The following is a 251246-nucleotide window of genomic DNA, read 5'->3' as shown; positions in this document are numbered from 1 at the left end:
AATCACCAAGTAGAGGCGGGGCTCGCGTCAGCGAATCAACACAAGGGGGCGGGGTCTCGTCATTCAGGCGCGAAAAGCGGGGTTGGGAGAGTCGGGCGGTCAATTCGCCAATCACCGCCGGGCGGTCGGCACGTCAATCAAAGAGAGTAGGCGTGGCCCACTGGTTGCCCCTAGAAACGGGCAGGTGGCTGCCTGCCTGCGGAGCGAGCATGATGGGGGTAGGAGCTTTTCGCTGCCAATCAGCAGTGGGAGGCGGGGCTTCCAGGGGCTGGCTGCGCCAATCAGCCACCGGTGTCGGGGCGGGCGAAAAAGACCCCGCCCTCGCCGCTGATGGACGGGCCGCTCAGCCAATGGACGGTCCGCCTGGTCCCTCACCCGCTGAGCCCTGAGCCAATGGGCGAGACCGGGGGGCGGGAGTTCCGCTAGGAGGAAGGGGGAACTGCCTTTCCAGCCCCGCCCTCCTCCCCGCACGGAGGCTGCGAGCTGGAGTCTGAGGCGACGCCGGAGCAGGCAGGCAGGAAGGCGGCTGCAAGGGGTGGGGGAGGCAGGGAGCAGCCATGAAACTCTGGCGGCTGACCAGCCGCGAAATGGACAAGGATGGTAACAGCGCCCATGCCGCCGGCTACGGCAAGGAGTCTCAGCCCAGGGAGCCGGAATTTCAGAGCGGTGCGTCCTGACTGGCGGAGCGGGGGAGAGAGAGAGAGAGACGGCATGTGTTTATCCTGGAGATCGGCGGGCGGGGGAGGTGAGGGGTCAGTGTCAGGAGGGGTGAGGGGTCAGTGTCAGGAGGGGTGAGGGGTCAGTGTCAGGAGGGGTGAGGGTCAGTGTCGGGGGGGGTGGTGAGGGGTCAGTGTGGGGGGGGATGAGGGTCAGTGTTGGGGGGGTGAGGGGTCAGTGTCGGGGGGGTGAGGGGTCAGTGTCGGGGGGGGTGAGGGGTCAGTGTCGGGGGGGGGTGAGGGTCAGTGTTGGGGGGGGTGAGGGGTCAGTGTTGGGGGGGGTGAGGGGTCAGTGTTGGGGGGGGTGAGGGGTCAGTGTTGGGGGGGGTGAGGGGTCAGTGTTGGGGGGGGTGAGGGGTCAGTGTTGGGGGGGGTGAGGGGTCAGTGTTGGGGGGGGTGAGGGGTCAGTGTTGGGAGGGGGGTGAGGGGTCAGTGTTGGGAGGGGGGTGAGGGGTCAGTGTTGGGAGGGGGGTGAGGGGTCAGTGTTGGGAGGGGTGAGTGTTGGGGGGTGGGGAAGGTGAGGGGTCAGTGCCCGGGGGTGGGTGAGGGGTCAGTGTCGGGGGGGGGGTGGGGGAGGAAGGTGAGGGGGTCAGTGTTGGGGGGGTGGGGGGGGGGGGGGGAAGGTGAGGGGTCAGTGCCCGGGGGTGGGGGGGGGATGAGGGGTCAGTGTTGGGAGGGGGGTGTGGGGTGAGGGTTCAGTGGGGGGGGGGGGGGAAGGTGAGGGGTCAGTGCCCGGGGGTGGGTGGGGGTCAGTGTCAGGGGGAGGGGGGGATGAGGGTTCAGTGTCGGGGGGGGGGGGAAGGTGAGGGGTCAGTGCCCGGGGGGGGGGTGAGGGGTCAGTGGGGGGAGGGGGTGAGGGGTCAGTGCCCAAGGGGAGGGGGTGAGGGGTCAGTGCTGGACAGGGGGGGAGGGGAGGGTTCAGCGCTGCCGGGGGAGGGGCGAGGGAGGTGACGGGTCAGTGGTGGGGGGGTCAGTGCCCGGGGGGAGGAGTGAGGGGTCAGTGCCCGGGGGGGAGGAGGTGAGGGGTCAGGGCCCGGGAAGGGGGGGGGGCGGGGCGGTGAGGGGTCAGTGCCCGGGGGGAGGAGTGAGGGGTCAGTGCCCGGGGGGAGGAGTGAGGGGTCAGTGCCCGGGGGGGAGGAGGTGAGGGGTCAGGGCCCGGGAAGGGGGGGGGGGGGCGGTGAGGGGTCAGTGCCCGGGGGGAGGAGTGAGGGGTCAGTGCCCGGGGGGAGGAGGTGAGGGGTCAACGCCCCGGGGGGGGGGGGGGGGGGCGGGCGGGAGGTGAGGGTCAGTGGGGGGGGGGGGTCAGTGTCGGGGGCGGGGTGGTGAGGGGTCAGTGCCGGGGGGGGCAGGGTGAGAGGGGTCATTGATGGGAGTGGGGTACGGGATGCTGGACATGGTGTTACTGATGGGGTGAGAGGGCTCAATGGTTTGTGATGGGGTCGGGGATGCAAGCAGTTAATCACGGCTTGAGGAGCACGGGCTTAGTGAGGTGGGAGTGAGGGGCGCTGGGGCTTATTGCTATGTATATACTGTAATGATGGTGGGGAGGGGGCAGTTCAATCTGAGGAAGGCCTTTTGGCATCCCCAGTCCTCCCAGTCAGTGAATTACTCTGGGAAGTGCAGTCACTGCTTCAGGACTATTGTGTGCACAGCAAGGCCCCCTAAACAAACTGAATCATCCGTTCACTGCGGTGTGAAGAGTGGGTTGGAGGAGTCATCTTGGACAGAATGCCCCTAAACATGCAATAGTGGCCATGGGATCCTTTGCATCTGCCTGAGAGGCTCAAAGGTCTACGAAAGACAGCACCTCTGACCATGCAGCACTCCCTCAGTACTGCACGGGAATGTCAGTCATGGATGATGTGGTCACATCACCTTTTATCTTCTGCCTCAGAGACAGAAGTGCTGCACTGACTAACATCTGGTGGTTATAAAGATAAGCCTTGGATTAAGTCAAAGGCGTGAGGATATCTGGTAAAACTGCTGGTTCTGATTTATGCCATGCGTATCAGATGAACAGTGAACAGCCCTGTAATAGAACTTTTGAATCTGAAGGAACTGACTTAACATCAATGAACAGTAGATCTGAGAAATGTTTGATTATCTTAATTAACTGAGTGGTTAAGGATAGATGTGACTTCCTTGTTTTCTGCAGTTAGTGCCTGTCTGAGACTATCGCTATGATTATGCCTCTCGGCAGCAACGATGGTAAAATGTAGTTGTCACCATTTGATTTTTCACACCCTGCCATCTATAAATATAGTTCCTATTCCGTGGAAAAGAATCTGAGCATTTTAAAGAACGTTAGACATGTTAGTAATAGTCACTAGTCATTAGAATTAACCCAAGAAGACAACAAGCCACAATATAGGGGCAAGGCAACAAGGATGTGAGCCAAACAGAAAGTGGCAGAGCAGGTGGAAAGGGGACATGTCCTCTCTGTCCGACCCCAAAAACCTAACCTTTTTCAAACTCACTGCTTCTTCGCCAAGTCTGCCAAGGTCTTGCAACAGAAATGCATCTAATTATTGCTTGAATCCATTTGTGCTGTCTGCTTCCTTAGTGCTACAGTACTATCCTAACTTAACCTTGTGCGATCTGGTATCCATGACTAGACATGGTGGGTGGGGCTGGTGGCCAGAGGGAACTCATCCTCTACTTTCCTCTGAATGAGCTAGCCACATCATTGGTTCAAGTCATGCAATAAAGTTTGAACTTTTCGTTTGGAGGATATCAGCCACGGAAGGTCACGCTGCAAAATGAAGACTAGAAATACCGACTGCGATGAACTACTGACTCTTGCAGCTACCGAGCTGAAGCTTATTTTATATGGCAGCATCAGTTGAGTTAAAACCAATGGTCAGAATGCAAGCCTCAGTAACAAGCTAGCCAAGTTAAGGGCAGTCGTGTCACTAAAGATAAACCGGCTGAAATGTCCAGCAGGCCCATCACGGAATTGAAAAGGACAGGTTAACATTTCGGGCGGGGATCGTTTGGTGCTGTGGGTTCATGCCTCCAGGTTGGACTGATCCATGTTTGGCGTAGGATCCTCACAGAGGAGCGATTTTCATTCCATTGCTGTGAGCCATGGGATGAACAAATCTGTGGTTTGATTCAGCCGTGTTCTGGGTGTGCTGGCCTGATGTTTATGAGGTCCTTCTCACAGAGCGTCAGAGGCAAGCACATAAAAAAACCTGAAATCCACGTTTTCAATCGTCAATGCTTAAATCCCATGATACTAACAGATCTCTGGTTCTGATCTGGGTATAACCCGCCAATGAGGGATAGCAGTGCTACATACAGCTCTTTCCAAAGCTCCAGGCATCAAAGGTTCCACTGGGACAAACCTGAGATTTACCAATTTGCACAAACGTGACCAAGTTATCTGGACCGTGCGCCCACAGAGAGCACATGCTGCACTGTCCCCTCCCTCTTCCCCTGAGAGTCTGGTTGGCTGGATTGTGATCATGTGTTTTGCATGGACATTCTGGCTGTAGGTTCTGCACTAATCTTTGTCTTGTGATTTTTATGCAGAACCTGTTGGAAAGATGAATCTCATTGCTGATACCTCCTTTGCATTGATTTCCTGGTTCTGCTCTTGTTGCATTAATCTGTTAGTTGAGATGTCCTTGTGCTTCTGCTCTTGCTGGGAGGGTGTGCCAGCTTTTGGGGTTGTTTTTTTTTCCCTTGACTCTGTGCCATTCCAACACTGCTAGCTCCCAGCTCTTCTAACTGAATGTAGTTGGCTTGAGCCAGCTTGTGGCTGCCTAGAATGCTCCCCTCATCTTGTCTTCTCTCCCCAGGCGTCGGTGCTTCTGAGCTCGTGTTCGTTTTGTGGCATTTTGTTCTTACCTAGGCACCCCACAGGGCTTTTTCTTGCATCCCGAGCCTTGTAGAATTTCTCTTGCTTTCCTCCACGAAGGTGGGACGAAATGAAAGGTGTGGAGGACACGCGAGCTGGAGCTTCCCACCATCCTGACTGAAGAAGTGACATTGAAAGGAGTAACATTTCTGTGACGGGTGATTCTCGTTCCAGCCAAGCCTCACGGGGGGGGAAATTAAAAACCCGCAGTGGGTCGAAAAGTGGCTCTTGCAAAATTAAAAGAGGGGGCAAGAAATGACTACTGCTGGCTATGGTTTTAAAAATGCAAATACGGTTACAGACTTCGCTGTGGAACACTCAACTTCGCTGGATTATTAAAACATCCAAAAAGTAATTTAAAATAACTTGCACAAAGGTAAGCATTCAGAATTGTTCAATAAAGCACCTTGTGGTCACCACGTGGCAGTGAATCTCAATGTTGTTTTCTCGGACTCTGCTGTTTTGGATTTATTATTTGCATTGATCGTTTTGTGGTTAAGTTCAGAATTCAGAACTATTTTCAACCTCTAAATGCTTTCTGTTGAAAGAATAAAACGGGCGGCGGGGAGGGGAAAGGTCTGCAGATGGGGACGCTGAGCTGAAGGATCTGTGTCATGGAGGACCTTCCTGATTTATGGACCTACTTCATCCTGCAATGTGTAACCATCCATCTTTCTTGATTCTGTTAGCCAACGCGCGTGATATATCATTCTGTGAGGGGAAAAGAGGTGGAATGATTTTTAAAAAAAATTACTTTGCCAATCCCCCCCGCGCCCCTGCCCACATCTACATTCCTTTGGTACTGCAGCCAAATGATAATTCTCCATTTGTTTGAAGCTAGACTGCGAGCAGCAGTAGGAGACTTGATCAGTAGGTACATATCTTAACCTGGCCCTGCCCTCCGTCTCGACATCTGCGTTTGTAGCTCCACTCGGTCAAGAGCGCTCGCTCTGGCTAATCGGAGATTCGGGTCTGATGTTCCTCCTTCATCCGTCATGCATTCAGTCATCTCGGGCTTAACTTGTGGATTTTCCTCGTTTTGGTGGCGGTTTGAGAAGCTGAGCCGTCGGGTAAGCAGAGTGATTTTGCTTTGAACAGTCGCCGTGGTCCTCACTGACACTTGGGTTTCACTTAAGAACTAGGAGTAGGCCATCTGGCCCCTCGAGCCTGCTCCGCCATTCAATAAGATCATGGCTGATCTTTTCGTGGACTCGGCTCCACTTGCCCACCCGCTCACCATAACCCTTAATTCCTTTACTGTTCAAAAATCTATCTATCCTTGCCTTAAAAACACTCATTGAGGGAGCCTCAACTGCTTCACTGGGCAGGGAATTCCACAGATTCACAACCCTTTGGGTGAAGAAGTTCCTCCTCCACTCAATTCTAAATCTGCTTCCCCTTATTTTGAGGCTATGCCCCCTAGTTCTAGTTTCACCTGCCAGTGGAAGCCACTTCCCTGCTTCTATCTTATCTATTCCCTTCATAATCTTATATGTTTCTATAAGATCTCCCCTCATTCTTCTGAATTCCAATGAGTGATGTTTCATAACATTGTGCAAAGCTAACCATTGAAGTTTAGTGCTCCTTTTGTAATGTGGAGAAATTTTAGGTACACAAGAAATAGGAGCAGGAGTAGGCCATCTAGCCCCTCGAGCCTGCCCCGCCATTCAATAAGATCATGGCTGATCTGAAGTGGATCAGTTCTACTTACCCACCTGAGCCCTATAACCCCTAATTCCCTTACCGATCAGGAATCCATCTATCCGTGATTTAAACATATTCAACGAGGTAGCCTCCACCACTTCAGTGGGCAGAGAATTCCAGAGATTCACCACCCTCTGAGAGAAGAAGTTCCTCCTCAACTCTGTCCTAAACCGACCCCCCTTTATTTTGAGGCAGTGCCCTCTAGTTCTAGCTTCCTTTCTAAGTGGAAAGAATCTCTCCACCTCTACCCTATCCAGCCCCTTCATTATCTTATAGGTCTCTATAAGATCCCCCCTCAGCCTTCTAAATTCCAAGGAGTACAAACCCAATGTGCTCAGTCTCTCCTCATAATCAACACCCCTCATCTCTGACTCTGATTCTGTAATCCCACTGCTGCCTCTTGTACGGGCAAATGTTCCCTCATAAATCTGGAAAACTACTGTTTTAATCTTTGTTGAGGCTGGTGCCAAGAGACAGCCCAGAACACCTTCACCATGTTCCCCAAACTGTTGAGTGGAGATCAATGATCATCTGTGGTAGCAGCTGTCAGATGCTGCCTGCTCTGAGATTGTTCCTTGTTTGGATATGCAGTATCGGATAAGCAGGAATTCTTTCCCAGTTAAATATGGGGAAGACAAAGCCTTTGTCATTGACACCTGCTGCAATCTCGATTCCTGAGCCGCGTTCTAGGCTACTGCCCTAAGGCTAAACCAGACTGTGTGTAACCTCTACAACCTACTTAACCCTGAACTGAGCATTTTTTTAAAAAAAAATCATTCATGGGATGTGGGTATCACTGGCTGGGCCAGCATTTATTGCTCATCCCTCATTGCCCTCAAGAAAGTGATGGTCTTCTTGAACTGCTGCAGTCCATATAGTGTAAGTGCACTCACAGTGCTGTTAGGGAGGGAGTTACAGGATTTTAAACCAGCAACAGTGAAGGAATAGCTGATATAAATTCTCAGTTGCAAGTCAGGATGGTGGGTGACTTGTAGATGATCATGTTTCCATGTATCTGCTGTCTTTGTCCTTCCAGATGGTAGCGATCCTGGGTTTGGAAGGTTCTATCTAAGGAATCAATGCACCTGGTAAATAATGTGGATCAGTGTTGAATGTTTGTGGATGGGGTGCTAATCAAGCGGAGTGCTATGTCCTGGATGGTGTCGAGCTTCTCAAACATTGTTGGAGCTGAACTCATCCAGACAAGTGGGGAGTATTCCATCACACTCCTGACTTGTGCCTTGTAGATGACGGACAGGCTTTGGGGAGCACTGCTGCTTCACAGCTCCAGGGACCTGGGTTCGATTCCCGGCTTGGGTCACTGTCTGTGTGGAGTTTGCACATTCTCCTTGTGTCTGAGTGGGTTTCCTCCGGGTGCTCCGGTTTCCTCCCACAGTCCAAAGATGTGCGGGTTAGGTTGATTGGCCATGCTAAAATTGCCCCTTGGTGTCCTGAGATGCGTAGGCTAGAGGGATTAGCGGGTAAATGTGTAGGGATATGGGGGTAGGGCCTGGGTGGGATTGTGGTCGGTGCAGACTCGATGGGCCAGATGGCTCTTTCTGCACTGTCGGGTTTCTATGACAGTAAGAAGTCTCACAACACCAGGTTTCTATGAGACAGGAGGTGAGTTACTTGCCACAGGATTCTTAGCCTCTGACCTGCTCTTGTAGCCACAGTATTTATATGGCTAGTCCAGTTGAGTTTCTGGTTAATGGTAACCCTCAGGATGTATATAGGGAGGGGGGGGGGGCAGATGTAGCAATTGGGAACGCCATTGCTTCCAAACTCCCCATCAACTTGACATTTCTGCTTTCGTCTATCTACTGCTGAAACTATGACCGTTCCAATGGTCTCTGAACCAGTCTCCAATCTTCCACCTTCCTGTGCATCCTGGCTCTCTGCATCTTGGTCACTCACCATGCTTGTGTATCTTTACCTACGTTGGCGTTCTGTCCAGTAATGCCTCCGATTTTAAGTTCTTATCCTTGTGTTCAGACTCCTTCAAGGTCTTCCCATGTTCTATTTCTAACCCCCTCCAACCTTCAGGAAATATTGCATTCATCCAATTCTCGGCTTTGTATTCATTTAATTCTCATGCCTGAATTCCTGTTCTCTTCCCCCCTGCCCCCCAACCTCATTAACAGCCATGCCTTCAGCGGCCCAGGCCCCAATGTCTGGAATTCTCTCGCTAAACTACTTCTAAGACAACATACCTCCTTGATCAAGCTTTCAACCACTTGTCCCAGTATGTCCTTCCATGACTTTGCTGTTGATTTTAACAGCACCCTGGGAAGCTGGACTTCACGATAAGGTGTTGTGCAAATGCATGTTGCTTGTTTCATCCTCTCATTCTAAGCATTCACATTTTAATCTGGTTGGTTTCACTGCGTCCACTGTTACTGAAATGTTTTCTTTCTCGTGACTTTAATGAGGCACCCAGGAGGCATTGGGATAGGCCTTGGTGGCTTCTCTTGGGTTGATTAAATAATGGTAGCTGCAAGCACATGACCAAGAATCGCTTCTGTAAGGCAGTTTCACCTCTCTCCGGCTTTGTCCTTTGTCTGCATGATGATACACATGTGGCACAGTGGTTAGCACTGCCGCCTCACAGGGACCGGGGTTCGATTCCCAGCTTGGGTCACTGTCTGTGCGGAGTCTGCACGTTCTCCCTGTGTCTGCGTGGGTTTCCTCCGGCTGCTCCAATTTCCTCCCACAGTCCGAAATATGTGCTGATTAGATGCATTGGCCGTGCTAAATTCTTCCTCCGTGTACCCGAACAGGCGCCGGAGTGTGGCGACTAGGGGATTTTCACTGTAGCTTCATTGCAGTGTTAATGTAAGCCTACTTGTGACACTAATAAATAAACTTTTAAAAATGTCTCCTCAAATGTAATGTTTTCAAATCCATTCAGTCTCCCTCACGTTTGTCCTGAATTTTTGTTTTGGCGAGGCATTCTAGAATTCTGACTTATCCTAACACTACGGCTAAGCCGCAGCTACTGCTGTTTAATATCTTGCGTACTTCTATGAGATTCCTTCAGCTTTCAAGCTGAGAGAGTTGTTTTTGCTCATTGTATAATTCTTTGTCACTGTAATTGGCCTCATTCATGGACTTCCTCAACAGCACCTCTGACAGGGCAGCCCACCCTCCGTACCGCACGGGAGTGTAAAACTGGGCTATATGCTCAAGGGGCGGCACGATAGCACAGTGGTTGGGGCGGCACGATAGCACAGTGGTTAGCACTGCTGCTTCACAGCTCCAGGATCCTGGGTTCGATTCCCGGCTCAGGTCACTGTCTGTGTGGAGTTTGCACATTCTCCTCGTGTCTGCGTGGGTTTCCTCCGGGTGCTCTGGTTTCGTCCCACAGTCCAAAGATGTGTGGGTTAGGTTGATTGGCCAGGTTAAAAATTGCCTGAGATTCGTAGGTTAGTGGGATTAGCGGGTAAATATGTGGGGGTAGGGCCTGGGTGGGATTGTGGTCGGTGCAGACTCGATGGGCCGAATGGCCTTCTGCACTGTAGGGTTTCTATGATTTCTTTGAATGGGACCTGAGCCCACGACCAGCACAACTAAGGACCCCCGCACGCCCCAGACATTCTCTCTTCCACCTTCTTCCTTTGGGAAAAAGATACAAAAGTCTGAGGTCACGTACCAACCGACTCGATAACAGCTTCTTCACTGCTGCCATCAGACTTTTGAATGGACTTACCTCGCATTAAGTTGATCTTTCTCAACACCCTAGCTATGACTGTAACACTACATTCTGCACTCTCTCCTTTCCTTCTCTATGAACGGTATGCTTTGTATAGCGCGCAAGAAACAATAGTTTTCACTGTATACTAATACATGCGACAATAAATCAAATTCTGATTCTAAGGCAAAAGTCACAGGTGGAATATTACAATCCTTTGGCTTATCTGGCAGTATCTTTAAGAACTTGGTGTCAAGTGTACCAGAATTTGCTAAATATGAATAATATCATTATCATTGGATGCAATAGGATGGAATAAGTATGGACTGAGTGCATATTATTGGTGTGGCTTTTGCTACCAAATAAACCTGTTGGACTTTAACCTGGTGTTGTTAAACTTCTTACTGCATATTATTGGTCAGGATAAGTATGGGCTGATTGAGCACTGTTGTCATTTGCACCTATCATCCTGTAGGTGGTGGTCTTGTTCTGATTCAAGTTCCTCTTGTTGTATTTTAATGATGTGGAGATGCCGGCGTTGGACTGGGGTAAACACAGTAAGAAGTCTCACAACACCAGGTTAAAAGAACCAGGTTATATGCCCTGTTTGTGAACAGAACTCCCACTTACCCGACAAAGGAGCAGCGCTCCGAAAGCTCGTGTGGCGTTTGCTACCAAATAAACCTGTTGGACTTTAACCTGGTGTTGTGAGACGACTTCTTGTATTTTAAAGCAGCTTTAAAATTGTGATAACTCACTTTTTTTCTTTAATGAGGCATTGTGTTTTTAAGAGCCTTTCAAACTGGGTTGCATTCCCCTTTCATTGATTATTCGGGGCCTTTTCTTAAGTCAAACCTTCAAACACTTAACATTCACTCATATCCTGCATTGGAGCTGTATAAATGAAAGTAGGAGCAGCCTTATTTGGAACGTATCTACAGTATTAGAATAATTCCCTTTGCAAACAGTAAAGTTTGTAAAAGTCTATGACATTGCATTCACAGTTTGGGAGTTTGTAAGTTTTGGTCCCTATCTTCTCACATTGGGCCATTTAACATTTAATAATTTGTGTGATTTCACTGTGTTCTGAGAATGTCTTTTTTGTAAGAAGCTTCTAAAATTTAAAGAAGAAAATATCAGGACCCCAATATTTTACAGCAGAATGAAGTTTGTTCCACTTTGCAACGTGTCTTTACGGGCAGCACAGCGGTTCGCAGTACTGTCTCGCGATGCCAGGGATCCGAGTTCGATTCCCAACTTGGGTCACTGTCTGTGCGGAGTCTGCACGTTCCACCCGTGTTTGTGTGGATTTCCACTGGGTGCTCCGGTTTCCTCCCACACTCCAAAGATGTGCAGGTTAGCTGGGCAGCGCGATGGTTAGCACTGCTGCCTCACAAGACCAGGGACCCAGGTTCGATTCCCGGTTTGGGTCACTGTCTGTGCAGAGTCTGCACGTTCTCCCCGTGTCTGCATGGGTTTCCTCCGGGTGCTCTGGTTTCCTCCCACGGTGCAAAAGATGTGCTGGTTAGGGTGCATTGTAAGAAGTTTAACAACACCAGGTTAAAGTCCAACAGGTTTATTTGGTAGCAAAAGCCACACGAGGGTATATTGGCCATGCTAAATTCTCCCTCAGTGTACCCGAACAGGCGCCGGAGTGTGGAGACTAGGGGATTTTCACTAACTTCATTGCAGTGTTAATGTCAGCCTACTTGTGAGATTATAAATAAACTTTAAAACTTCACGGGGAAACCTTGATTGAGAATTCGCCTTTTAACTGCCCAAACATTGGAGTCTCGCAGATCACAGGATAAATACTGTGAACGCTCGTGCCCCCCAGAATGGAGTAAAGGGCTGCACGTAAGCAAAGCTCAACATTGGTCTCCTGTATGAGTGTTAAACACACGGGCATTTGCTGACATAATGGATAAACAAGCTATTCTGAGAGACAGGATCTACAGGCATTTAGAGAGGCAAGGCCTGATTAGGGACAGTCAGCATAGCTTTGTGAGTGGAAAATCATGTCTCACAAATTTGAGTTTTTTGAAGGGTAACCAAGAAGGTAGAAGAGGGCAGTGCTATTGGTGTTGTCTACATGGACTTTAGCAAGGCCTTTGACAAGGTACCGCATAACGTTCAATCTCACGGGATCCAGGGTGAGGTATCTAAATGGATACAAAATTGGCTTCTTGACAGAAGACAGAGGGTGGTTGTAGAGGGTTGTTTTTCAAACTGGAGGCCTGTGACCAGCGGTGTGCCTCGGGGATCGGTGCTGGGTCCACTGTTATTTGTCATTTATATTAATGATTTGGATGGGAATTTAGGAGGCATGGTTAGTAAGTTTGCAGATGAAACCAAGATTGGTGGCATAGTGGACAGTGAAGGTTATCTAGGATTGCAACGGGATCTTGATCAATTGGGCTGACGAACCCCACGCAGACACAGGGAAAACTTGCAACTCCACACACACACCCACCCAAGGCCAGAATCAAAACTGGGTCCCTGGCACTGAGGAAGCAATGCTGTCCACTGTGCCATGCTTGACTCGGGCTAATAAATGGCAAGTAACATTAGTGCCACACAAGTGCTAGGCAATGGTCATCTCCAACTGGAAAGGAATCCAACCATTATTCCTTTACATTTAATGGAATTGCCTTAGCTGAACCCTTGCTATCAATGCTGTGGGGATTACCATTGACCAGAAACTTAACTTGACGTGAAAATACTGGTGGCTCCAAGAGCAGGTTAGAGGCTGAGAATTCTGTGGGGGAGTAACTCACCCCCTTGGTCCCCAAAGCCATAGTCAATGCATAAGTCACGAATGTAGCAGAATACTCTCCACTCTGGATGTGTGCATCTCTATCAATACTCAAGAAGCTTGACACCATCCAGAACACTGCAGCCTTCTTGACCACCACCCGCTGACACACAGTGGCAGCAGTGTATGCCATCTACAAGATACACTGCAGCAACTCGTGAAGCCTCCTTCAACAGCACCTTCCAAACCCATGTTTACCACCCCGGACATGGGCAGCAGACATGGGACCGTCGGCAACTGCAAATACCCCTCCAAGTGGACTTTCACAGTAACTTCATTGCAATGTTAATGTAAGCCTACTTAAGACACTAATACATAAACTTTTAAGCCCACACACCATCCTGACTTGGAAATATATTGCCATTCCTTCACTGTTGCTGCGTCAAAGTTCTGGTACTCACTTCCGAGCAGGCACTGTGGGGGGGGTGTACTTACACCACATGGTCTTCCGCAGTTCGAGGGGCAGCTCACCACCACCTCAAGGACCATTAGAGATAGGTAATAAAAATACTGGCCCATGCCCTGTGAAAGAACTATTAAAAACTGTTGCAACATAATGAAAAACTCGGTTGTGTTGACAGTGAAACGCTGTATTCGTGGAACCAAGAGCGATCGAAAGCAGGTTACCCAACCACTTGTGGCGTTTCACAATTCACAGGCTATCACATCTTTGCTGCAAGTTTCCAGAATGACAGTGCTTGCAAGGGCTAGTAAACATATGGCTATTTTGGCAACAAATTTAGGTTAATGTTGCATGTACTTTCCAGGAAATATCGCCCCACTTCCTCTAGTTAAATGGAGGCAGTTAATACCATCAAGGTAGGGATGCAGGTACCATGAAAGCTTGACCTTAGCGTCATGGAGTGCTCTAGTTCTCCTTGTCACTTATTTGTTATTAATTTACATGCTATTGTCATGATTTTCTGCCTTGTTTGATATCGCTACAGAGGACATGCACTTACACAGTGCCTTAACACCCCTCCCACAACACTTCACATCCAGTGGTTTGCTGTGACACGCAGTCATTTGTTTGCTTATTTATTACTGTCACAAGTACGGCTTACATTAACACTGCAATGAAGCTACTGTGAAAATCCTCTCATCGCCACACTCCGGCGCCTGTTCGAGTACACTGAGGGAGAATTTAACATGGCCAATGCACCCTAACCAGCATGTCTTTGGACTGTGGGTGGAAACCCACGCAGACACGAGGAGAATGTGCAAACTCCACATAGACAGTGACCCAAGCCGGGAATTAAGCCCGGGATCCTGGCACTAAGAGGCAGCAGTGACATCCGTGTTGTAATGCAGGTGCAACAGCAGTTGTTTTGCGTGGAGAAATGCGCTGCAAATTTGCAGTGAATTGACTGATGCAGAAGCGTTTAATCCAGTTTTCAGGATATTGAAACAAAAAATGTTATCCGGCATAGGGGCGGCACAGTGGTTAGCACTGCTGCTTCACAGCTCCAGGGACCTGGGTTCGATTCCCGGCTTGGGTCACTGTCTGTGTGGAGTTTGCACATTCTCCTCGTGTCTGCGTGGGTTTCCTCCGGGTGCTCCGGTTTCCTCCCACAGTCCAAAGATGTGCGGGTTAGGTTGATTGGCCATGCTAAAAATTGCTCCTTAGTGTCCTGAGATGCGTGGGTTAGAGGGATTAGTGGGTAAATATGTAGGGATATGGGGGTAGGGCCTGGGTGGGATTGTGGTCGGTGCAGACTCGATGGGCCGAATGGCCTCTTTCTGTACTGTAGGGTTTCTATGATTTCTATGATATCAGGAATTGTTTACAGAATCGTGAATGTCCATCCAACTCACTGCAACAGGCAGGTGGGAACATGGCATCTAAAAGACAGCACCTCTGACAGTGCTACACACTAATAACTGCTCAGATGGTGTGCCCAAGTCCTGAAGTGGGGTTTGAACCCATGGACTTTACAGGCGGAACACAGCAGTGCCAACCACTGTGCCGCCTCACAGCGCCATGGACCCAGGTTCGATTCCCGGCTTGGGTCACTGTCTGTGCGGAGTTTGCACATTCTTCCCCCGTGTCTGCGTGGGTTTCCTCCGGGTGCTCCGGTTTCCCCTCTCAGTCCAGAGATGTGCGGGTTAGGTGGATTGGCCACGCTAAATTGACCCTAATGTCAGGGGACCTAGCTAGGGTAAATGCATGGGGCTATGGGGGATAGGGCCTGGGTGCGATTGTGGTTGGTGCAGATTAGATGGGCCGAATGGCCTCCTTCTGCACTGTAGGATTCTATTAACGGAGCCAAGCTAACACAAAAGCTGTTTTTCCTTTTACTGGTTTAAGTGCCAGGTGACTGCTACTGAGGCAATCCCAACGTAAACTTGCCATTAGGGCTGAGTCCAGTTGTTAAGAAGGTTCATCTTCTATTGATTCTCGCAGGCAGCAGTCTTGGACAGAGCCAAGAAGCTTACTTTGGAATTGGCACCAGCTGCGTGCATGTGCACTGTCCTTCAGATGTTGGTTGCACATACACAAATCATGTGCAGTGTAATAGCAGATAGTAATGTTTGCAAACAGTTTTAGAAGGATCTTTGCGGCAACTAAGGCTATTGTGAATGAATCTAATCCTCACCGGAGGCCATATTTGTTGAAGAAGCAGTCAAGTTTAAGCAGCAGCTGAGAAGATGACACCTTGAGGCAGCTGAAGCTAGCAAGGCAAAATTATATGCAGCTGCTGGTTGAGTGCTATTTGGTACAACCTTACTGTGGAAATCATAAGATCCCTACAGTGCAGAAGGAGGCTATTCGGCCCATCAAGCTTGCACCGACAAAAATCCCATCTAGGCCCTATTCCTGTAACCCATCATATTTACCCTGCTAATCTCCCTGACACTGAGGGACAATTTAGCATGGCCAATCCACCTAATCCTGGGGCGGCACAGTGGTTAGCACTGCTGCCTCATATCGCCAGAGACCCGGGTTCGATTCCCGGCTTGGGTCACTGTGGAGTTTGCACATTTTCCCCGTGTCTGCGTGGGTTTCCTCCGGGTGCTCCGGTTTCCTCCCACAGTCCAAAGATGTGCAGGTTAGGTGGATTGGCCATGATAAATTCTCCCTCAGTGTTCCCGAACTGGCACCGGAGTGTGGCAACGAGGGGATTTTCACAGTAACTTCACTGCATTGTTAATGTAAGCCTTACTTGTGACTAATAAATATAAATAAAGCAAGAGTGTGGGTGGAAACCGGAGTATCCAGAGGAAACCCACACTGTCATGGGGAGAACGTGCAAACTTCACAGACAGTCATCCGAGGTCGGAATTCAACCCGGGTCCCTGGCAGTGTGAGGCACTGTGTCACCATGCCGCCCATATGTAGATAGATGGATTTCATAGAATCCCTACAGTGCAGAAGGAGGTCATTCGGTCCATCGAGTCTGCACCGACCTATGTCCCACCCAGACCCTTTTGCCGTAACCCCATATATTTACCCTGCTAATCCTTGTCACTAGGGCCAATAACCTAACCCACACAGCTTTGGACTGTGGAAGGAAACTGGAGCATCCGGGTGTGTGTTTGTTAGTTCTTTGAGCTCACTGCTGCCCAGAGAAGTGAGTGGAATTTCTTTCCTGTGGTCTTTGTATTTGGAAGGCTTCAGAGTATAACTCTGTTCCAATCAGCTGCCTTTCATCAAACAAAGTTATTCAGGTACCCTTGCGATATCGGGATTCAAGATCCATGCCAGGCTGGAAAGTGTGTCCAAACCTAGAGAAATGCATGCTGAATCCCCGGCATGGCTGGCTAGAAGTATTCACAAGCCATGGTGCCTTGGCCGAGTGGGGAATCAAATCTGGGACCTGCTATATCGCCATGCTCAGCTGGGTAAACCTGCAGAAGGGTATTGGAAATAGTTGTAATGGTGGATAGAGAAAATGTGCTCTTGACAGATGCTTTTAGTATTGCTGGATTGGGCGGCATGGTGCCTCAGGGGCTGGCACTGCTGCCTCATAGCGCCAGAGACCCGGGTTCAATTCCAGCCTTGAGTAACTTGTCTGTGTGGAGCTTGCAATCTCCCCGTGTCTGCGTGGGTTTCCTCCAGGTGCTCTGGTTTCCTCCTACAGTCCAAAGATGTGTGGGTTAGGTTGATTGGCCATGCTAAATTGCCCCTTAGTGTCAGGGGGATTAGCAGGGTAAATACGTGTGCTAAGAGAGAAGGCCTGGGTGGGATTGTTATTGGTACAGGCTCGATGAGCCAAATGGCCTCCTTTGGCACTGTAGGAATTCTATGAGCAAAGTATCTGACCATCACAACAGAATGCTGGCAGTCCTAATACTTCTCTCAAAACACTTGGAATCCATACTTAATATGTTTTTTGCATGAAGTGTAAAAACAATTTAAGACCCTTTTCTCTCTCCTGTCCTTTTTTTTACTTCTGGGGGGACATCAAAGGATGTTATGTTTGCCTGTTAATTCTGTAAGCTGTTGAAGAGGGAATAGAAGCAAAAGTAGACCAATAAGCCTGGAGCCTATTCTGCCATTCAGTAAAATCATGGCTGATCCAACCTTGGTCTTGAGTTACTTTCCTGCTTGTTGCCAATCAGCCTTGACTCTCCTATAGTTCAAGGACCTGTCTATCTCAACTTTGACTACATTCACTGACCCAGCCTCTACACCTCTGGGGTAGAGAGTGCAAAAGATTCACAACTCTTGAAAGAAGAAAGTTGTTATGGACAACTGCTTATTCTGAAACTCTGCCCCCCTAGTTCTAGTTTCTCTCTCGAGCATCTACCCTGTCAAGTTTCCTCAATCATATTTTTCAATAAGTTCACCTCTCATTCTTCGCATACTTTTCTCACTCATTCCCTCAAGTTCTTCCTTTTTGCTCTCTGATTTTTCTACTATTGGGATTCTTTTAATATCTCCTCACATGACATAGAAACTAGAAGCAATAGTAGGCCATTCGGCCCTTTGAGCCTGCTCTGCTATTCATTTTCACCATGGCTGATCATTGAATTCAACATCCTGATTTCTCGCCCCCCCCCCCTTCCTCTCATATCCCTTGATCTTTTTAGCCTCGAGCTATATCTAATTTCTTCTTGAAATCAGACAATGTTTTGGCCTCAACTACTTTCTGTGGTAGTGAATTCCACACATTCACCACCCCCTGGGTGAAGAAATTTCTCCTCACCTCAGTTCTAAAAGGTTTACCCCTTATCCTCAAACTATGACTCTTATTCTGGACTTCCCCACCATTGGAAACATTCTTTCTGAATCTACCCTGTCTGTTAGAATTTTGTAAGTTTCTAGGAGATCCTGTCTCACTCTTCTAAACTGCAGTGAATATAATCCTAACCAACTTAGTCTCTCCTCATATAACAGACTTGCCATCCCAGGAATCAGCCTGGTAAACCTTTGCTGTACTCCCTCTATAGCAAGGACATCCTTCCTCAGATAAGGACACCAAAACTGTACACAATACTTCCAAGTGTGGCCTCACCAACGCCCTATGCAATTGCAGCAAAACATCCCTATCCCAATGCTCAAATCCTCTTGCTTTGAAGGCCACCATACCATCCCGTAATCCCACATATTTACCCTGCTAATCTCCCTGACATAGAACCATAGAAAATTACAGCTCAGAAACAGGCCTTTTGGCCCTTCTTGTCTGTGCCGAACCATTTTTTGCCTAGTCCCACTGACCTGCACTTGGACCATATCCCTCCACACCCCTCTCATCCATGAACCCGCTCATTCCACACTCCCACCACTCTCTGCGTGAAGAAGCCCCCCCTAATATTCCCTTTAAACTTTTCTCCTTTCACCCTTAACCCATGCCCTCTGGTTTTTTTCTCCCCTAGCCTCAGCGGAAAAAGCCTGCTTGCATTAAGGGGCAATTTTAGCATGGCCAATACACCCAACCCGCACATCTTTGGGCTGTGGGAGGAAACTGGAGCACCCAGAGGAAACCCACGGAGAACGTGCAAACTCCACACAGACAGTCACCCAAGGTCGAATTGAACCCGTGTCTCTGGCGCTGTGAAGCAGCAGTGCTAACCACTGTGCCACTCCTTTTTTTTCAAAAAATTTCCCCAGTCTTAATCTCTTAAAGAACCAAAGTTTACTTGAGCTGTTGCCTTTTAGACCCGTCAAAGTTAGGTTTCTTGCCAGTTTGCTCTCAATCTACTCTCTCCCTCTTTGTTTGTTTTAGTGTTCCACTGCCGGCTTGTAAAATTTTCCCAATCACCCGGCTTACTGCTCATCTTTTCAAACTGAAAGCCTTTCCTTTCAGTTTGATATCATCCTTAACTTCCTTAGCTAAGGATAGCTCATCCTTCTCAGTTTTATCTTTGTTGAGAATTATGGAATGCCTCCTAATGCCACTGCTTGCCTTGCCTTTAAATCTATTTTCCAAGTCTACTTTAATCAACGTTGTCTTCATATCTTGGGGACAATTAAGTACAAGTTCTTATACAAGACTTTGGTCTGGTCTCCATTAGAAAACTGAGTGCCCAACTTTGGTTTCCACACGTAATGGAGATGAAGTTGAGAGTCACAAAATTAATTACCATTTGTAGTATCTTGACTATCAAGATAGCTAGTGGAGTCAGCTCTCTGCACTTGAGAGAAGTTGTAAAAAGTTAGAACTCGGTTTAAAGTTAAAGTTTACTTATTGGTGTCACAAGTAAGGCTTACATTAACACTGAAATGAAGTTACTGTGATAGTCCCCTAGTCGCCACACTCCGGCGCCTGTTCGGGTACACTGAGGGAGAATTTAGCACGGCCAATGCACCCTAACCAGCACTTTCGGACTGTGGGAGGAAACCGGAGCACCCGGAGGAAACCCACGCAGACATGGAGAAAACGTGCAGACTCTGCACAGACTGTGACCCAAGCCGGGAAGCAAGCCCAGGTGCCTGGCGCTGTGAGGCAGGAATACTGACCACTGTACCACCATGTTAGATGTCAGGGAATAGGCCTGTGGACCATGTTCTTGGCTCGTCAGGGGCTGGCGCTGTGAGGCAGGAATACTGACCACTGTACCACCATGTTACATGGTTGTGGTTCCTTTTCCAGGGAATAGGCCTGTGGACCATGTTCTTGGCTCGTCAGGGGCTGGCGTTGATTTACTCAATTCTTTCAGGCGAGAGCTAGTCCTGTTTCTGGCTGGAGTGGCAATCACCTTGTGCAAAATGTAGAAAGCATGTAGAATTATCCAGACAAGAGTGATGTGACCTCCCAAATTAGTCGGCCTGTGTCTATATTGTTTCATCTCTTTCCACAGATCCACATGCCTTTGGGTGGGCCGAGAAGTGTAGATATTGTGCTGCACAAGTTATTCTGCACAAAACAGGATATTTCAAAAGTCCTTTTTTCTGTTCATGTATTCATATCTCCCAAAGCCACTCCACTCCCATAGTCTCGATCACTAACCAGCTATCTACAACACTTCCTTATCTCCCTTATCGTGCATAAGCCCACAGCCTTTTTCAACCCTACTTCCTCTTCTGCAACTGTCTTCTAGAAAATGCTTTTAGCTCGATTGCAATTGTGTTTTAGATTCACAGCTGCCAGCCTCTGGGCTTCCATTCACTACGTTGCCTCTTGATTTGCTGAACCAGCACTTGACTTGTACCTTTGTTTCCCCCCCCCCCCCAGCTGTTGTCTCACAGCACCAGGGACCTGGGTTTGATCCCCGGCTTGGGTAACTGTGTTTGTGTGGGGTTTTCATGTTCTCCCTGTGTTTGCGTGGGTTTCCTCCGGGTGCTCCGGTTTCCTCCCACAATCCGAAAGACATGTTGGTTAGGGTGCATTGGCCGTGCTAAATTCTCCCTCAGTGTATCCGAACAGGCGCCGGAGTGTGGCGATGAGGGGATTTTCACAACTTCATTGCAGTGTTAATGTAAGCCTACTTTAAATCTTTTCCATCTCTCAACCCAGTCATTACGCCATATTTGTTCCCTGGAGGGGTGTAAGGAAATTTGGCATGTCAACTACAACTCTCACCAACTTTTACAGATGCACCATAGAAAGCATTCTTGTTGTATCACAGCTTGGTATGGCTCCTGCTCTGTCCAAGACCACAAGAAACTACAAAAGGTCATGAATGTAGCCCAATCCATCACGCAAACCAGCCTCCCATCCATTGACTCTGTCTACACTTCCCGCTGCCTCGGCAAAGCAGCCAGCATAATCAAGGACTCCACGCACCCTGGACATTCTCTCTTCCACCATCTCCCATCGGGAAAAAGATACAAACGTCTGAGTCAAGAACAACTTCTTCCCTGCTGCCATCAGACTTTTGAATGGGCCTACCTTGCATTAAGTTGATCTTTCTCTACACCCTAGCTATGACTGTAACACTACATTCTGCACTCTCTCCTTTCCTTCTCTATGAATGATATGCTTTGTCTGTATAGTGCGCAAGAAACAATACTTTTCACTGTATGCTAATACATGTGACAATAAATCAAATAAACAATCTTGATAAACCAGTAAAACTTTCAGACAATGTCTGACATAGCCCCAGAAGGAAGGTAGCAGTCTTCCCAATCAATCACACAAAGATCCACTCGTGACTACTTTCGGTAATCGGGCAGTGTGCCTGGCCTTTGTCTTTATCAACAATCCTTGCTGTCCCATTTTGTTTCCGTGTATACATAGCGAACATTGTTTACCACAGAGGGCTGAAATGTTGAACATCCATTGGGTAACTTCATTGTAGTGTTAATGTCAGCCTTACCTGTGACTAATAAATAAACTTTAACTTTGAATGCGAGACACATTGGAGACCAAGCCGGTTGTATTTCCTTGGATGTCATTATAGATTTTAATTTTCTTCTTTCTGTGCTTGTTTGAAATTTCTGGCTTTACGCGGCAAGTGAAAAGTGTGAGGTGATACGCTTTGGAAGGAGTGATTTGAGAAGGAAGGTATTCAGTGAATTCATTAGGCAGTTCTGTGGAAAACTATGGCATGTTGGTCTATAGATCTCTGAAGGTGGAAGGGCATGTTAGTAAGGTGGTGAAAAAGACGCTTGTCTTTATCAATCGAGTCGTAGATTACAAAAGCAGGGAAGTCATGTTGAAGTTGTATAGAACTTTGGTGAGGCCACAGCTGGAGCACTGTGTGCAGTTCTGGTCACCACTTTATATGAAGGATGTGATTGCACTGGAGAAGGTGCAGAGGAGATTCACCAGGATGCTGCCTGGGATGGGGCAGTTAAGTTATGAAGAGAGGTTGGATAGGCTTGGGTTGTTTCCGTTGGAGCAGAGAAGCCTGAGGGGCGACCTGAATGAGGTGTACAAGATTGAGGGTCATGGACAGAGTCGGTAAGGAACAGTTGTTACCCTTAGTTGAAGGGTCAGTCATGAGGGGACATAGGTTCAAGGTGAGGGACAGGAGGTTTGGGGGGAGGTGAGGAAAACATTTTTACCCAGAGGGTGGTGACGGTCTGGAATGCGATGCCTGGGAGGGTGGTGGAGGCGGGATGCCTCGCATCCTTTAAAAAGTACATGGATGAGTACTTGGCACATCATAACATTCAGGACTATGGGCCTAGTACTGGCAGATAGAATTAGGTGAGAGTTCAGCTGTTTCTAATGTGTCGGTGCAGATTCAATAGGCCGAAATGCCTCTTCTGCATTCTATGATTAAGTTCTTCACTTTCCAAAGAGTCCATGACCTTTCTTGGCCTGCACGTTTGGAGTTAGCTAGCTTCATGCCCTACTGAATGGGGATGCTTCTTTTATGTTGATGAGATCAGGACCAGCTTGTATTTGTCTACATTGTATTTGTTGTGCATCGTGCAATATGCACCAAGAAAATCATCCTTTTCAGTCTGCAGTGGAAAGAAACTGAATTATTGACCCAGGAGGATATTGAAGGGACGGCCTTCCATCTCTGTAACCTCCTCCAGTCCTACACCCATCGCAATCTCTCTGCTGCTCCAATTCTGGCCTCTTGCTCATCCCCAGATTCTATTGCCCCACCATTGGTGGCCATATCTTCAGCTATCTAGGCCCTAAGCTCTTTCCCCTTTAAGACGCTTCTTAAAATCCACTACCTTGACTCAAGTTTTTGGACACGTAATATAGTCGTATCTCATTATGTGACTCTGTGTTGAATCTTGCTGGGTAATGTGACAGTGAAGTGCCTTAGGATGCTTTAATATGTGAAAGGTGCTGCGTAAATACAAGTTGCTGGAAAGAAAACCCCGCCCGATATTGCTGACTCAGGTGGTTGCTAAAGCAGCCTCTAGTCATGAAGTGATTCTCCCATCGCAGCCTGTTCAGTAGAATGCAGATCGGTCAGTTTGAGATCCACTGGCTGTAGCGATGACCAGCCTGGGACATTGGTGACAGTTGAAGCGAAGGACTCAGTGGGTCGTGGTGCCTTGAGCATCCATAGTGCAATGTAGGAAAAACAAATCCAAAGCAAACTAGTTTGCTCAAAAGCTGTCCATAGAGAATGAAGGGGATGGAAGTCAACACGTTCATTTGAATGCTATTTTCACCTGTCAGTAAGGGGGACACCGATATCCCTGCACCGTGCCAACTTTAACATCTTGTTTCCAAATACTGCGAGTGTCTTGCCTGTTGTAAATTTAGGCGAGATACTGACTCTCAGTCTTTGTCCATTCTTGATGCCCTAAGCGATTACCTGAGCAAGCCTCAGTAAACCACCTGCGACAAGTCCAGTGGTTGATCGTGGTAAGTAGCTCTCAATTTTCTCCGAGACTGCAGCTACCAGCTTCGGCATGCACCGATACCATGAGGACTGGGACTGCTTAGTCAGCTTGGCCCTGCCCCCGCCAGCGACTGCATAAAGTGCCCAAAATGCATCGCCACTTTTTTTTTGCCTACGCAGCGACAAAATTGAAATCCGTGCTACATATCTGGGGCCACGTGTTGCGTCAGTACCACTGTAATAGAGTTGTTGGGGGAGAGATGAACAGATTTGAGCCCTGGTTAGAAATTAAATCCCGATACTTTACATCCCACTGACACTACACTGCACATCAAAACAGAATAGATTATGCCATGCAAGTAACCCTCTGCAGTGGGTTCTGTTGCCTCTGCTATTTCCATAGAACCATAGAAAATTACAGCTCAGAAACAGGCCTTTTAGCCCTTCTTGTCTGCCGAACCATTTTATGCCTAGTCCCACTGACCTGCACTTGGACCATATCCCTCCACACCCCTCTCATCCATGAACCCGTCCCAAGTTTTTCTTAAATGTTAAAAGTGACCCCGCATTTACCACTTTATCCGGCAGCTCATTCCACACTCCCACCACTCTCTGCGTGAAGAAGCCCCCCCTAATATTCCCTTTAAACTTTTCTCCTTTCACCCTTAACCCATGCCCTCTGGTTTTTTTCTCCCCTAGCCTCAGCGGATTTCGTGGAGTATATATAAAATATGCATACATACAAAAATGTACATGTAAGTATAGTTGACTGGTGAGAACAAGAGGATAGCACATGAGTGACTGTGTGCCCTTGAGGTTTCTGTGGTTAATGGGCGTGTTGAGGATTTGTGTGTCAGCTCCTGTTTGCTAGGACTATTCTGGTCTCAAAATACTAAGAATTCTTTTTTGTTTGTGATAAGAATCCACTTACTTCAAAGTCAAATCCAGAAGTGAGAATTGATAATGTTTGGCGATAACATTATTGGATTGAAGGCAAGAGAGTTGTAGAATTGCCAAAGTTTACTTTTGGCACCTTGGCATGGGAAGGGGTGATTAGATAAATGCCCTCGTTGCTGAGTCAGTGACCATCCCCACCTTCCTGTATTGGACACACAATGTGTACGGCTATGGGATTATAGTAGTTATGCTTCTAAAGTAACATTCATGAATGAGTAAGATAACATCTTGCCTGTCGCAGCATGGTGGCACAGTGGTTAGCACTGCTGCCCCACAGCGCCAGGGACCCGGGTTCAATTCCGGCCTTGGGTGAATGTATGTGTGGAGTTTGCACGTTCTCCCCGTGTCTGCATGGGTTTCCTCCAGGTGCTCTGGTTTCCTCCCACAGTCCAAAGATGTGCAGGTTAGGTGGATTGGCCATGCTAAATTGCCCCTTAGTGTCCAAAGATGTATAGGGTGGATTAGTCGGGTAAATATGTGGGGTGGAGAGGGGGGGTAAGATGCTCTGTTGGAGAGTCGGTGCAGACCTGATAGGCTGAATGGGATTCTATGATCACTATATAGCAACTGGTAAGTTTAAATTCAGTTAATTAAATTAATCATCAAGCCAAGAAGACGTCCTAGTGACCATGGAACTGCAGGTTGTCATTCCAAATCTGATGGCTCACTCGGGAAGGAAATCTGGTCTGGCTTTTATGTGTTTTGACTTTTTTATTTGCCTTCCGAACTGGCCGAGCAAGTTACTCCTTTGTTGTCATCACCATTTTATGAGGATGGGCAATAAGCGTTGGCAATGCCAGAACCACCCACGCTCTATAAATAAGAAAGAACAAGGATGTGGTGCCCATGACATTTGAGCGATTGTTTTTCAACAGATAGAAAATCAGGAGGAAACACACTGCACTGCTGGCAACAAAGGTGGCATTCTGCCAGTGTGCATTTGTGACAGTCATCCTATGTTGTGTTTTGATCTGAAGGTGACTGGCGCAGGACTGGAGGTACATTTGCAGGAATCTAATGGGGAATGGGTCACCGTTCCAGGAGAGCTGGATGACACTGGGAGTATGATTAGACACTGGGGAGAAATGTTCACTCAGAGATGGCGAAATGACTTGTGCTGGATGAAATGGAATTTGGCCTCTGTGGAAGGGTTTGCTTAGAACAAGTGATTCTTTACCTGTGCCAACTTCAGAACACGCCCGTGGTTAATGCGAGTTTCACATTGCAGCAGATTGGCAAAATGTCCGGAACTTTTTTTTTTCAGGAGAGATACACCCTTGTCAGAATCATAGAAAACCCCACAGCATAGAAAGAGGCCATTCGGCCCATCCAGTCTGCACCGGCCACAATCCCACCCAGGCCCCATCCCATATCCCTACACATTTACCCACCAATCCCTCCAACCCACGCATCTCAGGACACTAAGGGGCAAATTTAGCATGGCCAATCAACCTAACCCGCACATCTTTGGACTGTGGGAGGAAACCGGAGCACCCGGAGGAAACCCACGCAGACACGGGGAGAATGTGCAAACTCCACACAGACAGTGACCCGAGCCGGGAATCGAACCCAGGTCCCTGGAGCTGTGAGGCAGCAGTGCTAACCACTGTGCCGCCCAGTGAGAATGGAGCTGTTAGAGTGACATAAAAACCCAAACTCGTTCACTCGCACTCTTTGTGGTTTAGATGTGTCGCCAGTGCTGCGTTGACTCTGGAATCAAACCACTGCAAAAAACGTCACCAATCCTAGGAAAAGGTCGACCGTCACCTTCTCAGAGCAATCAGGGATGAGCAATAAATGTGAACCTTAAGTTAAAATTTATTTATTAGTCACGAGTAGGCTTACATTAACACTGCAATGAAGTTACTGTGAAAATCCACTAGTCCCCACACTCCAGCGTCTGTTCGGGTAACACTGAGGGAGAATTTAGCACGGCCAATCCACCTAACCAGCACGTCTTTCAGACCGTGGGAGGAAACCCACTCAGACACTGGGAGAAATTATGTACAAAATTGTACAAAAATTATGAAGGGTATAGATAGGGTGAACAGTGGGAAGCTTTTTCCCAGGTCGGAGGTGACGATCACGAGGGGTCACGGGCTCAAGGTGAGAGGGGCGAGCTATAACACATATCAGAGGGACGTTTTTTTACACAGAGGGTGGTGGGGGCCTGGAATGCGCTGCCAAGTAGGGTGGTGGAGGCAGACACGCTGGCATCGTTTAAGACTTACCTGGATAGTCACATGAGCAGCCTGAGAATGGAGGGATACAAACGAATGGTCTAGTTGGACCAATGAGCGGCACAGGCTTGGAGGGCCGAAGGGCCTGTTTCCTGTGCTGCACTGTTCTTTGAAAGTGCAGACTCTGCACGGACAGTGAGTGACTCAAGCCGGGAATCGAACCTGGGTCCCTGGCCATGCGAGGCAGCAGTGCTCACCACCGTGCCGCCCTCTCCAGCGACGGCCTGAAAGAACTGTTTGAAAAGCGTTGGCCTTTCGAGCCGTTTGTAGGAGAGCGAAGTGTAGGGGAGAGGTGAAAGAGCTGTGACGGTTCATGGAAGGGAAGAAGAGATTGCAAGTTCTGGCATGCTTGAGGTTGTATGAATTACAATTGCTGCTATGTTCATTTGATTCTCCTTGTTTGCTTCAACAAAAGTTTCTGTTCCCTGCTGTTTAGATATTTAGAAGAATTTTCAAACCCCTAAAATAGCTTGCTGTCTTTTTTTGCGTGTATTTTTAAAAATTAAAATTGGCACACTTTGCCTTGCTGTTAATCATCATCCATTGTTCCGCCACTCGGTGGTAACACTGTGCTGGGGAGGGCCAGTACTGGAGGTGGAGGGGATGCTTTTATGTCAGTGGGGTCTCCGCAGTTCTCATAAGCCGCGAGTCTGGATTCTCTAGCCCAAGTGTCCGGGAGGAATTTGAAGGCAGAAAACGTTATGTAGGTAAGTGTAATCATCTCATTCATTGTTTATTATGTTACATTTTATTTCCAGTGGTAAGTTTTCAGTTTAGTGGAGAAGTCATAATTACTGTAAAAAAAAATATTGAGAACAATTTCATTAATTTGTCATCTTTTGCCAACTGATTAATTTAAGTGAAAACCTAACTATCTTTCTAATTGGTACATTTGTGATTTATTGTCATTCTGGGTTAAGACCTCGCTATATGTTTTTATTATAAATATATTTATCCTCATGACTATTTTTAAAATCTGGACAATGGCTTTTTAAATTGGCTTAAACTATGTCTGTCTGTGACCCTGAACAAAAGGGGTTATTTGGATGTATTGCAAGAAATCTGCAGCTCGTTATCTCTGAAGAGACCCAAATGATCCCCTGGCTGCAGAGACCAAACGCCAAGGGAATTATACGGAGGCTTCCTACATTTCATAAGCCAGGCCTGGCTAATCAGAGCTGGGGGAAAGGACCACACAGCCTCCCTTTAATGGCTGGAGCATTAACAACCTCGGGGCCCCAGACAAAGGAATTTGCACCCTTTTGTCAAAGCCAAAGCAAGATGGTGGGAGTCATGTGACATTACCCGTCGCTGGTGGAATCAGTAATATTGCCTCGTGGATCTACACAGCAACCTTTCCATCTATTTAACAGCAGCACAGAAAAGGAGCTCTGCCCAGGTTTGAATGCCTGGGCACATCTGCACTGTCTTGACAGGAACCATCACCAATTAGACTAATTCATATCAGCGTAACTAACTCATCGTGGAAGTGAAAAGTAAATTACCCTGCATCAGTTTTCAGCCTACCAATCTCTGTGAAAGACTTGGACTTGGATTCTGGATTCCGGACTCGTGTGAAGAAATCCTTTTCTTTGTGGTCTTTGCCTTGTAAACCTTCCTTTCTCTGTCCTCCTTGTACTGTGAGTCGAAAGGAAGCAATGTTGCTGACCTTGTTTTGTTTGTGTGCAAATAAACTAACCCTCTGAGTTCACCCTGTCATGAGTTTCCTGTGGGATTATTAATAGAAATTGGATCACACCAAAATGGAAGGGTTGGGAAATAAAGCACTGCTTACAAGGAGGGAAATCAAAATCAAAGCTATTTTCCATTTCCATAGGTGGGAGAAGGAGTAATCAGGGCTATTTCACTTGAACCCCTTCCTGTCTGTAACAATGAGAGTATGAAATTTGAACGAGTCTGATCAGGTTTGACAAACACGTGAATGTTGAAAAATGTACTACCCAAGACAGATGTCTGAAGTGAATGCCAAATATCCAGTAGATCCATCCTATATAATCTTATTTTGTATAATATTGCTGATTGGTGTTTACAGAACAAGAGGGAATCTCCCATCTGAGACATAGCGTTAGTCTTTAATTTACAGTGTTCCCACTACGCGGTCAGTATCTGAGGGGAAAACTCCCATTGCCCTGTGAGAACTGTGGGAATGGTGCTTCCATTGCCAATTGAGCGCCTTGGAGCGGGTTAGTGTTCCCATTGCCCAGTATATGTCTGGGGGGGATAGTGTTCCCATTGCCCAGTGTATGTCTGGGGGGGATAGTGTTCCCAATTTCCAGTGTATGTCTGGGGGGGATAGTGTTCCCATTGTCCAGTGTATGTCTGGGGGGGGATAGTGTTCCCATTGCCCAGTATATGTCTGGGGGGGATAGTGTTCCCATTGCCCAGTATATGTCTGGGGGGGATAGTGTTCCCATTGCCCAGTGTATGTCTGGGGGGGATAGTGTTCCCATTGCCCAGTATATGTCTGGGGGGGATAGTGTTCCCATTGCCCGGTGTATGTCTGGGGGGGATAGTGTTCCCATTGTCCAGTGTATGTCTGGGGGGGATAGTGTTCCCATTGCCCAGTATATGTCTGGGGGGGGGTAGTGTTCCCATTGCCCAGTGTATGTCTGGGGGGGATAGTGTTCCCATTGCCCAGTATATGTCTGGGGGGGGGATAGTGTTCCCATTGCCCGGTGTATGTCTGGGGGGGATAGTGTTCCCATTGTCCAGTGTATGTCTGGGGGGGGTTAGTGTTCCCATTGTCCAGTATATGTCTGGGGGGGATAGTGTTCCCATTGTCCAGTATATGTCTGGGGGGGATAGTGTTCCCATTGTCCAGTGTATGTCTGGTGCGGGGGAGATGGTTCTCCTATTGTCCAGTGAATGAAGTTCATGTCTTGCTGTTTATTCTCATGCCTGTCTGCTTTTAATGGTCAGTGATTGAAACACTGTTGTATAATAATGCAATGCATGTCCTCTTGGGGTGACATTGAAAACAAAACCACACAGCTGTACGTGTTTTATGGAAGACGTGATGCAGGTTTTAATCCTTCCACCTGCTTTTCAGTTTCTGTCAGTCATATATATCTGAAGAATACAATTAGCTCATGTATTAACTAGAGTATAAAATCCCAATGTATTCCCTATGCTCTGTTAAATGATCTATTGGATATTCAATTCTGTTTGAGGAATATATTTTTTGCAAAGAACCATGGTTCAGCCTTGTGGAGAAATTGGTGGTGGGGGGGGTGATGTCATTCTCTGCCAGTGCTCTGACTTGGAAGGTGACTTCATGATGCTCTTGGTTCAGGTGTTTATAAGCCGCATGACGATTCCATCCATCGACCTTTGTTTAATGTAGCCCATGTAAAAAGAAGTCAAGGAGTACATAGTGGGCGGCGCAGTGGTTAGCACTGCTGCCTCACAGCATCAGGTACCTGGGTTCGATTCCCGGCTTGGGTCACTGTCTGTGCGGAGTCTGCACGTTCTCCCCGTGTCTGCGTGGGTTTCCTCCGGGTGCTCCGGTTTCCTCCCACAGTCTGAAAGACGTGCAGGTTGGGTACGTTGGCCGTGCTAAATTCTCCCTCAGTGTACCCGAGCAGGCACCGGATTTTCACACTAACTTCATTGCAATGTTAATGTAAGCCTACTTTGTAACACTCATGAATAAACTTAATTCTTAAACTTTCAATCCCCCCTGCCCACAGCCAGAAGAAATAGGGTACCTTGTTCAGGCACCTTTTATATGGTTTGTTATTTGGCTTGGAAATAGGTTCAAGGGGTTTCAGATCCCATTGCAGCTACTTAAATGAGCAAGGATGTAAGTTGGCGAGATTGGTTCCTCAGAGAGCGTGTACAGCAGCTGCGGCTCATGATACTTCCCAGTAATCCCCGGTGGTGGTAGCGTGTAGCTATTAAAGGTACATGCTAAGTAAGGAGCGTGAGTGAATAGTCCTTTGGCCTCCAGAAAAGTGGTTCAAACGTTTAGCTTACTTTGAGGCTTTGTAATGTGACCCATTGAGGGGTTTTGAAATTTATTGTGGAATTTGGCACACCAGAAGTAAGTCTGTGGTTATGAGTAGTGGTTATGAGCAAGAGAGCTGTCCTTGCAGGAAGATTAATGAGTGGATCACCCTCGCAGTTAACAAAAAAGCAGCAGAAACTCACCAAGTAAAGTTTATTTATCAGTGTCACAAGTAGGCTTACATTAACACTACAATGAAATTACTGTGAAATTCCCCTAGTCGCCACACTCTGGCACCGAGGGGGAATTTAGCACGGCCAATCCACCTATCCATGATGTGGAGATGCTGGCGTTGGACTGGGGTGGGCACAGTAAGAAGTCTCACAACACACTCACCTGATGAAGGAGCAGCGCTCCAAAAGCTTGTGATACCAAATAAACCTGTTGGACTTTAACCTGGAATGCACCTAACCAGCGCATCTTTCAGATTGTGGGAGGAAACCGGAGCACCTGGAGTAGAGTCATAGAGGCTTACAGCATTGAAACAGGCCCTTCAGCCCAGCTTGTCCAGAACGCCCCTTTTTTAACCACTAAGCCAGTCCCAATTTCCCATGTTTGGCCCATCTTTGGCATAAGATAAAGGTACACGGAGTTGGGGGTAAAGTGTTAGCGTGGATTGAGGATTGGCTATCTAACAGAAAGCAGAGAGTCGGAATAAATGGGTGCTTTTCCGGTTGGCAATCAGTGACTAGTGGCGTGCCGCAGGGATTGGTGCTGGGGCCTCAACTATTTACCATATACGTAGATGATCCGGAGGAGGGGACCGAGTGTAGGGTAATAAAGTTTGCGGATGACACAAAGATGAGTGGGAAAGCAAATTGCGTGGAGGACACAGAGAGTCTGCAGAGAGATTTGGATAGGCTAAGTGAGTGGGCAAGGATCTGGCAGATGGAGTATAACGTTGGTAAGTGTGAGGTTATCCACTTTGGAAGGAATAATAGTAAAATAGACTATTATTTAAACGGTGAAAAATTACAACATGCTACTGTGCAGAGGGACCTGGGGGTCCTTGTGCATGAATCACAAAAACTCAGTTTGCAGGTGCAGCAGGTAATCAAGAAGGCAAATGGAATGTTGGCCTTTATCACGAGAGGGATGGAGTATAAAAGCAGGGAGGTCATGCTGCAACTACAGGGTACTGGTGAGGCCACACCTAGAGTATTGTGTACAATTTTGGTCCCCTTATTTGCGAAAGGATATATTCGCTTTGGAGAGAGTACAGAGAAGGTTCACCAGGTTGATTCCAGAGATGAGGGTGTTAGCTTATGAGGAGAGATTGAGTAGACTGGGCCTGTACTCATTGGAGTTTAGAAGGCTGAGGGGACATCTTATAGAGACATATAAGATAATGAAGGGGCTGGACAGGGTAGAAGCAGTGAGGTTATTTCCACTTACAATGGAAACAAGAACTCGGGGGCATAGCCCCCTTCTCCCAGAAAGTAGTGAATCTTTGGAATTCTCTGCCCAATGAAGCAGTAGAGGCTACCTCGTTAAATGTGTTTAAGTCACAGATAGATAGATTTTTAACCATTAAGGGAATTAAGGGTTATGGGGAGCGGGCGGTAAGTGGAACTGAAACCAATATCAGATCAGCCATGATCTTATTGAATGGCGGAGCAGGCTTGAGGGGCTAGATGGCCTACTCCTGCTCCTATTTCTTATGTTCTTATGTCCCTCAATACCCATCTTTTAAAAGACAAAATTGTACCTGTCTCTACTACTACTTCTGGCAACTTCTTCCTGACACCACCCTCTGTGAGAAAAAAATGCCCCTCTGGACCCTTTTGTATCTCTCTCCTCTTGCCTTAAACCTATGCCCTCTTAGGTGTATTGGCCATGCTAAATTGCCCCTTAGTGTCAGTGGGACTAGCTGGAGCATATGCATGGGGTTATGGGGATAGGAGTGATTGTGATCGGTGCAGAGTCGATAGGCCGAATGGCCTCCTTCTGCATTGTTGGATTCTATGATTCTGGTTTTAGACTCCCCTACCTTTGGGTAAACTCCCGCAGATGCAGGGAGAACATGCAGATTCCGCACAGAAAGTCACCCAAGTTGGGAATCAAACTGAGGTCCCCGGCACTAACCACCCTGTCACCCTGGATTCATACCTGGAGCCTTCTCGCCACCATGAAGACACCATTTAACCTTCCCACCTGCGGTTGTATTGCTGTTATTTGTCGGAAGATGGTTATATCTAAACAAGTTGCATTTACATTTGCGTACATTTATTTCACATAGAGAGATGTTCCAGGGGCCTTGACAGAGACCTGATGTCCTCCTCCCAGCATCACCAGAGCACCCATGTACTCCAGGTGCAGGTGAGGGGGAACTCTACCTTGTAGGTCAGTGTTGAGAGAGAATGTGGGGAATTAATGGTAAAAATCGGCAGATGCGTTGATCAGATAATTTGTGTCTGTCTTTGCTGTGGAAGAGAAATGACATCCCAGAAATATTTGTAAATCAAGAGGTGAAAGCGAGGGAGAAACTCGAAGCAGTTATAATCATCAGGGTCAGGGTACTGAGAAGAGTATTAGAACTAAATTCCCTGGATCTGATAGCCTACACTGAGGGTCTTGTAAGAAGTGGCTGCGGAAATGATTGGCTGTAATTTTCCAAAATCCCCAGAATGTGGAATGGTCCCATTAGATTGGAAATGTAACTCCTCTGTTAGGGATGAGGAAGGAGGCAGAAACTGGGCCAGTTAGCCTAACATAGGGAAATGCTGGAACCAAATGAGAAAATGCTGGAAAATCTCAGCAGGTCTGGCAGCATCGGTAAGGAGAAAAAAGAGCTGACGTTTCGAGTCCCGACGACCCTTTGTCAAAGCAGGAATTTGTTATTGTGGAGGTTATAACAGGTCACTTAGAAAATCTTGACGCAGTCCTGCAGACTTGACGTGGCCTTGTGAAAGGAAAATTGTGACTGGCTAATTCATTAGTGTTTGAGGGGCTAATTTATATGTGTTTTAGGGGCGACACAATGGTTAGCACTGCTGCTTCACAGCGCCAGGGACTCGGGTTCAATTTTGGCCTCGGGTCACTGTCTGTATGGAGTTTGCACATTCTGCGTGGGTTTCCTCCGGGTGCTCCGGTTTCCTCCCACAGTCTAAATATGTGCGGGGTTAGGTTGATTGGTCATGCTAAATTGCCCCTTAATGTCAGGGGGATTAGGAGAGTAGATATGTAGGGTTACGGGTATTGCATAGGGCCTGGGTGGGATTGTTGTCGGTGCAGGCTCGATGGGCCAAATGGCCTCCTTCTGCACTGTAGATTCTATGAAATAATAACCAACGTGGATAAAGAGGAACCTGTAGATCTGGTCTGCTTAGATTTCCAAAAGGCATTTGATAAGGTGCAGCATTAAAGGTTACCACACAAAATTAGAATGCATGGATAGAGGATTAGTTAGCTAATAGGGAACAAAGAGTAGGGATAAACGGGTCTTTTTTGGGCTGGCAAGCTATAACTCGTGATGCCACAGGAATCAGTATTGGGGCCTCAAGTATTTGTGATCTATATCAGTGTCATGGATAAAGGGACAGAATGGTCGCTAAATTTGCTGATGACACAAAGATAGGAGAGTAGGATGTGAATTCTGCAAAGGGATATAGATAGAAACATAGAAACTAGAGGCAGGAGGAGGCCATTCAGCCTTTCGAGCCTGATCTGCCATTGATTATGATCATGGTTGATCATCAAATTCAATATCCTGATTTCCCTCCTTCTCCCCCATATCCCTGATCCCTTTAGCCCCAAGAGCTATATCTAATTTCTTCTTGAAAGCAGACAACCTTTATGGCCTCAACTACATTCGGTGGGAGTGAATTCCACACATTCACCACCCTCTGGGTGAAGACGTTTCTCCCCCCCTCAGTTCTAAAAGGTTTACCCCTTATCCTCAAACTATGAACCCCTAGTTCTGGACTCCTCCAGCATATCCTTTCTGAATGCTCCCTGTATAACCCTGTTAGAATTTTATAAGTTTCTATGAGATCCCCTCTCACTCTTCTAAACTCCAGTGAATATAATCCTAACTGACTTAGTCTCTCCTCATATGACAGACCTGCCATCCCAGGAATCAGCCTGGTAAACCTTTGCTGTACTCCCTTTATCGCAAGGACATCCTTCCTCAGATAAGGACACCAAAACTGCACACACTATTCCAGGTGTGGCCTCACCAACGCCCTACACAATTGCAGCAAAACGTCCCTATCCCTATACTCATCCTCTCACTGTGAAGGCCAACATACCATTGCCTTATTTACTGCCTGCTGTGCCTCCGTGCTTACTTTCAGCGACTGATGCACGAGGACTCCAAGGTCTTGCTGAGTATCTGCCTCTCTCAATTTGTTATTACGGAGGTTATAGCAGGTCTCTTAGAAAATCTTGATGCAGTCCTGCAGACTTGACGTGGCCTTGTGAAAGGAAAATTGTGATTGGCTAATTCACTAGTAATTGAGGGGCTAATTTATATGTGTTTTAGGGGCGGCACAGTGATTAGCACTGCTGCCTCACAGTGCCAGGGATGCAGGTTTTTATCAAAATATATCTATCTCCTTCTTGAAACCATTCAGACTCCACCGTGCTATGGGGCAGTGAGTTCCACAAATTCACCACCCTCTGCGAAATGTAGTTCCTCCTCATCTGCGTTTTAAACCTACCACCTCTCAGCCTCTGTGACCTCTTGTTCTAGATTGCCCCATAAGAGGACACATTTAATCCAAGTTTACTCCATCAGTCCTTTTTTAGAATTTTATGTACCTCGATCAGATCCCCTCTCATCCTTCTAAACTCCAGCGAGTACAAGCCCAAACAGTTTAATCTCTCCTTAAACTGTCCTGGTAGGACAAATTTAAATGTGGATTACAGGGTCAAAGGTAGGGTTCTGAAGACTGTGGAGGAACAGAGAGATCTTGGGGTTCATATCCATAGATCTCTGAAGGTTGCCACTCAAGTGGATAGAGCTGTGAAGAAGGCCGATAGTGTTGTTAGCTTTTATTAACAGGGGGTTGGAGTTTAAGAGCCGTGGGGTTATGCTGCAACTGTACAGGACCTTGGTGAGACCACATTTGGAATATTGTGCGTAGTTCTGGTCACCTCACTATAAGAAGGATGTGGAGACACTGGAAAGAGTGCAAAGGAGATTTACCAGGATGCTGCCTGGTTTGGAGGGTAGGTCTTATGAGGAAAGGTTGAGGGAACTTGGGCTTTTCTCTTTGGAGCGGAGGAGGTTGAGAGGAGACTTAATAGAGGTTTATAAAATGATGAAGGGGATAGATAGAGTGAACGTTCAAAGACTATTTCCTCGGGTGAATGGAGCGGTAACTAGGGGGCATAACTATAGGGTTCATAGTGGGAGATATAGGAAGGATGTCCGAGGTAGGTTTTTTACTCAGAGAGTGGTTGGGGTGTGGAATGGACTGCCTGCAGGGATAGTGGAGTCAGAAACTTTAGGAACATTTAAGAAGCTATTGGATAGGCACATGGAGTACTTCGGGATGATAGGGAGGAAATAGCTTGATCTGGGTTTCAGACAAAGCTCGGCACAACATCGTGGGCCAAAGGGCCTGTTCTGTGCTGTACTGTTCTATGTTCTAAACGTGAACTCTCTCATCCCCTACAGTACACCAGGGTCGACCCATCGAGTATGCACCAACCCTTTGACAGACTCTCTCCCTCACCAAATCTCCATAACCCCACACTTTACCATGGCCAGTCCACCTAACCTACCTATCTGGGGCACTAAAGGGCAATTTACCATGGTCAATCCACCGAAACTGCACATCTTTGGACCGTGGGAGGAAACCCACGCAGACACGGGGAGAATGTGCAAGCTCCACACAGTCACCCAAGGCCAGAATTGAACATGGGTCCCTGGCACTGAGACAGCAGTGCTGACCACTGTGCTGTCCCACTTATGCATGCTGTTTTTTTTTGTTCTGTCATAGTTCTGCCCACTTGTGAAACCCAATTTGACCTGAATATTTCTGTAAATCCACAACTGCTTCAGCAGACGTGACTAATTACTCAATTATTTGTCTAAGGCATATTGGTCTTTTGAATTCAGGTCATTTTTGTAGTTCAGAGTTTGTATGAGTCCTGGCATGCTTGGGACACTCACTTGGGATATAATATCCATTTCCAAAATGGGGAGGCGATGGCCTAGTGGTATTATCACTTTAATCTAGGAACTCAGCTAATGTTCTGGGGACCTGGGTTCGAATCCCGCCACGGCAGAGGGTGAAATTTGAATTCAATAAAAAATATCTGGAATTACGAATCTACTGATGACCGCGAAACTATTGTCGATTGTCGGAAAAACCCATCTGGTCACTAATGTCCTTCAGGGAAGGAAATCTACCGTCCTTACCCGGTCTGACCAACATGTGACTCCAGAGCCATAGCAATGTGGTTGACTCTCAACTGCCCTCTGAACAAGGGCAACGAGGATGGGCAATAAATGTTGGCCCAGCCAGCGACGCCCATGTCCCACAAATGAATTTTTTGAAAAAGGAGGTTGGTGGGTCAGGATCTGCCCTCCTGTTAAACCGTGTCACCTGTCCTATACTGGGTTGGTTTTTGTTCCGATAACAATCAAGTTTGTTCCCAATGACTATTTTTATTTGGCCTGTTATTGACGTAAGACTAATGTAGTTACCAGAGTCTGTTTGGTCACCTTGTTAAAAGTAGGTGACTCAACCAGAACTCAACTCTACAAAGAACAAAGAACAATACAGCACAGGAACAGGCCCTTCGGCCCTCCAAGCCCGTGCCACTCCCTGGTCCAAACTAGACCATTCTTTTGTATCCCTCCATTCCCACTCCGTTCATATGGCTATCTAGCCATACTCTAATGGACAACCCCCACTAACCATGACTAACTCCCCACACCCTGACCCTAAACATACAGCTTGTAAGCATGTCCTGTCAGTGGAATATACCGGTGACTCCTTTCACGTCCTACTGAAATAACTCCTGAGGTCGGCATCCCTTCACCAGATTCCTTTTACTTACAAACTTATCTGCACCCCTAAGAGTGCTTCAGGTACAAAGTCACGTTCCGGAGGGTCAGTAACATAGAACATAGAACAGTACAGCACAGAACAGGCCCTTCGGCCCACGATGTTGTGCCGACCTTCATCTGAAACCAAGATCAAGCTATCCCACTCCCTACCATCCTGGTGTGCTCCATGTGCCTATCCAATAACTGCTTAAATGTTCCTAAAGTGTCTGACTCCACTATCACTGCAGGCAGTCCATTCCACACCCCAACCACTCTCTGCGTGAAGAACCTACCTCTGATATCCTTCCTATATCTCCCACCATGAACCCTATAGTTATGCCCCCTTGTAATAGCTCCATCCACCCGAGGAAATAGTCTTTGAACGTTCACTCTATCTATCCCCTTCATCATTTTATAAACCTCTATTAAGTCTCCCCTCAGTCTCCTCCGCTCCAGAGAGAACAGCCCCAGCTCCCTCAACCTTTCCTCATAAGACCGACACTCCAAACCAGGCAGCATCCTGGTAAATCTCCTCTGCACTCTTTCCAGCGCTTCCACATCCTTCTTATAGTGAGGTGACCAGAACTGCACGCAATATTCCAAATGTGGTCTCACCAAGGTCCTGTACAGTTGCAGCATAACCCCACGGCTCTTAAACTCCAACCCCCTGTTAATAAAAGCTAACACACTATATGCCTTCTTCACAGCTCTATCCACTTGAGTGGCAACCTTTAGAGATCTGTGGATATGGACCCCAAGATCTCTCTGTTCCTCCACAGTCTTCAGAACCCTACCTTTGACCCTGTAATCCACATTTAAATTAGTCCTACCAAAATGAATCACCTCACATTTATCAGGGTTAAACTCCATTTGCCATTTTTCAGCCCAGCTTTGCATCCTATCTATGTCTCTTTGCAGCCTACAACAGCCCTCCACCTCATCCACTACTCCACCAATCTTGGTGTCATCAGCAAATTTACTGATCCACCCTTCAGCCCCCTCCTCTAAGTCATTAATAAAAATCACAAAGAGCAGAGGACCAAGCACTGATCCCTGCGGCACTCCGCTAGCAACCTGCCTCCAATCCGAAAATTTTCCATCGACCACCACCCTCTGTCTTCGATCAGACAGCCAGTTACCTATCCAATCGGCCAACTTTCCCTCTATCCCACACCTCCTTACTTTCATCATAAGCCGACCATGGGGGACCTTATCAAACGCCTTACTAAAATCCATGTATATGACATCAACCGCCCTACCTTCATCAACACACCTAGTTACCTCCTCAAAAAATTCTATCAAATTTGTGAGGCACGATTTACCCTTCACAAATCCGTGCTGACTATCCCGGATTAATCCGCATCTTTCTAAATGGTCGTAAATCCCATCCCTAAGGACCTTTTCCATCAATTTACCAACCACCGAAGTCAGACTAACTGGTCTATAATTACCAGGGTCATTTCTATTCCCTTTCTTAAACAGAGGAACAACATTCGCCATTCTCCAGTCCTCTGGCACCATCCCCGTGGACAGCGAGGACCCAAAGATCAAAGCCAAAGGCTCTGCAATCTCATCCCTCGCCTCCCAAAGAACCCTAGGATACATTTCATCAGGCCCTGACACTCCTCAATATATACACAGGTGAAACTCCCTGACTGGGTAGTAAATCGCTACCTCAATCAGAGAGCTCATATTCTGAGAGGCCCATCTCATGGACCTCTTTGAGGTCATTACACAACTATCTTACATCATCATCATACGATCATAGAATCCTCACAATGCAGAAAGAGGCCATTCAGCCCATCAAACCTGCACCAACAACAATCCCACCCAGGCCCTATCCCCATGTATTTACCCTACTAATCAACTTGACACTAAGAGGCAATTTAGCATAGCCAATCCACCTCACCCACACATCTTTGAACAGTGGGAAGAAACCGGAGCATCCGGAGGAAACCCAGGCAGACACAGGGAGACTCCGCGTAGACAGTGACCCGAGGCCGGAATCGAACCCGGGTCCCTGGAGCTGTGAGGCAGCAGTGCTAACCACTGTGCCACCCACTATAAAAGGAGAGAAAACTGAGGGGTTAAAAGAGAAGGAGAAAAGGCTCATCAGAAGAGACAATAGCAGCAAAAATCAAGTTGACAGAAACAGGCAAGAGGGAATGAGATTGACAGTGCTAAGTCAGTGTGTGCAGCACTCTGAGAAAGCCAGAATTTAGTTAGCTAACCTATGTCTGCAGCTCATGGAAGTGTGGAGTTCTTATTTAAACCCAGAAACATCCGGAATAAAATAAAGTATATGGAATTAAGAATCTACTGATGACCCATTGTCGATTTTCAGAAAAAGCCATCCGGTTCACCAATGTCCTTTAGGAAAAGAAATCTGCTGTCCTTACCCGGTCTGGCCTACATGTGACTCCAGAGCCACAGCAATGTGTTTGACTCTCAACTCCCCTCAGGCAACTCAGGATGGGCAATAAATGTTGGGAAGAAGTCTCACACCAGGTTAAAGCCCAACAGGTTTATTTGGATTCACGAGCTTTCGGAGCGCTGCTCCTTCATCAGGTACGTGGTGTTGTCCGACAAGTTGACAATGAACTTCCCTGTAGTGGTACTGTTTTCTACTGTGGTACCGGGTGAGGCTTGGTTGCTGCTGGTGGTGATGCTGAGTTTCTCAAGCTTCCTGTTCTTGGTGTGCGTGTAGGTGGCATAGTTCTGGTGCCTCGTCTGTTTGGTGGTTCTTACAGCTGTGGTGTGCTGCATCCTGAGTGCAAGTTGAGAATATGGACTCTATTTTGGTTTTCAGGTTGCGGCGTCTGCTGTAGAGCTGGTGTATGAGGTGGTTGAGGGATGTGAGAGAGGTGCGACGGCAGAGTCTCTCAGTGTAGTCTGTGTTGTGGGTCGACTTGAGTGGGTTCGCGATCTGTAGACCTTTCGAGATCTTGTCTGCTTTCTTGCATCTTTGCAGAAACTTGATGCCTGTGTCGATATGCGCGATCTTCTTGAGATCCTCTCAACCTTGAGCCGGCGGTTTGCTGTGTCATTGGTAGCCATGATGTGGAGATGCCGTCGTTGGACTGGGGTGGGCACGGTAAGTAGTCTCTCAACACCAGGTAAAAGTCCAACAGGTTTATTTGGAATCACGAGCTTTTGGCGCGCTGCCCCTGCATCTCTCCTGATGAAGGAGCAGCGCTCCGAAAGCTCGTGATTCCAAATAAACCTGTTGGACTTTAACCTGGTGTTGTGAGACTCCTTACCATGCCCACCCCAGTCCAACGCCGGCATCTCCACATCATCAGTAAATGTTGGCCAGCCAGCGACGCCATGTCTTATGAATAAATTTTTAAAAACAAGAAATGCTGGAAACACTCAGGCAGCATCTATCAGAGCTAGGTGTTCACAAAGGATCCATAAAGATATTAAAGCAGCAACTTATTCTCTTTGTAGACAGTGCCTGACCTGCTGAGTTCCAGCATTTTCTGTTCTTGTTTTAGATATTCAGCACGAGATGCATTTTGGGCTTCTTTTGCTCCTATTTAGATCTTGTTTGAACTCATTAATCTTGTTTCCCGTCTGCCTATGCCATGGAATGATTCAGTTACTCAATTGATGTGGTATTCTTCCAAGTAAGGTTGTGGCAGAAAGCTCTGTCAAGTGTTGCTTTTAGCTCTTGTCTGTAAGAGAAGTAGTGGACACATTTACAGGAAGATTTCTTGCTTACCTTTGCATTTCTGCTGAGGTCAGATGCTTTCAGTGCTTCCATTGCAAACGTGACTGGCGTATGGGACTGTTTTGCCTTTCTCTCATATCACCTTCCCTAGCACATTTAGTGCAGTAACAAGAAGTTGCATTTAAATAGCTCCTTTAATGTGAAATATTAGATGTTATCAAGCAAAGTTTGACCTACCTACATAGGGAGATATGAGGACAGAAAAGGAGTTAATTTTTAATCAGTGTCTTAAATGAATTTTCAAGGCTGAGGTGTAAGGGGAGGAAATTCCAGAGCTTGGGGCCTAGGTAGGTTAAAAGCAGGGATGCGCAATAGGCCAGAACTGGAGGAGTGCAGAGTTGTTGGAGGGTCATCCAACTTTGAAAATATATGTCCTCCAGTTAACCTGGGGCATGGGGTATCTGTCAAGTTTACAAATCCTCTTGACACAGTAAGCTTATAGTCTTCACAAAGTCCGACCGACTTGTCCGGCTTAAGGACAGGGATAAAATGTGCGGCCCACTCTGTGAGCTGTACAGGTCTTATTATGCCCAGCTTTTCCAGGCGTTCCAGTTTCGACTCTACTTTTTCCAATCGGAACCCCACATGCCGTCAACAGGATCACTTTCTGCTTTTCGTCCCTCTCAATATTGTTGGCCCGAAGAAAGTAACGCGTGCGCTCTGCGTACTGGGCCCAGTCTTGTATGCTTGCATCGTAGGCCTCAAATTCACCAAAAAGAGGCATTTTTCTTATCGGAGGATTACTTGTCTCTACAGTAAAAATGGTCCAGGGGGAAGAAAAAAAAACTCACTCCGCTCCTCGTCGCCAGTGTAACGATCTTACTGAGACCAGCTTCCGACACCCAACCTTTACCTACGGTGTGTTCAAAGTGCTACTTTCAGGGGCTACAGAATGCAGGTCAGCCCCGAATCTTTCGACTGCTGGTCTGGGTGGAGCCAGCTGGTTTTAAACTACCCCCCCCCCCCCCCCCCATGGCCATCGTAACATGCTTTATGATCCAATAGCTCCGTCACCATTAATTCGTTGAAACAAGGTCCATTTGATAAATTGCTGTGCCAAAAGCTGTCCCACCCCCTGGAGATCTTTAAGAAGCAGTCGACATGCATTGAGGGAGCAAAAGGCATTTTGAATCCTGTACTGGTGTTAGATTTGCCATGTTCTGTACGCTGGCGACAGCTCCTCACTCGATTTCTAAATTTGCTTCCTAATTTAATGCAGCATGTTCACAAAATGAAGTTGAAACAACATTTAGTGTGAAATGACAGCTCATGTTCTTCCAGCTAGTTCTGAGGAAGGCAGCAAAACAGAGCCTGCTATCTTGTATCCCCCTTCTGGCTGACTATAACTGTATTACAATCCCCTCTTTGCTGCCTAGAGATAATTTTGTTAATCCACTTCTGTGAAGTAGAAATCACAGAATTTGCCCCTTAACGGTGAACCTTTTATTTTAATTTCAGATTTTTTTTTTTAAGGAACCTTTTAATTTTAGACAGAGTAATGGTAGATGGGGAACTCTGATTTAACTCTCCAGTCCCAGTTCCTTATCACCCCAATGCTCGGTGACCCACATTGATTTGATTTATTATTGTCACGTGTATTAACCTACAGTGAAAAGTATTGTTTCTTGCGCGCTAAACATACCGTCCACAGAGAAGGAAACACAAGAGTGCAGAATATAGTGTTACAGTCATAGCTAGGGAGTAGAGAAAGATTAACTTAATGCGAGGGAAGTCCATTCAAAAGTCTGACGGCAGCAGGGAAGAAGCTGTTCTTGAGTCGGTTGGTACGTGACCTCAGACTTTTGTCTCTTCTTCCTGACAGAAGAAGGTGGAAGAGAGAATGTCCGGGGTGCGTGGGGTCCTTAATTATGCTGGCTACTTTGCCGAGGCAGCGGGAAGTGTAGACACTGTCAATGGCTGACTTTGGCTCCCGATGAAGCGAAGTCTTGATTCTAAAATGCCGATTCTTGTTTTCAAATCCCTCCACGGCTTCGCCTCCCCTCCTCCCCCACCCTATGGCTCTAATCTCCTCCAGCCCCACAACCCTCCAAGATATCCGCTCCTCTAATTCTGGCCTCTTGTGCATCCCTGATTTTAATTGCTTCACTGTTGTTGGCAGCATCTTCCGCTGCCTCCGCCTCAAGCTCTGCAATTCCCTCCCTCACACACCTCTCTCCCTCTCTCTCCATCTTTAAGGCATTTCTTAAAACCTACCTCTTTGACCAAGTGTTTGGTTACCTGACCTCACATGTGGCTCGGCGTCATACTTTGATTTGATTTATTATTGTCACATGTATTAACATACAGTCAAAAGTATTGTTTCTTACGTGCTATACAGACAGAGCATACCATTCATAGAGAAGGAAACGAGAGAGTGCAGAATGTAGTGTTACAATCATAGCTAGGGTGTAAAGAAAGATCAACTTAATGCGAGGTAGGTCCATTCAAATGACAGCAGGGAAGAAGCTGTTCTTGAATCGGTTGGCACGTAACCTCAGACTTTTGTATCTTTTTCCCGACGGAAGAAGGTGGAAAAGAGAATGTCCGGGGTGCGTGGGGTCCTTAATTATGCTGGCTACTTTTCCGAGGCAGCAGGAAGTGTAGACAAAGTCAATGGATGGGAGGCTGGTTTGCGTGATGGACTGGGCTACATTCATGGTCTTTTGTAGATTCTTGCAGTTTTGGGCAGAGCAGGAGTCATACCAAGCTGTGATACAACCAGAAAGAATGCTTTCTATGGTGCATCTGTAAAAGTTGGTGAGAGTCGTAGCTGACATGCCAAATTTCCTTAGTCTTCTGAGAAAATAGTGGTGTTGGTGGGCTTTCTTAATTATAGTGTCAGTATGGGGGGACCAGGACAGGTTGTTGATGATCTGGACACCTAGAAAACAATGTCCGGGGTGCATGGGGTCCTTAATTATGCTGTCTGCTTTGCCGAGGCAGCGGGAAGTGTAGATAGAGTTAATGGATGGGAGGCTGGTTTGCATGATGGACTGGGCTACATTCACAACCTTTTGTAGTTTCTTGCTTTACAAGTGAAGTGTCTTGAGATGTTTTATTATGTTATAGAGATACAAGACCAAAAGACCGGGGCGGAACCTCCAGCCGTTCACGCCAGCGGGGTTTTCTGGTCCCGCCGCAGTGATCGGAGATTTGGCCGAACGCCAAATTCCCCGTCCTGGCTCGCAGTGACGGCGGGGCGTGAACGGTTGGTAAGATCGTGCCTCGAATCCCTTGTTTGAAGTTTATTTATTCATGTCACAAGTAGGCTACGTTAACAATGCTGCTGAGGTTACTGTGAAAATCCCCTCATGACAAATCCCCTGTTCACCTTTTTTTTTCAGCATCTCCTTTCTGCCCATTTTCGTTTGATGTACGAGCAATAATTTGGGATTAGAATCCTGTACTCCCTTTATTTGCTGTGGTGTGGCAGGAGTGTTTCTGAATGACCAAAGTGAAATAGTTTACCGGTTTTAAATCTAAAATAAGGGCAGTAATTGAGGGATGATAGCAGATCGACGCAAGTGAAGGTGTCTGTGATTATTAGCAGCCTCAGCATTTAGGCTAAAAATAATCACATGACTGAGTCACATGAAGTAGTGTACATATCAGCTGCACCTAATGTAAAAGCTGCCTTCCAATTTACTGGAAAATGCACTAATGTGATGTGGTAAAGCAGTTTATTTTCCTGGACATGGGTGAATATGCTTCCAAGCAACCGTGGAATATAAATCTCAGCAATTTCGATTCCCACCGAGCATATTCTCCTTTATTATGTTTGCCTTTCCTCGTTGCTTCCTGCAGCCTAATTCTGGCTCCTAAAGTTTATTTCTCAGTGTCACGAGTAGGCTTACATTAACACTGCAGTGAAGTTACTGTGAAAATCCCCTAGTTGCCACACTCCTGTTCGGGTTACACTGAGGGAGAATTTAGCACGGCCAATGCACTCTAACCAGCACGTCTTTCGGACTGTGGGAGGAAGCTGGAGCACCCGGAGGAAACCCACGCAGACACGGGGAGAAGGTGCAGACTCCGCACAGACAGTGACCCAAGCCGGGAATCGAACCCGGGTCCCTGGCGCTGTGAGGCCACGATGTGGAGATGCCGGCTTTGGACTGGGGTAAACACAGTAAGAAGTCTCACAACACCAGGTTAAAGTCCAACAGGTTTATTTGGTAGCACAAGCCACTAGCTTTCAGAGCGCTGCCTCCACGCGGCACTCCGAAAGCTATTGGCTTGTGCTACCAAATAAATCTGTTGGACTTTAACCTGGTGTTGTGAGACTTCTTACTGTGAGGCAGCAGTGCTAACTACTGTCACCGTGCCGCCCTACACTTTACCTAGCTCCCACTCCCCTCTGCCCACGGCCCAGCTCTGGTTCCACTCTCACTTGCTGTCCTTGTTTCCAGTGGTTCATAGAATCCCTACAGTGCAGAAAGAGGCCATTCGGCCCATCGAGCCTCCACCAACAACAATCCCACCCAGGCCCTATTCCCCGTAACACCACACATTTACTCTACTAGTCCTCCTGACACGAAGGGGCAATTGAACATGGCCAATCAACCTAACCCGCACATCTTTGGACCGTGGGAGGAAACCAGAGCTCCCGGAGGAAACCCACGCAGACACGGGGAGAATGTGCAAACTCCACACAGGCAGTGACCCAAGCCGGGAATCGAACCCGGGTCCCTGGCGCCGTGAGGCAGCAGTGCTAACCACTGTGCCACCATGCCATGGTTCTGGGGGATACAGTCAAAGACCACACAGGGCCAAAGGGTAGGTAGGCACTCTTTAACAAACTGCATTTTACCCGTTGCATTTAATGCAATGCTGCAACTCCGCTGCCCGCCTGAAACCGAATTTCCTTTTAACAGATGCAAGGCTGTTGTCGTCATCATTACTTTCTGAATCCTTACCCTGGCTATTAGTGGTCTGAAAGTGCCTCGTGTCCTGGGTGACTGCTTCATTACATGTGCCAGTGAAGTGGCAAATAATCCCAAACTGATCTTGCTTCACTGAAGAGTTGGAACAGCTGCTGGCGCTGAGCAAGTGTAACCCCATGTTTGTTTTTTGGCGTTTACAATGGTTAGGGGGATCCCAGTGGCCCAGGTCTCCTGGCCCTTATACCCTCTCTCTGGGCTGCCACCCAGTCCCTGGCTGGTATCCTGATCTGAAATACCGATGGGGGTTGAGGTTTGGTGGAGGGGGGTTTGTTGGGGGGCGTGGGGGGGGGGGTTGGGGGGTGGTGGGTGGGTGGATAGATGAGATGCTTGGGGGGGGGTGGGGGCGGTGGATAGATGAGATGCTTGGGGGGGGGTGGGGGCGGTGGATAGATGAGATGCTTGGGGGGGGGTGGGGGGGTGGATAGATGAGATGCTTGGAGGGGGGGTGGGGGGGTGGATAGATGAGATGCTTGGGGGGGGGTGGATAGATGAGATGCTTGGGGGGGGGTGGGGGGTGGATAGATGAGATGCTTGGGGGGGGTGGGGGGGTGGATAGATGAGATGCTTGGGGGGGGAGGTGGGTGGCTAGATGAGATGCTCGGGAGTGTGCGGTCTGACTGGATATATTTGCAAGGTGAGCACTGAATGCAGATTGACATGTTTGCTAATCGCTGCAAAGTGTGCCCTCAGAGTCACATTACAAGCTTCCACTCTTTGCTGTCTCACTGCTGCCTGTTACGGCGACTGTATGAAACAGGCAGCAGAAACTCGGCACTGAACGTGTTTTGCCAGAATTTCCAAAGGTTTACTGAAAGAGCGACATGCCTGAAGCTATCAAATCACTGGCCTGCAGCCAGAAGGAAGTTGTTTTTATTGTGTTCTTGCTTTCGCTAAGTAACCAGCTGGAAACAGCGTGTATCAGTATCAGTGCTGCTGTGGGCTGCTGTTCTTTACTGTGTTTGATAGGAAGGTGTGCGGTTTACTGCAGACTGCTCAGCCAGCCTGTGCATTAGTTGCCTCGCTGAGTGAAGCCAGGATGTTGTTCGAATCTCGCTGGCAAAATTAGCTCCCTTTTTTCTCTGCCGTGTAACTGTTGATGCCGAGAGCCAAAGAAAGAAGAATCCTACGGATCTATGTTTTAAAATCATGAATCAGCGTTCGGAGGTGATCTGTCAACAAGCTGCTGATCACAAAGGGTCGAAGATGTCCTCTGCTTTGCAGAAACTTGAGAACTTGGCCATAAGACTCTTTAACAGGAGTACGAGGGGCTCTCCGCAGGACTTTGAGACAGGTTCAGAAAGTGATAGCCGACAGGAGTCAGAGTACTGTTTAGCCTGGAACTTGCACAGTGAGTGTCTATTTACGTATTAAAAACCTTTCCTTTTTTTAGACCAATTTAATGCTCGACTGAATTCCCCTGCTAGTGTTAATTAAATGCTCGATGTGGTATCATTTCTTAATTGCAGTGTACCTGGATATTTGCTCATAGCTGAAGGGCTTTGAGCCATAATGAAATGTCTGAACGCTGTGAAAAGCCGTTTGCTTAATCTACTGTGATGGAAAGCCCAGAGGCAGCCTTACACTTCAGGACCCAAGTGCAGGTGCCGCAGCTCTCTGTCTGCGACCGATTCATCGCACACCATATTCTCACTTGCAGTGTGTGTCAGGACTCGCTCTCTCTAATGCTGTGCTCTTATGTTTGGCTGAAGCCACTGAGACGGTCATGTTGAAGCTTCAGAGCAGCAGTAGGTTTCCCAGTTTGCTCAACTGCTTCCTGTTGAATTAAGGAGCGTGCTGTCATCAGTTTCTCTCTTTTTAAAAAAAAATAAAGATGTGGTGATGGAATAGCGTATGCCCACCTCCCCCATTCCTGGGACTTGGGTTTGAATCCCAGCTGGCAGCAATGGAGTTAAAGGCTCCCTACTGCCTCGCTAGTTGCATGGATCCCGCCCCCCCCCCCACACACGAACCTGGCCGTTCTCCACTCGGCTTGTAATGCATCCTGGCCCCGAACACCACAACTGCTCCTCGTGCGATAGGTGATGTTCCCCCTGAGGTAGAGGAGTGGGAGCTTTACTCTGCATAAATATTCCTGACCTTGGGAGTGTCTGATGCTGACATTGAGTGCCTGCATTGGAAAATCCGAAGGAGGCCATTTGGCCCATTGCATCTGTACTGCCTCTTTGGGAAACTATGCAGATAGGCCAATTCCGCTATTCCCCCCTCCCCTCCCTCTCCCTGCTAGACGTCTGTTAAGAGTTTTAATTTTCAAATATTTATTCCCTTTTGGAAAGTCACTATTGAATTTGCTTTTAGGCATCGCAATGGTGTTTAAAAACACCCAAGTTTGAAAAACAAGTTATCCTCCTATCCTCTGGTTCTTCTGCCAGTTATCTGAAAGATGTGCCCTATAGTTACCACACCCACTCACAAGTGAAAGCTGTTTCCCTTCACCAACTCTATCACAAGCCCTCCGAATTTTAACAGCTTTTACCAACTTGTCCTCCCACCATTAAAATATTTATCTATGTCTGTTCCTGCACCCGCTTTAACGTTATACTTAACTTTATGTTGCCCCCTCCTTCATCTTCCTCCCAACATGCACCACTTCACATGGGTGAAACCTATTGTAGAGAGGTCTGCCCATTTTATCATTCCGCTCTTCTAAAAGGCGGCACGGTGGCACAATGGGTTAGCACTGCTGCCTCACAGCACCAGCGACCCGGGTTCGATTCCCGGCTTGGGTCACTGTCTGTGTGGAGTCTGCACGTTCTCCCCGTGTCTGTGTGGGTTTCCTCCGGGTGCTCCTGTTTCCTCCCACAGTCTGAAAGACGTGCTGGTTAGGGTGCATTGGCCGCGCTAAATTCTCCCTCAGTGTACGTGAACAGGCGTCGGAGTGTGACGACTAGGGGATTTTCACAGTAACTTCATTGGAATGTTAATGTAAGCCCACTTGTGACACTAATAAATAAACTTTTTTAAAACTGTGAAGTCTGTTCCAACCCTCTCCCTAATGCCTACATTTCTAAGTTCTGTGTCATTTCCAAACTTTAAAATTATGCCGTGTGTACCCAAGGCTGGACCATTAATATATCTGAAAAAGAGCATTAATTATGACTGCTCTTTGGAGGATGCTATTGTGCACTTCCTCCCAGTTTGAAGTACAAAGATTCACTGTTACTCACTCTATTCTGTCCCTTTAACAATGTTGCATCCGATCTGCCATTGCCCCTTCAACTCCATGAACTTTAGTTTTGCAAACAAGTCTGTTGTATAGCATTTTATCAAATGTCTTCTGTACTACCTTCATCAACCCTCTTTATTTTTCATCAAAAAACTCGAGGAAAATTATTAAATTTGTCAGTACTGATGCCCCTCGCTTTAATGCATACAAAAGTCACAACTCCCTTTACTTTGGATTCAAGGAGGGTAGAGTCACCAAGAGCGCACTATCCGCCCTGAAGAAGATTCCGTGTTCATTGACTGGTTACGCTTCAGACTGTAGAAAGAACCTTGATGGGCCACACTTGGAGTGTTGTGAGCAGGGCTGGAGAGGGGAGAGAAAGTACCAGAACTGAAAGGGAGTAACTTCCACTAAACACTGAACAGAACAAAGAACAGTACAGCACAGGAACAGGCCCTTCGGCCCTCCAAGCCTGTGCCGCTCATGTGCCAACTAGACCATTCTTTTGTATCCCTCTATTCCCAGTCTGTTCATGTGGCTATCTAGATAAGTCTTAAACGATCCCAGCGTGTCCGCCTCAACCACCTTGCTTGGCAGTGCATTCCAGGCCCCCACCACCCTCTGTGTAAAATACGTCCCCCTGACATCTGTGTTGAACCTTGCCCCCCCCCTCACCTTGAACCCGTGACCCCTTGTGTTCGTCACCTCCGACCTGGGAAAAAGCTTCCCACTGTTCACTCTATCTATGCCCTTCATAATTTTATACACCTCTATTAGGTCGCCCCTCATCCTCCGTCTTTCCAGGGAGAACAACCCCAGTTTACCTAATCTCTCCTCATAGCTAAGACCCTCCATACCAGGCAACATCCTGGTAAACCTTCTCTGTACTCTCTCCAAAACCTCCACGTCCTTCTGGTAGTGTGGCGACCAGAACTGGACGCAGTATTCCAAATGTGGCCTAACCATCGTTCTATGCAGCTGCAACATCATATGCCAACTTTTATATTCTATGCCCTGTCCAATAAAGGCAAGCATGCCATATGCCTTCTTCACCACCCTCTCCACCTGTGCTGCCACCTTTAAGGATCTGTGGACTTGTACACCCAGGTCCCTCTGTGTGTCTATACTCCTGATGGTTCTGCCATTTATTGTATAGCTCCCCCTTACATTAGATCTACCGAAATGCATCACTTCGCATTTATCTGGATTAAATTCCATCTGCCATTTCTCCGCCCAATGTTCCACCCTATCTATATCCTGCTGTATTCCCTGACAATGTTCATCACTATCCGCAACTCCAGCAACCTTTGTGTCGTCCGCAAACATACTGATCACACCAGCTACATCTTCCTCCAAATCATTTATATGATTATTTATTTATATGATCATTTATATGATTACAGGCTGGGGAATCATTTCTTATGAACAGAAAAATAAAATGACAAAGTAGTTCAGTTGGGTAGACATGATTCTGTTTGTGTGGCAACCCAAAACCAGGAACCATAAATGTGATAGTCACTAAGGAGTTCAGGAGAAACGCCATTATCTGGAGATTGATAAGAATGTGAACTTGCTATATAGAGCAGTTGCAGTGAGCAGTATAAATATATATCAAGGGGAACTCGATTAGCGCACGGGAGAATGAAACAGAATATGCTGATAGGATAAAATAAAATAATACGGTTGGAGGATGTGGAGCATATGCATGGGCTAGACTGGTTGGGCCAAATGGCCTTATTTCTGTGCTGTAAAATTCCACACAATGCTATATAGTCGATTTTAGTTGGACTCTCCATTGTGCTGGCTTCAGCTATTTCACGGTTCTGTTCAGCTTTAGTATGGGTTTTAAGTTAACAAAAAGCTGCCAAATTCAGGAGGAGGGAAGGGCTGCAAGTTTTCAGGACGCGTGAGGCTTTGTATTCTACCAAGGATATCTTTTTAGCTGCCATTTGAGAGTGTGCCTGTCCAGGGCAATCGACTACTGTTGCCAGCTAATGAATAAGGGGGGGGGGGGCACGGTGGTCTAGCCAGGGACCCGGGTTCGATTCCCGGCTTGGGTCACTGTGTCTGTGCAGAGTCTGCACATTCTCTCCCGTGTCTGCGTGGGTTTCCTCCGGGTGCTCCGGTTTCCTCCCACAGTCCAAAGACGTGTGGGTTAGGGTGCATCGGCCGTGCTAAATTCTCCCTCCGTGTACCCGAACAGGCACCGGGGTGTGGCGACTCGGGGATTTTCACAGTAACTTCATTGCAGTGTTAATGTAAGATTACTTGTGACTAATAAATAAATTTTAACTTTAAGTATCTGGCCATGTTGTTAAACAATTTGGACAGTAACAGTGCACACACTAATGTGTTTTCCACTCACAAAACACTTGGCGTGGTTCACTTTTGAGCATTTTGCAAAGTACCTTTGACTCCCATACCTTATCAGGAGCTGAACAGTAGTACTAAGAGCAGTGGAATGCATTCTCTTGCTGCACAAGATGTATGGGCCTGATTCACATGGAGCATTTCCAGTCACTGCGAAGATTTCAAAGACGATTGTTTACTCTTTCCGCTAGCTGTGGAAATGAGTTGAGTGGAAATGAATTCCGGTGCGGTTGAAACTGTGAGAAAGTTTTTCACTATGTTGAGTGTTCTGTCAAAATTCATTACCAAAAGATGCTTGGCTCCTTTCTGATGAGCTGAGACTTTATGGCCAATTTGATTTATTATTGTCACATGTATTGGGAAAAGTTTTGTTCCTTGCGCACTATACAGACAAAACGTACCATTCATAGATCACATAGAGAAGAAGGAAAGGGTAGGGTGCGGAATATAGTGTTAAGTTACAGATAGGGTGTAGAGAAAGATCAGCTTAATGCTGCGAAGATGTTATGAAGCTTTCCCTTTTCTTTCAAGTGGGGGGAGCAAAGAGGAATGTATGGGGCAGTGCATGGAGGGACTTTAATCCTGTACTCAGCAGCAAAGAGCCAGAAGTGCCAGGTGAGACATCTCCTCAGGGCTGGAGAGGAACTTGCAGCAGGAGATGGAGAATCCAGTTGTTGTGGTCCACATAGGTGCCAACGACATAGGTAGAACTAGGAAAGAGGTTCAGCGAGGTCAGTATAAGGAGCTAGGCACTATTAAAAAGCAGAACCTCGAAGGTAATAAATAATCTCTGGGTTATTTCCTAAGCCATGTTATTACCTAAGCCACAGACAACAATCCCACCCAAGCTCTATCCCTGTTTAGTTACCCTGCTAATCCCTCTAACCTATCACATTCCGGGACACTAAGGGTTAATTTAGCATGTCCAACCAACTTAACCTGCACATCTTCGGATTGTGGGGGGAGGGAAACCGGAGCACCCGGAGGAAACCCATGCAGACACGGGGAGAATGTGCAGATTCCGCACAGACAGTGACCCAAGTCGGGAATCGAACCCGGGTCCCTGGCGCTGTGAGGCAGCAGTGTTAACCACTGTACCACCATGCCGATTAGTACTGGGGGAAGTGGGGTGGGTACTATTGGGACCGTCTACACCTGAGCCATGCTGCAACTGATGTTCTAGCGACTTACATCACTAGGAAGTAGAGAAGTTTTTAACCCAAGTTGTGGGGACAAGAGATCAAATTTGGGAAGATGAGGTAAACCAAAGTGTAGAGACAAGGCAAGAGAGGAAGATATTAATATGGGAAATGATGAACAGAACATGACAGGAAGGGACAAAGAGTACAAATGTTAAGAGTAAACAGCAGTCCAAGCCAGAGGTTACTAATAGAAACAAAATGAAAGGAGAAAACTAAAGACTCTGTATCTGAACACATGGAACATTCCAAATAAAAGAGATGAACTAAGAGCACAAAGGGCGGCAGTTGTGTAGTGGTATTGTCACTGGGCTGGTAATCAAGAGACCCAGGGCAAGAAAGATCAGGGGACCCAGGTTCAAATCCCAACACTGCAATTCAATTTAAAAAAATTGGAATTAAAAATCTAAACATGACCATCAAACCGTTGTCAATTGTAGTTTTTAAAAAAAAACCCCATCTGGTTCACTAATGTCCTTTAAGGAAAGAAATCTGCCGTCCTTACCTGGTCTGGCCTACATGTGACTCCAGACCCACAGCAATGTGGTTGGCACTTAAATGCCCTTGGGGATGGCCAATAAATGTTGGCCCAGCCAGCGATGCCCACATCCCATGAACGAATGAAGAAAATTAGAAAAAAATTAAGTATGATCTGATCGCCATTACAGAAACATGGCTGCAGAATGACGTAGGTTGGGACCTGAATATTGAAGCGCCTACGACCTTTAGGAAGCTAGGAAAAGAAGGAGGGGTGGCTCTGTTAATTAATGATGGTACAGTAGAGGGGAATAACCCAAGTTCAGGAAACCAGGATGTAGAAGCAACATGGGCCAAGATGAGAAATGATAAAGGCAAGAAGTCACTTGTGGTAGTAGTGTACAGGTGAACAAGTTAGGACAGAGTACAAAGGAAAAGGTAATGGGAGCTTGTCAGAAAAGTATGGCTATAATCAAGGGGGATTTTAATCTAAATATAGACTTGAAAAAAGTATCAGGCAGCCTTGCCGAGATGTTCATAGAATGTTTTTGGGATAGTTTCTTTGGACAGCACGTTCTGGAGCCAACCAGAGAGACCCAGTATTGTGCAACGAGTTGAGATTAATTGATAACCTCCTAGTGAAAGCAGCCTGGGTAGCAGTGATCATAATATGATTGAATTTTGTTTGATGGAGAGAGGAATGGGTCCAAGACTAGTATTTTAAACTTAAATAGGGGCAGTTATGCGAGAATGGAAACAGAGGTAGCTAAAGTGAACTGGGGAATGAGGTTAAGGGCTAGGTCAATAGAGATGCAGTGGAGGCAGATAAAAGGACATTTCAGAATGCACAGAATAGAGAAGCTCCAACAAGAAATAACAATTCCATGTGTGAATATGTTGGCTGCACCTAAATAAAAGATCTAAAGGCAATCCATCAATAACCTTAACACTTGTGAAGCTGTGCTACCTTAACCAGTATAAATCTGAATTTCTTTAGTTCTATGCAGTAGTCAGCAACACTTTGGTTTTTTTTTTATGGTGCCTTTCACACAGTAAAACAGCTCGAGGCACTTCACAGGAGGGCTATCGATCAAAACTGAACACCGAGGCACCAGGCAAAATGTCCGAGAGCTTGGCTTAAAGAGGTTATTTTTAAAGATCGTCTTAAGGGGGCAGAAAATTAGAGAGAAAGGGAAATTTAGGTCCAGTGCTTAGGACCCTGACAACTGAAGGCACAGCCACCAATGCTGGGGTGATTAAATTCTGGGATGCTCAAGAGGCCAGAATTAAGGCGGCACGGTGGCCCAGTGGTTAGCAGTGCTGCCTCTCAGCGCCAGGGACCCAGATTCGATTCCCGATTTGGGTCACTGTCTGTATGGAGTCTGCACGTTCTCCCCGTGTCTGCGTGGGTTTCCTTCAGGTGCTCCGGCTTCCTCCCACAGTCCAAGGATGTGCGGGTTAAGTGGATTGCCCATGCTAAATTGCCCCTTAGTGTCAGGGGGGTTAGCTGGGGTAAATTGATGGGGCTTGGGTGGGATTGTGGTTGGTGCAGACTTGATGGGCTGAATGGCCTCCTTCTGCACTGTAGGGATCCTATGATTGTAAGTTATGTAAGGCTGGAGGAGATTACAGAGTTGCAGGGAGGTCAGGACATGGAGCTGTTTGAAAGCATGGATGCTGAACCGGGTACCAACGAAGGTTAGCAAGTACAGGGACTTTCTTGGAGTATGGAGGGTCGACTGCAGGAGGCTGCCTGGAATGTGTTGGAACAGTTGTGTTTCGAGGTAACAAAGGCATGAGTTTCAGCAGCAGATAGACTGAGGAAAGGGCAGCATTGAGCAATGTTATGGAGGTGGAAATACACGGCTTTAGTGGTAGAGGGTGGTAGTGGAAGGGTCTTTTTCCGGCTGGATGCCTGTGACTAGTGGTGTTCCGCAGGGCTCTGTATTGGGACCTCTGCTGTTTGTGATTTATATAAACGATCTGGAAGAAGATGTAACTGGGGTGCTCAGTAAGTTTGCGGACGACACGAAAATGGTTGGACTTGCAGATAGTGGGGAACATTGTCAGAGGCTACAGATGGATATAGATAGGCTGGAAATTTGGGCAAAGAAATGGCAGATGGAGTTCAATCCAGATGAATGCGAAGTGATGCATTTTGGTAGAACTAACGTAGGGGGGAGCTATACGATAAATGGCAGAACCATAAAGGGTGTAGATACGCAGAGGGACCTGGGTGTACAAGTCCACAGATCCTTGAAGGTGACGTCACAGGTGGAGAAGGTGGTGAAGAAGGCATATGGCATGCTTGCCTTTATAGGACGGGGCATAGAGTATAAAAGTTGGGGTCTGATGTTGCAGATGTATAGAACGTTGGTTCGTCCGCATTTGGAATACTGCGTCCAGTTCTGGTCGCCACACTACCAGAAGGACGTGGAGGCTTTAGAGAGAGTGCAGAGGAGGTTTACCAGGATGTTGCCTGGTATGGAGGGGCTTAGTTATGAGGAGAGATTGGGTAAACTGGGGTTGTTCTCACTGGAAAGACGGAGGATGAGGGGAGACCTAATAGAGGTGTATAAAATTATGAAAGGCATAGATAGGGTGAACGGTGGGAAGCTTTTTCCCAGGTCGGTGGTGACGTTCACGAGGGGTCATAGGTTCAAGGTGAGGGGGGGAGGTTTAACACAGATATTAGAAGGACATATTTTACACAGAGGGTGGTGGGGGCCTGGAATGCGCTGCCAGGCAAGGTGGTTGAGGCGGGCACACTGGGAACGTTTAAGACTTATCTAGATAGCCACATGAACGGAGTGGGAATGGAGGGATACAAAAGAATGGTCTAGTTTGGACCAGGGAGTGGCGTGGGCTTGGAGGGCTGAAGGGCCTGTTCCTGTGCTGTATTGTTCTTTGTTCTTTGTCCTTATGTGGTCGGAAACCCATCTCAGGGTCAAACTGAACCACAAAGTTATATTGGTATTATTTACTTCATTGTGAAGTACTTTGAGACACTGCTGAGAGATGTGATGAGTCACTGTAATGAATGCAAATTCTTTCTCAATCCAGCTGGGTGGATTGTGCTAGAAAATGGCTGTGGAAACAAAGAGCACCTCGTTCTAACAACGATGGAGTGCAAGTCCTTGTGAACTCTGTAATAGGAGATTGTGAGGACACTTTTGGATTGGAGAGTAGCTAAGTGCGCAAAGAAAGTGGCAAGTGTGAGACTACATCACCCAGATGGTGAGCCCTGTGCTTATCACCAGGAGCACCTGTATTGCACTGAGTAAAAGGCTCATGGCTGTCTTCTCGGCCTTTTGGCTAAGATCAAGTGTAGCATGGATAGGATGCTGCACTTGGTTGAGGTCATTAGGTTACATTGAAGCTTCATTTTCATATGAAGCAATTTTTAAAAGCGGCATCTCAGCCTTTTGGCTAAGATGCAAATGAGACCAAGCCTTGGAGGAGGAAGACCTGCGCCTACTCCAATCAGCTTGGCTCATGTAAATCAGGCCCAAGACAGGGGTTGCAGACCCTGTCTCGTCAGCTTGGATCAGGAATGTCTCAACTTGTTGAGACTCTGAATTGGACTTGATTTGATTGAATTGGAAAAGTATTTAAAAAAAGGCTCATGGCTGTTGTTTTAGGCAAATCCTCCATCAGCCTACTCGTCAACTATGGCTGAGAGTTTCCAGACCGGATCCTGACAGGTAGGATCAGAAAACCGCAGCCTTAGTTTACCTCAAGTGATATCTCTGCATAATGCGGTGTACCCTGACATTTCATTCAGCATGACACCTATCAGTAACATGAGAAATATCAGTGTGATAAACCGTTTTATTTTTAAGTTTAAGTTTATTTATTAGTGTCACAAGTAAGGCTTACATTAACACTGAAATGAAGTTACTGTGAAAATCCCCTGGTCGCCACACACCGGCGCCTGTTCGGGTTACACTGAGGGAGAATTTAGCGTGGACAATACACCCTAACCAGCAGGTCTTTCGGACTGTGGGAGGAAACCTACGCAGACACTGGGAGAACGTGCAGACTCCTTACAGACAGTGACCCAAGCCGGTAATCAAACTCGGGTCCCTGGCCCTGTGAAGCAGCAGTGTTAACCACTGTGCCACCGTGTCACCCCCTGTACTTCGTATATGGACAAACTGACAAAGCAGCATTTATTATCCTGACTGCATGAAGAGCCAGCCATATTGTGTAAGTCTGGAGCCATATGTAGGCTAGAGCTGGAAAAGACAGCTAGACGTTTTTCCCTGGAGGGCATCAATTGGAGCTTTAATGACAGTCCAGCTATTTTATTTCCTTCTGTTAGATTTATTGGATTCAATTTAGCGATATATGTTTAATTGGGGGTTTTAAACACTCAATCTCTGGGATGTTAGTCCAGCACCATAACCCCACACTTCACACCTTTTTTAAAGCAATCCTTATCAGCTTTAAAAAAATTTTATTCGTGGGACATGGGCGTCGCTGGCTGGCCAGCATTTATTGCCCATCTCTAGTTGTCCTTGAGAAGGTGGTGGTGAGCTGCCTTCTTGAACCACTGCGATCCACGTTCTGTGCGTTAACCCACAATGCTGTTGGGGAGGGAATTCCAGGATTTTGACCCAGTGACTGCAAAGGAAGAGTGATATATTTCCAAGTCAGGATGGTGACTTGGAGGGGAACTTGCAGGTGGTGCTGTTCCCATGTATCTGCTGCCCTTGTCCTTCTAGATGGAAGTGGTTGTGGGTTTGGAAGGTGCTGTCTAAGGATCTTTGGTGAATTGCTGCAGTGCATCTTGTGGATGGTACACACTGCTGCTACTGAGTGTAGGTGTTAGAGGGTTTGAATGTTTGTAGATGTGGTGCCAATCAAGCGGGGCTGCTTTGTCCTGGATGGTGTCGAGCTTCTTGAGTGTTGTTGGAGCTGCACCCATCCAGGCAAGTGGGGAGCATTCCATCACACTCCTGACTTGTGCCTTGTAGATAGTGGATCAGTTTTTGGGAGTCAGGAGGTGAGTTACTCGCTGTAGGTATTCCTAGCCTCTGACCTGCTCTTGTAGCCACTGTGTTTATGTGGTGAGTCCAGTTGAGTATATTTAGTCCCACTAAAATGTAAGTTTAGCACAGGTATCTATCACAGAACAGAGCTGTGTCTCAGGAGCCAGTGCATTTCATGACTAGAATTCCAGATACACCATACCATTTGATGAAGATGTCACTAAAAATAAGTAGTGGTTCCAGTTTTCTGGCATTTGAAATCCAAGTCATCAAAATCTGCCAAATGGGCCTCCTTCTGTCTCTAAGTGTCTCTAATGGGCAGCCTTAGAGGCTGAGCTTCTGAAGTCCAAGTTATGAAGCAGGGCAATCTTCTGACTACTTAGAACTGTTACTGTACAATTATAGCAGAGTGGATAGCCTGGCAGTGTTCTGCTGAGTCCTTTGTGCAATGTAGTTGGAGGACAGAAGGAATGTATGACATAGATGATGTGCATTTTGATTTCATCTCATTTTAATGCAGTGTCACACAGCCAATAGTCCCACAAGGCTGAGAGACACAGAATGAGGATTGCTTCTGAAAGGGATCTAAACTTGGTCAAAACCAGATAAACCGTGAGTAGCTGCTTGGCATGGATGGGGGTGCCTCAGGAATCGTCTTTTTGGTTGTTGCTGTCCAGCTTGTAGCTGTCAGAGCAGTGTGCCGCTGACGGAGGGCTTTAAACAAAAGGTGCGAAAGCAGAGCAAACAGGAAAAATTACAGATGATGGAGCCAGAAGAGGTTGAATTCGCTCTCACTTGGCCACGCCATTCATACGCCTTCCTTGGCCGTCAAGTCCTGGGTTGGGACTCGAGCCCGAGCTACTGCCTCAGAAGTCGAGCTGCTACCCATTGCGCCACTAGACCTCCATAGGCCAAATACTATAATACGGAGGAGCGACATTACCTTGGCATGTTGAAGCCAGCCATGGGACGCAGTGGCTAAGCTAAGCAAAGCCCTATCCCTATAACCCCACGTATTTATCCTGCTAATCCCACTGACACTAAGGGGCAATTTAGCAATTTGGCCAATCCCCCTAACCCACACATCTTTGGGCACTAAGGGACAATTTACCACAGCCAATCCCCCTAACCTGCACATCTTTGAGAACACAATCTGGCAGTCTGTAGTAGTGGTAGAAACTACAGATATATAACTTTTGGAGGACTTAGATTTTGGGTTAATTTGCAAGGATGCAGGTTGTTCTGCAGGTTAGGAAGGAGGAATGTGTTTTTTTACTTGACGTGATACTTGAGATAAATCTCGATTGAGAGGCTGAAAAGATGGTGGGTAAATGTTAATGGTATCAAGGGGTTGAGAGCCATCCGTTGGAATCTGTTACAGATGCCCAGTGAAGGGAGATTGAACCTGGAATAGTTTGTTTAAATGAATAGCATGAGGTTCAAACAGTTGTTCTGGATGCCTTCAGTTTGACGGATATGAGGTTGTAATCAGACAACAAAAGAGTAGAATGTAAACATGATGCACATCAACAAAAGAGTAAAGAACCTCCAACCACAGCAAGTGATGATGTGAAGCAATCTTTGGATTGCACATCTTTGGATACTGAGGGGTAATTTAGCGTGGTCAATCCACCTAACCTATACATCTTGGGACTGTGGGAAGAAACCGGAGCACCCGGAGGAAACCACGCAGACACGGGGAGAACATGCAAACTCCACACAGTCAGTCACCCAAGGCCAGAACTTGAACCCGGGTGCCTGGTGCTGTGAGGCAGCAGTGCCAACCGCCATGCCACCCAATTACAATTTAGAACATCCGGAAAGAGAGACCACAATGTAATTGGAAACAGGCGGGGTGCAATCTCGACTTAAGGAGGTGAGGAGGAAATTAAAGAGAGCAAAACAGTGACACATTAGAAAGGAGGCGGGGACAGGATAGATAGATAGCACAGCAGGCGTTACGCAGCAATCATAAGCCACTGGGAAGCAAGTGCGGCAAAAGAAGAAGGAACCACTGAGAGAAAAGTGAAATATGTGGAAGACACGGCAAAGGGGGAGTAAGCGTAAGTCTACAGTTGATTAGAGGGTGGGCATAATGTGGGAAAGTAGAGGAGGTGAAGGGGCTGATCAGGACATGTACAATTGAAATATGAGAACAGGGAGCTGAATCTGAAAGGCTTTTATTCATAGGAAGCAGGCAGTTAACGTAACATTTGGATCCTTTACAGATACCAAGGGTGAGATACCAAGAAGAAAAGAAAAGCTTACAAAAGGTTCAGGGAGCTAGGTAATGTTAGAGATCTTGGAGAGTATACGGCTAACAGGAAGGATCTCCAGAAGGAAATTAGGAGAGCCAGAAGGGGTCATGAGAAGGCCTTGGCAGGCAGGATTAAGGAAAACCCCAAGGCATTCTACAAGTGTGTGAAGAGCAAGAGGATAAGACGTGAAAGAATAGGACCTATCAAGTGTGACGGTGGGAAAGTTTGTATGGAACCGGAAGAAATAGCAGAGGTACTTAATGAATACTTTACTTCAGCATTCACTATGGAAAAGGATCTTAGTGGTTGTAGTGCAGACTTGCAGCGGACTGAAAAGCTTCAGCATGTAGATATTAAGAAAGAGGATGTGTTGGAGCTTTTGAAAAGCATCAAGTTAGATAAGTCACCGGGACTGGATGGGTTGTACTCCAGGCTACTGTGGGAGGCGAGGGAGGAGATTGCTGAACCTCTGGCGATGATCTTTGCATCATCAATGGAGACGGGAGAGGTTCCGGAGGATTGGAGGATTGCAGATGTTGTTCCCTTATTCAAGAAAGGGAGTAGAGATAACCTTGGAAATTATAGACCAGTGAGTCTAACCTCAGTGGTTGGTAAGTTGATGGAGAAGATCCTGAGAGGCAGGATTTATGAACATTTGGGGAGGTATGATATGATTAAGAATAGTCAGCATGGCTTTGTCAAAGGCAGATTATGCCTTACGAACCTGACTGAACTTTTTGAGGATGTGACTAAACACATTGATGAAGGAAGAACAGTAGCTGTAGTATATATGGACTTCAGCAAGGCATTTGATAAGGTGCCCCATGCAAGGCTTATTGAGAAAGTGAGGGGGCATGGGATCCAAGGGGACATTGCTTTGTGGATCCAGAACTGGCTTGCCCACAGAAGGCAAAGATTGGTTATAGATGGGTCATATTCTGCATGGAGGTCGGTCACCAGTGGAGTGCCCCAGGGATCTGTTCTGGGACCCTTACTCTTTGTGATTTTTATAAATGACCTGGATGAGGAAGTGGAGGGATGGGTTGGTAAGTTTGCTGATGACACAAAGGTTGGAGGTGTTGCGGATAGTGTGGAGGGATGTCAGAAGTTGCAGCGAGACATTGATAGGATGCAAGACTGGGCAGAGAAGTGGCAGATGGAGTTTAACCCAGATAAGTGTGAGGTGGTTCATTTTGGCAGGTCAAATAGGATGGCGGAATATAATATTAATGGTAGGACTCTTGGCAGAGTGGAAGATCAGAAGGATCTTGGGGTCCGAGTTCATAGGACGCTCAAAGCAGCTGTGCAGGTTGAAGCTGTGGTTAAGAAGGCGTATGGTGTACTGGCCTTCATCAATCGAGGAATTGAGTTTAGGAGTCGTGAGATAATGTTGCAGCTATATAGGACCCTGGTCAGACCCCACTTGGAGTACTGTGCTCAGTTCTGATCGTCTCATTACAGGAAGGATGTGGAAGCCATAGAAAGGGTTCAGAGGAGATTTACAAGGATGTTGCCTGGGTTGGGGAGCATGCCTTATAGGTTGAGTGAGCTCGGCCTTTTCTCCTTGGAGAGACGAAGGATGAGGGGTGACCTGATAGAGGTGTATAAGATGTTGAGAGGTATTGATCGAGTGGATAGTCGGAGGCTTTTTCCCAGGGCTGAAATGGTTGCCACAAGAGGACACAGGTTTAAGGTGCTGGGGAGTAGGTACAGAGGAGATGTCAGGGGTAAGTTTTTCACTCAGAGGGTGGTGGGTGTGTGGAATGGGCTGCCAGCAACGGTGGTGGAGGCGGATTCGATAGGGTCTTTTAAGAGACTTTTAGATAAGTACATGGAACTTAGTAAGATAGAGGGTTATAGGTAAGCCTAATAATCGCTAAGGTAGGGACATGTTCGGCACAACTTTGTGGGCTGAAGGGCCTGTATTGTGCTGTAGTTTTTCTATGTTTCTATATCAAGTGAAGATAGTTACTTTTTATGTTGGCTTTGCGGACATGGCACTGTTTGTTTTATGGAATATTCCTAACGATTTATCCTCATGAACCCAGTAACTTTATTTTGCGGTGAACTGAACCAACTGCAAAAGTACTGCCCCAGGCAAATACAATATAAAAGCAACAATAGACGTGGACACCTTCACAAAGCCGGGCGGCCAACTGAGAAGTAAAATTTCGAAGCCAAAATGAGAAAATATATTCAGGAGGAAAAGGTTTAAAGATATAAACAGATGATGGATCGGTGCTATTAGACAGTGGAGGGCAGCCTGGGGCCTATATGTGGCCTAGCCTGGTTCTGAGTCTGGCCAATGGGACATTTTGTTGACCGTTGCCCAACACAGGATTGTCAAATTCCACTGGTTTCCAACCATGTAACCTCTTTTCTACCAGTGTGACTGAAGTGTTATGCACATAAAACAAGGGCAAGTGAGATGTTGATTGAATCATAGAATCATAGAATCCCTACAGTGCAGAAGGAGGCCATTCGGCCCATCGAGTCTGCACCGACCACAATTGCACGCAGTATTGACTGAGTGTCCTGCATCCAATCATGCATGAATATTTCTATCATTTTTACCACTTGAAGTTGATAGTTCTATTAGTATATGAATGATTAAGAATTTTCTATAACTAATGAAATATTTGGCCTGTATTAAAAGGATTCAATCCTATTCAAGGGTCTTAGGGCAGCATAGTGGTTAAAAAGGGGTGGCATGGACAAGTTGGGCCGAAGGGCTGTTTCCATGCTGTAAACCTCTGTGACTCTATAACACTGCTGCCTCACAGCACCAGGGACTCAGGTTCAATTCCCGGCTCGGGTCGCTGTCTGCGCGGAGTCTGCACGTTCTCCCCGTGTCTGCGTGGGTTTCCTCCGGGTGCTCCGGTTTCCTCCCACAGTCCGAAAGACATGCTGGTTAGGGTGCATTGGCCGTGCTAAATTCTCCCTTGGTGTACCCGGACAGGCATCGAAGTGTGGCGACTAGGGGATTTTCACAGTAACTTCATTACAGAGTTGATGCAAGCCTACTTGTGACTAACAAATAAACTTAAAAGTTTTAAAGTAAAGTTTATTTATCAGTGTCCCAAGATCCTATTTTGGAGAAGTGTTGCTTAAAGCCAAATGATTGAGGTTTTCAAAGTGATGAAGGGATGAATATAGTTCTGAGGGCCCCTTTGAGGAATCGCTGGGGAGGAGCAGTGCCTTGAAGGAAGATTGACAAACATAATTTATAAAGTGGAAATGAAAGGCCAGTGAGTCTTAGAAATGTGTGAGAGAGGCATTAATGAGACATCTGAAGAGATATACAGACCAATAAGAGGAAAGTGAAGTCTGACAAATTTATTTGAGTTCATCATGCAATGGAGGGTATAAAGTATGTACGGTATGGATGATGCGCATTTTGATTTCATCTCGTTTTAATGCAGTGTCACACAGCCAATAGTCCCACAAGGCTGAGAGACACACAATGAGGATCCCTTCTGAAAGGGATCTAAAATTGGTCAAAGCCAGATAAACCGTGAGTAGCTGCTGGGCGTGGAAGGAGGTGCCTCGGGAATCACCTTTTGGATTGCTACTGTCTGGTCGTCACCATATTGCTCTAGAGACATGCTGGAACTGGGAAGGATGCAACATTGCCAGCTCACATCATCCCTGAAATTAGGCACAGTGTTAGGAGATTGTTGTTGCTAAAGAAGGCCTGAGATAAATTTAAAGATTCTTCGGGTGTTTACACCGATTGAAGCTTGGTGACATGTTTGTTTGATATGATCCCGATCTCTACCACAAAGTGGTGCAAACTTGAGCTGAAAGATAGGCTGAACAGATGGCATAAATTTAACAACCTTGCAAAGGCAATGGTGAATGCTTGCAACAAACTGCTGGGGTGGCAGATAGTGTCAAGGGGACCTTGATAGATATTTGGCTGAGAAAAGGATAGAAGATACAGCCCTGTACGGCATTTTTTAAAAAACTTGGAGAGCGGCCAGATGAACTGCAATGATCTACGCCTGTCCAGCTGTAGAGTCGTAGAAATTGCAATATAGGAGAAGGGCGTTCAGTCTGCCGTACCAGTCCTAGTAAAATGGTGTTATCTAATCTCAGATCTCTGTCTCCTTTTTACTATCCCTCTTCATACTTGTTCAATTCCTTTTTAAGTGATGTGAGTCTACACCTCAATAACTACTTGTGATGAAGTACAGTCCCCATTTTATTAACCTCTATGTAGGGAAAAGCATTTGTCATGACTCGTTCCATTCTTTTAGTGATAATCCCGAGTATCCCCCAAGATATCAATTCTACATTGTCTTGTAACGCTCATGTGAAGTACCTTTGGACATTCCATTACATCAAAGGTGCTATATAAATGTAAGTTGTTGTACTTTACAGTGCAGAGAAACCTTCCCTGTTCCTGTGAAAATAGTCATTTGAGCCTTAAACAATAACTATTGTCTCGCCCCTTGTTCCAGGTATCACTATAGGGATGGCCGAGTGGTATTGGCGCTAGTCTATTAATCCAGAAACGTAACTAATGTTCTGGGGACCGAGTTCGAATTCTGCCATTGAATTCAATAAAAAATATCTGGAATTAAGAATGTACTGATGACCATGAAACCGTTGTTGATTGTCGGAAAAGCCCATCTGGTTCACTAATGTACTTATCTGGTCTGCATGATGTGGAGATGCTGGCATTAGACTGGGGTGGGCTCAGTAAGAAGTCTCAACACCAGATTAAAGTCCAACAGGTCTATTTGGAATCACGAGCTTTCGGAGGGCCGCTGATGACTCACCTGATGAAAGAGCAGCTCGTGATTCCAAATAAACCTATTGGGACTTTAACCTGGTGTTGTGAGACTCCTTACTTATCTGTCTATTTGACTCCAGAGCCACAATAATGTGGTTGACTCTCCTTGGGTAACTAGGGATGGACAATAAATGTTGGCCAACCAGCAACACCCATGCCCCAGGAATGAAAACAAATCTAGTTAATCCTCAATGAGCCCTATCCCTTTGTGAAAACCTGTATCTATTTAGCTTTGGAATCTGTTTTAATTTCTCAAAAATGCTCCAGTTCACTTTTTTTCACCTGCCCAGTCTACTGCCTGGCCCATATCCTCCTGAGGTCTCCTACATTCTTCCTCACTGTTTGCCATTTGTTACTGGATAGCTTCAGTCCACTCCTCTTGAGCCTGTGTCAAGTCACTTGCATCAATGATGTTATCAATGTAATGTTATTAGAAACAGTGGGCCCGATTCTCCCATCGCGACCTGCAACCTTTCTGGTGGGTCCGGTCAGGAGAATCACCTGTCGGCCTTTTTCCGGGATTTGCGCCGGGAATGCATGCATGTCTCCCAGAGCCGGAGAACAGTCGCAGTCGAGACTGCGCTGGAAACCGGCGGGAAGAGTGGTAATTTGAATCTGTTTTTAATGTATTTTAAATATATTTTGCATGTCATTATCCGGCCCGTCCCGTACTGGGACCAATAGCATCTCCCACCCCACCAAGAGTACTTCACTCCGGCGGGGTTTAGAGTAGCTCCCCACGTTCGTGGAACCACTGGGAGATCCCGCTGGAATGAAGGGGGGGATATCCCCCCCCCCCCCCCCCCCCCCCCCCCAGGGGGTTGGGCGGATGGGGGTGGTGGTGCCTCCTGGGCATGGGCTCCCCACAGGGTGCCAGCCTGTGCCTTCTGGCACTGCCCAAGGGGCAAAGTGCCCATGCCCACGGGGCACCTTGGTACTGCCCATTGGGCATAAGGTAGTGCCAAGGGGGCAGGGCCTATTGTGGGCAGTGCCTGGGGCGATCGGTGGGAGTGGGGGGGGGGGGGGGGGTGGTGAGATCTGCCAGGGTAAGAGGGTTGGGGGGATCGCCACTGCTAGGGAGGCTGGGCTGGACATCGGGGCACTCCAGGGCAGGGGGAGGAGGGGAGGGTGGGGGGAGGTTCAGGGCTGGCCCGGGAATTGTTGTGGGGGCCGCGATTGGGCCGTGGGGGAGGCTGGAGGGGCAGCACTGCAGTGGTCCTGGGCTGGCCAGTGATCGAGCTGACAGATGGGGGCCACTGCGCATGCGCAGAGTTCCAAAACTGTCAGACTCCGCCGCGAATAGGCCCTGCCCCCTGGGTGTTTGAGATGAGATTCGCGATTGTGACCTCTGCAGTGCGCAAAGTGCAGAGACTCGAGTCTGAAGCTGCACTGAAGAAACAGTCGTGATCTAGAACAGTTTTCCCCCCAATTCAGCACTTTTGGGAGAATCGCCCCCTGTGTGCGGGAACACCCAATACGTTGGTTTTTAAGTCTTGACGTTAATTGCTGGCAGGGTTTTGAGTCTGTGTCATCACATTTAAATTTCTGGACCGCGAGCTCACTGCAGCTCCTCCGGCAATGAATGACACTACCAGATTATGCAAGTCATCACTGTGTTGTTATCTCTACAACACAGACACACAGACAGAGACACACACACACAGACACACAGACAGAGACACACACACACAGACACACAGACAGAGACACACACAGACAGACAGATACACAGACACTCAGATATGCACACAAACTGACAGACAGACACACAGACTGACAGACATGCACACACAGACACAGACACACACACACACACACACACACACACACACACACACTGACAGACACACACACACACATACAGAGACACACAGCACAGACACATGCCCCACTCCTTTGCTTAGTCTTTGTCACATTTACTGAAGTGTCGCTTTGTAATCTCGAAGAAATCTAGACCACATCAATCGTGACAAAATATCCGAAGCTGGATTTTGTCAGCTGGTGTGTGTGTGTGTCTTATTCGGTCCCTACTATTTCTAATCAACAAAACAACGACTGGCTAATCCAGTCTAGTTTGGTGATTTGGGATCAATCAATCCCATACATTTACTGGTAGAAATGTAATAGTTCCTTTGAAGCAATAGCAAATGCGAAAAGGGGTAGATGCTGATCAGGTGAGGAGTAGTAACGTACGAGGAGGTTCGTGTGGAACACAAACATTGGCTGAAACCAGTGGGACCAATTGGCCTGTTCCTGTGCTGTGAATCGAGAGTCCAGCTGAGCCGCGACAGACAGTGGGCTGTATATTTTCCGAAACTGGTAATTAATACAGCAGTGATATTTCTTTACAGATTATGCTGCATGTTTTTAGTGTGGAAGCTGATCAATTACCTTACATCTTTTAAAAGGTTTTTTCAAATACATTTTTGGGATATCATAGAATCATAGAATCCTACAGCGCAGAAGGAGGCTTCAGCCCACCGAGTCTGCGCCAACTACAGTCCCACCCGGCCCTATGCCCTCAACCCCATGCATTTACCCTAGCTAGTCCCCCTGACACTAAGGGGCAATTTAGCATGGCCGATCCACCTAACCTACACATCTTTGGACACTAAGGGGCAATTTAGCATGGCCAATCCACCTAACCTGCACATCTTTGGACACTAAGGGACAATTTAGCATGGCCAATCCACCTAACCTGCACATCTTTGGACACTAAGGGGCAATTTAGTATGGCCAATTCACCTAACCCGCACATCTTTGGACACTAAGGGACAATTTAGCATGGCCAAGCCACCGAACCCGCACATCTTTGGACTGTAGGAGGAAACCGGAACACCCGGAGGAAACCCACACAGACACAGGGAGAACGTGCAAACTCCACACAGTCAGTGACTTAAGCCGGGAATCGAACCCGGGCCCCTGGCGCTGTGAGGCAGCAGTGCTAACCACCATGCAGCCCCGGGTGTGATGAGACCACACCTGGAGTATTATGTGCAGTTTTGGTCCCCGTACCTAGGAGAGGATATAGTTGCCATAGAAGGAGTGCAGCAAAGGTTTGCCTGACTCATTCTTGGGGTGGCGGGATTGTCAAAGAACAAAGAAAATTACAGCGCAGGAACCGGCCCTTCGGCCCTCCAAGCCTGCACCGACTTAACTAAAACCCCCTACAATTCCGGCGACCATATCCCTCCATTCCTATCCTATACATGTATATGAGGAAGGGATGATATTTCCTCACGAAGGTCTAGAAAAAGGGGTCACAGTCTCAGGATAGGGGGTAGGCCATTTAGGATTAAGATGAGGAGAAGCTCACTCAGATGGTGCTGAACCTGCGGAATTCTCTACCCCAGAGGGGTGTGGAGGCCAAGTCAGTAAAGATGCTGGAATAAGAAGGAAATAGATTTTTTTTAAAAGCTTATTTATTAGTCATGAGTAGGCTTACATTAACACTGCAATGAAGTTACTGTGAAAATCCCCTAGTGGCCACACTCCTGTTCAGGTGCATTAAGGGAGAATTCAGCATGGCCAATGTACCTAACCAGCACGTCTTTCACACTGAGGGGGGGAAACCCACGCAGACACGGGGAGAACGTGCAGACTCCACACAGAGAATCTGGGAATCTAACCTGGGTCCCTAGAGCTGTGAGGCAGCGGTGCTAATCATTATGCCCCATGCCGCCTCTAGACTCTGGATTTCTAGACTCTAAAGGTATCAAATGATATGGCAATGGATGCGAGTAAGGCATAGAGATAAGAGGATTGGCTATGATCATACTAGAACCATAGAATAGTTGCGACACAAAAGGAGGCCATTCGGCTCATTTTGTCCATGCCATCCCAAGGATACCCAGGTGCCCTTTCTAATCCCACCTTCCTGCACCCAGCACATAGCTCTGTAGCTTACAGCACTTAAGGTGTAGATCCAGGTGGTCCCCCCTTTTTGATGTTTCTATGTCATGCCCATTCCTAATTCCCCTGGATTTTAGTGAGCATTCTAACCAGTGCAGTTCCTGTGAAGATGTTCGTGCAGTAAGAAGTCTAACAAACCAGGTTAAAGTGATTGGAATGCAACGATTGGAATCCAATCATTATTCTGTAAATTGAGTTTGTGTCTCTGTATGCCCCGTTTGTGAGCACATCTCCCACTCCACCTTTACGAAGGAACAGCGCTCCAAAAGCTAGTGGCATTTGCTACCAAATAAACCTGTTGGACTTTAACCTGGTGTTGTTAGGCTTCTTACTGTGTTTACCCCAGTCCAACGCCGGCATCTCCACATCAAGATGTTAGTGCTACGTGCTGTTGATCTGGAAGCCTTTGTTTACCCAGCCAGGGTTTTTCCAGGAAAATAAATCCAGTTTTACCCAATCACTGAAATAAATGGTTTACCATTCCAGGCATACCACAAGAGCATTGTGGTCTGCTCTTGAAGCAAAGTTGTTTAATTAACATTGTTGAGGGCCTTATCTGGAGAGATGGCTGCTGAGAATGTTAGGAAGACTTCCTATTAGGAGAGTTTCACATTATACTTTGTCCCTCTTCAGTGCAGTGGTGCCGCAGAATGTAAAACAGCCCATGTGTGACTTGAAGGACTAGAATTCATAGAATCATACGGTGCAGAAGGAGGCCGTTCGGCCCATCGAGTCTGCACCGACCACAATCCCATAACCCCCTGCATTTACCCTAGCACCCACTGACACGAAGGGGCAATTTAGCATGGCCAATCCACCTACCCCGCACATCTTTGGATTGTGGGAGGAAATCGGAGCACCCGGAGGAAACCCACGCAGACACGAGGAGAATGTGCAAACTCCACACAGACAGTGACCCAAGCCGGGGATCGAACCCGGATCCCTGGCACTGTGAGGCAGCAGTGCTAACCACTGTGCCACCGCGCTGCCCTGAATTGAATATAAATTCAATTTATAGCGGTAGGTTCTGGTTTATTCCAGGAGATTAGGCTGTTACAGACCAGCAGGGGAGCAGACACCTAAAACAATGGATCAAAGCATACGTACATAGATACGTACACTGAAACTAGAAGCAGGAGGAGGCCATTCGGCCCTTTGGGCCTGCTCCACCACTCATTACGATTGTGGCCGATCATCCAATTCAATATCCCTGATCCTGCCTCGCCCCCAATGTTGCTGTAAAATCCTGGAATCTGAAACTAAAACAGAAAATGCTGGAAAATCTCAGCAGGTCTGACAGCATCCGTGGAGAGGGAATAGAGTCAACGTTTCGAGTCGGGATGACCCTTCATCAGAGCTAAAACAATGGACTGCCCCAGAATGGGGTAGGGGTGGTTGTGACGGCAAAATGAATGTGCATCAGTGGGGCATCTCTTCTTAATTATGTGTTTCGTGTCCATTACAGTCTCAGTTGAGATGGTCCGTAATTAATTCTATACTCTTGAAATGAGCCAAATGAGTATTTAAAGTTTAAAAGTTTATTTTATTAGTGTTGCAAATAGGCTTACTGCAATGTCACTGCAATAGTCACTGCAATGAAGTTACTGTGAAAATCCCCTAGTCGCCACACTCCGGCGCCTGTTCAGGTACACTGAGGGAGAATTTAGCACGGCCAATATACCCAACCAGCACGTCTTTTGAACTATGGGAGCACCCGGAGGAAACCCACACAGAGACACTGGGAGAACATGCAGACTCCGCGCAGACGGTGACCCAAGCTGGGAATTGAACCCGGCTCCCTGGCGCTGTGAGGCAGCGGTGCTAACCCACTGTGCCACCCGCGCGGGAGAGGCCCTCAATCTGAACGGGTTTAGAAAGCAGGTTTGAGTGCCTGAAGATCAAGATCGTAACTGGTGGCACCACTCCTAAATTTAGTGTGTTGTCATTTTGTTTCTGTAACGAACCTGTGCTTAATTTAGTCATTGTAGAATGCATCAGTCCCAAAACATTCCTTAGTAATTATATGTCCCAGTAGTACCAATTTTCCCCTGCTCATTTTCTCATTGTTGCAATCCTGAGTCAGAAATAAACCGCACGTTATTTTGACCAGCTCATTCCGAGCATGGTTTTTCACCATTATGATAATCCCTAAACGGATTATAATTGGTTGCCACCAGTTTCACCGCATTTTTGAGCTGCCTTTAGAAGCCAGTGTCCCAGCCCAATGCTGGGTGCTTCAGAGTAACCTGACAAAGGCTTGAGCGACACCACTGATTCATTATCTGAGGCTTTGGAACAAAAGTGCTGCGTGCCTGACTCATTTTTGGCTAATTTATTTTTAAACTTTAATTTTCCTTTTTATTTTGTTTCCTCCTGGACTATCTTTTATCTGCCAATGCCCATCTGATTACTAAATGCAGACAATAAACTGGGTTGGAAATGTTGTTTATGATTGAAGTTCAGCCGCTGTGGAACAGTAGCCCTACCTTCCATAGAATTCAGCATTCTATTGTGACATGCGCAGGGTTTTTTGGTGATGGAAAAGATGCTCTTGGCTTCCCATTGGTATTTTGTGGTATGCTGTTATCACGGGACCTGACTGCAAGTCTGCAGTAATGGAGACTTTTGTATCCCCTTGTTCCTGATGCTCCTTGCTCGTTCTTCATTTTCCGCAGTTCAGTTCTCGCCACACCGTCATGTCATGGTTCTGGCCCCTCGCCGTCCCGCCTTCTCATTCTTTTTATCAATAATGGCTTTGGAGTTAACTTTCTCCCCAGTCCTCTGGGCAGTTTCCAGTTCCTGTAGGTGGCTCTGCAGCCCTTAGCTAAGGTGTCCCTCGACCCTGTCGCCTGCCAACTTCATCTGCAGTCCGTCTCTCTTGGAGCAGCGTCACTGACTTGCTAGTGACCCCGCCAGTTCTCCGAATCATAGAATCCTACAGTGCAGAAAGAGGCCATTCGGCCCATCGAGTCTGCACCGACCACAATCCCACCCAGGCCCTATCCACATATCCCTACATATTTTACCCACTAACCCCTCTAACCTATGCATCCCGGGACACTAAGGGGCAATTTAGAATGGCCAATCAAGCTAGCCCGCACATCTTTGGACTGTGGGAGGAAACCGGAGCACCCGGAGGAAACCCATGCAGACACAGGGAGAATGTGCAAACTCCACACAGACAGCGATCCGAGCTGGGATTCGAACCCAGGTTCCTGGAGCTGTGAAGCAGCAGTGCTAACCACTGTGCTACCGTGCCGAATGCCACGGGAGCTAGATGGGAGGGGGAGATTGAAAGGACAAGCCAATGATAAGCCCAAATCAAGTAAGATGAGTAAAGATATAAAGGATTTGTGGACAACCATCTAAGCCAGAGTAAGGAAAAATGAACAAACCCAAAATGCCATAGAGAGACACTTAAAGATACTGAGTGCACCCGGGAAAGCTCAGTGAGAGATGATTGGTATGTACAGCCAGAAAAGAACAAAGAACAGTGCAGCACAGGAAACAGGCCCTTCGGCCCTCCAAGCCTGTGCCGCTCCTTGGTCCAACTAGACCAATCGTTTGTATCCCTCCATTCCCAGGCTGCTCATGTGACTATCCAGGTAAGTCTTAAACGATGTCAGCGTGCCTGCCTCCACCACCCTACTTGGCAGCGCATTCCAGGCCCCCACCACCCTCTGTGTAAAAAACATCCCTCTGATATCTGAGTTATACTTCGCCGTCTCACCTTGAGCCCGTGACCCCTCGTGAACATCACTTCTGATCTGGGAAAAAGCTTCCCACCGTTCACCCTATCTATCCCCTTCATAATCTTGTACACCTCTATTAGATCTCCCCTCATTCTCCGTCTTTCCAGGGAAAACAACCCCAGTTTACCCAATCTCTCCTCATAGCTAAGACCCTCCATACCAGGCAACATCCTGGTAAACCTTCTCTGCACTCTCTCCAATGCCTCCACGTCCTTCTGGTAGTGCGGCGACCAGAACTGGACGCAGTACTCCAAATGTGGCCTAACCAGCATTCTATACAGCTGCATCATCAGACTCCAGCTTTTATACTCTATACCCCGTCCTATAAAGGCAAGCATACCATATGCCTTCTTCACCACCTTCTCCACCTGTGTTGCCACCTTCAAGGATTTGTGGACTTGCACACCTAGGTCCCTCTGTGTTTGTATACTCCTGATGACTCTGCCATTTATTGTATAACTCCTCCCTACATTATTTCTTCCAAAATGCATCACTTCGCATTTATCCGGATTAAACTCCATCTGCCACCTCTCTGCCCAATTTTCCAGCCTATCTATATCCTGCTGTATTGCCCGACAATGCTCTTCGCTATCCGCAAGTCCAGCCATCTTCGTGTTATCCGCAAACTTGCTGATTACACCAGTTACACCTTCTTCCAAATCATTTATATATATCACAAATAGCAGAGGTCCCAGTACAGAGCCCTGCGGAACACCACTGGTCACAGACCTCCAGCCGGCAAAAGACCCTTCGACCACTACCCTCTGTCTCCTATGGCCAAGCCAGTTCTCCACCCATCTAGCCACTTCTCCTTGTATCCCATGAGCCTTAACCTTCTTAACCAACCTGCCATGTGGGACTTTGTCAAATGCCTTACTGAAATCCATATAGACGACATCCACGGCCCTTCCTTCATCAACCATTTTTGTCACTTCCTCAAAAAACCCCACCAAATTTAAAAGGTGCAAAGAAAGTAAGTGACAGTGACTACATCCAGATACACAAGGGGGGGAAGAGACAACAGCAAGGGGTAGTGCAGAGAAAGTGGAAGACAAAGTGCATTTGAATGCACAGATGATCAGTGCAGGTTAGTGGAGCTGAGTCCACAAAAAGATCAGCCATGATCTTATTGAATGGTGGAGCAGGCTCGAGGGGCCAGATGGCCTACTCCTGCTCCTAGTTCTTATGTTCTTAAAAATAATGATTTGATTTGATTTATCATTGTCACATGTGTTAGCATACAATGAAAGGTATTGTTTCTTGCGCACTATACAGACAAAGCATACCGTTCATAGAGAAGGAAAGGAGAGAGTGCAGAATGTAGTGTTACAGTCATAGCTAGGGTGTAGAGAAAGATCAACTTAATGCGAGGTAGGTCCATTCAAAAGTCTGACGGCAGCAGGGTACGGTTGGTACGTGACCCCAGACTTTTGTATCTTTTCCTGACGGAAGAAGATGGAAGAGAGAATGTCAGGGGTCCTTAATTATGCTGCCTGCTTTGCCGAGGCAGCGGGAAGTGCAGACGGAGTCAATGGATGGGAGGCTGGTTTGCGTGATGGATTGGACTACATTCATGACCTTTTGTAGTTCCTTGCGGTCTTAAAGAACAAAGAACAGTACAGCACAGGAAACAGACCCTTCGGCCCTCCAAGCCTGTGCCGCTCCTTGGTCCAACTAGACCAATCGTTTGCATCCCTCCATTCCCAGGCTTGGGCAGACCAGGAGCCGTACCAAGGTGTGATACAACCAGAAAGAATGCCTTCTATGGTGCATCTATAGAAGCTGGTGAGAGTTGTAGCTGACATGCCAAATTTCTAGTCTTCTGAGAAAGTAGAGGCGTTGGTGGACTTTCTTAACTATAGTGTCGGCATGGGGGGGACCAGGATAGGTTATTGGTGATCTGGACACCTAAAAACCTGAAGCTCTCAACCCTTTTTACTTCGTCCCCGTTGACGTAGACAGGGCCATGTTCTCCTTTACGCTTCCTGAAGTTGATGACAATGAAAGCACATAGATGCAATGAGGCAGAAACAACAATTGCTATCAATGCTTCAGCCTGCACAGCCCTGTGCCCTGGAGCTCTCGAGTTTGTTTACTTACGGTCTACCTCCCACAAGTTCAACATTTGTCTCCAAACTCTTTCATGCCTTATCTCACCTTTCCTAACTTCTCCGTAATTCCTGCTGTATGCCCACTGCCCCCCACACTCCCTGAAGTAAAAGTAAAGTTTATCTATTCGTCACAAGTAGACTTACATTAACACTGCAATGAAGTTACTGTGAAAATCCCCTAGCCGCCACACTCCGGCGCCTGTTCGGGTAACACTGGGGGAGAATTTAGCACGGCCAATGCACCCTAACCAGCACGTCTTTCGGACTGTGGGAGGAAACCGGAGCACCCGGAGGAAACCCACACAGACACGGGGAGAATGTGCAACCTCCACACAGACAGTGACCCGAGGTGGGAATTGAACCTGGGTCCCTGGTGCTGTGAGGCAGCTGTGCTAACCACTGTGCCACCGTGCCGCACAGCTTTAAATAGGTAATGGCAGGCTCTGTTACATGAATGGCATTGTACAAAATGAGCTGCGGTTGGGGAGACAGTAAATAATTAGGAATGATGCAGCTGGATTCAGAGAGTTTCTCACCGTGAAGGTGGCAGAAGCAATTCGGGGAGTAAATATCAAATAATAGCATAGGAGCAAAGAATCAGATGGAGGTATGTGTCTCAGATGGACCAGTGGTATACTATCGATCAGGACTGAGATGTAAGTTGTAATGGAAAAAGCATCTGTGTGGGACTTGACTAGTAAAAGGGATGATCTACTGGGTTGCAGCTGCAGAGACCATTGAAAAGAGATTGTCTTGTTCCTGTGTCAGTAATGATCGCAGCAACAATTTGGTTACTGTGGCGTATGGTGGCACAGTGGTTAGGCATTGCTGCCTCACAATGCCAGGGACCCAGGTTCAATTTTTGGCTTGGGTCACTCACTGTCTGTGTGGAGTCTGCACGTTCTCCCCGTGTCTGCGTGGGTTCCTCCCACAGTCCGAAAGACGTGCCGGTTAGGGTGCATTGGCTGTGCTAACTTCTACCTCAGCGTACCCGAACAGGCACCGGAGTGTGGCGACTCCGGGATTTTTACCATAACTTCATTGCAGTGTTAAAGTAAAAGTAAGGTTTATTTATTCGTCACAAGGCAGGCTTACATTAACACTGCAATGAAGTTACTATGAAATTCCCTGAGTCGCCACAATCCGGCACCTATTCAGGTCAATGCACCTAACCAGACATCTTTCAGACTGTGGGAAGAAACCAGACCACTTGGAGGAAACCCACAGAGACATGGGGAGAATGTGCAGACCCAAGCCGGGAATCGAACCTGGGTCTCTGGTGCTGTGCAGTGCTAACCACTGTGCCACCGTGCGCCCATTAATGTAAACCTATTTGTGACAAATAAACTTTAATTTAACTTGTACAGAGCGCGCAGTCAAGACTTCATATATTGGAAATTTATATTACAAAGAAAGGAGCTTACATTTATGCAGTGCTTTTCATGTCCTCGAAATGCCCAAAACCACTTACAAATGACCTGTAAACCCATTTTCGGTGTTGATTGAGGGATAAATGCTGACCAGGGCTCTGAGAAAACTCCATCTTTCAATTAAAAATTACATAATTCTTCTAAATAAATGTGAAGCTGCCAAGGCTGTGGTTATTGCCCATCCCTGAGAAACTGCTGGGTTTTCTTCTTGGACACGCCTGTTGTTGATGGTGGTACGGTAGCTTGGGAATTCCAGGATATGGAACTGGCGGTAGTGGCCCAAGTTAGGATTTTGCGGGAGTTGGTAGTGATCTTGTCCCCACACCATTGCTTCATTTCTCCTTATTGGGGGAGAAGCTGAAGGGGTGTAAGGTGCTGTCAAAGTAGTCTTGGCGACTTGCCACACTTCCGCTGGAGACGGCACATATTGCAACTGTGTGCCAGGAGTGGAAGAGAATATTGGTGCCCCTGTCACTGGATTCAATCAAGTGAACTGCTCTAACCTGAATGGTGTGAAGATCCTTGAGTATTGTCGCAGTCGAATCCATCCATGCGAGCGCTACGTATTCCATCACACTATTGACTCAAATCGTGTAGACAGTGGCTTCAAAGCGTCAGCAGAGTTCCCAGCCTGTGCTTGTTCATTTTGGTCCAGTTCAGCTTCCGATCGGTGGTTACGCCCAAGCTGTTGCTGGTGGGGCGCTCAATATTGATGGTCTTCTAGAAGTTGCAGAGAGCCGGCTGGAAATTTGCCTCTTTCAGATCCTCATTACCTTGCACTTAGTCCAGACCTGAACAGATGTCTGTGTGGACTCTGCACATTGTCCCCGTGTCTGCGTGGGTTTCCTCCAGGTGCTCTGGTTTCCTCCCACGGTCCAAAGATGTACATGTTAGGTGGATTGGCCATGCCAAATTGACCCTAGTTTCAGGGGAGTTAGCAGGGTAAATATGTGGGGTTATGGGGATAGAGTGGGGTTATTGTCAGTGCAGGCTCGATGGGCCGAATGGGTGTCTCCTGTACTGTAGGTTGATTCTATGAATAGAATCGAATCCCTACAGTACATAAGGAGGCCATTTGGCTCATTGAGTCTGCAAAAACCCACAATCCCACCCAGGCCCTATCCCCGTAACCACGTATTTGCCCTTCTCATAGAACCATAGAAAATTACAGCTCAGAAACAGGCCTTTTGGCCCTTCTTGTCTGTGCCGAACCATTTTTTGCCTCGTCCCACTGACCTGCACTTGGACCATATCCCTCCACACCACTCTCATCCATGAACCCGTCCAAGTTTTTCTTAAATGTTAAAAGTGACCCCGCATTTACCACTTTATCCGGCAGCGCATTCTACACTCCCACCACTCTCTGCGTGAAGAAGCCCCCCCTAATATTCCCTTTAAACTTTTCTCCTTTCACCCTTAACCCATGCCCTCTGGTTTTTTTTCTCCCCTAGCCTCAGCGGAAAAAGCCTGCTTGCATTCACTCTATCTATACCCATCAAAATCTTATAGACCTCTATCAAATCTCCCCTCAATCTTCTACGCTCCAGGGAATAAAGTCCCAACCTATTCAATCTCTCTCTGTAACTCAGCTTCTCAAGTCCCGGCAACATCCTTGTGAACCTTCTCTTTCAACCTTATTTACATCCTTCCTGTAACTAGGTGACCAAAACTGTACACAATACTCCAAATTCGGCCTCACCAATGCCTTATATAACCTTACCATAACACTCCAACTTTTATACTCGATACTCCGATTTATAAAGGCCAATGTACCAAAGGCACTCTTTACAACCCTATCCACCTGTGACGTCACTTTTAGGGAATTCTGTACCTGTATTCCCAGATCCCTCTGTTCAACTGCACTCTTCAGAGTCCTACCACTTACCCTGTACGTTCTACTTTGGTTTGTCCTTCCAATGTGCAATATCTCACACTTGTCTGCGTTAAATTCCATTTGCCATTTTTCAGCCCATTTTTCTAGTTGGTCCAAATCCCTCTGCAAGCTTTGAAAAACCTTCCTCACTGTCCACTACACCTCCAATCTTTGTATCATCAGCAAACTTGCTGATCCAATTTACCACATTATCATCCAGATCATTGATATAGATGACAAACAACAATAGACCCAACACCGATCCCTGCGGCACACCACTAGTCACAGGCCTCCAGTCAGAGAAGCAATCCTCCACAACCACTCTCTGGCTTCTTCCATTGAGCCAGTGTCTAATCCAATTTACCTCCTCATGTATACCTAGCGACTGAACCTTCCTAACTAACCTCCCATGAGGGACCTTGTCAAAGGCCTTGCTGAAATCCAGGTAGACAACATCCACCGCCTTCCCTTCATCCACTTTCCTGGTAACCTCCTCGAAAAACTCTAATAGATTGGTCAAACATGACCTACCACGCACAAAGCCATGTTGACTCTCCCTAATAAGTCCCTGTCTATCCAAATATTTGTAGATCCTATCCCTTATCACACCTTCCAATAACTTGCCCACCACCGACGTCAAACTTACTGGCCGATAATTTCCCGGATTTCTTTTGGAACCTTTTTTAAACAACGGAACAACATGAGCCACCCTCCAATCATCCGGCACCTCCCCCGTGAATACTGACATTTTAAATATGTCTGCCAGGGCCCCTGCAAGTTCAACACTAGCTTCCCTCCAGGTCCGTGGGAATACTCTGTCTGGTCTTGGGGATTTATCCACTCTGATTTGCCTCAAGACAGCGAGCACCTCCTCCCCTTTAATCTGTAAAGGTTCCATGACCTCCCTACCAGTTTGCCCTATTTCTGTAGACTCCATGCCCGTTTCCTCAGTAAATACGGATGCAAAAAAACCATTTAGTATCTCCCCCATCTCTTTTGGTTCCATACACAGTCTACCACTCTGGTCTTCAAGAGGACCAATTTTATCCCTCACTATCCTTTTGCTCCTAACATACCTATAGAAGCTCTTTGGATTTTCCTTCACTCTGTCTGCCAAAGCAACCTCATGTCTTCTTTTAGCCCTCCTGATTTCCCTCTTAAGTAGCTTCTTCTTAATCCCCTGACACTAAGGGGCAATTTAGCATGGCCAATCAACTTACCCAGCACATCTCTGGGAGGAAACTGGAGCATCCGAAGGAAACCCACTCAGGCACGGGGAGAATGTGCAAACTCCACAGTGACCCAAGGCCGGAATTGAATCCATGTCCCTGACACCATGTGTCAGCAGTGCTAACCACTGTGCCATTGTCCCGCCCTCCCGGCCCATTATGTTACCCAGGCCCTGCTGTAGGCTGCCACAAACTGTCATTGTCGGGTGAGCTATGAATGGAACCGAACAGTGTAGAATCATAATTAAGCAGCCCTATTTCTGACCTTACAACAGAGGGAAGGATATTATTGTAGTAGATGTAAATTTGATTTGATTTATTATTGTCACGTGTATTAACATACAGTGAAAAGTATTGTTTCTTGTGCGCTATACAGACAAAGCATACCGTTCATAGAGAAGGAAACGAGAAAGTGCAGAATCTAGTGTTACAGTCATAGTTAGGGTGTAGAGAAAGATCAACTTAATGCAAGGTAGGTCCATTCAAAAGTCTGACAGCAGCAGGGAAGAAGCTGTTCTTGAGTTGGTTGGTACATGACCTCAGACTTTTGTATCTTTTTCCCGACGGGAGAAGGTGGAAAAGAGAATGTCTGGGGTGCGTGGGGTCCTTAATTATGCTGGCTGCTTTGCCGAGGCAGCGGGAAGTGTAGACAGAGTCAATGGATGGGAGGCTGGTTTGCGTGATGGATTGGGCTACGTTCAAAACCTTTTGTAGTTCCTTGCAGTCTTGGGCAGAGCAGGAGCCATACCGAGCTGTGATACAACCAGAAAGAATGATTTCTATGGTGCATCTGGATCGGCAGAGGATGCTTCCTGCATTGCTGACCTGCATTGGCAACAGTTTGATTTTAAAGTTCTTATCCTTGTTTTTTTTCATGCCTCTATAACCTCAACCGTCCTTATCTCTGAAATCTCCAGTGCCTCAACCCACAGATATATGCGCTTCTCCAATTCTGGCCTCATGGGCATCTCCCAGTTTGATTGATCCTCCATCAATCCTTCATGCCCTAAATTATGGAATTCCCTTCCTAAACCACCTCTTTCTTCCTTGAGGATGTTCCTGAGAGCCAAGCTTTTGGCCCATTTGTGACTCGATCCGTAGAACCTTACAGCCTCACTCGTCCCGAAACCGTAAAATCCCGCCCGAGGTCAACGGACCTTTCCGTGGTCCGCCCCCCCGCCCGTTCCGATTCCCGTGACGGGTGGGATGGGTAAAATTCTGGCCAATGTATGTAGAAAGCTCTTCTCGAAGGCTAAGCAGGAGGCAGCAGAAAAAGGCATTGACCGAGGTGTACTTGGATGTCGACAGAGCATTTGCAGGCGGACAGTGGATGTGTGAGGATGGTGCAAGACAAATTGAGCATGACATACCAAGTCAGCAGATCTGTAGGAGCAGTTACAAGGACCAGGATGGTCTCTGTATCAGATTTTGCTTTATAATGCTCGTATGAGCTGCCGTGGAATATTTTATTGTTACAGTAGAACCACTATCAATTGTGTGGCTGCTGGCATTCCAGAACATCACCTGTAGTAATAGAACATAGAACATTACAGCGCAGTACAGGCCCTTCGGCCCTCGATGTTGCGCCGACCAGTGGAACCAATCTAAAGCCTCTCTAATCTACACTATTCCAATATCATCCATATGTTTATCCAATAACCATTTGAATGCTCTTAATGTTGACGAGAATGGAATGGGATCTCCAGGAATGGAATCTCCAGGAATGACAGCCGTCTGCATCGAGCCACTGAGGGGTTTTCCTTTTGTCTTCATTAACCCGTCTTGTTTGAACTCCTTGGAGTCATACTTGGTGGAATAATCATAGAATCGCTACAGTGCAGAAGGAGGCCATTTGGCCCATCGAGTCTGCACCGACAACAATCCCACCCAGGCCCTATCCCCGTAACCCCACCTATTTACCCCGCTAATCCCTCTAACCCAAGCATCCCGGGGCAATTTAGCATGGCCACTCAACCTAACCCTTTGGATTGTGGGAGGAAACCGGAGCACCCGGAGGAAACCCACGCAGACACGGGGAGAACGTGCAAACTTCACATAGACAGTGACCCAAACCGGGAATCGAACCCAGGTCCCTGGAGCTGTGACGCAGCAGTGCTAACCACCGTGCCGCCCCTTGTTGCTTTGATGCTGAAGGTAACTACTCTCCTCCCCACTGGAATCCGCCTCTTGTGTCTATGTCTAAATTAAGACTACAGAGGTTTGGCGTTGACAGAATTGAAACTGGTCACCCACGAGTATGTTATTTTTGAATTGGATGTGCTTTATGATACTGTCAGTAGTCACTGCACAACTCTTAATTCCTGGCTGAAGCACAGTGGTCTTTTACATGGACCTGAGCACTCATCCAAAAAAAAAGACACTTCCAACAGTGCGGCACATTTTTTGTTCTGCATCAAACATTATTCTGGGCACTTGGTGCCAGCCCTTTCGTTCTGAAACAGGAATTGCTTAGCCAAATTTTATTGTTGAGCGGCATTAGGACCGACTGACCAATGTTCAACTGCTGTCCACATGGAACTCTTCCCCGCTTCGGCCTTCAATGTTCTCATTTGTATATTTGCAACCGCCATCATGACCTACACCTATGGCGGCAACTCCCCCCAGGCTCACACCCTGGGCCTCCCTGCTCATCGCAGCAGCCCTCCTACTGGTCACGGCCTGGCCTCCCCATTGCCGGCAGTAGTCGGGTATGGGCCCCACGCTCCAACACCATCCGTTTTCAGAGCTAGTTGAGGTTTTTCAGAATTGTGATCGGAAATGAACCATCTTGATCTGGGCAACTGCTGTCAATTGTAAAGGCTTCAAATAACGGACCACAACAGAATCAAGAAGAGAGATTAGGTGGAACTCCTTCACCCTAAGGAGAATAAAGATGTACATTAAGTTAGCAAGAAGGCAGATAGCATTAAGAAGAGGTTCAAAGGTCCTGATGGATAAAGAAGGGATGAGAATTTTTTAAAAATTCATTCGTGGGACATGGGCATCGCTGGCTGGGTCAGCATTTATTGCCCATCTCTAGTTGCCCTTGGAGGGCAGTTGAGAGTCAACCACATTGCTGTGATATTGGAGTCACATGTAGGCCAGACCAGGTAAGGACGGCAGATTTCCTTCCTAAAGGGCATTAGTGAACCAGATGGGTTTTTCTGACAATCGACAATGGTTTCATAGTCATCAGTAGATTCCTAATTCCAGATTTTTTAAAATTGAATTCAAATTCCACCATCTGCCGTGGCGGGATTCGAACCCGGGTCCCCAGAACATTAGCTGAGTTTCTGGATTAATAATCTACCACTAGGTCATCAGCTCCCTTGAAGTTGTTGTATCTAACCCCGTGCTGTATCTGTCTCAGGAGTGCTTGATGGTACAGTGCAGAAGGAGCTTTACTCTGTATCTAACCCCGTGCTTTACCTGTCCTGGGAGTGTTTGATGGGGACAGTGTAGAGCGAGCTTTACTCTGTATCTAACCCCGTGCTGTATCTGTCCTAGGCGTGTTTGATGGGGCAGCTTAGAAGGAGGTTTACTCTATACCTTGTTCCCTTCATTGAGGTCCAAAATCCTGTTGCCCTGCATCCTAACTTGCACTCTATTCTATTCAACCATCATCCATGTGCTCTGTGACCTACATAGACTCCCTTCCTGGCAATGCCTTAACTTAAAAACTATTCGGTGGAAAAGGGATGGATTCCTTCTGGATAATGACTACCTTTACCTTGTGTGTGAAGTTCTTGTATCAACACAGGATTCCACTCCTGTAACAAATTTAAGCGACACTGCGTGAAAAGTCAAGTTGAGCGAAGTTTGTTTGACACAGTCAGACTTGTTTCCCTCAACTTTGCTATCATCGCACCTCATTATGTTGTGAGTATGGCAGCTTGTTCCAAACATTTTAAATCCATGTTCTCCCATCTCACTTTTCTTTTGTAGTGATAAAATATTGCTTGCACTTAGAGCACTTTGAAGTGACTCCAAACATTTCCAACAATGAATTACTTTTGAATTGCAGTTGCCGGTTATGTCGATTTAACTCTAAGCTTCCCCGATCTATTAAATATTTTATGCCCTTGGGATGAACGTCAGCCTCTTTTGTTCTGAGCTATAAATTTGCATCTCTGTTAGTTTCTCTGGGATTGCGGTGTGTTTGTCGTGTGTGGCAGTTTTTTTGTGGTATTGCCCCATTCAGTGGCCCACCAGTTTCTGAATGTGGGTCTCAGCCCTCATGTCTGCTGTTAACAATTTTTGCTTTTATAGAGTAGAAGGAGCCTCATGGGGAGCCGAAACGCCAGAATAGATGAACTGGACTGAATGGCCTCCTTCCCTGCTTGAACTTGTATGCAAAATAGTACAAGAATTACCATGGGCAGCACAGTGGTTAGCACTGCTGCTTCACAGCTCCAGGGACCTGGGTTCGATTCCCGGATTGGGTCACTGTCTGTGTGAAGTTTGCACGTTCTCCTCGTGTCTGCGTGGGTTTCCTCCGGGTGCTCCGGTTTCCTCCCACAGTCCAAAGATGTGCGGGTTAGGTTGATTGGCCATGCTAAAATTGCCCTTAGTGTCCTGAGATGCGTAGGTTAGAGGGATTAGTGGATAGATATGGGGGTAGGGCTTGGGTGGGATTGTGGTCGGTGCAGACTCGATGGGCCAAATAGCCTCTTTCTGCACTGTAGGCTTTCTATGATCCTATGAAGAATTACCATGATAGTGTTGCTGAGTCGAGTATAGTTTTGTACTACACTTATCAATAGCCATAGCGATGGACAGTAAGTTTAAGTTCATTTTATTAGTGTCACAAGTAGGCTTGCATTAACACTGCAACAGAGTTACTGTGAAAATCACCTAGTCGCCACACTCCGGCGCCTGTTCGGGTAACACTGAGGGAGAATTTAGCACGGCCAATCCACCCTAACCAGCACGTCTTTGGAGTGTGGGAGGAAACCGGAGCACCCGGAGGAAACCCACGCAGACGCAGGGGGAGAACGTACAGACTCCGTGCAGGCAGTGACTCAAACGCAGAATCGAGCCTGGGGATTCCTGGCACTGTGGGGCAGCAGTGCTAACCACTGTGCCACCCTGCTGCCACCCACCATGCAATGCTAATTGGCAACAAAAATTCCACAGCTTGGAACAACTCGCTGGGCGGGATTTTTCGGCCTCGCTCATCCCAAAACCGATGGTCGCCCCCTCGCCCAGTCCGATTCCTGTGGCGGGCAGGGCGGGGCGGTGAAATTCCAGCCATCAGCTTTCTTTGCGATTATAAAATAGTTATAAAGTGAAGAGAATTAAATTAATACAAGGTAACTGGAATATGTGGTCTGAAGTTCATAAAAATCCTCACCAGCCCATCTTCAGTGACGAGGAAAATATAGTCGCTTGTGACAAGACAAAGTGCTGGGAATCAGCAGAGCTTTTGTTGCCTTAGTAACACAATATTGTTCCAAGCCGAATTCTTAGGTCGGGAATCTTATGTCAAACGTGCCTGACGCTGTCACAGAGCCTGTGTTTAGAATCTGGTTAGGCCTGGGGGGGGGTGGTTTTCCATTTATTTGAAGAACTTTATACCAGATAAAAATGCAATGAAGCAACTTTGCAGACATCAGGGAACCCATCATCCCTTTCCCACCTGGCCGCCAACTTTAACAGGTGAACAGAAAAGTTGATCATTAATGACCAGCCGTAATTTGGCCAAAAAGAAATGAAAAATAATCTACTCAACTATCTTTTAATCCAATTTTTTAATAAAAAGAAAGGCAAGGCACAGTGGTGAGCACTGCTGCCTCACCGCGCCAGGGACCCGGGTTCACTGCTGCCTCACCGCGCCAGGGACCCCGGGCTCAATTCCAGCCTTGGGTCACACATATGAACCACATGTTTCTTAACTGCATCTCTAAAAAAAACAGAATTTAAAAGAAAGTGCTTAGAATTGATTTTAACAGCGTTTCTTTGCATCTAACCAGTAGTTCCTATTGGTTTGAGACGTCTATTAACATTCTGCCCATGTGGGGGAATCCCACATCTCTATTTTAGTGATTGCCTCCACAAAGCACAGTTCCCTCTTTTATGCCAATTGCCATGCAAAGATGTGGGACAAGTGCTGGAAAATAGGATTAGCGCGACTTTAGCAGTAGATATTGTTGGTGCAGACTTGATGAGCCTTTTCTGCGCGATACGACTCTACGACTTTAATTCTCCAGGAAGCCTCTGTCCAATGCTTGATTTATAGTTTCATATTTGGAAAACATTCGTGGGTGAGACACACACACCCTTTATTGGGTCATGAACCAGCCTCCCACCCATTGACTCTGTCTACACTTCCCACTGCCTCGGCAAAGCAGCCGGCATAATTAATGACCCCACACACCCCGGACATTCTCTCTTCCACCTTCTTCCATCGGGAAAAAGATACAAAAGACTGAGGTCACGTACCAACCGACTCAAGAACAGCTTCTTCCCTGCTGCCATCAGACTTTTGAATGGACCTACCTTGCATTAAGTTGATCTTTCTCTGCACCCTAGCTATGACTGTAACACTACATTCTGCACTCTCTCCTTTCCTTCTCTATGAATGGTATGCTTTGTCTGTATAGCGCACAAGAAACGATACTTTTCACTATACTAATACATGTGACAATAAATCAAATCGAAAATCTACCCTTTCTGCTTTTGTTCTCTTTCATATAGTCTTATTGGTAAAATGAAACCTATATTTTTTTTATTTATTCGTGAGACATGGGTATCGCTGGCTGGCCAGCATTTATAAAGGGCATTAGTGAACCCAGATGGGTTTTTCCGACAGTGGTTTCATGGGTCATCAGTAGATTATTAATTCCAGATTTTTAAAAATTGAATTCAAATTCTAGCATCTGCCCTGGCAGGTTTCGAACCCGGCTCCCCAGAACATTAGCTGACTTTCTGGATTAATAAACAGTCTAACAGTGATAGCAGGGTGGCACAGTGGTTAGCACTGCTGCCTCACAGCGCCAGGGATCCGGGTTCGATTCCCGGCTTGGGTCACTGTCTGTGCGGAGTTTGCACATTCTCCCCGTGTCTGCGTGGGTTTCCTCCGGGTGCTCCGGTTTCCTCCCACATTGTGAAAGATGTGCTGGTTAGGTGCAGTGGCCGTGCTAAATTCTCCCTCGGTGAAGGCGCTGGAGTGTGGCGACTAGGGGAATTTCACAGTAACTTCATTGCAGTGCTAATGTGAGCCTTACTTGTGACTAATAAATTAACTTTAAACTGGGCCTGAAACCCATGGCACACATATTGTCTCATCATTCTTTCTACAAATCTTTAAAAATCTGCACACCAGCCTATGAAGCCACTGACATCTTTAACCACTGATGTTTTTAACTTTATCTTAGGCCTTGGCTCTTGACTTAGATTTGTTGCTTTTTTGAAGGTTCTAACCATGAAGAGGAGGCAGACATGTTCTGCGGTGTGCTTCTGACAGCAGTAATGTTCCAACTTTGTCTTCACGCTGATAAAAGCCAGCTACCCTGGCTCAGTTAGATTACCCGTCAAGTAGCCGGGCCGTACAGGCACTTTAAACCGCTGAGCAGGTTTTGGGACTGACTTGTCAGCCCTTTGAAATGGGGTTGAGCCCCAGGGACCCGGGTTCGATTCCCGGCTTGGGCCACTGTCCGTGTGGAGTTTGCACGTTCTCCCCGTGTCTGCGTGGGTTTCCTCCAGGTGCTCCGGTTTCCTCCCACAGTGCAAAGATGTCTCGGTTAGGTTGATTGGCCATGGTAAATTGCCCTGTAGTGTCAAGGGGACTAGCTAGGGTAAATATGTGGAGTTAGGGCCTGGGTGGGGTTGTGTTTGGTGCAGGCTCAATGAGCCAAATGGCCTCCTTCTGCACTGTAGGGATTCTATGATAATGGCCAAAACGATTACTATAAAAGGGTTCTGCTGTGCATAGTTAAACCTCTGGTAATTTAAAGGCCAGATTCTGTGTCGGTGTTAACTGTGGCTCAATTGCCAGCACTTCTGCCTCCAATTCAGGAGGTTGTGGGTTCAAGTTACCACTCCAGGACACAAAGGCAAAAATCAAAATAGCTGGCACACCAGCACTGAAGGAGTGCTGAGTTTCTGGATTAATAAACGGTCTAACAATAATAGCACTAGGCCATCGCCTCTGCTGTTGCCATCTTTCCGATGAAAGGTTTAGCTGAGGTCCTATCTAGTTCTGCGGGTGATTGTCAAAGATCTCAGAGCAGTTTTCCCAACCACGGCAAGGTTTATCCTTCCAGTCAGTTTCACGGAAACAGATGATCTGGTCATTATCACATTGCTATTGGTGTGAACTCGTTCCGCACAGATTGCTTGCCACGTTGCAAAAAGCTCAAAAGCACTGTGTTGACTGTAAAGTACTTTGGAGTGGGCCGTGGCTGTATGATGTTGCTATATAAATGCGAGCCTGTCTTTCCTGATAGCTGGTGGACAGGGTGAAGCGGTGAGGAGTTGCAAGCCGGGTCCGCTCTCCCTTCCTCTCGTAAAGGCGCTGCTTCACGTTGGTATAAAGCTCCATAGATACCAGCAGCCTTCTTTCCCATGTGTGTGTGTTCTTCATCAATGAACCAGCCGCCCACAGCAGAAGGTCGTTGAATGGGCGCAGATCTAATTGTAAATGGAGAGGAATCTCTGAAAGAGCCGCGAGATGTTGACACCAGTAACTAATGCCAATAGTTCAGTTACAAAGACAAGTGTCAAGTGGAGGCAAGGCCACCCTCCTTGATCGCATTTATCATGTTATTAGATAAACGGTGTGGTGCTGGGGGTGCAGGGAAATCTGCTGCTGATGTGGACCTGAGAGTGTTTATTAAAAGACTCTCGGATACACGTGAAATTGAGAATGCCTGAGGAGGGCTCGTCCTATTCTATATTGCTTTCACCTTACCAACAGTGAACAAAGAACAATGCAGCACAGGAACAGGCCCTTCGGCCCTCCAAGCCCGTGCCGCTCCCTGGTCCAAACTAGACCATTCTTTTGTATCCGTCCATTCCCACTCCGTTCATGTGGCTATCTAGATAAGTCTTAAACGTTCCCAGTGTGTCCGCCTCCACCACCTTGCCCGGCAGCGCATTCCAGGCCCCCACCACCCTTTGTGTAAAATATGTCCTTCTGATATCCGTGTTAAACCTCCCCCCCCCCACCTTGAACCTATGACCCCTCGTGAACGTCACCACCGACCTGGGGAAAAGCTTCCCACCGTTCACCCTATCTATGCCTTTCATAATTTTATACATCTCTATTAAGTCTCCCCTCATCCTCCGTCTTTCCAGGGAGAACAACCCCAGTTTACCCAATCTCTCCTCATAACTAAGCCCCTCCATACCAGGCAACATCCTGGTAAACCTCCTCTGTACTCTCTCCAAAGCCTCCACGTCCTTCTGGTCGTGTGGCGACCAGAACTGGACGCAGTACTCCAAATGCGGCCGAACCAACGTTCCATACAGCTGCAACATCAGACCCCAACTTTTATACTTTATGCCCCGCCCCGTGCTTATTACTGTAGATTTGAAATCCTTTGGGTGCAGCTTCCGTGTGGATTCTTCTGTGCAATGCCACAGAGTGGTGTGTGAGAAGTGTCAGTGATGGATTTGCGCCGTTAGATGTGTGGGTACTGTTTGTCACAGTGAGTTATTTTAATTTCAGAATAATGCAATTAAGAATCTACTGATGCCCGTGAAACCATTGTCGGAAAAAGGTCCATCTGGTTCACTGATGTCCCTTTAGGGAAGGAAATCTGCCGTCCTTACCTGGCCTGGCCTACACGTGACTCCAGAGCCACAGCAATGTGGTTGACTCTCAACTGCCCTCTAAGTACAACTAGGGATGGGTAATAAATGCTGGCCCAGCCAGCGACGCCCATGTCTCATGACTGAATAATTTTTTTAAATTGTCAGGAGTAATTTTTTCTACAGAGGTCGCATTTGGGATGAATGGGATCAAAGGTTATGGGGGGAAAGCAGGATTAGGCTATTGAGTTGGATGGTCAGCCATGATCGTAATGAACGGCGGAGCAGGCTCGAAGGGACAAAATGGCCTCCTCCTGCTCCTATCTTCTATGTTTTTAAATCAGGCAGGCGCTGTACCATCCACTCATTTGGTATAGGCTGCAGGTAACCTTGCCCCGCAGGACAACCCTCCGTTCTATTTCCCAAGCTTCTGCCTTCACAAATTAAATGTCAGCCTGGTTTGAAGTTCAGAGAATCGAAAGGCATGACCATCCAATACAGAAAGAATGTTTTCACCCCAGGCTTGCAGAGAGCTCCAACACATAGCCAACTGCAGTTCAGCATCATATTTGTACAATATCATCGCTCCTAAACATGTGCGAAACCGCAAGTGATGTCTGGCACCAGCAACATGAGATGTACTGAACTATATTTAAGAGAATGTGGAGCTCTATTTTTGTGAGGATGTAGGTCCGGCCGATTTAATTTGAAGTTGAAATTTTCATGGGAGAATTTGGAATCGGAGAATCCCGACAGTGCAGAAGGAGGCCATTCGGCCCATCAAGTCTGTACCGACTTGGGTGGCACAGTGGTTAGCACTGCTGCCTCACAGCTCCAGGGGCCCGGGTTGGATTCCGACTTTGGGTCACTGTCTGTGTGGAGTGTGCACATTCTCCCCATGTCTGCGTGGGTTTCCTCCGGGTGCTCCAGTTTCCTCTCTCAGTCCAAAGATGTGCTGGTTAGGTGCACTGGCCATGCTAAATTCTCCCTTAATGTCAGGGGATTAGAATGGTACATACATGGCGTACACAGTAAGAAGCCTCACAACACCAGGTTAAAGTCCAACAGGTTTATTTGGTAGCAAATACCATAAGCTTTCGGAGCGCTGCTCCTTCGTCAGATGGTATTTGCTACCAAATAAACCTGTTGGACTTTAACCTGGTGTTGTGAGACTTCTTACTGTGTTCACCCCAGTCCAACGCCGGCATCTCCACATACATGGCGTCACAGGAATAAGGCCTTGTGGTCGGTGCAAACCTGGGCCGAATGGCCTCCTCCTGCACTGTAGGGATTCTATTCTATGATTCTATAACTCTCCAACAGAGCATCATAACCTGAGAGTTTTATAATCTTCTCCCGAGATCAATTTAAGTGTCTCAGAATCAATAATACTAAACATACGCCAATCACTGTTATAGATAACCTCGATGTGGAGATGCCGGTGTTGGACTGGGGTAAACACAGTAAGAAGTTTAACAACACCAGGTTAAAGTCCAACAGGTTTATTTGGTAGCAAAAGCCACACAAGCTTTCGGAGCTCCAAGCCCCTTCTTCAGGTGAGTGGGAATTCTGTTCACAAACAGAGCATATAAAGACACAAACTCAATTTACATGAATAATGGTTGGAATGCGAATACTTACAACTAATCAAGTCTTCAAGAAACAAAACAACGTGAGTGGAGAGAGCATCAAGACAGGCTAAAAAGATGTGTATTGTCTCCAGACAAGACAGCCAGTGAAACTCTGCAGGCCCAGGCAACTGTGGGGGTTACAAATAGTGTGACATGAACCCAATATCCCGGTTGAGGCCGTCCTCATGTGTGCGGAACTTGGCTATCAGTTTCTGCTCAGCGACTCTGCGCCGTCGTGTGTCGCGAAGGCCGCCTTGGAGAACGCTTACCCGAATATCAGAGGCCGAATCACGGGCCGGTCACGGGCATTCGGCCTCTGATATTCGGGTAAGCGTTCTCCAAGGCGGCCTTCGCGACACACGACGGCGCAGAGTCGCTGAGCAGAAACTGATAGCCAAGTTCCGCACACACGAGGACGGCCTCAACCGGGATATTGGGTTCATGGCACACTATTTGTAACCCCCACAGAGTTTCACTGGCTGTCTTGTCTGGAGACAATACACATCTTTTTAGCCTGTCTTGATGCTCTCTCCACTCACATTGTTTTGTTTCTTAAAGACTTGATTAGTTGTAAGTATTCACATTCCAACCATTATTCATGTAAATTGAGGTTGTGTCTTTATATGCTCTGTTTGTGAACAGAATTCCCACTCACCTGAAGAAGGGGCTTGGAGCTCCGAAAGCTTGTGTGGCTTGTGCTACCAAATAAACCTGTTGGACTTTAACCTGGTGTTGTTAAACTTCTTACTATAGATAACCTCTCCACATGTCCTTTCCTTGCCCTGTTAAGACTCTCCCTAAAACCCATCTCTTTGATCCTCCCTAATGTACATCTTTTCGTGGCACTGATGCACCCAAACGTTGTGCACCTGTGTCCCGGAAAGGTATATCAGGTCTCTGAAAACTGGGAGTGGCCATGTTGTGATTAACTGGTTTGTGTGGAAAGTCAGGTGTAGATGACCACTCTGGCCCATCATTTTGACCTGAGTCATCTAAAAGCAGACGGGGAAAGCAGAGTTAAAACTCCAGAATTGGGGGTACGTATTTCAGAAGTTTTATCAGAAGAACTTGGGATTTTCCTGAATGCCGCATGAAGTATAGCTGGTCACAGATCTGTCACTAGCTACTGGAGCAACTTAATGAATAGGATGGGAATAGAGGGATACGGTCCCTGGAAGGGTAGGGGGTTTTGGTTCAGTTGGGCAGCATGGCCGGTGCAGGCTCGGAGGGCCGAAGGGCCTGTTCCTGTGCTGTAATTTTCTTTGTTCTTTGTTCATTGATCCGTGTGATTGCGTACTGCTGGCTATAGGTAGATGCCAGGAATTCTCTCGAAAGTGGGAAGGAACGTTCAACCGATTGATTAATCATTCACTTGTCTGAAAGACGTGCAGGTTAGGGTGCATTGGCCGTGCTAAATTCTCCCTCAGTGTACCCGAACAGGCGCCGGAGTGTTGCGACTAGGGGATTTTCAAAGTAACTTAATTGCAGTGTTAAGGTAAGCCTACTTGTGACACTAATAAATAAACTTAAACTTTGGCTATTTTGTGTAGGTGCTTTCGCCAGTCTGCTAATGTTTTGCTAAAGTTGTAGGCAACTGATTAAGAACCTCCCCAAGGAGGCAAGAGAGTAGTCACTACGTTTTAATTGTACTTCAGTGCCAGTTCAATGTTTCCACGATGCTACCGTTTAATATACAACATTTTGAACAACATGGTGGTACAGTGGTTAGCACTGCTGCCTCACAGCGCCAGGGTCCCGGGTTCAATTCCCAGTTTGGGTCACTGTCTGTGCGGAGTCTGCACGTTCTCCCTGCGTCTGCGTGGGTTTCCTCCGGGTGCTCCGGTTTCCTCCCACAGTCTGAAAGACGTGCTGGTTAGCTGCATTGGCTGTGCTAAATTGCCCCTTAGTGCCCCAGGATGCATAGGTTAGAGGGATCAGCGCAGCAAATATGTGGGTTTACGGGGATAGGACCTGGGTGGGATTGTTGTCGGTGCAGACTCGGGCCGAATGGCCTCCTTCTGCAGTAAAGTTTATTTATTAGTCACAAGTAAGGCTTACATTAACACCGCAATTAAGTTACTGTGAAATTCCCCTAGTCACCACACTCCAGTGCCAGTTCGGGTACACTGAGGGAGAATTTAGCATGGCCAATGCACCCTAACCAGCACGTTTCTTGGACTGTGGGAGGAAACCGGAGCATCTGGAGGAAACCCCCACGCAGACACGGGGAGAACGTGCAGATTCCACACAGACAGTGACCCAAGCCGGGAATCGAACCCGGGTCCTGGCGCTGTGAGGCAGCAGTGCTAACCACTGTGCCGTCCCACTGTAGGTTTCTATGATTTATGATTTCTAACCTCTGTGTTAATAGAGTGAGCAAACCAATGATATTGTGAGAGTGTGATGTTGAACTAACTATTGAAGCTCTCTACAAGCCTGGGGTGAAAATATTCATCCTGTTTGTTTAGATGGTCATACATCTGGATACGCTTAACTTCAAGCTAAATTGACTTTTAATTTATTTCATCCAAATTAATAGTGTTTGATGGCCATTATCTCTCCATTGTGCTGATTGTGGTTTCTGACAAGACACTTAGAACCCCTGTGTAACTGATGTACTTCACATAATGACAAGCAAACTCATTAAAGAATGTCCTTCGTGCACAGATAATGGCTGGTCTGTTTTGCATTTAATTCAGATAATGCCAAAAATAGCTAGAAACTTGCTACTGCGATAAGTGTTGTTCATTTAAATATCAGAGATGTGCCTGAGCATCTTGGCTGCTTTGGTGATGAAAGTTGGTGTAAAGGAAAAAAGGTTTTCTTACACGGTTACAAACATGTCAGTATCATGCATCCAAGGACATTGGCACTGGTTAGATGTAAAGTAAAGCTCCCTCTGCGTTGCCCCCTCAAACACTCCCAAGGCAGCTACTGCATGGGTTAAATACAACAACTCCAAGGAAGGTGATGGCCCAGTGGTAAACTATTGATCCAAAACTCAGCTAATGTTCTGGGGGACCGGGGTTCAAATCCCGCCACGGCAGATGGTGGAATTTAAATTCAATTTTTTAAAAAGTGGAATTAAGAATCTACTCATGACCATGAAACCATTGTCAATTGTCTGAAAAACCCCTTCTGGCTCACTAATGTGCTTCAGGGAAGGAAATCTGCCGTTCTTACCCAGTCTGGCCGACATGTGACTCCAGAGCCACAGCAAAAGGGAGGTGATGGCCTGGTGGTAGATTATTAATCCAGAAACTCGGCTAATTTTCTGGGAGCCCGGGTTCGAATCCCGCCACGGCAGATGGTGGAATTTGAATTCGATTTTTTTTTAAAAATCTGGAATTAAGTATCTACTGATGACCCTAAAACTATTGTCGATTGTCAGGAAAATTATATTGTCAGAGAATTATACGGCTCTTTTAATGTGGCAAGATTTCCCAAGGTACTTCACAGGAGTATTATAAATTTAGATTTGCCTCCGAGCCACATAAGAGGCAATAAGACACCTGACCAAAAGCTTTGTCAAAAAGGAAAGCTTAAAGGAGACTTTTTAAAGGAGTGGAGAGAGGGTTAAGGAGGAGAGTGCCATGGCGGGGTCGAGGCAGCTGAATGTGTGACAGTGCTATCAGTGGTAGAGTGATGAGCATCAGGGTTGCGGAGAAGGCTAGCTTTGGAAGAGTGTTTAGCACTGCTGCCTCACAGCGCCAGGGACCCGGGTTCGATTCCCGGCTTGGGTAACTGTGCGGAGTCTGCACGTTCTCCCCATGTCTGCGTGGGTTTCCTCCGGGTGCTCCGGTTTCCTCCCACAGTCTGAAAGACGTGCTGATTAGGTGCATTGGCCGTGCTAAATTCTCCCTCAGTGTTACCCGAACAGGCGCCAGAGTGTGACGACTGGGGGATTTTCACAGTAACTTTGCAGTAGGTTACAGAGACAGGCAAGGGTGGAGTCATGTAGTGATTTGAAACCAAGGAGAATAGTTTTTATATTAAGGCATTGCCAGGAAGGGAGTCTATGTAGGTCACAGAGCACATGGATGATGGTTGAATAAAATATTATGAAGTTAAGATACAGGGCAACAGGATTTTGGATCTCAATGAAGGGAACAAGGTATAGAGTAAAGCTCCTTCGAAACTGACCCATCAAACACTCCCACGGTGTCTACAGCACAAGCTATACTGTGCTGTAAAGCTCCCTCTATACTGTTCCCATCAAACATTCCCAGGACAAGTACAGCCCGGGGTTAGATACAAAGTAAAGCTCCCTCTACACTGTCCCCATCAAACACTCCCAGGACAGGTACAGCATGGGGTTAGATATAGAGTAAAGCTCCCTCTACCCTGTCCCCCTTCAAACACTCCCAGGATAGGTACAGCACAAGGTTAGATACAGAGTAAAGTTCCCTCTACACTGTCCCCATCAAACACTCCCAGGACTGGTACAATCCGGGGTTAGATACAGAGTGAAGCTCCCTCTGCACTGTCCCTCATCAAACACTCCCAGGACAGGTACAGCACGGGGTTAGATACAGAGTAAAGCTCCCTCTGCACTGTCCCTCATCAAACACTCCCAGGACAGGTACAGCACGGGGTTAGATACAGAGTAAAGCTCCCTCTGCACTGTCCCCACTCCTGGGGCAGCTGCAATGAAGGTTAAATACAGAGTACAACTTACTGTCCTGGTGCTGAGTGTTGTGGTATCAGCTGACAGTCACAGCATCTTATAATTCAGAGTTTTAAGTACTGCAGCGGGGATCGCAAAGACACTCCGTCATGAGAGTAAGTTCAGTTATAAGGATGTTTTTGTCGAGTTCGCAAGTTGCTTTCTATCATGTGGGCTGAATGAGTGCCCTTTCTACTGACAGGTTTATCGGAGCTGACTGTGAGAAGACCATCCTCTTTCTTCCTTTTCGTTGCTTCAGACAGCCTGCAGTGGCCGTGCAAAGCCAGGAAGTCCAGTGTAAATATAGTAACTCAATCAGTGTTGCCATGTGAATAACCGGCGCAGCTTGTGGAGTGTAGAATCTTGACGTCCTTGGGTGACTGTCACGTGAGCTGATTTGTGCTGCCCTGCCTGCTGAAGGCAGGGGCCCCAGCGTTGTGACGGCTCCTTGTTGTCTTTGCTGAGTATGTTCGATTGACCCCGATGCAGTCACTCGGTATACACTTAAGAGATGCTGCAAAACTATTTGCTGAAGTGCTGCTAACTGTTTGCCGGCCCTTCCCGTTGGTGACCCGACTCGCTTGCCTTGGGAAAGTTTGAAGTGGCTGACCTCGAGCGGGGCGGCAGGGGGGGGTGGGGTGGGGGGGGGGGGGGGGGTGAAGAAACTCTGACTGTGACTCGACTGCACTGATTTCCAGGTGTGATTTGTGGAGCGGGTGCTCGAGCTGTGCACGACATAATGTTTGCACGATTGCGGAGTAAACTCTGGCAGCTCAGCCCCTGAGCGAGCTGCAGGGCAGTCAGCTGGACACACACATGGAGGAGCTGACGGTAGGGTTCACCACTCATTCCTTAAAGGCAAGACAGGGAAGCAGGATGGCCGAGGACAGTTGGGATGGTAAGCAAGTGTGCAGCAGAGGAATCTGTCACACTGTTTTCCAATTGTTCACTCTTGGCATTTGTAACAGCAGCCTCTCCTCCGAACCTCGCGCTAACAGAGCTTTTTGTATTTGTTTGAAGAAACTTTGACCAAAAAAAAAAAACCGGAGGGCGAATTCTACTTTAACCTCCTACAGACCATGTTGATCAACCTTTTCCTGAAGTCAGTGTTTCCTCAGCCTGCGTCTTTGTATTCGCGAGTGCCTCCTATTTAAAATCACTGGACTCAGGTTTACCGAGTATGTGACGGTGCCCTTCTGTTCCAGCTCATGCTTAATGTTGAAATGTACCAATTCTGAGGGGCCAGTTATGACTTTAAATCCCTCAGAGTACCTTTGAGTGTAAGTTTATGGAGTGGTGAAGAATAATGGGCAGTTTCTTTTTTGTGAAAGAGGTTTCACAAACTTGTGGAGTTCTGCGCCAGTTGCTCCTTGTACTGGAGGAGCTACTCAAAAGTGGGATGTAATTTCTAACCTCTCAATCATTCTTGTGTGCTGATGTATCCAGGTTACCTCTCTTTAAAGATGCCCTTTTTCTCAATTTATTCCGGTGAGTACTTGAATTAGGTGAGACATTGTGAGTCCGAAAGACGTGCTGGTTAGGTGCATTGGGACTAGACGCAGGGCGGCACGGTAGCGCGGTGGTTAGCACTGCTGCTTCACAGCTCCAGTGACCCGGGTTCGATTCCCGGCTTGGGTCACTGCCTGTGTGGAGTTTGCACATTCTCCTCGTGTCTGCGTGGGTTTCCTCCGGGTGCTCCGGTTTCCCCCCACAGTCCAAAGATGTGCAGGTTAGGTTGATTGGCCATGCTAAAATTGCCCTTAGTGTCTTGGGATGCGTAGGCTTGAGGGATTAGTGGGTAAATATGTAGGGATATGGGGGTAGGGCCTGGGTGGGATTGTGGTCGGTGCAGACTCGATGGGCCGAATGGCCTCTTTCTGTGCTGTAGGGTTTCTAAGATTCGAGACAGGGTAGATGCAGGGAGGATATTCCTGATGGTGGGGGAGTCCAGAACCAGGGGTCACAGTCTGAGGATTTGGGGTAGACCATTTAGGACGGAGGTGAGGAGACATTTCTTCACCCAAAGAGTGGTGAGCCTGTGGAATTCATTACCACAGGAAGTAGTTGATGCCAAAACATTGAATGTATTCAAGAGGCAATTGGATATAACACTTGGGGTGAATGGGATCAAAGGTTATTGGGGAAAAAAGCAGGATTAGGCTACTGAGTTGGACGATCAGCCATGATCGTGATGAATGGCGGAGCAGGCTCGAAGGGCCAAATGGCCTCCTCCTGCTCCTATCTTTTATGTTTCTATTGGCCATGATAAATTCTCCCTCCGTGTACCCGAACAGGCGCCGGAGTGTGGCAACTGGGGGATTTTCACAGTAACTTCATTGCAGTGTTAATGTAAGTGTAAACTTAAGATGTTCAGTGAGTGTAGTAGCTGAATGCTTGAGTTTGTTTCCTTCGCTGAGTGGTTTAGGAGTGCATCACACAGTGGCAATGTGTCCTGGGTTCCATCAATGGCTCGAAGGTTAACCTGTTCTTGTAAATTCCAATCTCAGGACCTGTAAATCCAAGCATAGTCTGGGAGTTGTAAGCATTCCTGATCAATTTGAAGGTTTATTTGCTGTGCCCAACTGACACCTATAGGATCTGGTCTTGGCAATGATTGGTTTTTAGTGGGTCATAGAGGTTTACAGCATGGAAACAGGCTCTTCGACCCAACTTGACCATGCTGCCCTTTTTTGTAAAACCCCTAGGCTAATCCCAATAGCCCGCATTTGGCCCATATCCCTCCATACCCATCGTACCCATGTAACTATCTAAATGCTTTTTAAAAGACAAAATTGTACCCGCCTCTACTACTACCTCCGGCAGCTTGTTCCAGACACTCACCACCCTCTGTGTGAAAAAATTGCCCCTCTGGACACTTTTGTATCTCTCCCCTCTCACCTTAAACCTATGCCCTCTAGTTTTAGACTCCCCTACCTTTGGGAAAAGATATTGACTCTCTCACTGATCTGTGCCCCTCATTATTTTATAGACCTCTATAAGATCACCCATCAGCCTCCTACGCTCCAGAGGAAAAAGTCCCAGTCTATCCAGCCTCTCCTTCTTACTCAATCCATCAAGTCCCGGTAGCATGTTGCAGAAGAAAGATTTTCTCCGGGTTAATAACCCCATCTTTGTGAAAAGCTTACAAGTTACTTGGGTTTGGTAACACAGAGTTGGAACAACAAAGAAGGAGGCCATTCAATCTATTGAGATTATGCTTGGCGGTCTGTAGAGCAATTCCTAGATCCATAGAATCCCTACAGTGCAGAAGGAGGCAATTCGGCCCATCAAGCTTGTACCGACAACACTTTCACCCAGGCTTTATTCCTGTAACCCCACATAATTGCCCTGCATTCCCCCTGAAACCAAGGGGCAATTTAGCAACAAATCCACCTAACCCGTACATCTTTGGACTGTGGGGGGAAACCGGAGCACCCGGAGGAAACCCATGCAGACACAGGGAGAACGTGCAGACTCCGCACAGACAGTGACCCAAGCCGGGAAGCGAATGGGATCCTTGGCGCTGTGAGGCAGCAGTGTTAACCAATGTGCCACTTCAAGCAGTCCCATGCTCTAACCTCATAGCTCCGCAAGTTCACTTGTCTCAAGTGGGCATACGTTCTCCTTTTGAAACCATTGAACATCTTAGCTTCCACCACCTTCATCGGTGACGAGTTCCAGCTCGTTACCACTCGCTGTATGACAAAGTTCCTCACGTTCTTCCTCTATCTCATGCCCAGAGTGGTAAATCTACATCCCCCTAGTCTTTGTAGCATCAGCTAATGGAACCAACTTTTATTTATCCACCTTATCTAAACCTGTCATTAATCTTGTACACCCTTAGCAAATCTCCCTGCAATCGCCTTTGCCCCAAAGGGGAAAGCTCCAGCTTCTCCAACCTAATCTTGTAGCTTAAAATACCCCCCTCCCGGCAGCCACTCCAGTGAATCTCCTCTAGACCCTCTCACGGACTCTCATCAGTAAGATGCCAGACATTTCCCCATAACCGATTGTTATGACCGGGCGAGTAATGGGGAACTGGCTCCTCCTCTATTTACCCTGCTGTGCTGGTAACAGCGAAGGTTTAAGTTTCCCTTTTATACAGATATACCTTTTCCAAATCGGAATGTATTTAACTGTTTAGGCCAGGAGCAAGAAGGAGCCAATCAAACAAGATTTTCTTGAGTCAAAGAGCGAATTTATTAACTACTAAATCCAAGAAAAATAATAAAAATGTAACATCGAGCATTTGGTCCTCATGCTGTCATTAGGACCCACACTCGCTCATGCACATACGCATACACACACGCATGTGTGTGCTCACGCATGCTCATGCACACTCGGAGGTACCAGAAGTAAGGGTGCCATTTAAAAAAATATTTTTTTAAAATATGGTTGTGTCCTTTGTCCATGAGGCATAGATTTTAAATGTTACGACTGATTTAGGTTAGCTGGTCTCTTGGTGCGGCCAGATGTAGAAAATGTTGCAGTTGTGGCAAGATCTCGGTTCACGGGTAGGTTTCTGGTCGATAACAAAAAATGCTGGAAAATCTCAGCCGGCCTGACAGCATCTGTGTGGAGAGAATAGAGCCAACGTTTCGAGTCTGGATAACCCTTCGTCAGAACTGGAGTCAGGGTAAACGTCGGCTCGATTCTCTCCCCACTGATACTGTCAGACCTGCAGAGATTTTCCAGCATTTTCTGTTTTTGTTTCAAATTCCAGCATCTGCAGTATTTAGCTTTTATCTTAGGATTTCTGGTAGAGTTAGCTTCTCAAACTGGGTGAAATTCTTATTCCAAAACAGGGAGAGAGAGAGCAGCTTCTAGCCTATTTCCTCTATTGAAGATGTTCTTGACACCTTTGTCACTCGCAATCTCTCCCTCGTGGCTGGCAGCCTCACCTTAAAGTGCTTCACCCATTGTGCATTTCCAAGAGGCTTTGGGTGTGTATCTATGGCAGCCATTGTTTCAATATCATGCCGACACAATAGTTAAGAAAGCCCATCAATGCCTCTACTTTCTCAGAAGACTAAGGAAATTTGGCATGTCAGCTATGACTCTCACCAACTTTTACAGATGCACCATAGAAAGCATTCTTTCTGGTTGTATCACAGTTTGGTATGGCTCCTGCTCTGCCCAAGACCCGCAAGAATTGAATGGCGGAGCAGGCTCAATAAGCCAGATGGCCTAATTCTGTTCCTATTTTCAAAATAAAGGGACATAGCTCCCTAATACCGATGCCTCTTACGCCTGCCCTCAATGCTATTTGATATTAGCCTATGCCATCTGTTCCTGCCTTGCTAAGCGTTGGATGCATTCAACTTGGTCGTTGGAGGAGAATCTTGGCTTTGCAATGTCAAAGCTTGATGGGGCCTGCCACAGTATAACCTCATACGCAGTAGCCAATGTGACTCCAGACAGAACAGATTTGCCCCCAGTGGAAATATTAAGGGCCTGTTGAAAACCGAGACTTTGCAGTCTCCAGATGGGGTTGAACAACCTGGGTTTCAGAGTCCTGAAAGGCTGCAACTATAGAAAACGTTGAGCTCAGTATCTCAGGAACAAAAGGTAGGACATTCAGTCCCTTAACCCCGTCCTGCCATGGTAGTTAGATCATGACTAATCTATCCCAGCTCCATTTACCAACTCAAATGCTCCATTTTGCTTCATAATCCATCAATATTAGTCCTGAAGATTTTAATTGACCCAAGACGCCTCGCCTTCTGGGTGGGAGGAAGATGCCAACTTTTGTACCATTCTTTGTGTGGAAAAAGTACTTCCTGATTTCAGTACTATACGAACTACCTAATTTCAAGATTACGTCTTTTGTTCTGGATTCCGCCACCGGAGAAATAACTTCTTTGTGTTGACCCAGATGGTTATCCACCCACAGATCTTCAGGCATGAAATCATCAAGTTGCGGATGAGTCACAACTTGCTTCAGCTGAACATCAAAACGACTGAAGGCTTCTGTCCCAGCTCCAACCAGAAGCTCCTGACACCGAAGCTTTGTTCAAACCTTTATTGCCTTCCTATTCAAATCATCCATTGCTCTCCTTTTCTTCATCCAACCACGCACTCTAGGATGTCCACATTGCCGCTGCCTCTGTTCCTGGGCCATGTTCTTTGGAACTCGTTCCCTAAACCTCGCCACCGTTGCAAATTCTCTCTCTCTGTTAAAAATTTATTTTGAAACTCGTTCTTGCTCCTGAGTCTTCAGCTATTTCTCAGAATTTCCCGCCCCTCTACTACTCAATGAAGTGTCTTTGTGTGGCTTCAGTCTGCCAACTGGAAAGACATTGGGCAAGATTCTCCGGCCTCCCAGTCATGTGGTTCCCGCCGGTGGGAGGTGGCGTGTTGTTTGCTAGCGGCAGGATTCTCTGGTCCGGGCCACTGTCAATGGGGATTCCCATTAACGTCACCCCACGCCGGCGGGAAACCCACGGGCTGGGGTGCGCTGCCAGGATGACTGAAGAATCCCATCGGTGTGAACGGCCGGAGAATTCTGGCCATGGACTCCACGTATTAGTATACAGTGAAAAGTATTATTTCTTGTGCACTATGCAGACAAAGCAAACAGTTCATAGAGTACATAGAGGAAAAGGAAAGGAGAGGGTGCAAAATGTAGCATTGCAGACATAGTTAAGGTGTAGAGAAAGATCAATTCAATGCAAGGTAGGTCCATTGGAAAGTCTGATGGCAGCAGGGAAGAAGCTGTTCTTGAGTTGGTTGGTACGTGACCTCAGACTTTGGCATCTTTTTGCCCACCAGAAGAAGGTGGAAGAAAGAATGTCCGGGATGTGTGTGGGGTCCTTGATTATGCTGGCTGCTTTTCCAAGGCTGCAAGAAGTGTCAAGAGTCAGTGGATGGGAGGCGGGTTTGGGCTTCGTCCATGACCCTTTGTAGTTTATTGCGGCCTTGAACAGAGCAGGAAGCATACCAAGCTATGGGTTAAAGTTCAGGTCAGAAACTCCAAAGTGTTTTATGGAGCCCGCCTGGATCATAAGTTTTGCATCTTGAATTTGGCTCGGATAAGCATGAGATGTTTCACTTCAGGTATGATTCAAATGGCCCACTAGGGAGCTTTTATCAAACAAAGTTTATTTAAGAATATAATTAACATGTATAGTAAGAAAATTAGCAAGAACTTTTATCAATTACAAACAAGAAACAAAAAACCACTATAATATATAACCCTTAACCAATATACCTAATGTGTTCCAATCAAACCAATCCCATAGACAAAAGACCCTTTTCACACGTTTAACACAACAAAGATTCATGCTCACGTGATACTGGACTTGAGCCTGTTGGATGAGTGTGAACACTCAGAACAACAGGGACAGACCCTGATCAAACCAACAACAGCAGATTCTCCCTTTCAGAAAGGCAAGACCTTGCTTTCAGATAACCAGCAGAATTTCCAAACAAGCCAAGGAGAAACACTTCTTTACAGCTTGCTGTCTCTTCTAAAAACTCAACTCTAACTGCAGCCAAACAGAAAATGAAACCTTAAACTCACTGGAAAGGAAAAGAAAACTGTACAAAAACACCCAGCTGTCCTCCTAACAATGCAGGATCATAAAATAACCCCGAGTGAAAATAAGCGGACCCCATTTAACCTATTGAAGTAGCGATAAAGGACATCTCCAATCAAGCCGACAACAATGACATCAGCTCAGGCTGTGAGCTGCAGAGAGCAAGATTTTTTAAAAAAACTCTCTTAAAGGTACACTAACGTCACACTGTGATGCAACCAGAAAGAATGCTTTCTATGGTGCATCTGTAAAAGTTGGTGAGAGTCGTAGCGGTCATGCCAAATTTCCTTAACCTTCTGAGAAAGTAGAGGCGTTGGTGGGCTTTCTTAACTGTAGCATCGGTGTGGCGGGACCAGGACAGGTTGTTGGTGACCTGGACACCTAGGAACCTGAAGCTCTTGACCATTTCCACTTCATCCCCATTGACGTAGACAGGGGCATGTCCTCCACTATGCTTTCTGAAGTCGGTGACTATCTACTTCGTTTTGCTGACTTTGAAGGCGAGATTATTGTTGCTGCACCAGTTCACCAGATTCTCTATCTCATTCCTGTACTCTGTCTCGTCATTGTTTGAGATCCGACCCACTACGGTGGTGTCATCAGCAAACTTGGAAATCTAATTGGAGGGGAATTTGGCCACACAATCATAGGTGTATAAGAAGTAAAATAGGGGGCTGAGGGAACTGGTCAGGGAATGAAGAAGAGTGATGAAGCCACCTAAGCTGGGGCAATAGCAAGGGACCAGAACCTTTTTGATGCTCAGACCTCAGTCGAATCGTTCTTACTTTGTTTTTTTAAATTTTTTTGCTCCATTCTTAAAGTTACAAAACCAAACCAATGTTCAGAGTGGACTGAGCAGACCCAAAACCATATCCAAATTGAATCCAGTTCATGGTCCCCACAAGAGAGCCCAACGAGATCCAAGCTGACAAGATGAGACACTTCACCCCATCTTGAGCTTGATCCAATGCTTGATCTTAGCCAGTTTATTCCCTGGGCTGCAAGTGCTGATAAGATGCTTACAGACAGCTGGCCAGTACAGGGCTTGGGGTCAATAAGCCAGCAGCTTCTCTCACACACTGTCCAGCTGGAAGTTGCACCATAAAGATGGGCGGGGGGTGGGGGGGTTGCGAGAGGATAAGAATTGAAGGCCTTGGACCACTGAGAGGCTGGCAGCACATAAACCATTTTACACGCGCTTAATGTGTGGGAACTATTTCAGGGTAGGTTGCCTTCCAAAAACCGTTGGATAAGCTGCAGTACGATGAGACGGAGCATGTGCCCCACACTTCCAGACTATGTGAAGACTACATCTTGAGCCTTATGGCCAATGTAGAAAGAGCCCCAATTCAAACAAAGCACCAGTCCATTCCCTGCGGAAACTCCGACCATTTATTTCAAGGCCTGCTCTGAATTTTAGTTAGCAACTGGTGCGTGGTAGGATTTTTCCAAAAAAAACTGTTTGCCTACCTTTTGGGTGGCACACGGGTTAGCACTGCTGCCTCACAGCGCCAGGGACCCGTGTTCAATTCCGGCCTCGGGTCACTGTCTGTGCAGAGTCTGCACGCTCTCCCAGTATCTGCGTGGGTTTCCTCCGGGTGCTCCGGTTTCCTCCCACAGTCCAAAAGATGTGCGGGTTAGGTTGATTGGCCATGCTAAATTGCCCCTTAGTGTCTGGGACACTTAACGGGGTAAATGCATGGGGTTACGGGGATAGGACCTGGGTGGGATTGTTGTTGGTGCAGGCTGGATGGGCCGAATGGCCTCCCCCTGCACTGTAGGGATTAGAGTCATAGAGGTTTACAGCATGGAAACAGGCCCTTGGGCCCAACTTGTCCATGCCGCCCTTTTTTTTAAACCCCTAAGCTAATCCCAATTGCCCGCATTTGGCCCATATCCCTCTATACCCATCTTATCCATGTAACTATCTAAATGCTTTTTAAATGACAAAATTGTACCTGCCTCTATTACTACCTCTGGCAGCTTGTTCCAGACACTCACCACCCTCTGTGTGAAGAAATTGCCCCTCTGGACACTATTTCATCTCTCCCCCCTCACCTTAAACCGATGTCCTCTTTGGGAAAAGATATTGACTATCTAGCTGATCTATGCCTCTCATTTTATAGACCTCTATAAGATCACCCCTCAACCTCATACGCTCCAGAGAAAAAAGTCCCAGTCTATCCAGCCTCTCCTCATAACTCAAACCATCAAGTCCCGGTAGCATCCTAGTAAATCTTTTCTGCACTCTTTCTAGTTTAATAATACCTTTCTATAATAGGGTGACCAGAACTGCACACAGTATTCCAAGTGTGGCCTTACCAATGTCTTGTACAACTTCAACAAGACGCCCAACTCCTGTATTCAATGTTCTGACCAATGAAAACAAACATGCTGAATGCCTTCTTCACCACTCTGTCCACCAGTGACTCCACTTTCAAGGAGTTATGAACATGTACCCCTAGATTCTGTGATGATTCTATGATCCTAGGTGAAGACCACATCTTGAGCCCTCCAGCCAGCGTAGAAGGAACCCCAATTCAAACAAGGCACCAACCAGTCTGTTCCCTACTGAAACTCTGACTACTTATTTCAAGGTCTGCTCTGAATTTCAATTAGGCAACTAGTGGGTGGTAGGATTTTTTTTTTAATTGGCTGTCTAACTTTCCACTTTTGAATGATAGGTACACTGGAAAGTGCTCAGGAATTAGAATGGATTCAGCATGAGTTCTGCGAGTTACCATGCAAAATAATGGATGAACCTAACCTCCAGACACCATTATGTGGTGAAGGTTAAGCTCGATCCCAATGGTGCAATATATAAAGCAGGGCAGGGATCAGTCCCTCAATATACCATTGATATTGAGAATCACAGATTCCCTACAGTGCAGAAGGTGGCTATTCGGCCCATCGAGCCTGCACTGACAACAATCCCACCCAGGCCCTATATATCCCCGTAACCCCATGCATTTACCCTCGCTAGTCCCCCTGACACTAAGGGGCAACGTAGCATAGCCAATCAACCTAACCCGCACATTTTTCAAAAAAGTTTATTTATTAGTCACAATAGGCTTACATTCATACCCTTCGGAAGTCTTTGCCGCAGAAGGCTGTGGAGGCCAGGTCATTGAGTGTCTTTAAGACAGAGATAGATAGGTTCTTGATTAATAAGGGGATCAAGGGTTATGGAGAAAAGGCAGGAGAGTGGGGATGAGAAAAATATCAGCCATGATTGAATGGCGGAGCAGACTCGATGGGCTGAGTGGCCTAATTCTGCTCCTATGTCTGATGGTCAATGAAGTTACTGTGAAAATCCCCGAGTCGCCACCTTCCGGCGCCTGTTCGGGTTCACTGAGGGAGAATTTAGCGTAGCCAATTCACCTAAGCTGCGCATCTTTGGACTGTGGGAGGAAACCGGAGCACCCGGAGGAAACCCACGCAGACACGGGGAGAACGTGCAAACTCCACACAGACAGTGACCCAAGCCAGGAATCGAACTCTGGTCCCTGGCGCTGTGAGGCAGCAGTGCTAACCACTGTACCACTGTGCTGCCCACACTGCCAGTCTATTGGATACTAAGGAGCAATTTAACATGGCCAATCCACCTAACCTGTACAACTTTGGACTGTGGGAGGAAACCGGAGCACCTGGAGGAAACCCACGCAGAAACGGGGAGAACGTGCAAACTCCACACAGACAGCCACCCGAGGCTGAAATCGAACCCAAATCGCTAACCACTGTGCCACCGTTTCGGCCCTGCTGGCTATTAACAAAATTTAATCGAGTTGCCACCCAACATCTCCCAGCTTTCAGAACAACAAAATACAGCCTTCTGAATAGAGGCTGCATTTCGAAATTGTTGGTGACTGAATGTGGCTCGACCTGGACCTCGTTCCGAGTGCAGGAAACAGAGGCTGTGCTCCAGGTTTCACTGCGAGGGTATTACCTCTGCACAATCTGTCGGTGCACTGGTTGAAGATGTTGTTGCGCAGTTTCCCTCTTAGTGTCCTGACACAAATGGGCTTAGGTTTGATGGCTCCCTCCGGTTTTATTTTTTCAGCACATTAGAGCAGGCAGGTAGAGAGTTGCTCGGTGTTGCACTCTGCCAGCCATTTCTCAGCTTGTACCCACTGGAGAAGGACTTAAATCAAGGGCAGTCATCACATTCTGGCTATTATGCACAAAGGTGTGTGTGTGTGTGCACATGTGATTGTGTGTGTGTGTGGGGGGGGCACACGCACGCAGGTGATTGTATGCGTGGGGGGGCCTGCATGATTGTGTGTGTGGGGCGCGCACGTGATTGTGTGTGTGAGGGGTGTGTGTGTGGGGGGGGGGGGTGTCATAGAATCATAGAAACCCTACAGTACAGAAAGAGGCCATTCGGCCCATCGAGTCTGCACCGACCATAATCCCACCCAGGCCCTACCCCCATATCCCTACATATTTTACCCACTAATCCCTCTAATCTACGCATCCCAGGACACTAAGGGGCAATTTTAGCATGGCCAATCAACCTAACCCGCACATCTTTGGACTGTGGGAGGAAACCGGAGCACCCGGAGGAAACCCACGCAGACACGAGGAGAATGTGCAAACTCCACACAGACAGTGACCCAAGCCGGGAATCGAACCCAGGTCCCTGGAGCTGTGAAGCAGCAGTGCTAACCACTGTGCTACCGTGCCGCCGTGTGTGTGAGGGGTGTGTGGGGTGCCGCGCACATTTGGTTGTATGTGTGTGGGGGGTATGTGCACGTGTGTGTGTGTGAATGTGCCTTGCCCAAGGATAAGTCTGGTAATTTTATTTGCGAATTGGGACCGCTCTGAATAACGGGGGTTTATGAAATATCACCGGGCCCTGTATGTGAAACTGGTATTTAAACTGTTGTCGGTAATTGGAGTAAGAGTTTTAACAACACCAGGTTAAAGTCCAACAGGTTTATTTGGTAGCAAATGCCATTAGCTTTCGGAGCGCTGCTCCTTCGTCAGATGGAGTGGAAATCTGCTCTCAAACATTTTGTGTCTCTGTGCCCTGTTTGAGAGCAGATACCCACTCCATCTGACGAAGGAGCAGCGCTCCGAAAGCTAATGGCATTTGCTACCAAATAAACCTGTTGGACTTTAACCTGTTGTTGTTAAAACTCTTACTGTGTTCAGCCCAGTCCAACGCCGGCATCTCCACATCATGACTACCGTCGGTAATTGTGCCAGTTCTCACTGAGAGTACAGTGCTCAGCAGCTCTTTGGGTTTGACTGCAGCACTGAGTTGCCCTATATTTCCCTCTTCTTCCCCCTTGTGAAATACCTTCGGACTTTATAAGCACCATTAACATAGTGTAATAAGGCAGGGCACTTCACAGGAGTATCATCAAACACATTTGCCATCAAACTAGAAAGGAAATAACAGGACTGGTGATCAAAGGTAATCAGAGGTATCTTCTAAAGAGCGTCTTAAAGGAGGGGAGAGAGGCGAAGACAATTTGGGAGATAATTACAAACGTTAGACCGAGGCAGCACGGACGCCAATAGTGGAGGGTAATTGGGGATGTGCAGGATCCAGAAGGCGGCACAGTGGTTAGCACTGCTGTCTCACAGCGCCAGGGACCTGGGTTCGATTCCCGGCCTTGGGTCACTGTCTGTGTGGAGTCTGCACATTCTCCCCGTGTCTGCGTGGGTTTCCTCCGAGTACTCCGGTTTCCTCCCACAGTCTGAAAGACGTGCCGGTTAGGGTGCATTGACCCAAACAGGCGCCAGAGTTTGGCGACTAGGGGAATTTCACAGTGACTTCATTGCAGTGTTAACTTGTGACTAATAAATAAACTTTTAAATAAATAAACTTTTGAATGGCGAGATTAAAGAGGGTTGTCGGGATGGCAAATCTAGGCATTACTGGAGTGGGTTCCAGTTAGGTCCGTGAGGACTGCAGTTTTCACTGTGTTAAAAGCACCAAGTATACACACAAGCAGTTAGTTGTAACTAATAGTTTGCTGCATCTTGTGATCAGTACTAATGTACAGTGAAAAAATGAACAGAACCAGAGGCCATGCAGGTTTCAGAGGCCTTGGGGAGTGAAAGGCTACAAATAATAATTTTATTTCTTTATATCTCCATCCAAACACCATAGGATATGATCCCAAATTGTTTCTGGTAACCTGAGATTTAGTGCACCGCTAAGTATGATTTTTGCAATATCGCAAAAGGTTGGCACTACACATTATCCGACAAATTTCCATGACTTTTTTATTCATTCATTGGATGTAGGCATTGCTGACTAGGCCAGCATTAACTGCCCATCCCTAATTGCCCTCCACAAGTTGATGGCGAGCTGTGTTCTTGAACCACTGCAGTCCATCTGGTGTAGGTACACTCACACTCACTGTCAGGGATGATTTTGATATATTTCCAAGTCAGAGTGGTGAATGGCTTGGAGGGGAACTTCCAGGTGGTGTTCCATGCAGCTGCTTCCCGTGGTCCTTCTAGATGGTGGCAGTCGTGGGTTTAAATGGTGCTGCCTAAGGAGCCTTGGTGAGTTAATAGAGTGCATCTTGTAGATGATACATGCTGCTGTTTATCAATGATGAATGTTTGTAGATGGGGGTGCCAATCAAATGTGTTGCTTTGTCCTGGACGGTGCCTTGAGTGTTGTGGGAGCTGCACTCATCCAGGCAAGTGGAGAAATTCCATCACACTCCTGACTTTGTGCCATAGCTTCCCCGACAGTTTGTAATTCAGTTGCTGTATTTGGATACCCAAGTGCTAAAACACTCAGTGCCTGCGCAGCACCAGACAGTGACCATCTCCAACAAGAAAATCCAACCATAAACCTTAACCTTCAGTGTTGTTAGTATTGCTGAATTCACCCACCATTGATCAGAAACTTAACTGGAGCAGCCACATAAGTACTGTGGCTACCAGCACAGGTCAGAGGCTAGAGATTCCTGCAGCAAGTAGCTCTCCTGGCTTTCCAAGCCCGTCCACCCTCTACAAGACGCAAGTCAGCAGTGTGATGGCACTTCCCTGGATGGATGCAGCTCCAACAAAACTCAAGAAATTCAACACCATCCTTGGCAGATAATCCATTTGATTGGCATCCAACTCAACAGTTTAAACATTCAATCCAGCTCACGGTGGCCGAAGTGTGAACCATCTACAAGACACACTGCAGCTACTCATTTGTGGCCTCAACTCTACTGTCCCGCCTACCTCCCTTAAACCCCGACTCTGTTGTGGATCAAGACTTTAACGCAGCCTTGAACATGTTCAATGGCCCAGCCTCCTCATGTGGAAACATCCTCTCGGCATTTACCCTGTCAAACCCTCCCAGCATCTTATCTGTTTCTGTAAGATCACTTCTCCAAACTCCAATGAGTACATGGCCGCCCTGTTCAACCTTTTCCTCATCAGCTAAGCCGATCATGATGGCACAGTGGTTAGCACTGCTGCCTCACTGCGCCAGGGACCCGGGTTCGATTCCCGGCTTGGCTCGCTGTCTGTGTGGAGTTTGCACGTTCTCCCCGTGTCTGCGTTTGTTTCCTCCGGTTTCCTCCCACAGTCCAAAGATGTTATGTGGATTAGCCATGCTAAATTGCCCCTTATTGTCAAAACATGTGCAGGTTAGATGAAGTGGCCATGCTAAATTGCCCCCTAGTGCCCTGGAATGTGTAGGTTAGAGGGGTTACCAGGGCAAATGTGTGGGGTTGTGGGGGTAGAGTCTGGCGTAGGATTGCTGTGGGGGTAGAGTCTGGGGTAGGATTGCTGTGGGTGCAGACTCGATGGGCTGAATGGCCGCCTCCTGCATTGTAGGGATGCTATGAACCCCTTTATCCCAGGAATCAGCCAAGTGAACCTACTCTGAACTGCCTCCAATGCAAGCATTCCCTCCTCAGTCCAAAACTATACTCGAGATCCCATCTCACCAATGCTCTGTAACACCCAGGTTTCATACTCCATTCTCCTTGCATTCAAAGTCAAATACTATTTTCCTCTCTTGCCGAGCACACTCGGACTCTGGCAGATTTGGTTTGCCATGTGACCAGCACAGTTTCTGGGCTTTATCCGGCACAGCTTTACCCTCATTTACACTAACCCCCGGTTAACCTTCCTCCAGGTGCCAGCGGATTTCAAGGCAAGAGTTGCTTGCAGATATTGAGTCACTTCAATGGCAAAGCTCTTCCAAACCACGAGCTTTCTGACTCAGTGCCCCTCCAAAGCCAATCTGGCATAGTTGTGTCGAATTCCGAGCGCTTAAACATAATCAGGGAATATCACGTTGCATTGAGGAAGGTGAGGGCCAGTAATCTGGAAAGATTTCCGGTGAATATTTCAAAAGCAGGGGCAGGATACACTGTTCAATCGCACAGGCCTTCCCTGATGAAAGCCGCCAAGAAAAAAAAAATCACTAACTGTGCTCAAATTGACATTGCCAGTGGGACTTTGACACTGGTCCGAATGCAAGAACGAACCAGGACACAGTTTACCAGGACACAAGGGCGGCACAGTGGTTAGCACTGCTGCCTCACAGCACCAGGGACCAGGGTTCGATTCCCGCCTTGGGTCACTGTCTGTCTGCACGTTCTCCCCGTGTCTGCCTGGGTTTCCTCCGGGTGCTCCAATTTCTCCCCACATCCTGAAGGATGTGTTGGTTCGGGTGCATTGACCTGAACCGGTGCCGGAAGTGTGGCGATTAGAGGAATTTCACAGTAACTTCATTGCAGTGTTAATTAATATGAGCCTTACTTGTGACTAATAAATAAACTTCTAACTTTAACTTTAAGAATAAGGGATCGACTGTTTAAGACCCAGATGAGAAGTTCTTACTCATGAAGGGGATGTTAATCTGGGGAATCCTCTTTCCCAGAAAGCAGTGGATTGGTGAATAAGGCGCAGTTGGGCAGATTATTGATAGATAAGGGAGTCAAGGGTTATGGAATGCAGACAGCAAAATGGATTTGAGACCACAATCAGATCAGCCATGACCTTATTGAATGGCAGAACCATTGAAGGGCTGAATGGCCTACCCCTGTTCTTCTGTCCGAAGCCTCTTGAAGACCCACAACACAGCAATGCTGCCTATTAATTACACCCAATTTGCAAGTTCTTTGCGAGTGGACTCTGAGGCCATTTATCCGTATGCTGATTCAGATTCTCTCCCAGATGGGCAACCCCAAATCGGCCCGCTGCGCTGCTGGGAATTACCCTTGTACCTTACCACAAAAAGCCGTGGCAGGTAAATAAAGGATCTCTGAGCTGTTCCAGCCCCTGCTCTTGAGACAGATTACATTGGAGTTCTCCCCATTGACACACTCAGCATTGATGCTGCTTGCAGCAATTCCAATGGGCACTGGTGACCCATGTGGAGGGGGGGGGGCGGGGGCCTTCCTGCAATTCTTGCAGAACAAATGTCACCAGAAATGTGTGGATCCTGAGACCAGCAAAGACCAGCCATCTTACGGGATAATAAATGGTGCAGCTTCCGGTGCTTGGGAAGGTTGCTGCCAAAGGGAAGTTTCTATGAGTAGATCAAGTCACATGCAAAGCAAAACCTTAACCTTTATATGTCCCTTGAGCAGAATTGGCATGCTCACGTTTAGCAGTTAATCTGTATATCCTTCACTGAACAATGCTTGGGATATTCATCGTTTTCCTCCATCACTTCCGAAAACAGATTTACACAGCCGCTTTAACATAGTAAAATCTCGAGGTGAAACAAAATGTGACATCGAGTTACATAAGGAGCTATTAGGACAGATGACCAAAAGCTTGGGTCAAAGAAGTTGGTTTTGAGGAGCCCCTTAATGGAGGTAAGGGAGGCAGAATAACTTGAGAACATAGAATCATTGAATCCCTACAGTGCAGAAGGAGGCCATTCAGCCCATCGAGCCTGCACTGACAACACTCCCACTCAGGCCGTATCCCTGTTACCCCACGCATTTGCCCCGCTCGTCTGCCTGACACTAAGGGGCAATTTGCCGAGGCCAATGCACCTAACCAGCATGTCTTTGGACTGTGGGAGGAAACCGGAGGACCCGGAGGAAACCCACGCAGACACGGGGAGAACGTGCAGACTCCGCACAGACGGTGACCCAAGCCGGGAATCGAATCCAGGTCCCTGTGAGGCAGCAGTGCTAACCACTGTGCCGCCCCATGGCTGGAGTATGAATGTTGGACTGGCTGTAGAGGTCTGAATTGGAGGAACACATGTTTCTCCGAGGCTGGAGGGGATTAGAGATGGGAAGGGGCAAGGCTGTGGAGTAATTTGAAAACATGGATGAGAATGTTAACTTTGAGGTTTTGTTTAACATAAAGCCAATGTCGATCTGCAAGCATGGCGGTGATGCCCGGAGGAGTGTATTGGTATAATAAATTCTAGCGCTATAAATAGGCAGCCCGAAACTGTGGCTGTTGGGTTAGGAGGTGAATACTTGTGATGTGTGACTCTAAAAATAAATATAAAAGTGTGCAAAGATTGGCACCAGTTCTATCCTTCACCAACTGGCTTTCTAAATAGGAAAAGAGTATGACCTTTCCTCGAGAGTCAATAAGGAGGGATCAACAAACGTTATTAAATGTGTAGGTTAGGTGGATTGGCCATGGTAAATTGCCCCTTAGTGTCCAAAGATGTGCAGGTTAGGAGGATTAGCCATGGGTATATTGCCCCTTAGTGTCCAAAGATGTGCAAGTTAGGTGGGTTGGCCATGGTATATTGCCCCTTAGTGTCCAAAGATGTGCAGGTTAGGGGGATTGGCCATGGGTATATTGCCCCTTAGTGTCCAAAGATGTGCAAGTTAGGTGGGTTGGCCATGGTATATTGCCCCTTAGTGTCCAAAGATATGTAGGTGAGGTGGATTGGCCACGGTAAATGCGCAGGGGGGAGGGGAGGGAGGGGGAATGGAGGGGAGACGTAATAAAGGCCTGGATGACGGTTTTGACAGCAGATGAGTTGAAACAGGGGTGGATGTTATGGAGGGGAAAATAGGCAGTCCCAATTGCTATTCTCCAGAAAGCCAGTTGGTGAAGGATAGAACTGGAGGCAATCTTTGCACATGTTTATATTTATTTTTAGAGGTGCACATTACAAGCATTCGCCTCCTAACCCAACAGCCAGTTTCAGGCTGCCTATTTATAGCACTTCAGGTGAATCACCAGTTAATCACAATCTGCATGCAATTAAACACAATTAATATGCAAATAATGAGTGAGTCGATATGTGGTCGGCAGCTCATCTTGGGTGAAATATGACATCGGTGTTGTGAATAATTAAAGTTTATTTATTAGTCACAAGTAGGCTTTCATTCACACTGCAATGAAGTTACTGTGAAAATCCCCTAGTTGCCACACTCCGGTGCCTGTCCGGGTACACTGAGGGAGAATTTAATGGCCAATTCACCTAAGCCGCACATCTTTGGACTGTGGGATGAAACCAGGGCACCCGGACGAAACCCACGCAGACATGGGGAGAACGTACAAACTCCACACAGAGAGTGACCGAGCCTGGAATCGAATCCGGGTCCCTGGCGCTGTGAGGCAGCAGTGCTAACCACCGTGCCACCATGCCGCCCTATTGCCACCGTGCCCACAGCCTCACAGTTGTCAAGGAGTGGGATAGGGTTGGTGGCGAGGAACTGAAGACAATGACTTCAATCTTACCAATACTTGATCGGAAGAAATTTCTGCTTGTCTGGTACAGGACACTGGACAAGCAACCTGACTACTTAGAGAATAATATTTCTCCAGGCTAATGGGTGCAGATCAAAACAGCTTAGTTGGATTTACTTGCATGCTAAGTAACAATACAAGTCAAAACTGTAAAGAAAATTGTAACAATACAAAACTTGGCAATGAAAAGGGACTCTTTCAGAAGTGATATTCTTTAATTCTATCAACAGAACTTTTTTGCCCAAAGCAAGCTGATCTCTGGTTGGATTTTCAAGCTGTGATGATGTATGTGGTTTGCTTGAGGGATTCAGATACTATTGCAGGGGTTAGAACGTACCCAGCAAGGGGGAGAGACTCCTTTCATGTTAGGGACCACTTAAGTTTACAGTGTGAGAGGAGGTGGAATATTTCAGAGCTGTCTCTTTGCTAGATCAATCCAAAACTAAGATCCAGTATTCTGCTTTCCCACGATAGCCTGGATCTTCCTCAGTGTGAAATATTGGCAAATTTATTCTTGCAGTGAATCTCTGCCTGATCCACGCACCGTGACAGAGCACTCTGTGTTGGCATAACATCGTGCAATTCGAAGCCCTCTTCATACTCATAAATCCCAACAGTGCAGAAGGAGGCCCTTTGGCCCATCGGTTCTGCACCGACTCACCGAAAGATCATCTTACCCAGGGCCAAATCCCCCTCCACCTTCCCCTCTAACCCCTCCCCTTCATTCCCCCTCCCTCCCCCTTCACCCCACCCGCCCCCCCCCCCCCCCCCCCCACCCTCCCCTCCACCTGTGCATTTGCTATGGCTAATCCCCCTAACCTACACATTTTTGGACACTAAGGGCCAAGACGCCCCTTAAAAGTCACTACCGTATCCGCTTCCACTACCTCCCCCGGCAACGAGTTCCAGGCACCCACTACTGTCTGTGTAAAAAATCTGCCTCATACATCTCCTTTAAACCTTGCCCCTCGCACCTTAAACCTGTGCCCCCTAGTAATTGACTCTGCAACCTTGGGAAAAAGCTTCTGACTATCCACTCTGTCCATGCATCTCATAATCTTGTAGAATTCTATCAGGTCTCCCCTCAACTTCCGTCGCTCCAGTGAGAACAAACCAAGTTTCTCCAACCTCTGTTCAGAGCTAATGCCCTCCATACCAGGCAACATCCTGGTAAATCTTTTCTGTACCCTCTCCAAAGCCTCCACATCCTTCTGGTAGTGTGGCGACCAGAATTGAACATTATTTTCCAAGTGCGGCCTAACTAAGGTTCTATAAAGCTACAACATGACTTGCCAATTTTTAAACTCAATACCCCGGCCGATGAAGGCAAGCATGCCGTATGCCTTCTTGACTACCTTCTCCACCTGCATTGCCACTTTCAGTGACCTGTGTACCTGTACACCCAGATCCCTTTGCCTATCAATACTCTTAAGGGTTCTGCCATTTACTGTATATTTCCTATCTGTATTAGACCTTCCAAAATGCATTACCTCACATTTGTCCGGATTAAACTCCATCTGCCATCTCTCCACCCAAGTCTCTAACTGATCTATAACCTGCTGTATCCTCTGATGGTCCTCATCGCTATCCGCAAATCCACCAACCTTTGTATCATCCGCAAACTTACTAATCAATCCAGTTACATTTTCCTCCAAATCATTTATATATATATTACAAACGGCAAAGGCCCCAGCACTGATCCCTGAGGAACACCACTTGTCACAGCCCTCCATTCAGAAACGCACCCTTCCACTGCTACCCTCTGCCTTCTTTGACCGAGCCAGTTTTATATCCACCTTGCCAGCTCACCTCTGGTCCCATGCGACTTCACCTTTTGCACCAGTCTGCCATGAGGGACCTTGTCAAAGGCCTTACTGAAGTCCATGTAGACAACATCCACTGCCTTACCCTCATCAATCATCTTCGTCACTTCCTCGAAAAACGCGATCAAATTCGTGAGACACGACCTCCCCTTCACAAAACCATGTTGCCTCTCACTAATACGTCCACTTATTTCCAAGTGGGAATAAATCCTGTCTCGAAGAATCCTCTCCAATAATTTCCCTACCACTGATGTAAGGCTCACTGGCCTGTAATTATCTGGATTATTCTTGCTACCCTTCTTAAACATAGGAACAACATTGGCTATTCTCCAATCCTCTTGGACCTCCCCTGTAGCCAGTGAGGATACAAAGATTTCTCTCAAGGCCCCAACAATTTCCTTCCTTGCCTCTCAGTATTCTGGGGTATATCCCATCAGGCCCTGGGGACTTGTCTACCTTAATGTTTCTCAAGAACCCAATACCTCCTCCTTTTTGATCTCAACATGACTCAAACTATCTACACACCCTTTCCCAGACTCATCATCCACCAAGTCCTTCTCTTTGGTGAATACTGACACAAAGTACTCATTTAATACCTCGCCCATTTCCTCTGGCATAGATTCCTTCCCCTGTCCTTGAGTGGGCCAACCCTCTCCCTGGTTACCCTCTTGCTCTTTACATATGTATAAAAAGCCTTGGAATTTTCCTTAATCCTGCTGGCCAGTGCTTTTTCATGACCCCTTTTAGCCCTCCTTACTCCTTGCTTAAGTTTCTTTCTACTTTCCTTGTATTCCACACCAGCTTTGTGTGTTCCAGCCTCCTAGCTTTGACAAATGCTTCCTTTTTCTCTTTGACTAGGATCACATTATCTCTTGTTATCCAAGATTCCCGAAACTTGCCATACTTATCCTTCATCCTTACAGGAATGTGCCAGTCCTGAATCCCTATCAACTTACACTTGAAAGCCTCCCACATGCCAGATGTTGATTTGCCCTCAAACATCTGCCACCAATCTACATTCTTCAATTCCTGCCTAATATTGTTGTAATTAGCCTTCCCCCAATTTACCACCTTAACTTGAGGACTACACTTATCTTTATCCATCAATACCTTAAAGCTTACTGAATTGTGGTCACTGTTCCCGAACTGCTCCCCTACTGAAACATCGACCACCTGACCAGGCTCATTCCCCAATACCAGGTCCAGTATGGCCCTTTCCCTAGTTGGACTATCTACATACTGCTTCAGGAAGCCCTCCTGGATGCTCCTTACAAACTCTGCCCCATCCACACCCCTAGCACTAAGTGAGTCCCAGTCAATATAGGGGAAATTAAAATCTCCCACCACAACAACCCTGTTATTTTTACACTTTGCCAAAATCTGCGCAGATATCTGTTCCTCTATCTCCCGCTGGCAGTTGGGTGGCCTATAGTAAACCCCCAACATTGTGACTGCACCCTTCCTATTCCTGAGCCCTATCCATATTGCCTTGCTGTATGAGCCCTCCGAGGTGTCCTCCCGGAGTACAGCTGTGATATTCTCCTTAGTAAGAAGTTTAACAACACCAGGTTAAAGTCCAACAGGTTTATTTGGTAGCAAAAGCCACACAAGCTTTCGGAGCTCCGAGCCCCTTCTTCAGGTGAATGGGAATTCTGTTCACAAACAGAGTATTCTCCTTAACCAGTAGTGCAACTCCCCCACCCCTTTTACATCCCCCTCTATCCCGCCTGAAACATCTATATCCTGGAATGTTAAGCTGCCAATCCTGTCCTTCCCTTAACCAAGTCTCTGTAATGGCAACAACATCATAGTTCCTGGTACTAATCCAAGCTCTAAATTCATCTGCCTTACCTGTTACACTTCTTGCATTGAAATAAATGCACTTCAGTCCACCAGACCCTCTCTGATTAGCAATCCCACCCTGCCCGCTCTTTCTCTGAGTCTTACTGGCCCTACTCTCTGGTTCTCCTTCTGCTAATTCACCTTTGCTTTGGTTCCCACCCCCCTGCCAAATTAGTTTAAATCCTCCCGTGCGACACTAGCAAACCTCCCGACCAGAATATTTGTGCCCTTCCAGTTTAGATGCAGCCCATCCTTCTTGTACAGGTCCCATCTGCCCCGGAAGAGACCCCAGTGGTCCAGATATCTGAAACCCTCCCTCCTACACCAGCTGTTTAGCCACGTGTTGAGCTGCACTATCTGCCTATTCCTAGCCTCACTAGCACGTGGCACAGGGAGTAATCCTGAGATTACAACCCTAGAGGTCCTGCTTTTTAACTTTCTACCTAACTCCCTAACTGCTGCTGCAGGACCTCATCACTCTTCCTGCCTATGTCGTTCGTACCAATATGTACCACGACCTCTGGCTGTTCACCCTCTCCTGTCAGAATGCTTTCTGTCTGTTCAGAGACATCCTGGACCATGGCACCAGGGAGGCAACATACCATCCTGGAGTCTCTTTCATGTCCACAGAAACGCCTATCTGTACCCCTAACTGTAGAGTCCCCTGTATTTATTGTTCTAGTCCTCTTTGTCCCTCCCTGCTTAACAACAGAGCCAGCCGTGGTACCACTGCTGCTGCTGGTATCCCCTGACAGCCCATCTCCCCCAACAGTATCCAAAATGGTATACTTGTTAGAGAGGGGGATGACCACAGGGGATTCCTGCAATGACTGCCTGCCCCTTCTGGCGGTCACCCATCTGTCTGCCTGCACCTTGGGTGTGACCACGTCTCTAAAGCTCCTATCTACGACGCTTTCCGCCACCTTCATGCTCTTAAGTGCATCCAACTGCTGCTCCAACCAATCCATGCGGTCTGTAAGGAGCTGCAATTGGGGGCAGTTCCTGCAGACATAGTCGTCCGAGACGCTGGAAGCGTCGCGGATCTCCCACATCTCACAAGTGCAGCTCTTAACCCCACTGACCGACATTTCGAGCACCAATTAAATTATTTGAAAAAATTTATAAAACTCTTACCTTCACTTTTACCTTCTCAGTGACTTTTTTTGTTGGTTAGAAGAGGAGGGAGGGAGGGAAACACTAATGTAGTGTTTCGGGTTTACCGCTCCTTGACACCAGATCTTCTGCTTCCCACTTCTTGGTAGATGTTGCTGGTGCGACTTCTCCCAGAACACACCAGTGAAGTCCCTCAGCCGCCTCTACCGGATGCCGCTGTCAATACTCTGCTAGAATCCATTCCACAGCGGGTTCACCATATGGGTTAATAGTTTGGGTCGCCCAGATACACTGAAGCACATGCTTTCTCTGAATATGATCGCTAAATCTCCTTGCTTGCAGCCAGTAACTTGTATCACATTAAACAGCTGGTTAAGGAAACTGAGACTCTTGGAATAGGAGGAACCAGATTTTTTAAAAATTGGCGTAAGCACAGAAAATAGCGAGCCGTGGCTAAAAAGTTGTTTTGTCGGACTGCGGATTGTAGGCAGTGATGTTCCCAAGGGTCAGCGCTAGGACCACTGCTTTTTTTATATACGTATGTGGATGACTAGATATTGGAAGTCATGATGTGGAGATGCCGGCGTTGGACTGGGGTAAACACAGTAAGAAGTTTAACAACACCAGGTTAAAGTCCAACAGGTTTATTTGGTAGCAAAAGCCACGAGAACACAAGCCTGTTCCGAAAGCTCGTGGCTTTTGCTTCCAAATAAACCTGTTGGACTTTAACCTGGTGTTGTTAAACTTCTTACTGTAGATATTGGAAGGCAGACTAACATTTTGAAATTTGCAAATGACAAACTGCATGGATGATACTAACCAACAGCAGCAGGGCATAGGTCAACTGCGTGGGCAAACAGGTGGCAGATGGAATTTAATGCTGATAAGTGTGAGATGATTCCTTTTGGCCGAAGGTTGAGGAAATATGTTTTTAATTCTTTTTTAAAAAATTCATTCATGGGACATGAATGGGGTGGCACGGTAGCACAGTGGTTAGCACTGCTGCTTCACAGCTCCAGGGACATGGGTTCGATTCCCGGCTTGGGTCACTGTCTGTGTGGAGTTTGCACATTCTCCTCGTGTCTGCGTGGGTTTCCTCCGGGTGCTCCGGTTTCCTCCCACAGCCCAAAGATGTGCGGGTTAGGTTAATTGGCCATGCTAAATTGCCCCTTAGTGTCCCGGGATGCGTGGGCTAGAGGGATTAGCGGGTAAATATGTAGGGATGTGGGGATAGGGCCTGGGTGGGATCTTGGTCGGTGCAGACTCAATGGGCCGAATGGCCTCTCTGCACTGTAGGGTTTCTATGATTTCTATGAATGTCACTGGCTGGTCAGTTACCCTTGTTCAGAGGGCGGTTGAGAGTCAACCACATTGCTGTGGCTCTGGAGACGCATTTAGACCAGACCAGGCAAGGATAGTAGATTTCCTTCTCTAAAGGGTCATTCATGAACCAGATGGGTTTTTCCTGACAATTGTTTCATGGCCATCAGTAGGTTTCTTAATTCCAGATTTTTTTTTCCATTGAATTCAGATTCCACCACATGCCGTGGCGGGATTCGAACCCAGGTCCTCAGGACATTAGTTGAGTTTCTAGCTTAATAATCTAGTGATAATACCACAGGGCCATCGCCTCCCTTAATACTTAATGGCATGGTTCTAAGATATGTGCAGGGATAGAGGGATCTGGGATCCATTTGCGTGTGAGGGATTGGTCAGCAAAGCATGTGGTTCCTTAGGATTCGTAAACAGAGCTATTCAGCACAAAAGCCGGCAAGTTGCACTGAACATTTTATAGAGCTCTCCTTAACCCATAACTCGAATATTGAATCCAGTTATGGTCAGCACACTTCAGGAATGATGTGAACGTCCTTGAGACAGTGCAGGGGAGGTTTATTAGAATGGTTCAAGAATGAGGGCTTTTATTTACAAGGTTAGGTTGGAGAAGCTGGTGTTAATCTCCTTGGATTCAAAGGAGGTCAAAGGGAAATCTGATGGAGGCATATGAGATTGTGACAGGTTCCGATAGGGTAGACAAAGAAATGCTGTTCCAATTAGCTGACAGTTGCAGGGGCAAGGACACACGGTCAGCGCTACTGCCTCACAGCGCCAGGGACACGGGTTCGATTCCAAGCTTGGGTCACTGTCTGTGCAGCGTCTGCACTTTCTCCCCCCGTGTCTGCGTGGGTTTCCTCTGGGTGCTCCGGTTTCCTCCCATAGTCCAGAGATGTGCGGGTTAGGTGGATTGGCCATGCTAAATGGCCCCTTAGTGTCAGGGGGATTAGCAGTGTAAATACGTGGGGTTGCGGGGATAGGGTCTGGGTGGAATTGTTGTCAGTGCGGGCTCGATGGACTGAATGGCCTCCTTCACTGTAGGGATTCGATGATTATTTATGAGATGGTAGCAGCAGAATCCTTAAAAACGAGAGAGAGCGATAGGTCTTTTGACAATTAAGATTTACCAGGATGTTGCCTGGTATGGAGGGCATTAGCTATGAACAGAGGTTGGAGAAACTTGGTTTGTTCTCACTGGAGCGACGGAGGTTGAGGGGTGAGCTGATAGAAATCTACAAGATTATGAGGGGCATGGACAGAGTGGATAGTCAGAAGCTTTTTCCCAGGGTGGAAGAGTCAGTTACTAGGGGGCACAGGTTTAAGGTGCGAGGGGCAAGATTTAAAGGAGATGTACAAGGCAAGTTTTTTTACACAGAGGGTGGTGAGTGCCTGGAATTTGTTGCCGAGGGAGGTAGTGGAAGCAGATACGGTAGTGACTTTTAAGGGGCGTCTTGACAAATACATGAATAGGAATGGAGGGATATGGTCCCCGGAAGGGTAGGGGGTTTTAGTTCAGATGGGCAGTATGGTCGGTGCAGGTTTGGAGGGCCGAAGGTTCTGTTCCTGGGCTGTAATTTTCTTTGTTCTTTGTTTCTAATTAGTGATTTGTGAAAGGCAGGAGGAATTTAGCCAACTTTGGATCTGAAACTGTTAATTTACTAGTTCAGTCGAGAATGATAACTATATCATTGCCTTGGGTTGTTCAGATGGTACATCCAGTATGGAATTGTTTTTAAAAGATGCATATAGCCAGACCACCATGAATTGCTCAGATTAAACTTCAAAGCACAAATCCATTACCGCAAAATATTTCTCAGTACCTGCTGTCTAAGTCGCTGTTATTCTGGATGAGCTGTTTTCAAACTCGTCTGTATTTGAATCATTTGTTCATCAGTAGTCTGTATTTAAGTTACTCACTATTATTACCTTTTGCCTGTTTGCATATTTTGTTTGGTATTCAGTCCAGAGATTCCATAGGAGGCTGTTACTATAGAATCATAGAATCCCTACAGTGCAAAAGGAGGCCATTCAGCCTGTCAAGTCTGCACTGACTCCAATCCCACCCAGACCCTATCCCAGCTTAGTTACCCTGCCACTCCCTCTAACCTATCACATCCCAGGACGCTGAGGGTTAATTTAGCATGTCCAATCAACCTAACCCTTTGGACATAAAGCTGTTAAAGCTGTCTTTTAAGTTTCATTTGAGCCAAGCAACTGTCTTTCATTTTTACCACCACTGGGTCACCGTGTGGAGTTTGCATGTTCTCCCCGTGTCTGCGTGGGTTTCCTCCGGGTGCTCTGGTTTCCTCCCACATTCTGAAAGACGTGCTGGTTAGGGTGCATTGACCCGAACAGGCGCCGGACTGTGGCAACCACGGGAATTTCACAGTAACTTCATTGCAGTGTTAACGTAAGCCTTACTTGTGACTAATAAATAAACTTTAACTCTGGTTAGAAGTGGCGGCGCTCCATCTCAGAATTCCATTGGTGCTGATATTCATTGTCAAAAGTGCTGGATAATTAGTAATGAGGTGTTTTGAACTGCCAGCAAAGAAGCTCCAGGTTTGTATGACTTGAGAAATTGATGCTGTTTCTTCAGGAGCCATGTAGTCCCACCAGAGGTTGCTGCAGATACTTGAAACCACAGCCATTTTTTGTGGTTTCCTCAAACTATCTATTTATTTAATCACTTAAATGAAGCTGATTTATCAGTGGCCTTGGAGACCTCCCATTTCTCAGATCAGTCAGTCTCCTATGTTTCTAAACTGGAAACAATGAACAGTGTTTTGCAACGAATTCCTTTATGTAGTTTTGTCTTCAGTTGGCAGTGTTATCGTCCTAGCGGATAGTGTCGGGAACAATCTAACAGTCATGAAGGGAATTGGATTCATGAAGGGAAAGTCGTGTTTGACGAATTTACTGGATTTTTATGAAGATGTGACCAGTGCGGTTGACAGAGGGGAACTGGTGGATGTGGTGTTTTTAGATTTCCAGAAGGCATTCGATAAGGTGCCCCACAAAAGGTTGCTACAGAAGATTGGGGTACATGGAGTTGGGGGTAAGGTGTTGGCGTGGATTGGGGATTGGCTATCTAACAGGAAGCAGAAAGTTGGAATAAATGGGTGCTTTTCTGATTGGCAGTTGGTGACCAGTGGCGTGCCACAGGGATTGGTGCTGGGGCCTCAACTGTTTACCATTTACATTGATGATCTGGAGGAGGGGACTGAGTGTAGGATATCAAAGTTTGCCGATGACACGAAGATGAGTGGGAGAGCGAATTGCGGGGAGGACACGGAAAGTCTACAGCGAGATTTGGATAGGCTAAGTGAGTGGCGAGGATCTGGCAGATGGAATATAACGTTGGCAAATGTGAGGTTATCCACTTTGGAAGAAATAATAGTAACTTGGAATATTATTTAAATGGAGCAAAATTACATCATGCTACTGTGCAGAGGGACCTGGGGGTCCTTGTGCATGAATCACAAAAACTCAGTTTGCAGGTGCAGCAGGTGATCAAGAAGGCGAATGGAATGTTGGCCTTTATCGCGAGGGGGATAGAATATAAAAGTAGGGAGGTCTTGCTGCAACTATACAAGGCACTGGTGAGGCCGCAACTGGAGTACTGTGTGCAGTTTTGGTTCCTTATTTGCAAAAGGATATATTGGCCTTGGAGGGAGTGCAGAGAAGGTTCACCAGGTTGATACCGGAGATGAGGGGTGTAGCTTATGAGGAGAGATTGAACAGATTGGGTCTGTACTCGTTGGAGTTTAGAAGGCTGAGGGGTGATCTTATAGAGACATATAAGATAATGAAGGGGCTGTTTAGGGTAGAGGTGGAGAGATTCTTTCCACTTAGAAGGGAAACCAGAACTAGAGGGCACAGCCTCAAAATAATTGGGGGCCAGTTCAGAACAGAGTTGAGGGGGAACTTCTTCTCTCAGAGGGTAGTGAATCTCTGGAATTCTCTGCCCATTGAAGTGGTGGAGGCTACCTCGTTGACTATGTTTAAATCACGGGTAGATAGATTTCTGATCGCTAAGGGAATTAAGGGATATGGGGAGCAGGTGGAACTGATTTGCTTCAGATCAGCCATGATCTTGTTGAATGGCGGGGCAGGCTCGAGGGGCTAGATGGCCTACTCCTGCTCCTATTTCTTATGTTCTTATGTTTTTATGTCCATCAAGCATTATGGCCACCTAACATATAGGGCGATAAGAGGAAGATGTTGGCATAATGGTTATGCCAGTGGACTAGTAATCCAGTCTAATGCTCAGGGGACATGGGTTCAAATACCACCATGGCAGTTGGTAGAATTTGAATTATGTTAATAAAACTGATATATAGGCTGAGTCTCTGTAATGGTGACCATGGAACTATAATCGATTGTAATGAAGCCCCATCTAGTTCATTAATTCTTCAGCCAGACAGAGATGAATCTGTGGAACTCTTTGCCGCAGAAGGCTGTGGAGGCCAGGTCATTGAGTGAGACAGAGATAGATAGGTTCTTGATTAATGAGGGGATCAGGGGTTATGGGGAAAAGGCAGGAGAATGGGGATGAGAAAATTATCAGCCATGATTGAATGGCGGAGCAGACTCGATGCGCCGAGTGGCCTAATTCTGTTCCTGTGTCTTTTTGCCTTATGGTCTTACTAGAGGAAATCTGCCATCCTTGCCTGTTCTGGCCTGCACGTGACTCCAGACCCACCGCCATGTGATTGACTCTTAACTGCCCTCTGCAGCAGCTTAGCCAGCCACTCATTGATAGGGCAGCTTCGGATGGGCAACAAATGCTGGCCTTAACGATGCCCACAGCCAATGAAAGAATAATGTTTCAGGCCCAGGAAAATCAGACTGTCTTTGAAATTAATTTAAAACCTAATTCTGTTTGCAACATTCATAATGGCTACAGCTGCCAGAACAAAAGCTTCCAGCTACATTGCCTGAACAAATATATTATGTTGTGCATTCAGCTCAAATTCCTCAGGAGACACTTCAAGGTGTTTGTTTCAAGGAACTGTTCCTTCGCTTTCATGCCACACCAGTTAGAATTAAGGTACCAGTTGTATCAGTTGTTCCTAATTTGTTCACATCTGATTTATTAGGGTATTACCCATTGGTGTACTATTTTGGCAAGTTATTTAGACATTAAACTGTGACATGTCTCAAACTGAGACTGTAGCCCGGGTTTTTTTGCGGGCTTGGAAAAACCAGACCTCGGCACTTTTGCTCCTTCTGAAATGCACACCTGACCTGGGAGTTTGCCTTTTCAGACAGGGGCCGGGTTCACAGTGTAAAGTAAAGTTTATTTATTAGTATCAAGTAGGCTTACATTAACACTGCAATGAAGTTACTGGGGAAACCCCGAGTCACCACACTCCGGCGCCTGTTCGGGCACACTGAGGGAGATCTTGGCATGGCCAATATACCTAACCAGCACATCTGTGGACTGTGGGAGGAAACCGGAGCACCCGGAGGAAACCCACGCAGACACAGGGAGAATGTGCAAACTCCACACAGGCTGTGACCCAAGCCGGGAATCGAACCCGGGTCCCTGGCGCTGTGAGGCAGCAGTGCTAACCACTGTGCCACCGTGTGGTTTACACACCGTGCTGGAATGCATGAGGTGTTGTAGGTGCGGAGCTGGGCCTGTTGTAAGCCCACCTTGATTCTTCAACAGAACAGCGCAGCAGCTTATAAGTCTCCTTAAAGCATTTTCCAAAACCACACCTACACACTTCATGCCACTCCATGCCCACTGAGATAACCTGTGCCCCCTCAAATCACCCATACCACCTTCTGTCCCCATGTGTCCGCCATAGTTACTCACTCAAGATGCACCTTGTGCAATCCTCAGGAGCCATCCAATAACAATGGGTATTATTTTAAAATCAGAAAAATTAAATTCTGACAATCTGATAAAAGCCTGAATATAAACACACTACCATTGATACTATGGAAAAAGAGCACACTCTAGTGTAAACAAAAACCTTTTAAGTGCATATTAGGTTTGTAAACTAACAAACCACACCATTGGCATCTTCTGTTATTACAACCTCTTAAAGATTTCAATCATTCTTGTATCAATGCACTTACTGCTGGGCCAAGGCCATCAGTAGCTTTTGAAACTCAACCGCGCATTCATAATAGCTACAGCTTCCATTACAAAAGCTTCCAAATACATTGCCTGAAACTGACAGAGCATTCAGCTCAAAAACTTCTTGGGAGACTCTTCAAGGTGTTCGTTTCAAGAATTTGTTCCCTTGTTTTCAGGCCACATTCAGTTGAAATTAGAGTATCAGTTTTATTATCTCGATACACAGAGGCTAATAAATTGCCACAACTCACGCTGACCATCACCATAACTCTGGGTAGTTGTTTCATGTTTATTGACCGAGCCAGATAGCTGTCTGGACGGCTGCACCTCTGTCATTGTTGGAGAAGCAGCCCCAGGGGTTCTGGTTAAAGGTCGTTCAGTCTATTTAGTGGCTTCTTGAGCATCCCTCAGTCAGGCTCTGATTAACTGTAACCTGTAATTTAATCACCTGAAGAAAACCCATTCCCCAAGCATTATACATCGACTTGACAGCTACACCTGATAAGACTTTGGTAAACCCTTCCGAGCAGCTGATTTTTTAAGCTCCTTTAAAGTGACCTTTCATGAGGTATGGAACATGATGGGTGATGAAAGTAACATCACATGTGAGATCTTCAGTGTTTGAACAATATGCTTCCTTGAACCAAGCCTGTAATGTTTGGTGGATTTTAGATGTTTCCCTTATTTGATTTGATTTATTATTGTCACATGTATTAGCATACAGTGAAAAGTATTGTTTCTTGCGCGCCACACAGACAAAGCATACCGTTCATAGAGAAGGAAAGGAGAGAGTGCAGAATGTAGTGTTACAGTCATAGCTAGGGTGTAGAGAAAGATCAACTTAATGCGAGGTCAGTCCATTCAAAAGTTTGACAGCAGCAGGGAAGATGACGTTCTTCAGTCGGTTGGTATGTGACCTCAGACCTTTGTATCTTTTTCCTGACAGAAGAAGGTGGAAGAGAGAATGTCCGGGGTGCGTGGGGTCTTTAATCATGCTGGCTGCTTTGCCAAGGCAGCAGGAAGTGTAGACAGAGTCAATGGATGGGAGGCTGGTTTGCGTGATGGATTGGGCTACATTCACAGCCTTTCATAGTTGCTTGCGGTCTTGGGCAGAGCAGGAGCCATACCAAGCTGTGATACAACCAGAAAGAATGCTTTCTATGGTGATCTGTAAAAGTTGGTGAGAGTCGTAGGTGACATGCCAAATTTCCTGAATCTTCTGAGAAATTAGAGGCGTTAACTATTGTGCCAGCATGGGGGGACCAGGACAGGTTGTTGGTGATCTGGACGCCTAAAAACTTGAAGCTCGTGACAATTTCTACTTCGTCCCTATTGATGTAGACAGGGGCATGTTCTCCTTTACACTTCCTGAAGTCGATGACAATCTCCTTCGTTTTGTTGACATTGAGGGAGAGATTATTGTTGCCGCACCAGTTCACCAGATTCTCCATCTCGTTCCTGTTCTCTGTCTCGTCATTGTTTGAGATCCGACCCACTACGGTGATGTCGTCAGCAAACTTGAAAATCGAATTGGAGGGGAATTTGGCCACACAGTCATAGGTGTATAAGGAGTATAGTAGGGGGCTGAGAACACAGCCTTGTGGGGCACCGGTGTTGAGGATGATCATGCAGGAGGTGTTGATGCCTGCCCTTGCTGATTGTGGTCTGTGGGTTACACAAATTCTGGATTGTTAAATGGCTCAGCGTAGTAGGCAACGTGAAACTCTGGCACACTTCAAAAGTGCAAAACCGCATGATTTATTTTCCCCCGAAACAAAACTTAATTCCTCCATCATTTAGAGTTGTGTGTCACCGGAAGAATGAACAGCCTGGGAAGATATCTTTCTTCGCCAACCTGGATATAGGAATCCTGCACAATGCTCTTGGGGTTAATTTCCTGGCGTGTTGGCATTTACCAATATACATCTGTGATGGAATTCATTAAACAGTACATGTGGAATTTCTAAGTGCTGCGGTAATAGCTGCAAAGTAAGAAGGGGTGCTGCAGGAGTTCTGATCTTGGCATAGGTTGGAAGAAAAGACCTGCCATAGCACAATTATCACATCCCAGGAACTTTGCTGAGAGTGCAGTCACATAGTCCAATGCAGTTGTCATTTTGGACACAGCAAGATCATCTGGAACTATAATTATCGACAGTCAAAAATTGATGCAGATCCAGGTCGGCACGGTAGCACAGTGGTTAAGCACTGCTGCCTACAGCGCCAGGGACCCAGGTTCGATTCCGGCCTCGGGTCACTGTCTGTGTGGAGTTTGCACATTCTCCCCATGTCTGCGTGGGTTTCCTCCGAGTGCTCTGGTTTCCTCCCACAATCTGAAAGACGTGCTGGTTAGGTGCATTGACCCGAACACGCATTGTAGTGTGGTGACTGGGGGGATTTCACAGTAACTTCATTACAGTGTTAATGTAAGCCTTACTTCAATAAAAGATATCCCTGATTGAGTCCTAATTGGCCCAAACAGGGAGCCTCATGTTCCCTATTTAAAGCAGGTGTGTCAGTCTCTCTGCCTGTGAAGCAGGGAGCTCGCAGAGAGGACTCTGTTGTATAGTATGTCTTGTAAATAAAGGAACTTTTGGTTTCTTCCCACAATCCAAAGATGTGCAGGTCAGGTTGATTGATCATGATAAATTGACCCTAGTGTCAGGGGGATTAGCAGGGTAAATTTGTGGCGTTACAGGAATAGGGCCTGGGTGGGATTGTGGTCAGAGCAGACTCAATGGGCCGAATGGCCTCCTGTAGGGATTGTATGTATGTGAATGTTCTGCTCCTCTAACTGAATCATTAGGAATGAGGTTTTGAAACTTTTCAGGGAGCGGTTGCACTCCCTGGGATATCAGGGACGCAAGTAGGGAGGGCTAGATTAGAGTTAATGTGTTGTTTACTTGAAGTTTTCTTTGTTTGATTTTATTCCGAGTTTTGTTTGTGTTTTATTGTCGACTTTACCCTAAGTGAGAACAGGAGGAACATTGGATGGATGGTATTACGGGCATCCCAGGGAATGGGCTCCCAATAGGGAGGTCATTCATGCCTTCGTTGTTTCTAGATTTACCTATTCCAGTGTACACCAGAGATGTATATTAGTATAGGCTGTCATAGTGACCTGTAAGCTCACAGAACTAAGAAAATAACCCCAAGATCACTGTGCAGGATTCCTATGTAAGAAGTTTAACAACACCAGGTTAAAGTCCAACAGGTTTATTTGGTAGCAAAAGCCACACAAGCTTTCGAAGCTCTAAGCCCCTTCTTCAGGTGAGTGGGAATTCTGTTCGCAAACAGAGTTTATAAAGACACAGACTCAATTTACATGAATAATGGTTGGAATGCGAATACTTACAACTAATCAAGTCTTTAAGAAACAAAACAATGGGAGTGGAGAGAGCATCAAGACAGGCTAAAAAGATGTGTATTGTCTCCAGACAAGACAGCCAGTGAAACTCTGCAGGTCCACGCAACTGTGGGCGTTACAAATAGTGTGACATGAACCCAATATCCCGGTTGAGGCCGTCCGCGTGTGTGCGGAACTTGGCTATCAGTTTCTGCTCAGCGACTCTGCGCTGTCGTGTGTCGCGAAGGCCGCCTTGGAGAACGCTTACCCGAATATCAGAGGCCGAATGCCCGTGACCGCTGAAGTGCTCCCCAACAGGAAGAGAACAGTCTTGCCTGGTGATTGTCGAGCGGTGTTCATTCATCCGTTGTCGCAGCGTCTGCATAGTTTCCCCAATGTACCATGCCTCGGGACATATAGGATTCCTATACCCAGGTTGGAGAAGAAAGATATCTTCCCAGGCTGTTCATTCCAGTGTACACCTGGCTGGTGTGCCACATTGTGCCCTCTGTGAGTCATCCAAAACATTGCCAAAGCCCTAACTTGCACCGAGCCCCTTCACCCATCACCCCTCACCCCTGTGCTCGATCACCTACATTGGTTAAGCATTGCCTCCATTTAAAAGTTCTCCTCCTCTTTCAGATTGCTGTATGGCCTCACCTGCTTGACTATGACGAGTGTGTTCAAATCATGAGCTTGCAATAGGTCTGTGCGGTCACTTCGCCAAGAACCCCAATACCTCCTCCTTTTTGATCTCAACATGACCCAAACCACCTACGCACCCCTTCCCCAGACTCATCATCCACCAAATCCTTCTCTTTGGTGAATACTGACACAAGGTATTCATTTAATACCTCGCCCATTTCCTTTGGCTAATTTGGAGAGTTGGAGAATGTTGGAGTTGGAGAATAGCCAACCTCTCCCCATCTCCACAATCTCTTGTAGCGCATAATCCTTGGATATTTGCGCTCCACCAGTTCTGAATGTTTTAAGTATACCTCATCATTGGTGGTCAGCTTTTAGCTGCCTAGACTCTAAACGCTAGAAATCACTCTCTAAACCTCTACCTCTCTCTTCATCTAAGATGATCTTGAAACCAACCTTCTTGGCCCTAAGCCTTTGATCATCTGCTGTAATATCCCCGTTAAGTGGCTCTGTGTCAAACTTTGCTTCTGATACTCCTGTGAAAAGCCTCAGGATGTTTTATTACCCCCAAAACCACTATGGGTGAGAATCTATGGCCTCCCAGCTCTGTGTTCCCCGCTAGCAGGAGGTGGCGCATTGTTTGCTAGCGGCGGGCTTCTTTGGTTTTAAAGTTTTAAAGTTTATTTATTCGTGTCACAAGTAGGTTTACATTAACACTGCAACGAAGTTACTATGAAAATCCCCCAGTCATCACACTTCGTCGCCTGTTCAGGTACGCTGAGGGAGAATTTAGCATGGCCAATGCACCTAACCAGCACATCTTTTGGACTGTGGGAGGAAACCAGAGCACTCGGAGGAAACCCATGCAGACACGGGGAGAATGTGCACGGGGAGAAAGTAGAAAGAAACTTAAGCAAGGAGTAAGGAGGGCTAAAAGGGGTCATGAAAAAGCATTGGTCAGCACGATTAAGGAAAATCCTAAGGCTTTTTATACATATATAAAGAGCAAGAGGGTAGCCAGGGGGAGGGTTGACCCACTCAAGGACAAGGGAGGGAATCTATGCGTGGAGCCAGGGGAAATGGGCGAGGGATTAATTGAGTACTTTGTGTCAGTATTCACTAAAGAGAAGGACTTGGTGGATGATGAGTCTGGGAAAGGATGTGTAGATAGTTTAAGTCATGTTGAGATCAAAAAGGAGGAGGTATTGGGGTTCTTGAGAAACATTAAGGTAGACAAGTCTCCAGGGCCTGATGGGATATACCCCAGAATGCTAAGAGAGGCAAGGGAGGAAATTGCTGGGGCCTTGAGAGAAATCTTTGTATCCTCACTGGCTACAGGGGAGGTCATGATGTGGAGATGCCGGCGTTGGACTGGGGTAAATACAGTAAGAGTTTTAACAACACCAGGTTAAAGTCCAACAGGTTTATTTGGTAGCAAATGCCATTAGCATTTGGAGCGCTGCTCCTTCGTCAGATGGAGTGGATATCGGCTCTCAAACAGGGCACAGAGACACCTCTATATGCTCTGTAGGTTTGCGGATGACACCAAGGTTGGTGGATTTGCGGATAGCAATGAGGACCATCAGAGGATACAGCAGGATATAGATCAGTTGGAGACTTGGGCGGATGGAGTTTAATCTGGACAAATGTGAGGTAATGCATTTTGGAAGGTCTAATACAGATAGGAAATATACAGTAAATGGCAGAACCCTTAGGAGTATTGATAGGCAAAGGGATCTGGGTGTACAGGTACACAGGTCACTGAAAGTGGCAATACAGGTGGAGAAGGTAGTCAAGAAGGCATATGGCATGCTTGCCTTCATCGGCCGGGGTATTGAGTTTAAAAATTGGCAAGTCATGTTGCAACTTTATGGAACCTTAGTTAGGCCACATTGGAATATAGTGTTCAATTCTGGTCCCCACACTACCAGAAGGATGTGGAGGCTTTGGAGAGGGTACAGAAAAGATTTACCAGGATGTTGCCTGGTATGGAGGGCATTAGCTATGAGGAGAGGTTGGAGAAACTTGGTTTGTTCTCACTGGAATGACGGAGGTTGAGGAGAGACCTGATAGAAGTCTACAAGATTTTGAGAGGCATGGACAGAGTGGATAGTCAGAAGCATTTTCCCAGGGTGGAAGAGTCAATTACTAGGGGCACAGGTTTAAAGTGCGAGGAGGGGCAAGGTTTAAAAGAGATGTATGAGGCAGATTTTTTACACAGAGAGTGATGGGTGCCTGGAACTCGTTGCCAGGGGTTGTAGTGGAAGCGGATACGTAGTGACTTTTAAGGGGCGTCTTGACAAGTACGTGAATGAGATGGGAATAGAGGGACACGGTCCCCGGAAGGGTAGGGGATTTTAGTTCAGTCAGGCAGCATGGTCGTTGCAGGCTTGGAGGGCCGAAGGGCCTGTTCCTGTGCTGTAGTTTTCTTTGTTCTTTGGAAACTCCACACAGACAGTGACCCAAACCGGGAATCGAACCCGGGTCCCTGGCTCTGTGAGGCAGCAACGCTAACCACTGTGCCACCGTGCCGCACATAGTCCCGCTGCTGTCGATAGGAAGTCACATTGACATCACCCCAAGCTGGCAGGAAACCCCCACGGGCGGAGTTTACGCTGCCGGCGGGACTGGAGAATCCCACCGCGGTGAAATTCCGGCCTGTGTAAATCCATGCTGGTGTTGAGTCTAAGCACACTGCACAAACCAAGTGGGCTTGGTCACTCAACGGCAGTGCAGATAAAAGCTGGGAAATTTTAATACATTGATTTAACTGCGAACTTGGAAGCACAAACTGCTGACTAACAAATCTGGATGTGAGACTGCCCTTCAAATGTGGCCACCCATAAAGATGAGGCCCAACACACTGGCGTGGCTGAAATGTGGCCAGCTGAGCAAAGCATAGGAAAGCTGTCAGTGCCTATGGAAAGGTTTGACAATCGGCTTCAGAAACATTAAAAGGTTAGGAGATTTGACCGAGGTATTCAAATATCCGGGCGGCACGGTGGCACAGTGGTTAGCACTGCTGCCTCACAGCACCAGGGACCCGGGTTCGATTCCCGGCTTGGGTCACTGTCTGTGTGGAGTTTGCACATTCTCCCCCGTGTCTGCGCGGGTTTCCTCCGGGTGCTCCGGTTTCCTCCCACAGTCCAAAGAAAGATGTGCAGGATAGGTGGATTGGCCATGCTAAATTGCCCTCTCGTGCCAGGGGGACTAGCTAGGGTAAATGTACGGGGTTATGGGGATAGGGCCTGATTGGGATTGTGGTCGGTGCAGACTCGATGGGTCGAATGGCCTCCTTCTGCACTGTAGGATTCTATGGTTCTATGATCATGAAGGCTTTAGATGAAATAACTAAAGAGAAATTATTTCCAGTGACTGAAGTATTGACAATCAGAGGATTTAAGGTATTTGGCAAAAAAAAGCAGAAGTGACACGAGGAAAAGCTTCTCTTTAGTGGTTAGGATTTGGAATTCACTGCCTGTTTTGGTAACTTTCAGAAAGGAATTGGGTAAGTCCTTGAAGGAGAACATCTTGCAACGGTGAGGACAAAGAGAAGGGAAGTGGGACTAACTAGATTGCTGTTTAACAAAGAAAAGCAAAGAACAGTACAGCACAGGAACAGGGCCTTCAGCCCTACAAGCCTGTACCGATCATGATGCCCTAACTTAAAAATAAACCTACTGCCCTTACTCGGTCTGTATCCCTCTATTCCCTTCCTATTCATGTACCCATCCAGATGCCTCTTAAATGTTGCTAATACGCCTGCTTCCACCACCTCCTCTGGCAGCACGTTCCAGGCACACATCATTCTTTGCATGAAAAACTCCCCCCACTGCACACCTTAGAAATCTTAGAAACCCTACAGCACAGAGAGAGGCCATTCGGCCCATCGAGTCTGCACCGACCACAATCCCACCCAGGCCCTATCCCCATATCCCTACATATTTACCCATCAATCCCTCTAACCTACGCATCCCAGGACACTAAAGGCAATTTTAGCATGGCCAATCAACCTAACCCGCACATCTTTGGACTGTAGGAGGAAACCGGAGCACCCGGAGGAAACCCACGCAGACACGAAGAGAATGTGCAAACTCCACACAGACAGTGGCCCAAGCCGGGAATCGAACCCAGGTCCCTGGAGCTGTGAAGCAGCAGTGCTAACCACTGTACTACCGTGCCGCCCCCCTCTCCACGTCAATTCTATAGTGAAGAAAGCCCACCAACTTTCTCAGAAGACTAAGGAAATTTGGCATGTCAGTTATGACTCTCACCAACTTTTACAGGTGCACCATAAAAAGCATTCTTTCTGGTTGTATCACAGGTTGGCATGGCTCCTGCTCTGCCCAAGACCGCAAGAAACTACAAAAGGTCATGATGGCCCAATCCATCACACAAACCAGCCTCCCACCCATTGACTCTGTCTACACTTCCCGCTGCCTTGGCAAAGCAGCCTGTATAATTAAGGACCCCATGCACCTTGGACAGTCTGTCTTCCACCTTCTTCCATCGGGAAAAGGATACAAAAGTCTGAGGTCGCGTACCAACCGACTCAAGAACAGCTTCTTCCCTGCTGCCATCAGACTTCTGAATGAACCTACCCTCGCACTAAGTTGATCTTTCTCTACACCCTAGCTATGACTGTAACACTACATTCTGCACCCTCTCTTTTCCTTCTCTGTGAATGATATGCTTTGTCTGTATAGCGCGCAAGAAACAATACTTTTCACTGTATGTTAATACATGTGACAATAATAAATCAAATCAAATCAAACCTTACTCCCATGGAAGAACCAGCACAGAGTCTGTGAGCCAAGTGGTGTCCCATGCTGTACTATCCGATGGTTCTATAATGTTTAGTTAATTCACAGATTGGATTTTTACTCACAAGAAAGTGTAATTAATGCAACTTAAAATATTAACCGCGATAGATTAATGAATTAAAAAGTTTATTCGTGTATTTAATGCTAACAGGAAGTACAGGGAGAAAATTAAAAGGGTTGAGGGCCAAGTTGAATTAAAGGTTTGTCATCACCACCTGAAGGTTTGAATGGCTGTGGCTTTACATGGATAAAATTTACACTATTGTAGATATGCAGACACAGAACTTGTTTCCCCGGGCGATGGGGGATGTCAGCCTTTCTCAGGAAGATGTTGCTAATGAGATTATCGGTCATTTTCACGGTGTGGTGGTGACTGAGTTTGTTTTCAGTTGTTTTTTTGTGTTATATTCAAAATATGGATCCGTCGTCTCCTGGGTGCCCTTGCGCACCAGTCGCTGAAAACAAGCATGCAGGCGGTGAAGAAGGTCAATGATATGCTGGCCTTCATAGCGAGAGGATTTGAGTACAAGACCACAGATGTCTTGATTTGTTTTGATTTGATTTATTATTGTCACATGTATTAACATACAGTGAAAAGTATTGTTTCTTGTGCGCTATACAGACAAAGCATACCGTTCATAGAGAAAGAAAGGAGAGAGTGCAGAATGTAGTGTTACAGTCATAGCTAGGGTGTAGAGAAAGATCAACTTAAGGCAAGGTAGGTCCATTCAAAAGTCTGATGGCAGCAGGGAAGAAGCTGTTCTTGAGTCGGTTGGTATGTCACCTCAGACTATTGTATCTTTTTCCCGATGGAAGAAGGTGGAAGAGAGAATGTTCGGGGTGCGTGGGGTCCTTAATTGTGCTGGCTGCATTGCCGAGGCAGCGGGAAGTGTAGACAGAGTAAGTGGATGCAGTTGTACAGGGCCTTGGTGAGACCACATCTGGAATATTGTGTGCAGTGATGGTCTCCTTATCTGAGGAAGGATGTTCTTGTTCTAGAGGGAGTGGAGCGAAGGTATACCAGACTGATCCCTGGGGTGGCCCATGAAGAGAGATTGAGTCGGTTACGATTATATTTGCTGTAATTTAGAAGAATGAGGGGGAATCTCATAGAAACCTGTACAATTTTAACAGGGTTAGACATGGTAGATGCAGGAAGGATGTTCTCAGTGGTGGAGGAGTCCAGAAGCAGGGGTCACAATCTGAGGATACACGGTAGAAAAATAGAATCATAAAAACCCACAGTTCAGAAGGAGGCCATTCAGCCCATCGAGTCCCACCCAGGCCCAATCCCCATAACCTCATGCATTTACCCTAGCTAGTCCCCTGACACTAAGGAATAATTTGGCATGTCCAATCCACCTAACCCTCATCTTTGGACTGTGGGAGGAAACCGGAGCACCCGGAAGAAACCCACACAGACACAGGGAGAACGTGCAGACTCCGCCATGACAGTCACCCAAGGCTGGAATCGAACCCGGGTTCCTGGCGCTGTGAGGGAGCAGTGCTAACCACCGTGCTGCCCAGGGTAAACCATTTAGGTCTGAGATAAGAAATTTCTTCACGCAGAGAGTGGTCAGCCTGTGGACTTCCCTACCACAGAAAGCAGCTGAGGCCAATATGTTGTATGTTTTCAAGAATGAGTTAGATATAGCATTTGGGGCGAAGGGGATCAAAGGAAATGGGGGAAAGCGGGAATAGGCCATGATCATAATGAATGGCGGAGCAGGCTCAAAGGGCCGAATGGCCTACTCCTCCTTTACTATGTTTCCTCTCCAAAGCACAATTAGCATTTTGGCCATCGGCCAAGATAACAAGAATGAGTTCAGCAGAATTGTCATTTTGGATCTTCCCTCTATCACTCTTAACTCAGATCACAAAAGAGGCTTTGCATCAAATCTTAACATCAAAGGGTCGACATACGTGTGAATTATTGAAAAGTGTATCAGCAGGAAAAATAAAATTATTCTCTGTAAGTATGCTGTATCTTCTGAAAAAATAAAGAGGGGGGCACGGAGGAAACATGAAACATCAGAAGAGGAAAAAGGACGGAAAAAAGTTTGTAACCTCTGCAAAAGGTGAAGGAAAATCCTGACGCTCAACAGAGGTCCAGGTACCTCACATGATGCTGAGCAAATCAGACTACTCGCAACACAGAGGCCGCCCATTCGATCCAACTGGCCAATTATGCTCTTCCTGCCTCTCTTCATTTGAGCTTTCGGACCAAACGCGGGCAATTGGGACTAGTTTAGTGGCTAAAAAAAAGGGGCGGCGTGGACAAGTTGGGCCGAAGGGCCTGTTTCCATGCTGTAAACCTCTATGACTCTATCATCATATCTTTCTATTTCTTTCTCACTCGTGTTTAGCGAGGTTCCCTTTGGACGTATTGTGCTATTCACTCAACTTGTGGTAGCAAGTTCCACAATCTAACCACTGGGTCAAGAAGCTCCTCCTGAATTCTTTGTTGGATTTCTTTCTATTACTACACCAAGTTTTTGGACACCCCACAAGAGGAAACATTTTCCCTCCCATCGAAGCTCTTCCAAGGTCACTATCACCCCTGAGCCTTATCTGGATGAAAGAATCCCTCCCTGTACAAGTTTTGCATGATGGGTCTAACCTCTCAGTTCTGCCATCCTCCTTGTTACTGGGCACTGTTATCCCTCTCACACTTGTGCAGTGCCTGTGGTCTTGTCAATTTGCCCAATGTTGTTGATGAGTGGGCACACACTACACCATCTGAATACAGATTTTTTTAAACATGTTTTCTAGTGTTAAAGCATTCTCGTTGAACGCTGCTGTTTCTGAAATATCTTCCTGCATTACACTGGAATTGATGCATCTCAGGTAGTGGACAATGCCATTCACTGTCAGGTTATGTTCCAAACAGCTTTGCATTGAAGAATCGCTCTCTGCCAAAGCATATTTGTTAAATCCTTTTGCCGTGTTTTGATTGAGCTGTGTAATAATGCATGTTGAAACACGAGGCGAAAGTATGAGATTCTGTGGCGATGCCACATGTTGTTCTCCCTTCCCGAACAGAAGCCAGTTCTAGCACCCTGACGTTCTTCCTCTTAGTAACTGATCCGCAATGTGAAATGGAAAAAAAAAATCACCTGGCAATAACCCTTGCAAGCTATCCGTCACGAGGCTAGCTCGAGGGGCACCTGCCATGGGAAGGAAGAGTCAGCCATCACTTCGGTAACAAGAGTACAAAGTCGATAACAGTTTTAAAATTCTAACCTGAAGCCAAAGTCCTGGTTTGTAAGCTGGACTGCCATGAAATGATGAAGAAGAAGGAGGGGGGACACGTGTTTACAACAGTGCCTTATCAAATCTCTCAGGCTGTCTCCGAGCACTCCACGTTCAGTGAACTATTTTGAAGTGCTGACAATGCTGTTACCAGGACAAATCTCTTTTTGTTCCCCAAAAAAGTTCTTCCAACACCAACTTTGATTTGATTTGATTTATTATTGTCACACGTATTAGTATACATAGAACATAGAAAAACTACAGCACAAACAGGCCCTTCGGCCCACAAGTTGTGCCGAACACATCCCTACCTTCTAGACCTACCTATAACCCTCCATCCTATTACGCTCCATGTACTCATCCAGGAGTCTCTTAAAAGACCCTATTGAGTTCGCCTCCACCACCACTGACGGCAGCCTATTCCACTCGCCCACCACCCTCTGTGTGAAAAACTTACCCCTAACATCTCCCCTGTACCTACCCCCCAGCACCCTAAACCTGTGTCCTCTCGTAGCAGCCATTTCCACCCTGGGAAAAAGCCTCTGAGAGTCCACCCGATCTATGCCTCTCAACATCTTATACACCTCTATTAGGTCTCCTCTTATCCTATGTCTCTCCAAGGAGAAAAGACCGAGCTCCCTCAGCCTATCCCCATAAGGCATGCCACTCAATCCAGGCAACATCCTTGTAAATCTCCTCTGCACCCTTTCAATCTTTTCCACATCCTTCCTATAGTGAGGCGACCAGAACTGAGCGCAGTACTCCAAGTGGGGTCTGACGAGGGTCTTGTATAGCTGCATCATTATCCCCGGACTCCTAAACTCAATCCCTCGATTGATAAAGGCCAGCACACCATACGCCTTCTTAACCTCCACCTGCGGGGCCGATTTCAGAGTCCTGTGGACCCGGACCCCAAGGTCCTTCTGATCCTCCACAGTACTAAGAGTCTTTCCCTTTATATTGTACTCCTTCATCCCATTTGTCCTACCAAAATGGACCACGACGCATTTATCTGGGTTGAAGTCCATCTGCCACTTGTCCCAGTCTTGCATCCTATCTATGTCCCTCTGTAACTTCTGACATCCCTCCAGACTATCCACAACCCCACCAACCTTTGTGTCGTCGGCAAACTTACCAACCCATCCCTCCGCTTCCTCATCCAGGTCATTTATGAAAATGACGAACAGCAATACAGTGAAAAGTATTGTTTCTTGCGCGCTATACAGACAGAGAAGGAAATGAGAGAGTCCAGAGTGTAGTGTTACAGTCATAGCTAGGGTGTAGAGAAAGATCAACTTAATGCAAGGTAGGTCCATTCAAAAGTCTGACAGCAGCAGGGAAGAAGCTGTTCTTGAGTCGGTTGGTACGTGACCTCAGACTTTTGTATCTTTTTCCTGACGGAAGAAGGTGGAAGAGAGAATGTCCGGGGTGTGCGGGGTCCTTAATTATACAGGCTGCTTTTCCGAGGCTGCAGGATGTGTAGACAGAGCCAATGGATGGGAATCAATACATAAACTTGTATTTATATGGCGCCTTTAATGTCGTACGAATGTCCCAAGGTGCTTCACAGGAGCATTGTCAAACCACATTTGTCCGTGAATCAGCAAAGGAGCTATTAGGGCTGGTGATCTTGGCTGCGGAGGGCAGAAACTGGAATCACTGTGAGTGATGATAAGAAATAACAATGGTCAAAACACACTGCTGGCGTCACTGGTTGGCCAGCATTTTATTGCCCATCCCTAGTTGCCCTTGAGAAGCTGGTGGTGAGTTGCCTGCTCGGCCATTTCAGAGGGAATTGAGAGTCAACCACATTTGCTGTGGCTCTGGAGTCACATGTAGGCCAGACCGGGTAAGGACAGCAGATTTCCTTCCCTAAAGGGCATTAATGAACCAGATGAGTTTTTCCGACAATGGTTTCATAGTCATCAGTAGACTCTTAATTCCAGTTTTTTTTAATTGAATTCAAATTCCACCAGCTGCCATGGCGGGATTCGAACCCGGGTCCCCAGAACATTAGCTGAATTTTGGGACTAATAGTCTAGCGATAATACCACTAGGCCATCGCCTGCCCAATGGATCCATTATCAATAGCCAGACTGCTGGCTTGATTATTGATCTTGGCGCTTGTTACTTAAGCAGTGCAATAAGCGTGGAGGGGGACTTGATCATCTTATAGATTGGACAAATCAAATTGATAAAAGTAGTTAAGAGGACAAATTCATGGAATCATTTGAAGCAACTTCCTAGAACAATATGTCACTGAATTAGCCAGGGAAAAGTCTAGTTTTGTGTAATGAGAGTGGGTTAATTAGCCAGCCCATAGTAAAGGATCATATGGCGAAGACTGATGATAATATGATCGAATTTCATGTTGAATTTGACACACACAAACCTCCACAAATAGAGCTCTGAACTTCAATAAAGCTGACTGCGTAGGTGTGGGCAGGTGGGTGTTGATTGTGAAATTAGATTAGATAGGATGGTAAGTGAACTATACAAGCATTAAAATAAATATGATTCTCAATAATTCCATTGAGAAGTAAAAACTCAATGGGAAAAGAGATCCATCCGTGGCCAACTAAAGAGGTTACAGATAGTATTAGATTGAAATAATTATTTATTAATATCACAAGTAGGCTTACATTAACGCTGCAATGAAATTACTGTGAAAATTCCCTTGTTACCATACTCCAACATCTTTGGGTACACTGAGGGAGAATTTAGCACGGCCAATGTCTTTCGGACTGTGGGAGGAAAGCGGAGGAAACCCACGCAGACACAGGGAGAACGTGCAGACTCCACACAGATAGTGACCCAAGCTGGGAATCGAACCCAGGCCCCTGGCGCTGTGAGGCAGCAGTGCTGACCACTGTACCACCATGCCACCCACTTTTGTTGCCCCGAGATTTGACTATTCCTCTTAAGCATTCCTAATCTTAATTGCTCCACCATTGGTGGCTCAGCCTTCAGCTGCCTGGGCCCGACACACTGGAATTCCTTTCCTAAATCTGCTACTATAACCTCCATTAAGATGTTCCTTAAAAATCTACCTCTTTGACCAAGCTATTGGCTATCTGAGCCAAAATATTGTCATAACTGTCTGTGTCAAATTTTGTTTTTTGCCACTCCTGTGAATTACCTGAAGATGTTTGGTTACATTCAGGATTCTATATAAAATACAAGAGGTTTTCTTTTTGCCTAACTTGTACAGAGCTTTGGTGACACTGCACCTGGAGTACTGTAGATTTGAACTGGGATTCCGCTGCTGAAGTCAATGGACCTCTTGCTGGCCCATCAAATATTCCCCCCTCTGTGGGTGGGATTGGAAAATCCCAACCTTGGATTCTGTACTTAAGGAAGGACCACAATGTATAGATGTGGCTCTGTGCCTAAGGAAGGAGACGCCTGCCTTGGAGGGGATGGGGTTAATTCCTGTGATTAAAGCGCTGACCTACCAGAGATTGTTTCGAATGGGTCTGATTCTCTGGGGTTCGGAAGAATGAAAGGTTATCTCATTGAAGCAAAAGATTCTGATACGTCCTGACAGGGCAGATGCCCCTCTACCGCTAGAGAGGCTAGAAGAACACGGGCACAATCTCCAAACAAGGGAGCAGCCATTTCAGACAGAGGCAAGGAGAACTTTCTTCACTCAGTTGTGAATCTGAGGGGTGTTGTGTCCCAGTGGACTGTGATGACTCAGTCATCGACTTTATCCAAGGACATCAATAGATTTTAGTGCTCTGGGAATTGAGGGATTTGTGGATCAGGTGGAAAAGTGAAGTTGAGGCTGTAGATCTGAGGGGTCATGGAGCCTATTCCTGCTATTTCTCACGAAGAGGAACTTAGTCAAAGAGGTAGAGGTAGCTTTTAAGGAACCTTTCAGAGGAAGAGAGAGATGGTCACCTAGTTACAGGAAGGATGTAAATAAGGTTGAAAGAGTGCAGAGAAGGTTCACAAGGATGTTGCCGAGACTTGAGCAGCTGAGTTACAGAGAGAGATTGAATAGGTTGGGACTTTATTCCCTGAAGCGTAGAAGATTGAGGGGAGATTTGATAGAGGTGTATAAGATTTTGATGGGTATAGATAGAGTGAATGCAAGCAGGCTTTTTCCGCTGAGGCTAGGGGAGAAAAAAAACCAGAGGGCATGGGTTAAGGGTGAAAGGAGAAAAGTTTAAAGGGAATATTAGGGGGGGCTTCTTCATGCAGAGAGTGGTGGGAGTGTGGAATGCGCTGCCGGATAAAGTGGTAAATGCGGGGTCACTTTTAACATTTAAGAAAAACTTGGACGGTTTCATGGATGAGAGGGGTGTGGAGGGATATGGTCCAAGTGCAGGTCAGTGGGACTAGGCAAAAAATGGTTCGGCACAGACGAGAAGGGCCAAAGGGCCTGTTGCTGAGCTGTAATTTTCTACGGTTCTATGGTTTTCTATGGGAAGGGTGACAGAGGAAATTCCAAAGCTTGGAGTCTAGAAAGATGCCAATGGTGGCTGAAAGAAGTCAGGGAGGGCTGAAGAGGGCAGAATTGGCAGAGCTCTGAGAGGATTGTAGGATTGGCGGAGGTTACACAAATGAGATTAATTTACGGTTAGTCCGGTTTTTATTGAGGAACAAGCATTGGCCTGGCTTTTCTCTGTATGGTTCCATAGAATCTGTGTCTTGGAGCAGGAAGATGGGCCTTTTGTTTAATGTATCATCTGGAAGCAGCGTCTGTGGCAATCCATTCCTCAATGCAGCACTAAAGCACGGACCTAGATTACAGTGTAAAACACAGAATTGGCACACGTTTCAGAGAGTGAGCTACTGATGGACTTGACCTGACTTGTGGTAATGGGCTCCGATTACACTTTTTAAAAAGAGTGGCTTTTATGATTCAATTTTCCAGAACATTCCACCAGGACTCAAGATCCAAATATTATTGAGGGCTCACAAGTATAAACATTCAAAAGTTTCCTGTTTAGAGACCAGCAGTGAATGAGATCGCAAGAGGACAGGATTCATGCTGCGTTACCTCCTTTGTAACACCTCGCTCTTATCTATGTTGCGGTTCATTTGCTGATTATGCGCTAATTCTGCAAATTTATCAATGACTTGCACTTTGATATAGCCGTGAGTGGAGAAATTAGTACCATACGCAGTGAGCAATTGAGTAGAGATTGGGAGGTCGTCGTTCGGAAACAAAAAGTGGATGCTGTTCAAAATTACACAAAGATAGTTTCTAAACGTGAACTTCTCAGAACATACTCTTCTTAAAGCAGATATTGGTTGGATCCTGCTTGCTGCTACGCCCTTGCTAGCTGCCGAGCTTTGTGTGTCGAGCTTTCGCGTGACATCCAACAGCCCATTTTCTAGACTTGTTACAATAACGCCTCGTAGCCAAAAGCGGGTGGTTATTTTTGGAGAGCTCATTATTGTACAGTCTGTTCAGTATGCACGTGCGAAAGAGGGAGATTGCTTTCACCTTCAGCACTGCCCATGAAGTCTCTTGCGTGTTTGTGTGAAGCCTTGCATGAGAGTATTTGCCAGCTTTTAACCACCATGCCCACCCAAGGTAATGATTCTCGGGTTGTGCCTGGCCTCCTCAAAAGTATGATATTCTTAAGTATAGACTTTCCTAGAAGAGGGTCCACAGCCTGTCTCTTCATCACTCCCTTCTCCGGTGATCCCCTTTTGAACATGTTAGTCTTTGTTTCCAAGAATGTTTCGCTATACTGTGATTTTTTTCATGCAGCCAAGAAACGTGTAATGACTATCAGTCACCCATGTGATGTAAAGGTTCCCATGTGAACAACTTCCTTGTTGAGTCATAGAATCCCTACAATGCAGAATGAGGCCTTACCTCCCATCGAGTCTGCACCCACTCTCTGACAGAGCACTTTACCCAGGCCCTATCCCCCACCCAATCCCCATAACCCTGCACATTCACCATGGCTAATCCAACTAACCTGCACATCTTTGGATGCTAAAGGGCAATTTAGCATGGCCAATCCACCTAACCTGCACATCTTTGAACACTAAGGGGCAATTTAGCATGGCCAATCCACCTAACCTGCACATCTTGAGATGCTAAGGGGCAGTTTTGCATGGCTAATCCACCTAACCTGCACCGGAGACCGGAAACGAGCACCCGGAGGAAACACACGCAGGCACGGGGAGAACGTGCAAACTCCACAGTGTGCCACCCACGGCGAAGGGTATATAATCTACAATCCTTTAATTGGTGAGTGTGCTGAGGGACTGCAGGTGGGTCAGGACTTCTAAGTGGAAATCATAGGATTCAGGCACTTGCAAAAGCAAGGATGGGGAGATATTAATTATGAAACACTCAACTATAAAAAGTGGAATTCAAGATGCCTGCACCTCGCTCAACAGGGAAGTCAACCTGCATAGTTCAGTCACAAGTAAAGCAAACGGAATGAAACAGCACAAAAATTGGTGGAGTTGCGGATAGTGAAGAGGGTTGTCAGAGAATACAGCAAGATATAGACCAGTTGGAGACTTGGGCGGAGAAATGGCAGGTGGAGTTTAATCGGGACAAGTGTGAGATGATGCATTTTGGAAGGTCCAATGCATGTAGGAATTATACAGTAAATGGTAGAACCCTTAGGAGTATTGACAGGCAGAGGGATCTGGGCGCACATGTCCACCGATCACTGAAAGTGGCAAAACAGGTGGATAAGGTAGTCAAGGAGGCAAACGGCATGTTTGCCTTCATCAGTCAGGAAATTGAGTATAAAAATTGGCAGGTCATGCTGCAGCTGTACAGAACCTTAGTTAGGCCTCATTTAGAATATTGTGCACAATTCTGGTCGCCACACTACCAGATGAATGTGGATGCTTTGGAGAGGGTACAGAAGAGATTTACCAGAATGTTGCCTGGTCTGGAGGGTATTAGCTATGAGGAGAGGTTGGATAAACTTGGTTTGTTCTCACTGGAACGATGGAGGTTGAGGGGTGACCTGATAGAGGTTTACAGGATTATGAGTGGCATGGACAGAGTGGATAGTCAGATGCTCTTTCCTAGGGTAGAAAAGTCAAGTACTAGGGAACATAGGTTTAAGGTGCGTGGGGAAAAGTTTAGAGGAGATGTGCGAGGCAGGTTTTTTACACAGAGGGTGGTGAATGTCTGGAACGCGCTGCCCGGGGAGGTGGCGGGAGCAGGTACGATAGCGGCACTTAAGGGGCAACTAGACAAATACATGAATAGGATGGGAATGGAAGGGTACCAACTCCATGAGCGCATATGGTTTTAGTTTAGGCAGACATCATGATTGGTGCAGGCTTGGAGGGCCGAAGGGCCTGTTCCTGTGCTGTACTTTTCTTTGTTCTTTGAAAGGCATGGACTCCACCTTGTCCTTAATTATAGAAGCTTGAAATGAGATTTTGACAATTGATCCTCTGTGGATTTGTCAGCGTGGGTTTTTTCCGGGTGCTCCGGTTTCCTCCCACAGTCCAAAGATGTGCGCGTTAGGTTGATTGGACGTGCTAAATTAACCCTTAGTATCCCAGGATGTCATAGGTTAGAGGGATTGGCAGGTTAACTAAGCAGGGATGGGACCTGGGTGGAATTGTTGTCGGTACAAACTCAATGGGCCGAATGGCCTCCTTCTGCACTATAGGGTTTCTATGATTTGTATAGTCCCTCCATTCTCTCTATATCCCACTCTGCATATTGCTCACAGTGCAATCATTCATTTGAATGATCATGCAATCCATTTTGCACTTATGCGTTTATGAATTCTGAGTTGTGTGTCGCTCTGCTATAATCTAAATTTCACATACGCCTCAGAGACTTGGACAACCTACAGCAGGCACCTCAAAACACTGGAGAAGAACCATGAGCAGTGACTTCACAAGATCCTCCAAATCCGATGGCAAGCAAGGTGATCCAAAAGCAATGTTCTCTCCCAAGTCAACGTGCCAAGTAGTCGAGAAAAAACAGCTCTGTTCGGCGGGGGGACAGCTCGTTCATATACCTGACACCAGACTCCCGAAAGCAACGGGAATAAAAGCAAAATGCTGCGGAAATCTGAAACAAAAAACAGAAACTGTGGGGAAAATCTCAGTAAGAAGTTTAACAACACCAGGTTAAAGTCCAACAGGTTTATTTGGTAGCAAAAGCCACACTACCAGATGAACTGCTACCAAATAAACCTGTTGGACTTTAACCTGGTGTTGTTAAACTTCTTACTGTGTTTACCCCAGTCCAACGCCGGCATCTCCACATCATGACTACCAGGGAAAATCTCAACAGGTCTGGCAACGTCTGTGAAGAGAGAAGGAGTTGACAGGTGGAATTTTCCAGCCGTTAATGCCGGTGGGATTCTCCAGTCCCGCTGCAGTGAGCGGTGATTTTGCTGAGCGCCAAATTCTCTGCCCTCGCTCGCAACTGTGGCGAGGCACGAATGTTTGGAAAATTCCAGCTGCCATTTCAAGTTCGTATGACTCTCTACACCCTAGCTATGAGTGTAACACTACACTCTGCACTCTCGCCTTTCCTTCTCTATGAACGGTATGCTCTGTATAGCGTGCAAGAAACAATACTTTTCACTGTATACTAATACATGTGACAATATTAAATCAAATCAAACTCTTCTGCAAAGCCCCTTCAGCGATGTTTTTTATTCCTGAAGCAACTGTTCTACTTGGGAACTCACTCATGGCAGGAGACCCCCATAAACACTTCAGGGATGTTCCTCAAAGCATCCCTGAAGAGATCAAATATCACCCTTCTTCCCCCAGCATCCTGCCCCAACTGATGAGCAACTCAGACGGAGAAGGTTCAGAGGATATCAAACAAATTGACAGATTGTCAATTGTCAAGCCATTGGGGAGAGAGCATGCAAACCTCCAAAAAATTAATCTACCCTCACTCTCCAAGCATCAACGGTGGCAGAGTCTGCAGATCACACATTGGCACATTTCCTAACCCAACAACCTGGAGTGGAAGCAAGATATTCTCGATCCTGAGGCACCACAGAAGAAGATTTTTCATATAGACCGGTGTAACAGAAAGGTACAAGCAAAGACAACTGCATCGAGCGTTTGTACTTATGGTCCTGGAAGCATTACATTAGGTTCCCAATGGGAAAATCATTTATTCATGTGTTCCCCAAATAAGCTTGTTTCATTTAAGCTTTTATTTATTTATTAGTGCCACAAGTAGGCTTGCATTAACACTGCAATGAAGTTACTGTGAAAATCCCCGAGTCGCCACACTCCGGTGCCTGTTCGGGGACACTGAAGGAGAATTTAGCACGGCCAATGCACCTACCCAGTGTATCTTTTTGACTGTGGGAGGAAACCGGAGCACCCGGAGGAAACCCACGGGGAGAACGTGCAGACTCCACACAGACAGTGACCCAACGGGGAATTGAGCTTTGGCCATTGTGCTGCCCCATAAACAGACACTGCGGGGGCGCTGTCATGGAACTCGGCATCGCCCTGTCGGGGAATTGAACATCAGTCTCCTGTGTGACAGGCAGGGATACTAACCACTACACTAACAAGGAAGTTGCATTAATGCCCCTTCCCCCTTCCGCTCCCCCTACAATTCGCTGGTAAACATCGAGGCCCGGTTTCTTTACCCTCTAATCAATGCACTGATAGGCCTGGGGTGGCATGGTGGTTTGCGCTGCTGCCTCAATTGTCAGGGACCTGGGTTCGATTCCCGGCTTGGGTGACTGTCTGTGTGGAGTTTGCACCTTCTCCCTGTGTCTGCGTGGATTTCCTCCGGGTGTTCCGGTTTCCTCCCACAGTGCGAAAGACGTGCTGGTTAGGGTGCATTGGCCGTGCTAAATTCTCCCTCAGTGTACCCGAACAGGCACCAGAGTGTGGCGGCTAGGGGATTTTCACAGCAACCTCATTGCAGTGTTAATGTAAACCTACTTGTGACACTAATACATAAGCTTGTCCCTGGCGCTGTGAGGCCACGGTGCTAACCTCTGTGCCACTGTGCCGTCCTGTGCACAAAGGGGAGAGTTCCTCCTGCCTAGGAGAGGCAGCATGTGAAGCTTTATTGCCGGCATCGCTTGCAGATGTTTTTGGGATCAATGCAGAACTTGCGGGGCAGCTGCAAGAGGTCTCATTCCTGATATGAACGACATGGTCTGGGTTCAGCACTCGTAATTCTGGTGCTGCACCTGCTGTGACAGTCTGAACACATTATTTCTGGAACCATTGTTTGGGTTGCTGATGCATTGTGTCTCTGGTCCGTCTTTGTCGTCCTCGCCCAGGGCAGGGATGAAATGGAAGCAGAGAGTCTCTTCAGCTGTCAAGCAGTGCTTGAGTATTCCATCACCAGTCTTTGTAAAACAGTGAAGGTGACGACGGACGGCAGTAAACATTCCCATTTTACTCCCAAAATGTTTCCAAGCGTCATCACAAGTTTCAAACCTCGGCAAAGCTTGGACGCGCCACGACAGCCTGTAATTCTATACCAACATGAAAAAAATGTTCTGATCCAAATGGCACAGTGGTTCGCACTGCTGCCTCTCAGCGCCAGGGACCCGGGTTCGATTCCCGGCTCGGGTCACTGTCTGTGTGGAGTCTGCACGTTCTCCCCATGTCTGCGTGGGTTTCCTCCGGGTGCTCCAGCTTCCTCCCGCAGCCCAAGGATGTATGGGGTCAGGTTGATTGGCCCCGATAAATTGCCCTTTAATGTCAGGGGGATTAGGAGGGTAAATATGTGGGGTTACAGGGATAGGACAGGTCCTGGGTGGGATTGTTGTCAGTGCAGCTCGATGGGCCAAATGGCCTCCTTCTGCACTGTAGATTATATGATTCTAGTGGGTAGCATCACAGTCACTCATTCTTGACCGAGTTAATGGTTTGGTCTTCTCAGCATTAAAATGAACCAATGCTGCCCACTACTTAACTGGCACTACACAGTCTATCGGGTATTCCAGTTCAGAAGGGAAGAATTAAAAGTTTATTTATTACTGTCACAAGTAGGTTTACATTAACACTGCAATGAAGTTACTGTGAAAATCCCCTAGTCGCCACACTCCGGCGCCTGTTCGGGATGTGGAGATGCCGGCGTTGGACTGGGATAAACACAGTAAGAAGACTCACAACACCAGGTTAAAGTCCAACAGGTTTATTTGGTAGCAAAAGCCACTCGCTTTCGGAGCGCTGTCCCTTCATCAGGTAATTGGGAGTTCTGTTCACAAACAGGGCATATAAAGTCACAAACTCAATTTACAAAATGAACCTGTCCGGGTACACTGAGGGAGAATTTAGCACGGCCAATGCACCCTAACCAGCGCGTCTTTCGAAGGAAACTGGAGCACCCGGAGGAAACCCACGCAGACACGGGGAGAACATGCAGACTCCACACAGACAGTGACCCGAGCCGGGAATCGAATCCGTGTCCCTGGCGCTGTGAGGCAGCAGTGCTAACCCGCTGTGCCGCCCAATAGTTAAGCATCAGATATTAAAATGCCATTTGTTAGCTCTCTGACCTAAGTTGAGCTTTTGGGAGATGTACCATGCAGATGTCCAGAATTTCCCTTGAAAGGAGGAGGGAAAACATTCAGCTAGCTTATGTATTGCTGAATGGTGGGGTAAGTATATTGTAGTACCTATCTCCTAAGACGCAGCGAAAGATCTTGAGCAACATCATGTGTCTGATTTATAGCTGTAATGATGCTATGTTGTCAATCTGAGCAATTTGCAAAATATTATTGAAAGGGAATAATTGGCAAGGCCGCGGATTTATCATAGAATGGAATCATAGAATCCCAACAGTGCCGAAGGAGGCCATTTGGCCCATCGAACCTGCACTGACAACAATCCCACCCAGGCCCTATCCCCGTAACCCCATGTATTTGCCTTGCTAATGTCCCTGCAACTCAGCGGCAATTTAGCCAATCCACCTAACCCTCACACCTTTGGGCTGTGGGAGGAAACCGGAGCACCCGGAGGAAACCCACGCGGACACTGGGAGAACGTGCAGACTCCACACAAGGCTGGATGTGTGGAGTCGAACCCGGGTCCCTGCCGCTGTGAGGCAGCAGTGCTAACCACTGTGTCGCCCCGGGTGATTTAACAGAAATATTGGATGGAACCGTGGGATGTGACTCCCAGAGCAATATTAATCCCACATTGAAATTGGTTATACTGGGTCACCACAAGGAAATAAATAAATGGATAGAGTGGTGGAATGTGATCCATGCAACATCCAGTAGAAATCCCGGAATCCTTCACAATGAAGACAGAATTTGACTTGTTCAGCCACTGGGAAGCAGTGGCTCTGGTTTTGCATAGTTTTCCTTTGAGAAGAGTGAGAACAGAAATATGTTTTGGATCATTATCTACTCTCGCAAGCTGTCAGGCGCAGCACTGCCTGAACAGAGGGGGCTGTGTCTGCTGCACTCAAGCCATCCTTCCCTGGTTACCGCATAGTTACCAAACACTGTTTTGGGTTGTTTAGAATTTGGGAAGAAGGAAATTGGAATGCAATGAGTCACGCAACTCTTAAGTGAGACGTGTGGATGATCTGATAAATAAAAGCGTGTTGTCACTCGCTAATTGAGTCCCTCTGAATAACTGCAATGGAAAAGAGGAAACTGTAAAGGCTTGAGGGAAAAGAACCCGGATATCACCCACGATCGTCATACTAACCTTGGAGAGGCCAGGTTTAAAGTTTATTTACTAGTCACAAGTAAGGCTTCCATTAACACTGCAATGAAGTTACTGTGAAATCCCCTAGTCGCCACACTCTGACGCCTGTTCGGGTCAATGCACCCTAACCAGCACATCTTCGGACCGTGGGAGGATACCGGAGCACCCGGAGGAAACCCACGCAGACACGGGGAGAATGTGCAGACTCCACACAGACAGTGACCCAAAGTCGGAAATCGAACCCGGGTCCCTGGTGCTGTGAGGCAGCAGTGCTAACCCACTGTGCCACCCCAGGCTTCCAAAGATTCCTGATGCAAGCTTTTAACATGTTAAGAGGAATGAATAATGGAGATGGAGCAGGTTATTAAAGTTTAATTTAACACGCTAGGCATTCTGGGCTTAATGGGTCAAAGGCTTTACAAGAAGCGATGCCAACTGAGATTACTGGGCTCTGAGCATGACCTTCGTCAATATGTCACAATTAAAGCTGCGATTTGTTCCTGGGAGCTGTCTCTGAGACCTACTTGAGCATTGATGAGGGGAAGTTGTGCTGTATTTTTACCAGCAGAATCACCTCGCAACACTTTATAGCTACAGCTCTATGGCTCAGCTTGGAGCCTCAGCGAATTAATAAAAGAGAAATTTTGCATCGGGACAGAGCAGAAGGCATCCGATGCATCATAACTTCACATTTCCCTGAGTGGTCACACAGGAGAAGCTTCTGTTTCTATTTTCAGGCCACCTGCTCAAAGTAGGGGAAGATGTGCTAATTGGCAAAGCCTAATTCACCAACATAGCAATGAACTGAGATAAATCTTCTGGAAATTAAAATGGGCAATGCAGTACTGTTTAGTCTGCTCATTCATTGATTGCGTTTATGTAGACAGCTTGCTTCAATGTTGTTAATGAGGGAGGACCAGGGATCACAATCACATGTCGTACAAACCAGGTTAGATGTTAGGCACGGTGGCACAGTGGTTAGCACCGCTGCCTCTCAGCTCCAGGGATCTTGGTTCCCTTCCCGGCTTGGGTCACTGTCTGTGCGAAGTCTGCACGTTCTCCCCATGTCTGCGTGGGTTTCCTCCAGTTTCCTCTCTCAGTCCGAAAGACGTGCTGGTTAGAGTGCATTGGCCGTGCTAAATTCTCCCTCAGTGTAACCCGAACAGGTGCTGGAGTGTGGCGACTAGGGGATTTTCACAGTAACTTCACTGCGGTGTTAATGTAAGCCTACTTGTGACTAATAAATAAACTTTTTTAAAAAAGAACCAGGTTCAATGTTAGGCATGGTGATACAGTGGGTTAGCACCGCTACCTCACCGCTCTCGGGACCTGGGTTCGATTCCCGGTTTGGGTCACTGTCTGTGCGGAGCCTGCACGTTCTCCCCGTGTCTGCGTGGGTTTCCTCCAGGTGCTCCGGTTTCATAGAAACCATAGAAACCCTACAGTGCAGAAGGAGGCCATTCGGCCCATCGAGTCTGCACCGACCACAACCCCACCCAGTCCCTGCCCGCTCATCCCTTTTTTTTAACCCGCTAATTTACCCGCTAATCCCTCTAACCTACGCATCCCAGGACTCTAAGGGGCAATTTTTAACCTGGCCAATCAACCTAACCCGCACATCTTTGGACTGTGGGAGGAAACCGGAGCACCCGGAGGAAACCCACGCAGACACGAGGAGAATGTGCAAACTCCACACAGACAGTGATCCGAGCCGGGAATCGAACCCGGGACCCTGGAGCTGTGAAGCAGCAGTGCTAACCACTGTGCTACCGTGCCGCCCTCCAAAGATGTGTTAGGTAGGTGCATTGGCTGTGCTAAATTCTCCCTCAGTGTACCTGAACAGGTGCTGAAGTGTGGCGACTAGGAGATTTTCACAGTAACTTCATTGCAGTGTGAGTGTAAGCCGACTTGTGACATTAATGAATAAATAGTAGGTTTTTGCCCCAGAGAATAGTGAACGGGTGGAACAGGCTGTCAGCTCATGTAATGACTGCTGATTCGCTGAATTGCTCCTGGGTAGAAATCAAAAGGTAGGTGTTGTATGGCATTAATCAGGCCCAGCATGGTCTTGTGAACTAGCTTTGCCTAAGGGATGTACTTCTGAGGCTGTAGAAGGCTCTGGTCAGACCCCATTTGAGGTATTGTGAGCAGTCTTGGGCCCCATATCTAAGGAAGGATGTGCTGGCCTTGGAAAGGAGGAGGTTCACAAGAATGATCCCTGGAATGAAGAGCTTGTCGTATGAGGAACGGTTGAGGACTCTGGGTCTGTACTCGTTGGAGTTTAGAAGGATGAAACTTACAGGATTCTGCGAGGCCTGGATAGAGTGGATGTGGAGAGGATGTTTCCACTAGTAGGAAAAACTGAATCTGATGTCCGCAGGGCACAACCTCAGACTAAAGGGACGATCCTTTAAAACAGAGATGAGGAAGAATTTCTTCAGCCAGAGAGTGGTGAATCTGTGGAACTCTTTGCCGCAGAAGGCTGTGGAGGCCGGGTCATTGAGTGTCTTTAAGACAGAGATAGATAGGTTCTTGACTAATAAGGGGATCAGGGGTTATGGGGAAAAGGCAGGAGAATGAGGATGAGAAAAATATCAGCCATGATTGAATGGCAGAGCAGACTCGATGGGCCGAGTGGCCTCATTCTGCTCCTATGTCTTATGGTCTAGGGGGGATCTGAGAGGAAGAGCCAGAATTTTTTCCTAATTAGCATAGGATTGTCATCTTTCTCCCCTCATTGAAGAGCTCTTGGTTTTAGGTAGGGGTGTGTGTGTGTGTGTGTATACACGATGATGGACAAGGCATTGCAGGTTGTGTGGGATTGCCTGAATAGACCAGAGAGTCTTTTCCTGTTTTTATTGTTTGTATGTTTGATGAAGACCTTATTTAGTAAGTTGTAGTCCTGGGGAATTGACAGCAACATGGAATGGAAATCATTGAAACTAGAGCAGGAGTAGACCATTCGGCCCTTCAAACCTGCTCATTTTCTTCATGGCTGATCATCAAATTCAATATCCTGATCCCGCCTTTCCCCCATGTCCCCTGATCCCTTTAGCCCCAAGGGACCCGGAAGTGGAAGATGCCAATTAGACACTCAGCAATTCCAAAATGGACGCATTGTTCCAAAGGTTAAATTCTGGAGGTGAATCTCGCCGACCTGGATCTTTTGCGACCGCTTCTCCTGACGTATCAGCTGACTTGCACCTTCCGACATTCTGTCAAACTCCAGATACTTTTTGATCGCAAGAAGCAGGATTTTGCCCCAACCCACTGGCTCCCAACCTCTCTCATTCGGGCTATCTGAGTCTGCTTTCTTTAACCACAAACCACTCCGTCTCTGGCCATCCTCAAATTCCAACCATCTTTCTCTAGGCTTCTAAACAGGCTTTACTCCTGAATCTGATGTCTGATTTCAGCAGATGCTACACTTGCTCTACTTCTGCTCCATTGCAGATAGAATCATTGAATCCCTGCAGTGCAGAAAGAGGCCATTCGGCCCAACGAGCCTGCACCGACAATAATCCCACCCAGGCCCGACCCCCGTAACCCCAAGCATTTACCCTGCTAATCCCTCTGACACTAAGGGGCAAGTAACCCGCACATCTTTCGGACTGTGGGAGGAAACAGGAGCACCCGGAGGAAACCCACGCAGACACGGGGAGCACGTGCAAACCCCACACAGACAGCGACCCATGGCTGGAACTGAACCCTGGCGCTGTGAGGCAGCAACGCTAACCACTGTGCCACCGTGTTTAATGACAGCTGAGCTATTCAGTTTCTCACCCCCATCTCCCACCCCCAATATTTTCTTTGTTCCGATTCCCGTTGCTTAGCAGTCTCTTATTCAACCACCGCTCTGCCCTCTGGAACTCCCGCCCCAGTTCCCTCCCTCTTGCCTGCTCCCTCCTTGCTTTGAAGCACCTACGGCACCCTTCTATGGAGAAAGAACATTTCGAGTCCAGTGTGACTCTTCTGTGGAACCAGAGGGTTCTGAAGAAGTCATATTGGATTGGAAGCGTTAACCTTGTTTCTCTCTCCACGGATGCTGCCAGACCTGCTGTGTTTTTCCAGCACCTTTTGCTTTTATTTCTGATCTCCATCACCCTCAGTATTTTGCTTTTATTTTTAAAAAACCCTGCACTTTAATCATGTCTTTGACTTTCCATTCCTCTTTGCCTCTCCTCCAATGCAAAGAAGCCATAGTCAGCATCCAGCAACTGAAACGTGCAAATTAAATGCAAATGTTGTGTGCACAGCATATGTGTTCAAAGCCCCGCAGCACCCTAATTTTGAAGGGTCACAGGGCACTGTAATAACTCCACGGAAGCGAAGGTCCCATCACCAAAGGTTCCTTTATTTACAAGACATATTATACAACAGAGTCCTCCCTGTGTGCTCCCTGCTTCAGCAGGCAGAGAGACTGACACACCTGCTTTAAATAGGGAACATGAGGCTCCCTGATTAGGCCATCAATTAGGACTCAATCAAGGACATCTTTTATTGAAGCAAGGCTGCAATGAAGTTACTGTGAGATTCCCCTAGTCACCACACTCTGGCGCCTGATCAGGTCAACACACCCTAACCGGCACTTCTTACAGACTGTGGGAGGAAACCGGAGCACCCGGAGGAAACCCACGCAGACACGGGGAGAATGTGCAAACTCCACACAGACAGTGACCTAAGCCGGGAATCGAACCCGGGTCCCTGGCCCTGTGAGGCAGCAGTGCTAACCCACTGTGCCGCCCAAGGACTCAATCAGGGAGTTCATACTCCAGCAGGCCAGCCTCTTTTGCCTGACTGAAGTCATCACGGGCACCCAGTTTGCTTGACTCCAGTATTGTGACCGGAACTCTGTGAAGGAGAATGGGCCTTGGAATGTCCCCCCAAGTGCAAGCTCACCCTTTATCCTGTAGGAGCCCCGTGAATTTCTAAACCACTTGTTTTTTTTCCTTGCAAATACATGATTTGCCTATTTAATGAACTTGATGCAGCTTGGAATTAGTGGTGGCTGCTTTCCCAGGTTTGTGTTAATTCCCAAGTGGGCGGTGTGCGATCTGTGGAGCTTTAATATCTTCTGTCGCTGTATGCTGGGAACTGTTTATCGAGTCAAAGCCTTTGGATGGATTTCAGTTCAAATGTTCTAATTTTAGATGCCCGGTGACCTCTCTAGCGATTTGCTGTGGTTGTCACTGTGATCCCCGCTGTTTTACTGAATAAACATTGCTCACTGTTCAAAAGTGACTGCAGCAGGAGGGCCACAGGAAAGAGACAATTCCTTTCTTATCCTTTGCTTGCATATTCAATCCTACTTATTCTGCAGCACAGCTTTGCACCAGTGATTGTGCGTAAGGCAGAGGGTGGGTGTTACTTGCGTCTGTCTCTGTGTACAGGGATGTTTTAACTTTAAGCGTACAAAATAAATGAAGGTCATTCCCTTTTCTCATTTTGATTTATGCGAGGGACAGTGATGAAGAGTGATGGTCCATTTTTCCTCCTCCTATTGGGTTGACAATGAAGTGGACACCACTGGGAGAAAATGTATTAATGCACGGCTGGGCCACAATACAATGTCTCAGCAACGGTGCTTCCTCATGTTTCATGTGCTGAGAATTTCAGATTTATTTTTATAATATGGTGCTCGTTCTATCTCGACTGGAAACAGAAGTGCGTGGTGGCAGGCAGTGCCTCTCGGGCCCACCGCTGGCGGACCCTGTTAGATGTTGCGAGCCTGTATTCAAAAACCATGTGATTGCTTCCCTGGTGCCTCGGTTTTATAGAATCGTAGAATCCCTACAGTGCAGAGGGAGGCCATTCGGCCTATCATGTCTGCACCTACCACAGTCCCACCCAGCCTCTCTCCCCATAACCCCATTTAACCTAGCTAGTCCCTGACGCTAAGGGGCAATTGAGCATGGCCAATCAACCTAACCCGCGCATCTTTGGACTGTGGGAGGAAACCGGAGGAAACCCGTGCAGACACGGGGAGAACGTGCAAACTCTACGCAGACATTGACACAAGCCAGGAATCGAACACGGGTCCCTGTGAAGCAGCAGTGCTAACCATTGTGCTACCATGCCACCCCAAAGTTGTGCGGGTTAGGTTGATTAGCCGTGCTAAATTGACCCTAGCGTCAGGGGATTAGCAGGGTAAATATGTAGGGTTACGGGAATAGGGCCTGGGTGGGATTGTGGTCGGTGCAGACTCGATGGGCCGAATGGCCGCCTCCTGCACTGTAGGGATTCTACAATCGTATGATTTACTACACACATTCCCTGTCAGGCATACAGCCCAAAGGGCTCTGAATTTCCAGCCCCTCGGTGTACTCAGGCTGAAAGGTCTTAGACTATGACCTTTCCCCCAGAGGCTGCCCCAAGTTTTAGTGCGTCCCTCAGTACGTAGTCCTGGACCTTGGAATGTGCCAATCTGTAGCCCTCAGTCATGGATAGCTCTTTGGACTGGAAGATCAGGCAGACTGCAGAGCATCTTTCATCAGGTTGATGACCCTCCAGTAGTAGTGCGTCCCGCAGATGTGCGTCTTTGGGAACAGCCCACGGAGCAGAGTCCTCTAAGCCAGTGATGTCCGCAGCCAGTAATAAAATTTTGAAAAATATTTCCAGATTTGCTTTGCAAATGTGGTGCCCCTCAAGGGCAAGATGCAGATACTTCAGGTATGTACAAAGGATCTGATGAGTGTCCTTTTCACCAGCAACAAAGCTACGTCTTGATGTTTATTTGAAAGATCTGACGATGAGGCATTATGTCAAATGACTGCTACTGATGCGTCACCGGATGGATTGAGTATGATGTGTCCATATTTTAGTTAGGAGAATGGTACAATACACGCATAGGCCTCATGTATGCATTGCTCTTGTTACTTTTGATGTATTCCTGGTGACTATCAAGAGGGCACTGAGGACCACAATCAATTGACTAATGACTAGCCAATCATAGAATGGTAACAGCACAGAAGGAGATCATTTGGCCCATCATGCCTATGCTAGCTCTCTGCAAGAGTAGCTCAGTGATTGTCCTCCTTGTGTGGATCGGCAAGGTAAGCACTTGAAGCTTGACTTCCTGCAGGAGGTTGGACTTTAACCTGGTGTTGTTAGACTCCTTACTGTGCTGGAGATTGAGCCAGGCTACCCAAAGATGTCCAAACATGTGGGGGTTAGTTGATTGACCATGCTTAGTGTCAGGGAGTGTGTGGGTTAGAGGGATTAGCAGGGTAAATTTGTGGGGACAGGGCGTGGGGTGGGATTGTTATTGGTACAGTCTCGATGGGCCAAATGGCCAGCTTCTGTCCTATAGGGATTCTATGATCTTCCATGATTCTACCCCTCTGTGGCATGCTCAGTCATCCAATTCAGGAGTCTTTGGCCTCTCAGGGTGATTGGTTGCCCAGTCTGGAAATATGGGAGTCTTTCTTCATACTGTGCTCAGTATGCCTGCCAGAGCAGTGGGTAAGCTGGTCCTCATTCAGCGAGTAAGCTTCCTCATGCAGGTGATTGTGCAGATGGCTATGCGAACACCAGCATCTCTTAGGTGATTCAAATCTGTCACGTCTGGGATAGAATAGGTATGTAATGCAGAGGGAAGGTCTATACCTGTGTGGCTTTCACAGCAGGTTAGCTCAGAGACTCTGAAAAATAGGAATGATTTCCAGATTGTTTCACAAAAACAGAAAATGCTGGCACAGTGGTTAGCACTGCTGCCTCACAGCACAGGACCCGGGTTCAATTCCGGCCTCGGGTCACTGTCTGTGCGGAGTCTGCACATTCTCCCCATGTCTACATGGGTTTCCTCCGGGTGCTCCGGTTTCCTCCCACAGTCTGAAAGATGTGTTGGTTAGGTGGATTGGCCACGCCACATTGCCCCTGAGTGTCCAAAGTTTGCGGATTAGGTGGATTGGCCATGCTAAATTCACCCTCAGTGTCCAAAGATGTGTAGGATAGGTGGATTGGCCATGCGAAATTGACCCTGAGTGTCCAAAGATGTGTGGGTTAGGGGGATTGGCCATGCTAAATTGACCCTGAGTGTCCAAAGATGTGCGGGTTAGGGGGATTGGCCATGGTAAATTAACCCTTGGGGTTCAAAGATGCTTAGGTTAGGTGGATTGGCCGTGCTAAATTGCCCTAGTGACAGGGGGACTAGCAGGATAATGTGAGGTTACAGGAATAGAGTCTGGGTGGGATTGTTGTCGGTGCAGCCTCGATGGGCCGAATGGCCTCTTTCTATGCTGTAGGGATTCTATTCTATTCTGTTCTATCTCCCGCAGGTCTGACAGCACCTGTGGAGAGAGAGTAGAGCCAACGTTTTGAGTCTGGATGACTCTTCGTCAGAGCCAGATTGTGTCAACTGGCTGATTAAGGAAAGTGATGTGAGCCTACACATTGTTAGCCCATAGCACTGTGAAGCCACGCTGTCAGGCTGAGCTATGTCCTTGTAACACCTGTTTACACTTTTAGCAGGGAACACCGGATCGCATTCAGGACTGGGAACTCTGGCCTGTTTTTCTTTACCCTTATCCGAAGTGAGTTGAGGACTGTTTTCGCATCACTTTTGTCAATCTAAGATCAATTACATCATCGCAGACCACATATTTTTCTGACCTAGATACCCGCTTAACTATCTGAGCCATCAGAGTAGCTCTTTTTATCTGAATCAACAATACCACCAAATTGTTTCTTTACAAGCTGTAGCTGAAACGTTGATTCTCTCACTGAAAACAGCGGTGGATATAACATGGTTCTCACGGACTTTCTGAAGCCAGTTGCTTTATACCCCTGGTGCCACTCATCCTTTGGGTCTTACCTTTCTCTTTAGCTGTCTTGGAGATTAATGCCTGAGGATGTCTTAAGCACTCCTTTCCAATTTCGAGTCTTTCAATCTTAAAAATTTCTGACTGTTTTTATCAATGCAACACTTGATAAGTGAGCATGAAGATTAATAGTACTGTATGCAGCTAGCAGAATCCACTGAACACCAGTAAACCACCTTGATCTGAAGGGAGCAGTGTGGACTGCATCGGAAGTTAGTCTATCCTGATATTAATGCCAGGAATGGCGCGTTGAAAGTCTTGAGTTCCACATTTAACATTGATTTGCCTTTAAAACCGATTATGTAGTTGTTTATCTCGCTCCTGTTTGTGGGACTTTGCTGAGAATTGGCTGCATTGGCCTCACGACAGCTGGTACACGTTTATAAAGGCTTTCGCTGGCAGTAGGTTTTGATGCCCTGAAGTCACGAAAGATGATATAGAATTGCGTGCTCGCCTTCATTCGCTGTGGCATAGTGGGCGGGATTTTCCGGCCGCGCTCACCCTAAAACCGGAGAATCCCGCCCGAGGTCAATGTGGGCCTTTCCATGGTCCGTCCACCCCCCCTCGCCTGCTCCGATCCCTGTGGCGGGCGGAATGGGGGACAAGTCGCCCAGTGTCCCAAAGCACCCCCCCAGTGCTGTATGACAAGTCAACCACGAGAGGAACAAAATCTCTGAAAAGCCCTAACTATGCAGGCTTCTCTCCGCGAGTCAACATGAACTATTTTGTCCCGGCAAGTTGCTTTAAAGACCGTGCCACTTCATTTATAGGGGATATAGGAAAAGCAGGTGCTGTGTGAATGCTTTTGGTCAGAGGATGACTCTTGGCAACATTAAGGACATTTAAAGGGTCATTGGATAAACATATGGATGATATTGGAATAGTGTAGGTTAGATGGGCTTTAGATTGGTTTCACAGGTCGGCGCAACATTGAGGGCCGAAGGGCCTGGACTGCGCTGTAATGTTCTATGAGGATGAATTGGAATGTTACAGTCTCCAGGCACACTGTGGTCAAGGTTCAGTTCAAGTCCGAGTTTGTCCTGGTAGCACAGAAAGGCAGCAACAGTGTTATGAAGTTTTTACAATTAGAAGTCTCAGCCCAGGGATTCCTGACACCCTGCTCTGAAACATCCAAAATTGCAGAATGGAAGGGAACCATTTGGCCCATTGTGTCTGTGCTGGGCCTGTGCTTCTGTCCACCAATAACTGCGCCCCCCCATCCCAGCGATGGGGTTACATCACATCACTAGGATTATGCCACTAGTAGCGACATTGGCGCACGAGTGTGTACCCGAGGGTTTGATTTTCAGTTGCTGCATGATGCCGTGGCTGATTTAAGGTATGGGATGATTCTAATGCATCGAATTGTGAAAGACTTTATCAGTAATAAGCACAGCATTATAAGCATAGCCTCAGCCTCAGGGGCCCGGATTCAATTCCCGGCTTGGATCACTGTCTGTGCGCTGTCTGTACGTTCTCCCCATGTCTGCGTGGGTTTCCTCCCGGGTGCTCTGGTTTCCTCCCACAGTCCGAAAGACGTGCTGGTTAGGGAGCATTGGCTATGCTGAATTCTCCCTCAGTGTAACCCGAACAGGCGTCGGAGTGTGGCGACTAGGGGATTTTCACAGTAACTTCATTGAGTTGTTCATGTAAGCCAACTTGTGATACTAATAAATAAACTCTAAACATTATGTTGCCACCAGTCCTCTCCAGAAGCCAAGCTCACAGGGTGGGGTTCTGTGCTTTTTGTCATATTGCCTCTTTGTAGAATAAAATATGAAGTATCTATACGATTTCAAAAGCTAAACAGTGTACAATTTAACAAAAACAGAAGATGCTGGAAAATCTCAGCAGCTCTGACTGTGGAGAGAGAATAGAGCCAACGTTTCGAGTCTGGATGACCCTTCTTCAGAGTTTCAAGTCATCCTGATAAATGTGAGGTGATTCATTTTGGTAGGACAAATTTAAATGTGGATTACAGGGTCAAAGGTAGGGTTCTGAAGACTGTGGAGGAACAGAGAGATCTTGGGGTCCATATCCACAGATCTCTAAAGGTTGCCAGTCAAGTGGATAGAGCTGTGAAGAAGGCCTATAGTGTGTTAGCTTTTATTAACAGGGGGTTGGAGTTTAAGAGCCGTGGGGTTATGCTGCAACTGTACAGGACCTTGGTGAGACCACATTTGGAATATTGTGTGCAGTTCTGGTCACCTCACTATAGGAAGGATGTGGAAGCGCTGGAAGGAGTGCAGAGGAGATTTACCAGGATGCTGCCTGGTTTGGAGGGTAGGTCATATGAGGAAAGGTTGAGGGAGCTAGGGCTGTTCTCTCTGGAGCGGAGGAGGCTGAGGGGAGACTTAATAGAGGTGTATAAAATGATGAAGGGGATAGATAGAGTGAACGTTCAAAGACTATTTCCTCGGGTGGATGGAGCTATTACAAGGGGGCATAACTATAGGGTTCGTGGTGGGAGATACAGGACGGATATCAGAGGTAGGTTCTTTACGCAGAGAGTGGTTGGGGTGTGGAATGGACTGCCTGCAGTGATAGTGGAGTCAGACACTTTAGAAACATTTAAGCGGTTATTGGATAGGCACATGGAGCACACCAGGATGATAGGGAGTGGGATAGCTTGATCTTGGTTTCAGATAAAGCTCGGCACAACATCGTGGGCCGAAGGGCCTGTTCTGTGCTGTACTGTTCTATGTTCTATGTTCATCCGCAATATTTTGCCTTTATCTTAGTATGCAGTTTAACTTTGAGTCTTGTGTTGCCCTGTGAGAGGTTCTGGGTTAAAGAGCGTTGCCTTGCCTGTGCAATCCCCTGTGCATGATCTGCTGTTCGCGATGCAGTGCAGCAAGAAGCAGCTTGCACTGAAATCAGATTGCAACTCTGCTGTGCCAGAGGAATTGATCGAGTTTTCTGCAAACCTGGGGTTTGCATGTTCCTCTGCGCTCCAGCGTGGCATAAAGGGCAGGATGGTTTTAACTTCTGCTTTAATTCATTGGTGCAACATGCATTGGAAATTGTTATTAGTCAGTCACACCAACGCACTGAAGCATCACTATAATCTAGCACTTTCTTGGTCGCTGTAACTATGACAATCTTGGCTTACCAGCAAAGCAATCTGCATTTGGCGTTTTGTGTCATTCTTGGCCTGCACCACATGGTAACGTTAAGGACTGAAACTATTTATCTCCATTCTAAATTGCAACAGCTAATCCTCAAGTAATTTAATTTTGACCTTATTAGAACCTGCACTGAAGAAGGCTCTGTGAACTGGGATAGTTGTCCAGATGTTGGAAGTAAAATATTTCTTGTTCTTTTATTGCAGTGAAAGATTTCTTAGAGAGAGCGCGAGAGGAGTTCTTAGAGAAATGGGAGTCCCCACCACAGGTAGGTCACAGGTGTCTGTCAAGAAAGCCTGAACAAGGTAGGTCTCATGCTCTGCAATAGCCCAGCCACTCATTAAAGCTGAATAACCCCATTAAATTGGAATGAAAAGCTGTCCGTTGAGATGCAGCACAGACTTGGGGAGCCGTGGCAGTGTTTACTTGCTGTACATGGCATCTCACCTGATTGCTTGCTTCCCAAACTGCCTACTGGCCTGTTCTGTTGCTCAGTGAGAACTATTGCCATCCTCTCCCGGCAGTATTGTAAAGAATCTGGAGGGTGTGCAGCCCAGAGAGACGGCAGCATTTCTGTGCGATTTGTATGCTTTTAAAGGTGTGGGTCTAGAAATCTCTTGCAGGGATCCCCAGTTTGGCTAGCCGACCCCCTGGATTTTTCTCACAATGGCATTTTGATTCTTTGAGATCGTTTGCTGCTCGGGCATGTCAATGGGCGCCTTTTATAACCGGTTAAGGAGCAAGACCCACCAGGCAGTGCAGTCACGGTTGGTAAACTCGACAAGCAATGCACACACAGCAATGATTGAATCTGCTTTTTTGGTGATGTTGGTCCGTGGTTTAGTATTGGCCAGGAGAGTTTCCCTTCTTTGAATATTGCACTGGGATCTTGGCAGGATTTCCTGCAGAACTCAGCATACTATCAGTTCAACCCCCGAATGTGATTTTTTTTTAACCCAACAGGGAGGGACACAAACATTTTGTGCCCTGAATTTCTTCCCCCTTTACCCAGCTTAAACCTCTGTGTACTGAAAATAGTTCCTAGGCTCCTGTCTACAGTATGCCTGTTACGCTGCACCTGACTTCTGACCAGTAACTGTTACTTGTCACTTTTCCAAAGTGCAGCAAATCATGACTAACCATCTATCTATTCATTTGTTAATCAAATATCAAAAAATGCCAGTTAAGAAAGTTACAATTGGAAACCGAAGCAATTAAATGTCTTAATTATTTTCCAAAGTTACTATTCACCAATCAAATCATTCCCCAAATTCTTTTTCATTCAAGTCAGCAGCTTGCATTTATATAGCACCTTTTAACGTAAACTGTCCCAAAGCAAAATTTGACACCATACCTCTCCATGGGACCATGGGTGGCATGGTGGCACAGTGGTTAACACTGCTGCTTCAGCACCAGGGACCCAGGTTCGATTCCCGGGCTTGGGTCACTGTGTGGAGTCTGCACGTTCTCTTGTGGGTTTCCTCCGGGTGCTCTGGTTTCCTCCCACGGTCTGAAAGACGTGCTGGTTAGGATGCATTGGCCGTGCTAAATTCTCCCTCAGTGTACCCGAGCAGGCGCCGGAGTGTGGCGACTGGGGGATTTTCACAGTAACTTCATTGCAGTGTTAATGTAAGCCTCCTTGCGACACTAATAAATAAACTTTTTAGAACTCTGTCCCATGTCTGGAGTACTTTGTCCAGTTTTGATCTCCACATTTAGAAAAAGGATATGCCTGCATTGGATGGGGCACAGTAGAGGTTCACTACATTGGTCCCTGGGTTGACAGGATTGTCATATGATGGGAGGCTGAGCGAATTGGCCTTCTGTCTTCTGCAGTTAGAAGGACGAGAGGCAATCTCATTGAAGCCAATGAAATTCTGAAGAGGCCCGTTGGGCTAGACACTGAGAGATTGTTTCCACTGGTGGGGGAATCTAGAACACGGAGGCACAGCCTCAGGATAAGGGCTCGATCATTTCAGACTAAGACGAGGAATAATTACTTCACTCAAAGGATTGTGAACCTTTGGAATTCTCTACCCCAGAGGGTTTTGGTTGTTCCATTATTGAACACGGTTAAGGCTGAGATTGACAGATTTTTGGTCTTTCAGGGAATTGAGGGAAATGGGTGGGAAAATAGAGTCAAAGCCCCAGAGCAGCCATGATTGTATTGAATGGATGGAGCAGGCTCGATGGGCTGAATGGTCTACTACTCCTTGTGCTCTTGTGCCATTTAAGATGATATTAGGACAGGCAGGCAAAAGGTTGGTCAACGAAGTTGTTTTAAGGAACATTTTAAAGGAGAAAGAGAGGGGGAGAAGGAATTCCACAGATTGGGGTCCAGGCAACTGAAAGCACAGTCTTCCAAAGGTGAAGTGATGAAAATCAGGGGTGCTCAAGAGGCAGGATGAGCGCCAATATCTCGGAGGGTAAGATCACAGAGATAGTGGCCAGGAAAGGACTTGAAAAGAAGGATGGAAATTTTTAAAATGGAGGTGATGCTTGACTGGGAACCAACATCAAGTCAACAACATCAGCACAGCAGAGCTATGGATGATCCCGAAGCTACAGAGGATAGGATGTGGGAGATTGGCCAGTGATGCTTTGGAATAGTCAAGTCTGAGGGTAACAATAAGGATTTCAGCAGATGTTGTTGGAAGCTCACCTCGTGGTCAAATATGGCCCCAAGGTTGCCGACAGCCTCAGTTGCCATGGAGAGGGATGGAATCAGTCGATTGGGAACAAAGTTTGTGACAGGGATTGAAGGCAATAGTTACAGTTTCGGTCTTCCCAAAGTTTAATTGGTGAAAATTTCTGATCATCCAGTATTAATTCTTCGACAAACAGTCCGATAGTTTAACACTGTAGAATCGAGATGTTACGGGAGAGCTAGATGTCAGCAACTTACAGTTTAAAAATAACGCTGTGTTTTCAGACGAAACTCTGATGTTAGGTCAGTCGGCAGGTCCCAGCCATTGCCAGTGACCCCCCAGTCAAATGCTGCTCCTTGGAAAATTCACTGTGGCATCATCTCCCTTAGCAGTCCCACACTAACAGTTTCTTCATTAATAACCACAAATCCCTTCAAGCGTAAGGGGAGAAACATATATTTCATTTATTGCTTCATGGGATGTCGAGACCAGCATTTATTGTCTTTCTTAAGAAGGTGGTGGTGAAGGTGGTGGTGGTCCATGTGGTGTAGGTACACCCACGGGTGCTGTTAGGGAGGAAGTTCCAGGATTTTGCCCCAGCGACAGTGAAGGAACGGCCGATATATTTCCAAGTCAGGATGGTGTGTGGATGGAAGGGAACTTGCAGGTGGTGGAGTTCCCATTTGTCTGCTGCCCTTGTGGTAGAGGCCATGAATTTGGAAAACTTGGATAAATAATAAGAATTAGGAGCAGGAGTAGGCCATCTGGCCCCTCGAGCCTGCTCCGCCATTCAATAAGATCATGGCTGATCTTTTTGTGGACTCAGCTCCACTTACCCGCCCGCTCACCATAACCCTTAATTCCTTTACTGTTCAAAAATTTATCGATCCTTGCCTTAAAAACATTCAATGAGGCAGCCTCAACTGTTTCACTGGGCAGGAATTCACAACCCTTTGGGTGAAGAAGCTTCTCCTCAACTCAGTCCTAAATCTGCTTCCCTTTATTTTGAGTCCATGCCCCCTAGTTCTAGTTTCACCCACCAGTGGAAACAACCTCCCTGCTTCTATCTTATCTATTCCCTTCATAATCTTATATGTTTCTATAAGATCTCCCCTCATTCTTATGAATTCCAATGAGTATAGCCCCAGTCTACTCAGTCTCTCCTCATAAGCCAACCCTCTCAACTCCAGAATCAACCTAGTGAATCTCCTCTGCACCCCCCTCCAGCGCCAGTATATCCTTTCTCAAGTAAGGAGACCAAAACTGTACACAGTACTCCAGGTGTGGCCTCACCAGCACCTTATACAGCTGCAACATAACCTCGCTGTTTTTAAAGAAGCGTTTTGAGAAGAATCAGCAAATATAGTCATTGCACTTTAAGCAATTGCTGCAAATCCAGTGTGGGAGATGGATGATTTTGATTAAATGTGGTTTTCTCTGTTTAATGTAATAATACATTGAACACTCTCCCTACCCTTTACACTTCACATGCCACAGTACGAATGTCTGTTTCACAAGGTCGTGTAAAGTTGCCTAAATGTGCACAACCTCAAGTGACCAATCACACATTAAACGAGAAAAGGGCAAGTTGTGATCTGAAATCTCAACATAATTAAATTAGAATAGAATGGAATTCCCTACTGTGCAGAAGGAGGCCATTCGGCCCATCGAGCCTGCATCGAGTACATAGAAGACAGGAGGAGTCCATTTGGCCCTTCGTGCCTGCTGTGCCATTCATTACAATCTTGGCTGATCATCCAACTCAACAGCCTAATCCTGTTTTATTCCCCATAACTTTTGATCCAATTCGCCCCAAGTGCTATATTCAACCGCCTCTTGAATACATTCAATGTTTTGGTATCAACTACTTCCTGTGGTAATGAGTACAATCCCACCCAGGCCCTATCCCCGTACCCCCATGTATTTAGCCTGCTAATCCCCATGACAATAAGGTCAATTTAGCATGGCCAATCAACCTATCAATTAATCCAGCATAATCAATTAAACTATGAATTCTAATTTAAATAATACTTTACTTAACAGCACATACAATTTTCTGTGCAATCGAGCTAGAGTAATATATTGTGTCTTATAATGTACAAAAGAACATGTTATTGTTAGAGATACTGCAGACGGTTCATCAATGTATCTGGAAATTCAAATATAATGTGGGTTCTTTACAGTCTGGATATCACAGTTTGTTATAGAATGCAATGAAACTTGTGTAATTACTGGACCTGGGGAATTTAGAAGCCAAAGTTCCTGCCATTAGCTGGATCTCCATTGGGAGTACAATGGACAATAGATATTGTGGGATAACTTACTAACACACACATAGAATCATAGAATCCCCTGATTTGATTTGATTTTTGTCAGATATATTGGGATACAGTGTGGGAGATGGTTATTATCACTAGACAATTAATCCAGAAACTGAGCTAATGTTCTGGGGACCCAGATTCGAATCCCACCACGGTAGCTGGTGGAATTTGAATTCCATAATTAAAAACAAACCTGTAGTTAAGAATCTACTGATGACCATGAAACCACTAATGTCCTTTAGGGAAATCTGCAGTTCTTATTTGGTCTGGGCTACTCCAGAGCCACAGCAATGTGGTTGACTCTTAACTGCCCTCTGAACAAGGGCAACTAGGGATGGGCAATAAATGCTGGCCAGCCAGCGACACCCATGTCCCATGAATGAATAAAAATAGTATTGTTTCTTGTGCACTATGTGGTAAACCACTGTTAGCTTATTGCCTGTGTGTGTGTGGCATGCCTGGACGCGTCCCTGCCGGCCCTGCCCAGGACTCCTCCATCCCCTGGTCCAGGTATAAAGGTGACTGCTCCCCACCCCCTGCCTCAGTCTCCGGACCAGTTCATCAGCATGGGTGTGCTCCAAGTCTTTTGCGAATAAAAGCCTATTTGTTCTTGCATACAAACTAGTCTTTGCTCGATTGATAGTGCATCACACTATACAGACAAAGCATACCGTTCATCGAGTACATAGGGGAGAAGGAAAAGAGAGGGTGCAGAATGTAGCATTACAGTCATAGCTAGGGTGTAGAGAAAGATCAACTTACTCGCCAAATCTGGAAGCGATTGAAACAGAGTATTGTGAGAGAGTTTAATTATAGCACGGTTTCAAAAGCATAGAATGAGAGTAAAAGATAGAATTAGAGGGTGAGCTGGGAACAGCTCACAAGAAGTCACCTCGCTCCGGTGCCATCTTGAATCCCATTGTACAGTGCAGAAGGAGGCCATTTGGCCCATCGAGCCTGCACCAACATGAATCGCACCCAGACCCTACCCCCACAACGCCAAGTATTTACCCTGTTAATCCCCCTGACACTTAAGGGGCAATTTTTCATGGCCGCTCCACCTAACCCGCACATGCGGTCCACGTTAATCATGAGCAACATGGCAAGAGATCTGCCAATATTTTACAGTGTGGGTAACGGTTGTTGAGGTGGGGGAGGGAGGGTTTTTGAAAGAACAAGATCAAAACTGGGAAAGCAGTAAGTGAGGAGTTGGAGAGATATTACCGGACAGGTTTCCCCCCTCCTCAGATCTGGGGATGTGGAACGATTTTGTTGTCCCCGCATCCTTTCATGTCACCATTTCTGGCGAGGCCATGCTTATTGCCCTTGAACTGAGTGGCTCGCTCGGCCATTAGAGAGGGCAAAGAGTCAATCACGTTGCTGTGGATCTGGAGTCACGTAGGCCAGACCCGATCAGGATGGCAGATTACCTTCCCTGAAGGACATTGGTGAACTAGACAGGTTCTTATGACAATTGATAGTTTCATGATCACCATTACTGAGATTCGTTTGCAGCTCCTGATTTTATCAGTAGAATTTAAATTCCACCAGCTGCTGTGGTGGGATTTGATAAAACGTCCCCCTCTTGGCCACTAACGTTTGTTTATTATTAGTCACAAGTAAGGCTTACATTAACGCTGCAATGAAGTTACTGTGAAATTCCCCTCGTCGCCACACTCCGGCGCCTGTTTGGGTCAATGCACCCTAACCCAGCACGTCTTTCAGACTAAGGGAAGAAACCGGAGCACTCGGAGGAAACTCACGCAGACACGGGGAGAGCGTACGGACTCCGCACTGACAGTGACCCAAGCTGGGAATCGAACCCGGGTCCCTGGTGCTGTGAAGCAGCAGTGTTAACCACTGTGCTACCGCGCCGCCCCTGAAGTTCAGTACTAGTTCAGTGACATTGCCACTACATCACCATCTTCCCTTGTTAGCAGGCGTGTGCTTTTGTAGTGATCTTCTCTTGCCTGATTTTCCACCATCTGCTGCCCCAGTGTCTCTGTTTCCATCAACCATACATTATTATATTTACTATCTTCCCTCAACAAACATGCTGTGCTGTGCAGTCCAAAGATGTGTGGGTTAGGTTGATTGGCCATGTTAAATTGACCCTAGTGTCAGGGGGGATTAGCAGGATAAATGTGTGACGTTGCAGGAATAGGGGCTGGGTGGGATTGTGGTCGGTACAGACTCAATGGGCCGAATGGCCTCCTTCTGTACTGTAGGGATTCTATGTGCTACACAGGTTTGCACCAAAGTCGGATTGCAGACTACAAGTAATCAGTAACCAGGGACATCCGTTGATGTGGATTAGAAATGCACAGCAGTCAGTAGAAATCATAACATGGTTTTGGAAGTGTGCTGTGTGTCAGTGACCTAGTTTGAGGCAGGAACATGTTGTTTTGTAGCAGTCAGCTGGCTTCGTAAATAAGAGGTAACCTCTAATGTGCAATTCACTATTTTAACAGCTAATCTTAAAATGCTGACAGCAAAACACAAAAGTTTCATTTGCCAGAAGTGTCGGTCTATCTCCATTGGCCCAGGGAATGAGGGATAAGGAATTGGGTGAAAGTGCATGGGGGAAGTGCTTTGTGCAGTATGGAGACAGTAATGGGCGTGATTTATTAGTCGATCTTTTTGTGGAAGAGCAAAGAAGCTGATGTACACCAGGCTGCATTTTTGCCATTTGGGCAAAGAGATAAACATTTGTACACTCATTGTCTTGGTATTTAAGTGAAAGGTTGCTGTGATTGTAGTGGTGGTTTTGTTTATCGAGCTGGGAGTTGCTATGAATAGAGATTGCGTTGCAAAATCCTTTGAGCAAGTCGAACAAGGCAGGCCATGGAATTGTTTGTGATCTGGGTGGGTACCGCCCTTGCTCGGCCAATGGGAAGTTTATTTGAAGAGGGAGAGATCGATATGTCAGAATTCCTCCCCGCCATCTGGCAAGGAAGTGACAGCGCACAAATACAACACTCAGCGGCTTCAGAGGCGCTAAAACTAACATCTGTGACAGTCAAGTTAGGAGGGCGACTGCCCCGAGGCTCAGTGGGAACATGAGATTTGGGTGTAAAGATTTTCTCTTCCAGCATTACTCAGTTGGTGAGTTACCATCTGCCCAACTGTTAATCTGCTGATCCACCCAATTCTGCTGGTTTGGCTTAACTAGGCGATGGCCTGGTGGTATTATCGCTAGATTATTACTCCGGAAACTCAGCTGGGCACCTGGATTCGAATCCCGCCACGGCAGCTGGTGGAATTTGAATTCAATAGAAAAATATCTGGAACTAAGAATCTACTCATAGAATCCTACAGTGCAGAAAGAGGCCATTTGGCCCATCGAGTCTGCGCTGAGCACAGTCCCACCCAGGCCCAATCCCCGCAACCCCATGCTAGTTCCCCTGACACTAAGCATAGCCAAACCACCTAACCGGCACATCTTTGCACTGTGGGAGGAAACCAGAGCACCCAGAGGAAACCCACGCAGACACGGGGAGAACGTGCAAACTCCACGCAGGCAATGACCCGAGGCCGGATTTGAACCTGGGACCCTGGTGCTGTGAGGCAGCAGTGCTAACCGCTGTGCCACCATGCCGCCCTACTGATGACCATGAAACCATTGTCGGAAAAACCCATCTGGTTCATTAATGCCCTTTAGGGAAGGAAATCTGCTGTCCTTACCTGGTCTGGCCTACATTGACTCCAGAACCACAGCAATGTGGTTGACTCTCAACTGCACGCTGAACAAGGGCACCTGGGGATGGACAATAAATGCTGGGCCCAGCCAGCAACATCCATGTCCCAGCGAATGGGAAAAAAAATGGACATTGTAAGCCTGAGGTCCCAGGCCACATTGTGCTGGTATGGTCAACTCATCAGAGAATGGCAACTGCATGCAATCAGCTCAATGTCATTGGGTTGGGATGCTCTGGCCAAATGAGATGGGGCTGTAGAACGTCACCATGCACTAACCATTGGGATTTAGCATTTCCCAAGTTGAACGGACAGAATTGAGGCAGTTAAACATTGCTGGGTAAGTTCATCTCTACTCGTACATGTAGCTCAGAGGATACTGGCAGGCGAGCGCAGTCAGGCTAGCGCAGTCTGCCTTCGTAGCCTGATTGGCTTGGCATCCATCATTGCTGCTTCTGTTCCTCTGGGCGGAAATAAAGGGGAATCCCCATTGGCAGAATAATGGATGAAACCTCAAATTTACAATCCCAAAACTATCGGAACAAAGTTTCCTGAACGGATAAATGGAAAAGGAGAAAAGTTAACGTTTATTTATTAGTGTGTCACAAGTAGGCTTACGTTAGCACTGCAATGAAGTTTCTGTGAAAATGCCCTAGTCGCCACACTCCAGCGCCTGTTCGGGTACACTGAGGGAGAATTTAGCACGGCCAATGCACCCTAACCAGCACGTCTTTCAGACTGTGGGAGGAAACTGGAGCACCCGGAGGAAACCCACGCAGACATGGGTAGAATGCGCAAACTCCACACAGACAGTGAGCCAAGCCGGGAATTGAACCCGGGTCCCTGTGAGCCAGCAGTGCGAACCACTGTGCCACCCCCACAGCAAAGAAAGGAGCTGAGTGGAATCCCCAAGATTCAGCACTATACAGGCGGGTAGGTGGCTTATCACAGTAATGGCACAAATAATAAGATCTTCATTACGCCTTTGGAGCCTGACCGTGATGTAATCAACTGCAGCTTTGTGTCAGTGGAATATTCAGCTGTAAATTGGAGCTCGTTGGAAATCTGCTACAGCCATTCGTCACCCATTCTCCAAAATATTTACACCCACTTCGCAGCCATTAATTGTCTAACCCATTGGAAAATCTCCCCTTTGTGTGTCGAGACTTGCCTGTCACCCTGCATTCATCATTTTGTGGCGACACGTGGCACAGTGGTTAGCACTGCTGCTTCACCGCACCAGGAACCCAGGTTCGATACCCGGCTTGGGTCACTGTGTGGAGAATGCACGTTCGCCTTCTGTCTCCTCCAGATGCTCCCGTTTCCTCTCTCAAGTCCGAAAGACGTGCATTGGCCATGCTAAATTCTCCCATCAGTGTACCCGAACAGGTGCCAGGGTGTGGCAACTAGGGGATTTTCACAGTAGCTTCATTGTGAATGTAAGCCTACCTGTGACACTAATAAATAAACTTTAAAAATCTTTGTTCTTAACAAAGATAAATCAAAGAACAGTACAGCACAGGAACAGGCCCTTCGGCCCTCCAAGTCTGTGCTAGTCATGATGCCTGCCTAAACTAAAACCGTATGCACTTACGGAGTCCGTATCCTTCCATTCCCATCCTATTCATGTATTTGTCTAGTTGCCCCTTAAATGCCGCTATCGTACCCGCTCCCACCCCCTCCCCAGGCAGCACGTTCCAGACATTCACCACCCTCTGTGTAAAAAACCTGCCTCGCACATCTCCTCTAAGCTTTTCTCCACGCACCTTAAACCCATGTCCCCTAGTACTTGACTTTTCTACCCTAGGAAAGAGCATCTGACTATCCACTCTGTCCTTGCCACATATAATCCTGTACATCTCCTCTCTTCCACCTTCTTCCGTCGGGAAAAAGATACAAAAGTCTGAGGTCACGTACCAACCGACTCAAGAACAGCTTCTTCCCTGCTGCTGTCAGACTTTTGAATGGTCCGACCTCACATTAAGTTGATCTTTCTCTACGCCCTAGTGATGACTGTAACACTACATTCTGCACCCTCTTGTTTCCTTCTCTATGAATGGTATGCTCTGTCTGTATACCGCGCAAGAAACAATACTTTTCATTGTATACTAATGCATGTGACAATAATAAATCAAATCAAATCAAATCCCCTCCAGACCAGACAACATCCGAGTTGCCCCTTACACCCCTTATTGGTGCTCCCACCACCTCCCTGGGCAGCTTTGACAAAGTGTCGTCTAGACTCGAAACATCAGCTCTTTTCTCTCCTTGCAGATGCTGCCAGACCTGCTGAGATTTTCCAGCATTTTCCCTTTTGGTTTCAGATTCCAGCATCTGCAGTAATTTGCTTTTATCCCTGGTAAACCTCCTCTGCACCCTCTCCGAAGCACCCACCGGTTTGACTTTCCTCCGTTTTGAAGGATATGTATCTTTGCAGGTCTCCTGCTCACGTGGACCTTTTCCTGGGAAAGATACTAGTTATGTTAGAAATAGAGATTAGCACATTGTGAGAGGGAGGATCCATCCCTTCACCTTGCCAATGCCCCTGCTACTGTCTGAGCTACATTCACAGAAGGACAGGATACTAATGCTAGTGTTTAGTAAATAATTCTGAGTTTGGTACCACATCAGCCTCTGATGTTAACATCCCAAGAACAAACCTGAAATTTCTGATCACTATTTTAATGGCACCTTAAGTAGAGGTGAGGGAAGCCATTCACAATACTTTTCATGCATAATCTTTCCATAGAAACCAATGCCAACCCACTCCCCTCGCATCTAACCCCTCTTAAATGGCTGCAGAATTTTTGTCTCCTTATCCTATCTGGACGGCATTCAATGTGTTGGTCACTCAGTGTAAAAGACTTCCTGAACTTGTCTTTCACCAGTTTGTAGCTGTGTCCCATTGTCTTGCAATTATTAGATTTGAAACAGTGCTCACAATTAAGCTCTCCCATTCCATTTACTATCTTACAAACCTCTCAAAGGCTCTCTCTCAGTCGCCTCCTTTGAAACCTGAGATGTTTTTCCCTCATGTTCCTCATCTGGCACTGTTTCCTTGCACCACCCCTGGAGCTTGGGTGCTTCCTTGATATCTTAGTGCTGGACCTTCTTTTCCAATGGGATCCTCCCGTGTCTCCATTCCTAGAGTAGGGATAGACCAGATCTGCACTGGTTTTAGGAGCAACACATTATCCAGTATGCTCAGTTACATCCACCACTGAGTAAGTTGTTGCTGATCGTGGATGCTTCCCTGTTTTTTCAGAACGGAGGTGCCACATAGTCTGGTTGGGTTGTCCCAAAACCAAGCATCAATTCCCATTCCTCTTGATGCTTCAACTGCCTCAAGCTTTTAGATGTATGGATATCTCTGATACAGTCTTGAACTCTAGTACATAAGAGAGTACATGGGGAGAATATGCATATTGTTACCATCTTAGAAACGTGATAGCTAGTTGTGTATATGAGCTGAAACTCAAAATGAAGAAGGTAGACCTAAAACAAGATAGAGGAGTTCTGATATGGAACAGCTACAGAAAGGGTGGGTATAGCAAATGAAGGGGTATATTAATATTTGATTTGATTTATTATTGTCACATGTATTAGGATACAGTGAAAAGTATTGTTTCTTGCACACTATTCAGGCAAGGCATACCATTCATAGAGAAGGAAAAGAGAGAGTGCAGAATGTAGTGTTACAGTCATAGCTAGGGTGCAGAGAAAGATCAACTTAATGCAAGGTAGGTCCATTCAGAAGTCTGACGGCAGCAGGGAAAAAGCTGTTCTTGAGTCGGTTGGTACGTGACCTCAGACTTTTGTATCTTTTTCCCGATGGAAGAAGGTGGAAGAGAGAATATCCGGGGTGCGTGGGGTCCTTAATTATACAGGCTGCTTTTCTGAGGCAGAAGGAAGTGTAGACAGAGTCAATGGATGGGAGGCTGGTTTGTGTGATGGACTGGGCTACGTTCACGACTCTTTGTAGTTTCTTGTGGTCTTGGACAGAGCAGGAGCCATACCAAGCTGTGATACAACTAGAAAGAATGCTTTCTGTGGTGCATCTGTAAAAGTTGGTGAGAGTTATAGTGGACATGTCAAATTTCCTTATTCTTCCGAAAAAGTAGAGGCGTCGGTGGGCTTTCTTAACTATAATGTTGGTATATGTATAGTGTTGAATATAATTGAGGTCAATCAATGATTAATTGGTAACGATTGTAGACCACAGCACAATATGATTGGGATAGGGGTCTTTGGCCAAATCATTATGCACTAAACCTTGGGATTTAAACAACCTGGATGCTGAAAGGATAAATTTGGAAAAATCGGTAGATAAGGTGACAATCGAACAGATTGCTCGAGATGATTAGACATTATTTAGTCATGCAGCATGTCAAGCAGAAGCTGCGCTGGATTTTGAGATTAGCAATCGACCAGAAGTGTTATTAATATGGAAATTTCGGCTTGGTTAGTGGTACCCTCTCACCTCCTGTGTCAGCAAGCTGTGGACCCAAACACAACTCTCGGAAATGCACACACACACACACACACACACACAGACACACGAGACTAAGACATCATTATGTTACTGAGTGAGTGTTGCACAGTCGGAAAGTGCTGCCTTTTAAATGAGACATTAAACTGAGGCCTGGAATGCATGTCCATGTGGATGTACGTGGTCCCGTGGTTTAAATTTAAAATTACCCTGGTGCCCAACCCAATGTCTCCCCCTCAAGCGACATCACAAAAGCAGATTTAAGTGAAGTAAAGTTTATTTATTAGTCACAAGTCAGGCTTACTTTAACACTGCAATGAAGTTACTGTGAAATCCTCCTAGTCGCCTGTTCGGGTACACTGAGGGAGAATTTAGCATGGCCAATCCACTTAACCTGCACATCTTTGGACACCAAACGGCAATTTAGCATGGCCAATCCACCTAGCCTGCATATCTTTCGGACTGTGGGAGGAAACTGGAGCACCCGGAGGAAACCCACGCAGCCACGGGGAGAATGTGCAGACTCCACACGGACAGTGACCCAAGCCGGGAATCGAACCCGGTTCCCTGGCGCTGTGAGGCAGCAGCGCTCACCACTGATTTAACTGACAAATTATCTAATTTGCTTTCTGTGCAACTTTGTTGTGTTTGCTTTGCTTACGGAACAGCTCAGGATGTGAAAGGCTTTATATAAATACAAAACCCTTTTATTTCTTTCTGAAGTGAAGTGTGATACACATCTGGATTGTTGTACTTTTAGACTTCCTCTGTTCTCAGGACATCAAAAGAGCAGATTTCAGCGGTATAAGGAAAATTAATTGAAAATTAAGACATAAACATTCCATTTTGTTATTTTAAGATTATTGTATGGGATAAGAATAGAAAGTATAATCAATCAGAGAGGCACAGCAGGATGTAGAGTATGCGTGAGTTAATAAGCAGGTTAGTAAAAAACCTAAAAAAGTAGGAATACTTTCAGATATAAGGAAACAGAAATTAGAGAAGATTGAATTCATAGAACCAAAAATAGGTAAAGAAGCTATTAGAAAATGTCAGCATGAATTAGACATATCACAGAGGGCAAGCAGAGGACACGCACTAAAAGAGTTTTGTAACTGCTGATAAACCCCCAAGGTGTTTCCTATAGCCAGTGACTCTGAAATTGTTGTATACAACATGGTGAGGGAGTTGGGGAGAGATTTAAGAAGTGTGTCCCATAATACCACCTAGTGGCCAGAGTTCATAACCACTTGCATAACAAATTGAATGTGAAGTGTGATCATAGCAATCTAACAATGGCAGATTGAAAGAAAGGCATGGCCAAAAATTGTGGACTGGAAGCGCACGCACTATTCAAGAGGTTTATTCACAATACAATTTCAACCTTCTGCAGCACTGCTCAGGGAACACCTGATTTTAACCTTGCTCTTGCCCGTGATCAACCCTTATACTATATATTTAAGTAGTTGCATGGTTGCTTTAAGAGCTGATCAAGTGATTTGATGGTGATGTCGTTAGGGTGTTGCACAGGCTGATGTTTAGTTTCAGTTTCTGTTCTGTGCCGGGCAGAGAACATCTCTTTCAATAAACCTGCTGCGTGTTATTTTGAATCTACACGTGCAAACCACATCTTTTTTTTTAAAAACCCACAACCCCTAACACAGTCAGGACATTACAACTTGGGTGTCTTTACTAACTGTACCACTCCTACAAGAAGCTCCTCTATTGGTCTCAGTAGAGCTGGTGGAAGACTTTTATTTCTTGTGTGTAGGGTGATCATGTCTGCTGACGCCTGGATGCTCAAGACTGAGAAGATGTAGCCACGTGGCTGCTGCCAGGCCAGACTGGACCAGCATCAACAGAATCATGGCGGCTGTTGATCGCGAGAGTGGTGAAGGAACAGGCATTCTGGCATTCTAATAGAAGGCAACACTTTGCCACTTTCTTGGGACTGCTGGGATCGCTTAGCAGAAGGCCATATTACTTTTTTCCAGCTCTTTCAAAGAGCTTAATTGGGCAGCACAGTGGCACAGTGGTTAGCACTGCTGCTTCACAGTGCCAGGGACCCGGGTTCGATCCCCGGCTCGGGTCACGTTCTGTGCGGAGTCTGCACGTTCTCTGCGTGGGTTTCCTCCAGGTGCTCCGGTTTCCTCCCACAGTCGGAAAGACGTGCTGGTTAGATGCATTGGCCATGCTAAATTCGTCCTCAGTGTACACGAACAGACGCTGGAGTGTGGCGACTAGGGGATTTTCACAGTAACTTCATTGCGGTGTTAATGTAACCCTACTTGTGACTAATAAATAAACTTTAATTAACCAGACTTCCTTCCCCTTTCTTTGTAAGCCTGTAGATTTCCCGATTTCAGAGCATTTAGAAGTCATAGAGTCATAGAGGTTTACTGCATGGAAACAGGCCCTTTGGCCCAACTTGTCCATGCCGCCCTTTTTTTAAAAACCCTTAAGCTAGTCCCAATTGCCTGCATTTGGCCCATATCTCTCTATACCCATCTTACCCATGTAACTATCTAAACGCTTTTTAAAAGACAAAATTGTACCCACTTCTACATTTACCTCTGGCAGCTTGTTCCAGACACTCACCACACTCTGTATGAAAAAATTGCCCCTCTGGACCCTTTTGTATCTCTCCCCTCTCACCTTAAACCTGTGCCCTCTCGTTTTAGACTCCCCTACCTTTGGGAAAAGATATTGACTACCTAGCTGATCTCTGCCCCTCATTATTTTATAGACCTCTATAAGGTCACCCCTCAGCTTTCTACGGTCCAGAGAAAAAAGTCCCAGTCTATCCAGCCTCTCCTTATAACTCAAACCATCAACTCCCGGTAGCATCCTAGTAAATCTCTTCTGCACTCTTTCTAGTTTAATAATATCCTTTCTATAATGGGGTGACCAGAACTGTACACAGTATTCCAAGTGCGGCCTTACCAATGTCTTGTACAACTTCAACAAGACGTCCCAACTCCTGTATTCAATGTTCTGACCAATGAAACCAAGCATGCCGAATGCCTTCTTCACCACTCTGTCCACCTGTGTCTCCACTTTCAAGGAGCTATGAACCTGTAACCCTGGATATTTTTGTTCTGTAACTCTCCCCAATGCCCTACCATTAACTGAGTAAATCCTGCCCTGGTTCAATCTACCAAATGTATCACCTCACATTTACCTAAATTAAACTCCATCTGCCATTCGTCAGCCCACTGGCCCAATTGATCAAGATCCCGTTGCAATCCGAGATAACCTTCTTCATTGTCCACTATGCCACCAATCTTGGTGTCATCGGCAAACTTACTAACCATGCCTCCTATATTCTCATCCAAATCATTAATATAAATGACAAATAACAGTGGATCCAGCACCGATCCCTAAGGCACAGGTCACAGGTCTCCAGTTTGAAAAACAACCCTCTACAACCACCCTCTGGCTTCTGTCATCAAGCCAATTTTGTATCCATTTAGCTACCTCACCCTGGATTCCATGAGATTTAACCTTATGCAACAACCTACCATGCGGTACCTTGTCAAAGGCCTTGCTAAAGTCCATGTGGACAATATCAACTGCACTGCCCTCATCTACCTTCTTGGTTACCCGTTCAAAAAGCTCAAACAAATTTGTGAGACATGATTTTCCACTCACAAAGCCATGCTGACTGTCCCTAATCAGTCCTTGCGTCTCTAAATGCCTGTAGATCCTGTCTCTCAAAATACCTTCTAACAACTTATCCACCACAGATGTGAGGTTCTCCGGCCTGTAGTTCCCAGGCTTTTCCCTGTGATATGCGGGTTAGGTTGATTGGCCATGCTAAATTGTCCCCAATGTCGGGGGATTAGCCGGGTAAATGTGTGGGGTTACGGGAATAGGGCCTGGGTGGGATTGTGGACAGTACAGACTTGATGGACCGAATGGCCTCGTTCAGCATTGTAGGGATTCTATGATTCTATGATTTTTTGTGGGGAAAGAACCGGTTCATAAGGTCAGAAAGGCTGAGCATAAGAGGGGTGACAACAGTTTAGTGGGGGATTGCAGAGGGGTGGGCGGAGGGGGGGGCAGGGGGCGGTTAGTACTTGATGTAATGAACCATTTCTAGTATCCGTTAGCACGGGGACCACCAGAAAAGGAAGTTGGGCGGTCACCTGTTTGAGGAGAAGCCTGTTTTTCTCTAGAGGAGGATTGCAGAGTAGTGTGTGGATAGTTTGGTGAGGACAGTGAGGCCTGACAACATTTGGATGTGGTCCAAAGCTGGGTATGGACGGCTCAACATAATTAAGCATAATTAAGGACCCCACGCAACCCGGACATTCTCTCTTCCACTTTCTTCCGTCGGGAAAAAGATACAAAAGTCTGAGGTCACGTACCAACCGACTCAAGAACAGCTTCTTCCCTGCTGCTGTCAGACTTTTGAATGGACCTACCTTGCATTAAGTTGATCTTTCTCTACACCCTAGCTATGACTGTAAAACCTCATTCTGCACTCTCTCCTTTCCTTCTCTATGAATGGTATGCTTTGTATAGCGCGCAAGGAACAATACTTTTCAGTGTGTCACAATAAATGCGACAATAAATCAAATCAAATCAAAAATCTACACGGCATGCCAGATATACTCTAATCTGTGCCCTGTAGATTTGTTGGAATAAAGATTGGGTACATACATATGGAACTGACTTGGATGGGACAGGAGTTTTTTTTTAAAGATGTAACCGAGTTGTTGAACAAATTAATCTCTGCAGAAATATCATTGTGAATGGAGTGCCAGTGACTAGGTGGTTGGGAGTTTGAAAATGCAATTGTAATTGATTTGGGGTGAAGTATCTGTCCTTGGAAAGAATAGTAGGTGGGCTTGGAAAGAGTTAGGAGATGAGGGGTACAAGGAAGTGGACCTTGCAAGTGATTGAGATCATGGGAGTAAAGGGGCTATAAGACATAACAAGTTAAATTCTTAGCTATGAGTAAAGGCGAGAGTTTAAGTGAAGGGCAGTGAACTCAGGTGAGAGTAGGCAAAGGGAGTAGGCGAAGGGAGCTGAGATGGACTGAAGCCAAGGAGTTGGTGCAGAGGAGGGAGGACAGATTTTTGTGAAGGAATTAGGGGTTGGGCATGTTAAAGGAGAGGTGATTGGGTCGGCCATGTGGTGGTGGGATGTATAACAGCTAAATTTTGGTCATGAACCACATTTCACTCAAAGCCACAATGTCAGTGCGGTCATTAGGTCCTGGATGGCGAGGACCATGTTCACAAGTGAACGGGCATTCTGGAGGAAAATGTGGGTTTAGGAGGTGACTGATGCATTCGCAGAGGGATAGTGGCGAGTGAGGTATAGGAGATGGGAAGGAAGTTGCCGTGGTTAGAGTCCAGCGGGCATGTTGATCAGACACTTTGGCGGAGAGTGGTGATTGGGACATTTGGCGTTGCTGTCCATAAGGCAGCAGTAACAAGTGATGGGGCCTTTGGAGGATGTTGAAAGGAGGCTAACTGGGCTCATTCAAGGGGTCATTAAAGGAGACAGCGACAGGATAATAGGAAGCAAAGAGTATTGAACTGTTGTGGTCTGGATTGCTGGAAAGAGGCAAAGTGTCTAGAAATCATAGAAACCCTACAGTACAGAAAGAGGCTATTCGGCCCATCGAGTCTGCACCGACCACAATCCCACCCAGGCCCTACCCCCACATCCCTACATATTTACCCACTAATCCCTCTAACCTACGCATCTCAGGACACTAAGGGCAATTTTTTAGCATGGCCAATCAACCTAACCCGCACATCTTTCGATTGTGGGAGGAAACCCACGCAGACATGAGGAGAATGTGCAAACTCCACACAGACAGTGACCCAAGCCGGGAATCAAACCCGGGTCCCTGGAGCTGTGAAGCAGCAGTGCTAACCACTGTGCTACCGTGCCGTCTAACAGGGGAACACTGAAAAGCGGAATAGCTTTCATATCTCTCCCCTCTTAGGGTCTTTTGAGCAGAGGAAATAAGAAAGAGGTTTCAAAGGAGAGTGAAAAATGCAAAGGCAGAAAAAGAAAATAAAAAGTAATGGGTTTCGGATGGCAGCCAAAGGCCGTGACATAGGAATTAGGAGCAGGAGTGGGCAATTCAGGCCTGGAGCCCACTCCGCCATTTAACATGATCCTGGCTGATCTTATCCTGATCTAAGCTCCACTTTCCTGCCTGCTCCCCATCTTATCCGTCTTTCCATCAGAAATATATCTATCTCTTTCTTGAATCTGTTGAGTGATTCTGCCTCCGCTGCACTCTGGGGCAGTGAGTTCCACAGATTCACAAACCCTCCGAGAGAAGGAGTCTCTCCTCATCTCAATGTTGGACCTCCCTCCTCTTACTCTATATCGATGACCTCTTGTTCTAGACTGTCCCACAAGGGGGAACCCCCCCCCTCACCCCGTTATTCTTCTGAACTCCAGCAAGGACAAGCCCAAGCTATCCAACCGCTCCTCGTACAATAGCCCTTTCATCCCCGGAATTAATCTGGCGAACCTTCTTTGAGCTGCCTCCACTGCCATCACATCCTCCCTCAAGTAAGGAGATCAAAACGGAGCACAATACTCCAGGTGTGGCCTCACCAGCGCCTTATACAATTTTAACAATACTTCTTTATTTTTAAATTCTTGTCCTTTTGCAATAAGTGACAAGATTTTCCTCGTGTCTGCGTGGGTTTCCTCCGGGTGCTCCGGTTTCCTCCCACAGTCCAAAGATGTGCGGGTTAGGTTGATTGGCCATGCTAAAAATTGACCTTAGTGTCCTGAGAGGCGTAGATTAGAGGGATTAGTGGGGAAATATGTAGGGATATGGGAGTAGGGCCTGGGTGGGATTGTGGTCGGTGCAGACTCGATGGGCCGAATGGCCTCTTTCTGTACTGTAGGGATTCTATCATTCTATGATTCCATGTGCCTTTCTTATTATATGCTGCACCTGCACGTCGGTTTTCTGTGATTCATGCACAAGGACACCCAGATCCCTCTGCACTGACGCACTTTGCATCTGCTCCCCATTTAAACAATAATTTGCCCTTTTGTTTTTACCAGCCAAAAAGGATAACCTCACACTTGTCCACACTAAACTCCATCTGCCAGATTCTGGCCTAGCCTATCAATCTCCATCTGCAAACTCTTTATCCCCTCGTCACAGCTTGCTTTCCCACCTATTTTAGTGCCACCTTAGTTCTGTGGTAAGAACATAAGAACATACGAAATAGGAGCAGGAGTAGGCCATCTAGCCCCTCGAGCCTGCCCTGCCATTCTGAAGTGGATCAGTTCCACTTACCCGCCTGATCCCTATAACCCCTAATTCCCTTACCGATCAGGAATCCATCTATCCGTGATTTAAACATATTCAACGAGGTAGCCTCCACCACTTCAGTGGGCAGAGAATTCCAGAGATTCACCACCCTCTGAGAGAAGAAGTACCTCCTCAACTCTGTCCTGAACTGACCCCCCTTTATTTTGAGGCCGTGCCCTCTAGTTCTAGTTTCCTTTCTAAGTGGAAAGAATCTCTCCATCTCTACCCTATCCAGCCCCTTCATTATCTTATAGGTCTCTATAAGATTCCCCCCTCAGCCTTCTAAATTCCAACGAATACAGACCCAATCTGCTCAGTCTCTCCTCATAATCAACACCCCTCATCTCTGGTATCAACCTGGTGAACCTTCTCTGCACTCCCTCCAAGGCCAATATATCCTTCCGCAAATAAGGGGACCAATACTGCACACAGTATTCCAGCTGCGGCCTTACCAATGCCCTGTACAGATGCAGCAAGACATCTCTGCTTTTATATTCTATCCCCCTTGCGATATAGGCCAACAAAAATTGGTATGCTCCTACTGTTAGGCGTAGGCCTCCCAGGACAATTTGGGACCAGGTGCACCTCCTGGAAACTAAGTGTTACCTCAGACGCATGAGAAAGGAATCGTTTCCTGGGCATTTTTTTAATTTGGTACAGCACCACGGGACTGTTTAACCCTACTTTTCCCCGATGTTGTTAAAAGTGAAGCACAATTTTGTGCAGATGAGAAATCAGTCAGCTGAAAATAACGAGCGAATGGATTGGTGTGCAGCAACACCGGATGGTACAGCAAGAGGAGGACACCGTTCAGTTAACATGAGGAAAGGGAATCGATTGGAGACGTTACCTAAGACCGGAATCAAAAATAAAAATGGGACAAAGGAACTTAAAAGATAAAGCAAGTCGAAGGCAGGAGACAAATTTTGTTCTTGCAGCATATCATTGAACCCTTTCACTGCTACTGCCTGAACTGATTAGCAACCGCGAAACCATCAGCACGCTTACATTCACAAGTCTTCCAAAGTGCGAGATGATAAAAGACCAACCTTAAACGAAAGAGCCAAACTAAACCTTGCATCATTCACATAGAATTAGCTTGAGGCGCGAATATTTAACTTTTAAAAAGCTCAAACTAGAATAACTTTGAACCCACCTTTGTGTTGTGACTGGACTTTTACCAGACTAACATGAGACCAAAATGTTTTATTGATGTGGTTGTGCACAGCAGAAAGCACACCCCGGGGAGCAATGTGATAGCTTTAAGTAGATAGCACTGTGATCTGAGTCAAGGGTGGTGGGCTCCAAGGTGCCACCTTTCAAGTGAGCCAAAGCCTGATCCAACTGTTCAATTGAACATTTTTAAAAAAGTGCCATGACAGTACTCAAAGCAAAGTAGGGACTTCCCCCAGTATCCTGGCCAACATCCATCCGTAAGAAGTTTAACAACACCAGGTTAAAGTCCAACAGGTTTATTTGGTAGCAAAAGCCACACGTTTTGCTACCAAATAAACCTGTTGGACTTTAACCTGGTGTTGTTAAACTTCTTACTGTGTTTACCCCAGTCCAACGCCGGCATCTCCACATCATAACATCCATCAGCCATCATCACCAAGAACTGATCAAAAGGTCATTCACCATTTAAGGTTTTTTTAAAAGTTTATTTATTAGTCACAAGTAGGCTTACATTAACACTGCAATGAATTTACTGTGAAAATCCCCTAGTCGCCACACTCCGGCGCCTGTTTGGGTACACCGAGGGAGAATTTAGCACGGCCAATGCACCCTAACCAGCACATCTTTCGGACTGTGGGAGGAAACCCGAGCACCCGGAGGAAACCCACGCAGACACGGGGAGAATGTGCAGACTCCGCACAGACGGTGACCCAAGCCGGGAATCGAACCCCGGTCCCTGGTGCTGTGAGGCAGCGGTGCTAACCCACTGTGCCGCCGTGCCGCCCCATTTATTGACCGTTTGTGAAATGTGAAGACTGTCTCCCTCCATAACACCCGTAACTGAACTTCAATTCAGTTTATTGGCCACGGAACATTTTAGAACAGCGTTCAGCACTTAATAAATGGAAGTTCTTTCATTGACAAACCTAAAAACAGTTTGTATTTCACAGATTCGCAGTTCGAGTCTTTTATGGTTTCTAGCTTTTTTATAAGTTTGTTTCAAGTCCAAGACATTGTCAGCATTGGTTCTGAATAACAAACTCCCCAAACAGGTCCCATTGTGCAAGAGGCATGTGGGACAGAAGGGGAATGCTGAAATGTGACATGCCTGGTTGGCCATTGGATTTCTGAACTTTGGCTGACTGACTCTCCTTCTCTTGCAGAACACAGCATGCCTGGATGACTTTGAGCGAACAAAAACACTGGGTACAGGGTCCTTTGGTAGAGTGGTGTTGGTGAAGCACAAAGTTACAAAGGAACATTATGCGATGAAGATATTGGATAAACACAAGGTGAACGGACTTACTTTACTCTGTTTTACGCACTTCTAAGAAAACTCAAGGACCACGGTGAGATCAGGGTAGCCCAATGAAAGGAGGAGGCTTGGGCAGTTTAAAATTGGGTGGACACTGTTTTTATCTTGTCCATGCTAATAATAGAAACCTAAGTATTCCTGTTAAGATGTGATTTGATTTTGATTTATTATTGTCACATGTATTAGTATACAGTGAAAAGTATTGTTTCTTGCGCGCTATACAGACAAAACATACCATTCATAGAGAAGGAAAGGAGAGAGTGCAGAATGTAGTGTTACAGTCATAGCTAGGGTGTAGAGAAAGATCAACTCAATGTGAGGTAGGTCCATTCAAAAGTCTGATGGAAGCAGCAGGGAAAAAGCTGTTCTTGAGTCGGTTGGTACAGGTCCTCAGACTTTTATATCTTTTTCCCGACGGAAGAAGGTCGATGAGAGAATGTCCGGGGTGCGTGGGGGTCCTTGATTATGCCGGCTGCTTTTCCGAGGCAGCGGGAAGTGTAGACAGAGTCAATGAATGGGAGGCTGGTTTGCGTGATGGACTGGGCTACATTCACAACCTTTTGTAGTTTCTTGCGGTCCTGGGCAGAGCAGTACTCACTACGTAGGCGCAGTTCATATCCAGGATAATACGCTGTGGCGTCTACATTGAATCAGTAAATGTCAGGCGGGGGGCCTGGTAGAAAAGGTCGAATGCAGCGACACCAATGGCTCTCACAGGCAGGCTGCTAATCCATATTCTCTTCTTGTGCACTACGATCAGTCCCGATGTCCCTTGCCCACTGCACCAAGTTGCATCATGCTTTCCATAGGGTTCACTCTCATACCATCAGTCATTCATTCATTATTATCATGGCTGATAGTCAAACTCAGTAGCCTGGACCTACCTCCGCGCCCATATCCTTTTATCCCCTTAGCCCTGAGATGATCAAAGGATATGAGGAGGTTGGGGGGTGGGGGCAGGGTCAGGCTACTGAATTAGATGATCAGCCATGATCAAAATGAATGGTGGAGCAGGGGTGAAGGGCTGAATGGCCTACTCCTGCTCTTATTTGTCAGAACTGCAAACACACGATCGTCTCAGGTGCTTAAAGATCAGGTGATTTCCCCTCTCATGCTGCTCAGAATCATGACTCTTGATCGTCCTCCTGTTATCGTACCCCTGAAAGTCCCCTTGTTCCAAAGTTACTGCGTTACTGACCAACTTGGTACAATTGTAGAGAACATGGTAGCTTCTCATCCCATTGCATTCCTTGTCGCTGCAAAATGAAATCCCCACTATGAATGCAGTTCTAGAGAGACCAGCAAAGACAGAAACAACTAGCCAGGGGTTAGAGCAAGAAGGACAACAGTAGAGTACTCTTCCTGTGTAGACCATTGGTATTGTTGGGATTGTAGTCTTTCTACTGAGGCCCCTGGTCTGATTGAGTATAGCCGGACAGTTTGTTAGATTGCCCCATTCCATACTGTATGTTTGTATACCCTGTAATAAAGCAAAAACTGATAACCTGAATATTATTATTATTGCCATTATATCCTAAGATCCAAACCAGTAACACATCGTATGCACACTCATTCCATATGTGTACTCAGAAGCACTGCATGTATATGTAAGTGGAAACATGTGCACACGAACACACGCGTGCACAGACACACACAGAGGCACACACACACACACACACAGGCACACGCACACAGATACCACACACATATACACACACACACACAGGCACACGCATACACACACACACAGGCACACACACACACACACACACACAGGCACACACACACACAGAGGCACAACACACACAGGCACACAGAGGCACAACACACACAGGCACACGCACACAGACACCACACATACCACACACATATACACATACACACACACACAGGCACACACACACACACACACACAGGCACACACACACACACACAGGCACACACACACACAGAGGCACAACACACACAGGCACACAGGCACACACACACACAGAGGCACAACACACACAGGCACACACACACACAGAGGCACAACACACACAGGCACACGCACACAGACACCACACATACCACACACATATACACATACACACACACACAGGCACACACACACACAGGCACATGCACACAGACACCACACATACCACACACATATATACACACACACACAAATACACACACACAGCCAGCTTGGGTCATCCAGACTCTATTGGCTCTATTCTCTCTCCCCAGATGCTGTCAGACCTGCTGAGATTTCCCAGCATTTTCTGTTTTTGTTTCACATTCCAGCATCCGCAGTATTTTGCTTTTATATTGTTGAGCAGACGAGGAAGTTGCTTCAAGAATGGAAAACCCTCTGTGAGAAACAAAGTCCTTTATCAGATAACAGCATGTTAGGAGCTGTGTATTTGGAATACGTGAATTCAGCAATGTTTGACGTGGCAGGTGTTCAGTATATAATAGAATCAGAATAAATTAAGCTCGCAATTGAGTTGACCTGCCAAACACGCGAGCCTTGTAGCAACAAATATGAGGCTTTGAGCCATTCCTAAGTTCCCCCCTTCCCCCAATCATGGTTGGCCATTGACTGATGGCGAACGAAGTGTTCCAAGTTGATGGGAGGAACATGTTTTCTTTCATGAACACTATCCGTCAGTCGAGATGTGATAAGAATGATTGTGGTTTTAGCTGATACAGTGCTTGCCTTCCTTTCCTGCCCAGGTGGTAAAGCTGAAACAGATCGAGCACACACTCAATGAAAAGAAGATCCTTCAGGCTGTCCGGTTCCCTTTTCTGGTGCGGCTAGTATTCTCGTTCAAGGTGAGTGTTCACTGCTGAGGGTGAATCTGCCTCGCCTCCCTCGTGCTGACTTTGGTCGGGAAGTTTGAAAGTACGTGCAGGGGAGGGAGGAATAACTTCCTCAGGCAAACAGAACTGAAGATTGCCTGTTTCTCTCTGTAATCCTTGTACGTCTTTCAAGATGACCCTGTTTAGTATCTGCGGCGTTTGCTAGGGTTCCGGTGGCTATGGCCAATCTGTGCCCCGACTGTTCTACTGCACATATTTGATTTGACTTGAATTGAATTGAATTATTATTGCCACGTGTATTGGTATAAAGTGAAAACTATTGTTTCTTGAGCGCTGTACAGACAAAATATACCGTTCATAGAGAAGGAAAGGAGAGAGTGCAGAATGTCGTGTTACAGTCATAGCTAGGGTGCAGAGAAAGATCAACTTAATATAAGGTAGGTCCATTCAGAAGTCTGATGGCAGCAGGGAAGAAGCTGTTCTTGAGTTGGTTGGTTCGTGATCTCAGACTTTTGTATCCCTACGAAAGAAGGTGGAAGAGAGTAAAGTCATGTGTGTGTGTCGGTGCCTATGTGTGTGTGTGTGTGTCTCTGTGTGTGTATGTTTGTGTGTGTGCATGTGTGTTTGCGTGTGTGTTTGTGTGTGTGTTTGTGAGTGTGTATGTCTGTCTGTGTGTGTGTGTTTGTGTGTGTGTATGTGTGTTTACGTGCGCACCCATTTCCATTTACATATACATGCAATGCATCTGAGTACACGTATGGAATTAATGTGCATACGATGTGTTGCCGGTTTGAGTCTCGGGATATAATGTCTGGGGTGTGTGGGATCCATGATTATGCCGGCTGCTTTTCCGCGGGAAGTGTAGACAGAGTCAATGGATGGGAGGCTGGTTTGCGTGATGGATTGGGCTACGTTCACGGCCTTTTATAGTTTCTTGCAATCTTGGTCAGAGCAGGAGTATTTCCTCGCCTTGCCTTTTCGCCTTGCCTTTTCTCGCTGCCTCCGACGTGCGCTTGCTTTCGGAGGAGGTCACACTGTTTTTTATTTGGTTGTGCCAGATGCAGCAATCATGATCTCCCAGGACTCGAAGCAGATATCAAAACTCCAAAGTGAAGCCTTCAGAGAGTGTTCTTGTTGCGCTTCCTTTGACCGGCAAGAGATTGTCTCTAGACCCAAGGTCTCCATAGAAGGTTCACTTTGGTAACCGAGTGTCAGGATTCTGGCTGTATAACCGGCCCAACTCAGTTGGTTTGAATGCCTGGTATGCCAGCTGGGGAGAGCACCGTACTGCCGGACATTTTGTCCTGCCATTAGAAGTTTCGAAAGGCTGCTTACGCGAAAGTGGTTGAGCTTCTTAGGCTGAGACTGATGTACAGTTCAACTCCCACATGTGTCGAGCAGAGTGGGTAGCAATATTGTTCTATAGATTATCAGTTTGGTAAGCAGACTTACTCCTCTTCATTCTCAGACTGATGTTCAAAGTCTGCCAAAAGCTACACTCGCTGGTGCTATGAGGCAGCATTGCTAACCACTGTGCCACCATGCTGTTCCTTTTGACTCTATACGAGTTCTGCTGGGTCGCTATTGAAGGGTCGCTTTATTTTTAATTTTCCTCTTGCAGGTTATCTGTTCAGTAGAATTGTTCTCTCGGGTTGGTTTGAAAGTTGCACTTGACAGAAAGATCTTGGCTTGGCAGACCCATGGAAGAGGCCTCCAGAAACCAGTAAAATGAGGTGCGCAACTCACACTAACGTGTTTGCCAAGACCACAGGAAGCTCCTTCCCCATGATGGAACATGACAAACACTTGGGAAGACAATACGGATTCATCAAACCCTATGTCACCACAGCAGGATGTGTGCCAGATCTTTTAAAGGGCTATCCAATTAGCCTCATTTCCCAGATATCCCTTTCCCCAGACCCTTGCAATTTAATCCGTTGAGTGTTTCTGGCACTTCATTTCACCATCCTTTCAGATATAGGGCTAAGGTTAGGAGTGTGGGGAACTACATGAAGAAATTTCTCTTCAGTTTCTCCTCACGTCCTTTCAGCAATTATTTTAACTTTATGACCTCTGGCTTCTGACCCAGTTGCCAGAAGAAATATATTCTCCCTACTCAGTCAAAAACTCTCGTAATTTTATGGATCATCCATTAATTATCTCTACTCGAAGGAGAACAAACCCAGCTCCTCCGGTCCATACTCAGAAGTGAACGCCTTCATCCCTGGTATCATCTTTCTGGTTGTATCACAGCTTGGTGTGGCTCCTGCTCTGCCCAAGACCGCAAGAAACTACAAAAGGCCATGAGAGTAGCCCAATCCATCATGCAAACCAGCCTCCCATCCATTGACTCTGTCTACACTTCCCGCTGCCTCAGAAAAGCAGCCAGCATAATCAAGGACCCCCACGCACCCCGGACATGCTCTCTTCCACCTGCACGGAACACAGTGGTTAGCACTGCTGCCTCACAGCGCCAGGGACCTGGGTTCGATTCCCAGCATGGGTCACTGTCTGTGTGGAGTTTGCACATCCTCCCCGTGTCTGTGTGGGTCTCCTCTCGGTGCTCTGGTTTCCTCCCACAGTCCAAAAGATGTGCTGGTTAGGCTCATAGGCCATGTAAATTGTCTCTTAGTGTCAGGGGTACTGGCTGGGGTTACGGGAATAGGGCCTGGGTGGGATTGTGGCCAGTGCAGACTCGATGGGCTGAATGAATTCCTTCTGCACTGTAGGACTCTATGATTCCATGATTCTTCCATCAGGAAAAAGATACAAAAGTCTGAGGTCACGTACCAACTGACTGAAGAACAGCTTCTTCCCTGCTGCTGCCAGACCTTTGAATGGACCTACCTTGCATTAAGTTGATCTTTCTCTACACCCTAGCTATGACTGTAACACTACATTCTGCACTCTCTCGTTTCCTTCTCTATGAACGGTATGCTTTGTCTGTATAGCACGCAAGAAACAATACTTTTCACCATATGCTAATACATGTGACAATAATAAATCAAATCAAAATCTTGGCTACGTAAACTGTTTCCAGTATTTCAGGTTCTTTGAAGACACGATCACATTCATCAAGATGTTACATCAGCAATGGGCAACCTAGGACAGTGAGTGGGCCGCAAGATTGAAATGGGGCTTGTTCACTAACCCAGACCCCATGAATAAGATTCAATACATTTAATACACGTGGAATATTTCATAACAAATTATAGAAAATGCTTCATCATTCATATATTAATAGAACTATCATCAGCTTCACATGGTAAAAATAAAGACATTTTGGGCACAGAGGGAGCGCACGGCTCTCACAGTCAATGTTGTGAGCAGTCAGCACTCCCCTCACTTCACTCGCCCTTGCTTTACGTGCGAATCACATCAGTCACACCGGTAGGGAAAAAAACTACCTGGACGGAAATCAGCGGAACGTGGCAACACTGCGCGTGGGCAGCGGTCAACAAAATGTCTTGGGCTGCATGTGCCCCTTAAATGTCTGATCTTCTGGATTATATCTTCGAAGATATCCTTTCAGTCAAACTTTAGGAGTCGGGTTTAGGAGTTTAGAAGTCGGGAGATAATGATGCAGCTTTATAAGACCCTCGTCAGACCCCACTTGGAGTACTGTGCTCCGTTCTGGTCGCCTCATTACAGGAAGGATGTAGAAATTATTGAAAGGGTGCAGAGAAGATTTACAAGGATGTTGCCTGGATTAGGTGGCATGCCTTATGAGAATAGGTTGAGGGAGCTCGGCCTTTTCTCCTTGGAGAGACGAAGGATGAGAGGTGACCTGATAGAGGTTTACAAGATGTTGAGAGGTATAGATCGGTTGATTCTCAGAGGCTTTTTCCCAGGGCTGAAATGGCTGCTATGAGAGGACACAGGTTTAAGGTGCTGGGGAGAAGGTACAGAGGTGATGTCAGGGGTAAGTTTTTCACTCAGAGGGTGGTGCGTGAATGGAATCGGCTGCCGTCAATGGTGGTGGATGCAAACTCGATAGGGTCTTTTAAGAGACTTCTGGATGAGTACATGGGACTTAATAGGATTGAGGGTTATAGGTAAGCCTATATATAGGCCTAGGTAGGTAGGGACATGACCGGCGCAACTTGTGGGCCGAAGGGCCTGTTTGTGCTGTAGTTTTTCTATGTTCTATGTTCCCCCATCTCGGGTCTTCATAAAAAAAATTTATTTGTGAGACATGGGAATTGTTGGCTGGCCAGCATTTTATTGCCCATCCCTTGAACTGACTGTCTCGCTTGGCCATTTCAGAGGGTAGTTGAGAGTCAGCCACATTGCTGTGGCTCTGGAGTCACATGTAGGCCAGACCGGGTAAGGACGGCAGATTTCCTTCCCTAAAGGACATTAGTGAACCAGATGGGTTTTTCCGCCAATCGACAATGGTTTAATGATTATCAGTAGATTCTTAATTTCAATTTTTTTTTATTGAATTCAAATTCCACCATCTGCTGAGGAGGGATTCGAACCCAGGCCCCCAGTGCATTAGCTGAGTTTTTGGATTAATAGCCTAGCGATAATACCACTAGGCCATCGCATCCCCTACTTGTGCTAGCTTTACATGCGTATCACTTTAGTCATACTGGTAGGTTAAAGGACTATGCGGGTGGAAATCATCAGAACATGGCAACCCTGCGTATGGGCAATGGCTAACAAAATGACTTGTAGGCTGCACTCAGAACCCAGGTGGGCCGCAGGGTGCCCACCGCTGTGTTACATAAATGTCTGACGTTCTGGATTATATCTTCGAAGTACTCCCTTTCAGTCAAACTTCTATCTTTTCCCCACCTCGGGTTTTCGTGACGCTGTGGTATCCACACCCATCTAACCACATGGCTCATTAAAAATCCATCTTGCCATTCGCTAGGACTGAGTTTATGGAGGTGGCTCAGACTGTCTCTTAATTAAGTCTCGTTGCTTCCAGACTGTTTGGGGCCACCCAACCACAAGTGATGAGCCAGAGGTTATATATGAGGATTCAAGTGCTCACAAGAACATGTGGGTGTCCTACTCAGAAACTAAAGGAATAGGATGTAATGTTAGGTATGAGGCAAGGCTGGCAAAGAGAAGCGGGCAATGGCATGATAGTTTCACACAGGTTTGAATGAGAAAAAACATTTGGTCTATTTCTACAGATGGTAAAGAGATTAGAAGTCTGATCAGCTAAAGTTTAAAGTTTATTTATTAGTCACAAGCAGGCTTACGTTAACACTGCAGTGAAGTTACTGTGGAATTCCCCTAGTCGCCACCCTCCGGCGCCTGTTCGGGTAACACTGAGGGAGAATTTAGCATGGCCAATGCACCCTAACCAGCACGTCTTTCGCACTGTGGGAGGAAACCGGAGCACCCGGAGGAAACACACGCAGACACAGGGAGAATGTGCAAACTCCACACAGACACTGACCCAAACCGAGAATCGAACCCGGATCCCTGGCGCTGTGAGGCAGCAGTGCCAGCCACTGTGCCACCGTGCCGCCCACAAGGGCAGAATGCTACTTGTTGGAAATGTCAATCACTGGGATATTGACTGGAAACAAACAGGTTAAAGATGAATTCCGACTTTCAGAGGGTGACTTTACTTTTTATTTGCCAGCAGGTCTTATCTCACCCAGGTGTATCAGATAAGGTAGAATCAAGGGAGCATCATCTAAAAAGGATTTTAGCACAAACATTTGGATTTGAAAAAGAGTAAGCTTCAAAATAAAGACTAGTTGTAACACAATAATAATGGTTGTGAAATCTACAAGAAGTTACTGTGAAATATGCAAGGAATTTTGGTCAGCCTGTCATCTAAATTAATTCCATGAAAATCAAAACAGCAGAAAGAGCAGCAAAGTCTTCTCTGATTAGGTTTTTAAAAATATATTCTTGGGATATGGGTCATACTGACCAGGTCAGCATTTGTTGCCCAGTTCTAGTTAGCCTACGGGAAAGTTTGATTTGATTTATTATTGTCACATGTATTGGGATACAGTGAAAAGTATTGTTTCTTGCGCGCTGTACAGACAGAGCATACCGTTCATAGAGAAGGAAAGGGGAGAGTGCAGAATGTAGTGTCACAGACATAGCTAGGGTGTAGAGAAAGATCAACTTAATGCAAGGTAAGTCCAAATTGGGCGGCACGGTAGCACAGTGGTTAGCACTGCTGCTTCACAGCTCCAGGGTCCCGGGTTCGATTCCCGGCTCGGGTCACTGTCTGTGTGGAGTGTGCACATTCTCCTCGTGTCTGCGTGGGTTTCCTCCGGGTGCTCCAGTTTCCTCCCACAGTCCAAAGATGTGCTGGTTAGGTTGATTGGCCAGGTTAAAAATTGCCCCTTAGAATCCTAAAATGCGTAGGTTAGAGGGATTAGCGGGTAAATATGTGGGGGTAGGGCCTGGGTGGGATTGTGGTCGGTGCAGACTCGATGGGCCGAATGGCCTCCTTCTGCACTGTAGGGTTTCTATGAATCTATGAAATTTCCTTAGCCTTCTGAGAAATTAGAGGCGTTGGTGGACTTTCTTAACTATAGTGTTGGCATGGGGGGACCAGGACAGGTTGTTGGTGATCTGGACACCCAAAAACTTGAAGCTCTCGATCCTTTCTACTTCTTCCCCAATGATGTAGACAGGGGCATGTTCTCTTCTACGTTTCCTGAAGTCGATGACAATCTCCTTCGTTCTGTTGACATTGAGGGAGAGATTATTGTCGCCACACCAGTTCACCAGATTCTCTATCTCATTCCTGTACTCTGTCTCGTCATTGTCGAAATTGGTGATGGGCCACCTTCTTCAATTGCTGCAGGCTCCATGTGGTGAAGTTAGAGAGTTCCAGAACTTTGACCCAGCAAACATGAAGGAATGGTGATGAAGAGATAGGCAGATTGCATTCAAAATCTGCATTGAATCTGCCAGCCAGAAGATTGAATCCATTATTCTCCAGTCCCGCTGCAGCGAGTGGAGATTTGACTGAGTGCCAAATTCTCCGTCCTTGCTGGCAGCAGGGCGTGAATGGCCGGAGAATTCCGGCCAATGTTTCAAACAAAGTTAACAATTACTCGAAAAGGCGTGGATTGATTAAGGAAAGACAGCACAGATTCGTTAAGGCAAATAGTGTTTAACTGACTTGATTGAAGTTTTGATGAGGGAACTGAGCTGATGAGAGTAATGCGATAGATCGGGTGTATATGGACTCGCAAAATACATTTGAAAAAGTGCCACTTGATGGGCTTGCCAGCAGAATTGAAACCCGTGGAATTAAAGGCACAATGACAAGCGACTGGAGTAATGGTAAATACAGTTTTTACAGACTGGAGGATGGTATACGGTGGGGTTCCTCAGGGGCTGGTACTGGGACCAGTGCTTTTCTTGACCATTATGAATGACCTAGACTTGAGTGTGCAGGGCACAGTTTCAACATTTGCAGACGACAGAGAACTTGGAAGTGTTGTGAACTGTGAGGAGGTTGGTATTGGACTTCAACAGGACATGGAATGGGGAGAACACGGGGCAGATGAACTTTAATGCAGGAAAGTGCAAATGATACATTTTGGGAGGAAGAAAGAGGAGAAGCTATATAAAATAAACAATTCTAAAGCGGTGCAGACACCGAGAGACCTAACTGTACATGCGTGAAAGTTGCTGATGGTGGCAGGGCAGGTTAAGAAAGTGGTTAAAAAAGACATGTGGGGTCATAGATAGAGTACAAAAGCAAGGAAGTTATAATGGACCTTTATCAAACACTGCTTTGGCCGAGGCTAGAGTATTGTGTGCAATTCAGGACACCGCACTTTAGGAAGGATGTGAAGGCTTTTAGAGGGAGTGCAGAGAAAAGTTATGAGAATGGTTCAAGGGACGAAGGGCTGTGGCTATGTGGACACATTGGAGAAGCCGTTTTTGTTCATGGAATATAGACGTCGCTGGCCAGGCCTGCATTTATTGCCCATCCCTCATTGCCCTTGAGAAGGTGGTGGTGAGCTGCCTCCTTGAACCGCTGCAGTCCATCTGGTGCAGGTACACCCACAGTGCCGTTGGCGCAGCAACAGTGAAGGAACGGCAGATGTATTTCCAAGTCAGGACGGGGTTTGGCTTGGATCTTGAAGGTGGTGTTCCCGTGCATCTGCTGCCCTTGCCCTTCTAGGTGGTGGAGGTCACAGGTTTGGAAGCTGCTGCTGAAGGAACCTTGTGAATTGTTTCCCTGAGAGAGAGGTGGGAAGAGATTTGATACGGGTGTTCAAAATTAGGGGCAGATGGTGGTGCAACGGTAATATCACTGGACTAATAATCCAGGGCCCGAGGTTTAATGTTGAAAGCCACAAGTTTTAAAGTTTATTTCTTAATGTCACAAGTAAGGCTTACATTAACACTGCAATGAAGTTACTGTGAAAATCCCCTAGTCGCCACAGTCCGGCACCTGTTTGGGTACACCGAGGGAGAATTTAGCAGTGCCAATGCACCCTAACCAGCACGTCTTTTGGACTGTGGGAAGAAACCAGAGGAATCCCACACAGACATGGGGAGAATGTGCAGACTCCGCACAGACAGTGACCCGAGCCAGGAATCGAACCCGGGTCCCTGGCGCTGTGAGGCAGTGGTGCTAACCACTGTACACAAGCGTTACCAAACAAAAATTGCCAAAGCAGGGGGTGGGTTGACTAGTTAAAGACTAGTTAAAGACTAGTTAAAGAGACAAAAGCTTTTATCAAAGCGCATTGACTCTTGGACATACTGTTACATAAGCTGTATTACTGCTATATTCCATGATCACAACAGCTGGTGTAATGTACTCATATTGCCACTCATAATCCTTTGAGGTGCCTTACATATAAATACAAGTGTTGTATGATGTTTCTAACCAAACTTACGGCAACAAAATGGGAGAAGATCTGAGGAAACGGCCTGATGTTAAAAACCGATGACCAACCTAACACAGTCATCCCACTATCCATTCACGTCTGCGCAGACACAACTCTTAAAGACCACCAAAAGGCCATTGAGCTCACCACCACCTTGCACAACAGCCCTGTTCAACCCTTCTCCAAATTGTATCTACAGTTAGCACTTTTGCAGCCAATAATTTGGTAATAACATTCCTTTTACTTCATCGCAGTGTTAATGTAAGCCTACTTGTGACACTAATAAATAAACTTTAAAACTTGTGGCTTTCAACATTAAACCTTGGGCCCTGGATTATTAGTCCAGTGACATTACCACTATACAGTGGTTAGCACTGCTGCCTCACAGTGCCAGGGACCCGGGTTCAATTCCCAGCTTGGGTCGCTGTCTGTGTGGAGTTTGCACATTCTCCCCGTGTCTGCGTGGGTTTCCTCCGGGTGCTCCGGAGTCCTCCCACAGTCTGAAAGACGTGCTGGTTAGGGTGCATTGACCCGAACAGGTGCCGGAATGTGGCGACTAGGGGAATTTCACAGTAACTTCATTGTAGCGTTAATGTGACTACTTGTGACTAATAAATAAACTTCACTTTACTTTATACCCCTAGTGTGAGACTAGATCCGACAGCTGGAGTTTGTAAAAGGGCGCGCTCTTACCGGCCGTTCACATCACGCCCCCACTGCAGCGAGGTCGGAGGGTTTGGCGCCCAGCCAAATCTCTGTTCACCGCAGCGGGATGGGAAAATCCTGCCGGCGTAAACAGCTGTAACATTCCAGCCAAAGGCTAGCAACCTTTGTGGTGATTTACCAGCTTGTGTACGGTTGGGTGGTGTGAAGGATGGTGAGTGTAAGAATTCCTCTGCCGTTCTGGGGGGCTTATTTTTATCTGCATTCTCTTCCTTTTGTTTGCAGGATAACACTAATTTGTATATGGTGATGGAATATATTCAAGGCGGAGAGATGTTTTCACACTTAAGGAGAAGTGGAAGATTCAGGTTAGTCTCATAAGGCTATAAGAAATGATGCAATTAGCGGAGTTTGATTGTTGAGTAATTCACATCATAACAACCTCTACAACATTGAAAATGTGACCAAACACTTTTGAGTCCTAGAGGTTTACAGCATGGAAACAGGCCCTTCAGCCCAACTTGTCCATGCTGCCCTTTTTTTAACCACTAAGCTAGTTCTACTTGCCTGTATTTAGCCCATATCCCTCTATACCCATCGTACCCATGTAACTGTCTAAATGCTTTTTAAAAGACAAAATTGTACCCGCCTCTACTACTACCTCTGGCACTCACCGCTCTCTGTGTGAAAAAATTGCCTCTCTGGACCCTTTTGTATTTCTCCCCTCTCACCTTAAACCTATGCCCTCTAGTTTTAGACTCCCCTACCTTTGGGTAAAGATGTTGACTATCTAGCTGATCTGTGCCCCTCATTATTTTATAGACCTCCATAAGGTCACCCCTCAACCTTCTACACTCCAGAGAAAAAGGTCCCAGTCTATCCAGCCTCTCCTTATAACTCAAACCATCAAGTCCCGGTAGCATCTTAGTAAATCTTTTCTGCATTCTTTCTAGGTTGATAATATCCTGAAAACAGTAGCAAATAGTGATTGTTCCTCTCATACACAATATTTCATCTTCTGTTTTAATAAATCTGTCTTTGTTTTATCTTATGTAAATGATTAGGGGTTAGAAGCTGACCAGTCACTTAATAGGTTCCTAATGTCCATTCATATTATTCTCAATACAGTCTTGTTTGACATCTGACTTTGCAGACTGAAGCATGTATCATAAAGGGCTGAAGCCAGTACAAGTGCAGAACTATGAAATCTATTCACTAGCATTTTATTTATTTATATTAGTGTCACAGGTAGGCTTACATTAACACTGCAATGAAGTTACTGTGAAAATCCCCTAGTCGCCACACTCTGGTACCTGTTCGGGCACACTGAGGGAGAATTTAGCACAGCCAATGCACCCTAACCAGCACGTCTTTCGGACTGTGGGAGGAAACCGGAGCACCCGGAAGAAACCCACGCAGACACGGGGAGAACGTGCAAACTCCACACAGACAGTGACCCAAACCGGGAGTTGAGCCTGGAAGAGAGCACAGAATCAGTTAAAGAAAGACAAAATTACATTTACATCAAACCGCCTCATGTTCGGCAACAACTTGCATTTATATAGCACCTTTAAAGAAAGATAGATCAGGTAGACTCTCAGAGGCTTTTTCCCAGGGTGGAAATGGCTGCTACGAGAGGACACAGGTTTAAGGTGCTGGGGGGTAGGTACAGGGGAAATGTTAGGGGGAAGTTTTTCACACAGAGGGTGGTGGGCGAGTGGAATCGGCTGCCGTCAGTGGTGGTGGAGGCAAACTCAATAGGGTCTTTTAAGAGACTCCTGGATGAGTACATGGGACTTAATAGGATGGAGGGTTATAGGTAGGCCTAAAAGGTAGGGATATGTTCGGCACAACTTGTGGGGCCGAAGGGCCTGTTTTGTGCTGTAGTTTTTCTATGTTTCTAAATAAAATACCCAAAATGTTGTTAAACAGCCTCAGAGTGCTTCTTTATAGTTCACTGGCACAGTGGTTAGCACTGCTGCTGCTCCCTGGCGCTGTGAGGCAGCAGTGCTAACCACTGTGCCAGTGAACTATAAAGAAGCACTTTGAGGCTGTTTAACAACATTTTGGGTATTTTATTTCTTTAAAGGTGCTATATAAATGCAAGTTGTTGCCGAACATGATTCAGTTTGATGTAAATGTAATTTTGTCTTTCTTTAACTGATTCTGTGCTCTCTTCCCAGTCTGTAATCCTTACACTTTCACCCTTGTTTCTTCTTCTTTCCCTCCCTCTCTCCATTTCTTTGGTCGGCTACCCCACACTTTTTCCATTGTGTCCCATTCTTTTTCTCACAATCGTTCTCTTCCTCCTCTCTCTCGCATGCCTTTCTTTGCCTCAGTACAGCCCTCTCTCCTGCTGTTCCTTCATCAGTTTATCCAATTTCTGTGTTACCGCCCTGTTAAAGTTTGAGGGATGCAGCTGGCTGGGGAGTTAGCTGAGGAGGCACGGGTGGCACAGTGGTTATCACTGCAGCCTCACAGCGCCAGGGACCCCGAGTTCGATTCTAGTTTGGGTCGCTGTCTGTGCGGAATCTGCGCGTTCTCCCCGTGTCTGCGTGGGTTTCCTCCAAGTGCTCCGGTTTCCTCCCACGGTCTGAAAGACGTGCTGGTTAGGGTGCATTGGCCGTGCTAAATTCTCCCTCAATGTACCCGAACAGGTGCCGTAGGGAATTTTCACAGTAACTTCATTGTAGAGTTAATGTAAGCCTACTTGTGACACTAATAATAAATTAAATAAAGTTCACAACTCATGAGGATAATAAATTAAATAAAGTAAATGGAGGATAGGCTGACGGAGCTCGGTCTTTTCTCCTTGGAGAGACGAAGGATGAGAGGAGACCTAATAGAGGTATATAAGATGTTGAGAGGCATAGATCGGGTGGACTCCCAGAGGCTTTTTCCCAGGGTGAAAATGGCTGCTACGAGAGGACACAGGTTTAAGGTGCTGGGGGGGGTAGGTACAGGGGAGATGTTAGGGGTACGTTTTTCACACAGAGGGTGGTGGGCGAGTGGAATCGGCTGCCGTCAGTGGTGGTGGAGGCGAACTCAATAGGGTCTTTTAAGAGACTCCTGGATGAGTACATGGAGCGTAATAGGATGGAGGGTTATAGGTAGGTCTAGAAGGTAGGGATGTGTTCGGCACAACTTGTGGGCCGAAGGGCCTGTTTGTGCTGTAGTTTTTCTATGTTCTATATTCTAACTCAAGTGGATGTGACAGAAATAGGAGATTTTTTTTGTGGTAGTTTTAAATGTGAATGACCCCTTCAAGCAACGCTGTGACTGTGAAAGCTGGAAAGGATTGTTGGTCACAAGTCCCTTTGACAGACCGAATAATTAAATGTGTAAGAGTAATATGGTCTCATTGTACAGAGCAGGAAAGGTCACTCTTGATAACCATTACCCTCTTGAAGTTGGAACAAACATGCCATTGAGCGATTTTGTGCGTTTGAGCTGCTCTATGTCGTTCGTTTTTTCCGGAATATTGCCATATGGGAGGCTGTTGACATTAAATGGGGATTGGCTGCTTTATCAATACAGATCTTGTTTAAGTGATGGGCAGCCTATAATCCACTATATCATTACCCAGTTAGTTCCGCTGCGAAGGATGTGCTTCTGGCCAAAACTAAAACATCAGTTCCTGCAGTTACTTTGCCACTCTTCTATTGCATTACATAGAAATATAGGAGCAGGAGGAGGCCATTCGGCCCGTCGAGCCTGCTCCGCCATTCATCACAATCATGGCTGATCATCCAACTCAGTAGCCTAATCCTGCTTTCTCCCCATAACCTTTGATCCCATTCGCCCCAAGTGCTATATCCAGCCGCCTCTTGAATACATTCAATGTTTTGGCATCAACTACTTCAAAGAACAAAAGAACCAAGAACAGTACAGCGCAGGAACAGGCCCTTCGGCCCTCCAAGCCTGTGCCGATCATGATGCCTGCCTAAACTAAAACCGTATGCACTTACAGAGTCCGTATCCTTCCATTCCCATTCTATTCATGTATTTGTCTAGTTGTCCCTTAAGTGCTGCTATCGTACCTGCTCCCACCACCTCCCCGGGCAGCGTGTTCCAGACATTCACCACCCTCTGTGTAAAAAACTTGCCTCGCACATCTCCTCTAAACTGTTCTCCACGCTCCTTAACCCTATGTCCCCCTAGTACTTGACTTTTCTACCCTAGGAAAGAGCATCTGACTATCCACTCTGTCCATGACTCTCATAATCTTGTAAACCTCCATCAGGTCACCACTCAACCTCCGTCATTCCAGTGAGAACAAACCTAGTTTATCCAACCTCTCCTCACAGCTTAATACCCTCCAGACCAGGCAACATCCTTGTAAACCTCTTCTGTACCCTCTCCAAAGCCTCCACATCCTTCTGGTAGTGTGGCGACCAGAATTGTACACAATATTCTAAATGAGGCCTAACTAAGGTTCTGTACAGCTGCAGCACGACCTGCCAATTTTTATACTCAATGCCCTGACCGATTAAGGCAAGCATGCCGTATGCCTCCTTAACTACCTTATCCACCTATGTTTCCACTTTCAGTGATCGGTGGACATGTACACCCAGATCCCTCTGCCTGTCAATACTCCTAAGGGTTCTATCATTTATTGTATAATTCCTACATGCATTGGACCGTCCAAAATGCATCATCTCACATTTGCCCAGATTAAACTCCATCTGCCACTTCTCCGCCCAAGTCTCCAGCCGGTCTATATCTTGCTGTATCCTCTGGCAATCCTCTTCACTATCCGCAACTCCGCCAATTTTTGTGTCATCTGCGAACTTACTAATCAGACCAGCCACATTTTCCTCCAAATCATTTACATATACTATGAATAACAAAGGTCCCAGAACTGATCCCTGTGGAACACCGCTAGTCACAGCCTTCCATTCAGAAACGCACCCCTCTACTGCTACCCTCTGTCTTCTGTGGCCAAGCCAGTTCTGTATCCATCTTGCCAGCTCTCCTGTGATCCCATGTGACTTCACCTTTCACACCAGTCTACCATGAGGTACCTTGTCAAAGGCTTTACTGAAGTCCATGTATACAACATCTACTCCTTTCCCTCACCTATCATTTCCGTCACTTCCTCGAAAAACTCAATCAAAGTCAATTTATTTCCAAATGTGAGTAAATCCTGTCCCTAAGAATCTTTTCCAATAATTTCCCTACCTTTGACGTAAGGCTCACCAGCCTATAATTTCCTGGATTATCCCTGCTCCCCTTCTTAAACAATGGAACAACATTGGCTATCCTCCAGTCCTCTAGAACTTCATCTGTAGCCAATGAGGATACAAAGATTTCTGTCAAGGCCCCAGCAATTTCCTCCCTTGCCTCCCTCAGTATTCTGGGGCAGATCCCACCAGGCCCTAGGGACATATTTACTTTAATGCTTTTTAAGATGCCCAATACCACCTCTTTTTTCATATCGACATGACCCAGAATATCTACACACCCTACCCTAGACTCCTCATTTATCAAGTCCCTCTGTTTGGTGAATACTGAGGCAAAGTATTCATTTAGTATCTCGCCCATTTCTTCTGGTTCCATGCATAGATTCCCTTCACTATCCTTGAGTGGACCAACCCTTTCTCTGGCTACCCTCTTGCTCTTTACATATGTATAAAATGCCTTAGGATTTTCCTTATTCCTGTTTACCAAGGATTGTCAGAGGATACAGCAAGATAGAGATTGGTTGGAGACTTGGGTGGAGAAGTAGCAAATGGAGTTTAATCTGGGCAAGTGTGAGATGAGGCATTTTGGAAGGTCCAATGCATGCAGGAATTATACAGTAAATGATAGAACCCTTCGGAGTATTGACAGGCAGAGAGATCTGGGTGTACATGTCCACCGTTTTCATGACCCCTTTTAGCCCTCCTAACTTCTTCCTTAAGTTCCTCCCTACGTTCTTTATATTCTTCAAGAGCTTCACCTGTCCTAAGCCTTTTAAACCTTACCAATGCTTCTTTTTCACTTTTGACAAGGCTCATAATATCCCTCGTTATCCAGGGTTCCCAATACTTGTGACTCTTATCCTTAACCTCACAGGTACATGCCAGTCCTGAATTCCAATCAACTGACATTTGAAAGACTCCCACATGTTGGATGTTGATTTACCCTCAAACAACCTCCCCCAATCAATGCTCTCCTGATCCTGCCTAATGTTGATATAGTTAGTCTTCCCCCACTTTAAGTCCTTTGCCTGAGGACCACTCTTGTCCTTGTCCACAAGCACCTTAAAACTTATGGAATTATGATCACTGTTCCCGAAATGGTCTCCTACTGAAACTTCGATCACCTGGTCGGGCTCATTCCCCAATACCAGGTCTAATATGACTCCTTCCTGAGTTGGGCAATCTACATACTGTTTCAAGAAACCCTCCTGACGCTCCTTACAAATTCTGCCCCATCCAAGCCCCTAGCAGCGAGTGAGTCCCAGTCAATATAGGAAAAGTTAAAATCACCCACCACAACAACCCTGTTGTTTTCGCATCTTTCCAAAATCTATCTGCATATCTGCTCCTCTATCTCCCGTTGGCTGTTGGGAGGCCTGTAATAAACCCCCAACATTGTGACTGCACCCTTCCTGTTCCTGAGCTCTACCTATATTGCCTCGTTGTCTGAACCCTCCGAGGTGTCCTCCCTCAATACAGCTGGGATATTCTCCTTAACCAGTAATGCAACTCTCCCCCCCCCCCCCCCCCCCCCCCGCCCCACACCCTTTCGACCCCGCTCTATCCTACCTCAAGCATCTAAATCCTGCAATTTAGCTGCCAATCCTGTCCCTCTTTCATCCAAGTCTCCATAATAGCAACAACATCATAGTTCCAAGTACTAATCCAAACTCTTAAGTTCATCTGTCTTACCCCTCACGTTGAAACAAATGCACTTCAGACTACTTCCTGTGGTAATGAATTCCACAGGCTCACCCCTCTTTGGGTGGATCATCTCCATTTTAAATGGTCTACGCCGAATCCTCAAACTGTGACCCCTGGTTCTAGACTCCCCCACCATCGGGAATATCCTCCCACCATCTACTCTGTCTAGTCCTGTTGGAATTTTATAAGTCTCTATGAGATTCCCCCCCTCATTTGTCTGAACTCCAGCAAAAACAATCCTAACCTAGTCAATCTCTCCTCATACATCAGTCCCGCTGTCCCTGGAATCAGCCTGGTAAACCTTCGCTGCACTCCCTCGAGAGCAAGAATGTCCTCCCTCAGGAAAGGAGACCAAGACTGCACACAATACCCTAGGTGTGGCCTCACCAAGGCCCTGTATAATTGTATTGTTGTCCCTCCAGCATTGTCCTCCAGCCTTTATCTTTCAGGTGATGTTTCTTGGACACCGGCGTGCAGTGGCTTTTACGCTTCATTCTGAAACTCCGCCACACTGAGCAAGCTGTTTGTTGCCTCCCCGACCTCAATGCTGAATTTAATTGCCGTTCTCTTGTTTGCAGCGAACCTCACTCACGATTTTATGCAGCGCAGATTGTCCTCGCGTTCGAATACCTCCATTCGCTAGACCTCGTCTACAGAGACCTGAAGCCCGAAAACATACTGATTGACCAATATGGCTACATCCAGGTATGGGGGGGGGGGAAGTGGTGGGAGGCTGGGGAATGCCCCAGGAATGGCCTAGGTACTGCTCTGTGCATCAAGCACTGACTTGTACCCTGAGAATGGGGTGTTTGCCATACTCCAAGAGAATCCCAGCTTTATGGGATGAAATGACTCCAATTGGCACCATGGAATCCCTACAGTGCATAAGGAGGCCTTTCATCCCATCAAGTCTTCACTGACTCTCTGACAGAGCATCTTACCCAGGCCCTACTCTATCCCCGTAATCCCACATATTTACTCTGTTAATCTCCCTAACCTACACATCTTTGGAAGGGGCAACTAACATAGCCAATGCACCTAACCAGCACGTCTTTCAGACTGGGGGAGGAAACTGGAGCACCCGGAGGGAACCCATGCAGACACGGGGGAGAACGTGCAGACTCCGCACAGACGGTGACCCAAGCCAGGAATCGAACCCGGGTCCCTGATGTTGTGAGGCAGCAGTGCTAACCACTGTGCCACCGTGCCGCCCAACAATATTAGGATGAAGGTGGGGCTATTCAGGGGCGCCACAGGTCTGGACTCAACCGCATGAGTGAAATGTCTCGAGTAAAAGCATGAGTCACATTTCACGGGGTGATGGCAGGCAGGGGAAGATGGAATGCTCTGTGTAGAAGGTGTGACAATGGACAGAGGTGGAGGTGTAATGCTGTGAGCAACAATAGTACGCACCCCAATGGTGATGGTGGTTGAGAGATGTGGGTTTATAGCAACCCACAATTTGCTCTTTGGTTCAGTAATTTCATAGTGACAGTGGGAATGCTGCACATTTTCACCTCTGATTCGAGGGTCTGTGTCATCACTGAGAATAACATATACCCCCAGTGTGGATTGAGGCAGAGTTGTAACGGATAACATACTTACGATAATTCTGCCACAGAGGATAACTGCCAACTGCTTGTTTTACCATTATCTCATACCTCTCTCTGTATCTCCCCTACCCACAATTATAAATTACGCTTCCAGTCAATTTCCTGCAGTAATTTGTTATAGTTTAACAGTGAGACGTTCTATCAGCATTAACTATTACATTGCCAAAGTACTGCTCGTGAATACCGCCCGGGACATGCTCGCTCCCACTCTGCGTCATCGCTTCCAGCGCAAAGGTTGGAATGCCGAAAGGCCATCGCTCCCATCAAGCCCGTTCCTTCTACATTCCCGGGCTCTGGAATGAAACAATTAGATCTGTTAGCATCACCATAATCCTCAATCCCCTTTCCCGATAACTTCCTTTAATGATATCAGTTGATTGAGAGTGAACTCCTTTTCCTGATCATCTGTTGACACCTCTATGATCGTTGAGAAGAACGGGAGAAGCTCTGTCATGCATTGTAGCCTTTTTCTCCAGTTATAAGACCATAAGACATAGGAACAGAATTAGGCCACTCGGCCCATCGAGTCTGCTCTGCCATTCAACCATGGCTGATATTTTTCTTGTCCCCGTTCTCCTGCCTTTTCCCCATAGCTCCTGATCCCCTTATTAATCAAGAACCTATCTACCTCTGTCTTAAAGACACTCAATGACCCGGCCTCCATAGCCTTCTGCGGCAAACAGTTCCACAGATTCACCACTCTCTGGCTGAAGAAATTCTTCCTCATCGCTGTTTTAAAGGATCGTCCCTTTAGCCTGAGGTTGTGCCCTCTGGTTCTAGTTTTTCCTACTAGTGTAAACATCCTCTCCACGTCCACTCTATCCAGGCCTCGCAGTATCCTCTAAGTTTCAATAAGATCCCCTCTTACCCATCTAAAATTCCAAACAGTACATGAGTACAGTTGTCCAAACACCTCCTGGCTTCCTGGTGTAGGATTTGGGGGGTATACCCCAATGATGCTCTGGGGAATACCTCTCAGAAGTTCCCTTGTAAGGGTTTACCTGGCAATTGGCCAGAAGGCTGAAATTCCCTTGAAATTGGACAATTGGGAACCATCCAACAAAGCAATTTAATCGCTAACTTTGGGATGGTCCTGTCAGTGTTACCCTCATGTCACTCTGAAAGGGACAGTGTAGTTAAGAACAGAGATCGATATGTTTGTGATTGGTAGGGGAGAATCAAAGGTTACAGGGGAGAAGGCAGGAAAATGGGGTTGAGAAACATATCAGCCATGATTGAATGGCGGAGTAGACTCGATGGGCCGAATGGCCTAATTCTGCTCCTATATCTTACCCTGACCCGTTCCCCCAATCCGACACCCCCTCTCTCCCAGCTGACTCCCCCTCACCTCTCCCCCAACCCCAACTCCCCAAGGGAACACCCCAACCAAGCAACACCCGTCTCTTCCACCCACCCCCCCCCCCTCATCATTTCCAGGCTTGATCACCCCCCCCACCCTCGCCCCCCCCACCCCATGCCCGTCTCCCAACTTTCCCCCCCCCCCCCCACCTCCATGCAACACCACCCCCACCGCCCCATGACCAGACACAACCTGACTGCCAGCACCCCCACATCTGAACCCCAGCCCCTCAACTCATTCACTTACCCTTGAAACTTACCTTCTCCCTTTCAATGGTCTCTTAAAACTCATCTGCTTTACAGCAGCTAGTGCTGTAGAAGGGGCCATGTCGCCCTTGGCTTCGTCCCTTTTACACTTCACTGCTGGAGCCCTGAGCTCCTTTGCTGTTTCAGTCTCACCCGGCCTGAGGCAGGAAGAGGGGATGAGACAGGGGCTTTGGCTGATCCGCTGCTGATTGTCACACCGAGGATGTCAAAGGGACTTTGCCAATTCCAGATTCCTGAAACTGAAACCAAACTCTTATCGACAAACAGACTAAACGTTTGTTCTCCCAAGATAATTGCTTCCCAAACAGCCATATCACCAACGACTACTCCAGGGACCTTTGACCTATTCTGGCAGCCTCACACGAAGATCTCAATCACTTTCTCAACATCCAATTGACCTGAACCCATTCATATAGCCACAAATGCAAAGTGAGCCAGTACGGTGTGGCATGGTGGCACAGTGGTTAGCACTGCTGCCTCACAGCACCAGGGACCCAGGTTCGATTCCGGTCTCGGGAAACTGTGTGAAGTTTGCATGTTCTCCCCGTATCTGCGTGGGTTTCCTCCGGGTGCTCCGGTTTCCTCCCACAGTCCAAAGGTGGGCAGGTTAGGTGGATTGGCCATGCTAAATTACCCCTTGGTGTCCAAAGATGTGCAGGTTAGGTGGATTGACCATGCTAAATTACCCCTTGATGTCAGGAGGAACTAGTAGGGTAAATATGTGGGGTTATAGGGATAAGGCCTGGGTGGGATTGTTGTCAGTGCAGGCTTGATGGACCAAATAGCCTCTTTTTGCACTGTCGGGGTTCTATATACTCTCCAGACATTCTCTCTTCCACCTTCTTCCGTCGGGAAAAAGATACAAGAGTCTGAGGTCACGTACCAACCAACTCAAGAACAGCTTCTTCCCTGCTGCTGTCAGACTTTTGAATGGACCTACCTTGCATTAAGTTGATCTTTCGCAACACCCTAGCTATGACTGTAACACTACATTCTGCACTCTCTCCTTTCCTTCTCTATGAACGGTATGCTTTGTCTGTGTAGCGCGCAAGAAACAATACTTCTCACTGTACGTTAATACATGTGACAATAATAAATCAAATCAAAAAATGATTCTATGCTCAACTTTTGATATAAATACGATTCAGGAATTAGTGCTGGAAAGATGCCCAGAAGATGAAGTTGAGTTGTACACTCTTTAAAAAAAACAAAGTTGTATGTCATGATCAAGGGATTACGGGCATGGAGAGATGGGGTGGGTTATACCGGTGTTCTTTGCATGCCTGTGTTGTGTTTATAGTCAGGACAGAGATGGAGGCACTGGGAAATGAACCATCATTCTGTGTTCCGTGACCATCTTTGGGGAAGAGCGGGAGGACTCATCGTTAATCAGATTTGTTAATTGCAGAAAATCGTGCCTGTATGAGAAATGTAAGGGAGCTTGATGGCAGGAAAGGGATTTGAATAAAGGAAATAGACATGGCTGAGGAGAAGCGGATGGGAATTTAACATGGGTCGATTTAAGCTAACACGTTGAACTGGAAATGTGAACCTTGTACAGAATAAAGGGGATGTGGAGATGACGGCGTTGGACTGGGGTAAACACAGTAAGAGTTTTAACAACACCAGGTTAAAGTCCAACAGGTTTATTTGGTAGCAAATGCCATTAGCTTTCGGAGCACTGCTCCTTCGTCAGATGGAGTGGAAATGTGCTCTCAAACAGGGCACAGAGACACAAAATCAAGTTACAGAATACTGATTAGAATGCGAATCTTTACAACTAATCAGGTCTTAAAGATACAGACAATGTGAGTGGAGGGAGCATGAGGCACAGGTTAAAGAGATGTGTATTGTCTCCAGACAGGACAGCCAGTGAGATTCTGAAAGTCCAGGAGGCAAGCTGCAGGGGTTACTGATAGTGTGACATGAACCCAAGATCCCGGTTTAGGCCGTCCTCATGTGTGCGGAACTTGGCTATCAGTTTCTGCTCAGCGACTCTGCGCTGTCGTGTGGTTCTTCACGACACACGACAGCGCAGAGTCGCTGAGCAAAAACTGATAGCCAAGTTCGACACACATGAGGACGGCCTAACCCGAGATCTTGGGTTCATGTCACACTACCGGTAACCCCCACAGCTTGCCTCCTGGACTTGCAGAATCTCACTGGCTGTCCTGTCTGGAGACAATACACATCTCTTTAACCTGTGCCTCATGCTCCCTCCACTCACATTGTCTGTATCTTTAAGACCTGATTAGCTGTAAAGATTCGCATTCTAATCAGTATTCTGTAACTTCATTTTGTGTCTCTGTGCCCTGTTTGAGGGCAGATATCCACTCCATCTGACGAAGAAGCAGCGCTCCGAAAGCTAATGGCATTTGCTACCAAATAAACCTGTTGGACTTTAACCTGGTGTTGTTAAAACGTTTACAGAATAAAGGGGTCAGATCCCGTGTTAAGTAGGTGATTGAAGTTCTGCGGATAAGTTATGTCAGACCCTGCAAGCATCCAAACTCCCCTTGAAGAGAAGATCCAACTCAGACTCGAGGATAAAAACGCTGTAGGTCTGAAATAAAAGCAGAAATTGCTGGAAAAGCTCAGCCAACGTGGCAGCGTCTGTGGAGAGAGAAACTGAACATTTTTGAGCCCAGTGTTCAGTGTTGTACTCAAAATTAACAGTTTCCCTCTCTCCTCGGATGCTGCCAGGGCTGCTGTGTTTTTCCAGCACTACTTGTGTTCTTATTTAAGACTCAAGAGGACCCATCCTATACAGACTGAATTTTAAAACAAGAATAAAATTTGGGGGCAGCACGGTAGCACAGTGGTTAGCATTGCTGCCTCACAGCGCCAGGAGCCCGAGTTCGATTCCCGGCTTGGGTCAACTGTCTGTGTGGAGTTTGCACGTTCTCCCCGTGTCTGCGTGGGTTTCCTCCGGGTGCTCCGGTTTCCTCCCACAGTCCGAAAGACATGCGGGTTAGGTGGATTGGGGATGCTAAATTGCCCCTTAATGTCAGGGGGATTAGCTGGGGTAAATTCATGGGGTTATGGGGATAGGGCCTGGGTGGGATTGTGGTCGGTGCAGACTTGATGGGCCGAATGGCCTCCTTCTGCATTGTAGGATTCTGTGATTCTATGAAAAATTAGATTGCGCTGGTCAAAGAAGGGGAGGAGCACATACAACTGCTCCAGAGCATTGCGCCCTGAGATTGATTCACAATCTGATTCATTTCTAGGTGACAGATTTTGGCTTTGCCAAGAGGGTAAAGGGTAGAACCTGGACACTGTGTGGGACTCCGGAATACCTGGCTCCTGAGATCATCCTCAGCAAGGTACAGTGCAGCCATCTTCTCTCTGCAAACCGCAGCAACTTCCAGCTCAACAGAAACCTTCCCCCGTGACATCCTGCCAACCCAGTCTCTCTCCGTTATCCTTGCTTCTTGGATATTCCGTGCTTTTAAGATGTCGCCAACATATATCACTGATAAATCCCCAAATTTTCCTTCAAAACCAATGCAGTCAATATTGTGTTGAAGTTAGCCATTTAGTAACCATGTCAGCAGGCACCCAATTAGGTTACCAAAAGAGAAAATGCTGGAAAATCTCAGCAGGTCTGGCAGCATCTGTAAGGAGACAAAGGGTCGTCTGGACTCGAAACGTCAGCTCTTTTCTCTCCTTACAGATGCTGCCAGACCTGCTGAGATTTTCCAGCATTTTCTCTTTTGGTTTCAGATTCCAGCATCTGCAGTTATTTGCTTTTGTTTTGTTTTTACCCAATCAGATTATCATTGCAATCTCATTGTTTGCTAATCTGGAGGTCCAATTGCTGCTTCGTTGTAGACCAAGATCATTTTAAAGTTTATTTATTAGCCACAGCTTACATTCACACTGCAATGAAGTTACTGTGAAAATCCCCTAGTCCTCACACTCCAGCGCCTGTTCAGGTACACTGAGGGAGAATTTAGCACGGCCAATGCACCTAACCAGCACATCCTTGGACTGCGGGAGGAAACCGGAGCACCTGGAGGAAACCCACGCAGACACGGGGGGAATGTGCAAACTCCACACAGACAGTGACCCAAGCCGGGAATCGAACCCGGGTCCCTGGCGCTGTGAGACAGCAGTGCTAACCACTGTGCCACCGTGCCGCCCCACAGATCTACACATATCTGCTACAGCAGTTCTACAGTCACCTACAGCGACTTTGTTTGATATATTGGGAGGAGTGAGGGGTAATTATAAAAGTTCTGTGGTGTATTGACCTTGCCGCTATTGTAAAGGAGTTGAACCTAATGGACAAATTCGGATGGAGGCACACGCCTCGGTGATCAGTAATGTCTGAAAATTCAAATTAGACACTTCAGCTTTAGTTCTGTTGCGATTGCTGACATAGCTAAACTGACTGGGAAAGGTTGGCATCGATTTCAAGGGATAAATAAATGTTGATGAAAAAGCACAATGACAATTCTGACCACCGGAACCGCATACCCTTTGCAGGAATTGTAGAATGCTTGCTGATTTTCCTCTGCATTTCACATGAGAGTCAATACCAAGGGTCATCTTCAGATGTCATGGGGTTAGAGGGCAGGAACCATAAGACCATAAGACATAGGTGCAGAATTAGGCCACTCGGCCCATCGAATCTGCTCCACCATTCAATCATGGCTGATATTTTTCTCATCCCCATTCTCCTGCCTTTTTCCCATAAGCCCTGATCCCCTTATTAATCAAGAACCTATCTATCTCTGTCTTAAAGACACTCAATGACCCGGTCCTCCACAGCCTTCTGCGGCAAAGAGTTCCACAGAATCACCACTCTCTGGCTGAAGAAATTCCTCCTCATCTCTGTTTTAAAGGATCGTCCCTTTAGCCTGAGGTTGGGCCCTCTGGTTCTAGTTTTTCTTACTAGTGGAAACATCCTCTCCACGTCCACTCTATCCAGGCCTCGCAGTATCCTGCAAGTTTCAATAAGATCCCCCCCTCATCCTTCTAAACTCCAACGAGTACAGACCCAGAGTCCTCAACCATTCCTCATACGACAAGCTCTTCATCCCAGGGAGTTATTATACAAAGCTGTGCAAAGATAATTTGTCTTTATTGAATACTTCCTTTATAAATTCTATTGTAAGTATTTATTTATGAATGAAGCTGTGTCGATGTGTCAGGCCATAATTACACAGCCAGTAACGATGCTGTAGTGCGTTCACTAAGTTGCCATTTTTCTTCACTGCCCATTGACTTGTTGCTTGGGAAATGTACAGACACTAACCTCCTTCCTAAGTTTAAGTTTTAAGTTCTTAAGTTTATTTTATTAGCATCACAAGTAGTCTTACATTAACACTGTAATGAAGTTACTGTGGAAATCCCCTAGTTGCCACACTCCGGCGCCTGTTCGGGGACACTGAGGGAGAATTTAGCACCGCCAATGCACCCTAACCAGCACGTCTTTCAGACTGCGGGAGGAAACCCACGCAGACACGGGGAGACTCCGCACAGACAGTGACCCAAGCCGGGAACCGAACCTGGGTTCCCCGGGTGCTGTGAGGCAGCAGAGCTAAACACCGCGTCACGTGTGTGAATGGGCAGCAGGGACATATCCTCAATGCCGGTCATCACGAGTCCAATCCTATACTCAGTTGATGTTCGAGCCTGCGCTTTTCCGACAGAGCTTGTTAGCCAGCAGCTATCTGAGCAACTGTGGCTGTTCTGCCCCAAACTAACCCATCAAAAGCCCTTACTGCTCTAGCTGAGAGCAGCTAACTCAGCAGAGGTGGGGGTTAAACCTGTTTTACTGATCCATGTCTCTTCTTCCTTCAGGGCTATAACAAAGCTGTGGATTGGTGGGCGTTAGGAGTCCTCATCTATGAAATGTCTGCTGGCTATCCTCCATTTTTTGCAGACCAGCCTATTCAGATTTATGAAAAGATTGTCTCTGGGAAGGTAAGCAGCGTTTGAAGAACTGTGGTTGTTCCGATCCTGTACAATGAAAACGAGGAGAGATTTGATATGATGCAGCACCTCATCACATCACATCACACAGAAACGTCTCAAAAATCAAAGGTTACTTTGAAAGATTAGTCACTGTTAATGTGGGCAAATGTAGCAACCACAGGATGTTACAATGAGTGGTAAGCTGATAAGGTCGTCTGTTTTAGTGGAGGAACGTTGGCCAGAACTCCCTGTGCTTTATTTGAGTAGTCTCTTGTGCTCCTTAACATCCACGTCAACCACTGGGACGTGAAGAGCAGTCTCGGAGGTACAGTGCTCAACTCATTCTGACACAATGGAGTGTCGGTGTGGATAACGTACTCGAGCACCGGAATAAAACTTCTGACTCGAAAATGCTACCATCTGAACCACATTGGCATTGTTTTTGATCAACTGGAGGCTTTGACTAATCAACAATTGCACCCTGATTATAGATGAAATGTTTAGTGTAGTTTATTTATTAGTCATAAGTAAGTCTTACATTAACACTGCAATGAAGTTACTGTGAAATTCCCCGAGTCGCCACAGTCCGGCGCCTGTTTGGGTCAATGCACTTTCACAGTAACTTCATTGCAGTGCTAACGTAAGCCTTACTTGTGACTAATAAATAAATGCAAGGAGAGAGGATAGTAATATTAGAATCTCGTGATAAGGGAAATTGTATCCATTACAATTGGAACAGAGGAAGTAGAGCAGGAGCAGGCTGTTCGGCCCATCGAGCCTGCTCCGCCATTCATAGAATCCCATTGAATCCCTTCAGTGTACAAGGAGACCATTCTGATTTGATTTATTATTGTCACATGTATTAGCATACAGTGAAAAGTATTGTTTCTTGCGCACTATACAGACAAAGCATACCGTTCATAGAGAAGGAAAGGAGAGAGTGCAGAATGTAGTGTTACAGTCATAGCTAGGGTGTAGCGAAAGATCAACTTGATGCAAGGTAGGTCCATTCAAAAGTTTGATGGCAGCAGGGAAGAAGTTGTTCTTGAGTCGGTTGTTAAGTGACACCGGACTTTTGTATCTTTTTCCCGATACGAAAGTCGGCCCATCGAGTCTGCACCAACAACAATCCCACCCAGGCCCTATCCCCATAACCCCAGTATTTACCCTGTTAATCCCCCTGACACCAAGGGGCAATTTCCCGCACATCTTCGGACTGTGGGTGGAAACCAGAGCACCCGGAGGAAACCCACGCAGAGACAGGGAGAACGTCACACAGAGAGTCAGTGAAAATCCCCTAGTCGCCACACTCCGGCGCCCGTCTGGGCCAGTGCATCTAACCAGCCCGTCTTTCGGACTGTGGGAGGAAACCGGAGCACCCGGAGGAAACCCACGCAGACACGGGGAGAACGTGCAAACTCCACACAGACAGTGACCCAAGCCGGGAATCGAACCCAGATCCCTGGCGCTGTGAGGCAACAGTGCTAACCACTGTGCTACCGTGCCACCCAGTCAAACAGATTAAGCCTGATCATCTGCCTCATTACCATCTTTCTCCCCGTATCCCTTCCTGTCAGTAGCATCCAGAAATCCATCAATCTGTCTTGAATAGCTCAGTGATTGAACCTCCAGAGCCCTCTGGTAGCGAATTCCAGAGAATCAACTCCCTCTGAGTGAAGAAATTCCTCCTCTTAGTTTTAAACGGCTTGTCCCTTTTTTCTGAGAAATTGTGACCACTATAATGAGGTGATTCATTGTGGGCACGCCACTTTATAGATGAGACATCAAACTAATGTCTGTACAAGTGGATGTAAAAGATTCCTTGATGTTATTTAAAGATCAGATCAGCTCCCGCGGCCAACCGCAAACTTTACTAAAAATGAAATAAAATCAATTTGACGGATTATTGCTGTTTGTGGGACCATGCTGTGTGTAAGGTGGTTGATGCATTTCTGGTTACCACACTTCAGAGCTCCATCATTGGTAATGAAGCATTTTGGGATATTTTAGAGAATGGTTAAATGCGAAAGGTGCTATATAAATGCAGGTTTAATCTTGATGCAACATTTTAGAAGAAATTGACTTTGAGGCAAAAATGTGCGGGTTAGGTTGATTGGCCATTGCTCCTTAGTGAGTGTTAGAGGGATGTCGGGGGATTAGTGGGATAGGACCTGGGTGGGATCATTGTCGGTGCAGGCTCGATGGGCTAAATGGCTGCCACGTCACTGTAGAGATTCTATGATTTAACTACAATTGGACATTTTAACCTACCTGTGATGTTTGCTCGGATTACTCAATGTTATCTACTAACCAACAGAAGCACTGCACAGTAATCTTTCACTTTTTTAAAATTTATTCATTCGTGGGACATGGGCGTCGCTGGCTGGGCCAGCATTTATTACCCATCTCTAGTTGCCCCAGGGCAGTTAACCACATTGCTGTGGCCCTAGACTCACATGTAGGCCAGACCGGGTAAGGATGGCAGATTTCCTTCCCTAAAGGGCATTAGTGAACCAGATGGGGTTCTTTCCGACAATGGTTTCATGGTCATCAGTAGATTCTGAATTCCAGATTTTTCTTTTGTTGAATTCAAATTCCACCATCTACCGCGGCAGGATTCAAACCCAGGCTCCCAGAATATTAGCTGAGTTTCTGGATTCATAGTCCAGCGATAATACCACGGGGCCATCGCCTCCCCATCTAAGAAGGAAAAAATAATTTAGATGGCCATGCTGAACTGACCCTAGTGTTAGGGGGATTAGCAGGGTAAATGAGGGTTGCAGGAATAGGGCCTGGATGGGATTGTGGTCGGTACAGACTTGATGGGCTGAATGGCTTTCTTCTGTACTGTAGGGATTTTATGGTTCTATCTCTGTATAAAAACTTGCCTCGTACATCTCCTTTAAACCTTGCCCTTCGCACCTTAAACCTATGCCCCCTGGTAATTGACTCTTCCACCCTGGGAAAAAGCTTCTGACTATCCACTCTGTCCATGCCTGTCATCATCTTGTAGACTTCTATCAGGACTCCCCTCACCCTCTGTCGTTCCAATGAGAACAAACCAAGTTTCTCCAACCTCTCCTCGTAGTTAATGCCCTCCATACCAGGCAACATCCTGGTAAATCTTTTCTGTACCCTCTCCAAAGCCTCCACATCCTTCTGGTAGTGTGGCGACCAGAATTGAACACTATATATAGCTGCTGAGAGATAAGAGACACTATGACATGTACGTTAAAACGTCATTAGAAAGGAGAATAGTGATTGGCGGATAGTTAGTGTTCCACTTCCCTTTTAAATATAGGAATAACAAATCCAGGGAATCATAGAATCCTTACAGTGTGGAAAGAGGCCATTTGGCCCATTGAGACTGCACCAACTCTCCAACAAAGCCCAGGCCATGGGACACTAAGGGGCAATTTAGCATGGCCAATCCACCTAACCTGCACATCTTTGGACACTAAGGGGCAATTTAGCATGGCCAATCCACCTAACCTGCACATCTTTGGACACTAAGGGGCAATTTAGCATGGCCAATCCACCTAACCTGCACATCTTTGGACACTAAGGGGCAATTTAGCATGGCCAATCCACCTAACCTGCACATCTTTGGACACTAAGGGGCAATTTAGCACGGCCAATCCACCTAACCTGCACATCTTTGGATACTAAGGGGCAATTTAGCATGGCCAATCCACCTAACCGGCACATCTTTGGACACTAAGGGGCAATTTAGCACGGCCAATCCACCTAACCTGCACATCTTTGGACACTAAGGGGCAATTTAGCATGGCCAATCCACCTAACCTACACATCTTTGGACACTAAGGGGCAATTTAGCACGGCCAATCCACCTAACCTACACATCTTTGGACACTAAGGGGCAATTTAGCATGGCCAATCCACCTAACCTACACATCTTTGGACACTAAGGGGCAACTTAGCACGGCCAATCCACCTAACCTACACATCTTTGAACACTAAGGGGCAATTTAGCATGGCCAATCCACCTAACCTACACATCTTTGGACACTAAGGGGCAATTTAGCATGGCCAATCCACCTAACCCACACATCTTTGGACACTAAGGGGCAATTTAGCATGGCCAATCCACCTAACCTACACATCTTTGAACACTAAGGGGCAATTTAGCATGGCCAATCCACCTAACCTACACATCTTTGGACACTAAGGGGCAATTTAGCATGGCCAATCCACCTAACCTACACATCTTTGGACACGAAGGGGCAATTTAGCATGGCCAATGCACCTAACCTACACATCTTTGAACACTAAGGGGCAATTTAGCACGGCCAATCCACCTAACCGGCACATCTTTGGACTGTGGGAGGAAACCCACGCAGACACGGGGAGAACGTGCAGACTCCACACAGACAGTGACCCAAGCCGGGAATCGAACCCGGGTTCCCGGCGCTGTGAGGCAGCAGTGCTAACCACTGTGTACTGAGTCAGAAAATCTCCCCTTAATATAATTCTCCCTTCCCTCTCTGCTCTTTGCTGACAACCTGGTGTTTAATACGTGCCCACGTTAACAGAGCAACATTTTGTTTTTCAGGTGCGGTTTCCGTCTCATTTCAGTTCAGACCTGAAAGACCTGCTCAGGAACCTGCTGCAGGTTGACCTGACCAAGCGGTTTGGGAACCTTAGAAACGGGGTCAACGACATCAAGAACCACAAGTGGTTTGCCAACACAGACTGGATCGCCATCTACAAAAGAAAGGTACGTGACCCTAACCCGAGTCGGAACCTGCTTCACAGGGAGTTGGGACACCTTGTCTACTCTGTGCCGCTGTTTACTACAGGCAGGGTAGTGTATCCCAGCAGAGATTCCAAACTGTGGGCGGGATTTTCCAGCCGCACTCATCCCAAAATGGGAAAATTCCCCCCCCTCCCCCCACCGATAATTTTTCTGTGTTGAGTTCAGTCACTGCAACACACTTACAAACATTGTCGCCATCTCTCCAACTCGTCAGCTGTTTATCCCTCTCTCTCTATACTGTTGGCTAAGCTGCTCTCTTTCCTCTGAATGCACACAAACATTCCGCTTCTGGATAGATCAGCAATCTAATGCACGTGGAAATCTACCCCCCCGTGTCGGGGGGCAGGGGTTTCTATTGACAGAATGTGCAGACACTCCGTTTGCCGAACTCAACCTGCACTGGGTGTTTGCTTCAGTGGAGTAAGTGCCAACGTAAAGTCCTTTATCAGCAATATGCAGGGCAGCATGGTTACCGCTGGAGATTCCCATTGACAATTAAGGGTTATGGGGAGCGGGCGGGTAAGTGGAACTAAACCACTATTAGATCAGCCATGATCTTATTGAATGGCGGGGCAGGCTCGAGGGGCTAGATGGCCTACTCCTGCTCCTATTTCTTATGTACTTATATACACTCTATGACTGAAGTTTTATTTGATCCAATACCGCACAAGCGAAGGAAGAGGGTGTTTTTGTATTGAAACAACAAGTAATGTCGGCATCCACCGCTGTAATGCTAGGGCTCTTATGGTGAAGAGTGTGTGGGTTTTGCGGGGGAGCATCTAGTGGCAAGTGGTGCACTGCAGTTGCTGCAACGAGTGCATAATATTAGAGCATGAGAACAACAGTCCATCACTCAAACCAACCTCCCATCCATTGACTCTGTCTACACTTCCCGCTGCCTCGGCAAAGCAGCTGGCATAATTAAGGACCCCACGCACCCCGGACATTCTCTCTTCCACCTTCTTCCGCCGGGAAAAAGATACAAAAGTCTGAGGTCACGTACCAACCGACTCAAGAATAGCTGCTTCCCTGCTGCTGTCAGACTTTTGAATGGACCTACCTTGCGTTAAGTTGATCTTTCTCTACACCCTAGCTATGACTGTAACACTACATTCTGCACCCTCTCCTTTCCTTCTCTATGAACGGCATGCTTTCTTTGTATAGCGCGCAAGAAACAACATTTTTCACTGTATGCCAATAATAAATGGAATCAAATCAAGAAACGGCCATACGGTATTTTAGCATTGTACCCACCGTGCTTTGTTTTGGTGGGGAGTAGGGCGGTGCTTAGTTCAGTGCAAATATTTGAGGGTCATTAGCTGTGGCACATCACTGTAATTGAAGCATGAAAGGGCGGCACAGTGGCACACTGGTGAGCACTGCTGCCTCACAGCGCCAGGGACCTGGGTTCGATTCCCCGCTTGGGTCACTATCTGTGTGGAGTCTGCACGTTCTCCCCGTGTCTGCGTGGGTTTCCTCCGGGTGCTCCAGTTTCCTCTCACAGTTTGAAAGACGTGCTGGTTAGGGTGCATTGGCCGTGCTAAGTTCTCCCTCAGTGTTACCCGAACAGGAACGTGGCGACGAGGGGATTTTCACAGTAACCTCACTGCAGCGTTAGTGTAAGCTTACGTGACACTAATAAATGAACTTTAGATGCCGGAGAGTCGTGGTGTCGGGATATGTGTGCCGTAATAACTCCTCGACTCTAAAAACAATCTAAATTAGCTTATGTTCCTTTCCTCAGGAGGAACCTCCTTTTAAACCCAAGATGAGAGGCCCCGGGGACACCAGCAACTTTGACGAGTATGATGAGGAGGCAATCCGTGTATCTCTCACAGAGAAATATTCGAAGGAATTTGCTGATTTCTAGAGAAACCAAGGAGACAAAGCTGTAAAAAGACTGGGAAACTTGATCCTCAGCCGGAGAGGAAAGGAGGCACTGTTTGGATGGGAGCCCAAACTGTTGTATTTACCGAAAACTTGTGTTAAGTCTGTGCGTTCCACCAGGTGGAGTCCTATCTTGCCGTGACTTAGAAGGGCCTGGCCCTCTTTTCCTTACACAGACTGCTCCTGCGAATCCTGGGGTTTTCCAGATAGTCACTACTCCCAATGACACACTAAACTTCTCTTTTTTGCCGCCTTCCAATAAGCGTTTATATCTCATTGTGTCTGAATGTTATATATGTTCTGTGTTTTAAAAGATATTTTACTTATACATTAAAGCCCTTTAGTTTTTCTTTTTTAAAATGTATTTCCGAGTGAAGGGACTGCTTTTCCGTGGCTGACCAGATTGCGGGGTCGCTAAATTGGGAGCCCGTGCCACTCGCAAACCGGTTTCGCTCATTTTGGCTACGTGAGAGCTGACTTGCACTGAAAAATATCGTTAGGTGTGCGCCATCTCTGGGGTCGATTCCTCCGCACGCTCACGTAGGTCTGGGAAACGATGAGTTTCTACACTTAAGGGTCTCACATTTAAGCAAAAGGTAAGGGTGGCACACAGTGGTTAGCACTGCTGCCTCACAGCACCAGGGACCCGGATTCAATTCCAGCCTCGGGTCACTGTCTGTGTGGAGTCTGCACGTTCTCCCCGTGTCTGCGTGGGTTTCCTCCGGGTGCTCTGGTTTCCTCCCACAATCCAAAGATGTGCAGGTTGGGTGGATTGGCCACGCTAGATTGCCCCTTAGTGTCAGGGGGATTAGCAGGGTAAATGTGTGGGATTATAGGGGTAGGGCCTGGGTGGGATTGGGGTCGGTGCAGACTCGATGGGCCAAAGGCTGTACTGTAGGGATTCTATTAGAAAATTGCATGGCTGAGGTAGTATTAGCCACAATGCATACCAGGCTAATAATGTGGCTTTTAACTTCCTGCAGTAATCTTGAGTGCTTGATTTACTATAGATTCTGTAAGTCCCCTGTTGGATACAAAAGATCCCACAAAACTATTTTAACACAGAGAAGGGGAGTGTTCCTCGGTGCCCTGGACAATGTTTATTCTTCAGCCGATATATTATAGAACCTTAGTTAGGCTGCACTTGAATATAGTGTTCAATTCTGGTCGCCACACTACCAGAAGGATGTGGAGGCTTTGGAGAGGGTACAGAAAAGACTTACCAGGATGTTGCCTGGTATGGAGGGCATTAGCTCCGAGGAGAGGTTGGAAAAACTTGGTTTGTTCTCACTGGAACGACGGAGGTTGAGGGGAGTCCTGATAGAAGTCTACAAGATTATGAGAGGCATGGACAGAGTGGATAGTCAGAAGCTTTTTCCCAGGGTGGAGGAGTCAATTACTAGGGGGCATAGGTTTAAGGTGCAAGGGGCAAGGTTTAAAGGAGATGTACGAGGCAAGTTTTTTACACAGAGTGGTGGGTGCCTGGAACTCGCTGCCGGGGGAGGTAGTGGAAGCAGATACGATAGTGACTCTTAAGGGGCATCTTGACAAATACATGAATAGGATGGGAATGGAGGGATATGGTGCCCGGAAGGGTAGGGGGTTTTAGTTCAGTTGGGCAGCATGGTCGGTGCAGGCTTGGAGGGCCGAAGGGCCTGTTCCTGTGCTGTAATTTTCTTTGTCGTTTGACATAATTGAATGGGTTGTCTGGTCATTAACGTATTGCTGTTTTGCGGGAGCTTGCTGTGGACAAATTGGCTGCTCTGCTTTCTACACTGCAACAGCTGACTGCCATTTTTTTAAAAGTACTGCGCTGGGCGCAAAGCACTTGCCGAGGTTGTGAAAGAAACGACAAGGAACGCACGCTCTTTCCTTAAAACAGGAGAGAATGAGCAAATATGCATCCAAGTACCAGACCCATTTAACATACAGACTTGAGTAACAAGAAGCCCAGTAGGCCTATCAAAGCCTTCTCCTTCCCTCTACCTCCTGGCTCAATGCCAAGACAGTGTTTCTGTCTGTTTTCAGATTTGTGGGGCAGGGAGGAATTTTCCTGTCCTGCACCGCCATGAGAATCAGAGGGGGAGGTGTGGGGGGCACCATGCAAAGGTCCACTGACCTCGGGTGGGATTTTCCGGTTTTGGGGTGAGCACGGCCGGAAAATCCCGCCCTAAATGTCTGAGCCTCTTTCGGAGAAGATTTGGCGATCTCATGGCAAGTCTCACCTTCAGTAGAAGAATGCAACAAAGGTGCAATTGAGAAAGGGGCAGCTATAAGAGCGCAATTATTCAGGAACAAAAGAGATCTCTGTTTGTGAAGCTCAGGACAGGAATTCCACATTTAAATTGGATGAGGGGGTGCTTGGCATTTCACAGGATGCTGATGGCCACTTCCATAATCCCTCATCCTGCTGTGTATTAATCAATGATTCAATGGGCAGCATGGTGGCACAGCAGTTAGCGCTGCTGCCCCACAGCGCCAGGGACCCAGGTTCAATTCTGGCCTTGGGTGACTGTGTGGAATTTACACGTTCTCCCCGTGTCTGCGTAGGTTTCCTCCAGGTGCTCCGATTTCCTCCCACAGTCCAAAGATGGACAAGTTAGGGGCATTAGCCATGCTAAATTGCCCCTTAGTGCCCAAGAAAGTGTAGGTAAAGTGGATTGGCCATGGTAAATTGCCCTTTAATGTCCAAAGATGTGCAGGTTAGGTAGATTGGCCATGCTAAATTGTCCCTTAGTGTCCAAAGATGTGCAGGTTAGGTGGATTGACCATGCTAAATTGCCCCTTAGTGTCCAAAGATGTGCAGGTTAAGTGGATTGGCCATGCTAAATTGCCCCTTAGTGTCCAAAGATGTGTAGGTTAAGTGGATTGGCCATGCTAAATTGCCCCTTAGTGTCCAAAGATGTGTAGGTTAGGTGGATTGGCCATGCTAAATTGCCCCTTAGTGTCCAAAGATGTGTAGGGTAAGTGGATTGGCCATGCTAAATTGCCCCTTAGTGTCCAAAGATGTGTAGGTTAGGTGGATTGGCCATGCTAAATTGCCCCTTAGTGTCCTAAGATGTGTAGGTTCCAGGGAGAACAACCCCAGTCTACCCAATCTCTCCTCATAGCTAAGACCCTCCATACCAGGCAACATCCTGGTAAACCTTCTCTGCACTCTCTCTAACGCCTCCACGTCCTTATGGTAGTGCGGCGACCAGAACTGGACGCAGTACTCCAAATGTGGCCTAACCAGCGTTCTATACAGCTGCATCATCAGACTCCAGCTTTTATACTCTATACCCCGTCCTATAAAGGCAAGCATACCATATGCCTTCTTCACCACCTTCTCCACCTGTGTTGCCACCTTCAAGGATTTGTGGACTTGCACACCTAGGTCCCTCTGTGTTTCTATACTCCTGATGACTCTGCCATTTATTGTATAACTCCTCCCTACATTGGAATCATTATGGGTAGAGATGAGGAATAGTAGAGGGAGAAAGACACTAGTAGGTGTGGTATATAGGCCCCCAAATAATAATGTTGAGGTAGGGAGGGCTATAAACAAGCAGATAAGGGATGCGTGTAAAAACGGAACGGCAATAATCATGGGGGACTTCAACATGCACATTGACTGGCAGACTCAAGTCGGTAAGGGTGGAATGGAGGAAGAGTTCTTAGAATGCTGTCGGGATAGTTTCCTTGAACAGCATGTTACGGAACCAACGAGGGAACGAGCTATTTTGGATCTGGTATTGTGTAACGAGGTAGGTAGAATTAAGGATCTTATTGTGAAGGACCCTCTTGGGTCTAGTGACCACAATATGGTCGAATTTCTGATTCAGATGGAAGAGGAGAAAGTTTGGTCTCAAACCAGTGTCCTCTGTTTGAACAGAGGGAAATATGATAGGATGAGGGATGAATTGGCTAAGGTAGACTGGGAGAGCAGGCTGGCAGGTAGGATAGCTGAGGAACAGTGGAGGATTTTTAAGGAGATCCTTTTCAGTTCTCAGCAAAAATATATTCCAGCAAAAAACAAGGATTGGAAGAAAAGGGAGAACCAGCCGTGGATAACGAAGGAAATAAAGGAGAGTATTAAAATAAAAACAGCTGCGTACAGAGTGGCCAAAAATAGTGGAGAAACAAGTGATTGGGAAAAATTTAAGAAACAACAAAGAGAGACTAAGAAAGCGATAAAGAAAGGAAGGATAGACTATGAAGCTAGGCTAGCAATTAATATAAAAAATGATAGTAAAAGTTTTTATAAATATATAAAAAGGAATAGAGTGGCTAGAGTGAATGTTGGACCCTTGGAGGACGAGAGGGGGGAGTTAATAGTGGGAAATGAGGATATGGCTGAGTCTTTAAATAAGTTTTTTGTGTCGGTCTTCACGGTGGAGGACACAAATAGTTTGCCAAATATTAACGATAGAGGGTTGGCAGCAGGAGAAATACTTAATACAATTAATGTGACCAGAGAGGCAGTGCTGGGTAGACTAATGGAACTGAAGGTGGACAAGTCCCCGGGTCCGGATGGAATGCATCCCAGGGTATTGAAAGAAATGTCAGAGGTAATAGTGGATGCGTTAGTGATTATTTATCAAAACTCGTTGCATTCTGGGGTAGTGCCGGTTGATTGGAAAACGGCTAATGTTACGCCGCTGTTTAAAAAAGGAAGGAGACAAAAGGCGGGTAACTATAGGCCGGTCAGCTTAACGTCTGTAGTAGGGAAAATGCTGGAATCCATTATTAAAGAGGAGATAGCAGGGCATCTGGATAGAAATGGTTCGATCAATCAGACGCAGCATGGATTCATGAGGGGAAAGTCGTGCTTGACGAACATGTTGGATTTTTATGAAGATGTGACGAGGGCGGTTGATGGAGGAGAACCGGTGGATGCGGTGTTTTTGGATTTCCAAAAGGCGTTTGATAAGGTGCCCCATAAAAGGCTGCTGAAGAAGATTAGGGCACACGGAGTTGGGGGTAGTGTGTTAAAGTGGATTGGGGACTGGCTATCCGACAGGAAGCAAAGAGTCGGAATAAATGGGTGTTTTTCCGGTTGGAGGAAGGTAACTAGTGGCGTGCCGCAGGGATCGGTACTCAGGCCGCAACTGTTTACCATTTATATAGATGATCTGGAGGAGGGGACGGAGTGTAGGGTAACGAAGTTTGCAGACGACACAAAGATAAGTGGAAAAGTGAATCGTGTGGAGGACGGAGAAGATCTGCAGAGAGATTTGGACAGGCTGAGTGAGTGGGCGAGGATATGGCAAATGGAGTATAACGTTGAGAAATGCGAGGTTATACACTTTGGAGGAAATAATAACAAATGGGATTACTATCTCAATGGAAACAAATTAAAACATGCTACCGTGCAAAGGGACCTGGGGGTCCTTGTGCATGAGACGCAAAAGCCCAGTCTGCAGGTACAACAGGTGATCAAGAAGGCAAATGGGATGTTGGCCTATATTGCGAGGGGGATAGAATATAAAAGCAGGGATGTCTTGATGCACCTGTACAGGGCATTGGTGAGGCCGCAGCTGGAATACTGTGTGCAGTATTGGTCCCCTTATATGAGGAAGGATATATTGGCATTGGAGGGAGTGCAGAGAAGGTTCACCAGGTTGATACCGGAGATGAGGGGTTTGGATTATGAGGAGAGGCTGAGGAGATTGGGTTTGTACTCGTTGGAGTTTAGAAGGATGAGGGGGGATCTTATGGAGACTTATAAGATAATGCGGGGGCTGGATAGGGTGGAGGCGGAGAGATTCTTTCCACTTAGTAAGGAAGTTAAAACTAGAGGACACAGCCTCAAAATAAAGGGGGGTCGGTTTAAGACAGAGTTGAGGAGGAACTTCTTCTCCCAGAGGGTGGTGAATCTCTGGAATTCTCTGTCCACTGAGGTGGTGGAGGCTACCTCGCTGAATATGTTTAAAGCGCGGATGGATGGATTCCTGATCGGTAAGGGAATTAAGGGTTATGGGGATCAGGCGGGTAAGTGGTACTGATCCACGTCAGATCAGCCATGACCTTATTGAATGGCGGGGCAGGCTCGAGGGGCTAGATGGCCTACTCCTGCTCCTATTTCTTATGTTCTTATGTTCTTATGTACATTATTTCTTCCAAAATGCATCACTTCGCATTTATCCGGATTAAACTCCATCTGCCACCTCTCCGCCCAATTTTCCAGCCTATCTATATCCTGCTGTATTGCCCGACAATGCTCTTCGCTATCCGCAAGTCCAGCCATCTTCGTGTCATCCGCAAACTTGCTGATTACACCAGTTACACCTTCTTCCAAATCATTTATATATATCACAAATAGCAGAGGCCCCAGTACAGAGCCCTGCGGAACACCACTGGTCACAGACCTCCAGCCGGAAAAAGACCCTTCGACCACTACCCTCTGTCTCCTATGGCCAAGCCAGTTCTCCTTGTATCCCATGAGCCTTAACCTTCTTAACCAACCTGCCATGTGGGACTTTGTCAAATGCCTTACTGAAATCCATATAGACGACATCCACGGCCCTTCCTTCATCAACCGTTTTTGTCACTTCCTCAAAAAACTCCACCAAATTTGTAAGGCACAACCTCCCTCTTACAAAACCATGCTGTCTGTCACTAATGAGATTGTTCCATTCTAAATGCACATACATCCTGTCTCTAAGAATCCTCTCCAACAACTTCCCTACCACGGACGTCAAGCTCACCGGCCTATAATTTCCTGTGTTATCCCTGCTACCCTTCTTAAACAACGGGACCACATTCGCTATCCTCCAATCCTCAGGGACAGTAGGCACAGTAAGAAGTCTCACAACACCAGGTTGAACACCAGTAAGAAGTCTCACAACACCAGGTTGAAGTCCAACAGGTTTATTTGGTATCATGAGCTTTCGGAGCGCCGCTCCTTCATCAGGTGAATTGCTGAGCAGAAAATGATAGCCAAGTTCCGCACACATGAGGATGGCCTCAACCGGGATCTTGGGTTTATGTCACACTATCTGTAACCCCCATGACTTGCCTGGGCTTGCAAAATCTCACTAACTGTCCCGGCTGGAGACAATACACATCTCTTTAACCTGTGCTTAACCCTCTCTCCACTCATATTGTCTGTACCTGTAAAGACTTGATTACCTGTAAAGACTCGCATTCCAACCATTATCTTGTAAATTGAGTTTGTGTCTATATATGCCCTGTTTGTGAACACAAGTCCTCACTCACCTGAAGAAGGAGCGACGCTCCGAAAGCTCGTGATACCAAATAAACCTGTTGGACTTTAACCTAGTGTTATGAAACTTCTTACTGTGCTTCTCTGAAGTCCCAGCTCTCTTACCCAACTTTGACAGCTAAAATATCTCAATCCATTGGCTTTCCTCAGAACCCTTTCCAAAGCCTCGGTATTCCTCACTGTGGAAGGAGACTAAAACTGGAAAATGTATTCTAACTGCGGCCAAAACAATGTACCATACAAGGATAAAATACTAAGCATTGTCATATAGTCAAGTTTCCTCAAAATACCCGTGTGTACCCTACTCACTTCAGCTATCATCTCATGGCATTGCTCATGTACCTTTTGAAATCAAGGTACTGATAGCTCAGACCTATCTCTCTCCATGGGATATGGCACTTTACCCTGAAGGTACGGTAGACTCTGATAACAATAGGCCCATTAGTTTGATGTTAATAATGAGACATCAGTTCAGTGTCTCTCAATGCATTAAACATAATCTGCCAGCCGTGAAGCAATTTCCCAGGGTCTCTAGACCTGCTTGTAGTACGTAGTCAAACATCCTCTACAGTGTTAACTCCTAGATTGGCCCTTATTTCGATGCTATTGGCCAGCATGGTGGCACAGTGGTTAGCACTGCTGCCTCACAGCGCCAGGGACCCGGGTTCAATTCCGGCCTCGGATCACCATCTGTGCAGAATCTGCACGTTCTCCCCGTGTCTGCGTGGGTTTCCTCTGGGTGCTCCGGTTTCCTCCCACAGTCTGAAAGACGTGCTGGTTAGATGCATTGGCCGTGCTAAATTCTCCCTCAGTGTACCCGAACAGGCGCCAGAGTGTGGCGACTAGGGGATTTTCACAGTAATGCGGGGAAGGCGATGGCCTAGTGCAGGGGTCTCCAAACTTTTCAGTACGAGGGCCACATCGTATATTTTACACATTTTCGGGGGCCAAAGGAAAAATAATTAGTTTTATAAATGAACTGGCGATGATTAAACCCGTGAGATCGAATGAAATTCACTGTTGAAACAACAGTTTTCAGAACACAAGACATATCCACATATTTTCCACACAATGCTTGTTGATGGATAATGCAATGCAGAAACATGGGCTTTGAGAATCCACCAACCTCACAAGCTTTTGTGATTTGTCCAACCAAACCTTTCTTCACCCCAGACATGTTCTTTCCTCCATCAATTGTCACGCATTGCAGTTTATTCCACTCCAGGTTACATTCTAACACAGTTTTTTGCAATTCTTTGAAGATGTCTTCTCCAGTTACTGTGCTGTGCATGCTATGCACTGATGCTAATTCTTGTGTCACGTTAAATTCACTGTCGACGCCACGGATGAATACTAGGAGTTGTGATGTGTCACACACATCAGTCGATTCATCAAGTGCGAGAGAATACAACCGAAAATTTCTTGCTTTGTCTGCAATTTGATGAAATATATTGCTTCCTATATCCTCAATTCTACGAGCAACAGTATTTGGCGCAAGACTGATGATTTTGAACAGATTTTCTTTTTCTGGGCCTAACTCTTCCACTGCTTCCATTATACACTCTTTGATTGGTGAGTTGGTGAATGGCTTTCCTCTTTTAGCCAGCACATAAGCTAGTTTGTAACTGGCCCTGGTTAAAGCTTCATTTTCAGTTATCTTCTGCGTAAAAAAAGCTTGTTGGGAAAGCAACCTGCGTTGCATTGATTCAAATTTTTCCCAACGCTGTGTTCCTGTGAATTGGGAATAACTTGGTTCATGTTTGGTCTCATAGTGCCGACGTACATTGTACCCCTTCAAAACTGCAACAGTTTCGTTGCATATGACACACAAGGCTTTATCACCTGCTTGTACAAAGAAGTACTTTACACCCCATTCTTCATTAAACAGGCGGCACTCACTGTCCACTTTTCTTTTTTCCTTCCATAACTGAATTGGTCTGAATTGCCGCCATCATTGTCATTGTTCTCGCTCATTTCAGACAGATGGAGTTTACGGATTGGATAAAGCAGCTGTCACTCAGTCAATGCAGAGCGGCAATTGGATAACAGATGTCTCAATTGCTGATTCGTTTAATGAACTGTCAGTCACAGGACGGCAACTCTGATTGGACAATAGGCCGGTAAAGAGGGCAGGGATTCCCATGGGTCCATCAGACACCGCGCGAAGCGGCAGCAAATGTCCGGCCTGTGGCTTCCGTCCCCACGTCCGGATCCTGAGTCAGCGGCGGGGTTCCGGACACGGGAGTGGTTTCGGCAGTGGGAATCCCATCCTGCCCCACTGGCTGCGGGCCAGATGTTGGCCCGCGGGCCGTAGTTTGGAGACCCCTGGCCTAGTGGTATTGTCACTAGACTCTGAATCCAGAAACTCAGCTAATGTTCTGGGGACCCGGGTTCAAATCCCGCCACAGCAGATGGTGGAATTTGAACTCAATAAAAAAAAATCTGGAATTAAGAATCTACTGATGACCCTGAAGCCATTGTCGATTGTCAGAAAAACCCATCTGGTTCACTAATGTTCTTTAGGGAAGGAAATCTGCCGTCCTTACCCGGTCTGGCCTACATGTGACTCCAGAGCCACAGCAATGTGGTTGACTCTCAACTGTCCTCAGGCAACTGGGGATGGGCAAAAAATGCTGTGAAGCCAGCGACACCCATGTCCCACAAATGAATTCTAAAAACTTCATTGCAGTGTTAATGTAAGCCTACTTATGATACTAATTTAAAAATGAACTAAACTTCACATTACGCAAAATAGCTTTGAGTAACGGCACTGTAGCACAGTGGTTGGCACTGCTGCTTCACAGCTCCAGGGTCCTGGGTTCGATTCCTGGCTTGGGTCACTGTCTGTGTGGAGTTTGCACATTCTCCTCGTGTCTGCGTGGGTTTCCTCCGGGTGCTCCGGTTTCCCCTCACAGTCCAAAGGTGTGTGGGTTAGGTTGATTGGCCATGCTAAAATTGCCCCTTAGTGTCCTGAGATGCGTAGGTTAGAGGGATTAGCAGGTAAATGTGTAGGGATATGGGGGTAGGGCCTGGGTGGGATTGTGGTCGGTGCAGACTCGATGGGCCAGCTGGCCTCTTTCTGCACTGTAGGGTTTCTATGAGCTTCTCCCATCACTTCCACGCCTGTCTCCAATCTTTTTTTTCATTGTCCTTTCAGCTGACCCAAGAGTACCTTAGTTTCCTTTAGGTTTTTTACTTGCATTTCCCTAGCAACCTTCACAAGGCTCAGAACGTTCCAAAGTTCTTCACAACCAGTGGCACAGTTTTGAAATGTGACTGCCATTGTAATGTAGGAGACATGGGAACCAATTTACGTGCAGCAAGCTCCCACAAGCAGCAATGAAATTATGGGCTCGGTAATGCCTTTTAAAAGTGTTGTTTCGTCCTTAAATCTGGCCCCTCCAACAATGCAGCACTCCCTCAGTACTGTTCTGAACTGCCAGCCTGGATGAAGTGCCCAAATCTTTGGACAACTTTCTAATTCAGAGATGAGAGTGCGATCACTGTGCCAATACCCAAGGATCTGTTGAATGCATCCTTCAGAGAGAGTGTAGACAAATTTCAGTTGTGTGATACGGGACATTTAGAAATTAATAAAGGCTATTTTACAGAAACGAGAGGATTAAGTATCTCCAACATTTACAGGCTCGAAGGAATTCAGTAAAGATTTCCGATGAGGAAACGTAAGATGCATTTGTAAGCGATTTTCATTCCTCAAAGGATACTGCAGCATCTGAATTGAGCAGATATTAGCCTGATAACCAAACGGAGTGGTAAGAAAACTAAGGGGGTTCTGCAGAACTTTGTAAGTTAATATCTAATAAGGACAAATATTACAGGGAGCAGCTAGCACATTTTGTTTTGGAATTTATCCAAGGGATGGATGTTCTTGTCTGGACTTTGATGCAAGTCACTTTACATCTTGTAAAAAGGAAGCGGACAGGAGCAGGTGATGTGGCATGTTCTGTCTGTGTCTTTGGAAGACTTGTATAATAAGCCACACTCCTTCCATTGGCCCTGCCAATTTTTCCCCTCAAGTAGTTATGTTATTCCTTTTTTGAATGTGACCCTTGACTCTGCTCCACTCACTATCTAGGGCGGCACAGTGGTTAGCATTGCTGCCTCACAGCGCCAGGGACCCGGGTTCGATTCCCGGCTTGGGTCACTGTCTGTGCGGAGTCTGCACATTCTCCCCGTGTCTGCGTGGGTTTCCTCTGGGTGCTCCGGTTTCCTCCCACAGTGCGAAAGACACGCTGGTTAGGTGCATTGGCCATGTTAAATCTTCCCTCAGTGTACCCGAACAGGCGCCGGAGTGTGGCCACTAGGGGATTTTCACAGTAGCTTCACTGCAGTGTTAATGTAAGTCTACTTGTAACACTAATAAATAAACTAAAGTTTAAACTCTCAGGCAGGTAGATTGAGAACTTAGACTGATGGTGTGACATTAGAAATGCAATGGCAGGATTTAAGAAAATACTTCCTAACTCTTGAGGAATATACATTCCATTGAGTAAAATCTCCATAGGCAAAATGATTGATCTGTGATGAGAGATTCAGAATAGTTTTAGAATAAAAGGCAAGGCTTAAAATGTAATATTGGACTTGACGTCTATGTACTCAGGTTCTAAAAGAGGTGTCTGTAGAAATGTTGCATGTACTGGCTCCTGATCATTCCCTAGATCAGTGGTTCCCAACTAGTGTGCTGCTTCCTGATTTCTGTTTTATTTTTAAGAAGCAGGGTGGCACAGTGGTCAGCACTGCTGCCTCACAGCGCCAGGGACCCGGGTTCGATTCCCGCCTTGGGTCACTGTCTGTGCAGAGTCTCTATATTCTCCCTGTGTCTGCCTGGGTTTCCTCCGCGTGCTCCAGTTTCCTTCCATAGTCCAAAGATACACAGGTTAGGTGCATTGGCCATGCTAAATTGCCCCTTAGTGTCCAAAGATGTGCAGGTTAGATGGATTGTCCATAGTAAATTACCCCTTATTGTCCAAAGATGTACAGGTTATGTGAATTGGCCATGCTAAATCTCCTTAGTGTCCAAAGATGTGCAGGTTAGGTGCATTGGCCATGCTAAATCTCCTTAGTGTCCAAAGATGTGCAGGTTAGGTGGATTGGCCATGCTAAATTGCCCCTTAGTGTCCAAAGATGTGCAGGTTAGGTGGATTGGCCATGCTAAATTGCCCCTTAGTGTCCAAAGATGTGCAGGTTAGGTGGATTAGTGGGGTAAATATGTGGGATTACAGGGTTCGGGCCTGCAGGATAGTTGGTGCAGACTCGATAGGCCGAATAGCCTCAGTCTACACTGTAAGGATTCTATGATCCCCTCCACCCCCCCGCCTCCCCCCAAGTTTGCCACGAAAAATATTCAAGATTCATGTCATTAAACTGAAACTAACATTCATCTCGAGCTCTGTGGTTGACATCTCCAGGATCAGGTGAATCTTGGGCGTCCCGGGCAAGCTCCGGCTGGGTAAGAGCCACACCTGCGTGGTTGAGATTTTTCACATTGGTCAGGCCCTTGCCCATTACTAACGAGTCTTGGAGCTGAAGTCAAAGGGCCCCAGGCACCCGCACTAAAAGCAAAAACACAAACAGGCCACAAATACCCAGGGAGAAGCCAAATAGAGGTGACAAAAAAAATGGCATCTGCTGTTCTGAAGATCATGATACTGAAACCATGGCAATAACTTGTAACCATACTTATCTTTAGCTCATGCTTAGATATGAGATTAGCGTTACGCTAAGACTTCAGTCCTTCAGTTCAGCTTTCTCCTTTCATTTTTAATTATGTTACTGATTTTTTTCTTATACTTTATACTTCATCAATATAAAAGCAAAAGACTGCAGATGCTGGGAATCTGACATAGGAAGAGAAAATGCTGGAAAAACTCAAATAATCAAGCAGCATCTTTGGAGAGAGACAGTCAACATGTTGATGACTTTCAAACTACTGAATCTTGTACGAACTGGATAAATTATTCCTGAGCTTTTTTATGGATATCAAGGTTCCCTTTATACAGTTTACATTTATATTGTATTAGAACAAAGAACAGTACAGCACAGGAACAGGCCCTTCGGCCCTCCAAGCCTGTGCCGATCATGATCCCTGCCTAAACTAAAACCGTACGTGCTTACGGAGTCCGTATCCTTCCATTCCCATCCTATTCATGTATTTGTCTAGTTGCCCCTTAAATGCCGCTATCGTACCTGCTCCCACCGCCTCCCCGGGCAGCGCGTTCCAGACACTCACCATCCTCTGTGTAAAAAACTTGCCTCACACATCTCCTCTAAACTTTTCCCCACGCATCTTAAACCTATGTCCCCGAGTACTTGTCTTTTCTACCCTAGGAAAGAGCATCTGACTATCCACTCTGTCCATGCCACTCAGAATCTTGTAAATCTCTATCAGGTCACCCCTCAACCTCCGTCATTCCAGTGAGAACAAACCGAGTTTATCCAACCTCTCCTCATAGCTAATACCCTCCAGACCAGGCAACACCCTGGTAAACCTCTTCTGTACCCTCTCCAAAGCATCCACATCTTTCTGGTAGTGTGGCGACCAGAATTGTGCACAATATTCCAAATGAGGCCTAACTAAGGTTCTGTACAGCTGCAGCACGACCTGCCAATTTTTATACTCAATGCCCAACTGATGAAGGCAAGCATGCCGTGTGCTTTCTTGACTACCTTATCCACCTGCATTGCCACTTTCAGTGATCGGTGGACATGTACACCCAGATCTCTCTGCCTGTCAACACTCCTAAGGGTTCTACCATTTACTGTATAATTCCTACATGCATTGGACCATCCAAAATGCATCATCTCACACTTGTCCAGATTAAACTCCATCTGCCACTTCTCTGCCCAAGTCTCCAGCTGGTCTATATCTCACTGTATCCTCTTCACTATACACCAAATTTTGTGTCATCTGCGAACTTACTAATCAGACCAGCTATATTTTCCTCCAAATCGTTTGTATAGACTGTGAACAACAAAGGTCCCAGAACTGATCTCTGTGGAACACCGCTAGTCACAGCCTTCCATTCAGAAACGCACCCCTCTACTGCTACCCTCTGTCTTCTATGGCCAAGCCAGTTCTGTATCCATCTTGCCAGCTCTCCTCTGATCCTGTGTGACTTCACCTTTCGTACCAGTCTACCATGAGGTACCTTGTCAAAGGCTTTACTGAAGTCCATGTATACAATATCTGGTCACTTTATTGTTTACATTTTTCCAAGTCAATGGCGCAGGTTTTGCGATCGCTGGAACTGAAGCTAACAGTGTGGAAATCAGCCTTTTGACATCCACACATGCACAGTCAGACATGAAAACCCGTGTTTCCCGATTCCAGAATTCCGTCTCTCTGACAGCGGAAAATTGCCCCAACGAAGGCTTTCGCCAGAAAGCAGTTCAGAGAAATTAGGAGGTGTGGCTCAAAATGTTCTTGTAGTGTGGAGGTACGCCACTGGGAATCAGTACCCCAGATTCTGTAATGGTCTTAGTGGATTCGAAGGTAGCAAATATAATGCCAAGGAGTGAGGGAGAGAGAAAAATGGGAGTGAAATGTGAGTTAGCCTGACAGCTGTTGGGAAAATGCTGGATTTGTTAAGGAATTATAGAAGCCCTACCTGGCTATCAGTCTCTGCTCAGAGGCATTCAGCCTCTGATCTTCGGGTAAGCGTTCTCCAAGGAGGCCTTCACGACACACGACAGCGCAGAGTCGCTGAGCAGAGACTGAGAGCCAGGTTCCGCACACATGAGGACGGCCTCAACCGGGATATTGGGTTCATGTCACACTATCTGTAACCCCCACAACTTGCCTGGATGTGCAAAATCTCACTAACTGTCCTGTCTGGCGACAATACACATCTCTTTAACCTGTGCTTAATGCTCCCTCCACTCACATTGCCTGTACCTTTAAGACTTGATTAGCCGTAAAGACTCACATTCCAATTATTATTCATGTAAATTGAGTTTGTGTCTTTGTGCCCTGTTTGTGATCAGAACTCCCACCCACCTGACGAAGGAACAGCCTGTTCCGAAAGCTAGTGGCTTTTGCGACCAAATAAACCTGTTAGACTTTAACCTGACTTCTTACTGGCGCTGTGAGGCAGCAGTGCTAACCACTGTGCCGTGAGACTTCTTACTGTGCTTACCCCAGTCCAACGCCGGCATCTCCACATCACCACTATTGTTAGGCAGCAGCGTCAACATGGTTTTATGAAAAGCAAACCTTGTTTAAAGATTTTTGAGGATGGAATTAACCCAGGAATATAAAGGGAAACAAGTGGCTGTAGTTGAAGAGGTGCCACACAAAAGCTTGTTACAAAAGATAAGGCCTCAGAGGGTCCAGAGTAAGATATTAATGCGGATAGAACATCTGTTAAAGGACAAAAAATAGCAAGAAAAATGGGTAATTTTCAGTTGGCTGGCGCTCAGTAGCCAATGACTCAAAGGTCAGTTTGGGGCCACAGCTAATTCCAATTTACATGAATGAATGAAATGAAGGGACTGAGTGTCATGATTCCACATATTCATTGGGGGAGGCGATGGCCCAGTGGTATTATCGCTGGACTATTAATCCAGAAATTCAGCTAATGTTCTGGGAACCCGGGTTCGAATCCCGCCACAGCAGATGGTGGAATTTGAATTCAATATTTAAAAAATCTGGAATTAAGAATCTACTGATGACCACGAAACCATTGTCGGAAAAACTCATCTGGTTCACTCATGCCCATTTAGGGAAGGAAATCTGCCGTCCTTACCCAGTCTGGCCTACATGTGACTCCAGAGCCACAGCAATGTGGTTGACTCTCAATTGCCCGCTGAACAAGGGCAACTAGGGATGGGCAATAAATGCTGGACAGCCAGCGACGCCCATGTCCCAGGAACAATTTTTTTTTAAAGTTCACTGATGTTCTAAAGCTGGATGAGAAAGTAAGGAGGACACAAAGGGCAGAATCCTCTGGCTGTTCACTCCAGTGGGGTTTTTTTGGTCCCGCTGCGGTGGAACGGAGATTTGCCTAGGCATCAAGTTCTTCGTCCTCATTTGCAGCAGCAGTGGGACATGAACGGCCGGTAAGATCGCCCCCAAAGTGTCAACTAAGAAATAGTTTAAATGAGAGGGGAAGAAAGTGGGCAGATGCAGTATGATTCGGGCTGATTTGGAGTTATGGAAACAATAGGAAAAAATAATATATGGTGAGAACGGTTACATTTTGATGTTCAGAGGGAATTGGTTATCTTTGAACTCAAAACAAGGTCAACAATTAAGAAGTCTTTACCACAAAGGTGTCACCAGAGTAAGGATGTCTTGCTGCAATTGTACAGGACTTGAGTGAGACCACAGTAGGAGCATAGTTTATGGTTTTGTTCTTTGTACGGAAAGAAGGATCTATTTGCCTAAACTGGGAGATTATTCAAGGTTTGCTAACTTGGTTTTTGGAATTGCGAATCCATACACATACAGATCATGTCCAAATGCAGCAAGATCTGGACAATATCCAGGCTTGAGCTGACAAGTGACAAGTAACATTCACAAGCATCAGGCAATGACCATCTCCAACAAGAGAGGATCTGACCATCACCCTGTGACTTTTCAATGGCATTACCATCGCTGAACCCCCACTATCAATTTCCTGGGAGTTACCATTGATGAGAAACTGAACTGGACTAGCCATATAAATACTGCGACTACAGTAGCAGGTCAGAGGTTGGGAATCCTGCAGCGAGTAACTCACCTCCTGACTCCAGAAGCCTGTCCACCATCTACATGGCACAAGTCAGTGTGACGGAATACTGTCCACCTTGCCTGGATGGGTGCAGCTCCAACATCACTCAAGAAGCTCAACACCATCCAGGACAAAGCCTCCCACAAGCATTCACTCCCTCCACTGAAGAGCAGTGACAGCCGTGGTACCATTTACAAGATGCACTGCAGGAACTCACCAAGGCTCCTTAGGTAGCACCTGCCAAATCCACGACCATTTCTATAGAATCCCTACAGTGCAGAAGGAGGCCATTCGGCCCATCAAGCCTGCACCGACAACAATTCCTCGGAGACCCTACCCCTATAACCCCACATTACCCTCCTAATCCACCTGACACTAAGGGGCAATTTAGCATAGCCAATCAACCTAACCCGCAAATCTTTGAACTGTGGGAGGAAACCGGAGCACCTGTAGGAAACCCACGCAGACACGGGGAGAATGTGCAAACTCCACACAGACAGTGACCCAAGGCCGGAATTGAACCCAGGTCCCGAGCACTGTGAGTGCTAACCACTGTGCCACCATGCGTACTGTCTAGAAGGACAAGAGCAAAATCTGGGAACAACACCACCACATGGAGGTTCCCGTCCAAGTCACTCACCATCCTGACTTGGGAATATATCACCGTTCCTTCACCGTCACTGGGTCAAAAGTCTGGAACTCACTCCCTAACAGCACTGTGGGTGTACCTACATCACATGGACTGCAGCGATGCAAGAAGGCGGCTCACCACTGCCTTCTCAAGGGCATCTAGGCATGGACAATAAATGCTGGCCAGCCAGCGACGCCCACATTCTGAAAATGAAGGAGGAGAAATGGAGTAGATTGGGTCTCTGCTTTAAGGAGTTGAGAAGAATGAGAGACAATCTGGTTGAAACATCACTGTATCGCCTGCCGCTAAACAGGAGCTCAGCTCCCACTCTGCCAGCGTGAGTGCAATTTCAACCACTTCTGCAATGCGTCTATTCCCCTCTATCCGCCATGCTGCTCCCTTCACCACTCCCTCCTGCCCCTCCCTGCTGCTGCCTGCTCCCTGCCATTCACTGCCTCCTCCATCACCTCCCCATAATCCACTCCGCTGCTCCCTCTTGCTCACTCTGGCCCAACCGTCAGCTTCTCTGGGGTTTGAGAGTGGACCTCTCTGAAACCTACTAAATTCTGATGGGTCTGGATAGGAGAGATTGTTTCCCCCGGTCGGAGCGTTTAAATCACAGGGGCACAGCCTCAAGATAGTGAACTGATTCTTTAGGACTGTGATGAGAAGAAATTTAAAGTTAAACTTACATTAACACTGCAATGAAGTTACTGTGAAATTCCCCTAGTCGCCACACTCCGGCGCCTGTCCAGGTCAATGCACCCTAACCAGCACGTCTTTCAGACTGTGGGAGGAAACCGCAGCACCCGGAGGAAACCCACGCAGACACGGGGAGAATGTGCAAACTCCACACAGACAGTGACCCAAACCAGGATCAAATCCAGGTCCCTGGCACTGTGAAGCAGCAGTGCTAACCACTGTACTACTGTGCTGCCCAGTTTAAAGTTTTAGTTTATGTATTTATTAATCACAAGTAGGCTTACATTGACACTGCAATGAAGTTACTGTGAAATTCACCTAGTCACCACACTCCGGAGCCTGTTCGGGTACACTGAGGGAGAATTTAGCACGGCCAATGCACCTAACCAGAACATCTTTTGGACTGTGGGAAGAAACCGGAGCACCCGGAGGAAACCTACGCAGACACGGGGAGAATGTGCAAACTCCACACAGACAGTGACCCGAGCCGGGAATCGAACCCAGGTCCTTGGCACTGCGAGGCAGCAATATTGTGAATGTTTTGGAATTCTCTACCTTAGAGAGTTGTGGATGCTCCATTGTTGAATAAATACGTTTAAGGCTGCGATAGACAGATTCTTGGTGTCTCAGGGAATTCAAGAGGATGGAGAGTGGACAGAAAAATGGACTTGAAGCACAAGATAAGCCATGATCGTATTAAATAGTGGAGCAGGCTCGATGGGCTGAATGGCCTAATACTTCTTGTGGAGCGGTGGTGATGGAAGGCTAACAGCGGAGGAGGTGGGAGCAGGGAATAGAGGGAGCAGCAAAGAGAGCGGAGGGGGAAGCAGGAGAGAGTGGCAAAGGAAAGGCAGACAACAGGGCTGGAGGGATCGAGAACATTGGTGCCTTTTTTCTCTCTCGTTGTATGGCCTGCACCGTCTTTGATGCAGGCAGCTACCTGGGACGTCACTGTCAACAATGTGACAGGCAGGGCAACTGCATGTGTAGGGAGCATACCCTCTGCAGTTGGGGGGTCAGTAAATGCAACCTTGAAACAAATAAAATTAGTGGAACCATAGAATTCTGACAGTGCAGAAAGAGGCCATACGGCCCATCGAGTCTGCACCGACTCTCCAACAGAGTATCCCACCCCACACCTCCCCTCTGGCCAATCCCCATGACCCCAGGCAATTACCATGGCCAATCCACCTAACCTACACATCTTTGGCCACAAAGGTGCAATTCTGCATGGCCAATGCTCCTAACCTGCACATCTTTGGGCTGTAGGAGGAAATCAGAGCACCCGGAGGAAACCCACGCAGACACAGGGAGCATATGTGAACTCCACACAGACAGCCACCCAAGCTGGGTCCCTGGTGCTGTGAGGACTTGAAAATATAGATGCTGAGAGGTTGTTTCTCCCTGGCTTGAGAGTCGAGAACCTGGGACATAGTCTCAGGTTATTGGGGGGGGGGGGGGGGGGGGGGGGCGGTGTTTCACCCATTTTGGATTGAGAGGGGGTGAAATTTCTTTGTTCAGAAGGTTGTGAATCTTCTACCTGAGATGCTAAGTGTTGAGTGTGTTAAAGGCGGAGAGCGATTGACTTTTGGATACTGTAGGGAACAAAGGGACACTGGGATCACGTGGGACAGGAGAGGCTGAAGATGAACTATGATCTTACTGAGTGCTAGATTCAGCTCAAGGGACAGGAAACTCTTTTATTCTTATGTGTATTCAAGATCTTAATTTGTACTCTAAAAAAATTTCAACAAAGTTCCACATGAGTTTAATCATGGAGGATATGTGCTATAGAAAATGTGACTTTGTCTTTGTGGGTTAAGGATTGGTTACATGCTGAGGTGCTGTCAAAATATCTAATTGCATTCTGTCAATTCTCTTAGAATCTAAGGTTTAAGTGGAATTCAATTGCGTTCACCAGGGAGCTGCCTCTTTAGATCCAATATCTGCCATGGCATTGTGGTGTGGGGATGCCGGCGTTGGACTGGGGTAAACACAGTAAGAAGTCTAACAACACCAGGTTAAAGTCCAACAGGTTTATTTGGTAGCAAACGCCACTAGCTTTCGGAGCGCTGCTCCTTCGTCAGGTGGAGTGGGAGTTCTGTTCACAAACAGGGCATACAGAGACACAAACTCAATTTACAGAATAATGATTGGAATGCGAGTCTTTACAGCTAATCAAGTCTTAAAGGTACAGATAATGTGAGTGGAGAGAGCATTAAGCGCAGGTTAAAGAGATGTGTATTGTCTCCAGACAGGACAGCTAGTGAGATTTTGCACATCCAGGCAAGTTGTGGGGGTTACAGATAATGTGACATGAACCCAAGATCCCGGTTGAGGCCGTCCTCATGTGTGCGGAACTTGGCTATCAGTCTCTGCTCAGCGACTCTGTGTTGTCGTGTGTCGTGAAGGCCTCCTTGGAGAACGCTTACCCGAAGATCAACAATCAACAATCAACAATACACCACACAACCCTGCCACAGCAACCTCTGCAAGACGTGCCGGATCATCGACACGGATGCCATCATCTCACATGAGAACACCAGGTACACGGTACATACTCTTGCAACTCGGCCAACGTTGTCTACCTGATACGCTGCAGGAAAGGATGTCCCGAGGCATGGTACATTGGGGAGACCATGCAGACGCTGCAACAACGGATGAATGAACACCGCTCGACAATCACCAGGCAAGACTGTTCTCTTCCTGTTGGGGAGCACTTCAGCGGTCACGGGCATTCGGCCTCTGATCTTCGGGTAAGCGTTCTCCAAGGCGGCCTTCACGACACACGACAACGCAGAGTCACTGAGCAGAAACTGATAGCCAAGTTCCGCACACATGAGGACGGCCTCAACCAGGATCTTGGGTTCATGTCACACTATCTGTAACCCCCACAATTTACCCGGACTTGCAAAATCTCACTGGCTGTCCTGTCTGGAGACAATACACATCTCTTTAACCTGTGCTTAATGCTCTCTCCACTCACATTGTCTGTACCTTTAAGACTTGATTAGCTGTAAAGAATCGCATTCCAATCATTATTCTGTAAATTGAGTTTGTGTCTCTGTATGCCCTGTTTGTGAGCACATCTCCCACTCCACCTGACGAAGGAGCAGCACGCTCCGAAAGCTAGTGGCGTTTGCTACCAAATAAACCTGTTGGACTTTAACCTGGTGTTGTTAGACTTCTTACTATGGCATTGTGACACAGTGGCATGTGCCGCTGCCTCACAGCACCAGGGATCCAGGTTCAATTCTCGGATGACTGTCTACATGGAGTTTGTCCATTCTCCCTGTGTCTGTGGGTTTCCTCCAAGTGCTCCGGTTTCCTCCCACAGTCCAAAGATGTGCAGGTTAACAGATAAATGCAAAATACTGCGGATGCTGGAATCTGAAATAAAAACAGAAAATCTCAGCAGCTCTGAAAAAAATCTGTGGAGAGAGAATAGAGCCAACGTTTCGAGTCTGGATGACCCTTCGTCAGAGCTAAGAGCAAGGAAAGATTGAACAAGGTGTGCAGGTTAGGTGGATTGGCCATGCTAAATTGCCCCTTAGCGTCGGGGGACTAGCTAGGGTAAATACGTGGGGTTATGGGGATAGGGCCTGGGTGGGATTGTTGTTGGCGCAGACTCGATGGGCCGAATGGCCTCCTTCTGCACTGTAGGGATTCTGTGATTACAGCCCAAGGTGAGTTAGACAATACGGTGAGATTGTAGCAGTAATGGCACATTGGAAATTCAGACATTAACACAGCCATGGCTTGATGGGTATAACTCTGGTCCCTGAGTAGGAAGTTATCAATGCAAGACCCAACTACGGAGACTAGAACACAGAATCTAGGCTGATGTTCCACCGCAGTACCGAGGGTGTGCTACACTGTCAGAGGCAGGGTCATTCATACAAGGTGTTAAACCTGTTTGCTCACTTATAAAATAACGCGTGGCACTATTTCGAAGAGCAGCGAAGAACAAAGGACAAAAAAAAATCACAGGAACAGGCCCTTCAGCCCTCCAACCTACACCGACCATGCTGCCCGTCTGAACTAAAACCCCTCTCCAATTCCCCTAACCGTCCCCAGTAAAACAACTGGTCTGGTCGCCAACTTAATGCTGTTTGTGGTCTGTCATTGTTACCTCCATTACATCAGAGGCAACACTTCAGAATTGTTTAATTGGCTGTTGTACACTTTAGGATATTCAGGAGCTGAAAAAGGGCGTTATAAAAATGCAAGAAGGGGATTTCTGAATTTCTAGCCGGACTGCACAGTACTTCCTTTTCACACAACGTGAGGTATTCGAGAAACAGGTTACACCCAGCTAGAGGCAGCAACAAAAGTTGTAATGAAAGTGCAAGTGTGATTCCCAGTAACCCAGCCCACGTTTCTCCAAGAATTTATCACTGGGTCAGAGGACAGATTGATAACCGGGGCTGGGCAGAGTGAAAAGGCAGCAGGTGGAAGAAAGAGGCCACCTGTCTCTGTTTTCATTCTAATCCATCATGGTGAATTATAGAGGTGGCACAGTGGTTAGCATTGCTGTCTCACGGTGCCAAGGTCCTAGGTTCGATTCCGGCCTTGGGACTGTGTGTGTACTTTGCACTTTCTCCCTGTGTCTTCCTCCGGGTGAACAAAGAACAAAGAACAACACAGCACAGGAACAGGCCCTTCGGCCCTCCAAGCCCGCGCCGCTCCCCGGTCCAGGATTGAATCCTGAATCCAGGATCCCCGCCCAATTTTCCAGCCTATCTACATCCTAATATCCTATCCACCGAGCTGTCCCTCACAGCTACGATGCTTTGTTCATCACAACCTATTAACTCACCCCCACTCCCCCATTCCAGACCATGTGATCTCCAGGGAGAGGCGAAAACCCAGAGTGAAAAACCCCAGGGCCAATATGGGGAAAAAAAATCTGGGAAATTCCTCTCCGACCCCCTGAGGCGATCGAAACGAGTCCAGGAGATCACACTGGCCCTGATCAGAAAATGCTTCCCAACCCTATTCATTTCCACTTCTGCTTTACGAACACCATCTGAATTCCCTGCCCCCGAGACAGGTTCCCAACTATCCGCAGTCTCGCTCTGTACTGGCACCAGCAAGATGATCATAGAATGAAGCCTTGAAACGAGAAACAAAGAACAATTAGCCCGCGCCGCTCCCTGGTCCAAACTAGACCACTCTTTTGTATCCCTCCATTCCCACTCCGTTCATATAGCTGTCTAGATAAGTCTTAAACGTTCCCAGTGTGTCCGCCTCCACCACCTTGCCCGGCAACACATTCCAGGCCCCCACGACCCTCTGTGTAAAATATGTCCTTCTGATATCTGTGTTAAACCTCCCCCCCTTCACCTTGAACCTATGACCCCTCGTGAACGTCACCACCGACCCGGGGAAAAGCTTCCCACCGTTCACCCTATCTATGCCTTTCATAATTTTATACACCTCTATTAAGTCTCCCCTCATCCTCCGTCTTTCCAAGGAGAACAACCCCAGTTTCCCCAATCTCTCCTCATAACCAAGCCCCTCCATACCAGCCAACATCCTGGTAAACCTCCTCTGTACTCTCTCCAAAGCCTCCACGTCCTTCTGGTAGTGTGGCGACCAGAACTGGACGCAGTATTCCAAATGTGGCCGAACCAACGTTCTATACATCTGCAACATCAGACCCCAACTTTTATACTCTATGCCCCGTCCTATAAAGGCAAGCATGCCATATGCCTTCTTCACCACCTTCTCCACCTGTGACGTCACCTTCAAAGATCTGTGGACTTGCACACCCAGGTCCCTCTGCGTCTCTACACCCTTTATGGTTCTTCCATTTATCGTGTAGCTCCTCCCTACATTATTCCCACCAAAATGCACCACTTCGCATTTATCAGGATTGAACTCCATCTGCCATTTCTTTGCCCAAATTTCCAGCCTATCTATATCCTTCTGTAGCCTCTGACAATGTTCCTCACTATCTGCAAGTCCTGCTCCGGTTTCCTCCCACAGTCCGAAGATGTGTAGGTTAGGTGGATTGGCCGTGCTAAATTGCCTTTTAGTGTCCCAAGATGTGCAGGTTAGGTGGAATGGCCATGCTAAATTGTTCTGTGCTGTCCTGTTCTATGTTCTATTAGGTCTTATGAGGAAAGGTTGAGGGAGCTAGAGCTGTTCTCTCTGGAGCGGAGGAGGTTGAGGGGAGACTTAATAGAGGTTTATAAAATGATGAAGGGGATAGATACAGTGAACGTTCAAAGACTATTTCCTCGGGTGGCTGGAGCTATTACAAGGGGGCACAACTATAGGGTTCATGGTGGGAGATATAGGAAGGATGTCCGAGGTAGGTTCTTTACGCAGAGAGTGGTTGGGGTGTGGAATGGACTGCCTGCAGTGATAGTGGAGTCAGACACTTTAGGAACATTTAAGCGGTTATTGGATAGGCACATGGAGCACACCAGGATGATAGGGAGTGGGATAGCTTGATCTTGGTTTCAGATAAAGCTCGGCACAACATCGTGGGCCGAAGGGCCTGTTCTGTACTGTACTGTTCTATGTTCTAAATTGTCCCTTGGTGTCCAAAGATGTGCAGGTTAGGTGGATTAGCTGTGCTAAATTGCCCCTTGGTGTCCCAAGATGTGGAGGTTAGGTGGAATGGCTATGCTAAATGTGCGGGGTTACAGGGATAGGATGAGGGAAGGGCCTGGATGGGCTGCTCCTTTGAAGGTGCAGACTCAGTGGGCCGGATGGCGTCTTTCTGCACTGTAGAGATTCTGTGGTTCTATATAGAATCAGATAAAAGAATGTTCCAAATAAAGGAAGCTTGATTTTACTCAGGTTTGTTGAAATGGGGGAATTCCTGGCTTCACGAGCTTTACCTCACTGACTGTGCTGGTTTGCAAGTGTTACATTGGGAGTATGTGATGTGAGTTAGAAGATTGGGTAACTCAGCCCTGGTAAAGCCTTACAGGGACTCTGGCCTTGCTGTCTCTTGATTCTCCCACATACTCGATTCAAAGCCCTGGCACTTGACGTTCAAACGCACAGCATCTTGTTAGTACAAAGGTATTTCCTGCCCGCAGTTGGAAAGAACCGCAGATGTCTTCCAGATGTGCAACTGAATGATAATTGGCCAAAAGACATGGCCTGGGATTTAAAACAATTGTATTCCCTTGGTGCCTGTCCCTGGGGTGTAATGTCCTATTTCTCTGCAGAGATTCTCTGGAGAAGATCGTAGCCTGTCCCGGAACTTTGCTTCAATCTTACTTTCAAAGAAAGGATTGTAAGTCCTGTGCCAGGGTCTATTGTCATCGCCTCTCAGGCAAGAGACAGAGAGGGATATACAAGCAAAGGTGGAAATAAGGACTTCCAAAATGGCAGCTCGTAAGCTTATGACATTTACTCCAAATATAAGCCGCGAAGCTTTGAAACCAGAGACTTCTCGGTGCAGCTTAGCTTCTAGCCAGAGAGATTGTTAGGATCTGGCTGGCTCTTTAGGAGAAGCTGCCAGGCTTTGTTGGATGCCTGTACACATGTGTACCCCTCTTTCCCAACAGGTAGAATTGTTAACGTATTGAGGCTGGAAAGGCAAGAGTTTCCGTTCAGTTGAGGTGGATGTTTTGTCCCTTATCTTATAAAGGATACAGCAACATTGAGGGGCAGTCCAGAGGAGGTTCACGAGCTGATTTCTGGGATGAGAGGGTTGTTCCATCAAGAGAGACTACATTTTTTATTCATTCATGGGACACATGCGTCGCTGGCTGCCCAGCACTTATTGCAGTAAGAGTTTTAACACCAGGTTAAAGTCCAACAGGTTTATTTGGTAGCAAATACCATTAGCTTTCGGAGCGCTGCCCCTTCGTCAGATGGAGTGGAAATCTGCTCTCAAACAGGGCACAGAGACACAAAATCAAGTTACAGAATACTGGTTAGAATGCGAATCTCTACAGCCAACCAGGTCTTAAAGATACAGACAATGTGAGTGGAGGGAGCATTAAGCACAGGTTAAAGAGATGTGTATTGTCTCCAGACAGGACAGCCAGTGAGATTCTGCAAGTCCAGGAGGCAAGCTGTGGGGGTTACTGATAGTGTGACATAAACCCAACATCCCGGTTTAGGCCGTCCTCATGTGTGTGCGGAACTTGGATATCAGTCTCTGCTCAGCGACTCTGCGCTGTCGTGTGTCGTGAAGGCCGCCTTGGAGAACGCTTACCCGAAGATCAGAGGCTGAATGCCCGTGACCGCTGAAGGCAAGACTGTTCTCTTCCTGTGGGGGAGCACGTCAGGAAAAAGATACAAAAGTCTGAGGTCACGCACCAACCGACTCAAGAACAGCTTCTTCCCTGCTGCTGCCATCAGACTTTTGAATGGACCTACCTCGCATTAAGTTGATCTTTCTCTACACCCTAGCTATGACTGTAACACTACATTCTGCATTCTCGCCTTTCCTTCTCTATGAACGGTATGCTTTGTCTGTATAATGCACAAGAATCAATACTTTTCACTGTATAATAATACATGTGACAATAATAAAGCAAATTAAACAATTTAGCCACTTTCAACCCATAAGCCTTCATAATCCTTATATAATAGAAAAATGCCAATCTTAGTCTTGAAATTTTCAATAAAATCTATAATGTTTCTAATGATCCAGCTTCCACTACCCTGTGGGGCAGAGAATTCCAGAGATTCGCCATCCTCTGTGAGAAGAAATTTCTACGTACATCAGTTTTAAATGACCAGCCCTTTATCTTGTAGCGATGCCCCCTTGTTCGAGATGCTCCCATTTGTAAGAACATCTCCCCTTTCAGGCCCCCTCAGAATCTTGTATGTTTGAATAAAGTCACCCCTCACTCTTCTAAACTCCAAGGAATACAGACCCAGTCTCTCTTGATAGGACGACAACTCAACCCAGGAATTCGCCTGGTGAATCTCCTCTGAACTGCCTCCAATGTTACTCTATCCTTTTCAAGGCAGTGGGGGGGGGGGGCGATACTGTACGCAGTATTCTGGGTGAGGCCTGGAAAACCTCCCTATTTTTAAACTCCAACCTCTTTGCTATAAAGGCCAAAAAAGGCAGAGACACAAGCAATTCACGCCCATTTGCAGCAAGATCGTGTCAAGACATGGACAATATCTAGGTTTGGCAGACAAGTGGCAAGTGACATTCACACCACACAAGCGCCAGACAATGGCCATCTCCAACAAGAAAGAATCAAACCATCACCTCTTGAAATTCAATGCATTAAAGTTAAAGTAAAGTTTATTTATTAGTGTCACAAGTAAGGCTTTCATTAACACTGCAATGAAGTTACTGTGAAATTCTCCTAGTCGCCACAGTCCGGCACCTGTTCGGGTCAATGCACCCTAACCAGCACGTCTTTCCGAATGCGGGAGGAAACTGGAGCACCCGGAGGAAACCCACGCAGACACGGGGAGAATGTGCAAACTCCACACAGATAGTGACCCAAGCCAGGAATCGAACCCAGGTCCCTGGCGCTGTGAGGCAGCAGTGCTAACCACTGTGCTGCCATGCCACCCCCATTACCATCCCTGAATCTCCCGCAGTCACTATCTTGGCAGTCACCAGCCATATACTGTGGCTACAAGAGCAGGTCAGAGGCTGGGAATTCTGTGGCAAGCAACTCACCTCCTGACATCCTTTCCCCCCCACCCCACACCCCCAACCCCCCCATCAAAGCCTGTCCACCATCTACAAGGCACAAGTCAGGAGTGTGATGGAATACTCCCCACTTGCCTGGATGGGTGCAGCTCCAACAACACTCAAGAAGCTTGACACCATCCAGGACAAAGCAGCCCACTTGATTGGCACCCCATCCGCCACCTTACACATTAACTCCCTCCATGCACAGGCAAAGCTCCTTCCAAAGCTCTGACCTCTATCACAAGAGGACAAGGGCAGCTAATGTGTGGAAAACACCACCACCTGCAAGTTCCCCTCCAAACCACACATCGTCCTGATTTGGAAACATATCGGCTGTTCCTTCACAGTCACTGGGTGAAATCCTGAAATTGGGTGGACCTACACCACATAGAACTGCAGTGGTTCAGCCAGACCTTGAAGTCCTCATGCATCAGTCGCTGAAAGTAAGCGCGGAGGTACAGCAGGCAGTAAAGAAGGCAAATGGTATGTTGGCCTTCATAGCGAGAGGATTTGAGTGTAGGAATAGGGATGATTTACAACAATTGTACAGGCGTTGGTGAGGCCACACCTGGAGTATTGTGTGCAGTTTTGGTGTCCTTTTCTGAGGAAGGATGTCCTTGCTATTGAGGGAGCGCAGCAAAGGTTTACCAGGCTGATTCCTGGGATGGCAGGTCTGTCATATGGGGAGAGACTAAGTCAACCACGCCCCACCCTGGCCAGCCCCGAGTCCCCCTCCATTGCCAGCCCCGAACCGCCCCCCCCCCCCCCCCCCCCCCATGACCTGGCCTGACCTCCCTCACGCCGATGGCCAGCCCCGATTGCCCACATCCCTTTCTCCCCCACCAATTCCACTTGCAGAGTGGCAGCAGGTCCCCCCCCCCCCACCCCACTGATAACCCCCAATTACGTCCCACCCCCTTGGCGCTGAACGGTGCCTGGTGGGCAGTGCCAAAGTGCCTGGTGTATGCACTGCCAGTTTGCCCCTTGGGCAGTGCCAAGGTGCCAGGCTAGCACTGCCCAAGGGGCACCCCAGGGAGCCTTCAATGGCCTCTGTCCACACCAGTGGAGTGAGAATGCCTGTTCCCCTCCAGTGGGGGGCAGTTGTAAACCCCACTGGTGGCAACCACTCCTGTTAGCCTGGTAAACACCATCCCGGGCAGGCTAATCATATGGAAGTGTCAATTTCAATGACATTTCCATATTTTAAAAAATCAGCTCCGCACTTGGGAGATTCACAAAATGCTTCCCACTGATGTCTCAAGCAGCTCCAGGGGCCAAGAGAATCCAGGCCTATATCTTTCCTTAAATGAGACCACAATTGGTCTCATTCCAAATGTGGCCTCACTTGTGTATTG

At 46.8% G+C, this 251246-nt stretch overlaps 1 protein-coding gene across 3 annotated transcripts; it reads left to right on the top strand.

Moving 5' to 3' along the window:
* The first annotated feature begins 46889 nt into the window (after nucleotides 1–46889).
* Nucleotides 46890–222308, top strand: LOC144507810 (cAMP-dependent protein kinase catalytic subunit alpha-like). 3 transcript variants are annotated; one of them, XM_078235125.1, is made up of 10 exons: nucleotides 46890–47686; nucleotides 164207–164268; nucleotides 186800–186928; nucleotides 189673–189771; nucleotides 199551–199633; nucleotides 206731–206857; nucleotides 212622–212717; nucleotides 215203–215325; nucleotides 219890–220054; nucleotides 221838–222308. In XM_078235125.1, exons 1-10 carry the CDS (start codon nucleotides 47485–47487, stop codon nucleotides 221961–221963), a joined length of 1212 nt encoding a protein of 403 aa, XP_078091251.1. In that variant the 5' UTR covers nucleotides 46890–47484; the 3' UTR covers nucleotides 221964–222308. The 3 variants fall into 3 exon arrangements, with proteins under 3 accessions (XP_078091251.1, XP_078091252.1, XP_078091253.1); XM_078235126.1 differs by lacking the exon at nucleotides 46890–47686 and adding an exon at nucleotides 60541–60625; XM_078235127.1 differs by lacking the exon at nucleotides 46890–47686 and adding an exon at nucleotides 96662–96873.
* The last annotated feature ends 28938 nt before the right edge of the window (nucleotides 222309–251246 follow it).

The sequence above is a fragment of the Mustelus asterias genome, chromosome 19 (genome assembly GCF_964213995.1).
Source record: "Mustelus asterias chromosome 19, sMusAst1.hap1.1, whole genome shotgun sequence".
Taxonomy (NCBI): Eukaryota; Metazoa; Chordata; class Chondrichthyes; order Carcharhiniformes; family Triakidae; genus Mustelus; species Mustelus asterias.
The sequence above is the reverse complement of the archived record's forward strand: the minus strand, read 5'-3'. Positions and strand labels throughout refer to the sequence as shown.

What these genes read in the sequence shown, in the direction of transcription:
- LOC144507810 (XM_078235125.1), top strand. Translation starts at nt 47,485, where the DNA reads ATGAATCAGCGTTCGGAGGTGATCTGTCAACAAGCTGCTGATCACAAA. An exon ending in GGCTAGTATTCTCGTTCAAG is followed by an intron (nt 189,772 to 199,550) that starts GTGAGTGTTCAC and finishes TTTTGTTTGCAG; the next exon opens with GATAACACTAATTTGTATAT. An exon ending in ACCAATATGGCTACATCCAG is followed by an intron (nt 206,858 to 212,621) that starts GTATGGGGGGGG and finishes ATTCATTTCTAG; the next exon opens with GTGACAGATTTTGGCTTTGC.